The following is a 216,134-nucleotide window of genomic DNA, read 5'->3' as shown; positions in this document are numbered from 1 at the left end:
CCCCCCTCCCTCCCCGGAAGGGGAGGAAGGGTCCAAACAGCAGGACTCCGCTGTGGCTCCGGAGGCAGAGGCGAGGGCTGAGGAAGACCCTCAGTTGGACACTATCGTGCCTGGGGTCTCATCATCCTCCTCCCCGGATGAGGCGGTGGCGGGTACCTCCTCCAACAGTCCCCCCCCGCTGGATCTCAGGGCGCACCAGGACCTCCTCAGGCGATTGGCTCAAAACCTGAGTCTGCAGGCAGAGGAGGTCTCGGAGATAGAGGACCCAATTGTCACCATCCTCTCTTCTGATGCTCCCACCAGGGTCGCCCTGCCCTTCATACGGACCATCCAGGCCAACGCCAATACTATCTGGCAGTCCCCGGCCTCCATCCCTCCGACAGCGAAAGGAGTCGAGAGAAAGTACATGGCCCCTTCTAGGGGCTATGAATATCTACATGTTCACCCGACTCCCGGTTCACTGGTAGTGCAATCGGTGAACGATAGGGAGCGTCACGGCCAGGAGGCTCCGGCCCCCAAGTCCAGAGAGGCCAGGCGGATGGACCTCCTTGGCCGTAAGGTGTATTCGGCTGGGGCGCTGCAGCTCAGGGTCTCTAACCAGCAGGCCCTGCTGAGCAGATACGCCTTTAACTCCTGGGTGGCAGTGGACAAATTTAAGGAGCTGCTGCCACAGGATGCTCGCCAAGAGTTTACGGCCATCTTGGACGAAGGCAAGAAGGTCGCACGCACGGCCTTACAAGCCTCCTTGGACGCTGCGGACTCGGCTGCCCGTACCCTCGCGTCAGGAGTTACGATGCGTCGCATCTCCTGGCTGCAGGTTTCCGGCCTTCCGCCGGAGCTCCAGCACACTATACAGGACCTTCCTTTCGAAGGCCAGGGCCTGTTTTCCGATAAGACAGACCCCAGACTCAAGAGTCTAAAAGACAACAGGGTCATCATGCGGTCCCTCGGGATGCACACCCCCGTGACGCAGCGTAGACCCTTTAGGTCGCAACAACAGCAACAACGTAGGCCGTTTTCCCAGTTCCGCCAGCGGCAGGACCTTTACAGGCGCCGCGGCAGGAACGGCAGGCGCAGGCAGTCTGGGAACCAAGGGGGGCAGAACCAAGGCTCCTCAAAACCCCCGCCTGGTCCTAAGCCTTCATTTTGAAGGTGCGCCCGAGGGCGCGGTAACAGTTTCCCCTATGGATCCTTTCCCCCCGTTTTCAAACCGCCTTTCGTTTTTCCTCCCGGCGTGGTCCCAAATAACATCGGACCGCTGGGTCTTAAGCATGGTGCAGACGGGATACCGCCTGCAGTTTGTTTCGTTTCCTCCTTCCCGCCCTCCTTCCTCGTCCCTCTTCAGGGACCCCTCTCACGAGCAATTCCTTCGGCAGGAGGTGCAGACGCTCCTCAGCAAAGGAGCTATAGAGGCGGTTCCGGAAAACGAGAAAGGCAAAGGGTTTTATTCCCGCTACTTTCTGATCCCCAAGGCCAAGGGGGGCCTCAGGCCTATCCTCGACCTGCGAGAACTCAACAAATACCTCGTGAAGTTGAAGTTCCGCATGGTATCCCTGGGGACCATTATTCCATCCCTGGATCCGGGAGACTGGTACGCCGCCCTCGACATGCAGGACGCGTATTTCCACATTGCCATTTGGCCGTGCCACAGACGCTTTCTCCGCTTCGTTGTGGGGGCTCTTCATTATCAGTTTGCAGTCCTCCCATTCGGCCTGTCCACGGCCCCGAGGGTGTTTACAAAATGCATGGCAGTTGTCGTGGCGCATCTTCGGCGCAACCGTGTCCACGTGTTCCCTTATCTGGACGACTGGTTGATTCGGGGCACGTCGGAACAGCAGGTCAACAGCCATGTCCGCATGATCACCGCCATATTTGCAAGTCTGGGCCTCTTGATAAACACAGACAAGTCCACTCTGAGGCCCACGCAGAAGGTGGAATTTATCGGGGCCGTCTTGGATGCCACTGTGGGCAGGGCCTCGCTGCCTCTGCAACGGTTCCAGACCATGGCGGCGATCGTTCAACGTTTGCGGTCAGCCCCATTGACGTCAGTGAGGACATGTCTAACCCTGTTAGGCCACATGGCGGCGTGCACTTTTGTGACCGGCTACGCTCGGCTCCACATGAGGCCTCTCCAGCTGTGGCTTATCAGTCATTACAGGCCGGCAAGGCAACCTTTAGACATGTTAGTCACAATCCCCCAGAAGGTCTTAGATTCTCTCGGCTGGTGGTTAGACCAGTCCGTATTATGTGCGGGTCTTCCCTTTCACCCCTCTCAGCCATCGGTATCCCTGACAACGGATGCCTCAGATCTAGGCTGGGGGGTCCACCTAGGGACCCTGCGGACACAGGGCCTGTGGTCCCAGGAGGAGGTGGGGCTCCACATCAACATGCGGGAGTTGAGAGCGGTCCGCCTTGCTTGTCAAGCGTTTTGTCATCAGCTTCAGGGTCGTTGTGTCACCGTGTTCACGGACAACACGACGACCATGTACTATATCAACAAGCAGGGCGGCACCAGGTCCTCCTCCCTGTGCCACGAGGCGATACGTCTCTGGGACTTTTGCGTAGCCCACTCCATTCACCTCAGGGCTTCCTTCCTCCCTGGAGTACGGAACACTCTGGCAGATCGATTGAGCAGATCCTTCCTGTCACACGAGTGGTCCCTTCTCCCGGACGTCGCTCTCTCCATTTTCCGGAGGTGGGGTTATCCCCGGGTGGACCTCTTCGCGTCCAAGGGGAACAGGAAGTGCCAAGCGTTCTGCTCCTTTCAGGGCAGGGAGCCGGGGTCGATAGCGGATGCCTTCCTCATCCAGTGGTCGACCCACCTGTACTATGCATTTTCCCCGTTCCCTCTGGTCCACAAGGTCCTCCTGAAGGTGCGCAGGGACAGGGCTCTCGTGATCATGGTGGCCCCGGCGTGGCCCAGGCAGCACTGGTACACCATGCTGCTGGACTTGGCCATAGCCGACCCAGTTCCCCTGCCCCTTCATCCGGACCTGATTACCCAGGACCACGGGACCCTCTGTCACCCAGACCTGCAGTCGCTGCACCTAGCGGCGTGGCTCCTGCGTGGCTGACTGGTTCCGAGCTGCGCTGCTCTACGCCTGTGAGAGAGGTGCTCTTGAGCAGCAGGAAACCGTCCACAAGAGCCACATATTCAGCGAAATGGAAGCGCTTCTCCTGTTGGTGCGTAGAGAGAAATCTCCGCCCTATGGAAGTTTCGGTATCCGAAATCTTAGACTACGTTTTGTCCCTCAAAGGGCAAGGTCTGGCCTTATCGTCGTTGCGAGTCCACCTAGCAGCTATCTCCACCTTTCACCCGGGTGCGGACGGTCGCTCCGTTTTTTCTCACCCGACGGTGTCGAGATTCCTTAAAGGGCTGGAACGTTTATTCCCTAACGTCCGTCCCCCTGCTCCAACCTGGGATCTTAACCTGGTGTTGTCCCGGCTCATGGGACCCCCCTTTGAGCCGTTAGCTACTTGCTCCCTGCTCTACCTCTCTTGGAAAACTGCCTTTCTAGTGGCTATCACCTCAGCTCGACGGGTGTCGGAGCTCCGAGCTCTTGTGGTAGACCCCCCATATACGGTCTTCCACAAGGACAAGGTGCAGCTGAGGCCACACCCTGCTTTTCTGCCCAAGGTGGTCTCAGCCTTTCATGTCAACCAAGAGATTTTCCTTCCGGTTTTTTTCCCAAAACCTCACTCCTCAGGCAGGGAGCAGCAGCTCCACTCGCTGGATGTCCGTAGGGCTCTCGCGTTCTACATAGAGAGGACTAAGCCCTTCCGGAAATCCCCCCAACTTTTCGTGGCGGTAGCAGATCGTATGAAAGGTCTTCCTATCTCCTCCCAGAGGGTATCCTCTTGGGTTACGTCCTGTATCAGGACTTGTTATGACTTGGCCCATGTCCCTACGGGCCGTGTGACTGCGCATTCTACCAGGGCGCAGGCGTCGTCGCTGGCTTTCCTCGCCCGTGTGCCCATCCAGGAAATCTGTCGGGCAGCGACCTGGTCATCGGTCCACACCTTTGCTTCCCACTACGCCCTGGTCCAGCAGTCGAGGGAGGATGCGGCCTTCGGAACTGCAGTGCTCCGTGCCGCGACTTCTCACTCCGACCCCACCGCCTAGGTATGGCTTGGGAGTCACCTACCTGGAATGGATGTGAGCAATCACTCGAAGAAGAAAAGACGGTTACTCACCTTTGTAACTGTTGTTCTTCGAGATGTGTTGCTCACATCCATTCCACACCCGCCCTCCTTCCCCACTGTCGGAGTAGCCGGCAAGAAGGAACTGAGGAACGGGCGGGCCGGCAGGGGTATATATAGAGCGCCATGGCGGCGCCACTCTAGGGGGCGACCTGCCGGCCCACTGGAGTTGCTAGGGTAAAAAAGTTTCCGACGAACGTGCACGCGCGGCGCGCACACCTACCTGGAATGGATGTGAGCAACACATCTCGAAGAACAACAGTTACAAAGGTGAGTAACCGTCTTTTTTTGACTGAGACCACATTTTCTGACAAACCTTACCAATAACGCCTACATCCAGAGCAGCTAAAGCTCATAGTGCTGAAGCAGACATAATAGAAATGTCATTATTTAGTGCCCCAAACAGCGCCTTGTGTCATGCATCTCCCTTGCCCGCATACTCTTAATCACACACCAGTGTTTTGGTGGCATTCATTCATTGGAGCTCCAGAATGGCAGAAAGGATAGTTGTCTTCAAGAAGAATCAACTTTGACCATTGAACACACTTTACTGAAATTAAGTGTGCAGAATCCTATTTAATTTATTATTGTTATTATTTATCTGTATTAACATAGTGCCTAAGAAACCTAGTCATGGTCCAGGACCCCATTGTGGTAAGCGCTGTACGAAGAGCAAAAAGTCCATGTCCTCAGGGGCTTAATTGAATCCTTTTTCTTTTTTTCTTCTCCATCTCATTGTCACTTAAAATATTATACAGCCCCCCCAAAATGACTAAAAATGGCACTGAGTAACTCATGAATTTCCATATCAGATTTACTCAATATGCAAATTAAAATTTTTTCCTCCCACATGATTTGGTGAGTTCCATACCTGTGTTTGGGATCAGAGTTTTGCTTGAAGAGCTTCTATTGATGATGATGATGATATGCGAGATAGAAGGTGCTCAGTTTAGCCATCAGAGCCCGAGGTGAGTTTTCAAGAATGGTGGTGGGAAAAAGTAAACTGGTCAGATATTGTGTTCAGTGGGCGTCGTGGTTCTGGAAACCCACAGTGTGGTTTTTACAGCCACTTTTAAGAGTAAAAATGCAAGTTAAAAAACAAAGTAATTATGTCTGAATGGAAACCGTCATCTGAGTTGTGTAATGATACTGCAGTCCACTGTCTGAGACCTTGGTCCCTCTTAATGGCAATGGATTGTGATAGCACATGTGCTGGTTTGTGGAGTTACTGAAGAATTTGGGGTAGAGGGGAAAATGTTAATTTCAAACCATCGTCTGGGCTCTGCTGCTGGCTCCAGTCTATCTAGCCAGTCAACTTCATAAATTTAAAAAAAGATATAAACAGCAGCGGTATGGAGGAATAGGAGAATCCTGAAGGAACTGAGTACATTAGTATTTAGGGCTTGTCTCCACATGCAAGTTGTAGCACTTTATACCAATATAGTAAGGCTGAGAAAGATTAGATTTTTGTCAGTAAATGTTGGAAAATGTCCATTTCATCACACACACACGCACACCCCCCTCAATGAAAATTTTTTCCATTGATGTTGATTGAGATTTACAGATGGACGAAATAAGCAGAGTGCTGCTTGAGAACTTTATTAGAGTTTGATTTAAGAATATTTACTTTGTATAATTTGACACGTGATGTTGATGGTTTGTGTTTTAACGGTTCTAAAGCTTTAACTTTTTGAGTCACAATATTTACTGTCATTAAATAATTATCTGACTCCCTCCCTAATTTCCCACAACTGTGAAAATCGATTAAAAACTGGGAGGGAAGAAATAATTTTGTGCAACTGTGAAAATTTAAATAGATGAAAATTGAAAAAATGCTTTAAAATAAAATTGATAATATCTGTCAATTATATTTATAAAACTGAATTTTGTTCACCCTAAGTATACAGTCCCCCTCGTGTGGATGCAATTATACTAGAATAGCTTATTCCTGTACAAAGGCTACACTAGATTGTACCAGTATACCTCTTTTGGTAACCCCTAAATGAGGGATTCTCAACCTTTTTCTTTGAGAGCCCTACCTTCCCCACATGGTATAAACACTCCACAGTCCACCTGTGCCACAACAATTGTTTTTCTACATATCCAATCAATTAAAAACCAGGGCTGGCATTTGGGGGTAACAAGGAGGGTAATTGCCCGCAGCCCCACCCCACGGGGGCCCTGTAAAGCTGAGTTGCTTGGGCTTCGGCTTCAGCTCTATGCAGCGGGCTTGGGCTTGGGCTTTCTTCCTTCGGCCCCAATTACTTTAATGCCAGCCCTGATCTCTGGTTTATTTTGGTGGACTCCCTGAAACCTGCTCGTGGCCCCCCAGAGGGCCTCAGGTCCCTGGTTGAGAACCGCTTCTAACTGACATCGTTATACCTGTGCAAAAGTAGAGGGTAGCTCAGGTATCTGAGAAGAGAGAGCTGGCTGTGTATGTCTATAATTTAGATTCTCAGTCAGACAGCTCAGTTTGATTTATGAGCTGGGTTATCACTGGTAAGTAAAGTACAAACCTTAAATGCTCTCACTGCTGTCTGCATCTCTACCTGTGTGACCTTATTATGGATTCATGCTATGGATTTAGTTCAAATACATGCAGGGAGGGTGACATTAACCTCAACGCCTTCTCTAAATGCTTGTTTCATCAGTGAGTTTAGCAATGCAAGTCGTTTTCTGGACTCCTCCCCTGGCTTAGGTATGGCAACTGTTTCCTTGATCCAGATTCGAGTGTAGTAGGTATTACTTGTGGAACTCTTGAATTCCCTATGTCTATTGCTAATGTGTTATTGCTAGGCAGGGATTTCTCTCTTCAGCATTCACCTAGTGTCCTTCAGAAGAGATGATACTCCACAAGGAAATGGAGAAACTGAGTGCTTTTGTTGTTTTGAGGGAGATGGCGCTGCATCATGAAAACATTCTGTTCTGCCTGTAGGCATTTCAGTGGTACGGGGTTACAGTCCGCTGCTTTGTGAGTGATATCCTGGAGATGAAACTAGTATGAGTGGTCCCATCTCCCCTCTCCCCGCTCCACTTTTTAGGGAGTCTAGATCTGTTTTGGACATAAGATAATCCATTTCCATAGAAGTGAGAATTTTTCATTAAGCTATTAGAATCTGTTTTTCTTCCCTTCCTTTTTAAAGCTGGATGATCAGAACAAAGAAAGTTTCCAGTTTTGATGCTTGTTAATAAGAAAAGAGCAATGAACTCTGTATGAGGTCATTTGGGGTGTTCCTTTATAACAACCAGATTGTTTTATCACTTGGCTTTTTATCATCTGTAAAGCGCAGCAGCAGCCAATTACCACTTTTGTACTGTAAAAATAAAGGGAGAGCAGAAACTGAAGGCATCTTTACAGGAATGTAAATGACATTTTATTATATATCCCATCCTCAGGACATTGTCTGTGGGACACACACACTTTTTTATTTATTGTAATTTTTAAGCTAATAATGAGGGTAATTTATAATGGAGGTCTGTTGTAGTTAGAAATGTGAGAGAGAACCCAGTAATGAGTAGAGTTTACCAAAAAGTTCACACTGCTCTAAAATCCAGGGGATTGCTGGGTAAGACAGAAGACTTGTCATTGTGCAATTGTTTCCTTGTGCAAAAGGCAAGGTTCTTTTTTATTTTCAGCAAGCAAATATTAATTCTGTTGCCAAAATAATTCCTCAAGCCCAGCCCAGGGAGGAAGAAGGAAGAAAGCTCCTTAAAAATCTCTCATGTTGTCTGTTTGGAGGCTTCCAAATCAGAAGTAGGCTACAGGAAGCTGGATTGTCTAAGAAAGCTTGGACAACTGACTGCTGCTGCCCATGCTGTATTGCTGGTGAATATAAAGAAGAGCAAAGTCTTCATCACACCTTTGGGCATAAGGCCACCTTAACAACACTGGTACAATTAAAGTAGTGCAACCCCTCGTAGTATGGACATAATTACACTGATATAAATGTAATTATACTTGTATTGATGATTCCTGTAGGGGAAGAGGAATAAGCAATACCCGCATAAGGCACCATTATACCAGCATAACTATTTCAGTAGAATCAACCCCTAACAGACACAGCTATACCAGTACAAAATCTGTGGGGAGACCAAGATTCACTTACAAGAGAAAAAGGACCAAATAGTTTCTTGTCCTTCAGAAGCCAGTTATGATCCTATCAGGAGTATCGAACAGTTCTTTGGTGAACATAAAACCTGAACATGTGGTGCTGGGTAAACAACTTGTTTTTCTTAACACTTCCTATTTAACTGATCCCAGAACATAGCATGCTAGTGCACAATGCCTGCAGCAACTATAAATCATCTATGTAGCCTAAGGATTTAGAGATCTGTATTAGAGCTGGGCAAATGCTGAAAAACAATATAATAGTCACTTAAATTTTTAAACAAATCCGCTTTGATTACATTCTTGACTATCTTATGTACTTTCTACAAGGGCTCTAGCAAATGAGTCCAGGGATGTTTCCAAAAACAGCAAATATGGGAAAATATTAATGGAAAATGAATTTTGAATTCATAAGCATTGGAAACCTGATTCTAAGCACTACTCTCATCCAGTCGCTAAACAGAAACGTATCATAGGATTTATGTATCTAGTTACACTTAACCAACAAAGCTGAAATTTCATCTGTTGAATTCTCACAAGCTGCTTATATGGAAATTATAGACAAAGAATAATTAGCAAAAAATTTCACCACACTCTTTTGGTAGGAAAATAACCTTGATATTCCCGGTATGTGTACATGAGTGACTCCAAGATGTCCATGTCTTTCACCAACTGCACTATCTCTATGAATTTTGGCTCTTCTGGAGTGTTTTTAGTGCTTTTTAATCACCCTTGTAGCCTTGCTGCTTTTGTAGCCTCTTTAAAATGCTCAGAGGAAAGCAGAAGTCTTCAAAAGAAGAGTTGAAGCCCTATCAATGAGGACTGAAAGATGTGCTGTAGTTTGTCTTTTTGTGATACAGCCCTCAACCTTGGAACAGTATGTGGAGGAGCTGAAGGTAATGATGACCGATAGAAACATTGTTTGCACCGGAAAATTAATACAATGCAGGTGTCATTTCCTAAAACTGAACAGAGGATGGAACCCTCCATGTGATCCGAATAGAAGGTAGAGATCAGGTCAAAGTGGCAAATAATGAAACTTCCTTCTGAGCTTGAGGGTATTGTAAACACTGATAAAAGAAAATAAACTTACCCTTCAAATTTGGGTGACCAGAGCAAGGGAGTCAGTTCAGAACCTGTAGTTAGTCAGGTGGAGTTGAATCACGAAAATACTGCTTTGAGCAAGAATTTCTAGGGACAGAGCCTACTATAGAGATTTTATTATTCATTGTTTATTTAGAGACTCCCAGATAAAATAAAAATTAGCTAGGTCTCCAAGAAATTATACTCTTTTGAGGAATCCCTGGTGATTCACACTATGAAGCAGTTCCAGAACTGGGATTTACCTAACTCAACGCCAGCTCTGGTTAAAAGGAGCTTTGTCCAGACTGAGAAGCAATTGAGTTGCAATACCAACTGATTTGAAAAATTTGTTCTGCACATGCATGGTATGAATTCTCGATTAGAATTAATATTTTTTTTTACTACGGAGTCATAAATATGTACTATCGATATTGGTAACATAGGTGGTATGGATTTGCACTGCTGTTTCACTGTGGATTTCTGTAATGGCTTATGTTTTTCAGTATACATCTGTGGAAGTATACAGGGAAAATGGTCCAGTCTTTTCATGCATGTTTTAATGAAAACCTGAGGAACTAATTAAAACAGCGTCTTTTAAGATTTTTTATTTTAACATTCAAACATCAGGAGATGCCAAAAGTAAAAGCTACTGTAGTAGTCTTACCATACAGTGCACATATGGTTCTGATTTTTTCGCTCAGTTATACTGATGTAACTCCATCAATGCCAATGAAGTTAAATCAGTGTAAAACCAGTGTAACAGAATGAATAATCAGGCGCATGGAATATTCTGAATTATTGTAGTATTGTCATCCGTTCTTAAGCAGAACTCCTCATTGCCATAAATAAAAGGGATTCTAGTTAAAATCAGATGGCACTGATGTTAAATGTATTAAAAGGGGGATAATTCTTCTCTCAACGATGACTCTGATTGATGTCAGTTGGGTTTGCATGAATGCTTAGGAATAATAAAACTTACTTTTGAGATCTTTGTATGATATGTTCCTATAGTGCCTAGCACTATGGGCCTCCAATATGACTGAAGCCTCTATACAATACTGCAATATAAGAGAAAGGGTGGTGGCGGTCATGGACTTCCTCCAGAGGGTGATGGAGATATCCATCTGCTGATCCAACCTGACAATCTGGGGTATGTGCTGCCTGCCTGGAGCCCGCATCTGAGATGTTACAGAAAGGTTGCCGAGGCTCGTCTGGCCCACTGACCACTATCCCATGCTGTTCCTCCATGTGGGAATTAATGATACTGCCCGGTCTGACTGAGTAGATCAGTAGTGACTCCAGAGCTCTGGTAGCAAGGGTGAAGGGGTCACGAGTGCAATGATGTACTTGTCCATTCTCCTAGTTCAGAGTAAGGGCCCAGGCAGGGACAGATGCATCCTGGAGATGATAATGGCTATGCAGATGATGTCAATTGGAGGGCTTTGGTTTCCTCAACCAAGGAGGAAGGATGGCTGGGAAGAGATGGAGTCCATCTGCCCAAGAAGGGAAAGAGCATTTTCATGCATTGACTTGCTAACCAGGTGAGGAGGGCTTTAAACTAGGTTCAAAGAGGGCAGGTGACAAAAGCCCACAGACAAGTATAAAAAAAGTGACTTTGATAGACAGCTAGATGTTGGGGGGAAATAGAAAATTACAGTAGGATCATAAGAGCAAAAATGAGGGAAACCAGTAGGGGAATCTGTTCAACATCTTGGATGTCTATACACAAATGCAAGGAGTATGGGGAATAAACAGGAAGAACTGGAAGCCTTAGTGTACAAGCTAAATTATAATTTGATTTCACCAAGTGTCTGTGATGTCAATCTCATTACTGGAATATTGGTATATAGGGATACAATTTGTTCAGGCAGTGTCGAGCCTGGGCACTGACAGTGCAGCTCAATGGTTAGAACCAGGCTGAGGAGACTGGAAACCAGAGTCAAGGGTCAGAGCCAGAGTCAGGATACAGGAACCAGAGCCAAGGCTGCAGCAGGACCAGCACTGACGTGGAAACATGGACAAACTGCTAAGGATGAGTACAAAAGAACAGCACAAGCATGTAGGGATAAGATCAGAAAGGCTAAGACACAATATGTGTTACACCTAGGAAGGACCATAAAGAGCAATAATAAGGACTCTATTAGTACATTAGGAGCAAGAAAAAGACAAAAGAAAGTGTAGATCCACTATTTAGCAGGAAAGGAGCAATAATAATGGATGACACCATGAAGGCTGAGGTGCTTAATGCCTGTTTGGCTTCAGTCTTTACCAAAAAGGTTATTTGTGACCACAGGCTTAACATAATATTAACAACAAGGGGAAAGAAACACAAGCCAAAACAAGGAAAGAACACGTTAAAGAATATTTAGATGAGAGAGATCAGTGGTTCTCAACTAGAGGTACATGTACCCCTGGGCTATGCAGAGTCTTCTGGGGGTACATCCACTCATCTAGATATTTGCCTAATTTTACAAGAGGCTACATAAAAAGCACTAGTGAAGTCAGTACAAACTAAAATTTTGTATATCCAGTGACTTGTTTATACTGCTCTATATACGGTACACTGAACTGTAAGTACAATATTTATATCCCAATCAATTTATTTTATAATTATATGGTAAAATGAGAAAGTAAGCAATTTTTCAGTAATAGTGTGCTGTGACACTATTTTTATGAGGTGAAACTTGGGATCTGAAAGACAAATCAGACTCCTGAAAGGGGTACAGTAGTTGGGAAAGGTTGAGAACTACTGAGATAGATGTAGTCAAGTCAGGAGGGCCTGATGAAATTCACTTAAGGAACTAGCTGAAGCAATTTCAGAACCATTTATTTTATCTTAGAGAACTCTTGGAGGATGGGTGAGGTCTCAGAGGACAGGTACTATGTTTCTCCAATCTTTAAAAAAAGGAACAGAGAAGAATGGTCTAGATCAGTGGTCCCCAACCTTTTCGTCTGGCAGGTGCCAGACGAAGGACCGTGGTGGCAGTCGAGCATCCGCCGAAATGCCGGCAAAATTTGGCAGCATTTCGTCAGCAATGCCTCAGGATCAAGTGGCGTCATCCAGAGGTGTCGCTGCCGAAATGCCAAATTTCGACCGCATTTTGACAGTTGCTCGATTGCCAGCCAGGATGCTGGCGCATTTAGATGCCCGGTGCCTGCGGGCACCGGGTTGAGGACCCCTGGTGTAGATATATTTGGTCCTGTCTCAGTGCAGGAGGCTGAAGAGATGACTTATCAAGGTCCCCTCCAGCCCAACGTTTCTATGATTTTTTTGTTTATTATGAACAAACATGCTATTTAAATGCTATTATTTATTTTACAATATATATGGGAAAAATTGAATCCTATTTGTATAAATAATGTGAGTGATGTAGGATTACCAGGAGGGACTTGACTTCTTTTTCACTTCCTGATTTTTGGATTGTTTAACATAACTTTGATAAGTTTAGATATAATACTAGGATATACTCCTATGACACAGAACTATTTATATCAGGCCATTATTTACATACAGGTTTGCCGTCATTTGTTGCTGCTGTTAGGTGATATTGTTGATAATTCTATGCTTCATTGTCTGGCCATTTTATACTGTTACAAATATCACTTTCCCCCCTCCTACTTAAAAAGCAGTCTAACATATGCCTTTTTTTAGCAGTCACCGCATAGTGGAAAAGAGCTGAGTCAGCTCTCTTTTTAATATGCACCACTTCACAGCAGAAGGCAGAGAAATCAATACGCCTTATAGAAGTTATCAGAAGCACTAAAAATATTTATCATTAAATAACAGTGGTATAAACAAAAAGTAACACCTTCAGCCATTAGGATTAAAAGTGCATTTACTTTGCTTTCCCCAATTACTGTGACATAAGAAATCTGTGTACCAAAGTGAAGCATTATTTGATAGAGAAACAGTATGAAATAAATAAATAAAGCATTCAGAAGGCAAAGTAATTTAAAAATAAATGAAAGGACTATAACACACTGATTTTTTTGCTCTTAAAAGAACACTAACAACCACTTTTCATTTTACTTTTTAACAGTATGAATTCTCCAGCATTTTACAAGCTTAAAAAGAATCCTTCATTTCCATGTTCCCTTCTAGAAGCTCAAACAAAGCCTTCTTCATTTCCAGTTACAAAACTCATTGACCTTTTTCACCACTGTTTCAAAGAAGCTATAGGCAGGGTTGCTCCCTTTGCTGGCTGACTTGTCTGTGCTCTCGCATTGCCAATATCTGTAAATAGGAGTCTTTCAATTGACTTCAGTGGGATCTGGATCAGCCCCTTGATAACAGTAATCACGTCATCTGACAGATGTGCAGCCATCTCTGGGGTGGAAAACAGTGTTTATTAAACAATGAAAAGTAAAACTACAAGTGAGAAGTATAGGTAGATAGTGTAGGTACCCAAAATGAAATTGGGCTAGGACATTAGGACAAGCGCACCTTGTTTTTAAGATTATTCGGATTATTGCTAACTATACATCAGCAGCTCTTTCTCTTGTCTCATCCAAAAAGAGACCACTTCTAGTGCCACCTAATACCATAGGGGGAGGGAGGCCAGTCAGTTACATTGAGGGAGTAGCACCATCTGAAGCATTGCCAACATCATTTCTTCAGTATCTTGGCTTTTATTTGGTCTCTCATCCTAGTGCTAACATAACCTGATGCTACTGAATTCATAAGCTGTCGGGCGATGACAGCAAAACATGTAATATGGTTGTAGGAAGACTTTTTTTCCCCCCACTAGTCTATAATTATATTCAATTTAAACTTCTTCACAGTGTCTCTTTAACTTGTATATAAACAAAATACTCTGGTATGTATTACATAGGCTTTTTTTGCTCTGGAAAAAGTGTAAAGAAATATCTTAATGTGCGGTATAATATAAACATAAATCATCACTGAGTTGTTGTAATTTGGTTGATCAATCTGTCCTACAGATTTTTTCCCTCTCTCATCTATAATGGTCTGTGCATCTTTGATGCAAGATTAATGAGCACCAGTTCAGGAACATTAAGATGACACCATCTCAGAAGAAAATGAGCATCACTTGAATTAAGAACTGTAAGGGGATTGACATAACCTGGCTTCTATTGATGAAGTAACTGATTGCCCCTGCCTGTGTAAATTCTTCCTGCAAGATAGAATATGAGCCAACATTAAAAATGGCCTGGAGTGAAGTCTGGTCACTTGCTCTCCTAAGGGGAGAGAGTAATACAACCTCAGGGCATGGGGAGGGAGCAAAGGGGGTGTATGTTAGTACAACAGTAGAACCTAAGAGATACGAACACCTCGGGAATTGTGGTTGTTTGCATCTCTGAAACATTTATAACTCTGAACAAAATGTTGTGATTTTTCTTTCAAAAGAAAAATCTTTCAATGTTCAGACTGAACATTGATTTAATACAGCTTTGAAACTTTGGGCTGGTCTTCAATACCATTTAAATCAATGTAACTTACATCGCTCAGGGTGCGACACAAGTTACAGCTACCCAAGTGCCGTCCACACCAGTGCTATGTCAGCAGGAGATGCTCTCTCGCCAACATAGCTTCCACCTCTCACTGAGGTGGAGTAATTCTGCTAACGAGAGTGCACTTCCATCAGCATAACACGGCTTCACCAGACATGCTACAGTGACACAGTGTGCCAATGTAGTGCTATAGTCTAGACTTGCCCTTTACTGTGCAGAAGAAAAATGTGGCTTTTAACCATCTTAATTTAAATTAAACAAGCAAAAAAAGTTTACCTTGACAAAAATTAAAATTTTCCCTTTATTTTTTTAGTAGTTTGTGTTTAACATGGTACTGTATTTGCCTTTTATTTATTTTATTTTATTTATTTTTGGTCTCTGTTGCTGCCTTATTGCATACTGCCGGTTCCAAATGTGATCAGTCAGGTCATAATTGTGTTGTTTGCAACTCTGATGTTCAACTGTACTTGATGAAGAGATATAGATTATCAAGTAGCACATCACCCCGGGATCACAAATGAACAGATTTCAGATGCACAGGACTAAAAGAATACCTCCACACACACGCAACATAGCTGTGAAGAACTGAGATTTTAAAAAAATATCTAAAAGTCAAAGGGTTAGCTAGCACCTGAGTGAGACTTTAAAGTCACCATACTTTTTTCATGCATTTTGTAGAAATTCAATGCAAAATAAATAAATAAAATAAAACGCCACTCTATTCAGCCTAATCTTTTCTTCTAAACTTCCCTGTAGTTTCACAGCCCTACTTTGGAGGAACCTTTTGTACAAAGGTATCTGTGACATACGGATGTCCTCTATTTGTCCTGCTTTGAACTATGTGGCTGCAGCATTTTCTCCCAAGCTTAGTGCTAAAAATACTTTAAAGATAAACTCTAGTGCGGCATACTTTGCCGAATCATTCTCAGTCGGCGTTCTTCCCAGCCAATTTCCCTTACACGAGAGCCAGGTCTGCTGGCCTGATGGAAACTTTTTATTGATCTTGACACTTTGCAGTGGGAGGGGAAACACAATGCCTTTCATCTTCTCCTTTTATAGAGCCTTTCCTCTGTCAGTTTCGTGTTTGAGGAGGTGAGGGTTCTAATCCAAAAATATTGGAAATCTTTACATGATCAAAGAATTTCTCCGTGCATCAGGAGTTCAGAAAGGAATGGCAGCTGAAATAAAAAGGTACAAAAATAGGAAAGGAAAGGGGAAGTTATAGGGACAGAAGAGTCCAACATGCAGAGACTGTTGCTGATGGAAAATAGTCTCCGTATTTTTAATGATGTAATAATAAAATGAGATCAGTGGACATGTATCCTAGCCATTGTGTTTGCAAGGCACTCTACCCAAATAATATAAAAACAAAGCTTTTGGGGCTTTACAATCTTACCCCTCCCCACTTTTGTGTTTTCATTAACTCCCATCATTTTCGCCAGTGAACACCCAAGCTATAATATTGAGGCAATTTAGCAGGTTATGTGATCTGTGAAAAGCAGATTTGTGAAATTTGCGGATTGATTGTTGAGGTAAGTGCTAATGCTGCTGACTTAATTTGATCTGATGCTTCTGGAAAACCCTCCAAACTCTTTAAAGTGAAAGATTGGATAGGAATAGATTAATACTCATTTCAGGGGTTGGCAGTACCCAAAGTTTATCCAAAGAGCAAGAGCCTCCTGGATAAAATGCTGCAAAATCATATCTTCTTCCATCTGATGATGATGCAACTTGGCCTCTTATCTGTTTTTAAATGGCTTCAATTTTGGCCAAAGATTAGTATGCAGTCAGGACAGCCATGCATTAGGGGGAACAACAGAGTGTATCCATGCCTGACCTTTATTCAGAACCCAAAAGGAGCATTTTTATTTATATTTACTACAGGGCTAAAGGGAACGCACCATTTCAACCAAACACTCCTTACCTCACAAAAAGGGAATTTTTTTATTCCCCTTTTGTAGGCTGTGCATTTTCTAAATGTCAAATATTACTTTGGTTTGTTTTGTCCTTTGAGCCTACATGGAAAGGTTTAGATAAGCTTTACATAATAAGAATTCATACGTGCTGGGACTTCTCCAAGGCAAACCTTCTGAGATTTGGCCAGCACTAGCGATGATATGTTTTCACTCCAGGGCCTTTTTCCCCAACAAGCAGATGTGTGTGATTGTGTAACCTGAAGATGCTTTCTCAGCACTCACGACTTTGGTGGCAGTTACAGTTTTATGAAAGAGACGTTTTCCAGTATGGCCTATTGGGAAGAAAGAGCTCTTCCAGATGTTGGGATGGTCCAGTGGTAAGGCACTGGACTGTGATTCAGGAGAGTTGGATTCAATTTGTGTGTTACACCTTGGGCAAATCACTTCATCTCAATAATACTGTTTTCTCCCCCCTGCCTTTGTCTGTCTTATTGTCTCACTAGGTATATGTATAGTACCAAGCCCATTGGGGCCTCCATTATGGTGGAGGCCTCTAAGTGCTATTCTAATACAAATACATATAATCGAATATGAGCATAGACTATATCTAATGTTGCTAAAACACCAAACACAGTTAATGGTGCTATCGATTATTTTCTGATTGAAAATATGTTTAAGTAGACCAATGAACGAGTGAGAAGATTGGTGATGGGAGACAGCATTTCCAGTTCAAGTCTAAGTCAGTAGGGCACATAAGCCATTACCTGATAAGGCAGCATGTGTGAAATGAATTGACAACCTCAGCCTAATTTCTGGAATGCTGGGGGAAAAGGAAGATCTATGTCACAACAAAAAACAACTTGTCTCCCTTTGGTAGCACTCTCAGGAAAAAGGCCTTAGAGACCGATCTTCCTGCTCATCCTTAAAAGCAGTCCTTCACTGCCAGGGTTAAAACTCATGGGCTGCACAGCTGTGGGGAAGTCCACGTTTTTACTTACCATGCTGTTCCTGGTCTGGGGATGAACTGAGGATGTCAGCCTGCAGCAACGTCAACCTGGCATCTTTCATGTGCATTACCTTCAATAAGTGTTCAGTCACAGACTGGGAGGTCAGTCAGACTTGAGAGTTTACTTCGCTGCATGCGAAGCAAGGGTCTCGCACTCAAATCATGGGCAATGTCTAGAAGTTGGTTTGCTCCCCTTTGCCCATGAAACCTTGCTGCTTTGGGTGCAGAATTACTGCAGGTATGAGCTTGTGTTGTGTACGATCAGCTGCAAATCAGCTTCTTCTGAGGTTGCAGGAGGCCAGGAAGGGAGAAAAAGGATTTCTCCACATTGACAATAGCTCCCATGCAATTGCAGGAGTAGCTATGGAGAGGATCCCTGGCCTCTTGGCCATGGAGAGGTTTCATGCTTCTTTTGAGAACCTCTGCCTGAAGTCCATTTACTTGGGCTTTGTGACTAGATCAGGATTTTTTATTTTGTCTCTCTCTAATTTGATTGCAACCAACTGGAAGTTTAACTTGTGGCTTTGAACTCAAATTCTTCAGAGGGCTGGAGTGAGTGACTCCACTTCACTCTGGAAAGTTTCTTCAACTGTACATCCCTAGCTGAGGATGTCAGTGCCTCTTGAACTTCCCTGTGTTTCTGTTCTCTTCAGCCTGCAGTGTAATAGTAGCAGTTCTGAGATAAACTTTTATGGGCTCTGTCCTCATTCTATCCAGAGAAAGTCATTGATAGATTAATCAATAATTTATGCCAGTGTTTTCACTCACTCGACACCAAGACAGACTTTGATATGATTTGACAGGGTCAGGCACACCTCAGTTTAATTAAACCTGATGCTGGAAATTAAAAGAAAAACTATTGGCTACTGGAAATGGAATCAATCTGTAATCAGTAACAAGGGATTGATTAAAAGGCTGGGTGATGCTAGGAATGAAAGTACAGATTCAGCAGTCGCTTTCTGATGGCCAGATTAACAGGGCATATTGAATGTAAATATACTTACTGGCATTTTGTCATCATGTGGCCTTTCGCAGGCAAGCTGTTTCTATGCTGTGATAAATGGGTTTGCATCCGGAGGAGCTGCAGCTGGAATCCAGGGCTGTACAGAATCCTATCCAAAAGAAAGGGAGCATGCAGTAACTGGCATCTTGTTTGATCATGGATGTGCAAACAGATCAGGTTGGGTACCTATTTCAGGATCATCAGTGGCCTGCTATGATCCAAATTGGAAATAAAAGCAGTGCTAATAGTACATACTTCCTACAGGGTCTTGCAGCCAAGAATATCAGGGCCCTTTGCAAACACTAATTAAGTTGCATTGCAACAACCTTTGGGAAATAGATATGTTATACATAGAGAGATACAGCTCTAGGGTAGAACGTGGCAACTCTGTAACAGCACAGCTCTTGAGGGTGGAAAGGAGGAAGAATGCAAAGTGGTTATCAAGGAAGTCAGAGCATTCTCAAATGTGCCCAGGACACTGGGAGAAGCCCCTTGATTCTTAAAAAAAGGTGCCATGGGATCTTTAATGACTTCAGATGAACCAGGCCTCTGTTTGTCCATGTGAAAGGTAGCATCCCAGCATAGTTACCAATCATGCTTGGGGCTTTACTGCTTGTTCTCATGTCATGAACTGGCTCCCCAACAGTGTGCTGGGTAGCTGGAAGTTTTCCATCTAAGTACTGACCCAGGTCAGCCTTGCTCAGTTTGTGAGATCCAACAGGCATACAGCACCAGCTGGTTCTTCTACAGAGCATGAACAGTACGAACAATTAACAACAACATGTATAGTGTAAAGATCTATCCAAATATGTGTCAGGTCATGCAAGTGGACAAGATGAGCCACCAGACTTCTCTAGCCCAAATGATTCTGTGGGCCAGTTGAAAAATCCAAGATGTGGATGTGGAGAAAAAAGGATGTGATGCACATAGCCATGCACTGTACTGTACTCTCCAGGCAAGTATCCAAAAGATTTGGGAGCAGCTCCTCAAGGCAAAAAGCCTCAAATAACACTGCTATGAACTGGCTCTTTGGAGGCCACACACAAGATATCACCTCCCTGAGAGTGTTTAGAAGGGGACTATGTCACCTTCAGAGAACTCAAATTACAGATGAGCAGGATAGTTCTTCCATACCTTGGCCATTCATTTTCTCTTTGTCTAGGGAGTAATATGGCCCCATGGCAGACCCCTTCCCTTTTAATGGAACTTAGACTTTTTTTTTAAAAAACATTGCCACTGTGGCACTCCTCATGCTAAGGGGAAGGAAGAACACCTATTGTTCTGAATGAAGAGCTGTGATGTACTCCTGTGTAGGCACTCAAACTAATAACAAGAGACAACATATTGTTATACGTTGTTAGGTATTTTAGAGCTTTCTTGTGTTGTGCTTGGGGTCTTGGCACCAGAATTGAATTGCGCTTGTACTTGTGTAAAGCTGGAATAACCCCTTTGACGTTAGTGGGATTACTCTAGATTTTCACTAGTGTAATTGAGGCCAGAATCTGGCTTTGCAGTTGTTGGAATTATCCCCAAAAGGCATTTCCATGAGTTGAGATATTGTTTTTAGAGCTAATATATGTAAAACACTTACACAAACCTCTCTGTGTACAAAGGGAGGGACTTTCTGAAAGCCACTGTGAAAATAAGTGGTAACCTCCCCTAAACTCTGCTTCCTGGAAGCCAATTAGGGCAAGGGTAACTTCCCAATGATAGCACAGGTCTGCTACACTGTGGCAGGGAAAACTACCCCAATAAAAGCAGCAAAGAGTCCTGTGGCACCTTATAGACTAACAGACGTATTGGAGCATGAGCTTTCGTGGGTGAATACCCACTTCATTGGATGCATCTGATGAAGTGGGTATTCACCCACGAAAGCTCATGCTCCAATACGTCTGTTAGTCTATAAGGTGCCACAGGACTCTTTGCTGCTTTTACAGATCCAGACTAACACGGCTACCCCTCTGATACTTAACTGCCCCAATGTCATACCAGTTCTTCAAAGTCCAGCTGAGACTCAGTTATAAACAAATACAAGAAAGCTCTAAATTCGTTTGAATGGCAGATGGGGGCTTGTGAGGATGACATTGTTTTCTTTTTTCATCAGCCTCAATAACTCTTAGCTTTCTTGTCACCTTGAGAGTGGAATAGCTGTTGGGTGCTGGGTGCAGCAAGAGGTAATATATTTTAACATTTTAAAAGACTACAGTTGAAACACTGAACCACAATGTGGCAAAGGCACATTCGCTGAATAAAGCAGCCTTTCTAGTTAGCACTGTTTGTGTTTTTAGTTGAAACAAAAGTGGATTTGGATTTTTTTTTTTAAACTTGCTCCAAACAAGATGACTTTCCCATTTTTAAATAGCTTTTGACATCAATTATTAATATGCAGAATCTTGGAATAAGCTCAAAAAAGGTGTATATGGTTGGGGATTTTTTAAGGCTTTGTAAGTCTGCTTCCGGCAAAGACGTAGTGTTTGGAGGGGTGGGGGTTGGGGGAAAGGCTTGTAGGCATTGCGGCGGCTGCATGTTGGGAGGTTGAAAGCCATTTCCTCCACTGCCTGGCTTGTTTGGGCTTTGATTTCTAACTGACAGCCTGCTGAAGGATTGATCTGAGCAAGGATAAATAATTCATGAGCTTTTTGAGCAGCTGTGAATTTTGAAAAGCAAGTTCTGCACAGCAGACATGGTTGGGACTAGAAGAGCAGTTTGAGGAGAAAGCTGTATGTTTTTCTTGTTGTTGTCTTTTGCCGTTTGTAATTTCCAATATTCCCCTTTTTTTAAGGGCCTGTCTTGTTCAGCTGGCTCTCAGCAGGTGTCTTTGGCAGTGCCAGAAAGCTGCCATGAGTGAAATATTTCCACCGGCAGAGCCCTGCCAAAGCACAATATGACTTCTTAGACTTTGGTGAAATAATTCCCCCTTTCAAGGGGGAGCATTTTGTGATGACAGGCCACCTGTCCAAGCACTGTTCAGAGATATTAATGCACGTTGAGAGCATATCAGATTAATCTCCGGCTCCTGAGAAGGCTGAGAAATGACTTGGTGGAATACTGCACTAATCTGGGGTTGAAATCACAATCAATTGTATGCTAGGGTTTCAGTGTAGTCCCTATAAAGGCAATGTTACCTAGTGGTCAGAGCAATGACATGCAAATCAGGAGTTGTGGGTTCTAATCTCAATGCTGCTACTGACTTTCTGGGCAGGTCAAGTCACTCCCTCAATCCATGTATCAGCTTCCCCTGCTGTAAAAGGAGGATAGCACTTGCCACTGAGGAGGGTTGTAAGGCTTGACAGTTTTTTGTAAAATGCTTTGAGATACTTGGATGGAAAGTAACATAAGAATGCAAAATATTGCAGCCCTGGGAGTATGTGAATGAATGAAGCAAGAGCACGTTGTCTGAAAAAGCCAACAAACGTACATGCCACCAGCACTGTCACACAGCAGTGTCTGCTTCCCCCAAAACAATCACATCATTGAATGGCAGGTACGTTGCAGGTAAGGACTGACGTTCTCTGTCAGAGCAGAGAATAGAAGATTGCGAAGTATCAACCTGCCTATGTCCATTGCCGAAATAAGGTCCTGCTTCCATTAACATCAAAAATGATCCAGGAGATTGTAGGGGAGGATCCTTTAAAAACATAAGGGTTCTTTCTTATTTACGTTAAGGCCTTTTCATGCCACTCTGGCAGTGTGAACTATAATTTACTCCCGCTACAAGGCCTCTTTACACTGCTAGATAAAAGGGCCTTGGCATTGGTGAGAATCAGGCCTACAATGACCATCTGATAATGATTTAAGTAGGTTACATTTTCTGTTTTCTTCTAGCATTTAGTAGTCTTGCTGAGATCTGTGAGTGTGACTGTATCTTTACAAGACCCAAGCTTTTGTTTACAATTAGCTTTGCAAAGTTGAAAATGTCTTGACAAAAAGAGCTTCTAAGCCTAATCTGGTTGAAAAAACAACTCCTGTCTAATGACATGTGATAAAATCATACTGGACATCCACATATTAACTACAGAAGACCCCAGATAACCTGCAGCTGCACGAGGAAGGTGAAGTGTAGTTTGGAAAATTTCATGGTGGTAAACTAATTATAACAATTTTCAGATTTAAACCAGCCAGAAATTATAACATCAGAATTCTGAGTTGGTTTGTGCCTGGGTTAATTTTGGCAGCTATGGAAAGCAGGCATTTCAGCGAGGAAGCCTCTGGCTGCATGTAATCTGATGGGGGCCTACTAATGCTATTAAAAATCAGCTCAGAGAAATCTTCTCTCTGAAGAGTTTAAGTAAATGAAAACAAAAGCCAGCCTCTCTGCTGAAACTGTCGGAACTGAAACCCCTTGAGCTCAGTATGTATCAATATTGTCATAAACATGAGATGAGATGAGATTAAGCCTACCCCAGACATCACTTCTGACCAGAAAAGGGAAAGGAGAGGCATGAGCTCATCACAAATTCTTTTGCAGAGTCCCCCTGAGCTGTTCTGATATATTCTTGAAAAGCCCACAGGACTGGTGGGACACCTTGTTTAAAGCTAAGCAAGGGTAAGGTACGGTTGCTTTTGCAGCAACATGGAGAGGGAAGGAGCAGATTCCTATGAGCAGAGACTCAGCACAGGCATGTCCATTGTGACTCTTCAGACACAATACTCCTGTAGTTTTTCTTTGATCCTGGTTCTGCTCCCTTAAAATCAATAGGGATTGGCTTGAGTGGGAACAGGAATAGGTCCTTTGTTTTTCTCGTGAGATGGTTATGCTTAGTTGGCTCTTGAGTAGAACAGTCGGGATGTCTGAGTCTGACTGCAGATCTGTCATATGGCTGAGAGTACATTGCCCTTCCTCAAAAAGCAGACAGAATTTTACTGTTTAAGATACTGATTCCATGGCATGCTGTCCGGGTTGGGATTCTTTTATTTTTGTTTTTCCTTCTGTATCTGGGCACTGAAAGAACTGTAAAAAGACCTGTCCAAGCTATCAACTGCTCATTAGATGCAGTCACTCAAAAAAGGATTCATGATGCCAAACCAACAAATATCTTTCTGGTTCTTTTATAGTGGAAATATTTCTCTGGCAAAAGAGGAGCAAGGTGTTTTGGGTGGAGTTATTTTTACATCTCTATCTGGCTCTTTAGATTTCTTTTTCGATAAGTAAATTACTGTAGGGTAAGAGGTCGACTCAAGGGGTGAGATGATAGATAATCTGGATAATGCTTAGTCCTGCCATGACTGCAGGGGACTGACTAGATACCTCTCAATGTCCCTTTCAGTCCTATGATTCTGTCCACATTGACGAAGCTCCCATTGACTTCAGTGGGGCAAGGATTTCACCCTAGGTGTATAGAATCCCTCTGCCTTCTGGATTTCATACGGCAGAGGGGGTTGGCACATGGTCGTTATTTTGCCCGACCTGAGAGAGATTCCTCTCACTTTGTTCTATGAACTAAGTTAAGAGTAAATACCTATTAATCGTTTTACCGTCTATGTCACAGGAGAGAACTCGGAATGTTCAGAGTTGCTACTAGCAATACCTCAGTGGTTCTATCAGGAGCTCAGGAAAAAGGATTGCTCTATACCAGCAGTTTTCAGGCTATGCAGCGGGCTCCCAAGGGAGGCATGGGAATGCATCAAGGGAAGCATGAGCTGTGTATGTTTTTTTAAGAATTCCGGCTGTCAGCCCCAGGCAGTTGGGGCTCGTGCAGCAGGACCGTTCACACCTGGGAGGAGGGGGGATGGGATAAAGGGGTCAGGCAGAACCCCGCCGCCTCAGGGCTGACAGATGGAGCCCCACTCCTTGAGTTTTCCTTCCCCTAACCCTCCATCCTTTGCCAGGAAGCAGCCCAAGCTTGGTCTGTACCCCCACCACAATCCCTCACCGGGAGCTAGCAGCAGGGCTCCAGCTGTCAGCATCCGAGTGGCAGCAGCAGCGCAGAAATAAGGGTGGTAATGCGGCGCTAAATCTGCTGTGAAAAGTGATGACAAATATCACTTCACATTGCCAGCCTTGCTTCTGCTGGTGTAACATTCCTTCAAAGCTGGGCATCTGGCCAGCAGCTCCTGCTCTCCACTTTGCCTTCAAAGCTGGGCAGCGATATATATACCTGGGGGGGCAGGCAACGTAAGCAACTACAGACACAAAGAAGGGGGTGTGATCAAATACGTTTGAGAACCACTGCTTTACTCTATTCCTTTCTCTATTGTTGATTCCCTGTGTGACCCTGGGTAAGTCACGTGTCCTGTATGTGCCTCAGTTTCTCCATCTGTAAAATGGAGATACTTTCTCACCTGTAAAAATGAATTAATGTATATACAGTGTTTTGAGTTCCTCCAATGAGAGATGCTATAGGAGGGAAATGTACTTTTATTATTGTTATAGTAGCCAATAGCGCCTAGTGAACAATTATCGTTCATTCCTGGCCTGTTATATTTAAAATAGATGGAAAGGAAGATATTAAAATAATAATAATTTATTGTCCGCTGATTCAGCCATGCTCAATGCATAATCCGTTTTTTCCAGTAATGTTAAAGCACACTGTGTGTGAAATTATTATTAATGTAAAATCTGTGTTCTTTACGTTCCCAATGCTTGATCATCTTTTGCAAACTAAAGAAATATTTCCATGTTGGAAGCATAGACAGCTGGGCCTTTGCTTAAAAGACAGACTCCCTGGTCCAGAGGCCAATCAAATTGTGACAGTTGAGAACCATTTCTAGTCTCAACCCCTCTTCTCTTGGCCCATTGAGCAGGCTTTGTGTTGGCTTTCTTTTGGGCTGGGTGGTAGCCCTACAATAGTTAAAACTTTGTTTCGAGTGTTAGGGTTCCTCAGTCACACCAGCCTGCTGCAAAAGAGGCACAGCTGTGTGGAAAGAAGATAAACACTTGAAATAAGAAACGAAAGCGGCTTCAAACATCTTTGCTGCCTGTAAAATACATTTCTGCTTCTAGCTTCTTTTCTGAAAGCCACAAAGATCACAAAGAGATGCTCAGAACAGTTAGAGATCTATGGCTTTGTATTACTTATTCATAAAATAATCTCTAGCCTTTCCTAAGAAGCACCACGGTTGTTTTTGTTTTCTTTTTTCACTGCAGTTCAAATCAATCACACTTACCTATTTCAATTTCTCTGCTGCTTGAGAAGAATCCTTGTTAATATTGATGTTGAGTGGTGATCTTTTTATTGCTGAAGGCTGGCCACACTCAAGATGACTTAATTAAGAAAGGTAGGCTTCTGGAAGTTGGAGGAATAACAACAGAACCCAAGAGGATCATTCTTGAAAATATAAGGGAGAAATACTGTCCCTATAGATCAATACTTGTCTGAGGAGATGGGCATTAGGTATATACAGAGTACTTTGGAATAGGGAACCTGTGCTGATTTGCTATTTCTGTAAGCCATTGGGAATGGAGAGTGAATCTACCAAGGGCCTGCTGCAGTCAGCAGAGCAAAGACAAAAACCAACCTGTCGCCATTCCAGGGGCCACCAATTTTCCTCAACCTCTACCCCCTTTCCCAGGTGCAGCACCATTGCAGCAGTGACCCTTTAGCTGCCCAGTTTGAAGCACCTGATGTTTCTCCACCTATTGACGAATATGACATGCTCCAGGGATGGAATCTACTCAGGTGCCTGGCAGCCACATAAGGAAATGGAAAGACTCCCATTGACTTTAATGGCTATGGATCAGACCCTAGGAAGGGGCCCAGTCAGAGCCTCCATGGGTACTGTAATGGATCAAATGACCTAAAAACCCTGCTCAGATGGGCATTGGTTGCTATTCCATTCCATATGTACACAGGACTGGACACCATGGTGGAGTTGCACCTTCTTATGCCAGAGGTGAGTTTGCCCCCAGGTATCTACAGGATTCAGCCATTGTGTGTTTTGTCTGTTCTGACATCCATGAAATTATATCAAGAAACTGGGAAGGGCATAATCAAAGAAGTTTTGCCAGGCTCAGACACTGTAGAACCATTGAAAGCTGTGGCTTCTGTATTTCAGCTTCCAATTAGTCTAATTATTCCTCCTCTACAATCGTGGCTCAGACCCTAGTGGGAAGACATCTTGAGAAAGGAGGAAACTTATTTCATTATTAGATGGCAGAGTACATTTTCCTCACAAGAGTATTGCACCTCAATTACATCTGAGATTCGCAGGTACTTAACACACTGCTGCTAATTAATTTGCTGTGGTTAGTGTGCCTGGCAAAGGGCTATGATATGTCTCCCATCAAGGGATTCTTATGAACAGATTTTTCTTACACCAACTTGCCTTAAATTTAAAACAAACTGGAACTAGAAATCCTGGGCTCTTTTGAAAGAGAACGACAACGATCTCACGTTTATCTAGCTCCTTTCATCCTGAAGCACTTTACATTTAGCGAACTGACAGACAAATTGTAAACAGGGATAATTTCCCCCTTGCTCCCCGCATTGCAATGCGGCCACCTCTAAAGTGGAACTTAACAACCATTTAGCAGCAAACATTATATGGCAGCATAAGACAGGAAGTGAAGAATACCTGTTCCAGCTGAAACTGCAAGGATTTTTTAGGAAGGTAGAATTTTACAAAGTTACCCACTGTGTCCTGTTTAAATTCTAATACTTTGGTTTTATTAAGAATGATATGGAAGGTTAAGGACAACATGTTGTCAGGCCTTTGGTTTTGTGTCTCATTGAAAAGATGATATCTCCTATTGCACAGCATCCCCTTAACACCATCCTGGGATATTGGAAAGACCATCACTAACTCCATACGATGAGATGGAGCAAGGGGTATTTAGAGTAAGAAGAAGGGTTTCTACATGTATGTTAGCAACAAGAAGGTGGTCAGGGAAAGTGTGGGACCCTTACTGAATGGGGGAAGCAACCTAGTGACAGATGATGTGGAAAAAGCTGAAGTACTCAATGCTTTTTTTGCCTCGCTCTTCACAGACAAGGGCAGCTCCCAGACTGCTGCACTGGACAGCACAATATGGGGAGAAGGTGAGCAGCCCTCAGTGGTGGAAGAACAGGTTAAGGACTGTTTAGAAAAGCTGGACATGCACAAGTCCATGGATCTGGATCTAATGTATCCAAGGGTGCTGAGGGAGTTGGCTGATGTGATTGCAGAGCCATAGGCCATTATCTTTGAAAACTTGTGGCGATTGGGAGAGGTCCCAGATGATTTGGAAAAAGGCCAATGTAATGGCCATCTTTAAAAAAGGGAAGAAGGAAAATCTGGGGAACTACAGATCTGTCAGCCTCACCTCAGTCCCTGGAAAAATCATGGAGCAGGTCCTCAAGTAATCCATTTTGAAGCACTTGGAGGAAAGGAAGGTGATGAGGAACAGTCAACATGGATTCACCAAGGGCAAGTCATGCCTGACCACACTGACCATGCCTTCTATGATGAGATAACTGGCTCTGTGGATATGGGGAAAGCAGTGGATGTGACATACCTTGACTTTAGCAAAGCTTTTGGTATGGTCTCCCACAGTATTCTTGCCAGCAAGTTAAAGAAGTATGGATTGGATGAATGGACTATAAGTTGGATAGAAAGCTGGCTAGATCATTGGGCTCAACAGGTAGTGATCAACAGCTCGATGTCTAGTTGGTAGCCAGTATCATGCGGAGTGCCCCAGGGGTCGGTCCTGGGGCCGGTTTTGTTCAACATCTTCATTAATGATCTGGATGATGGGATTGATTGCACCATCAGCAAATTTGCATATGACAATAAACTGGGGGGAGAGGTAGATATGCTGGCAGGTAGGGATAGGGCTCAGAGTGACCTCGACAAATTGGAGGATTGGGCCAAAAGAAATCTGATGAGGTTCAACAAGGACAAGTGCAGAGTCCTGCACTAAGGACAGAAGAATCCCATGCACTGCTACAGGCTGGGGACCAACTGGCCAAGTGGCAGTCCTGCAGAAAATGACCTGGGGATTACGGTGGATGAGAAGCTGGATATGAGTCAGCAGTGTGCCCTTGTTGCCAAAAAGGATAATGGCATATTGGACTGCATTAGTAGGAGTGTTGCCAGCAGATCGATGAAAGTGATTATTCTGCTCTATTCGGCACTGGTGAGGCCACATCTGGAGTACTGCGTCCAGTTTTGGGGCCTCCACTACAGAAAGGATGTGGACAAATTGGAGTGAGTCCAGCAGAGGGCAATGAAAATTATTAGGAGGCTGGGGCACATGACTTACGAGGAGAGGCTCAGGGAACTGGGCTTATTTAGTCTGCAGAAGAGAAGAGTGAGGGGGATTTGATAACCGCCTGCAACTACCTGAAGGGGGGGGGTTCCAAAGAGGATGGAGCTAGGCTGTTCTCAGTGGTGGCAGATGACAGAACAAGAAGCAATGGTCTCAGTTTGCAGTGGGGGAAGTCAAGGTTGGACATTAGGAAACACTATTTCAGTAGGAGGGTGGTGAAGCACTGGAATGGGTTACCTAGGGAGGTAGTGGAATCTTCATCCTTAGAGGTTTTTAAGGCTCGGCTTGACAAAGCCCTGGCTGGGATGATTTAGTTGGGGTTGGTCCTGCTTTGAACAGGGAGTTGGACTAGATGACCTCTTGAGGTCTCTTCCAATTCTAATCTTCTGTGATTCTGTGGGGGTTCAGATATTTCCTGTACACAGCATTTCTCCAGTGCTGTTTTCATATTATTTTTATGTAAACCAGAAGACATGTAATTGGCCACCTTCTCAGGGACTTTCATGGTCTCAATGATTTTATATAATGTCCACAAAGATTCTCCATCTTGTCATGTGAATTCAGTGGTGCAATGCACCGTCTCAAAGCCTTTGACATCAAATAGAATGTGTAGCGAGGGGGCATGGCCTCCCTCTGAAACAGACGGGGGAGAGGGACCCCAAACCACACCCTGGTGGGCAGAGCCAGGCAAGCCATGCCAGCCACACCAGAAGCAGAGGGGTGGGACAGGAAGTTTAAAAGACAGGCCCTGCAGCTCAGTTGGGCCAGAGCTGGCGAAGGAGACAGAGGCCTCCCATCCGCTGCTGGAGTGGGAGCCTGAAGAGGACCTCTTCAGCACTGAGGACTTGCCAGGACTACCAGAACTACTAGCTGACATGGATACCAAGGAGTTACTGGGACTGCCGCTAGATAAGACAGAGGACACCTGCAAAGTGAAGGTACAAAGCAAGGGGATCATAGGAAGTAGCTGAGGGACACCAGACAATAGTCTGGTTCTGTAGCCAGAACACAGGTCAACGTGTTGTGGTGGAATCCCCGCTGACCTAGTGGTGGAACCCTCCGCCTCTGTTAAGTCCCTGGGCTGGGATCCTGTGGAGTAGGGTGGGCCTGGATCCCACTATGCCCTGCTGCCATCCACACCTGAGGCCAAGCGGCCTGCATTTGTCTGCTGTCTGCCAGAATTTGGACATCAGATTGTTTGGTGCCCCGACCTGCCTGAGGGCCTGAACCCCCTAGTCTGTTTGGTGCCCTGCCCTGCCTGAGGGCCTCAACCCCCTAATCTATTTGGTGCCCTGCCCTGCCTGAGGGCCTGACCACCCTAGACTAGTTGGTGCCCTGCCCTGCCTGAGGGCCTCAACCCCCTAATCTATTTGGTGCCCTGCCCTGCCTGAGGGCCTCAACCCCCTAATCTATTTGGTGCCCTGCCCTGCCTGAGGGCCTGACCACCCTAGACTAGTTGGTGCCCTGCCCTGCCTGAGGGCCTGACCGCCCTAGACTAGTTGGTGCTGTGAGGTCAGAGCCCTGTACTACGTGCTGCTTGGCCGTGCCTAGAGGCCAGGGGCCTTGGAGACTGCTAATTCCCCTGTACACCTTGTCTTGATAGAGGCGCGCTGGTGAGGGGCATGGCCTCCCTCCGAGACGGAGAGAGGGCCACAACCTCCTACAGTGTACTAGGGTCCTGTGGAAACAGTCTCTCTTTCTCTTTGTTGTTTCCTAAGAGCACTTGAAGGAGGCATATCTGCCTTATTAAGAAGCCCAAAGTGGTCTCTCTTTGAATGGTAATTTGGATAAAACTGGCTTTCAGGAATGGACAAAGTATAAACTCTAGGGAAACCCAATCTCCCACCAGAATCTCTCTGATACTGAACAGTGTGTGCAAAACTGAAGAGTTCTCCTTGGACACTCCTACTTTGTATTGTTACAATGATGTTTAATTTATAGTGCTGCACCCTGGATACTGGAGCACCGTAACCAAAATCAAGCATTAACAGAGTTTCCCTTCTGCCCTGAGACAGTCTTTAACTAAAGCTCAGATTGGGAGTCTGAGCTCTTGGGTTCTGTTCCCAGCTGTGCCACTTGCACACTGTGTCACCTTGGGCTAGTCACTTAACTTCACTCTATTTGTCAATGTCTCCATCTGCTAATAGGAAATAATGTTTACTGCCTGGGGGCAGAATAGCGTCCTTATGCATAACATGTAAATGTTGCATCATCCGTGTCTACTACTATTACTGGTTTGAATTTTTTTTTATGGAAAGTTTCAAATCTTCATTTTAAAAAAAAGTTTGTTTTTTGGCTGAAAACTTTTTCAATTTTTTGGTTTTCTGACCAAAAAATTTCAACTAGACACTTTTTGTGAGAATTTTTGTTTAGTCGAAAACCCAATTTCTGTGGGGGGGGCGGAAAAAGTTTTGGTGGAGAATTTTCAACTGTGCCTTTATGTTCTTGTACAGCCTGAACGTTCTTCACTGTATTGCACCCAGTGGGAGCCATTTCATGATACTTTCCCTGATGGCAGCACGTTCAACCTTTTCCGCACAGATTTTTCAAATGTTGGCTTTGGGCTTGTCTGTATGGCAAGTTTCCTCACGGCAAGCCAGGTAGAGAACTCCAGCTTGCTGTGTCGCATTATCCTGGATGGGCACTGCTCCAGCACAGAGAAATGCAGCTTGGCAGACTACACTTTCAAGCAGTGGTATGTTAAGCCACACTCCAGGACTTTCACTTTGCTGCAGCAATATCCTCACAGGACGTTACTGTATGGCAAGCTGGTCTGCTGTAGATTCACATCCTGGTGTGCAGCACAGCAACTTGCCAGGTAGAGAAGCTCTTCAGCTCCTCAACTGTATTGTGACTTTTGAAAAAGATGCTTTGGAGGAAGGAAACTAAACCTGAGCAAGGGGTTGATTCGGCCCTTTATGCTGGTAAAGCCAAAATCTGAATAGCAGTGTATTAAAAACACATGTGCACGTCCCAGGCTTATCGAGTGAGGGGGGAGCAATTTCCTTCTTTTATTAAGTGAGTCAAAGCACCCTCTGTTTGTTAGTCATTCAGGCACCTTTCTGTGGCATAAATCCTCAGCTAGAGGAGTTTACTAAGAAGCTGCTGTTTCAACAACAATGAAGGCTAGACTGAACCTGCCCTAGAATACCTGGGCTGAAAATATATTGCTACAAAATATCCTTTGACTGTTAGAGCTGGTGCAGCATAACAGCTGCAGTTGCGTCATTCCAGAGCAAGGCTGGAATCTGTTCTCGACTTGCAGGGCTGGGATTGTTCTTTGGGCAGGGAGATGATCTTAGAATGGGATAGCATGTTTCAAGGGGTTTTGTTTGGTTCACCACCATGCTAGATTAGTTTCTAGCCAAAAGCAAAACAAGATCCTGCCTTTACTATTTTCAGAAAGTGACGTAGAGGAGATTCAGTAAAATGTCTTGTAAATGTTGTAGTCTTGATGGTGGTAGTAATTAGTACTTTTTCCATCTTGAAAGCCCTTTATATGCATTTAGTGAAGCCTGATGACTACCCTGTGAGGTGAGGAAGTATTATCTCCATTTTACAGATGAGAAAACTGAGGCCCAAAGGGGAACTATAACTTTCGCAAGGCATTGAATGATGTGAGTGGCAGAACTGGGACACAGAACCCAAGGTCCTGCCTTCCGGTCTCTTGTTCTACCACCAGACCACACATCTCAGTTGTTAACATGAATTATAAAAGAACTTTTGACAACTTAAGACCTCTTTAAGCACCCCTCATTCTTACTGGAAACACATTTCTCTTCAGCCACTGCCCCAATTAGTGATACTGATACATACTTGGAAAAGTTGGACACCCTGCTCCATGTGCATTTAACATCTCCCAGACCCCCACCAAAGTCTGCCTGGTCTCTTGCTACTTCTATCCCATTGCAGCAGGAGGGTGTTCTGAAACCTCCAATCTCATAACTGGAGTTTTATTTCATGTAAAAGTCCTGAGCTCTTAAAGTGGCCTTGGAGAAGTGCCAGCTCTGCCACTGCTTGATGATGCAATTTCATTAGTTCCTAATGGTGCAACTTGTTTGAATGCATTTACACTGTTCTTTGCTTCCTTTGGGTTTTGGGAGTTGGGAAGTGTTTATAACGCTAGACAGCAGAAGCAGAAGCGAGACTGAGGGGAACTGGTGTGAATCAGCCCAGCAGGAAGTCGTGCATGTCTACGCTGGCTTGTGAGGTGCTGGCTAGGGCTGGGCCCAGAACAGGGGGATCTGATGGGGTGTGAATCTCGGATTTAGCAAAGGGCAGTGCAGAGAAATCTCTAGTTTTCCTGAAGGGACCTGAAGTGCCCTTGGTGCCTCCCAATCAGAAAAGGCTCTTGTATGTTCCCTTCATTTAATGAAAGCTTTGGGTGTCCCCTGAGACTCAAAGATATCAGAAAACTCAAGATATCAGAAAGCAAACCAGAATAAATCCAGGAGAGTTATTTCCAGTCTGAAACTCTCACAATGCCCTTCCACCCCTGTGTCCTGTCTATTACTGCTCTATGGCAAGTAGCATCATATCCTGAAAAAAACCAGGAAAATACCTGTGAGAAGAGTGAGCTGTGGATTCTGCTTCCCAATTAGAAAGTGCTGCTTCAGACTTGGCCATCTCCCACCAATGCCTTCAGAGCTGAGCTTTCACTGTTTTCCTGGGCCAGAGCTGCAATCGCCACTGACCCAGCCAACTTGAGGTTTTGCCGACATGCTAAAGTATGCTGTCCTTTAACCCTGCCTTTCCAGAGTCCATTTCTCCCCACATCCCCACCGCGGACAAAACTGTCTTTTTACTGGAGCTGCAAAATAAGCCAGACTTTGCTTCACAAAGTCAGCTTTGCCTCTTACCCGTTCTAGTAATAATGTGATGCAGTGATTAGGGTGCTGGTTTGGGATGTAGGAAACACAAGTTCAATTCCCTGCTTTTCCACAGACTTCCTGTGTGACCTTGGGCAAATCACTTATTCTCTGTGCCTCAGTTTCCCATTTGTAAAATGGAGATAATACTGTTTCTTTAGCTCACAGGGGAGTTGGTAGGATGACTACATAAAAGATTGTGAGATGCAAGATACTAAGCTGTTGGGAGCCATATAAGTGCCAAAGGGGAAGAGAGAATAATTATCTGGCATGTTACTTGCATTGTTGGCAATGCTGTAGCTTTAATATTCAGATTCTTACTTTTCTGCCTTTTCTGAAATTGGTTGGTACTTCCAAGTGCCCAACAGTCCCCTGTTGTGTAAGTAGATTTCAGACACAGCTTGGAACCACAGTTGTTTCATATGTCAGACTAATGTTCTTTATCTTGAGCCGACCAGCACAAAACAGAGAGCATGCATGGGGAATGCAAATAGGTAAGGAGGAGGATAGGGTTTTTTGTTTAAAAACTATTGCAAGAGTAAGTTAAACCAAACTGCTTTAGTTTTTAACTGGCAGAGGCCTAACACACTGCCTGGCAAGGCCTAACAATGAGCAGATGGAAATCCTATATGAGGCTACTGACTCACTACATTTAAAAAAAACTTGTTAGTCAATGTTCAAAAGGGCTGCAGATAGCACAAAACATTTCCAATCAGAGCTGTTACCATGTGTCATTATTGGACACATGGTTTCTTCGTCTTTTTTTATTGAGTAGCTGCAGGAGGTCAGTTAGCCAGAAGGTACCTAGCATCAAGTAGTGGGCAGGGAACAAGGTTTCTGCTGCCAGCAATACCAGCTTCCAGATTCAGTGCCTGCTGAGTTCTCCTTGGGCCCCTTCATTAGGCAATAGCCAGTCCTGCTTGTTCTCTGTTCAGCCACAGCCTCACCTGTTTCATTCACTGGCTGGTCCCCTGTCTGTCTGTAATGTACCTTTCACTGGTCTAACTAGCCATCCCCTGCTCCTCCAAAGTGGATAGTCTCTGTTCTTTACCCTAACCCCCAAAAGAAGCAGCTTCTTCATTGTGCCCTCTTCAGAAAGGCCCTAATTCTTTGCTCTTTTGCTCCCATTCTCCATTGCCCTGCATTTTGTGTCATTGCAAAGTGGGTGTGAAGTTCTGCAATTCTGATGTGGTAGCACCTTGCACCTATTTTCAAGGTACAAGGCACTGGAGAATCACGCTCCCCTGTGCACCCACTGGAAGGCAATGAATGCAGAGTCAGGCCACAGGTGAGATTCCTGGATGCAAGTCCCCATGGGGCTGGTTGGCATCCAAGCTCCTTTAAGTCTCAGGGGCTTAATGATGTGAATAGTATTGAACTGGGTTTTTCCAAGGAGCCTGCTCCCTGTCCCCCCTCTCCTTCCTCCCCTCCCATTTACTGATTTTCCGTCCTTCTCAGACGCACTGCACCTTTTAATCCATCCAGGTCACGGCAAGCTAGAGCTGGGCAAGCCATGGGTTCATTGCTAATGATATGCTAACGAGGACAGGGCAATCAATCCCCCCCTTAATCAGGCAATCAATCCACATTGCAGGTGTTTCTGATCTTGGGCTGCGAGGGAGCAGCACTGGGTTTTAATGTAGACTTCTTTGAACCCGATTGTCATCACAGAGCTGGGCATGGATGGCTGCCTGGGAATTCAAGTCATTACTTTAAACGGGGGAAAAAGCATCTTTTTAATCAAAGCGTCGATCTCAGGCCTGCTAATGAATCAAAGACCTTATTTGCAAGGATGGATTAAGGCGTAACATGGCCTGGGTTGATCAGATATAGGGGGACGTGGAGCCGCACACTTAGTAGGTCTAGTTGTATATATTTTAGGGCCTTGTTTGGAGTGTTGGATGTGCACAAACTAGGGTGACCAGATATCCCAATTTTATAGGGACAGTCTCGATATTTGAGGCTTTTTCTTATACAGATGTCTATTACCCCCCACCCCCGTCCCAATTTTTCATGCTTGCTGTCTGGTCTCCCTAGCACAAACACACCCCAGTACAGCTTTGGAGGCTGTTTATCTGTTTGTCATGGATCCACAAGATCTGTGCTATACCTCTGCTTTTAAACAGTCTTGGTGGAACCCCGTCAGGGTGCCATGTGTCCCCAACACATCTAAGACTAAGCCTCTGGACTCCAGCACTCCTATTTCACACCGTGAGCTCTGCCCAGTGAGATCAACTGTGACAGACTCCTAGTCAGAGACTTTGATACTCTTCAGGGACCAATGCACCTCAGCAAGTATTTGTAATGACACCCGGCAGCCTGTTGAAAACAGAGTAGGGTTTACAAGTCAACTGGAACACAGCATTGGAAAGTCCTTAGGTTAGCATAGAGAAGCAAAGGTTAGGATATAATCCACCCTAGCCAAACCAGCATTTCACCCAGCCAAGCTCCTGTGGAATCTGTTTTTCGGCACGCTCCCTCTTTGTCAGTCCCAGGTGAGAGCTACTGAGCCAACTTTCATCGCCTTCCTGCTGACCCCTGCTGAGTTCACATGTTCCACCTGACCCGGATGTCTAGGGCTAGTGACAATTGTTCAGTCATTGTGGCTCCCATGGTCTTTTCAGATCCTCCATTGATATGAGTTACCTTCGGTGAGTCCTGTGAAGACCTGCTCATACAATCCCAGATGGATGCGTAACACACACACCTCGTGTCTCCTGCTCTGCCCCAGGAGCAGCTTTGTATCCTTTTGCACCCAGGAGGCAGCAATCCATAGTCCAGTAAGTCACGGCCATACATATCATTCTTAAAAATATTACAGAAAATTCCTACTTCATCACACTGTTAAATCAGACATTGATCTTCATGCTCCCCTACAAGGCAATGCACAGGGCTTGCTCTGGCCCAAGACTACCTCCCAAAGTAAACAAACTTTGATAAGGGCAAGGAAAGGTAAAGGTGTCATAAAATGTTTGCTCTCTGCCTGCACCGAAATGCTGACTCTTGGATACTTTGCAATATGTCATCTGCTGTTCCATATCATAGTTATTCCACTGATTGTAATGGAATGACTCTGTGACAGCGTGTCACAATAGCTCATGATAAATCATAAATTTAACTCAGAAATGGCCTTTCCACTGTCAGAATGACATTCGCCACATTGACACTTGCCTCCAACCAAACCCCCAAGAAAAAAAGCAAACAAAAACCTAACCCTGAAACAAATCAGCCTTTAAAACAACAACAAACCAATTGAAGTATATGCATAAATCTGAAAAAACAAACCCTCCCCAAAGTGAGTTTTTACCTCAAAAGGGAGATTCTATGAAGTCCCCTGGGGATTTCATGCTTGCGATCAATTTTATGTGGAAGGTGCTCAGATACTGGTGTGATGGGTGGTGGTATAAAAGCCGAAGATAGATAGCTACTAAATTATCTACTGTCATATCCCTCTGGGCTGTGATCTCAAATTGCACACAATAAGCATGGTGGAGCCTCATTAGTGTTTGAATGGTAGACCCCCATTAAAGATCCTGTGGCTTCCCCCCGCCCTCAAGAATAGGACACTTAACCTCAGTGATCTGGCCAAACTCCAGATGGGTAATTAGTGCTGTCTCCCTGCTTCCCCCTCCTCCCAACCCCAATATACACACACAAGCTGCAGTTGAAATTGGGTATGGCATTCTTCATGTCTTTCCTGAATTCTTGTGTAATGTTGCTGTGGACCATTGAACAGCTGTCAAGTTCCACCCCACAGATGAATGAATCAATGGGTGCACAGTTTGTATGGCAATGTTCTGCATATAGTTTGCAAAGTGCTTTGGGATCCTTCAGGATGGAAAGTGCTGTTTAAAATGTCAGCTGCTATTACTGTTGTTATATCATGGTGCCCTGCAGCTCTCCATGGGGCAGGACTGGGCTAATAATCTTGGTCCTGCTGACAGCTGCAGTCACTTCAGCCTGTATCCAGCTATGACTGATGTGAAGCCTTTGGAAGGAGCACACCACTTAGATGAATAACTGGGAGAAGCAGTAAAACTGCTAAGAGTAAATTTACGGTGGACGAAGCATAAAGAGTACAACACTGTGCAGGGAGCGCTCCCTCCTTTGCCCTACCCCCGCAGCCTTTGGAATATTTCAACAAAGGGTGTCATTAAGAGGACATGCACAAAGCTGGTGAAGGAACATTTTGCCTGGGCGATGTACCATTGACAAAGCACAGTTCAGAGATGCAGTCTTGTGCGCAGCAAGGCTGTGCTCTTGCAGCTTCCATAGTTATTTGGAGAAGTAATGTTTGCATCCTCAGAAGTGGAGGAGTGGGCATCACCTTGTGTTTCAATGACATATTCTCGTGCTTAAGGTTTAGCTGAGGGTAAGAGCCAAACACCTTTCAGCAGGGCCCTCAGCCAGAGCCTCCTTTCAGATGGACTGCTTCCTTATGGGGTTTTTGGTTTTGTAGCTGTTGGGCAATGGCATTCAGCCCATACTAGCTCATCTGCTACTTTCAGAACAATTGGGAGACTTTCTTCTATGAATGGCTGTGCAATGGACAAGCAAAGGAGAGCAACAGATCTTCCTTTACTTTGTAATTTTCTCTTACTACTCGAGCAGCTTTTGAATGTTTATGTTCCTCTCTGATTTAGTTCAGGCAATTGCTTTTAAGGGTGATTATTTATGAGTCTATACTACGCAGTGCCAGGAGGAATAAATTTCCCCTGCATGACATGCTGCACCTCACAGTAACTATGCCCATCCACTCAACATAGCTCGCTCTGCAAAGTGACACACATGCTCTTGCTTACATAGGCACAGAACCTCCCAGTCATTCTTCCAGTTGGCCAGCAGGTGGAACTGCTTCTTCACACTAATCTAATGGCTCTCAAGGACAGGAGGATTCAGAGCTTCTCTGTGTCCACTGCACAGTGTTTTTTTCATGGAATTTGCCATAGTACAATCTGGGCCCCATTTTTGCATGAACACAGATTCTGAGTCAGCTGGGAGGGGGAAGAGCGACATGACTTTGATCCCGTGAGAGGTGTTCTGGCAGCCCCAGCCTGCTTGCTATGGGTCATTGAGAGGCAGTGTGGTCAAGTGGCATAGGGTACTGGACAGGGAATGAAGAGACCTGGATTCTATTCTCAGCTCTGCCACTGAGATTTTCTCAAGGGAAATCAGCTCCTGTCTAGATACCATTAACTTGTGCGACCTTGGACAAGTCATTTCCCCTCTCACCCTTTCTCTGTCATGTCTATTTAAATTGTAAGCATTTAATGGCAGCATGGGTCTCTTATTATGTCTTCATACAGTACCTGACCCAGTGGAGTCCTGATCACAATTGTGGCCTTTAGGTTCTGTTGTAATAGAAATAATACTACTAATAAATAACAATGACTGCATGGCACATGTCTGCAGACCTCTGGCATCAGGTCTACCTGAAGGAAACTCCTTCATTTTGTATTAATTTTAAGGTGTCTCCCTCACATAAAGAAGGATTTTGCTGCATGTCCCAGGGAGACACTTAAAATCTTCTTATACTTGGTAATAAAACTTTTCTTTTGGTTGTCCCAGCTTGGTAACTCCTGGTCTGCACCAGAACATGGCCCGCACTGGCTCTTGTCAGATGAAAGGAGCTGAACATGCTTGGAGAGGACATTGATACTGGTGATGGGGAGACAGGCTAGTCTTAAAGGGAAACACACAGGATCTCAGCATCTGCCTTCTTTGAAAACCATACATCACACGCATTAATAGGCACTAGATCACACAGCTGCCATCTAGCAGGCCGTAATTCTGCACTGTAAAGGTCAGCATGTTGCTGGGGAGGGATATCCAGCCTGACTCTATAGGTGTCTGGAAGGCATTTCCCAGAGAGGATTTAACTGTTGTCTGGGAAGTGAGTCCCAGGGGAAATCAAGTCCTGTCTTGATATCATTAACTTGATATTTATTGAGGGGCAAAGTGGTCTAGAGAACCTAGCTCCCCACTAGGGTGAGCAGACAACAAGTGTGAAAAATCGGGTCGGGGGTGGGAGGTAATAGGAGCCAATATAAGAAAAAGACCAAAAAATCGAGACTGTCCCTATAAAATCGGGACATCTGGTCCTACTCCTCACTGAGGCTACGAAGGTCCTCCATTCTAATCCCAGCACTAACAATGGCTGATGGTGTGTCCTAAGACAAATTACTTAGCCCCTTTTGTTCCTTCTGAGGATTGAAAATCATAGTACTTCAACTGACTAGGAGTGTTGAGAGTGTTAATGTTTGTACTTTGGTTTGAACGGGTAAAGCACTATGAAATGGGAACTACAAAGTGGAAACTTTCTGTTCTTAGACCCAAGGTAAAGGATTACAATTCTAAACAGTCACTCTGAAACAGGACAATGAAAAGTTTTGCATGTATCTTCCACTTCATCATGAAGTTGTATTCATCATCACAAGGTTCTATTCAATATCTTCTTAAATGATCTTTATAATGGTATAGAGAGTGCACTTATAGGGTCTGTGGACAACACCAAGTTGGGAGAGGTTTCAAGTGCTTTGAAGGACAGGATTAGAATTCAAAATGATTTTAGCAGTCTGGAGAAATCTGAAATAAATAGGATGAAATTCATTAAGGACAAATGCAAAGTATTATACTTAAAAGGAATAATCAATTGCACAAATACAAAATGGAAAATGACTGTTAAGGAGGGAGTACTGCAGAAAAGGATCTGAGGCTTATAGTAGATCGCCAACTAAATATGAGTCGACAATGTAATACTGTTGCAAAAAAAGCTAACATCATTCTGGGATGTATTAGCATGAGTGTTGTAAACTAGACACAAGAAATAATTCTTCCACTCTACTCAGCACAGATAAGGTCTCAACTGGAGTACTGTGTCCTGTTCTGGGCACCACACTTCAGGAAAGATGTGGACAAATTGGAGACAGTTCAGAGGAAAGCAACATAAATGATTAAAGGGCTAGAAAACATGACCTATGAGGAAAGAGTGAAACAATTGTATTTGCTTAGTCTGAAGAAGAGGCGACTGAGCGAGACATAATAATCTCCAACTACATAAAAAGTTATTATAAAGAGGAGGGTGATAAATTGCTCTCCTTATCCGCTGCAGACAGGACAAGAAGTAATGGGCTTAAATTGCAGCAAGGGAGATTTAGGTTGGACATTAGGAAAAACTTCCTAATGGTAGTTAAAGGTAGTTAAGCACTGGAACAAATTACCCAGGGAGGTTGTGGAATCTCCATCATGGGAGGTTTTTAAGAACAGGTGAGACAAACAGCTGTTAGGGATGATAGATAATACCGTGGGTATGTCTACATGTAAAACACTACAGTGGCAAAGCTGTGCTGCTGTAGCACTTGAGTGTAGATGCTACCTATACCGATGGAAGGAGTTCTCCCATCAGCATAGGTAATCCCCCTTCAAGAAGTGGCAGCTTCGTCAACAGAATAATTCCTCCATCAACCTCACGCTGTCTACATTGGAGGTTAGATTGGCTTAAGTATACCATTCATGGGTGTGGATTTTTCACACCCTGAGCGATGTAGTTAAGCCGACTTAATTTTCTAGTGTAGACCAGACTTCAGTCCTGCCTCAGTCCCGGGGATTGGACTAGATGATCTATCAAATTCCCTTCCAGTCCTAGATTTGTATTATTTCTACAATGGCGGGGATGGTAGTGACTGCTATAGACAAGTTTGCAGGATTCTTTCTAGTCTAACCTTCTGACAACTTCACCTTTCAGACTAAAATTGTCTAGGCTTGGTCCTCTGCATGGTGGTGGTTGATTTTTTTTTGTTTCTACTTAAAATGTTATTAGGAAAGCTTGAATGAATACTATTCAGCCATTTCTGACAATGGGGAAATTTTTCATTAATAGAAGGAAAATTCTTGCAACCTTACTTTGAACCAGCCTGCAGCTGAAATAGTTGGCAGTTGAGAGTTTAAATTTGGCCTAGTTATAGTCCTTACTGGAGGAAATACCTTTGCTTATTTCAGAGAAAATTGATTTTAATTTGACCAAATGATGAGCCTTTGGAAGCACATACTGAACATGAATAGTTGCTATGTATGAATACCAAAAAGTGAGCATCTAAAGAAGGATTTGGGCTCATTTGTGTGACTACCTTAGCTGTGTATTGAAAAATGCAGCAATTTACGTTGCTGTGAATTGGTAGAAACCTCTGGGTCTCGGGGAAGAGATTTTTGTGGATCTTGTAAGGTATAAATCTGGTGAGCAAGGTGTGATGGGTTGGATCACAGAAACCCCCTTGGGGTTGCCAACTGATGTGCCAAGACTACTGCCCCTGCCAGTTTGGGACTCCAGCCCCCTGTCTCGTTGAGCCAGACGTGCCAGTCTGCTCCAGCACAGACCCAGGGTCTGAACCACGTGCCCCAAAGCTGCAGACTTAACTGAAAGCAACGTTAGAAGTTTTCTCGTCTTTAACACTCAGATGCCCAACTCCCAGTGGGGTCCAAGCCCCAAATAAATCTGTTTTACCCTGTATAAAGCTTCTGCAGGGTAAACTCATAAATTGTTCACCCTCTATAACACTGATAGAGAGAGATGCACAGCTGTTTTCCCCCCTCCCCTGCCCCAGGTATTAATACATACTCTGGGTTAATAAGTAAAAAGTGATTTTATTAAATACAGAAAGTAGGATTTAAGTGGTTCCGAGTAGCAACAGAACAAAGTGAATTACCAAGCAAAATAAAATAAAACGTGCAAGTCTAAGCCTAATACAGTAATAAAACTGAATACAGATAAAATCTCACCCTCAGAAATAAGTTTTTTCACAGACTGAATGCTTTCCTAGTCTGGGCACAATCCTTTCCCGTGGTACAGCCCTTGTTCCAGCTCAGGTGGTAACTAGGGGATTTCTCATGACTGCAGCCTCCTTTATTCTGTTCCACCCACTTATATATCTTTTATGTAAGGTGGGAATCCTTTGTTCCTCTCTGGGTTCCCACTTCCACCCCCCAAATGGAAAAGCACCAGGTTTAAGATGGATTCCAGTTCAGGTGCCATGATCACATGTCACTGTAAGACTTCATTACCCACTTGCCAGCACACAAGTATATAGGAAGATTTACAAGTAAAACAGAGCCATTTACAGTCAATTGTCTTGACTGATGGGAGCCATCAAGATTCCAAACCACCATTAATGGCCCACGCTTTGCATAATTACAATAGACCCTCAGAGTTATGTTTCATATCTCTAGTTTCAGATACAAGTGATACATTTATACAAATAGGATGACCACACTCAGTAGATAAGCTTTGTAATGATACCTTAAAAGAGATGTTTTGCATGAAGCATATTTTAGTTACATTATGTTCACACTCATCAGCTTTCATAAAATCATAGAGTGCAACATCACACAAGGGTTCCTGGGCACTTAGTGAGGTGTTAAGCAACTGAAGGAAGGTTCCTATACATCTTGGAAGGTGCAGAAGGGAGGCCCAAGTTAAAGATAATGCCAAGATTACAGTCTGAGTGACAGGCAGGATGGTTGTGGTGGTGGACAGTGATCAAGAAAGGAGGTAGCAGGGAAGGCTTGGGGAGGGAGAGAATTAAGAGTTCTGTTTTACCCATGTTGAGCTGGAGCTGGCTGCTAGAATCCACAAGGAAATGTCAGAGGGAAGGCCAAGACTTCTAGTTTGGACAGAAGGAGACAGATTGGGAGTAGAGAAGTAAACTATAAATTGTCAGCATAGAGATGGTGGTTGAATTTGTGCTTGTGAATGAGATCATCCAGAGCTAAAATGTAGAGGGAGAAGAGAAGGGGACCAAAGACAGAGGAACCGCCACAGAAAGTTACGGGGCGGGGGGGAGAGTGGGATGAGGAGGATCATCTGAAGGACTGGCTGCAGGACCAATTAGAGAGGTACGAGAAGAACCAGGAGAGGACAGTCACAGAAGCGAAAGGAGAACAAAAGTGCAATATGAACAACGTGGTGGAGGATGTCAATAGCTGCTGACAGGTCAAGGAGGATGAGGATGGAGTACTGTTTCTGAGCTTCAACTAGGAACAGGTCACTAGACACTCTGAGGAAAGCTGTTGCAGTGGAGCACAAGGGGCAGAAGCCAGAGTGGAGAAGGTCTAGGATGAAGTGGAGGAGAGGAACTCTGGATACAGGTTGTTCAATAAGCTTTGAGATGAATGGCAGAAGAGCAATAGGGTGGGTAGCTGGAGAGGCACATGGGGTCAAGGGTGATGTTTTTTAAAATGAGTGAGACTAAGCATGTTTGTACTGGAGGGAAGGAGCCAGAAGTGAGTGAGAATTTAAAGAGATGAGCAAGGATGGGGATAAGCAGGGGCGTGAGGGAGATCAGAGAGGGGATAAGGAGCCCAACACCCCTGCTGCAGTCTGATCCAAGGCAGGGAGTGGAGGGGGGAGGAAGAGAAAGAAAGGTTTCCGTAAGAGAGGGCAGCTCCAGAGGGTCAGGAGCTGGAGGGGGCAAGAGGTGATGGATGGCAGAGATGTTTTTAGCGATTAAAGGGACATTCCAAAGTCAGCAGCTGAAGGGGAGGTGGGAAAGGAGAAAGAGGGTTTGGGGCATGAGGTTAGAAATGATGGCACGAGAGGGGCAGGGGCTGCGGGGTGGGTGGTCATAGAGATGACGAGAAGACCAGGGTAGAGCAGATGTCACCAGAGATGAGGAGGAGATGGCAGAGGCGGGTGTGGTATGTGGGATCTGAGGGGATTTCAGGATGGAGTGGGGAAGAGGCACAAGTAGAGCTGGTGGGAATTGTGGAGGGGTGAGGATAACAAGGATGGGGAAATGGAGAGAAGAGGGGCAGGAGGAGGAGATGGATGTTATGGCTGGCTTTCTCTTAAGAGCTGAATCCTGCAAGGTGCTGAGCCCCCTTTGCTCCTGCTGAGAATGGTGGGAACTGAGAATCATCAGCACCTCTCACCAGACTTTAGGATTGATCCCTAAGTCAGCAGAGACTGGGGTAAACATGCACGGGTCCTAGATGCCTGCAATCCTCGAGTTCATAGTGGAGCACAAGACCAACACACTGGGCCAGAATCACAGCAGCTCTGACTCCCTGACACCCATTTACAAGCTGTAACTTACACCATTTCCCCCTTTGGCCTGTTGAGCGTTGCCACTCAGAAGCCCCATACCTCTCCATGCCCTGGAGTGCAATGACGCGAAGCAAAGGTTAATGTTATATGTTTTTTTCAAAAGTCCCTTGTTTTCTTCTCTCTGTTTCCCCAGTCCTCTCTGGTTAATGGTTTAATCCCAAGTCATTGTGGTCAGCAAAAGGAGATGCACCTGATACTCCCCAGCGTTGGAATCCTCAGTCAGCTGTCAGAGTTCTCCATGTTACCTAGCTATTTTGGAAGGTAATGTAGATGATCATGACTATTGGGAATTGAGGAGACTTCCAAGGTCCCATCTAATCTTTCCCATCCAGTACAGAATTATGCCCTAACAGCTATTTTCTAGTGTTCTGCTGTTGGGGAGGAGAAAGTGGTTCAAATACTCATGTTTTTTGCTGGTGAACAAGAAATTTCTGTTAGTCTATTGAGAAAGAGAGGAGTAAAACTGGAATCTGATGGGGCTGTGCATTTATTTTTAAGGTATGTAAATATGAATGCAAAGTGGGTGTGGCCATGGGAGTCCTGCCAAATCAATGATGCATCTCTTGGGATCACAAAGTTTGGGCATCCCTGGGCTCAAGAGATTAAGCCAGGTAACAGGAGGACACGATGTGTGTCCAAATAGATACCTAACAATACAGTAATAATACTTCACACATATATAGCATCTTTCACTCAGCGGTGGCAGAACACTTTGCTGCTGGTTTCGTGTGCACTAGGGAACTCAGTGTCGTGCAATGGATAGGATCCAAGAATGGCAGTCAGGACTTCTAGATTCTGTTACTGATTTGCTGTTTGACCCTAGACAATTCATTTAAGGCACTGATTCAGCAAAGCACTTAAGCTTATGCACCAGGCTATCCCTATTCAAAACTCATAGTCCCTGATTCAGGGAAGCATCCCTATTCAGGACATCACTTAACCGTGTGCTTAATGTTTATTAAAGCCAATGTGATTTAAGCTTGTGCTTAAAGTTAAGCATGTGTATGTGCATTGCTGAATAGAGTTGGTTTGCTGAACTGAGGCCTTAGGGCCTGATTTTCATAGCATTTCCTGAGCACCCACAATTCCCACTGGACTTCTTAAGGGAGCTGCAGATGCTCAGAGGCTGTGCAAATAATTCCCCTTTGTGCCCTGTTTCCCCCGCATCTGCAAATGATACCCGCCTTTTGAGGTGCACAGATGAGCCGTGTTCTATCTGTGCCAAGTATTGGGGTTAGTTGAGATCATGGGCCAGTTTGTGATGCTACTTGTTGCTTTCTGGCAGTTCTAAACAAGAAAACCAACCCGACACCTAACCTCAGCTGCGATCAAAACTCTCCTTGGATCAACATGAACAAGTTAATCAGGGCTCATACCCAAAGCAGCATTATCACTCAATTGGGCCCGTTATTATATAGCTGGTCCACAGGGAATGAGAACGAGAATCAAAAGACCAAAACATTTTCCTAAAAAATGTCCAGCATCTTTAAAGTGACAGTACCTCAGAGTTGAAGCGAAGAAACTCATGGTTGGGAAAAGGCCTTTCCTATACTGAAAAGGGAGGCAAGGACGCCAGCCTTGTTCTGACAGGTTGACTACACTGCCAACAGGGTGGTTCACAAGATGATAGAGGAGATGTTCTCTTGAATAATTCAGCTGATGGCGAAGAGATGGAAATGGTGCTCATTCCCTATTAGGAAGTCATCAGTATCATCAGTGTTCAGGCATCTGTTCCTGCCAGTGCGCAACCTGCATCCTTGCAATTCAAGTTGCTCAGACTTGCTGATGGGCTTGTGAGTGTTGGGGGTGGGGGGCATGTTTAGAGAGAGAATTATTTTTTAGTTAGGGTTTTATACACACCCATGCAGGGGGGCAGGATTTCTGTCTCTCACGTCCTCTGACAAATCAGTTATTTCCACACTTCTTTGTACTCCCTGTCAGTACCAATGCTATTGATAATTGAAACAGCCAAATACAGGTAATGCGATGTGAGCAGTCTGCCCTCTTCTCATTAGCAGTTTTCATTGTAAAGGTCAGTAATTAGGCTGTGGATATGGGAGTTTCCAACTACTCTGCCAGGGCAAAGTTGTGGTGTTGATGCAAAACAGTCCCCTCCCCTTTTCTCCGAGCAGGGCATCTTTCAATAGTCAGCTATCCAGATTTCCTTTGATGTCCAGAGCTATTTTACTCTTACTAAGATACTCTCAGAACACTTGGAAATATGGAGCACTGACAGGCTTGGCTGTGCTGTACGATGGAAGGAGTGTGGATTCATGTTTAAAGTGCAGCCATGGCAGAGAGGATTGCCGAGGGAGGTCTGTTGTGGGTTCGTGTTTAGAGTGTAGGAATGGCTAGGCTCCCATTAGCTGAATTTGGCTTAATGCATTTCCTTCTCCAAATTAAGGATGGACCGCACTTCTGTACCTGGTCCAGTTGCCAATCTTCAGGAAGCTACAATTCAGAGCCCCGCCTTCGGGAAGTGCTAGTGGAGTCACATCTCATCATTAGACTCAGCCAAACAGCACTTGCTGACAGGAGCTGTCACTACTGAAAGTAACACTTTTCAGTGTGGCATCCGTGGGAATTATACAGTAAAATCTTATAATGCACAGGTGCTTCCATGAGCGTAAAATAGGTGGGGCATCGAAAACACCAAACTCAAGCAGAGTTCCTCCAACACCTTTGTATATGGAGATGCACATGGTTCAGAGTGGGTTCAAACTACTTCCCAAACTCCAGGTCCTATCACGTCCTTCTCACTCCAACAGCTCAGTGGGGCTTTTCGTTGAAGGATCAGATGGGAAGCAGCTTATTGGGTTTTGCTTGACATCTTCAGAGACAGAGCATTTAACTCCTTTCTAGGGGCCAGCTGGCTGCTGGTGAAGAACATCCTGCATTAGAGCCCATTATGATATAACTTACTTTGCTTTGTAAAATGCCTGCTAGAACTTAGGACTTTGTTAGATGGTAGGGATTTTGCTTCCAGGCACATCTGATTCAGGGTGTTCCCTGTATTACATGGGGATTGTTCAGTCACAGCGGTGGTTCTCCAGCTATTTCATCCTGCAAGTCACTTCGGGAGTAGAGAGGGGGAACTGTCATGGAGCAGCTCCCTCCTAGCACATAGATCAAAAAACAAAGGGTTGCTAGAACTGATCCTCATAAAAGGATTTCTGTGTAATCCATGGCTCTCCTTCTCCAAGTCCTTGCAGAGCACAGGGCATGCAAGATTGCGGCACTTCATTGCAAGGGGAGGCTAGGTAAGGATGCAAGTAGGTTAAATACTGAGCATGGTCCTCTGCATTAAGGACCAGGTGTGCCCACACCTTAAGCTGCATGTGTACAGGATAGGGAAAGGGCAGAGCATGGGCAAGAATAATCATGTCTGAGGACACATGGGTGTAGCCTTAATTCTCATCATGCTAAGGAGGCTCTTAGCTATGCACTCCATTAGGCCTAACTCTAGCTTGTAAGAAGGAGCAATTTGGTGGCCGTGCAGCAGGGCTCTGCCTTCCCTGTGCATGCTGTCTGGCTCATCGCCTCTTACTTTGCACTTCTACATGCAACACATCGCACATGTGCTGGATCAGGTTCCAGATGAGTTTGATGCTCCTGACTAGTGCACCACAGCCCAAGGGCTGGGTTCAAAATAAATTCTGTGGAGTTGCAGAAACAATATGGTCTTCTGATAGCGCTGAGGCACATGTTAAATAACAGCCCCAGTTGCTCAGGCCCTAGGAGGGCACTCCTACTGCAGTGAACAAGGCTCAGCCAAGGTGTGCTAGCTGGTGGGAGTGACCATCCAGATCCTTCTCAGGCTGCCCTGATCTTTTCAGAGCAGGAGTTGCTTGTTTTGTAGCTGCTCTGCAGAACAGAGAGTGACTGTGTGAACCTTGCAGCAGGTAATGAAACCCTGGCGGTACGGAGGCCAGAGCAGAGAAATTTGCTTTGTGAGCTAATCCTTGATCCTGGAGGACTGCCTGTCATGAGCACACAGCCTCATCAGAAAGTTTATGGGCAGGAATTAATCATGAGCCCTCAGGACAGATCTGTTGAGCAGCCAGGAAGGGGTGAGGGGTGGGGGGAGGGAGGAGAGAGAGAAAAAGGATGGTGAAGAAATCTTCACCTCAGCAATCAACATGTAAAGAAGCCCAGTGAATACCAATGGGGTGAACTCCGACCATATTTCAGCTGACGCAGCCAAAACAAGGAGGCAAGGGGAAGGGAGGGAGCAGAGTGACAAGAGCCTAAGAGCACTTGGACAAACCATTTTTAATAGCAGGCCGGCCAAACTGAGTAACAGAGAGGAAAAGACAGGATGACCTCTGCATACAAACACAGCCCAGGCGGGATGCACTCATCTGGAGTGAGGCAGGACTAATGGCACGCCTGGTACCAGCACCCTCGGGGGAGGGGGCTGGATGTGCCCAGTGCTTAGCAAAACACCCCAAACTGTTTGTCATCTCTCCATTTAATATTCTACATAATGGACTTGAGCACCATCCCTTCCTGCCTGGCCCCCCGGTCTGAGCACCATCCCTTCCTGCCTGTCCCCCTACCCCTGTCTGAGCGCTGTCCCTTCCAGCCTGCCCCCCGTCTGAGCACGATCCCCTCGTGCCTGCCCCCCTGTCTGAGCGCCGTCCCCTCCTGCCTGTCCCCCCCACCCCTGTCTGAATGCCGTCTCCTCCTGCCTGTCCCCCCACCCCTGTCTGAATGCCGTCTCCTCCTGCCTGTCCCCCCAACCCGTCTGAATGCCATCTCCTCCTGCTTGTCCCCCCACCCCACCTGAGCGCCGTCCCTCCTCCCATCCTCTTCCCTTGCCTGAACACCATCCCTGCCCTTCAACCCTTCCTGAATACTGTCCCTGCACCCCTTACCCTCCCCCGCCTGAGCATCATCCCCTCCTCCCTGTCTCCCCACCACCCCCAGCATCATCCTGCCAAGTGGGAGCCGGGCCGATGATAACTGTGTATGGCCCTAAACACAGTTTAGGCATTAGTCTTCAGTGCAGTGGATCAGGGACCCTAATACGTCAGGGCTCCATGACTCAGCCCCATGGGATTCAGAGCCATTAATGAAAACGGCTTTGGTCTAGTAGTATTATTTGTCTTGTCTTGGCGGGACCTGCCTATCTTTTAAAGAATCTCAAGGATCCCTCCTCTATTTCCACTCCACATGTGCCTATCCACTCATGTGGGTTCTTTGTCACAGGCACTCAGCACTCCCTGCACCTGCGGGTCCAAGAGATGAGAGGGCAGCTAGTGTGTTAGGAACATTTACACTTCGAGCGGCAAGTGTAATTCCCAGCTTGAGGAGATGTATCCCTGCCAGTTCTGATGGAGCTAGTGCACTAAAAACAGGGTATAGCCGCCTAGTACGATCCCATCTGAGATCCTAGGTACCTGCTCGGGTGACTGGCCCCTCCTGCTGCTCATACCATGGCAGCCACATTTCTGTTTTTAGCTCGCAGTGAACTAGGGTGCATATGGTCTACTCAAGCTGGAAAGTACACCCCCCATTCACAGTGTAGACATAGCCAGGCAGAGCAGGGTCAGGACTTCTGGGTTCTATTAGTAGCTGCCACTGGTTCATCGTGCGATCTTGGGCAAGCCACTTTTCTGTGCCTCAGTTTCTCCATCTGTAGAATAGGGATAATACTGACTTACCTCACATAGGTGCTGGAGAATTGCGAAGTATTATTGTTGTTTGTTAGATGAACCTGAGCTACCAAGCCCAAAACCAAAGCAAAATTTCCCCAGCCTTCAAGGATGTTCAGATCCAGATAGGTGATTTGGTTCCATCCATGTCTAGGCCCCAACTCCTCATGTTGCCATGTGCCTTTTACACTGAGCTCCTGCCTGTTCTCCTGGAAGCTCTCCAATCCAAACTATCCCATGTCCAGACCACCATATTCTCTTTTGGTGGTTACAAGCAGGAGGGTACGAAAGCTCAACCCCAAGGTTAAGAATCAGGACAGGGATAACGCTAAACTCTACTTTACCCTTAATCAGCAAGAAAACTCTTTCCTTAACATGTATAAAGCCTAATTTTAATCTTATTCATTATTACCAAGTTGTTAAACTGGGGAGGAATTATATGAGGTGAAATTAAAAGATGTAAAAGAGGACCAGAGGTTTTTTCCCAGAGACTAGAAAGTAATCGCCTGAGATTAAGCAGGTGATAGTGACAAAACCTGCAGGAAGAAAATGTAAGACTTAAAGAAGAGGTTTCTAATTAAGGAGCAGCACTGCAGAACCCTGAGGGGAATCCCATTCACTGCTTGGCTAGATAGGAGATGGCCAGAGCAGAGGGATGGGGACAGCTCCAGAGCAGAGGGAAAAGCTTTTGTTAATTTCTCTGATTAAAAGAAGCTGCAGGGGAATCAATGGTACATCAGATCTTTGTGAAGCTTCAAAAAATAGTCTCAAGTCCCAGCCAAAGTTACTGCAGCTGCTGCCAGACTCACAGTGCTATCTTGTCAAATTCTTACCCACATGAGCAGGCCTTACTCATGTGATGTCAATGGGGCTAATCTCTTGACTAAGGATTTGCAGGATGTGGCCCTTAACTTTCAATGGACAGCATAGGTGAGGAGGTGGAGTGAAGGGGAGTTTGTGCTGGTTTGTGTAAGAGCCACTGTGCTCATTGAATGATGTGTTTACAGAAACCAGCTGGCCCAGCCTCTCCCTCCTCCACCTTATGGGGCTGTGCTAGTTTTTTACTCTCTCCTAAACTTCAGCTAGCCTAAGTGTGGAGGGTGGAGATGGCGGCTGGCTGATGGCAGAGGGAGAACGGATCTGGACAGAACTGTGAGAAAAGAGTATCTAGAAAAAGGCTGGCGAGGGAAAGCCAAAAGAGCCTTCGTTGTGGGATAGGAGCAGCTTTTTATTCAGGGAGGCGCCCCAGCTAACTGAGAGTTTCTTGAATCTAGGCACTAACACTTGCTACTGAAGCATACTTACTAAGTATGTAGTAAAAATACACTGTCTGTAGAAACAGCCATGCAGTGCGGATATGCTCAGTAAAGTTATCTCCACTGGACTAATTTCCCCATGTCTGCCCCAGCAGGCCTCAAGCCCATTGGTACTGATTTTCAAAGGCACAACCGGTAGTTAAGTCTCTGACTCCCATTAGTGCTTGTGAAAGTCTTCTCCTTGCCAGTCTGGGGTGGTTTCTTTGGGAGCAGCCCCCACTCCTTGTTATGATTATGAAGGTGATCATGCCAGGACCTTATGAGGAGAAGGAATGGAAGCTTCTAGCCACAGGGTAATTCTTTTGTATACATCTCACTTTGCATCTTAGGAAAGTCCTGACTGGGGAGGGGAGCCTGAGAACTAAGATTCATTAGGGGCATCTTGGACCAGGCAGTGACCTCCCCAAGTCAGCCTGGCTGTGCTCTCAGCAGGCCTAGTGCAGGCTGCCACTTGTGTTGAGCTGTGTCATGGTGGAAAGAGAAATATCAGCAGATTTTTGGTCATGTTGGTTTTCCATGTAATGGCCGTGTGCGTCTGTGCATATATGTGTGTATCTATGTGAGTGTCTGCACCTAATTCTTTATACTTAGCTGTTTATTTCTGCTTTATGATGTGCCAGTCACAATCCTTTGAACTACTAAAACAGAATCCCTTGCTGTTCAGCTCACCTCTCCCAAAGAGATCTAGGTAAAGGGCTTTGCAGAATGTCCTGAAACTTGCAAAGTGGGTTGCTGGCCTAGTGGCTCTGGGAAGATGTAGATGTGATGTATCTTGATATTCGTAAGGTATTTGACACAGTCCCACGTGACATTCTCATAAGCAAACTAGAGAAATGTGGTCTGGATGAAACTACTACTAGGTTGGTACAAAACTGGTTGAAGACTATATTCCAAGACTAGTTATCAATCGCTTTCTGTCAAACTGAGGGGATGTAGCTAGTGGGGTCCTGCAGGGGTCAGTTGTGGGTCCGATGCTATTCTGTATTTTCAGTAATGACTGGGATAATGGAGTGGAGAGTGCGCTTATAAAATTTGCAGAGGACACCAAGCTCGGGGGGTTGCTAGCACTTTTGAGGACAGGATTAGAAATCAAAATGACTTGGACAAATTGGAGAATTGGTCTGAAATCAAAAAGATGATATTCAATAAAGACAAGTGCAAAATACTACAAATGGGAAGAAAAAGTCAAATGCACAGCTACAAAATGGAGAATAACTGGCTAGGCAGTTGTACTGCTGAAAAGGATCTGAATATGAGTCAACAACGCGATGCAGTTGTGGAAAAAAGCTAATATTCTGGGGTGCATTAACAGGAATGTTGTATGTTAGACACAGGAAGTAATTGTTTCTTTCTGCTGAGCGTTGGTGAGGCCTTAGCTTGACTATTGTGTGCAGTGTTGGGTGTCACACTTTAAGAAAGGTGTGGACAAGTTGGAGAGATTCCAGAGGAGAGCAATAAAAATGACTAAAGGTTTAGAGAACCTGACCGTTCCTCAAAGGTTAAGAAACTGGGAATGTTTTGTCTTGAGAAAAGGCTGAGCGGGGACCTGATAAGTCTTCCAATATGTTAAGGGTTGTTATAAAGAAGACAGTGATCATTTGTTCTCCATGTCCACTGAAGGTAGAACAAGAAATAATTGGCTTAATCTGCAACAAAAGAGATTTAGGTTAGACAGTAGGAAGAACTTTTCTAATTCTAGGGATAGTTGAGCACTGGACTAGGGTACAGAGGAATCCCCATCACTGAAGGTTTCAAGAACAAGTTAGACAAACCCCTGTCAGGGATGGTCTGGGTATACCTGGTCCTGCCTCAGTGCAGAAGGCTGGAGGTCCCTTCCAGTCTGACATTTCTATGATTCAGTAAAACTTGGCCTCTGTTAGAAGCCCCTCCATAGGAAATGTTCTGCCTCCAGCCCTCTCCTTTGTAAATCTGATCTCAACTGTCATGCTAAAGCATGGAAAAAGAAGTGGTTTTGTTGTGTGTTTATAAGTGAGAAGAGTTGTGCATTTCTGTCCCTCTCCAGTCTATATTTGCATCTGCCTATCTATGTATCCATTTTATAGCTTTGTGACCTTTGGAATACTTATCAGAGGGATAGCCGTGTTAATCTGGATCTGTAAAAGCAGCAAAGAGTCCTGTGGCACCTAATAGACTAACAGACGTATTGGAGCATGAGCTTTCATGAGTGAATACCCACTTCATTGGATATATATCCACCGGAGCCGCGGGACCTGCAGACCCTCCGCAGGCACGCCTGCGGGAGGTCCACCGAAGCCACTGGACCAGCGACCGGCAGAGTGCCCCCTGCAGCATGCCGCCATGCTTGGGGTGGCGAAATGTCTAGAGCCGCCCCTGCCTGTTAATCTGTAAGGTGCCACAGGACTCTTAGCTGCTTTTGGAATACTTAGATTCCCTGGAATCACAGGTTCAAATCATAACAGGGTTAATTGACCCCCTCCTTCATCTCAGGAAACTACCTTGAGTGCCAGGTACTGTACTGGGTGTGGGTCTTTACAACAAACCCCCAAAAGACAAACTCCTATCTGCTATGCATGGACATTACAGTGCCTGGGGCACTCGGTTCAGAAAAGCAGAGAGATTTATGCCAGAGTCCTTGGCCAAAATTTGCCCTTCCCTTACTATTGTGTTGTGCTTGGGTTGGCTATCATCTTCATCCCAGAGGGAGCTGCATTTCACTGGTGCTGTAGGTATAGAGTTTATGAAGCAGTTGGAGATAAATAAGTACTTTAGCATCTTTTATCCATCCACTCTCCACTCATCCATTCCTCTTCCCCCACAGATCTATCCGTCTAACTGTATTTTTAGAACACCATTGCTGTAATCTCTAGGCACTTATTTTCTGTGACGGCATGTATGTGTGCCTCTGATTATGTATCTGTGCACACAATAGAAACCACTGTCTGTGTGCATTTTTGTACATGCATGCCGCTGTGTGTGTGTGTATCTGTGCACATCTATATGCATGTGCATCTCACACCCCAAGGAGGTTGTTTTTCCCCCTATCTCATTGTTTAAAAAGTTCAAAGCCACCTTGTCTGAACTCCACAGCCCATCCTGGGGCAGTGCAGATCTGTTAGGCAAATCAGAGCTGATCTGCTGTCGTTTGAGCATGTCACATTGGCATATGCCTTTTTTATTATTGTTATTATTATTTTATTAATTATTTCCTCAGACTAAATTAAAGTAACACCGCTACAGACCAATGTCAAATCTGCCAAAGGATCCCAACTCTCTGGTGACTTCATTAGCTTTAGTGCCTCCAGTCAGCTAAAGTCTGGCTCTTTATTATCTCACAATGGGCTTTCTTCTTTCACCCTCTCTCATGCAGAAGCCTCATTAACTGGGAAAATGGAACACTTAACAGTTCTATTAATTTAGCATTCAAACTTGTTTTATCTTTTGCTTTCCTGATGCTGTAGCCTTTCAGATTTCAGTTGCACGTTCAATTGAAGCAAACAATCCCTTTCACTAATTGCAAGGCTTGCTCTAGAGACCCCCTCCCCCAGCCATGGTACTTCTGCCTGTCTATAGCACCATGTACTTGCAGATCTGAAAGCATTTTGCAAACATGAAGGTCTGATCTCTGCTACAAAGTTTTGCAGGCATAGCTACACCAACGAGGAGTGTGAAGAAAATCATCCGCCCAGCCAGCATAGCTATGCTGGCAAAAACACTAGTGTAGATGCAACTATGCCAACAGAAGAGTGCTTCTGTCGGCATAACTATTGTCTTTTAGGGAAGTGGTTTAGCTATGCCAACAGAATTCCATCTGTTGGCTTATGCTGCATCTCCTCTAGGGGGCTCTGATGGTCTAGGCAAGCTGGCAAAGCATTTGTAGTGTAGACAAGCCCTTGGGGAGGTAGCTTAACTAGGCTGGCAAAAGAATGCTATTAGTTGGTATGAGCTGTATCTCCACTCTGCTGGCATAACAGGTATACGAATGCCAGCAAAACATTTCTAGTGTAGACAAGCCCTAATTTAACTTCACAAATCAGTATTATATCCATTAATATTTGGGAGGCTAAATCACAGAGGCCATATCTACACTAGCATTTTCCTCAAATGCTCCCACTAGCACCAGTGTTTTCCACCATTGGGAACACTAGGTTAGATAGGACTTAGGTTTTTCATCACCAAGTCAGCTATCCCTGTTCAGATGAGGGCCAGGTTACGAAGTGGTTGAAATAGACTGTCTGGTCTTTGCTAGTGCTCCCATTGGTGGAGCTGCACTGGCACTGGCACTGGTGCAATGGGGCCAAGGTCAGATTGGCTCAGTTAAATGAGGTGCACTGCAAGTCAGCAGCAGACCTAGGAACAGAACGCAGGAATCCCTCCTCCTTGGCAGACTGACTCTAAATAGATACTACTGGTTCTTCTTCAAGTGCTGGTCTCTATGTGTATTCCACATGTGGGAGCACCAGAGACCACAGATTTGTAGCAAATATTGTTCATTGTTCTGCGCCTGCAGAGTTTCCCTTCTTGTCATATGAAATGAGGGAATAAAGGGCAGCACAGACTGATGCCTCTCCAGTTCCTTCTTATTGTCACATGGCCTGAGTTGGATTCCTCTGTGTCCATTACCATCTTCCTCTGCTTTCAGAATCTGGAAATGTATGTTGTAAATCATTTTGGTGATCTTCGACTTAGTGTTTTATAGCTAGCAGAGTTTGTCTAGTTCCTCCCCATCTTGGGGAGCTTCTCCCTGTGGAGAAGGACTACTGTAAGAGTCCCAGGGTTTAAGAACTGTATCTCTTATCCCCGTTCATTCTCAGTTAATGACGCACACCAGAACAGTCTCTGCTGCCTTGAGGAGGCTCACATTGCCACCAAATGTAACATCAGTCACTCCTTCCTTTCCTGAACCCAGTAGGGACAAGAGCTCCATCTGGGAAAACACCTCATGCAAAAGGTCCTGAGATCCCTCTCCCCTGTGCAGTGGCCTCAGAATGCAAGCAGTACCCCCCTGAACAGAGCTTCGGAGTAGAGGAGCAGCAGAGATTGAATTTGTTTGTTTGAGAGGCAAACGGGTCCCACGGTGATGTTCCTCAATGAGTGAAGATTTTGCTCAAGATTGAATTGTGTTTTGCATTGAGTAGGGAGGCAGGAGGGCCATCTGGAGAGGAGAGTGTAGCATGGGAAAGTTGCTCCAATTCAGGATCTCCCTGGACAAATCCACCCTCTGTATTGTGATGGCCATGGTATGAGACAAGGAAAAATACTGTCCGCCACCACCCGTGACTCTTGTCCCAGCCCCAGTGCTTTGAGCCAGTCCACTTCTAGTTCACAACCTGTGGTTTTTCCCTGCCCCATTATCGATTTCCCTCATTCCCTCTTAGTTCTTTTTGACAATGTGGCTTATTAGGTAGGTTTCTAGTCCAAGGGACCCTTCTTAAGCACCCAAGCAGGGTCTCTGATTGCGTGTTCCTGGGTCTCAGCTGAAGACAAACTCCACACTGGGTTCTAACATCCCCCACCCCCTCTGAAACCATCTCCCTCTTTGAGTCTCCTGAACTCATGACAGAGTGCAGGGCTGTTATTGCTGCACTGTTATTGCTGAAGATTGAGAACCCCTGACCTAGACAAAGTGGGCATGCTAATGGAGAGAGTCAGATTACCAGGGAAAATCAGAGTTCAGTACTTCTCCAGCTAGGGATGCTGCTGCTACTTTCAGCAAAGAAAAAGCTCTTGGATAAAGCCACCCCTTTGTACCCATCACCCCCTCTTCACTGCTGTCGCTGACTTCTCTTATTCTCCCCACATGCTACATTAGTTCACTTCTCTCCCCTTCCCCACAGACTCCCTTGCAGCATCTCATTTCACCTTGATCTCTCACAGAGGTTGTATATATGCAGTGAAACACCAGAGTGCTAATAACACACATTATCACCTTTGGTGATGCATGTCACACTCAAAGGCTAGATTCGATTTGGGCTGGAAGCCCAATTGCTAATATTCAATTGCAAAGATCAGCAAGTAACTACAAGGATTGCAGTGGGGAGTAGGGGGAGAAATGAGAAATAAAAAAGGAAGATGAACATAAGTCACACAAAACAAATAACTGGCGGGAACTCCATTAAATCATATTTTAAAGGGAATATTCAAATATTAACTATGTAATTAAGTATTCATTAATTAAAGAGGAAGCCAGCTGCGCTAAGAGAAGCAAAACCCTAATCTTGTGTGAAGTCTTGTTTAGTTCAGCTGGTGACTCCATAGAGCTGGTTTTTGGCTTCATAAGAATTAGGACTGAAGTTTTTAAAGCCACCTACAGGGTTGAGAGGTGAAGTTCCCACTCAACTTAATATGAGCTATGCATCTAAATCCCATCAAATTTCAACGGTGTTGCTCATTTGATTTTAAGAGATGTGCGCAGTTAGCCATTTGTTATCCTCCAGTTGTCTCCCCACTTCACTGTTGCTTCATAAATCTGACTCATGCTGGCTTTTCAGGGTATGTCCATTTAAATGGGCAGCATGCATGTCTGAGGGGCGTCCAGCAGTGAGTGGGGAGCGGGGTGTCATTGTTCTGTAATCGCTTGTGGGATTTGCTGTGAAGAACCAAGTTGTCATCTTGGTTGTTCCATCTTGTCTGGCCTCACTGCTGCTGATTTTTCTGGCTTTAATTTATGCCAACACAAGTCAGTTTCACATGGGATGGGGTGAGTTGGCCAGCATCATCTGGTTAATGGACAGGGCCAGGTGGCTATTGGGAGCAGCATGATGGCATCTTTTATGGCCTGAAAAACGTTTGGAAATCTTTGGCTTGTGGGTATGAAGGAAAATTTTCTCTCCAGTCCTATCTGAAGAATTTCTCAACTAATAACCTAGGGAGAGTTCTGAACAAACAATAACAGGACATTTCTCCACCTGCCACTGAAATGCAGCCACTACTGAAGCCGAAGGAGGCAGCTGTTTAACAAAGCTGTGCAAAGATGGAGGACAGGAAGTGTGTGCCATACCCAATAGAAACTGTATGGGGAGTTATGGAACAGAGTGGAATTTAGCCAGGATACTGGCACTGAGACCTCTTAGTCATATGAAAAGTGCTATGGGATTTTTAATGATTACAAGTGGACCTCCGCTTTTAATGTCATCTGAAAAACTGCACTCATGTGTTCATATGTATGTGCACAGGGCATACTGGCCTGTGATGGAGGTGGGATTCTGGTGCTAGTTCTGCTTCTAAGATCCGTCCTTCCAATGATGCCTGGAGAATGGCCTGTCTTCCCTGTGCCATGCTGCTTTGGATCGAACCTACAGTGAAAGCTGAAGCTGCTCTGGCATGGTGAGGATGCAGGCCATAGTTGGCTCAAAAGCCAGCTGGAAACAGAGTGCCCGGACCAGATGGCCTTAGCCCACTGCAGCCATCCTAGAGAAGCAATTGTAGAAAGAGCTTGTATAGGCCATATAACAATCCTGGAGACAGCCATGGAGGTCACATTGAGACATCCCAGCACTTTCAGGTGGAGCGTGAGCTGTCTGATGTCTCTGACAAACTCGTCTGTCATGGAGCGAGGACCATTGTACGCGAGATGCAGCAAAAGAGGGGGAATTAAAAGAGAGAGCGAGAGAGCAATCAATACATTATTTAACAGGAGGAATGCAAATGACGAAAAATTAATGAGGCCTCTTCTCTCCCCTCCCCTCCTTTGCAGTAAGATTGCTGACAAATTCTCTGAAAAATATCAAAACAGCCTCAGGGTGGAACCTGCCAGAATGATGCACCATTATCTATTATTGATGGAAACCTTGACAAGTTCCCTTTAAAAGGAGAGAGAGAGAGAGAGATAGAATGTTGGTGGGTGGGGGGGAATGCAGCTAATCTTTGTTTTAAAGATGTAGTTGCTTCTTTTCTCTTCCCTGAGGGCAGATTAACTACTGAAGTTGGTGCTTGCTTTTCTTCCACCCACCCCAGGACCAACATGTAGAACACTTAGACTCAGTCCAAGTGATTTTAAAGGTATTCAGGCTATATTGGTTGGATGCTTTTAAAATTAAACATGTGGGTGTGTCAGGGAGGGGAGGGAACATAAATATGGAGGCAGAATATTTGTTTCTCCCCCCTTCCCCAATAAAGGATCTTTCAAGCCTCATTTAAAGATGAAATGGAGCTGAGCAGCAAGGGGTTGGAAGGCACTTGGGGTCGTGTCTGGGGAAAGCTGGAGGAGAGTCTTGGGGGAAAACAGAAGGAAACAGATGATTAAAGCAGCTGAAGCAGTAAACCCTGGAGGAAAGATTGGGGATGGGGCAGAGGACAGCAAATTCCTGTTACAAAAAGTGACAAGGAAAAAAAAATAAAAATCCGACAAGCCCCCGAAGCATCACAAAACTGCTCCTGAATGGCACGGAGGCAAGAGACCATGGGAGCCAGCACAGAACAACTATCAAACCTGCTGATGAGTGACACGCTGTGAGGATTAATATTTTATAAATGTCATTGGCCTCCTGACAGGCTCCTGTATAATCTCATTCTTTAGTCCCGCACAGCAAACCAGCGAAACCCTCTTAACAAACCAGAAGCAGGTGGAGTGGGTGGTTCCTGCTGTTCCAGTTATTTCTGTCATCTGGAGCCAGAGCTAAATTTCCCTCCATCTCCTCCCGTACTGTAAAAACTTGGGAGGAGGGAAGCGCAGCTGCCAGCACACACACACACCCCCAAACACCGCTGCCTCACCTGTCAGATACTGTGCAGTTCGTAGATCCAGAGCATAATGTGTGTGTGATGGTTGATGTGTTTTGGATGTTGGGACAAAGATACTAGAGGGACAGGCTCTCCAGGCTGGACTGTGCATGGAGCAGCCCCCTGTCCTGATTTCAAAGGACTTTTTTCTTTTTCCAGATCTAATATTCCTGTACCTCTTATTGGCGAAGATGTGTGCCCTGAGGAAGGCAACTGGGTCCAGTAGATAGGAGACGAGTGCAGTCAGGAGACCTGGTATCTCATCTGAGCTCTTCCACTAATGTTTGTGATCTTGGGCAAGTCAGTTCATCTCTCTGTTTTAGTTTCCCCAGATGTAAATCGGAGACAATTATATTTAATTACGTTTGTAAAGAGCTATGAGATCTGTGGATGAAGGACACTATATAAATATCAAGTGTTGTTGTTGAATGTAGATTTTTATAGGCCCTGAAACATATTCTAAGGATGCAGCCCCATCCATCGAGGGGACAGACAGAGTTCACTCCAGGCAGACACTGAAATCAAGTTCATGTTTCTCTTATTATTATTCCCGATGAACTTTAACTGAGCCAGCCTTCTCCCTGTTGGACAGTAGAGCAGTCTTGGTGAGCTAACGTACAAACACAGGAATTACCATTTGATGTTTGTTCTACCTAGTCCCATGTCATATCTCCAACAGTGACCAGGATTAGAGGCTTCAAAAGAGGTGTAAAATCCCCATAATGGACAGTATGGAATAACATGCCGACAGGTGAAGTTTCTTCCTAACCCCAAGCAGTTAGTGTTTGGGTTATGCCCTTAAGCAGGAAGGTTTGTATCATGTTTAATGTAGCCACAGAGGATATTTGTATTATTAGTGTATAAGTCCATTTCTTTTACATATCCTACTAAGTTCCTGGCCTCGAAGATGGCCAGTGAGTTCCACAGGTTAAATACACATTCTGTAAAAAGAGCATTTCCTGTTACCAGTTTTACATGTATTGCCTTCTAATTTAATTGAATGTCTCTTGTTCTGGTATTATGAAAAAGGGTAAATCAACATGCCTGTCTCTGCATCACTCGTTATTTTAAATGCCTCTGTCATGTCCTCATTCTTCATCTCTATCCCATTCCCTTTTAGTCATCCCCTAACTAGTCCTAATATTTTTAATCTATCATCATGGATTAGAGATCATTTTTGCTGCGCTTCTGTAGACCACCTTCTCCATTTCTGCTGTGTCCTCAAGGACACAACAGACCTCCATTTCTTGGGGTGACCAGAAATGAATCAATTTCTAATGGCTGGGGTGTAGGTGGTTGGGCCAATAGCATCTGCTGCACCAGAGTTGAAGGCAGAAGTAGAGACTAGTTACCAAAATGAGTCAGGAGATGGGTACCAACGTCAGATAGGCCAGGAGCAAGACAGGGTGAAAAATGAGGTCTGTGACAGTAGCAAGCCAAAGTCTGCATTGTTGCTCAGACAGCTCCCTAGGGCAACTTCTTGGTTTAGGTGGTGTGGACCAATCAGGTGACTGCAGGGTTCTGTCACTCTGGTCTCTTCAGGTAGTACTTCCTAAGATGCCTAACCCTCGAATAATTGTTGGGAGCTGGTTTGCCTGTCTCCTGAGTGGTGAAGTGGAGGTGCGCTCATGCTGGAGCCTTCAGTCCATATACTGCTTTTAAAGGTGAAGTATATAATGGCATGAAAATATTTTAAGCATTATTTTCTATACCTTATATTATCCACCCTAATATTTTGGGGGATTTTTTTGTAACCACCACTGCATATTGCATTAACATTTTCATTGAGCTGTCCACAGTTATGCCTAGATTTGTTTTCCTGAATCATTACAGTTAATTTAGATCCCATCAATGTGTAGGAATAATTCAAATGGTTCTTTTCAGTGTGCATTGTGTGTCTACAGTGAATTTTATCTGCCAGCATGTTGCCTAGACACTTATCTTTTTTAGGTCCCCCAGAATTGCTCTGTCTTCTCTAGTCGTCATTCATTGAAATAATTTTGTGCCATCCACAGATATTGTCACCATGCTGTTTGCTCATCTTTCCCAGACCTTTGATAAACAGACTAAACAACAATGGTCCTCAGAACACCTTGCTATGAACTTCCTTCCATGATGAGAATCGAGCATTTACTTGGCCTACTTTGTTGTTCTACCCAGTTTCTAATCCTTGACAGAGATTTTCCTGTCACCCATCACTCTTAAGGTATACACTGCAATCTGAAGTTTACTTGCATCTTAGATAGTGTAGTGGGGCAGCTGCCCCACTCCCTGAGAGTGTGGGCTGCAGCAGGCCAGTGCACCTGCGCAGATGGGTCCCCAATTAGAAAAGGTCTTGTTGGGAGCCAGTGGAGCCAAGATTGGAGACAGCCAATCAGGGCTCGGCTTGGTCCTATATAAAGGCTGCCCAGGAAGGGAGCAGGCAGTCTGTCCCAGGTCTTTGACACGGGAAGGTCTATCTCCAGAGCTGGGAGCCAGCACCATGGACAGTGCAATGCTGGCCAGGCTCAGGGAGCAGAAGGGAGCTCTGTCTAGCCCGTAGCCTGCCAGGCTGCAGGCCCTGAAAGGAAGGGCCTAGCGGGTGCAAGGGGCCATAGGGGAAGCAGCCCAGGGAAGTGGACAGATGAGGGAGAGAAGGAGGACAGCGAGGCAGCTGCCAGAGGGTCCCTGGGCCGGGACCCAGAGTAGAGGGCGGGCCTGGGTCCCCCCTTCGCCCCTTGCAGTACACCCAGCCATTGGCCGTGGGGAGCAGCCATCATAGACTATGCCAGATCCCTGATAGGAGGGATTAGACTTTAGGATGTGTGGGTGGACATGGTGGCTGGGTTGTAGAAAGACTACTGATCAACACCCCGCCTCCGCCCGGGAAGGGTGTGTGTATGGACTCAGGGGCACTGCCAGAGGGCAGTGGTCCGGAAGAGGATGCCGTGAGCTGGGGAGCGACGAGGGCTCAGACCCCAACCAAGGGCGAGACAACAAGCGGGACACCACCAGGAGAGGGCGCTCCACTGGACTGAGCTAATTCCTAGAGACAACCAGTAGGAGGTGCTACGGTGGTGAGTCCCAACTTGTCACAGATAGGCATACATGTGCTAGCTTTAAGCTATGAAAATATAGTGGCATATGCATTAGCATGGGCCGTAGGTGACGGCCCGGGACCCTGGGTATGTATTCATAATGCTAACCCATACTGGAGTCTATGATGCCACAGCTTCACTGGTATTTTTAGTTGCACTAGCATAGGTATATCTATCGAAGCTGCAGTTACATTTCCAGTTCCAGTATACATACACCCTTACTTTCTTCAACTGTTTCTTGTTAGAGGCTTTGTCAAAGTTGTTCTTGTTTTGTTGTGTGTTGTTTTGTTTTTGGGGGTGGGAGGGCATGGCAGTAGGTAATTCCAAATAAACTAAGCCAGACCCTGAGTTGGAGTAAATAAATCTATAAAGGCCAGTGGATTGATGCCAGTTTACAGCAGCTGAGGATCAACTTTTCTGATTGTACAAAAATCCTTTTAACAAGTCTAAATAAACTTACACCAGCTCAGGATCTGGCTCAATGGGCATCGATCCATTGCCCATCATATTTCCTGGTTTTACTTTATCCACTATCTTGTTGACTCTCAGAGGTTTCCAATAGATTGGAGAGGTACAGTTTCCTTTACAGCACCAGAGCTTGTTAGTCCCCATCATATACTCCTCTGGATGCTTTATTATTCTGTCTTTACTTATCGTTAGCTAATTTTTCCTGACCCCAAAATAAGACTGACTGGTCTATAATTGCCAGAAACACCCTGGGTGCCTCCTTTCAAACTGTTTGACACTGGCTACCTCCAGATTTCTGGTAGAGTACCTGGGTAAATGAGAGATTTCTTTTCATCAGTCACAAGGAAACCTGGGACTGGATTTGAAATGATCATCAGAAACAAACTCTGTGTTGCTCCTGCTGTCAGCCAGGCATTGCTGGCAGGTTCAAATGGTTAACAGTATATTTGGAGTGAGACAGTACTTGGAGTTCAACCCATCCAAGGACTGTGCATGCTGTGTCAAGTTGGAAACTCTCGGTTACGGTGTAAGGGTTTAATTCACCTCCACTAGTGCCGGAGTGGGAGAGCAGGGGGTATTAACCCACCCTGCAGGGGAGGGCAGGTGCAGTTTGTATCACTGCCTTCCCACCAGGGGCGAACAGCTGGGGCACCATAGGAATTACCCTGGGGTAGGCTTCCCTATGGATGCGCAGAGTCAACACATCTGGATAATCTGGCTACACCCTCTCCCTAGACAGTGCTGCCTGACTATGGGGGATGTTGGCCAGCTGTGAATACCTGGGGAATGGGGATTGTGGGGGTCAATAGTGCTGCTTTGTCTTTGGACTTGCTACTGTTGGGGCCTTGTGCTAGGGTCTGCTCTGGTGGAAGCTAAATGAATGATGGAGAGGAGAATTCAGCCCAATGGGCTTTGTGCTTCCCTCCAACACCCTGGAGTTTCCTTGGCTCAGGCAAGACGGAGACTCTTGACCTAAATTACAACCCTTCTGCCTGCCCTTTAAATTCCCCCCCGAGCCCCTAATTGCACACTGTGGTTCAGACACAGACAAGGACTGTCCAACAGCCTCTGAAGCCATCCTCAAGTTACAGAGTGATAATGAGCCCTTTGAAAATAGAGCTTATTTCTGAAGGGAAATGAAACAATGAAGCCAGGGACAGGGCACTCTAGAGGCAATTTGTAAGGAGAGCCAAACAATCCCCAGGCTTCCAGCTGGACTCGGTGGGGATTCTTCAAATAGATCGAAATAAATTTGACAATGAGATTAACATTTTATGGGCTGAAGGCCACCCCTAGGGCCTCTGCAGGGCAGAGAGAGTAGCCTCTGCAGTCTCCACAGTGCTGGAATTCCCTTGTCCATCCAGAGCATTGTTTTTGCCTTTCCATTGTCTGCTTGCTAAGGAAGGAAATCTGTGTTGACAAATGGACTTTATTGAGAGTTTATCTCCCTGCTGCTAACTTTGAGTAAAAATCTAACAAATTCCCAGACAGAAACATGAGGTCAGGTTGAAAAAAGGAAAAACCACACAAAACAACCCATTACTGCTGGCTTGAAGACGAGAAGAAGTGCTCTGGGCTGGAAAATAATGGCTTTACGTTTGTATCATTATCAGGGCTATGTGCCCCACATTTATAATGTTGTCTGAAATGTATGCAAGCTGGAACTTGCACAATGGAATCAGAGTAGGAGACAGCCAGTCCCTGCTTAAGGAACCTGCATGCAGTTTGGAAGACCCACATCAGGACACATACATTTTAACTGCTCAATGTGCACTTCCTCAGATGATCAGAGTCACTAATTAACCCTTAGCCCCCTGCAAAGTAGGTCACTATTATAACCCCCCATTTTACAAAGGGGAAACTGAGGCACTGAGTGATTCATTTACCCAAGGGTAATTTTTTTATTGAATGTGATTATCATTCATGAAGAAGCACTGCTCTTCTCTCCCGTCATTGTTCATTCTCTGTGTTGGTGCCACTCACTATTCAGAGAGAGTGCTGCATTTCATAAGCTTCAGACCTTTTCTCTCTTGCTGTCTTCAGGGTTCAGTGCAGCTCAGTTGTCTCCTGCACTAGCCCCTGTTATTCAGTTCTGGCTTCCCCAAGCAGCTCTGCCAGTATAGCTCATTCCTGCCCTTCAACACCCTGTGTTATTCCAAACCAGAACACCCCACCGCTCTGCCTGTGTATCTCAGTGCTGTCCCCTCACTCCATGTCTGCGCCTCTGCTGTCAATCATACCAAACCATGTGGTGGTTCTGTATTGTGGACGGATGACATTTTTGGCTTTGGAACAAGCTCTTCCTGCCCAGGATTGGCAGAGAGAGAAGAAATCAGAGAGCAGTGCTGTCATGTCTGATAACGTTTCTCTCTGGGTGACCTCTGTTTCCATAACACAATTTTTATTATTTGACTTTGGAATATTGATTTTGATTTCCCATTTTGTTTTGGTTTCACTCCTTTCCTTTCTGCAGAGAGAGCCAAGGTCACCTTCATCTCCTGTCTGCCTTGTAGTATGTGGAGGGTGGTATCTCTTGACCATGGACAGTGACCTGGACTAAAAGCTGGGCTCTCCCTGTGTGCATGAATACCAGGGAAACTTGTAACAGAGGTAGAGCTTTGTTGTCAGAAAGTGCTTTGTGATGATCCAAGAAGTTCCTTCCAACTTCCAGGCAGAGGCAGCAAGATGGTTTCTCATGATCTTGGAATTTGCATTCAGCTCCACTTCTGGAGAGGAGTGAGAAGCTAGTGTGAGCCAAAAGGAAGGATAAAAACAAGAACAGAGAATGCGACATATGCCATGCACTGTTTGTGGCCGGGACTTGCGAGAACCATCCCGAGGCTTTTGCCCCCTGGTATGCATATATTCCTCCTGCTGGCTACACCACCTCCATTGGACTCGCTACAGCAGCAGAACAGGCTTTCTAGTGTAAAAGACATTTGGTAGGGCATGCACAGTTTGGGCCCTCTCTGATATAAGGCTCCTGCATTTGAGCTTCCAGCTCCTCTAGATCTGTTCATGGCACGGCTGGGCTGGCAGAGTGTTTGCAGAGAAATGAGGAGGATGAAACACCTTTTGCAGAAGTGCCACCAAGACATATGGTTTTATATTGGCAAGAGCCAAGCCTGAACATTTGTTTCCAGTTTAGTCTGAGCAGTCCAAATCTGCTATTTCTGTGCTGACTTGGATTAACAGAGAGCTCTTCATCCAGCCCCAGCTGTAGCTCTGTGGGGGGCGTATACCCAGCATCTGATGTGCTGTGCTGTGCTGTACTTGTCACTGTATCAACCTCTCACCCTCAGGAATAACCCAATAATACACAAAACAACTTGTCTGTCTTCATGGAATTTGCTTGTGGGACTATAAACTAGAGATGGGCCTGAGCTGCATAGTTCTGATCCAGTTCTGAACCCAAAATTCCTTGGCGTTCCAGGGTGTTTGCATCCAGTTTTTTCATTCAGGCCCATTTCTACTATAAAACAATTCCTGATCAGAACAAAGGATTTGCCATGCAGGTATTGCTCTATCACTGCCTCCAGTAGTGGCCAATACCTCATGCTTCAGAAGAAGGAAAAGTCCCTCACATAGTGCACCTGGCCAATTGTGCAATACTTCATATAGGGCAAATTCCTTACTGATCCCCTGCAGAGGTCAAGCATGAAATTTGATGGCTCTTAGATTGTCTATTTGCCTAACTCAGAGGTTGTTAGTGGAGGCTGGTGACATCTGAAAGTAGGTAGACAAAATCAGTTTGTTACTATTTCCTCTGGGTTGTGTCTCTTCCATTGCTTCTCTTTCTGTCCCACTGGGAGGTTTGCATTGACCACTGAAAAACAGGACAAGCACTGGTCACTTTGAAGCAGCCACCTTTGTCAATAGTCCTGTAAAATTATCCAGCCTGTTTTAAAAACCCAGCTAGTGACTGCATTGACAGCCTCCGTGATGCAGAACCCCACGGGTTGACCATTCGTCTTGGTGTGTGAGACAATGCTTCCCTTTGTTCTAAATATACTGCCTTTATGGTTTCTTTGAGTGACCTCGAGAAAGAGGTGTCCCAGCCTCAAGGGATGGACTCCGCAACCATCTGCATCCCAGGAAAAGTGCACTTAGAATTTGCAAGTCAAAAGGAGCGGCCAACACTATATGTTGCCTGAGATCTGAGAACCAAATGGGCTCAGTCTTTTCACCTTTTCTAATGTCAGCAATAGAGATCCCAGAGCCAGAACATAGCTGACTGTGCACCAGTCAGAACAGACTCCAGTAAGCTTAGTTGTAGCTGTATTGGCCTTTCAAGGCTAGCAGAAATAGACATTATTTTGGTCGGTAAAGTCAGCAGATATGACCTGAAGATGCAGTAAGGAGCTTTATTGAACAAACTGCCACTATATCAATAAGCCACAAGAGGGTGAGCTATTGGCACATGCCTTGGTTGCATTTTGAGGTATAAAGGACAAAGGCTGACTGCTTTTGACCACAAAGGAAGTGCACCAGCAGCTGACTAAAGCGTCTCTGGCATGCTGAATTGCAGTTAGAATATGGCTCTTTCATGTCCTACTTCACTTTTTAGAAACTTGTTTACACCATGTATCCTTCAACTGTGAAAAGTAGTTCTCAATAAAAGGATAAGGTAAGAGCTTCCCTGCTACTAACACCCCTTTCCTATTTGGACTTAGCTAAGTGCCAAATGTTTCTAATCTTCTGTAGTTCTCTCTTTTAGTAGTCCCTGGATTATTCGGTACTCTCTTATCTTCTCCCGTCCCCCTGGTTGCCATCTGCTCTTTCTTCAGCAATTTGCAGCCCAAGAGCTACTTTCTATTTACTTTCTTTAACCAAAATTAAGGTAGAATATTGGGCAGTTTCACTTTTGCCCTAGGAAATGGGTTAAAAGTGTTGGAAAGCACTACAGATCTGTCTTAGGTGTTTGTATGGATCCCCTTGCCATAGCTTCTGAGGGCCTCTCAATTTTTCATATATTACTCTTCCCAACACCCTTCGGAAGTTGGGACGTGCCATTATCCCCATTTCACATGTGAGGAACTTCAGGTGCAGAGAGACTAAGTGACTTGCCCTAAATCACACAGAAAGTTTGTGGCAGAATAGGGAGTTGGACCCAGTCTCCTGAGACCCAGGTGAATGTCCTAACCATTGGACCCCCGCTCCCCTCCTAACCCAAAAACTGCTACTCCTTATTCAGCGCTCTCATGCATACATGCCTGCCTCTTTTCACTCCTCTGTCCCCAGAGGCTGCCTTCATTACCTTTATCTTTCCTTTAGCTTCTCCTTGTCCATCCATTTATCATCATGAGTGCAGGGATTTCACCTCATTCCTAATGTTAATGAGTCTCAGTTATGCACCAGTGGGAGTCAGAAAAGGTCCAACCAGCCACTCAGATTGTGTCTATAAATTATCAGGTCTTAATTGTTGGGTCCAGTCAAGATGCATTCAGTGGAGGACCTGAGGAAAAGGGGGAGAGATGACTGTTTGCCATAGGGCCACTTCACTGTACTGCATAAGTCAGAGCAACCTCAGGGCTGCTCTAATTGATTCACATTTGTAAAGGCCCTCAAGAGGTTTTTGTGCGTCCCCTGGATTGCCAGAGCAGCATGAGCTTCAGCCATGTCACCTTCTCCCTATATTCTCCCCAACATACACCATGCATGTGAGTTAGCGGGTAATGTAGGGAATCTCCAGTTGCCTAGTTGGGGTAGCCTTCAGGCTGTTCATGCTGCCAGAGTGATGCAGCGCAGCCTTCTCAGTGTCAGGACTGGGCCCTGCATGTCCACACCCAGACTCTTTTCCCTTTGAACAAGAAGGGAGTTGCATTCTCTGTACTCATTGGAATCTTCCCAGTTTAAAGTACAACTCCCCTCTGAAAAGTAACTGTAAAAATGGGATTGGAGAGCTCCATGTTTACTTGGTTTTCTAACTTATTTCATTTCTTCCTGCTCTTCAGATTCAACCTTGAAGCTGAGAGGCAAGCTGGCTTCTTCCCTGTTCTCACACACCAGCACCAGTAATACAGATTAGGTGGAACAATTTTGCCCTCACCCCTGTGTGATTCTGTTCTCTAGTACTATAGTTGCATGGGTGTAACTGACCTATCCAGCATTTGCTGTATGCAGTGTAGTGGTAGCCGTGTCGGTCCCAAGATATTAGAGAGAAAAGGGCATGAGGTAATATCTTTTATTGGGCCATTTTGCGTGAGGCCGGAAGTTCCTTTTCCAGACCTGAAGAAGAGCTTTATGTGGCTCAAAAGATTCTCTCTCACCAAAAAAAGTTGGTCCAATAAAAGATATTACCTCACCCACCTTGTGTCTCTACTATTCTGCGTTTGGAATGTAGCTAACAATTGAGTTGAATGTGCACAAGCTGGAATAGATTCCAGTTTCTGCTCCCAGAGCTCTGTTGGATCTGCAAGGGCTTAGAGAGGGCGCGCGCACGCACACGCACACACACGTTGGATCTGCAGGGCTTAGAGAGGGCGCGCACACGCACACACACGTTGGATCTGCAGGGCTTAGAGAGGGCGCGCGCACGCACACGCACACACACGTTGGATCTGCAGGGCTTAGAGAGGCCGCACACACACGAGATCTGCCATTTTTCAGAGTAGAAATGTTAAATCAAAGTCAGTCATTAGACAGTGACATGCAAGTGGATACTTTGTGGTTCTTCTGCACACAGCAACGGGGTTAACTGAATGTGTCTCAGTTCTACTCGCATGCCCAAACAGCCCCACCGACCTCAATAGGTTGGCATGGGTGTAAGAGCAGAGTTTGGCCCTCTTTGTTCCTATGTGTTGTACTATGCTGCCCTCTAGAGGCGTCAACCATATTGATGTCAAAAAGACCCAATGTAAAGTCAGTCCTGTCAATTATTAACCCACATCCTGCTGTGCTTACTCAGGGGAAATTCCCCTTGGCTTCATGGTAGATTTGGTGGAGTAAGAACTACGGAGCTTGGGCCAGTGTAAGGAAAACAGCACAAAATTCTCCTTTTGCGAAGATATATCCGTGTGTTCACTAGAGGCAGTGTGGCCCACAGGAAGGGGGGATAAGGCTGGGGGTCAGGAGAGCTGAGTGCTTACCACAGTTCTGCCACTGACCTGCTTTGTGATCTTCTGTGAATCACTTAATTGCTCTGTGCCTTTGTCTCTCCTCCCACCCTTTGCATTGTCTACTGAGATTGCCAGCTGTTCAGAGCAGGGACTGTCTCACACTATGTATTCGTACAGCACCTAGCTCAGTGGGCCCCAGCTTGCAGTTGGGGTCTCTAGGCAAATATCGATAATTACATTAAAAGAACATTGTTAAGGTTACAAAGTCAAGCCTTTGGAAGTCAGGCGGGGCCAGAGTTAAGGTTGCCTGTGCATTCTTAATCCAATCCCCTTGTCCACATGCATTAAGATACAGTCTTTACTTACATGATTACATGCTACTTTTCCCACAGGGCTAGTGCTCCAGTGGCTACAGACCGTTCTGCTCCTGCCCATCCCCCTTTCCTGACCTTTGTTCCTGTTCCACCCTGTGCTTATCCTATACTCCTGCATCCGCTGCTGACCCCCCGCCCCGCTGCTGACCCCCCGCCCCCTTGCTTCTATTGGCCCAACCTCCATGGCCCTTGCCCCTCTCCCAACCTTTTTAGACTCCCTGTCTTTTCCATCTCTCTGCTCCTGCCTCTGTCTGGGCCCCTCCACCCAGCTCTGGCTCCTAATGCCCCTTTCCCCTCATGGCTTCTTCCCCCTTCTTCAGACCCCACCACAGTTCCTCACCTCCCTACAATAGAGTCATTTGGCTTCCTCCTCCTACACACTGCCTGGGTGCCAGCATATGGGGTGTGTGGGGGGGGGAGGGAGACAGTAGGATCCTTGGCCCCATTCCTCAAAGGTATTTAAGCCCCTAACTCAATTTGATTTCAGTGGCAGTTAGGGGTCTAAACAGGATCTGGGCCCTTCTGCCTCAGTTTGCACAGGGGTTTGCGGCTGGGAGCACAAGATTCCAATGGATTCCATCCCTCTGCCCCTGCACCAAGCTCAGCTACACAGTGGGTTTGGCTCTAAGAAGGAAACTTACTAGGATCAAAGAGGCAGAGAGAGTTCAGGGCAAAAAGATGTTTTGGGGGCTTCTTATTCACATACAAATATATTTTATCTTGTTTTATGCTGTTGCTAATTAAAACCTTGTATCACCAGCTCTGTAAAATGCTATACAGACAAACTCACTAAAGTGACACATGCATTTCAGGGTACTGAGACCATCTGAGACTCTCCAGTTGCTCAAGGCAAACTTTTCAGAGGATGCACTTTTGGAAGGACATAAAAATCTCTGTCTGGGCAGATGGAGAGATCTGTCTGGATAACTGATTGTTTCCAGCATTCAACAGAAAAATGCGACCACTTTCCATTGCTCTCACTCAGGATTAGAGAAATGATTTAGTTGTCTGCCTAACAAAGGGCATCTACAAAAACGTGAACATGTTACTTGTCATGGGGAACCTAGCATTCTCACATGGAAAATGGGCATTTATACACACACAGACCCATTTCTGTGCTCCCTTTGTCATGCTTACTCTGATGTTATCAGAGCTTCCTGATTTGTGTGTGTGTGTGTAATATCCTACACACAGAAGAATTTAGTTCTAGTGAACATGGCACACGGTGACCATTGAACTCTGGATCCCACATGTCTAGTAGAATCCACTCTCTCCTCACAAGGTGTAGATTTTGCTTCTCTGGGTGTCTGATTTGGAAGGTGGTTGTGTTGTGTTATGTATCATTCAGATAAAACAATCAAACAGGGGAGGCTGCTCAGGTCAATTCTTAACTTATAAAGTATCAAAGTAACCGATAAGCAGATGAACCCACTATAATTGTCTAACATTTTTAGCCAGATCCATGGCTGGTATCAATTGACATACCTTCAATGAAGTCAAAAGAGCTATACTGATTAACATTAGATGAGGATTTGGCCTCTTGTCTTCAGTCGTCTTTTCAGCTAATGAAAGTTTTCCCTTTCATACTGGTTGGGAAGCCTTGTATCTTGTAAACTGTATTGCTGGACATGGTACAATCATGCCAGCTAGTGGTTATTAGGCTCTTGGGTACTTATGCCCACCATATAAGGTTTTGTATGGATTGTATGGATCTGTTTGTTTCCTAATCAAGTTGGTATTACAGCTACTGGTAATTTGTTCTTTGCAGATTCTGCCAGTCCCTTCTCTGTGGCTGGCCTACTCCTGTAGGCCCTCTGGTGAGAGTCCTTACTTCTGCAGTAATCATGAGAGGCTGGGAACATTGCCGCTACCTAAGTCTGCCTAGGATTGTATTTGATTGTACAATTCCAGTTACTGTATTCTAGCGCTCCTGCTATGACCAATTTGGGCAGCTGTCTTCAGCCTCCTTTCCACAGCAGATTAGCAGGTGTTCTAGGGTGACCAGATGTCCCGATTTTATAGGGACAGTCCTGATTTTGGGGTCTTTTTCTTATATAGGCTCTTATTGCCCCCACCCCCATCCCGATTTTTCACATTTGCTGTCTAGTCACCCTAAGGTATTCTCAATACCTTTCAGCAGGCACTAGGAGAGGCAGTAGCATTATTCTAGAATGCAAGACAGAACAGCAGACACAGATGAGTGTGTGACAATTATCAATACTTTAAGCATTAGTACGCTATATGCTCACCAGAGGGCAGCAATGCTCTTTCTAATTTCTCATTGCTTTCATATTTCTTGTGCAATTTCCCTTGCTCAGTGGGTCAGATGTAAAGTTAAATGAGTCATTTCAGGAGATGACCTTGAGGGGGAAAGGTTTATTGTCTATTAACTTTCCTTAGTGGTTTTCATTACAGACAGACAAGCATGAAGCAGATTCAGTTGGGACGGCTCTGAAGGCCTATGACAGCTAGCAAAGTGTTCCTCAAGGGTTTGCTTCCTGTGTGCTTATCCCAATGAAGAAGAGATCTCCAGAGAGACCAGCCCCAGGTTGTTTTATGAACTGATGCTGTTAGTCTCTATTGCAAGTCTCTGATACATAGATGAATTGAGTCTCTACGCTATTCTGAATGGTAGCACAGCAGGGTACCGGTGTCAGCTCCATGAGCCCTCTAGGACACGCTCCTTATTCTCCTTCCTCTTCCTGAGGGATCCTCACTGCTTCAGAAGGCAGCACACTTAAAACCTTGGATTGACCAAATGGAGGGGGCTTTGGCATTGCCTCAACAAGTGCAAGTCTGAATGGGATCTGTCATCCCCGTTTCCTCTCCCCCACCTTTTGCACAGCCTACTCCTTTGAGTCACATTCTGCTGTGGTATGCACAACACAGACAGTAGCTTTCATTGAAGCAGTGGGATCAGCACATGTCTATCCAGGGCAGAACAGGTCCTTTTAAATCAGAGAGTTACAGATACTTACTGAAAAACACCCTATGCAGTAACTGCTCTGCTCCTGTATTACCCATTATTACTGTCTCTCACCTTACCCTTCTCTGAAAAGTGACCACATCAGAATAGCCTCTGTGTATTCACAGATCTGCTTACAGTACTGACTACAATATGTGTTCACTACTTCTTATTCCTATAGCCCTGCAGAGTCAACACAGCTCAGCGGGGCTAATGACAAGGTTCCCCCAGCTGGCAGCTGCCCAAGGATCTTTATGTGGGGGACAATCTTCATCACAGAGAAGGGGCTATAAAAATATAATACAGGATTTGTTACCCTTCCACCTTGCATTCTGTAGGGCTGGTGGGAAGGAGTCAGGACTGGAGAAGCACCCACTGTGATCCTGGGGAAAGCTAAACAACTTGGCTATGTCCCTTTAAAAAGTGACCAAGTCCTAGAAAAATATCTAGGCACCAAATACCTGAGCTGATATGTGAGTAGAAAGTACCATCTATGGGCTAAAAACATAAGAATTATTTACTGATAATACCTATCATCATCATCAAGTTGGAGGTGCTTATGTAATGCTTGTCTCTACATACGTCTCATAGGCAAGTTAATCTTCAAATAGGATCCTATTCATTTCAGTGCAAACTGGTGCCATCATCCCTTGAACACAGTGACATTATCCTGTTACTAGGAGTACTTGTGGCACCTTAGAGACTAACAAATTTATTTCAGCATGAGCTTTCATGAGCTCTGAAACCTATCATGTTACTGCCACTAGAGGACACCAGAGTTTCTCTCCTGCCATGTCAAGATTGTATCCTTAGGGCTTATTGATGTCACTATGATTCCGGAACAGAATTTAAAATGAGTGCATGCATGGCGATATTTGGTAAAGAAATGTCTAGATGCATGAACACAGCCGATTGTTATGGCAAATATGTTTTCTATTGATATTGCAGATCCAGTTCTAGCAAAGGAGTCTTATTGCTCATGAGGAAAAAGAGGCAGATTCTGATCTCATTTGAATCCCTGTAAATTCGAAGAAACTCCACTGACATCCAGGGAAGTTGTTCTGAATTAACAATGGTGTAGCTGAGAGTGCAACATGTGTTAAGGTTTAGGCCTGCGTGACCTGTTATTTGAATGCTCTGTGGTGTCTCCTGGCAGTGCAACTGCCCAATTAAAGCTTAAAATATGCAGGAAGTTGCATAAACTACAGACCTGCTTCCATTGTAGTTAACTGGAATTTTTCCATTGACTTCAATGACAGCAGAATTGAGCCTTAGGGGCCTAAGCCTGGAAGATGCAGAGTATCTTCAACTCCCACCGAATCTTTCAGGAACTGAGGGATTCAGCATTTTGCAGGAGCTGTTCAGTGCTTTGCAGGTTTGGGGCAGCTACTGCTTTATAGAGCTCCTTATTGTGTCCTTGAGACAATGTGAAGTTCCATTCTTGGGGGAGTAAAAAAAATCTGGAGTAACTTTCAAAGCCCCTGGAATTACTCTGCATTTACACTGCTGAAACAGAGAGTGGAATTAGGCCCATAAGCAATAACACTGGAAAGAATGAAGAATAAAATTTTTGAAATGGAATGTAAAGAGCACCCCATCTCCCCATTTATTATGTATAAGGCACCATGTATGGGGCCATGGCTGTTTCTTTTAAAATAAATTACATCTCACTTTTCAGAATATCCTAGATTTCACTGCCCAGCCCCTTAGTGGGTGTAAATCGACCTAGCCCTCATGATTGGAGAGAGAAGCTGGAAAACGTGAAGTGAGTGATCCTAAAGGCTCAGAAACCAGGAGGTAAAATCTCATGAATTTTGAGGGCCAGCCTTATGATTTTTGAATGATTGAGATTGGCAATACTGCATACAGCTGTGTTTGGGGATCTCTACTGGGTTTAATCCCTCTCTAACCCATTGTCAAGGGGTTAGTGCCTGGTTGTCAAGGGGTCTCTCCCCAGCACCCCCACCCTGGCCTGGTTCTCAAGGGGTCTCTCCCTGAGGTTAGTGCCCTCTGGTTGTCAGGGGGCCTCTTGCTGCAGTTAGTGCCCATTTCTCAAAAGGTCTATCCTGAGGTTGATGCCCACTGTGCCCAGATGTCTGGGGGGGGGGCCTCTCCCCAGGTTAGCGTCCCCCTGGTGTCAGGGGTGTTCTCTCTGCGAGTTAGGGGTGCTCTCTGTGGTGTCAAGGTTTAGTGCCCTCAGGGCTTTCTCCCCAGGTTAGTGTTGCTGGGGTATTGGGGGTCTCTCACAGGTGTCAGGGGCTCACTCTGGCTTAGTACCCACCCCCTGCTGTCAGGGGGTCTGTTCTTGGGTCTTAGGGGCTTTCAGAGAGTTAGTGCCCCTGGGTGTCATGGGGTCTGTCCCTGGGTCAGTGTTACCAGGGCATTAGGGCGTCTCTCCCCAGGTTAGGGCCCCCCCATCCCTGGTGTCAGGGGCTCTCCCCAGTCTCGTGCCCCTTTGCCCCCGGTTTGAGGGGCTCTCCCCAGGTTAGTGCCACCCCCTGGTATCAGGGGCTTTCCCTGGGTTAGTGTTACCAGGGTGTTAGGGTGTCTCTCCCCAGGTTAGTGCCACCCCTTGGTATCAGGGGCTCTCCCCAGGTTAGTGGCCCCCTGGTATCAGGGGCTCTCCCCAGGTGTCAGGGGCTCTCCCCAGGTTAGTGCCACCCCTTGGTATCAGGGGCTCTCCCCAGGTTAGTGCGACCCCCTGGTATCAGGGGCTTTCCTTGGGTTAGTGTTACCAGGGTATTAGGGTGTCTGTCCCCAGGTTCGTGGCCCCCTGGTGTCAGGGGCTCTCCCCAGGTTAGTGGCCCCCTGGTATCAGGGGCTCTCCCCAGGTGTCAGGGGCTCTCCCCAGGTTAGTGCCACCCCTTGGTATCAGGGGCTCTCCCCAGGTTAGTGCGACCCCCTGGTATCAGGGGCTTTCCCTGGGTTAGTGTTACCAGGGTATTAGGGTGTCTGTCCCCAGGTTAGTGGCCCCCTGGTATCAGGGGCTCTGCCCAGGTGTCAGGGGCTCTCCCCAGGTTAGTGCCACCCCTTGGTATCAGGGGCTCTGCCCAGGTGTCAGGGGCTCTCCCTAGGTTAGTGCCACCCCCTGCTGTCAGGGGCTCTGCCCAGCTTAGTGCCCCCTGCGCACGGGGCCTCTCCCTGCGCTGCCATGCCCCGGGCGGGCGGCAGGGCGCGCTGTGTGGACGGGCTGCCTGGCCGTCTCTTCCCTTCCCGGCCCGGCGGAGGGCGGCTGCGCCGCCGCCGCCGCCGCCGCGGAGCCTACAGGCCGCCGCAGTGTCTCTGCCGGATCCAGCCCGGCCGGCAGCAGCAGGAGGCGGCGGGTCGGAGCAGGACGCCCCGGCCGCTCGCTCCTGCTGGGCTGGGCCTGAGCCCTGGGGTCGGAGCGCGGAGCCCGGCCCTGGCCCCCGGCGCGGCCCCGACATGTCCGGCAAGATCGAGAAAGCAGGTGAGCGGGCGGGCGGGCTCGCAGGGGAGGCCGGGGCCGCGGCGGGGGAGGCCGGGCGCTGCTCCCCCTGCCCTGAGGCCAGCCGGGCTGCTTCCCCCGGGCCCGGACGCTGCTGCTCCCCCCCATCGCCGGCCCGGCCCGGCCCGGGGCCTTACGGGGAGGGATGGAGCCCGGGCCGGGTGTCCTAGGCTGGGGGACGCTCCCGTGAGGGGAGACGAGCCCGGGGGGGCAGCGGGGGATGTGGAGCCCGCGGGGAGCAGGAGCCGCTGAGGGGCCGGGGCTGGGGACCCCCAGTCCGAGGGTCGGGGGCTGCAGTGCGGGGCGGTCCGCCTGGGTTAGCGCTTGTATTCGCAGCGCGGGTCGGCGGCGGGACGTCTCCTGTCAGGAGCCAGATCTCCGTGCGCTGAGCCCTGCCCGCCCGCCCGCCGCCTTCCGCTCTCATGGGGATGGGGATGAGGTGTTGTCCTAGCGCCACTTCCCTCCCTCGGCGGTTCCTGGGTTCGCTGCCCTGGTCTGGTTCTTGCAGCTATTACCTTTGTGTGTGACGTGTGCCTTTGAAAGCACCCTCCTGGCAAGATACTTACCTCCTCCCTCTCTAGATCTCTTTTCTGTACTCTTGGTACAGGGCTGCCCAGAATACTATACTCCACACACACTCTCTTACTAGTCAGGGCTATTTCATAAATATCTTCTTGTCTATTTCTCTCTGTTGTTTTGCACACTCCAGCACTTTGATAGTCATTTGAATTTAACAGTCTGTAAACCTGTAGCCACTGATGTTTGTGGCCTGCACATGATGGTTAATTGTAAATTACTAAACTTTTCTGTTGTTGGTAATCAGATGAGAAAAGATGAGTCTGTAGGCATACTCAGAGAGCTTGCTCACTTTTTCCTATTCTCTTTGCAAAGCTCTGGAGTCAGGCTGGGGTGACTGCAGTACAATGAGCAGTTAGGAAGATGCTCTTCCTGTTCTAAAACCTGGGTACATAATTGAAAAATACTTACATATGAATCTTATTGTGTCTGTACTCGTGGAAATCATGTCAGGTTCTCAGTTATCGCTTGAGATGGCTGAATGCCCCCTGCTTTTTCATGTAGCTTAAGTGGTATATTTAAAGATTCAATTAGTGTATTGCAAATTAAACAGTGAATTTATTTAGTTTAATTATGCTGCATTTAATTAGCAAGAAAAATCAGAGTTGTGTTTTTCCTTTTAAGGAATAGCTAGACAGTTTCCTGTGGGGAAGATACAGTAGGGGAGTGTGAGGAGTATAGTATTCATGTTCAGTAGCCTTTGGTTAGGCAGTATCTTTTTAGCAAAGGCGTTGAAGTTGGTGGCAGTGATTTTGATTTTTTGATCATTCAGATTCATTTTATTCTGGCTTCTGAGCTGTCTTGCATCAGAATGAATTTTCCTGTGATATGGTTCTGGAGCGGCCCCAAGGAATAAGTGAATGTAATTGCCTGCTAGCTATCTTTTAAGTATTGTACATAGGGTTGGAGACATTCCTCAGCACTAAGTTATTGTCTAACTAGTGTGCATTGCATCATAGGACAAGTGTGATTCCAGAAATATCGTATGTTAATCCATGCATAATTTCCCTAGGATTTCTCCCATAGCATCACAGCAAAATGCTACACTCTGGGATCCTGCATATACTTTTAAAGTGTTTATTGATATATCGTCATTCATCCCAGATAAACTAGGTAAGATTTGAAAGTGTTAGCGTGCATAGATGTGGGGTCAACTCCAAAGGAATTGGCACCTGCTTATGCCAGTGGTGAATTTTGATTGTGATCTTCATAAATATAGATATACAACTGCAGTTACTGCCTATGATACTAAGCAAGTGATCCCATTTTGTTTACTTGTGTGCAGTAAATAACACGGTCAGAATAGTTAATATAACCCAACAGCAACAAAAGTAGCAAGAGAAGTACAAAGGAGGAAGATGAATCAGTCTGCAGAGAGGGGCGAGTGCAGTGCTGCTCTATAAACAATAAACAGAGGCCATCCATATTGTTTAAAACGCAGATGCCAGGCAAGCTATGAGCCTGACTTTGCAGTGTGCTGAGAATCCATTGAAGAGCTTGGAGCATCTTGCAGGATCCTGGCCCTGTGCAAATACTGTAAAATGTACAGTCATGAGGATGCAGTGGGTGAAGCCTTTGTGCAGAAACGTTCAGGAGATTGTCTGTAGCAGACACACATTGTTGTGGCAGTTTGCTCTGTAAGGGAAACTATATCTCTGTGAAACTGTCTTTCAATTGTTTGTAGTTCCATTTCTCAAAGAAAAGAATCTTTGATAGAAAATCCACTTCTAAGTCAAGCTAGGAGACTTAGGGGCCAGCCACTTCAATAATATATACTCATGGTACTGAAGGTGAGAAGGGTACGTATTATAATCAGCATAAATTTAATCATTAGTGTCACCTAATAAACATAGTCTGTGACATTGGAGAGAGATTTTATCCCTATCCTATTGCAAAGTGTACAGTAACAGATTAAAGAGGCACTGAAATTCAGAACCATAGAGAAGATACCATGGGGCTAAAGCCTGCACTTTGTATACATCTTTCACTGTAGACATTCTTATGAGAGTGCCAATATACAGTAGATCCATTTATGTTGCAAATTAAGTATGAAGTTGCCAGATAAGGAGCGATACTAAATATCTTCAAAGCTGGCTTAGGCTTTGAATAACTTTCTAACTATCCATACTGAGTGGGAGAGAGAGAACATATATGTCCAGTCTGGCTGAAAAAAAAAAGAGCATATCTTGCCTTTTGCAGTATGTGGGGGTCTTGCTTCTGTCTGATATAAGAGGGTGTTATCTATCCCAGAAACTGTTAAGCTATAGCATTTAATAAAAACTAGTAAGACACAATAATAGGTAATAGCTGCCATCCTGTTGGCCAAGGAAGAGTAGACAAGGCTCCCTTTGGGGTCTGTCAGTACCACTAATGAATGAAACAGGGTCACTATAGAGCAGTGCTTTGGAGACATGGGATTCCATTTGGCAATGTGGCGCATGATGAGACATTCAATTTATTGGCATTAGAATTCCCCCATCCCTTAGGCTCAAGTCAGGTGACTCTTCAATACTTCCTTAAAGCAAATCCTCAATGTTCTCCATTTCAGATAGGAAATACGTATTAGATTATCTTCTCTTCCTTTCTCCAGTTCTGTGTTTGCAGCTTTTAACCTTGACTTTCAGTGAATAGTTACAGTAATTCTCAGGGTTGCCTTAGTTTTTGTTTGTATGAAGTCTGTTGCCAGTGTCTCAGATATAACACCACCGTTCAAGACTCTGTGCCACTTCACCTCATTGATCTAGTCAATGTTGCAATCTTGAGCTAAAATCCAGAATGGGCTTGCTGTGAAAGAGCAGAGAAAGCTGCAGACTTTGCTTGATTTGTTTATTACCAGGGATGAATTCATGAACTTACTTATCTGGTGGATCACAGTCTCCAGGGAGCTAAATTATCCTGCATCCTTCAAATCTATGGGAAAAGAGAGAGCAATAAAATGCAATCAAACCTTGGCCTAGAAATCAAAAATTCCCTTGTGAACAGGGTCCATTTGATGGTCTGTCTATTAGAAAACATGGATTTCAATAGTTTGAATGAAACTTTAGGCCAGGTTACTGTTATCTTCCAGACATACATTCTTAACCTTAACATTGTTTAGGAAGCTCTTTAACACCCTCTGTACTTTTGTCTTTTCAGAAGCAGGTTGTTGGGGTTTAGGTACAAGTTGCTATGTGGCGATTGTGTTATCTGGTGGGCATGAAAATTTTAGCTCAGCTCAGTGGCCGACTGCAGGTATTTTTTTTCACATCAGACGAAGGCATCAAACATCACTGTCTTCAGCTCTTTCTTATATGTTTAAGTAGTTCAGTAAAGCTGTGAAATCTCCTGCTTTTTAAGCTGTCAGCATAAACTTATACAGGAAATCCCAAGATAACTTTTCTTATGGGAAATAGTTAAATAAAAAGACATAACACAATGCAACTGGCAAGAATTTACACGTCCTGATGGGAACTTTATTGTTCAGCCAGAGTCTTTCACGTTGACTTATGTCATGTTGAATTGTGCATATTTGAATGGTGGAGTATTGAGATGAAATTTCTCAGTTCATTAGTTTTTGCCTGTTAGATAATTTGAAAAGTAAATTCATAACTATCAAGGACTCTATCTTTAATCATCTCTTCATTGTTTGGTCAATCTGGAAATTATCCCATGTTGACTCCTTATTTTCATATCAATATAGTCTTCCACAGTCCCTTCCACACTGGACTGAATTGTATTTAGGTGGATTTACTGGACAGATGTCTCTCTGTTTCCACTACTGTACCAAGTTCTTAGATATGAAGGAAGACTTTCAAGTTAATTAGAAGTTCTGCATTTGTCCGACATAATGCCCCTTTTCCAGATTAGTGGCTTTCAAACAAAGTAGTAATCTTCTGGTGAAATGTCTTGATCTGGAAACTGGAGATTAAACTCTCTCCACTGCCTGCATCCTTGTATGGACTCAATTCATCATCAGGAAGGCTGATCAGTTGGTATCTTTCAGTACTCACACTTTCAGCATCTCCTGCAATCTTCATTGAATTCCATTCCCATGTTGTCATCTTACAGACATTTTACTGAAAATTAAGTTTGTGTCTAAAAAGTCTTGCCTAGTTGTGTGTAGGTAGAGTCAGGATGTCGAGATGCAAGGCAAAGATCATGACTTGACACTTCCCAGAGAGCTTAGTACAAAGAGTGTTTCACATTTTTAAAAGATGTTGGGTGTAAGCTTGATGGGTGTTGAAAACAGCCTGGCTTCAAAACCACACTGTTAAAAAATGTAGCCTGCGGGCTCACTGGAGCAAGATTGAGATGCTCATAATGGTTATAAGAAAGGAGAGGGCGGGGGAAAAAGACAGCTGAAGTCCAGTGGAATGCGAGGCAGCTGGATTGTGAGTCAAGTAAAAAATTGAAACTGGAAACAATGGCTAAATTTATTTTCTGGGTGTGGGGAATCATTTTGTGTTCTCTAACAAAGTGAGACTGAATTTCAGTGAATCCAAAAATATCTTTTGGTGTAATCCCACAGGTGCCTGCAGGAGCTCTCACTGGCTCTTGTTCACCCCCTCCTGGCAAGTAGAGAGAATATGGAAAGTTTACTTTCGATCAAGAACACAGCACAAATCTCTCTCATCTAGGCCCTCAGCTTCATTTGCAAAAACATGCCCCATTTATAATAGGCCTGTAATTTTTCAGCACCAGCTTGAGTTGTCACAATCTATTGCATGAGTGAAAGAAGACATTTGCTTCGGTGCTAGGGATTCAAGCTGTGGCTGTGCTATAGGTTTCATTGGGGCTTCAGTTTTGCATTTAAAAGCTTTGAGTTGCAGTTGATACTTCCACCAGTACACTAATGACTACTATGTCTATTGCATTAGTAGGTGCACCTCATGCTATTTCCAGTGTTATTGGATCATCTTTGTATATGGAAGTTAGGAAAGCCCCTGAAGACAGAGAGGGAGAGAGAATTTGCCCTTTGTATTATCTCTTTAATGTGTAACATTTGCTTCTGAGCTGAGAATCTGTATACAAAATGGCAAAATGAATTATTACAGTTGAGTTATAAACTGCTAAAAATGAGGGCTTAGAGAGAATCTCACAGCATCTTAACTGCAGCTGTGCTAATGGTGGTTTTGTAAAGCAGAGGTGAGTGTAAAATCTGATCCATTCTGAAATTTGTTTTAAAGGCACTCTTGACTCTCAGTCAGAGAAATGTGTTTGTGTTTTATTACCTGGTAGTAGGAATGGCATCCAGTGGCTAATCAGACTGAATCCAAAGCTCTCATTGCCTATTCATGTTCTAGCGGATTCATCGATGTTCCCCTCTACTGCTATTGAAAGGTGGCAGACGGAACTAATTAAAACATCCTTGTACAGCGATGAAGGTGAAATAATGGAACACATCACTGTTGTTCTGTGCCAAATAAAACACCAGAAAGCATGCAGTTTCCATGTACATGAGAAGCTAATAAATCACATGTGATAGCCACAGGCAAGGTGACTTAATAGCCTTCCTCCTCTTCCCCCACCGCCCCTTGACTATCTTACATAGTTAGGATAAATTCGGAGGGCCTAATTTGTTCCATTTTTCCCTAGCCAATTACCCATAGGTTTTGTTCAGAAGCTAATGCTCAGGGGTTTCAGCAGCAGTAGTAGAGGCAGTGCCAGTTTGCAAAGAAGTTAAATCCCACTGACCTCTTATGCACTGCTGCCTGGCCCTGAAAGAAATCTTTTCATTTAAATAGCCAGTGTACTTCTATGTTGACTTTGCATTAACTACAAGAAACCTCCACAGACATGCAAACAAAGGGATTTCTCAGCTTGTGAAACATCTGCAGCAATTGGTTTTCCTACTGAAAGTAGTTTAGTTCGTAATTTGATGCTTTTATATTATACTTTACCTTTGGAACAGTGACAGCTTTTGATTGGTTTATATCTGTCCTGTGAAATTCAGACTCTAAGGCCTTGTTTACACACACAAATTGCACCGCTTTCACAGTACTGATATAGTTGGACCAGTACAACCCCCCAAGTGTGGGCGTGGTTATACCAATGTAAAGGTAATTCTATTGGTATAACTTATTCCTAGGCAGGAAGGGGAATAAGCTATAGTGGAATAAAGCACCTTTATACCAGTATAATTGCATCCTTGTTGTTGTTGTATTACTGTAGCCCCAAGAGCTCTAGTCATGGACCAGAACCCCACTGTGCTGGCGCTGTATTGATATAACTGTTTCTGTACAAAATCGCACTACTGACAGAAATAGTTACACCAGGAGTAAAAACTGTGCATAGACCAGTCTTCAGCTTTTCAAGATAGGGACTGTTGTCTCCTACCTTGTGTTTTCACGGTGTCTAGCACAATAGGCTGCAATTCTGATTGGGACTTCTGGGCAACAATGTAATACCACAATAGTATAATACCACCTAGTGCTTTAGGACACCCTCCTCCCTTTTGTCTGTGATTTAGATTTTTCTGAGGACTCTTTCTTAGCTTCTGGTTGGTTAAATCAGGCCAGCTGTTCTAGTATCAGCAGTGAGTTTTCAGGCTCAAATCTGGTTGGTCTGTTCTGCTCAGGTTGCTTTATTTACATCAGTAAACATGTCATAAACAGATAGCTAAGGGTTAATGTCTCTTTCACCTGGAAAGAAGTACTCTAAACCACCTGACCAGAGGACCAATCAGGAAACAAGACTTTTTCAAATCTGGGTGGAGGGTTTGTAGTGTGTGAGTCCTTTGTCTTGAATCTCTCTCGGCTATGGGAGGACTTCTGTTTCCTGCTTTCTAATCTTCTGTTTCCAAGTTGTAAGTACAAAATATAGTAAGGCAGTAAGGTTTCTATTGGTTTTCTTTTGTATTTACATGAATATAGTTGCTGGAGTGCTTTGAATTGTATTCTTTTTGAATAAGGCTGTTTCTTCAATATTCTTTTAAGCAAATGACCCTGTATGTGTCACCTTAATACAGAGAGACCATTTTTATGTATTTTACTTTCTTTTTATATAAAGCTTTCTTTTTAAGACCTGTTGGAGTTTTTCTTTAGTGGGAAATTCCAGGGAATTGAGTCTGTACTCACCAGGGAATTGGTGGGAGGAAGAAGTCAGGGGAAACTCTGTGTGTGTTAGATTTACTAGCTTGATTTTGCATTCCCTCTGGGTGAAGAGGGAGGTAATTCTGTTCTCCAGGACTGGGAACGGGGAGGGTGGAGTCCCTCTGTTTAGATTCACAGAGCTTGTGTCTGTGTATCTCTCCAGGAGCACCTGGAGGGGGGAAGGGAAAAGATTTATTTCCCTTTGTTGTGAGACTCAAGGGTTTGGGTCTTGGGGTCCCCAGGGAAGGGTTTCGGGGGGACCAGAGTGCCCCAAAACACTCTAATTTTTTGGGTGGTGGCAGCAGTACCAGGTCCAAGCTGGTAACTAAGCTTGGAGGTTTTCATGCTAACCCCCATATTTTGGACGCTAAGGTCCAAATCTGGGACTAGGTTATATGACAAAACAATACCATGATTCAGCCACCACAACAGTTGTTGTGTGTGAGACATAGTAACGGTATTTGACTGTCATCCAAAAATGGTGGCATTGACACTCACCACCAGTGTCTGTGTAGCTGAGACTCTAAGTTGGGTAGCCAGCTATGTAGTATTACACAAAGTCTGGTCTTCCAGACCAGTTCCAGCAGAGCCTACTTCTAATAAAAAGTCCTGTGAAGGCACAAGACACACATCATTTATACAGCTTTCCATATTGGATATGATGGTCCTTCATTTTCCTCTCCATTCTGTTTCAAACATTGACTGTAACTATTGATGCTTCACTATTTTTTGAACTTCATCTCAGACAATGAAAATAATAGACTAATCAGCTTCTAGTCACTCTCTCTCACGTTTTAGTTTCTGTGTATTAGCAGGATCCTTCAACATTTGGGTTGGAAATATTGTAGGAGAATGTTACTTCCTTTAAAAAAATAAATGAACAGCTTCCATTGTAGACAAAATAAATGTAAAAAACCCGATGGAAATGTTTCTGTTCATGCTAGTTTGTGTAAAATCTTGATTTTACAGAACCTAATTTTGGGGCATAAATTGTCCTGACTGTTCCATTAATTTGAATTTTCTTTCAGTTTGGTGCCAAGATAGTGGATCTGGTCAGAACTGCTGGGATGAATCAAGTATACGTTCTCTCAGGAGTTCATGTATCTTTATTTACATCTAAATATAAGTTTTTCTGTGTCAGCTGTTATAGGTAAAATGGGATTTTCACAGGTTGGGGCATGCTGCCCCAGGAACATTCTCCAGTACTGCCATACAGACTGCTACTTTACTACTGCCTGGCAACTTTACTCCTGAAATACCAGTGTTGCAGACTGTACTCTTAAAGATATTTTTGAACACTATGTATAGTTTGTGCCTATAGAAAAATGCATCTACACAAGAAAATTTCATTTATTTGAGACAGCAAGACTGTCCTCACACAGCACATGAAGCCTCCTCATAGAGCAGATGAATTCCAATTCCTCTATATTGTATTGTAGTTCACTCATACACCCCTCACTGTTAACATTATCCCTTGATGTTAAATCCATTCATGGTTGTTGCCACTGTTACCACTGTTTGCTGGACCTAGGGAGGTAGTGTTTCCAAGTAGAAGTGGATGAGGACAGGGAAGTGGATGGGGACAGGGAAGTGTAACAGATGTTCAGGAAAGGTAGCATTAATAGTCTGTATTTGAACATTCATTGACTCTAATATCATGGGAACTCTGACATACGATGTGTGTGTAAGAATCAGTTTTACATTGTCACTTCATGTTATGTCAAATCTAGCAAAGTGACTTCAAGTATTATGCTATCTGACCTATAAGAAGCTAAACTGTCAGAATTGTCTCTGTCTTGGGCAGCTTCCTACTTGCATGCTTCTTTCACCTTTTTATTTTCCCTTAACTACCAAGGACATCAGTTCAATGTGGGTGAGCTGGCAGAGGAGAAGGCATGGTGCAGGGGTTTCGACTCATGATATTCTAGCAAGCCAACATTTTCCAGCATCTTGCTTTATTTTCCCAGGAATAGGATCTATGCTCTGAGATAGGGCTTTCCCAATGCTCTGAGACTGTCATACATTATGTGATTCAGATCATGGCTCCAGTAGTGCTGTAGGTGCCACTGATGAAACACTGGTGCATTATTATGTTGAGGGAGAAATCCTAAGGGCCTGTCTTCTCTACATAGTACTCCCATGGAAGGAGACCATGTTACAATATGATTGTACCCCAATATGGGAAAGCACATTCCATTTTGTATTGTAGATAGGACCTTTTTGAAAGACCACAGATGAGATACTCCTCGTGTCTCCAGATAGAAATGGAACTCATGTCCTGTGGTGAGTGGATTTAATACTCCTGGGGAATTCTGTGCCTAAAAATTCTGCAAACTTCTGCGTATTTTATTTGTCAAAATAACAGAATATAATTACTCCTATTTCAATTGTTTTGGTAATTTATTTCAAAATATCTGTCAGCAAGTATGTCAACAATACAGACAACAACAGCAGCAAAAGATTAAAGAGTAAAAGAAAATCCTGCAACAACCCAGTTCCAGTTGGGAGATGCTGGAGGGGGCTGCATGGAGCCCCCAGAACCTAGACTTCTGCACTCCCTTCCCCCCAGAGCCCAGTGTCATGGCACCTCCTGACCCAGACACCTGCACCCCCCAGAACCCAGCCACGAGGCACCCCCTTGACCCAGACATCTGCAGCCCCCTCCCCCTAGAGGACACCCCCAAACCCAGAAACCCGCACCCCTCTCCTCCCAGAGTCCAGCCATGGGCACCCCCAGAGCATGGGCACCCACACCCTCCCTTCCGCCGCCCCCAAGAGCCCAGCTGAGAGGCAGTCCCCAGCCTGGACACTTGCACCGCCAGAGTCAGCTGCTTCCTCCCAGCTTCTTTACTTTCCCTTTGGGGGATGTGGTGCTGTGCGGTCCTGCCCTTCCTCACCCTTTGCCAGAGCTGGATCTCTTGTGCCCTCTCCCATCCCCAGGAGAGTGAGGATCAAGCTGGGCAGCCAGAAAGTGAGGAGCCTCCACTCCGGTGGTTGGGCACTTCGCTCACTGTGAGCTGGGCTTTGCAGAGTCTAGTGGCCCCTAGTGGCAACCAGCAGCTTTGCGACCCCAATTCTGCAGGGGAAACATGGAATTTTGCACAAATTCTGCAATGCATAGTGGCGCAGAATTCCCCCAGGAGTAATTTAAAAATCAAAGGTTAGTTGTAAATATAGGGACTCTTGGGCCTAGTATCAAACAGCATATAAGGGATTCGAATTTCTCTGCAGTGGAGACATTTTAAACTTATTTTGTATGTGTATCCAGGGGGTTAAATTTGTATCTTAAGTTTTTGTCATGTGAATGTATTTCTGAAACATACATAACACACACAGCTTGTAAAGTTAGTGACTGGATGCTGCAGAAGTAGAGTGTATCATTATAGAATTTGACCAACACACTTAATGTGTGGTTTTACGGCTGTTAACCTCTAGTTTGCAGACAATATCATCTTCTTTACTCATCAGCCTGATTCCTAATACTGCCTTTACATTGTGTGGCGTGTGTGGTTTTATCTTCCAATCTTTTGGGACTTTTTTCTGAGGCATCTTCTAATCTACCAAACCACCCAGTCCCTGTTGTCTGAGTGGTGTTAAAATAGCCTGAGGAATGTACTCCTTATTTAGAAAGTTTCCTGAACATAAATGTCATGCAATAAAGGACTTAGGGCAAGATCAATTGTTTAGCTCTGGTTTTATAGTGTATTTCTACCAAGTCCAGATGATGATGTTCTGTGAATCTTTTCAGTGTTCTTAAATGTGGACTTTGGCTAGTAGCACACTACTGTTTGAAACACACAAGTCTGCTGAAGTGATGACTGTGCCTTTTTATTGGAGTTACACCTACATTAGCCAAAGTTTGTCATTTGGGGGACTTTGTGGACTTAACAGAGCTACTGTGCAGATAAATGTAATGGATTATGGAGTATGGTGGGGCATGATGCAGACAGCTTCCTCTACATCTTCATGTAGTTTGCACACTTTGGTTTTGATCTCTAGAAGGGCTGAGTTCTCACAGGTTCCATGGATTTCATTGTGCCAGACTGTTTACAGATAAAGTTTTCCCACCCCGCTCCCCATGTTTTATCAGTCTTAAGTTTTCAGCTTTCTGAAGAAATGCATTGATGATGCCTAGGGAAACTGAAAAACCCTTGTAATGTATTTGAAAGGAATTTAAGAAACATTTCAAGAAGTACTGTTTAAAATGGATTATCTATCAGAATTTTTTTTTAAATTAGTCAATTTCAAAATATTCATAAAGAACCACTGACTCCTTGTGGAAAACTTTCATATCCTGTGTGTTCAGAAAGAAGCCTGCTTATATGTAATATGTTTCAAATATTTTCCTCCTCTGTGTTTGTTTCTGAAGGCCTGGACTACACACACAGCTGCACAAGTTTAACTAAAGGTGTGATTTTTATACTAGTTTAGTTAAAGTGGTGCAGCTTTGTGTGAACACTCTTAAACCTGGTTTTTATTGGTTTATCTTGTGTTGGTAAATTCACAGGTGTGAAATAAACCCAGTCATAACCAGTTTTAAACAAATATGAGAGTGTCCACATGGGGTTGCACTGCTTTAACTTAAATTGTTTTTTAAACTGGTGCAATTTCTGTATATAGACAAGCCCTAGGAAGATTTGGGTGGATATAGGTTCTTTGTTACTTGGAAGCTCATCAGCTCCTCCTTATTCCCAAGATAAAGTCATTCCTGTGTGGGCACACTTACATCAGTTTAAAATTGGTTCTGTTGATTTAGTTTGTGCCTGTAAATTTACTGACACAAGGTGAACTGATGTAAACCAGGTTTAAATTGATTCAACAGGGTCCATGGACAAAATTGCACCAATTTAACTAAATGGATGTAAAAATCCCACCTTTAGACTATGGCTACACAACGGAGCCTATAGCAGTTCTATACAACTGCTAGTGCAGAAGTTTTAATCTAAGCCAATGGGAGAAGCTGTCCTGCTGGCATAGTGCTGTCCAAATTGGTGCTTAGATGGATGTAACTTACATTGCTTGGGAGGTGGCTTATTCACACCCCCGAATGACATAAATTATTGACCTAAGCTGTAATGTGTACATAACTATAGTTAGACTGGTGCAACGTTGTGTGTAGACCAGGTCTGAAATACCCTTTTATATATATATATGTATAAATATGCAGGGTCTTCAGTCTAAAAATGCCCAGAGCCTGTCAGATTCCTAGAGTTGTTGAAATTTTTCCCTGAGGGGACAGGTCATCAAATTCTCCTACAGCAGCAAAATTCCACACTTGACCCAACTGTCCAACAGATGGGCCTCTAGCAGAAACATTTTCCGAGTGATTGGATCACATTTGAGATTCTTTGGAAACTTTCCAGTAACTTTTGTTTAGAAATTTCATGGAATCCAAAATAAATAAAGCTAACAGAAACATAAGTTAAGAAGCAGTAGCTTACTGAAATCATGAGCTTAATAATACTTACAAGGAGTGAGGTGGAAAATATCAATAGTAACAAAGAGCAATTGAGGGCTTCTGTATGACTATTGGTATGAGACTGCCTTTGAGCTATTGGGCCAAATCTTGCAGTTCTTGCTCAGGCAAAACTCCCATTAAGATCAATGGGTGCTTTGCCCTTTAAGAACATAAGAATGGCCTTACCAGGTCAAACCAAAGGTCCATCTAGCCCAGTATCCTGTCTACCGACAGTGGCCAATGCCAGGTGCCCCAGAGGGAGTGAGCCTAACAGGCAATGATCAAGTGATCGCTCTCCTGCCGTCCATCTGACAAACAGAGGCTAGGGACACCTTTCCTTACCCATCCTGGCTAATAGCCATTTATGGACTTAACCACCATGAATTTATCCAGTTCCCTTTTAAAGGCTGTAATAGTCCCAGCCTTCACAACCTCCTCAGGTAAGGAGTTCCACAAGTTGACTGTGCGCTGTGTGAAGAAGAACTTCCTTTTATTTGTTTTAAACCTGCTGCCTATTAATTTCATTTGGAGACCCCTAGTTCTTGTGTTATGGGAATAAGTAAATAACTTTTCCTTATCCACTTTCTCCGCATCACTCATGATTTTATATACCTCTTTCATATTCCCCTTTAGTCTCCTCTTTTCCAAGCTGAAGAGTCCTAGCCTCTTTAATCTTTCCTCACATGGGACCCTCTCCTTTAAGGCTTGTAGGATTTGGCCAATTATGTTTTCTTCTGATTTAAATTGGTTGAATAAGACCTCTGTTTCTCTGGCTATTTAGTTGTACAGCTACAACACTTGTTTCTTATGTTGAAATGTTTTCAGATAGACTGGAAAGGAAGGCAGTCTGAAATGAGGAGTCAATATTGTTTCAATGAAACTGGGTTAAGTGGGGCTCAGATACCATATTGATTGGCCCAGTATTAGAACCTGAATAGAGTAAGTGGAGATAGGAAAGCTTTTGAGCTGTAACTTGAGGGTTTAGTCTTTATTAGTCACCTACTTGTGTCCTTGGTGTCCTGTGGGTTGTAGGTGTAGTTGTAGGTTTTAATGATTCCTTGGGGCTATGGTTTCTTACTAACGTAGTAATAATTAGTTTAGTGTGAACAAGTTGATTTAGCAAGCCACTTGCTATACACACGTCTGGCTAAACCGGAACTGGTCAGGACATTCCTCTATTTTTGCCTCTCACAGTTTGGCTTGCATTATGTTTCTTTTGGCACAAAGAGAAACATGGTGTTGCTTGAGTGTGGCGGCCACTGTAAGTGTTGTTACCTGACTCTCTAGGGGAGAAAAAAGAGGGGAGAAGACCAAAAAGAACCCCAAACAAAACTGTGTTATATGCAAATTGCTAGAGAGAGAGAGCTAAAGAAAACCCTATGGGCAGCAAAGCATTCACTTAATATCAGTGTGGTTAGCATTTACACAAACTGTCATCTCCCTTGTTCTGTTCAGACTAAGGAGAAACAAAATATCCCTCTCCATCAGCAAGGGATGACTCAACACCAGACTGAAAGGTGACTGTGCCACTGGCAAATAGTGCATGTGTGTCATCTGTCTCATCCATGTCCTCTAAGACAGTAGTTCTCAACCAGCAGTCTGAGGCCCCCTAGGGGACCTTGAGGAGGTTTCAGAGGAGCCTCCAAGCAGGGCCAGCATTAGACTCGCTGGGGCCCAGGGCAGAAAGATGAAGTCCCACTATGTGGGGCTGAAGCCCAGGTCCATGAGCATCACCAGCTGGGTCTGAAGTTGAAGACTGAGCAATGTAATGTGTGGGGCCCCAGGCAGTTGCCCTGCTTGCTACCCCCTAATGCCGGCCCTGGCTTTTATATGCAGAAAAACAGTTGACACAGATGGGGCATGGAGTTTCATGTTGGGAGGAAGGGGGGGGGCTAAGAAAGGAAAAGGTGGAGGACCTCTGCTCTAAGAAATTGGGGTATGTGCTGCACTTAAAATATAGAGCTGAAGTATCTTGGAAAAGCCTGCCAGGCCAATGCGCTCTTAACAGTTCTTTAAGAATGGAGCTTGTTTAAAATCTGCAGTAATGTGCCAGCGGAGGGGGCCCGAGCTGAAAACAAAACAAAACAAATATATACAAGGAAAAAAAATAAGCATTTAGGTGAATGGTTTTTTCTTCTAAACTTGGACTCAGGTAAAACCAATTATGCAAATTCTGTATGTGTATATTGGCAGCTCTTTCACTTAGATTTTGTCCTGATCTACATCCTTGTTCACCAGACTTCAACTCTTATGTGAATATTTCATAGTAATACTTACTTCCACCTTCGAGACAGCAGATGTGCAATAAGTGATATGTATGTACAAAATTCTCTTAAGTTTTCATTTGGCTGGAAGCCTGGGAAATGCCAAGATGTTAAGGATTAAAACTCATCATTCTGACCAAAGACTGGTCTGGTATAACTTGCATACTTGGCATAAGCTGTCTAGATCTTAGTGGCTCTTTACTAGATTAGCCACACAGGAAAAATATATTTACCTGACAGTTCTCCAGCGTTACCACCACTTTGCCCATGTTCACAGTAGTGAACTGAATATATATTTTATACTTCTTTCTGTTCTGTTTGAAGGTTCAAGAGAATTGTTTCTGACAGCTGAGCACATTGGCATATCTATGAACCTTGAGGTTCTCTGGGTACAGAGGTGCATGATAGTAATAAAAGCTATGTTGACTGCTGATATGGGTGTTTTAATACTGCTTGAGTTGTCTGAGTATTTATGGCCATTATAAATGACATGATCCAAGATTACTAATGTTTGGTCATCCAGACAGCCAAAATTCCACTATTGAGCTTCAAAAAATTTCCTGCATCAAATGAAACCATATTCTAGGAGAAACTAGCATCTATGCCCAAATCTGGTTAATACACCTCTACCCTGATATAACACAAATTCGGATATAATGCGGTAAAGCAGCGCTCCGAGGAGGTGGGGCTGCGCACTCCGGCGGATCAAAGCAAGTTCGATATAACGCAGTTTCACCTATAATGCGGTAAGATTTTTTTGGCTCCCGAGGACAGCGTTATGTCAAGGTAGAGGTGTATTGCTGCTGAAAAACAGTAATTGCATCAGAATTTCTACAAGGATGTTACAGAGTCTGGTGCCCATGGAGAATAACTGCAAAATGAGATTCACCCCGGGCTACCAGCATTCCAGTGCATAGAGCTAACAAACTTGACCTTTATTTACTTTTATTTGCTTTTTTTCATTGAATACTTCTCAAATTAGGTATATGATGTCTGAAAGCTTTTCACAGTCTAATCTGTGAAGTTTCAGCCACCAATATAATCCTGTGAAGCTGTGATGGGAATGCTAGTGCTCCCTGGTATAAATGTCATGGATTTGTTTTCTGCGTTAAACTGGAAGAGCTGTTTTGTGTTAGTGCTGAACAGGAAGATCTTTGTTTTGGGGTGAGGACAAAGTGTTAAACTCCTGTTTCACCTCTTTCCCCCCAACCCTCTTAGTGATGCCATCTGCTAAATTCCTGGGGATTGCGGTAGCTGCAGTTGCAGTTTGTTAGCCGGTGCTGCTGTAAAGAAGAGCCTTTCACTGCAGCAAGGTTTTCATTACTCATTTGTCAATACTGTCAGACTAAAACAAATTAAACCTGATAGAAAAGTTTCTGCTTTCTTTTTAAATGTACATAGTGCGGTTTCTTGTGCTCCCTCCCCCACAGTCTCACTATTTCATGCCCTCTGGCAGGGTGTTTATGACTGTGCTATTGACTGGGACAAGTTGTTAGAGAAGACAAGGTGCCACTTTGCTGGCTAGGGAAAGAGAAGACAAACCTGCCTGCCTTGTCTCTCTGTCTGTCAAGACTGTTGTAGGCCATGATGCTTAGACTCTATAAAAACCAGAAGGAACTTAAAAGACCTATGCTTCCCAACGGTTTTAACCCGTTAGAGTTTGAATTTCACTGTGATTGGATCTTGCCAGCTGAAGAATCTCCGGAAAATCAACGCATGTGATCAATGAAAGTGATCCAGAGCGTCCAACAGTTTGCTTGGCAGAGAAAATACAGTTGAGGTTTTTAATATTTTTGTCATTTTTACATAGTCCTCAACACTGAAAATAAGACAGATCAGTTTGGAATCTTCACATCTGTTTACTGAAGCAAGTCACAGGCTTGCATTAATTGTCTTAGCTCTTGGACCAAACGGGGGAGGCAGTTTGTCTGCCTGGATATTTTTGTTAAGTGATAATTACAAATGGAGTGCACATCTCATTGTGAAATCCCTTCAGATAGGGGATGTCTACTCTGCGAGATGGGAATGTTAATGATTTACATGTTTGTACACAGCGTGGGTGAGTGAATGAAACTAACACCTTTCATAGCAAATGAGAGGCTTATAGACAACAAAATGCTTTCCTAGATGAGGCAGTGCTGTGGCAGAAGAATGAGATGCAATAGGTAGGAGGGGAAAGACTTGCAATGGTTAGAAATTTAATTCACTTGACCACACATTTCACGCTTGTCCGTGACAGATACATTTGTAGCATTGTTGTCACAACTGTGACCAAGCATTTTTGTTTAAGTGAAATGCCAGCCACCTTCTAGATGTGTATTTTGTGGGAAATATTGGCATCTTAGCCCTTCTTTCTCTCATACTTTCTGGGCTTTGTCCATCTTGTTTGTATGATCATGGTGTGAAAAATTATCTGCATAGTAGTTTGTGAGGCATTCCCCCCACTTTGAATTAACGTCCAGTGGATATTAAGGAAATGTGCACTGCACAAACCCTAGCGTAGACATGCTGCGTTTAGCATAAAGCGGGACTTACATGAGTGATGCTTAATTTGGCAGCATAGCAGTGTCAGGGCTTGTCTACATTACCCACTTGATCAACAGGCAGCGATTGATCCAGCGGGGGTCGATTTATGGCGTCTAGTCTAGATGCCATATATCGACCGCCGAGTGCTCTCCTGTTGACTCTGGTACTCCACCAGGGCAAGAGGCGCAGGCAGAGTCGACAGGAGAGTGTCAGCCGTCAACTTACCGCAGTGAAGACACTGCGGTACGTCGACTTATAGTGGAAGTTGCGTAACTTACATCGATTCCCCCCCCTTCCCCCACCAGTGTAGACCAGGGCTAAGTGTCGCTGGTGTAAACCCTGCCTCATGTGAGTGCAGCTTCTCTATGTTGAGTGTTTGGTGTGCTCACTGTGTGGAAAAAGGCAAGAACACATGTTATGGGTTTTAACCAGGCTGCGTGTCTATTAGTCAAATTATATCCAAGGTGCTCCTTCAGGGAACAGCCAAGTGCAGTCACTCAAGTGATCCTTTGCAAATTCTTGGGGGCTTCCACCGCAGCAGGAACCAGTCATTACACTAGGACTGTCTCTGGGCCCCTCCACTTGTCTGCTAGCATCCCTCTTCTTTTTGAGGACCTTGACCCCCGCCTCAACCAGCCTCAACATCAAGTGTATGGGAGGGGCAGCAGCCCACCCCCCAAAGTAGTGCCACAGCCCCTGGTTTGCATTTATCCCCATGGGGTTACAAACGATGCCCCAGTCTCGCAAGGAGATGCCCTTGGGATGCCACTTTATCTTTTTGGTTTTGGAGCCTAAATCAGCAAGTTCTTGCACTGGGCACCTACCACAAGGTGGTGCCAGTATCAGTTTAGGTGCTTCCACTTTACTGCACATGGGCTACTTTGAAGTTCAGCCAACCCAATACCAAGATCATCCTTGTACAAATCAGCACCTATATCAGACAGGTGCCTCGTGCCAGTACAATTTGTCTACTTTAGGTGTTTGTAGGTACACTGGTGCCAATTCATTACCACAGACAGGGCTCTCCTGAAAGAGCTTCAGTCAAATGAACCTTAGGGCCTAATCCTACAAGGAGCTTCACTGAAAGCTGTGGGCGCTGAAAGTTTTGCAGAATTGAACTCTTACTTAGCTATAACTATGGGGCACCCGTTTTTGAGACTCAAACTGATTAGCAGATAATCTCAGAATGGGTAATTTCATTCTAAAAAGGTTAATTTTGTGTGGTTTTGAATTAAAGGGATAACGGCAGCTTAAAAATACGCTTCCCTGAGAAATGTTTAGTTACTCTTCTTGCATGTAACACTTGAGATTGCTAGAGTTGTTGGAGAATAGAGGGAAATACATTTATGCTTAATGTATTCCACAGCACTTTGTGTATAGACATTCTCATCTTCCCCTTGTTTAGTGACTCACTTTCCTGTGTTGTTTTGTGTGAGTCTTTCACACAGCACCATGAGAGAGAGAACATCCCCAAAATAGGAAATTTAGAGTGTGAAACCACAGCAATTGGCAGAGGGGCACAGGATTAGATGCAATGCCTAAAACTAACTTACTTTTTTTTTCTTTTTAAATGACTAATATGAAGTTGACTGTGCTCCCTTTAACTAGTCTTTCATCTGTACACAAATATCAACACACAAGTATTTGCTTAGATTTGGCTGTGTGGTCAGCAAAGGGTAAGACTGAAATATAGAAAGGAATTGTTAAGGGATGAATGACTAAACGCATGTCCATGAAGGCCATCATTTTGTGCAACAGAGCCGTTTACAAGATAACCCGTGTGACTGTGCCCTTAGAAATGCTTCTGTATTCTATCTGTTGACTCACCCATCATAACACTTCTAATAATACTTCAATACTGTATTATAATGCTTATTACTGAAAAGAGTCTGTTGTTAGAATGAGTGAATCAACAGATGAAAGTAAAACAATAATGTTGGTACTGATAGTCTGTCCTGCTGTGGCTGCGTTGTAAGCTGCACTGCTATACAAGAAGGCCTTTGTGTAGAGGGACTTGCTAGGATGCACAAATTGCAAAACATTTGTGTTCAGTGTAAAATCAGCATTGAGAGTTTCACAACTGTCCACAGCTGGTAGACAGTCTTTATTGCATACTACTAGCAGTTGCAACCAAAGCTTTAAAATTGGTCTGCAGCAATTGTACTTTGTATTTTTTATATATATATTAAAAATGCTAGAATTTTTTTCTCTTTATAAAACATCAGATGGATAAAGGGGGAGCTTAGAGTGGAGGAATTTTTCTCATGTGAATTTGTTGGGGGCAGTGAAGTAAATTTTCTTTTAGAGTCAGATATTAGTCTTATATTTGGAACAATATCAATCCCAGGCCAGCACCTGTAGGATGTTTTTTACCCTGGGAACTTGTATAAAATGTATTCCCTTTCAGCTATTTCTTTTTCAGCTGTATAGAGGGTGTAACCATTGTTTAAGGGAGTGCCACTGGCAAGTGGCCAGTTTATATCTTAAAACCTATCGCAAATTGTTTAAAGAGAGTTTGGTTTCCAAATTCTCTTCTGCACTGAAATATGTAGATTATTTTTAAGCCAGGAAGCTACTCACTGATTCCAACAGTTGCCAAGCAGCTGTTTGTTATGAGTAAGCCGTATGAAAAACCCCAGGAAAGCCTTAATATCAATAGGAAGTGATACCGCCTTAGCTGATCAGCAACAAAATATAATTAAACGGATTCATCTGTAACTGCTTTCACATTTTATTTGCTTGGAAGTTTTTATTGAAAGATACGATGTTATGCTAGTAAAATATAAAATAACAGTTGTAATTGTACACGGTGGGTACAGAATTCTGATATGCCTGTCTCTGCCTTTTAACTTAAACTAATGATAGCATTTTAGGTAGAACTTGGAAAAATATACTCGGCTGAGGTGAGTATAAAGTCATAGATTTCCCCCCAGAAATTTAGCTTTCATTTTTAAATAAAAGTTTCTATCCGCTCCGTGTCAGAGCACCAGATATCCTACAGAAATGATGAGCTGCATGCTATTCTAGGGGGTGCCCCTGCAACAACCCCACCCGTTGCTTCCCTCTCTCACACCCCTCTTGGGCTACTGTGGCAGTTATCCCCCCATTCGTGTGATGAAGTAATAAAGAATGCAGGAATAAGAAACACTGACTTTTTAGTGAGATAAAATGAGGGGGAGGCAGCCTTCAGCTGCCATGATATTCCAGGCAGGACATCTCCATTACTCAATAAAGGGTGAGGGGGGAGAGGAGCATAGCCTCCCACTGCTATGATAGTCCAGAATCTCCATTAGACATGAAAGTGGGGTGGGGAGAGGACCTCAGCCTCCAGCTGCTATGATGAGGATGGTTACCAGCCCTATTGCACCATCTGCCAGGACTGAATCTCCAGAACACAAAGCTTAAAGAAGGGAATGACCAGGAGTCATTCCCATTTTTGCCCAGGCGTCCCTGGCCTACCTCACCGAGGCCAGCCAGGAGCACTCACAGGATGATAAGGATGGCTATCAGTCATATTGTACCGTACCGTCTGCCGCCGGGGAGGGGGGAGGATGCTGCTGTTTAGCGCTGCAGTACCCCGTCTACCAGCAGCGTCCAGTAAACATACGGTGGACATTGAAAAGAGGCGAGAAACGATTTTTTCAGTTTTCTTTGAAGTGAGGGAGGGAGGGTAAATTGACGACATATTCCCTGAACCACTGGCGACAATGTTTTTGGCCCTTCAGGCATTAGGAGCTCAGCCAAGAATGCAAATGCTTTTTGGAGATTTCAGGAACTGTGGGATAGCTTGAGTCCTCTGTCCCCCCTCCTTCCCTCCATGAGCATCCATTTGATTCTTTGGCTTTCCATTACGGTTGTCACACAGCACTGTGTTGAGTCCTTGCTGTGGCCTTTGTCTGTCATAGCCTGGAGATTTTTTCAAATGCTCTGTCATTTCGTCTTCTGGAACGGAGCTCTGATAGAACAGATTTGTCTCCCCATACAGCAATCAGATCCAGTATCTCCCGTACGGTCCATGCTGGAGCTCTGTTTGGATTTGGGACTGCATGGCCACCCGTGCTGATCAGCGCCCCACGCTGGGCAAGCAGGAAATGAAATTCAAAAGTTTGAGGGGCTTTTCCTGTCTACCTGGCCACTGCGTCCCAGTTCAGATCGCTTTCCAGAGTGGTCACAATGGTGCACTGTGGGATACCGCCAGGAGGCCAATACCGTTGAATTGCAGCCACACTGACCCTAATCCAACATGGCAATACTGATTTCAGCGCTACTCCTCTCATCGGGGAGGAATACAGAAATCGGTTTTAAGAGCCCTTTATATCGATATAAAGGGCTTCGTTGTGTGGACGGGTGCAGGGTTAAATCAGTGTAACGCTGCTAAATTCGGTATAAACGCGTAGTGTGGACCAGGCAGAAACAGTTTCACTTGTACTTGGTGTATTCAGGTGCCCAATGTAATACTTTCCTAACTGTGTTTTTGAGTTATTTCCACCCTGCAGTTCTCTACCGTTGTGGGTTGTTTTTACCCTTGTATTGCTCCCTATCTTCTTCTGAATCATGGAGTGATTTTCCAATCTTTGTAAATCACACTTAGCACTTGCCTTTTCTCTTTATTAATTTAAGGCTTTCTCTGATACTGTCTATAAAGGCTGTTGAATAAGAACTTGTCTCATATGGCTATGAATGCAGATATGTTCTGTAGATATACACCTCTACCCCGATATCACACGAATTCGGATATAATGCGGTAAAGCAGCGCTCCAGGGGGGTGGGGCTGCGTACTCCGGCGGATCAAAGCAAGTTCGATATAACGCAGTTTCACCTATAACGCGGTAAGATTTTTGGCTCCAAGGATAGTGTTCTATTGAGGTAGAGGTGTATATGTTTTATAGTTTTAGTGAAATACTTATTTAAAGAAACAGATCCAGTTTCCTTTAATACAGTTCATTTCCTGAAGCAGGATGCAAATAAATAAATAAAATAATTAAAAATCTACTGCTTAGCACTTATGTAGAGCTAGATTTATGATGCAAAGATTTATTCTGCCCCATTCTGCATGGTGGAAAGAGCTGGCTCTTTAAAGTGAGAATTAAAATGGACTGCGGATTAAAGTTCTGCCCTCGTTTTGTTCACTTATATTGTTTTTATGGCATAACTTGTTACTTGGGTGGAATGTTGTCTGCTTGTCACACAAACTGTTCCATGCATTTCAGTTCATAAAATGGAGATATGTATCCCACAAGGGAGTTGTGAGGCTCTTAATTCATGTTTGTATAGCACTTGAGATCAACAGATGGGAACTGTATAAGTGCCAGTTCGACTAAGTGGTAGTAGTATCCATCTGTCCAGTATAAACCTGCCCTTGATATGAGACATTAAGGGTGTTGTTCTGGCCTGTCTCTTTTAAGGGTACAGCACCGGGCTTGCAGCCCACAAGGGATGGGTGGACTAAAATGGCTTTGACACCTTTGTGTCATACTGATTCTGGGCTGCTCCATCGGCCCAAAATGTAAACAGATCAGGTGCCTGTCTAAGTTATGGCAGCCTCCCCTAACTACACTATCGGCTGCAGTGCTGCCTAAAATCTCTGCAGAAGTGCATGCTGCAGCCCTACTCTGAGTATATCCCCTTGGCCAGAGCTTGGGAGGAGGTCACTGGAAGGTAGCTGTACAGCTGTCTTCTGCATTTCCTGTACCAGGTCATCCTTTTATAGGCACATCAGGGGCTTTCAGAGCCCCTTCACACCACTCTAGCCTTTTTACCTGGCATAAAGGGGTTGGAACAGTGGTGAGGATGTCAGTGTAAATGTTCACCTAAAATTAGGGTTCTGAGTCCTGCGTAAGACCTGATTTGGTCTGGTGACTTGATGTGGCAGCAGGCTCCAGCAGGCAACAGGGTTTGTTGGCATTTTGTGTTTAATTCTTTTTGGAGAAGTCTCCAGTGAATTTCTCTAAAGATCTTTCTCATTTCTCAATCTGTGATTTGCAACTAAACACTTTCTTTTGAGAAGACAGTTCGTAAATGAGCTGCCACACCGCCTTCTGTCTGGGGAACAGTTTCCTTTTCCCACCCGTCTCTACTGTACAGTTTTACATTCACACCCATTAGTACAATGCTGATATATATATTTTTCAGGCTCCAGAACTTGAGCTTTCTGAATAACCATCCAAAAGCTCTTTCTAAGTACATGGTAGTTGAGCTTGTATGGAAGGCTACCTCGTTTGTAGTAGCTTGGGTTGTTTTCTAATGCAGTGGTTTTCAAACTGCAGGTCACGACCCAGTACTATAAGTCACTGGGTCGCGGTGGCTCTGGTCAGCACCACCTACTGGGCCGTTAAAAGTGCCATCTATGGTGCTGCCCGGTTAAGGCAGACTAGTCCCTACCTGTTCTGACGCTGCGTTGTGCCCTGTAAGCGGCCAGCAGCAGGTCTGGCTCCTAGGCAAGGGGGCCACAGAGCTCCGCACGCTGCTCCGAGACCCGGCTCTGCACTCCCAGGAACTGGCCAATGGGGGATGTGGGGGTGGTGCCTGTGGGCGAGAGCCACGCGGAGCCGCTTGCGTGCCTCCGCCTAGGAGCCAGACCTGCTGCTGGCCACTTCTGGGGCACAGCATGGTCTGCAGTGCCAGGACAGGTAGGAAACCTGCCTCTGCACAGCTGACCAGGAGCCACCTGAGGTAAGCCCATGTCCCAATCCCCTGCCTCAGCCCTGAGCCCCCCCAAACCCAGAGCCCCTTCCTGCACTCCAAACTCCTCATCTTTGGCCCCACCCCCAGAGCCCGTGCCCCTAGCCCAGAGTCCTGACCCCTTCCCAAACCCCAGCCCAGTGCCCCTCATTCCTAGCTCCACCCTGCAGCCCACACCCTAACCCTCTGCCCTGAGCCCCTCCCAAACCCCTCATCCCCAGCTCCACTGAGTCGTGGGCATCAACAATTTTCTTCAACTGGGTTGCCAAAAAAAAGTTTTTGAAGATGAGATCGTAACCTATCAATTTCTCATTAGTTAGTTAGTGGGCAATGAACAGTTTTAATAATACTTTCCATTGCTTACAATTTGCACTCTGTTCCTGTGTTGCTTCAAATTACAGTAATCAGCATTTCTAGTAGAGAAAGCTGCTATTTTATGTCTCTTAAATAGTCGAGCTGTTTCTCTGTTAGTTTATTATTTACTCTTCTGTGTAACTTGTAAGCAAAGCCAGAAAAGACACCAGATATCACAGAATCCAGGATCTTTAATGTGCAACTCCAGAGCCTTTCTAGTTTTGGTTGGTTTATGGCTCTGAGGCCAGCATTTGTCCACAAAAGGATAAAAAACCTCATTAAAATCCCCAGCAATCATAGTAAGGATATGGGGTTCTTCATATAATTTAGTGAAAGTTATGAAAATTTCAGGATCATAATAAAGGTTAGGCCCATACATATTAGCAGTGATTAGATCAGATCCATTTATGATGGCTTTAAGGATTAAAAATCTGCCCTGATAATCTGAAATTGACTCAGAGACTGTGGCCTGGTCTACACTAGGGGCTGGGGTCGATGTAAGATACGTAACTTCAGCTACGTGAATAGCGTAGCTGAAGTCGAAGTATCTTATTTCGACTTATCTCCCATCCTCACGGCGCGGGATTGATGGCTGCAGCTCCCCCCTGTCGACTCCGCTACCGCTACTCGCTCTGGTGGAGTTGTGGAGTAGACGGGAGCGCATTTGGAGATCGATAAATTGTGTCTAGATGAGACACGATATATCAATCCTTGATAAACTGATCGCTACCCGCCGATCCAGCGGGTAGTGTAGACATAACCTGTTACTACCACAGCTTTATGGACAAGATGGCTAACACTCTGGGTAGGAAAAGCATTGTCTTGTTGCTTCTCAAACTTATCAAGTCAGGTTCCAGTTTAGCAGCTTCATCTGTGATCAAGTGTGTCTCCTGCAAAAGTGTTACATCTGCCTTTGTGATTTTTAATAATGAGTACACTGTTTCCTTTTAATTGGACTGTTGAGACCCTTTATAGTCCAGGGAATAAAATTAAGATTCAGGGCCATTTGGTTATATTGAGAATTGTTTTTGTTTGTGTAGCTTTACAACCAAAGGTCATATAGCATGTTTGTGTCATTTGCTGTATTACATCTTATCCTACGCCCCATGCAGAAACCCAAGAGAGGGGGAGTCTAGAGCTGAAATGTCTCAGACACCTACTCTGCAGATTTTGGGATTGCCTTGTCATGTGCTAGCCAGACTTCCAGGACTTGGGAGAAGAGGGCTCTGGAGAGGGAAGAGCACAAAAAGACAAGTTAAATCACAAACATAAAAACATGTATCGTGTGTGTATATATAATAACATAACTTATTACCAGGCATAGTAGATCTCAGTGACAAGGCAACAGTTATCAAACACTTAAAATTATAAACAAAACTAAACTGATGGTAAGTTCCGGAGTGGGTGGGCCAAGGAGCCCAGGCTGGGAGCTCGGCCAATACCCATAATTTAAATTATTATTATTATTGGGTTTTTAACAGGCATCCTATTTTTCCATACCACAAAGTAGAAACTACATTGTAAAGAGAGCAGGTGGGAGAGCATGTACAGTTTCTTAACTTGGTATGTCAGGGATATACCTGTGTATTGTCTCGTCATTTGTAATTTTTTCAGTTGACCAAACCAAACACTCGAGTATTGGTAATACAGCTTGGTGCACTGACTGAAAGTAAGTTGTGGGGATTACTTTCCCAGGGCCAGATAACCACTTCTTCCCCTTTTAGTTTACTATCAAAAATTCAGTTTCCCTTCCCCATATTAAACAAACACATAGCTAATCTAACTGCTCTCACAAAATGTAAATTATTTTATCAAAGAATGGAACAAACAATCCAATTGAACAAGTGACTTTTCTGTATTAACTTCATATTTCTTGTTCCCATATTTTGGGTTTGAGCTTATAGAAGGTGTTAGGATCGGGGAAGAGGCCGAAGAAGTTGAGGAGTGGTTCAGAGTGAGGGGGATGGGACAACAAGGGGAAAGAGATTGGGGAATAGGGGATGGAGGGAGGGCATGAGGGGGAAAGAAAGGCCACAAGTGGGGAAAGAGTCAAGCAGGGGTAGAGGGAGAGGAACTGGAAAGTGATAGGTGACAGAATCACTGTCCATGTAGTTCAACAACCCTCATTGGTCTTCCATGATGTCTTGCAGGGAGGAGCGCTGTCTTTTTTTTGCAACAGCACTTCCTCACCAACCCTGAAAGTGAGCTGGAAACTTCTTAAAATATTTAAGCTTTTGCTGCTATTTCCTTGCTTTTCTAAAGGCTGATTCACAACATCTTTTGAAAAATTATCATCTTATTTTGTGGCATCTGCCAAAACAATTCTGTTTCCACAAGCTAGCCGCACTATATTTTTTATAGTATATCTGAGAAGTTTGGAAATCAACGTATGAGGTTTGGCATTTGAGGCTGACTTAGGAGCCAGGCTCTCTGTATATCAGCTTGAATGTCCACCAGCAGGCTGTGCACTACTGAAAGTGCAGGGGGATGAATTCTAAGGGGTTACCTTTCTTTGCTCCTTCAGGTACTCCTGTAATTCTCAGATTGTTGCAGTGAAGCCTTCCCTTAAGGTCTGCCTCTTTAGATTGAAGATAAGTCTGAGGCTTCTCTGCCCATGGGCAGAGAGCCCTTGCATCTGATGTTCCACCAATGATATTCTTCCTTCTGTATCATTCACCCCTCCTGTCTGCACGTGCAGAAAGGAGTTAATTGAGGTAATAGCCAGCAGTATTGTGGCCTTTGATATCTACTGTATCTGCAGCAACTTCCTCCAACAGGGCAGTGATGGGCACAGTGCCTCTTGTTCGGGGGATGGGGGGCTAGGGAGACCTCTGTTCTCCTTGTTTTTCAGCTGTTTCTAGAATGCCCAGTAGATAAATCTTTTCCTGATGACATTCCAGGGATTTGGGGGTATCTGTTCCTTTATTTTGGGGATCATTCAATGGCCCTGGACTTTGGGTACAAATGGATGTTAGCAGATGGTGCTGGAGGCTCTAGGAAGCTGTGCTCCATGCTGGAGCACCCTCTGGAGCCCAAAGAGCAATTTTTTAAGTGCATATGGCTTTTCTGCTTTTTATTTTCACCAAAATCAACAGGATTCTGTCTGTGGATGTGTAGAACATTCCTTGAAAGTTTGGAATTGATCCAAGGCAAAGTTCAACACTTATTGTGCTACAGACGGACAAATGAGAAGTACCATCACATTGCTTGGTCAGTAAGGTGTAGCAGAAATCATCTCTTCTTCTCTTTCTTCAGACCTTGTTCTTAGGACAGAGGGAGTCTTGACAGCTCTGGCCTTTTTGTTTTTGCCTTTCCTTTTGTCTTGTGTAACTCATGTCTGACCCACCTTTGACCATAGCTCTCAAGTGTGATGGGCCAAAGGCAGACATGGAGTTAAGCTGCTGTTCATATTCTCACACAGGGATTTAGGGTGGAGTAATGACACGAAGCTGGGAACTGAGGGACCAATCAGGTATTCAGAAGGAATATAGGAAGCTCCATAAAAACTTTATAATAGGAAAGGGTCCAGGTCTTTGAGAAGGCAAATCACATCACGTGCAGGGCCAGTTCCTCAGCCAGTGGAAATTGATGTAGTCCATTTTGTAGCCATCATCTTAAACTCAATGTGGCTAAAACAGAGCTCTTAATCACCCCTTCAATCCCCCGCAAGACTTCCTTGCTACTTCCTTTCTCAATCACACACAGTACCACCATCCTCTCTGTCATGAAGGCCAGTAATCTGGGTGTCGTCTTTGAAGTCCTCATATCCAGTCTATATCTAAATCTTGCGAATTCTTTCTGTTATAACATTTTTAGAGTATGGCCTTTCCAGTCCATCTACACAGCTGTCATTCTCATCTGCTAAATTCTGCTGCAGAGATCATTTTTCTGGCCCCATCACTTTGATCATGTCATCCCTCTCTTTGAATCCCTGCACTAGCTCCCCCTTCTCTTTAGCACGGGGGTCGGCAACCTTTCAGAAGTGCTGTGCCGAGTCTTCATTTATTCACTCTAATTTAAGGCTTCGCATGCCGATCATACATTTCAACGTTTTTGCAAGGTCTCTTTCTATAAGTCTATAATATAGAAAGAAACTATTGTTGTATATAAAGTAAATAAGGTTTTTTAAATGTTTAAGAAGCTTCATTTAAAATTTAATTAAAATGCATCACCCCCTGGACCGGTGGCCAGGACCCGGGCAGTGTGAGTACCACTGAAAATCAGCTTGCGCGCCACCTTCGGCACCTGTGCCATAGGTTGCCTACCCCTGCTTTAGCATCAAACAGAAGCTGCTTGTTCACTTTCAAGGCATATCCTCCCCCTATCTGTCCTCTCCCATTCACTGTCAAGATGTTGACTCCTTCCTCCAATTGGTCCATGATGCCAGCTTCCACTGCCCCTTTGTTACATTTTCAAACAAGTGCCTAAATGTCCACAAAGCTACCTCATTAGCCTCCTCCAAAACTTTCCTTTTCCAGGATGGCTACAAAAAACCGTGACAGGTTGGTCGGGCTGCTTGTGCACTGAGACTACTGCCTATCGTGCTGATATTTCAACGTTTCCTTGTACTCCCCTCTCTGACTGTCTCCATCCATCTGTTGGCTCATACTTAGATTGTAAGCTATTTTGGGGCAGGAACTGTCTCTTCTGGGTTTGTTTGTTCAGTGCCTTGCACAATGGAGTCCTGGTCCAAGTTGCTACTGCAATACAAATAATTGTTGTTAATATCAGGAGATTTATTATTTGACTTTTCTGGCTGTATGCGTATAGTGGTTTGTAAAGTTATGTGACTCGTTAAACACACTTTTCTTTCAAACACGCGCTTCATTGCTATTTAGTCTAATTGAAAAAAATCAACGGCAAAAGCCCCAGATTTATGAACAACCCTACAGTAACAAACTAGTGTGCATGAAACAGCAGTAAAGATTTGGTTTGGAAATGGTTCCTTCCAAGGAGTTGACTCTACACAAGAACAAAGTGATTTGGAAAATCAGGAAGAGTATCCAGTGGCATTTTTAACAGTAAACTGTTTCCAGAATGTTGAGGGACCTTCTCCAGTCTCCTTCACACTTCTGACCCCGGAAAGACTTTGGTAATATGGCAATACCAATAATAAATAATTATTTTAATGGCATTACTCTTATTTACACCAGCTGAGGATCTGGCCATCAGTTGTCACAGAGCCACTTGGCACCTCCGGCTGGGTTTTTCTCTTTGTCTTTGGGTTATATGAAACGTTTTCTCTGTATTATAACCTATGCATATGAAATTGCAGAAATACTGTTGAAGATGAAGAGTTAATTACTAAGTTTGTTTTTTTCCATTATTGAGTGTGCTAATTGACCCCACCAGGATCCACCAAGATGTTGGGATGGCCTTCCTGTTTCCTTCTATTCTTGCTTCCTTAACTTTTTTCCAGTTATGGGAATACTTAAATAATGGAGTTGCAAATTAGTCATATGTAGAAGCCCACAGAATAAGGCCTATATGAAGAGTATCCTCTTGGTATCAGTTTAAAGGGTATGTCTCAGCATGCATTTCAACATTGTGGCCAATCTGTTGCATGTATTGTTCACCCATTGCGTTTGACAAGCATGTCCTGCATGGTTCTCTCCTTACCATGCTTCTTTTTCTGCTGATAACTTTCTGGCCTCTGAGCTATGGACAGCTGTTGTCCACTTGCTGCTAATTAGGAAAGCAGCATGAGAAACAGGTATATGGATTGAAGAGGTTGAACCTCTCTCCCTGGAGTGACCTGATTTGACCTTATTGAAAAGATCATGCAAGCAAGAGGTCAGCTATTTTTTTTCTAAAGCCTGCGTCTGTAGGAAGATGGCTGGCTATAAAAACTTTTGTCTAAGGCATTTTGCATGTTACATTTTCAGTAATAATCTCTGTCGTTTTCAATAATCTCTGTCCTATATCAATTCAGAATGTCAGACCATAGGTCTGCCATTTAAATAGGAGGCTGTAAAACCACTCTCACTGGTCTAATACCATTCAGCATGAAAAGTATCATGCAAATCTACACAGGTGTAAAATTCAAATGTCACATTTTGGTTAGATTTTTTAAAATAAGGTTTTTTCTAAAATGCTAAATTTTAGTTGAAAAATCCAAACAACTGCATATTAATTGATCCATTCAGATGAAATACACATCCAGATGACCTAAAATGAATTTCTTATTTTTTTGGCAGGTCTTTCAATCAGGCCCTAACTGATGTTCTGTTTGTGTAACGTGGCCACATACTTATGTCTGCGACGGTAGAATGATGAAACTTGACATTAAAGTGATACAGACAGTGACCTATTTGTGGGTGTGGCTACATTTGGAATTTCAAAGCGCTGCAGCGCTTTGAAGTGTGAGTGTAGTCAGAGCGGCAGCGCTGGGAGAGAGCTCTCCCAGCGCTGCATGTAAACCACAAACCATACAGGTGTAGCGTGCAGCGCTGGGAGCCGCGCTCCCAGCGCTGCTGCCCAGATTACACTGCCGCTTTACAGCGCTGTATCTTGCAGCGCTCAGGGGGTGTTTTTTCACACCCCAGTTGCAGTGCTGTAAAGTGTGAGTGTAGCCAAGGCCACAGAATAGTTATCTTCAAGTAATCGGTGATGGCTTACAGGGCTAAGCTTCAGTTAGAAACACCGGTACTCAATGGAGACATAGATTTAGTCTTCCTCCCACCCTCCTGACACTATACATCTTACTATGTTGTGTGTATTTTAGCTAAAAGCCTTAAAACTGAATCTGAAGTCTTGTCTTGTATGTGGACATTAAAAATCCCCTAGCATATTTTGTAAGAACTAGAGGTTTGCCCTCGTACCTTGACCATAATTTCCCCTCCATTATGATTTTCACTTGGTTGCTACCTTGCATCCCAGAGGTGCAGCCTGTATAAAGTAGAAGAGCATATTGGATTTTTCCAGATAAAACGCACCAATTAAGTGTAAGAGCAAAATGTAAATAAATCACTTGGAGATTCAGCTACTTACGAGTGTGAAATTCATGTAGCAAATTATGTCAACTACTGTGTAAACTAATGGTACAATATATCTAGAGAGAAGAATGTGTAACTTACACTATGTACACACCAATAAATATAGTTAATCTGTAGTTGATTAAAATTCTGCTTGATGATCACCCTCTGAATTAAGTCTTGAAGCATCTGAAGTTATTTTTAAAATAGTTATTTGTTCAAAATTCAGCAAAAGCTACTGTAGTTGCCAGGATTTTAGTGCATTCAGATGAACGCATTTAGTCCTGCAAATGGTAGGAACCACAGATATTAACATGTTTACAGCTAATGGAACTAGACAAGCTTTTCAGGATATGGGTGGTTCAATGTGTGAAAGTGCTATAATGTCCTTGGGCTGCTTGTCATTTTCATGTGAATAATGGACATGTTTTTATGATGCAAAAGGAAGAGAAATCCTTTTACAGGGTTTATCTAAACTATGATCCCTAGAAGGGATCTGTAGGCCCAGAAGGAACTCATGGGCGTCTTAATAAAACTGATGTTTTTGTTTTCTCCCTGTCCAAAAAAAATTTGTAACTAAATTGTTCATATAATCATTAAAATCTTCTTTTGGTTTGTAATGCTATGAAATGGTCCCTGTAGATTGAATGGTGGTAGAAAATTAATGGTTTACTTTTGTACCAAAGAGAACTTGTGGACAGTCCAGTCTGAGTCTTTCTTACTCTGGTTGTTACTTCATAATCTGAGAATGTGGTTTTATGATTTGAGATTCCGACAGCATCCAAATTGCTGCTCAAACAATGTGCTACAGATGATGAGGCTGATTGGCTGGTTCGTTAGTGTCAGCATAGTTGGCAGCTTGTAACATGGTTATTATTTTCTGACTGTTTCATTAAAATAGTTTACTATATGGTTGCTACTCGTTTGATTGGCAGCTGTGTGTGTCCAACATTCTGTAACAATGCTACATGGTTTTAAGGTGTTGTGATCAATATGTACATCTTGAATATTCCAGTTACCATGAAGTTCATGTGCCAAATACAAGAATTGAGACAGCACCATTCGTAGAAAGGTCCATCGTCAACTCTGAAATGTTTCCAAACCCATTTTTTTTGTCCATTTTCCATCATCGGGTTCACCATAAGTCAGTCCTTTGAATATATACTTCTCATCCATTCATATCCAAAAATTGCATCTGTGTAACGTGACAACCCAGTACGCTTACCAGTTGCTTTGGAAAAGGCAGTAGTTATTCAAGTCATCTTTATTTCTCTGATTACAGCCTCTTTACATGTTTAGTCTGAATAGCAAAACCAAACCTCTCTTCTCTCCTGGGTCTGGAAGTATTTTTGATAAAACTACACTTCATAGCTTTCCCTGAAATCAATCCAAAGCTTGGAAAACATTTCCTCCAACGTGTGGTGTTCCATCCCCCACTCCATCTCCCTGTGCTTCTGAGTCTCGGTGAGTGCTTGCAGAATAAGGGATGAAGTCCAGAGGAGAGCCTGACTTTAACCCTTAAGCAGGGGGAGTCAATAGGTAGACTGCGGACCAAATCTGGACCGCCGGATGCTTTTGAATGGATCCCAAAATCTTTTTATTTACTTATTATCATTGCATTGTTATTTTTTATATTATTTTCTCTGGAGTCTGGTCCTTGACTATACCTAGACCAAGAAATTTGGACCTTGACAAAAAGTAATTGACTACCCCATCTTAAAGGCTGTTGCATCCAAAGGTAAAACTATTTCCAAGCATTTTGTTAAAAGATAAGCTGACCTGAAAAGGATCCACATTGTTCCGACTAGTAGTGTATCCTCTGGGCTGAGATGCTGAAGAACTGGTATTCTATCTACGTGATTAAATCCTCCACTTCTCTGTGCAACTCTAATGCATCAAACTGCAGGCTCACATTTATAGAAGGGGAAAAAAAAATAAGACTCAGGGCTTGTCTACATCAGAAAGTTGCAGCGCTGGTGAGGGAGTTACAGCGCTGCAACTTTGAAGGTGTACACATCTGCAGGGCACCACCAGCGCTGCAACTCCCTGTTTGCAGCGCTGGCCGTACTCCCGTTTTGTCTCGGGTGTAGAGGATCCAGCGCTGGTGATCCAGCGCTGGTAATCCAATGTAGACAGTTACCAGCGCTTTTCTTGACCTCCGTGGAAGGAGGAAGCCTCTGGTAATCAAGCTGGTTTCCTTTCCCGGTTTGCTCTCTCGGTCCCGGAGCCACCCAGCAAAACGCAGGGAAGGAGACCCTGCTTGCTCGGGGTTCCGGGACCGAGAGAGCAAACCGGGAAAGGAGACAGCTTCGCCGCGGTTTGCTCTCTCGGTCCCGGAACCCCGAGCAAGCAGGTCTCCTTCCCTGCGGTTTGCTGGCTGGCTCCGGGACCGAGAGAGCAAACCGCGGCGTTCCCGGTTTGCTCTCTCGGTCCCGGAACCCCGAGCAAGCAGGTCTCCTTCCCTGCGGTTTGCTGGCTGGCTCCGGGACCGAGAGAGCAAACCGCGGCGTTCCCGGTTTGCTCTCTCGGTCCCGGAACCCCGAGCAAGCAGGTCTCCTTCCCTGCGGTTTGCTGGCTGGCTCCGGGACCGAGAGAGCAAACCGCGGCGTTCCCGGTTTGCTCTCTCGGTCCCGGAACCCCGAGCAAGCAGGTCTCCTTCCCTGCGGTTTGCTGGCTGGCTCCGGGACCGAGAGAGCAAACCGCGGCGAAGCTGGTCTCCTTTCCCGGTTTGCTCTCTCGTCCCGGAACCCCCCTTGAAGCCGCCCAACAGCGCTGCAGTGTGGCCACATCTAACACCACTTGCAGCGCTGGTTGCTGTAAGTGTGGCCACTCTGCAGCGCTGGCCCTATACAGCTGTACTAATACAGCTGTAACAACCAGCGCTGCAAAATTTTAGATGTAGACATGGCCTCAGTAACCAGACTTGCATCATCCCCTCAAGTGGCAGTACAATCTGAACACCAGCTTCTTTAATGGCATTCACTTACAGAGGGAAGGCAACAAAGCAAAGTATTGTGGGAGGGTTATGCAAACCACTCTGAAAGCTGGCTTTAAGTACTGCCAAACTGCTTGCCCACTGGACCAGCTATACATTTCTGTGTACACAGACACCAGCACAAGTGTAAAATGATACTGTAATAGAGTAGGTGTGATATTTCTGATATAATCAGTCTAGGAACTGTCTTTAACACCATTATTAACCTTCGCCTAAGCAAAGTAAAAAGCTGAAGGCAGTTTCCACAGTTCTGTGCCCTCCAACATCTGATGGTATCTGCAACCAACCCCACAGTTTTATTGCCTGCCTGTGAACACTAGGAAATCCTATTTCTGTATCAGCACAATTTGACGCATCAATGCCTCCAGCAATGGGAAGCAGAGATGTTAATAGAATAGATCAGACTAGAGTGGAGAGGCAATACTAGCCTGCATCTTTGTTAGCTGTAGGATTGGCAGTGCCTGCCCTAGGCCATCATGGCAGGAGTCATATATCAGGTTTACTCTAGAAACAATATTAACTTTGTGGCTATTTCAGCACATTTCATGGAGTCTAAGTTATGTATCTTTATGCCACTGCACAGAGAATTATGAGTTGAGATTTAACTAGCAGCATTAATCCATTATTTGTGACAAGTTTCTATTTTATCATATCTCCTGACCTCTGAACTGGAATTGCCATCGGTATTTCTGGCTATTGTTGAGTTGCAAGTGTGTGAGTAAATGAAAGAAAATGAAAGAAGGCCCAGATAATCACATGCAGTTTTCCCATTTCCTACCCAAATCAAGCGTTTTCTCAGAAAGATCTCTAGGAATATGATATAGAATTATGTATCCTGGAACTTTGCAGAAACAAAGGAACATACCATTATGGAGACAGACTGATCTCAGCAGAAATACATGGAAAATCTGGGTACATAAATATTGATCATACAAGAGTCAAGAGCCAAACCTGTGAAGACTTCAGAGTGGTTACTAGAGAAGGAGCCCCTAGAATTTCAGTTAAAGATTTAATAAATGGTTATGAGAAGCAACCACTTGCCACCTTTTAAAAATAAGCATTCTTGCTGTCAGATCCTTGATTCTTATTCAAGAGCCAGACTTTGGCAGTCTTCAGAGCATGGCAGAAGATGTGTTTATTTAGTCAGACATTTGCCTGAATCGGTGCTGCAGCCTGGTTGTCCTTTTGGTAGTGAGGGTGGCTGCAAAGTATGCCATCTGCCCATTGAGAAAGTGTGTTAAACGCTGTACCCAGACGCTGTGGCAAAGGGCCCTTAACACAGCTATAAATAAATTAAGAAATCCTTCTGTGCTGTACTGTTCTTTAAACTTGATTTTGCTAAAGCACCAAGCAGTATAGTAACTGTCACTGCATTGTCTATGCTATTTATGCCTAAAAAATGCAAAACACAATTGTGTTGCAATTCTGTGGTCCAGACCTTGGAGGGTGGATCAATACTAATTTTAGCTAGTGGTGCATTGGGTAGTGCTTCCTTTGGGAGCTAAGGAGTTCCATTTAGAAAACAACAAAGAGAATTTAATGGGAGGCCAAGGAGATAAGGTTTCAAGCATGTGGCTAGCAGGATACCACAGCACATGGAGGGTTAAAGGTCAGGGAAGGTCACGTTATCCTCCAGCACATCCAGAGAGCAATTCCATTTATGTCAGATTAAAACTAGTGATTGTTCACAGCTTAATATAATTAACATTTTGCTCTTCCAGCATACAAATGCTCAAAAACCATGAGTATGTTTGTTTAGAAACGTACCCACAACTTCACTCTTACACAGGTAAAATCCTGCATCTCTCAGTTAAAAAATAGAGAGTGATTTTAATATTCTCTGCATGTGATAATTCAGGTTAACCCCTCACAAGTGGCCACCTCATATTGGTAAATGGTAAATTTCATCCATGCTTGTGTGTAAGACGAGAGTCTTCACAGTGACTCTAGTCAGTGAGTCACAAATTTTCCCTTTCAATATTGTAACAAAAAATTGTGTGTTCAGTGTAAGTATAATTGAAAGTAATTAACATGCAGCTGAAATTTCACTACAGTCTGTGCAGCAAGGGGCAGAAGTGATTTTTGGAATATTGTGCAATGGCATAAATCAGGGAGGTCCTGATATAAGCGTTGTCAGAAGTGGGTGGTAGCCCAGTGAAGTTTAAAAGCCACAGCTTTAGGGTAACTGTCTAATCATGTATCAGCTGAAAAATACTCCATGTACAATATAGTCGCCGTGGCAGAATCCCTGCAAGATGGGAGGGGGCAGAATCGGTGGTTCTCAGACCGTCGTCTCATCTATGTTCCTATGTAAAGAGTCATTCATGGTGGAAGAAAATGCAGTTTTAGTAGAAACAGCAATCTGGTAAAGAGAGGGTTTGACTGGAACTGAACACTTCAGCCATTGATGGTGAAATCTCAGCAAATCAGCTACTTGCCACAGGCCAAACCCGACAGTCTCTACGCAAAAGAATAAATGGACACAAATCTGACATCAGGAACCATAACATTCAAAAACCAGTGGGAGAACACGTCAACCTCTCTAACCACTCAGTGACAGACTTGAAGGTGGCAATTTTGCAACAAAAAAACTTCAAAAACAGACTCCAAAGAGAGACTGCTGAACTCGAATTAATATGCAAATTAGATACAATTAACTCAGGCTTAAACGGAGACTGGGAATGATTGGGTCATTACACTAATTGAATCTATTTCCCTATGTTAAGTTCTCCTCACACCTTCTATGGGTCATCTTAATTATCACTTCAAAAGGTTTTTTTTTTAATCTCTTGCTGTTGATAGCTCATCTCAATTGATTAGACTCTTCCTGTTGGTATGCATACTTCCACCTTTTCATGTTCTCTGTATGTATAAATATCTCCTGTCTGTGTGTTCCATTCTGTGCATCCGAAGAAGTGAGCTGTAGCTCACGAAAGCTTATGCTGCAATAAATTTGTTAGTCTCTAAGATGCCACAAGTCCTCCTGTTCTTTTCACCACAGGAGAACATTTCCACTATGTTATGCTCAGTATCGCAAGGAGATTTCACATCAGAGCTCAGATGGTATTTTAAACATTATTTATTTTGGGGGTACTCCCCCTTCCTTTCTGCCTTCTCTACAGATTTATTAAACTAATTTCTTTATTTCACACTTTTTAACAAAGGAAACTGTGTTTTTCCCCTCCTGTTCCGCATGCAGGCTAACTCCAGTTTAAAGCACAGCAGACACTTTCAGGATACAGTCGTAGGCTACATCTTCACTCCCCGCCGTATCGGCAGGTAGCAATCGATTGCTCGGGGATCTATATATCGCGTCTCATCTAGACGCGATATATCGATCCCTGAACGCGCTTATATCGATTCCGGAACTCCACCAACCCGAACGGAGTTGCAGAGTCGACATGGGGAGCCGCGGACATCGATCCCGCGCCGTGAGGACGGTGAGTAATTCGATCTTAGATACTTTGACTTCAGCTACGTTATTGACGTAGCTGAAGTTGCGTATCTGAGATCGATTTTCCCCCGTAGTGTAGACCAGCCCTCAGCTGAGTCAAACCATTATCTACATTTCACACTTAAATATTGTTGGTGTCTGAGAGGGTTGGAAGGTGCTGCAGCCAATTTGATTCTTTTCAACTCCATTTTTGGATGCCCAATTGTCAGGAAGACCTCATTCACACTTAATACACATTCACACCTCACAAGCCTGACAATTAACCACGTGGCTGTTTCAGAACCTGCATCTGTCCTAGAAAGGCATCAGTTTAAAATACCCTACATCCAGTTGCACGAACTGCTTGCTGTGGGAAAACTCTGGTACAATAATAGGGACCTGGAGCCCTGCAGGAACTGGAGAGAGAATAGGTACTTGCAGACTAGGTGACTTTTCAAATAAGGGCTTGTCTACACCATGCAGCTTTCAGCAACAAGGCTGTATTGACACAGCCTTGTCGTTAAAAGTCAGCGTATGTAAATGCTCTTTGTTGGCACTTTTGTCGACAAAATACTTCCAGGCCGGCGAACAACATTAGCTTTGTCGGCAGAAGAGTGCTCCTGCCAACAAAGCCTTGTTCACACTACCACTTGTGTGGGCAAAACTTTTGTCTTTCGCAGGAGGAGTGCTTTTTAAAGTACCTGTGAAAGACAAAAGTTTTATCGACAACTTTGCAGTGTAGATATATCCTAAGAGAGCATTTCCTTAATCTCTTATCAGCCTCACTAGTTCTTGCTTGAAGCATCCACTAATGGTTCATAAGAGAAGATTTTGCATACAGAGTCCACAGTATTAAATGATCAAATTGAGCCCACTCAAGTGTAGAGACTTTCAAGGACCCCTTAATAGGAAGCATTTTCATTAAGAACCCAATTACCTATGAAAGGCAATAAAAAAAGAGACTTCCCTGGTTCCATGCCTCTTCGGAAGCATCCTTAGACTCACTTGCCTCGCTTGGCAGAGGCAGGACAAAGTGAGGAGCTGATCTGACATTTTGGCTATTATAGGCATCTACAGTTTTTTGAGAGGTCACTTGGAGCTAGAATAGGCTTTACGTTTATCACTCAGTCACCACTACCACTTTGAAAAGTACAGAGCCACACTGTCATGTAGGTCTTATATCAGAATTCACTTTTTTTCTTTTTTAGTAATGAAAGTAGCTGTAAGATTTAATCATGGATGAGACTTTCCTCAGGTTCCCCATCCTCTCACCCACTCATATTCCCTGGCGTTTCTTGGTGCATAGTTCTTTTCCTCAAGAACATAAGGGGTTTGGTTGTTTGACTTTTCTAAAGGATATACCTGGGAAAAAGAATAAAGCACAACACCAAAGATGAACTATACTAGTCTCCTACTGAACAGACGCATCATGTCCCATTATAAAAAAGATGCTTCTGTTTTGTTCACTTGTCCACAATCTATGGCTGCTTGATCCATGAACCATGACAACAGCAAAAGAGGAGTTAATTTTCCTGATATATCTTTGGTTACTTGTATGTATCAAGTGACAAGGTAATACCAGTTGGAGATTTAGCAGACCTAAATGGTCTGACCTTAAATGCCAGTCTAGACAAGGCCCTAAACGAGTGGTTCTCAACCAGGGGTATGTGTGCCCCTGTGGGTAGACTTAGGTCTTCCGGAGGGTACATCAGCTCATCTAGATATTTGCCTAGTTTACAACAGGCTATGCAAAAAGCAGTAGCGAAGTCAGTACAAACTAAAATTTCGTACAAACAAATGAGAAAGTAAGCAATTTATCAGTAACAGTGTGCTGTGATGCTTTTTTGTATTTTTATGTCTGATTTTGTAAGCAAGTAGTTTTTAAGTGAGGTAAAACTTTAGGGCTTACACAAGATAAATCTGATTGCTGAAAGGGGCACAGTAGTCTGGAAAGGTTGAGAACCACTGGCCTAAACCATCACCACTCTGTCTTGAAAATAGACATTTAATTTGCATATGGGCATTATTAGAAGGACTTTTCTTGTGTTATTTTTACTATTAAAAGATCATGTTGGTGCCACATACGTAACTAAAATATGCTTCATCTCTCCACTTTCTTATCGTCTAGTGAATGAGATCTGAAGTTACCCACCAGGCTGAGTTGAATGTATACAGTTGATGCTTCAGGGCATCTGTGAGCTGAAAGATTCACCTTTTGCTACCTTGCATCTGAGCTGCTGAACCTCTGGGCAGGTTGTTAGCAATTATGCTATTCCTAAAGCATCTGAATAATGCAGCTCTGCTTGCTGGTCTAGAGAAACACCAATGACATCATTCCATAACCTTGGAGACAGATAAACATCTCCAGCAACATCAGGTTATATAATCTCTCAGCTCTGAGCTTCCATCCGGACAGCCACCTGGCTGAAACCAAAATCTAACAAAGATGTAAAGGTTACAAATATGTATGAGAAGAAAGGAGGAAGAGAAATTTTAACTTGAACGCTGTGGTGTGGCCCTTTCTTTTTTCCTGGCATTAATCTGAATGAGATGTTTTAGCTGTGGCTCACACCTTCCCCTTTTGGACAAGTGCGACTGATAGTGTACGTGCAAATCTGAACCTGCCCAGCTGTATTTTTAAATGTTTGAATTGTCATGTCATTTTGAAAATATTCTCTTAAAGCTTCTAGAGTGCAAGGGGGAGTGTTAACGGGTCGATTTTAAGCTCTGTTTGCACACAGCAAAGCAATGGGCTCCTCAGCCATTGTAATGTTTGAAACCACCTTCTCAGTATACAATTGGCATTATCTCTGCATTAATGTTGGATTTTCTAAATGTAGAATTGGCTGTCGTGCTTAGTTAATAGGCAGCACTAGAAGTTTTTATCTTGACAAGGACGGCTTGAACAACAGCAATGGTGCTGGTATTGTGGGGCACTTGACTCATGTTTGTGTTGTATTTCAGTGTTGCTGGCACGGGGATGTTACAGACCACATTACCGATGTTGTGATCCCATTTGTGTACTCAGGCTTGGCGGGGTTGTGCAGATTCAGTAAGTGTCTGGGAAGTGGCCAGGGAATGATCAGGTATTGCAGAAAGATTTGCTACTGATTCAGCAGATGACATCTTTCCTTATGAGTCAGTATCAAACCAATCTGCTGGAGGTGCTGTTTTTCTGAAGAAGTGTAAAGCTAATGTCCTAACCACTTCTTATCAATAAAAAGCCCGTATACCTTTTCTGAAAGAGAAGTCTGGGGCTAGTCCTGGTGTGCTAGATAAGTTCAAACTTGAGTAGTTATGTTCTGCCTATCGGAATTACCTCTGCGTTTTCAGATGGATATAGCTTTCTTCAGCAAAGAATCCTGTGGCACCTTATAGACTACACAGGATTCTTTGCTGCTTTTACAGATCCAGACTAACATGGCTACCCCTCTGATACTTAATAGCTTCTTCGTCATTTCCTGACTTAACCTGTTGTGTAGTGTTGCTATGATGTCCCACCCCATGTGTCTGCATTTCAGAGGTGGGTAAGTGGTCTCTGTTGTGATCCTTCAGGCTAAAAGAGACTGTCAGTAAACATGAGATAGTCAATCAGACTCCTAACCTGCTATTTGGTTTGGATCATCTCTCCTACCGACCTGCTGAGTTGCTACTGAGTGAGGGAAGTAGAAATCTGAATGGAAGAAGGGTTGTGCTGTAAAATGAATGTGTTGATTATGATCCAGTGTCTTTCACAGCAGTCAAGATGTGGCTGAGCTGATGGGTTGCTCTGTCTGCCTTGCCAGTCCCCTTGCATGACCTGTGAGCTCTTTTCCCCAGGAGGTGCACGCAGCTGGAGATGTCTCATTCATGGTTGCTTAGAAAAAAAATCAAAATCAAAATGTGTTCCCTGACCAATAAAAATGTTTCACTTCCTCTGGAGGCCCTAGAGGGCGGCATAAAAAATAATGAAGCCTGTGAGTCACTGAACACTGCCTGGCCAGCTGAGGAACGGAGCCTCCCTTTTCCATAGAAGTTTGTGTGCTGTCATTGCACATCATTAATGCTCACTAGTTTATGGCCGCTCGCTGTAACATTGCCAAGAAAGAAAAAGGGCAATTGGTCTTTCTGCTTTGAAATGCTGGCTGCTTAGAAGGTGACGTGATGTTCAAGGAAAAGTTCCTTTAACACTCCATCAGTGGTGTTTGAATTCTAAATCAGCTTCTCCTCCACCTTTTCCTCTGAGCCTTGGCAGCTCTCCTAACACAGAATTTCCCTGGAGAGAGACTTATGGCAGCTTACAAACAGCTCCACCTAAGGTACAAAGGTTAGGGTGGGCAAACTTCCTGATTTATGTAGGACCCTCCCTGCTTTTTTCAAATCTGCTGGGCCTCCCTTTCATTTAAGAGTACTCTTTGCCTCAGTCCCTCGCCTGGCTGCAAACACCAGGGGAAGGAGAGACTAGCTTATAGCTGCTATGAGACCAGGCTGCTGTGATGAGTCAGTGAGAGAGTGGTGAAATGTTCTCAGGTTAAAAATGAACGTCCTAGTCCCAGTTCCACAGCAATCGACATCCCATCTGATGGCCTTTGAAAATGTAAGGCACCATACAGGCATGACGTGATAATAATTATTACATTCCTCAACATCCCTGGGAGACTGACAGGGATGGGGGACATGATCCATAACTGTAAAAACAGTCTCCCCCACAATATCAGAATGAAGTAGTGAATGGCCCTATTGAAAGAATGGAGAACAGATGTTAGTCCGGCCCATGTTTATGTTCATCATCTTCAACTGGTTTTTTTTTCTTCTTTTTCTTCCTTGCAAGTCATCCACATCCTGCAGATCTTCAGTTCTTCCTCTCTATCATCAAGCCTGTGAAAATATGTAGTCCTGTGGTCAAGGACCAAAGAGGCCTTATTTCAGAGCCCATCCCATTACACTATATACTTTACTAATATATATGGACACAGTTCCCCCTGGCAAAGAGTTTATAATCTAAAACAATAAGTGACTCATTAAGGGTTGTAGGCAATGATACAAGTTTTTCCATATTATGAATGGGTAAAGTTCCAAATATCTTTACCTGCCTCTGAGTCTAGCCATCATAAATTAGCTGATATCTTGTAGTGATGACAGCAGAGGTGGATCTAGAGAAGAGAGGGTCAAGTGGCTTTACTCTTCTAGGAAAGTCTAATCCAAAGAGGGCTCCCAGCCACCATTGTCTCTCCTATGACTCGGGAGTAGGTGTTGTTTTTCTTTTTTTTTAAAACCAACCATATTATCTGCTTGCATGACATGATTCAGATGCTAAATAAGCTGAACATTTTAATTGCAAGTCCCTACTAGTCCAACTTAGCTGTCTTGATGATTGATCTATGCCACAGTAACCAGTGCCTTTTAAAAATATCCCACACCTTCTTTTTGAGATATCTGTAACTGTTCTCTGAAATGCTCTCGCAAATCAGACTCCTAACAGCGCCTTACTCATACTGCGTGTGAGTGAAGGATAGAAGGGAGGCTGGAAGGTCTGTAGTGACTGATCTATAGAGTGCTAGAACTTTCATTTTGACTTTAGGGTAAGTCACACGCATCTGGGTTAAGTTGGTGGAATTCACCAGCACCTTAAATGTTTGGCTTTATTTCTACCTAGGACTGTTGATTAATCACAGTTAACTTGTGATTAACTCCAAAAAATTAATCGCGATTAAAAAAATTAATCGTGATTAATCACACTGTTAAACAATAGAATACCAACTGAAATTTACTAAATATTTTGGATATATTTCTACATTTTCAACTATCCATTTCAGTTGCAACACAGAATACAAAGTGTATAGTGCTCACTTTGTATTATTTTTTATTACAAATATTTGCACTGTAAAAATGATAAACAAAAGAAATAGTATTTTTCAGTTCACCTATTACAAGTACTGTAGTGCAGTCTCTTTATCATGAAAGTTGAACTTACAAATGTAGAATTATGTACAACCCCCCACCCCACATTCAAAACAAAACAATGTAAAACTTTAGAGCCTTCAAGTCCACTCAGTCCTCCTATTTGTTCAGCCAATCGCCAAGAGAAATAAGTTTGTTTACATTTACAGGAGACAATGCTGCCCACTTTTTAATTACAGTGTCATCTGAAAGTGAGAATAGGCATTTCCATGGCACCATTGCAGCTGGCGTTGCAACATATTTATGTGCTAAATGCGCTAAAGATTCATATGCCTCTTCATGCCTCGTCCATTGTTCTAGAGGACATGCTTCCATACTGATGACGCTTGTTTAAAAAAATAAGTGTTAATTAAATTTGTGACTGAACTCCTTGGGGTAGAATTGTATGTCTCCTACTGTTTTACCCACTACTGCTGTATATTTCATGTTATAGCAGTCTCTGATGATGACACAGCACGTTGTTCATTTTAAGAACACTTTCTCAGCAAATCTGAAAAAAGGTAAAGAACATACCAATGTGAAAATTCTAAAGATAGCTACAGCACTCAGCCCAAGATTTAAGAATCTGAAGTGCCTTCCAAATCTGAGAGGGATGAAGTATGGATCATGCTTTCAGAAGTCTTAAAAGAGCAACACCCTAATGTGGAAACTACAGAACCCAAACCACCAAAAAAGAAAATCTACACTGCTTTGGATGGTTATCAAGCAGAACCCATGATCAGCATGGACGCATGTCCCCTGGAATAGTGGTTGAAGCATGAAGAGACTTGTGAATCTTTAGTGCATCTGGCATGTAAATATTTTGCAACACTACCTACGACAGTGCCATGCAAACTCCTGTTCTCACTTTCAGGTGACATTGTAAGCAAGAAGCAGGCAGCATTATCTTCTGCAAATGTTTGTCTGAGCAATTGGCTGAACAAGAAGTAGGACTGATTGGACTTGTAGGCGCTAAAGTTTTACATTGTTTTGTTTTGAATGCAGGGGTTTTTTTTGTACATAATTCTACATTTGTAAGTTCCACTTTCATGATAAAGAGATTGCACTACAGTACTTGCATTAGGTGAATTGAAAAATACTATTCTTTTGTTTTTTTACGGTGTAAGTATTTGTAATCAAAAATCACTTGAGCATTGTACACTTGGTATTCTGTGTTGTAATTGAAATCAATATATTTGAAACTAGAAAATGTCCAAAATATTTAAATAAATGGTATTCTATTATTGTTTAACAGTGCGGTTATTTTTTAAAATAATTTGATAGCTCTAATTTCTGCCATTCATTTGAGCCCAAGTGGAATGTCATCAGCTTTCCATTCTAGTGATGTTACAGAACTAGGGCTTTGACTAATAATCTCCCCTTAAGCAGAGTCTAGTTTGGTCACAGCTACATTCAGCACAAAGACTGATTTATCTCTGTCCTTCCCTGCACCTCTTAATCCTCTGTAGTTTAAAATCAGCACTTTTTTCCTCATGAGATGTAACATTCTGTCAGCAGACTGGCAAGCATCACAAGTTTTTTCAAGCTGATGGTGTGGCTTTTCTCAGCCCATACAACAACACTGTCACCTAGACAGACCAGCCTTCCTACCTAGCAGCCCTGTGTTATGGCATCAGATGAACATTTAAAGGGTGGGGTTTTGTGAGATGTTCCATTTGCACCTGGTTCCAAAGACACTTAGAGCACACTCATATCGCATGAGCTTTCTAAGATTTTGTGTGTGGTCAGAACCCAGACACGTGCCGATGTGGGGGAGACTGGCTTTAAAGCTGCAGCAAGGCCATGACTCAACAGCTGGAGCGTGTTCAAACACAACAGAGCAAGGTTTCTCTTTAATAGGAGGATGGAATTAGCGATGAAAGGACTGATGTTTTAAAACTGCCAGTTAGAAGTCGAGACACATGAATCCACAGCAAAATAATTTTGAGGGTTTATTTTTCCTTTGGTTTAAGACCTGAGCAGCAGCAGACTCTCCAGACAGATGAAATAGGAGAGGATGGAAAGCCAATAGTTCCTCTGATTTGATTGTATTTTTCCCCTCCAGTTGTAATAGTTCCATTAAGCTTTCTTACCCTGACTTTTTCCCATTAGCTTTGAATCCGTTTGAATGCACCATATCAGGAAGTACAGGATACCCCACTCCTATGCATCAAAAGGGGAAGAGAGATATTCTCATTAAGTGCTGCCTACAGGTGCTTAATAGGGGTGAGTGTAATATCCTAGAGTCATTTTAAATGGATGAAGCATCTAGCAAATCCAATGGCACTTCAGCAAATAGTTCAAAGACATGGCACCAGAGCTCATGTACTCATGTATTAAGTAATTTAATATTGTAGCTAGGCGAACAAAATGCAGGAGGACAGTCTTTCATCCACTCACTGCCATGATCATTTCCTGTTCTCCCATGTGCATTTTCAAGCCACGTAATAGCTGCTCTTCTCTTTCAGCTATTTGGTAGAGAGCCATAGAACATTAGACATTTTAGTACTGAAATGAGTAAAAGTACAAGGATTTTTCAAAGCAGATCAGTTCCTCAATAGCAGATCTAGTAAATCCTACACATCTTTTTTCCTTTGGCATTTTTGCCTGTATTTGTAAAAGCCTTGTTAACTTATATCCTTCTGAGCCAATGCATTCCTACTTGTTGCTACTTAAGCATGATTTCTCTTTTGACACTCCACACATATGCAACTCATTGAGAAAATGTAGATTGTACAAATAATACTTGACCAATATGTCTATTTGAACAGTGACAGCACCTGAGAGACAGAAAACATTAATCGCTGTTCAGTGTATGAATAACCTCCATTGGATTTATGAGAGTGTGGTGAGAGGTATAATCCAAGTGTTTTAGCATAGAATTGGAAATCAAGACGTTTTGCATCCTAATTGCAGCTCCAGCACTGACTCCCCTCTATGGTTTGATTGGGCAAGTCACTTTACCATCTCATGCCCAAGTTTCCCATCTATGAAATGGGGAGAAAATAAGTATTGGAAGATAAATTAGATCTTTTTGTAAAGTGCTTTGAACATAAAAAGTGATATTGTAAGTGGTAAGTAAAATTTTGTTGTATGTAAGAGAATATTGGAGGTTGGTATGTGAGCCATTCACTTAAACATAAATGCAGCAAAATCTTGCAACCAGGTGAATTAGGAAACATGCTCATTGTAGACAAAAAGACCAAGTAGGAAATAAAAGTTGCATTGTTTACGATCTTCAAAGTAGGGCAGCTTAAGGGCCTGTAGATGTGGAATATCATCTGCTTTAAGCTAACAAAACCACTGATTTAGGTCATTTTAAATAGTGACAAAGAGTCCTGTGGCATCTTATAGACTAACAGACGTATTGGAGCAATATGTCTGTTAATCTGTAAGGTGCCACAGGACTCTTAGTCTGGATCTGTAAAAAGCGACAAACATGACTACTCCTCTGGTACTGGTTTAAATAGGATCCTTGCCTCTCAATGGTGGAGGAGTCAGAGATGCATTCTATTGCTACTACCCTTCTTTTCCCTCTAGATTAATTATTCTAATTGCAGTGTTTGCCTGAATATTTAGAGGACTTTGATCCATTCCTTCTCCGGCCACATGTGAATGTGTGTAAAACCCTGACATGCTGTGCAAATTAGATACTGCTGGCGTCTTTGCAAAAGCAAAGAACAGAAGCATTCTCAAAGTGGTTGGGAATGCTGACCACAGTGACCTTGAGGACTCGCGGGGTGGGAGGCTGGGAGTGTTTAAGAGTTGGGAGACCCCCATGGATGTAAAGCAATGACGTAAATTGTTGCTAAGTCAGGATGCCAGCTGCTCGGAGCGATATTTCAGGTCGATTGATGTATGTCTGAGTTTGCCTGCAACAGCCAGGGATCATTATATGTTCCTCGGTGAGAAATTAAACAGCAGCTGGTGGCACGAGATACACTTTGAAAAACACCTAATTGGAGAACAGTTCTGCCAACCTACCATACACTTAGGAATTTTTCTTTCTCTTCAAAACGTTCCCCTCTCCCCACATAGGACCACGTTCAGTTGTCATGTGTCTTTGTTTTCAAGAGGAGTTCCTCTTATTCCGATGCCAGCTGCCAGTCTGAAGTTCTGACTTGTAGGTAACATCCTAATTGTTTCCACAGCAACCAGTTGTGATGGCATAAAATACTGCAGCAAAAGCAAATAAATTATTTTTTAAAATATGCAGTTTTTATGCAACTAACAGTATTAACAAAATATTTTCCCACAAGCACCAAGTCTTTAAATACTTAAATGTTTATAGGTGTCTTTAAGATACCACGAGCCTTAACTTAGAAGTTATAACAAGAAAACGTCCAGCCCTTTCTGTTAATGACATGTATCTAACCCAGCCACATCTAGCCTGTTTGACATCACTGGGCTGAGTAATAAATAGATTGTTCCATGCACTGTCTCATGTGCAGAAATGTACTGGTGGATGGAACCACCAGAAACACTGAAAACCTGTTTTCCAACTTTTCTGGCCTCTGTAAAAAACCTTAAAAGGCATACTTTTATGTTACATGAGCCTTTGTCTACATTCGATCAAACTGATCTCTGACTTCACTGGTGTCACTCCTGGGGTACACGTGCTTGTTGCATTGAACCAGACTTGGGTTATGAGGTTCTCATATGGTGTCTTTTATTGACTGAGGGCTGGGGAAGTGGGATTTTCCTTTTCATTTGCTGATTTACTTAAGTGATTGGTATGGATGAAGGAATATAACAGGTGGTGACTCTCATGTTATGAATATGAATAGCTGAATATTCTGCCTGTATTGTAAAGCTGTATATTATAGTTATAGCTTGAATGGTTTTACTCCCCCACAAACCCCCCCCCCATGTTACTAGAAGGGAGAGAAATGTAATTTGACCTGTCAAAATCAGTTTTTCAAAATTTACGTTTAGTTTAAACACCCCTCTCCTATGGGAACAATAGATAGTTATTTTTAGTTTCTAAAAAAACTTAACTCTGACCTCCTAGCTTTCTGAAGTTATGAGTGACTGACTGACTAAACCTTTCCTGGAAAGTTGAATCTGCTGTCTAATCGATTGATTGGATTTCTTTAGCTCACACCACTTTATCTAGTAGGTTTCTTTCATTCCTTCCTTCCTTCCTTCCTCTGTTACATAAGAACGACCATACTTGATCAGACCAAAGGTCCATCTAGCCCAGTATCCTGTCTTCTGACAGTGGCCATTGCCAGGTGTCCCAGAGGTAATGAACAGAACAGGTTATCATCAAGTGATCCATTCCCTGTCTCTCATTCCCAACTTCTGGCAAACAGAGGCTAGGGACACCATCCCTGCCCATCCTGGCTAATAGTCATTGATGGACCTATCCTCCGTGAACCTTAGTTATTTTTTTAACCCTGTTATAGGCTTGGCCTTCACACATCCTCTGGCAAGGAGTTCCATAGGTTGACTGTGCGTTGTGTGAAGAAATACTTCTTATTTGTTTTAAACCTGCTGCCTATTAATTTCATTTGGTGACCCCTAGTTCTTGTGTTGTAAGGAGGAGTAAATAACACTTCCTTATTTACTTTCTCCACACCAGTCATGATTTTATAAACCTACAATCATACTCTCCCTCAGTCATCTCTTTTCCAAGCTAAAAAGTCCAATTTTATTATCTCTCCTCATACGGAAGCCATTCCATATCCTGATTATTTTTGTTGCCCTTTTCAGAACTTTTTCCAATTCCAGTATATCTTTCTGAGATGGGACGACCACATCTATATGCAGTATTCAAGATGTGGGCATACCCATGGATTTATATAGAGGGAATATGATATTTTCTGTCTTCTTATCTATCCCTTTCTTAATGATCCCCTTAATGTTCACTTCTGTCACTGCCACTGCGCATTGAGTGGATGTTTTCACAGAACTATCCACATTGACTCCAACATCTCTTTCTTTAGTGGTAACAGATAATTTAGACCCCATCATTTTTTATGTATAGTTGGGATTATGTTTTCCAACATGCATTTCTTTGCATTTATTGATTAAGTTAATTGGTATATGAAAATGAGGATGGAAAGTTGAAAGATGTTTTTATGGACCATTCAAAGGCACACTGGACACTTTAAAATCCTAATAACTTAGGTCTAAATTTTCAAATTTAATTAGTTAAGATTAGGCACCTAAATAAGTGACTTGATTGTCAGAGGTGCTGATCGCTCACTGAAATTAATGAGAGCTGAATGGACTCAGCAACTTTGATAATTAGTCCACTTTTATTTAAACTGCTAAATCTGGATTTGGATGCCTGTACTAAGTACCTAAACTTGAAAAATAAGAAAGCCTTAAGTTTAACAAATTCCTGCAGTGTTCCGGTGCTAAATTTTACTTTTCACCATATATGCTGCTTTATATTTTTCACACTTTATGAACTTGGACAAGGAGGTAGACTGGTCAGTTTCTCGCTTTTCTCCCCTACTTTGTCTAGTCAATTTCAGTTTCTCCTGCAGTAGCAAGCAGGCTGTAATGTTTAGGTTGCACACAGTACAGAGAGTGTGTGTCTGTATGTTGGGGGCGACCCAATTTCTACTGAGGTTTTTAAGATAAATTTGTTTGAAATATTTCTCATAGACTCATAGACTCTAGGACTGGAAGGGACCTCGAGAGGTCATCGAGTCCAGTCCCCTGCCCTCATGACAGGACCAAATACTGTCTAGACCATCCCAGAGAGACATTTATCTAACCTACTCTTAAATATCTCTAGAGATGGAGATTCCACAACTTCCCTAGGCAATCTATTCCAGTGTTTAACTACCCTGACAGTTAGGAACTTTTTCCTAACGTCCAACCTAAATCTCCCTTGCTGCAGTTTAAGCCCATTGCTTCTTGTTCTATCATTGGAGACTAAGCTGAACAAGTTTTCTCCCTCCTCCTGATGACACCCTTTTAGATACCTGAAAACTGCTATCATGTCCCCTCTCAGTCTTCTCTTTTCCAAACTAAACAAACCCAATTCCTTCAGCCTTCCTTCATAGGTCATGTTCTCAAGACCTTTAATCATTCTTGTTGCTCTTCTCTGGACCCTCTCCAATTTCTCCACATCTTTCTTGAAATGCGGTGCCCAGAACTGGACACAATACTCCAGCTGAGGCCTGACCAGCACAGAGTAAAGCAGAAGAATGACTTCTCGTGTCTTGTTTACAACACACCTGTTAATGCATCCCAGAATCACGTTTGCTTTTTTTGCAACAGTATCACACTGTTGACTCTTATTAAGCTTGTGGTCTACTATGACCACTAGATCTCTTTCTGCCATACTCCTTCCTAGACAGTCTCTTCCCATTCTGTATGTGTGAAACTGATTGTTCCTTCCTAAGTGGAGCACTTTGCATTTATCTTTATTGAACTTCATCTTGTTCACCTCAGACCATTTCTCTAATTTGTCCAGATCATTTTGAATTTTGACCCTGTTCTCCAAAGCAGTTGCAATTCCTCCTAGTTCAGTATCGTCCGCAAACTTAATGAGCGTACTTTCTATGCCAACATCTAAATCGTTGATGAAGATATTGAACAGAACCGGTCCCAGAACAGACCCCTGCAGAACCCCACTTGTTATACCTTTCCAGCAGGATTGGGAGCCATTAACAACTACTCTCTGAGTATGGTTATCCAGCCAGTTATGCACCCACCTTATAGTAGCCCCATCTAAATTGTACTTTCCTACTTTATCTATAAGAATATCATGCGAGACCGTATCAAATGCCTTACTAAAGTCTAGGTATATCACATCCACCGCTTCTCCCTTATCCACAAGGCTCGTTATCCTATCAAAGAACGCTATCAGATTAGTTTGACACGATTTGTTCTTTACAAATCCATGCTGACTATTCCCTATCACCTTACCACCTTCCAAGTGTTTGCAGATGATTTCTTTAATTACCTGTTCCATTATCTTCCCTGGCACAGAAGTTAAACTAACTGGTCTGTAGTTTCCCGGGTTGTTTTTATTTCCCTTTTTATAGATGGGCACTATATTTGCCCCCTTCCAGTCTTCTGGAATCTCCCCCGTCTCCCATGATTTCCCAAAGATAATAGCTAGAGGCTCAGATACCTCTTCTATTAACTCCTTGAGTATTCTAGGATGCATTTCATCAGTTCCTGGTGACTTGCAGGCATCTAACTTTTCTAAGTGATTTTTTACTTGCTCTTTTTTTATTTTATCTTCTAAACCTACCCTCTTCCGGTAAGCATTCACTATATTAGACATTTCTTCAGACTTCTCAGTGAAGACCGAAACAAAGAAGTCATTAAGCATCTCTGCCATTTCCAAGTCTCCCGTTAGTGTTTCCCCCTCCTCACTGAGCAGTGGGCCTACCCTGTCCTTGGTCTTCCTCTTGCTTCTAATGTATTGATAAAAAGTCTTCTTGTTTCCCTTTATTCCCATAGCTAGTTTGAGTTCATTTTGTGCCTTTGCCCTTCTAATCTTGCCTCTGCATTCCTGTGTTATTTGCCTATATTCATCCTTTGTAATCTGACCTAGTTTCCATTTTTTATATGACGCCTTTTTATTTTGTAGGATACGCAAGATCTCGTGGTTAAGCCAAGGTGGTCTTTTGCCACATTTTCTATCTTTCCTAACCATCAGAATAACTTGCTTTTGGGCCCTTAATAGTGTCCCTTTGAAAAACTGCCAACCCTCCTCAGTTGTTTTTCCCCTCAGTCTTAATTCCCATGGGACCTTACCTATCAGCTCTCTGAGCTTACCGAAATCCGCCTTCCTGAAATCCATTGTCTCTATTCTGCTGTACTCCCTTCTACCCTTCCTTAGAATTGCAAATTCTATGATTTCATAATCACTTTCACCCAAGCTTCCTTCTACTTTCAAATTCTCAACAAGTTCCTCCCTATTTGTTAAAATCAAGTCTAGAACAGCTTCCCCCCTAGTAGCTTTTTCAACTTTCTGAAATAAAAAGTTGTCTGCAATGCAGTCCAGGAACTTATTGGATAGTCTGTGCCCCGCGGTGTTATTTTCCCAACATATATCTGGATAGTTGAAGTCCCCCATCACCACCAAATCTTGGGCTTTGGATGATTTTGTTAGTTGTTTGAAAAAAGCCTCATCCACCTCTTCCACCTGATTAGATGGCCTGTAGTAGACTCCCAGCATGACATCACCCATGTTTTTTACCCCTTTTAGCCTAACCCAGAGACTCTCAACACTTCTGTCTCCTATGTCCATCTCCACCTCAGTCCAAGGGTGTACATTTTTAATATATAAGGCAACACCTCCTCCCTTTTTCCCCTGTCTATCCTTCCTGAGCAAACTATACCCATCCACACCAACATTCCAGTCGTGTGTATTATCCCACCAAGTTTCAGTAATGCCAACAATGTCATACTTGTATTTATTTATTAGCACTTCCAGTTCTTCCTGCTTATTACCCATATTTCTTGCATTTGTATATAGGCATCTAAGATACTGGTTTGATCTTGCCTCCCAGCTTTGCCTTGACCCTCCTTCCTCTCTGCCATTATAGCCCGTGCTTCCTCCTGTTTCCAACCCATTTCCCAGGTCTTGTTCCCCACTTACCTGTGGGTTTTGCTCACCTGTCCCCGTCGAACCTAGTTTAAAGCCTTCCTTACTAGGTTAGCCAGTCTGTGCGCAAATAAGGCCTTTCCCCTCTTCGAAAGGTGAACGCCATCTGTTCCTAGCAGTCCTTCCTCGAATAGCATCCCGTGGTCGAGGAAGCCAAAGCCCTCCTGGCGACACCATCTTTGCAGCCAGGCATTCACCTCCATGATGCATCTGTCTCTGCCCGGACCCCTACCTTCAACAGGAAGAATCGAAGAGAATACCACCTGCGCTCCAAACTCCTTAACCCGTACTCCCAGAGCCCTGTAGTCACTCTTGATCTGCTCAGTGTCACATCTCGCAGTATCATTTGTGCCCACATGGATGAGTAGCATGGGGTAGTAGTCAGAAGGCCGGATAATCCTCGACAATGCCTCTGTAACATCTCGGATACGGGCCCCTGGCAGGGAGCATACCTCCCGGGATGAACGGTCAGGGCGACAGATGGGTATCTCCGTCCCCCTCAGCAGAGAGTCTCCAACCACCACTACCCTACGTTTCTTATGAGTGGTGGCAGCAGACCTCCCAGCCTTAGGGGTACGAGGCTTCACCTCCTTAACTGTTGGGGGTGATTCCTTCTCTCCTGTATCAAGAAGAGCATAATCTTTTACCACAGCAGGAGGGTTCGCAGCAGCGGTGGAGCACTGCCTGCTGCTAGAAGTAACCAGCTGGCTGTGTCCACCCTGAGCCTCCTCCTCCACTGGTGTGTCAGACACACTCTTGATCTCAGGTTTTGTAAAAGCTTATTTCTACAGAGAGTGTATTTTTGGCCTGATAGTGTCCCTAGAATGTTGTGTGAGGTGGCATATTTGTGTTCAGACTTAAGTACTGACAGGAGGGCAGCTACTAGAGATCCGGTTACTCTACTAGAATAGATGGTAACTAGTGACCACTGAGCATCAGCTAACAGGGTGCCTGTAAAATTGTGACACATGACTTCATTAGTTGGAGTTTTTGCTCTGGTGAAGGTGGGAACAGAGGAGACTAAAATCTGCCTTCCTGATGATAGTTAGTAATGCTTAATTATCTTTAAAGGGCGGCAGTAAGCCCAGGTTCTTTCCCCTGAGTTGTGGTTAGTGCTTTCTGAATGCAGAAGCAGTGCTAATGCAGCTATGTGGTATTTAGCTGCTGAATGCTAGATTTGACTCAGCAGCCTACTCTATTTGTAGTCTCTACGCTAACGAGAAGGTGCAGCACTGCACACATGGGAGATGTCGCTGTTGTTCATTACGACCAAGGCAGTCAATTCTCAGATAAGCCAAAAGGGCAAGGGAACGTTCAAGGGAAAGTGTTTACCTTTGCAGATAATGTACGGGAAGGCAAGTTTACTGTTTGCTGTCAGAGTTTTCTGGCTCACTACAAGAGCAGTTCGTACCTTTCCTATTAAAATGCTGTTTGCCCAAAATACAATCCAAGTTGCTCACTGCCAGGAAGGCAGCTTATAAACTCTCTTCTATTTAGCAGCATAGCTAAACAGTTAAAAAAATCTCATCAGAAAATCCGTGTGACAGCGTCATAGATCTTTGAGCCTTCCATTTTTCAGACAGTCACAAACCTGAAAAAAAGTTGATTTCCACAATCAAAAATGTGTCCTCCAATGAAGAAACTGCTTTACTCAGTCCTCTAATTAAACTGCTTTAGGGTGTACATGTCTGGAGGCAATCTACTCTTTGTGTTCTAATGGTCCACCCTGACATGTAGGCCACTGTTTGAACTGAAACCCTTTGGAGATATGAAGATCCAAGTTTTTGGGCAAACTGTTCATACAAAACCTTTCAAAGGCCATGTGTCCTAGGGGATAGACGAATGGACTGGAACTCGAGACTTTGCTTCTGTTCCCAGCATTTCCACGGGCCTGTGGGTGACATTGGACAAGTCACTTCATGTGCCTCAGTTTCCCTATCTGTAAAATTGGGGTAATGATATTGCCATTCTTTGTAAAGCACTTTAAGATCTATTGGTAAAAATGCGATGTATAAGAAGTAGCTATCATTATTACTCTGATCCTGATGTAGTACAGGAAAAGCAACCTCATTGTCTTTTTCTCTGAATTTTAGAATAGCTGTATCTGGGGAGAATGGTGTTGGTTATTACATTTAGAAATATAGTTAAATTTATAGAGTGATGTGAATTCTATCAGTGCTGTTTTGTATTCACAATCTGCTCTTCTAGATAATTTTGTAGCACAACCTGCCTGTTCTCCAAAAAATCTACTCCAGCCTAATAATGTATCTGCCTGTGCTTCTTTCCAGATTCTCAGCGCTCTCATCTCTCCTCTTTCACCATGAAGTTGATGGACAAGTTTCATTCACCAAAAATAAAGCGAACGCCATCAAAGAAAGGAAAACAGGCTGACCTGACAGTGAAAACCCCAGAGAAACCAGTGAACAAAGTAAGCTGCTGAATGGTACTGTCTTGATTACAGTCTTGCCAATTCCCTGCCTGTTGAATAGTCTACTGTAACTATACTATTTCCTAGAACTGGAAGGAACCTTGAAAGGTCATTGAATCCAGCCCCCTGCCTTCACTAGCAGAACCAAGTACTGATTTTTGCCCCAGATCCCTAAGTGGCCTCCTCAAGGATTGAACTCACAACTCTGGGTTTAGCAGGCCAATGCTCAAACCACTGAGCTATCCCTCCCCCAGTACTATGCTGAAATCTGCTGCTCTGGCAGTGTTGCTCTCAGTGCATGGGGCTGGTTTTCCTCCAAAGAATTTTACAGTTTCCTGAGGTACTCTTCAGAGTTCCTTTCCAGAATAACCATATAGATGGTCCTTTGTATGTAGTGTAATTGACTAGAGACACACATAACTTTCCTTTTGAGATCTTGATGAATATTTCTTCCATGAGCATTGAAATGAGTCGTTGTGGAATGCAGTTTATGGCCTGACATTCCCTCCACACACACGCACACCGTATAGTTACACTTACAACTTCCAAATCACTGCCTGACTTCAGGGCGTGTTCCATTAAAATGCAAGCAGATCCTTGAAGCCTGTCCAAAGATGTCCTCAATCTCTGGTAACCCCAACAGAATGAGTCAAACATATGTATTCAAACAGCTGCTGACTTTCAGCCCACCCTTCCTCAAACCTAAGCTAGCTATTTCAAGCCTTTTAAGAACTGAGATTGCCTTTCTTTCAGGAGGCTATAGCCAGTTGGCTACCAAAGTATTGCCTCCACTCTTATTCTGACCTGGTTGAGCAGACAGAAGAATTTAGCTCTAGTGTTGCTGAGATTTCCATGTTTCAGGTGTAGAATTCAGTCCCAGGTTATTAAGAACAACTGGGATTACTTGTGGTAACTTGCAAGCCCAACAGTTGCTGTTGAGAGACCAATTCAGTGTCTCATACCACCTTTACTAACTTGTTTGGTTTATTCCTTGTGAGGTACAGTAGGATTTATACAGTGGGGTTGAGTGGTGTCTAAAAATGAGACAAGGTAATTGTATCCTAGTACTCTTCATCGCCATGTGGAAGACTTGGGTTTACATTCTCTGGGCTGGATTTTGCAGTGGAGGAAGGATGTCTGCATCTTGGAAAGATGTGCTAGATTAGAGGTGGACAAACTGTGTAGCCCATAGGACCGTCCTGCCTGGCCCTTGAGTTCCTGGCAGGGAGGCTAGCCACCTTCCCCTCCCCTGGTGTGCCCCCACCCCTACAGCCTCAGCTCGCCGTGCCGCCAGCACTCTGGGCGACAGGGCTGCGAGCTCCTGCCGGGCAGTGCAGCAGCGTAGCTGGCTTCGTCCGGGCTGTGCGGCTGCCAGTCCTGGTGCTCTGAGCAGCATGGTAAGGGGGCTGGGAGCAGGGGGGTTGGATTGGGGCAGGGGTTCCCAGGGGGCAGTCATGGGACAGGGAGCAGGGGGCAGTTGGATACGTGTGGGAGTCCCAGTGGGCCTGTCAGGGGGCGGGTTGTGAATAGGGGTTGGGGCGGTTGGGACAGGGAACAGGGGGGCATTGTATGGTGGGGTGGGTCCCACGTGGGCAGTTAGGTTGGATCGGTTGGCAGTTCTGAGGGGGGCAGTCGGGGCAGAAAGTGGGAGGGGGCAGATAGGGGGCGGGGGCCAGGCTGTTTGGGGATGCACAGCCTTCCCTACCCAGCCCTCCATACAGTTTCGGAACCCCTCAGGCCAAAAAGTTTGCCCACTGCTGTGCTAGAGCATTCACACCAGACTGTTAAGGAGAGAGGGTCACTGGCTTAAAAGGGAGTTACGTCCGCTGTTGAGGAGAGGAGTTGTAAAGCAGGGGAAATTATGAGGTCTTCAGGGTTCTCACTCATCCTCAGAGTGAGAGAAGGAAAGAATTGGCCTGTAGCAGCCCTCTTGCTGAGAAAAGAGTACAACCTATTACTTGAGAGAGAGATGGAGGCTGCTTGTTTACAATCATCCTTGAGAGCTGCCTTGCTAAGATGAAAATTTATTGATACTTATGTGGTGCCCTGCAGCCAAGAAAGTGCAAATTTTCACGCAGATCCCAAATTGTACAGAAACCAAAGAAATCTTTGTGACACCAGCACAAAAAAATCCAAACCAGTCCTAATAGTTGTCTTCAAAAAGCAACCATCTGCCAAGTTTCTGCTTTGAATGAATTTACATTTACACATCCATGGCAAAATAGAGGTTTATTATGGGGACTCATCTGGATCCCCACTGTGGTGTTGCTACCAGGTCCTACTCATATTGGAGCTCTGACATTGAATTCTATGATATAACTTTTTATGTTAGGTGTCCATTAGAGCAGTAACCATTTTGTAAATGGGGGATAAAAATTGTTTTCCAAAAATCTCTGCAATTTTTTTCTCAACGGAGCCTTTCCATTGGTGGACTGGACAGAGGGGGAATGGGAGATAAGAGAGAGAACACTGGTGAGCAGAATAAGTTGTACTGAAAGTAAATCTGATATCTAGAGAGCAGAATATGACTAGTGAGAGAATATGGTCTATTCTGCAATAGTCGTTTTTTTTAATTATCGAATCCTCTTTAGAGAGATTATTTATTCCAAGGAGATTATAAGAAAGTTAACACATAGTGACTAGTTCAAAGGGTTTTTATGTAGAGCATTTTTGAGCTGTGTGTGCAATCCAGTGGGCTATTTTCTGGGGAGAATTTGCGCTATTTTATTTGTATTGATTGATTCACTGACATGCATGTAAAACAATGTCATAGCCTTTCCTTTTAATTGATATCTGACCACAAACAGATTAAAACATATTCAAAATAGAAAAAATATATATATATTTTCTATGAATGAAAGGCAAGTTTCTTTTGCATTATTTCCCCCAAAGAGCTTAGAGAGCAATATTGGGGAATGATTGACCAGGAATCTGCTGAAAATGTAAAAATATTTGTTACAAATCTAGGTGCTGGAATTGCATTATGGGGAAAGTGAATCTCACTTGAGGTAATTGTTCAATAGAAAAGACAGCTGAGTTGCTGTTCATGTTGGGTAAATTGGCTATTGTTGGTCTGCATTTAAACTGTAAACCTTGTGTCTTGTGAAATGTTGATCTCTGGCTCAGTCCTAATCCATTTTAATGACTGTCTCCAGCTAATTGATTAGTTTGATGGTAGCCAACTGATTAGCTTTGTGGGGGGAGGAAAGGGTGCCCCGGGTCATTATTACAGAGTCTAGATGGAATATAAGGAGAAGTTGACAAATGGGAGATTTTCCTAAGATACATGATGTCAAAAGACAGACCTGACTGAGTAGATTTCATGTCTATGCATGTACTCTGTCTCTTTAAATCCTGTGGCTAAATCTCCTGCACACTTACAGTAGATAATCTAGCTAGACTAGAAGCAACAGTACCAAAAGATTAAGTGTAAATTCAAGAATATAGCAAAAACCTATCCAAGTATTAAAAGGATGGTTTATTCCAGATCTAATAGTCAAATGTATGCTGTCACTGTAGCCTATTCAGTTCTATATAGGTGCTTAAGCCACGCTCATCACCAAAGTATCTGAGTGCCTAACCCTTTCTAGGTCAGCTGTATCTCATACATAATGCATTTGTAATGATTATTTAAGGGAACCTTTCCAAAATCATGCAATGATATATCCGCATGTGTCAGTCAAGTGCGGGGGTGAAGGGACTTATTGGTTTGGCTGAGTAGTAAATCTATCCAATTTAATGTCCCAAATGGAGCGAGTGGAACTGCTGTTTTAGTAACTGCAGCCGTTGTAGATCTGCTCTCTTGCCAGTATAAGTTCGCTTATGGGGCAGGTCCACCACAAGTGGAATTTCAAGTCCCCTGCAGCAGTAAGGATGGGAACCCCTACTCACCCATCTTGGCTGTAGGGATATTTGGTGGATGAGCCTAAGCTATAGCTCATAATGCCTTGGAGCATTTAGACATTTTAGGAGCATTAATCAATATCCATCCCACCAGCTCTCTCTGTACACATCATTGACCATTATTCCTTGTCTCTAGATTTATAATTAACCTCAGGGGAGACAGAGTTTCCACCATTTGTTTTGGGCTTGTGCTGGTCTGTTCAGGCTTCTGAGTGTCATGTTGATGGATTTGGCTTCGTATTCTTCACATGAAGTTGCTCTCTTGTTCAAGCCTGCTGCATACCAATATGACACCTGGTGTTTGTTTCTGTAGTAAGTTTGTTTTATGTGATAGGGTTATCAGGCCCATGCACAACCTTCTGTCAATGGTTCCTTATTCATTATTCCACACTGCCCAAATGTGGACACTTCCCCCTCTGCCAACTGGGAGGGATGTGCTTGGTAGCTCTGGAAACTGGTGGACACCCTATGCACCTGGTGGTGCAAGAGGATCAAGAAGAAGAAAAGGAGGCAGAGTGGCTAAGGGGGATAGAGGACTGGACTGGGCCTAAGGGAACATAAGTTCTATTCCCAGTTTTGCCACTGGCCTACTGATAGACATTGGGCAAGTCATTTGACCTCTGTGCCTCAGGTTCCCCGTCTGTAAAATGGGGATAATGGTACTGACCTCCTTTGCAAAGCCCTTTAAGAGCAACTGATTAAAAGTTGCTATATAAGTGATATTAAATAATAAAAGTTTGTGTTAGAACTTGCCTAATGATGTTATAACATGTATGGAAATTTAAGCTTGCTTTCTGTAAGGTCAGGTCAGTTGGAACAGCAGCTGAAATTCAGCTAAGGGACCAAGTTCATGTTAGTAGCCAGTGTTCCTTACAAATGTCTCATCCGAAGTAGTTTGGTCTGCTGGCCCCGTTTTTCAGGAAAGCTGCAGTTTAACAGCTGAAGGGACATGGGGAGGACACAATGCCCATAGGTCATTAATTCTTGAAGCTGAATTTGCTGAAGGGATAATGGATGAAACCTGACTCTGTTAGGCTCTCTGCTCCTTTACTAGCAATGTTTAGTAGTTAATTTAGATCTCCCCCTCAGGAATTTACTGCCAGCATTAATTAGACCCTTAGGCACGCTCTGGCAAACTTTAAAAAATATCCTTTACCAGAACTCCATTAAACTGTCATATGCCACCTCTGAATTTCCTTTTCCAAAATTGCTGAGTGCCAGGATGTTGGAGGCATTCTCAAAGCTTTTTCCAGTTGATCCCTTCATTCCTGCCCAATTCATTCACCGATGCCAAAATCTCTCATTTTTGGTGTGACAGTTCATCCCCTTCATGATTTCCTTCATTCCAGCAGCATTGCTGAGTGAATAGGGCTTTTTATTTATGAATGGAAGGTCTGATACTGGAGCCCTTAATCACATGAGTAGCCCTATTGAAGTTGGTAGGATTACTTGGGATAAGACTGGACACATAATAATATAATATATGGAGATATACCTATCTCATAAAACTGGAAGGGATCCCGAAAGGTCATCGGGTCCAGCCACCTGCCTTCACTAGCAGGACCAAGTACTGCTTGCCCCAAGATCCCTAAGTGGCCTCCTCAGGGATTGAACTCACAGCCCTGGGTTTAGCAGGCCAATGCTCAAACCACCAAGCTATCCCGTATCATCGTAAACATCAGTGATGGAAGTGAAAATATAGGAGTTTGGTTTTGATATTTGTTTGGGGAGTTTGCCTGATTGTGGAATTAATTCTCTCACTTTTTTCGTTGGATGACCGCTTGCACTAAAATGACTCAAAGTAACATTTTTCAAAAGCACCTAAGTTCCATTGTCAAAAGCAACTAAATCATTCTGTCCCCTGACTTCCAATGGGGCTTAGGCTCCTAAATCACTTAGGTTTGAAAATTTTACCCTGAAATGTGTTTACACTGTATTGCATCTTTTTCTATTATTAAACTGCCACAAAAGGAAAGATCAGCAAGGTTCGAAGAGCAGAGTTGTTACCTAACCATTGGCCACTTGAAAATAATTTTTGTTTTATGATTTAAAAATGGGGCACACATTGTGTTTCCATTCCCTTACTTAATTCAAGTAAATAGAATTGTGATCAGATTGGAAAAATCCCTACTGTACTGAAACCAGCTGTTGCCATCCCCTTCCTTGAATCATTCTTGCCATCTGCTCTTAATACGTGTGCATGTCTCACCTGGAAAGCACAGGCTCTCTTTGTCTCTGCTGACTCCAGAGCAATGTGATAATTCATCAATAATGAGAGCTTTGCTTAAAAATGACTGAGCTGAATTTCAGTTTGTACGCAAAATCTTTCTCAGAACTTGCCCATTAAAATAAAATGTCAAAATCTTTGCTATGAATAAATGAGATACTGATTATTTTCCTAGGAGAGTTGGGATTAAACTTGGAAAAGTTTGTGGAGAGGTAAAGCCCATGTGTGCCTCTAATGCAGAAGTTACATCATTGTGCATTGTTGGGTTCAGTGCATACCAGGTGAATTAAAATAACGTTCATTTAAAAAAAAAAAAAAGACATTTTGTAATCTCTTCTTCCCCTCTATCCCCAACCTTTTTCCTTTAGAATTTAACTTGGCTTGAGGAGAAGGAAAAGGAGGTTGTAAGTGCATTGCGCTATTTTAAAACCATTGTGGACAAAATGGCAATTGACAAGAAAGTACTGGAGATGCTGCCAGGTTCAGCAAGTAAAGTGCTGGAGGCCATCTTACCGCTGGTCCAAGTAGACCCTCGGATTCAGCAAAGGTGAGTTTCCCTCTGGGGGAATTGTGATGGGGGAATGCCTGGCAATTTGTATTGTTTTGAAAAATCTTGGCACACAAGTGGCATGAAATGCTGCTGTTGCTAATTATTAGGAAAAAACAGTGGCTGATTTACAAGGCACCTTTCAAACATAAGTCTAAAGGCAAGTTCCCTGCTGCAAAGAGACTACAACATACAGTAGATAAGACAAACCAGATGTTGGATGGCAGATTAGGAAAGAGAGAGCAAAAAGAGTTGGTTTGTGAGAAGAAGGAATGATTGATTCCTAGAAGTGAGTTTGAAATGAGAGAGGACAGGGATGTGGGGCATAGTTCGAAACAGCAAAGACTTTTAGTGAAAGAAAGTTCATTGCTTGATAGCAGGCAGCTGACATTCACAGAGATTCTGCCTCAGATGCTGTGCCCTCACTGCAGCTAGTGTCATTAGCAAGCCAAAAGCAATGAAGGCAGACAGCTTTTGGCTGCAAGTGAGCACATCCACAAGGTATTTATGGGTGAAATTCTTCCACTTCTGCATTAGAAAAGTCTTCAACACGTATTGTAAATTGCCTATTTGGACTTTGTTGAGTCAAATTCAGACCTGGTGTAAGCAGATACAGCTCCATTGACTTCAGAACAATACATGATCTGGATTCGTTCCAGGATGCGCACTCCTCTGTAGTAGATTATCTGTGACTCAGTTCCGCATTAAATCTTACACAGTTGTACAGTGAGTTCGAGGCCAGAAGGAATCTAGTGAGTTGCCAAGGCCACTAGCTCAGCTTGGATTATAAGAACTGTGGACTCTTCAAGCCACAGGCCAGAGCTATAGCTGCTAGATCACACAATCTTCCAGACTTCTGGAGCAGCTGCTTAAAAAACAAACTGCAACAGAACCCACCATTAAATAATGTTGTATAAACAAAACAGCACAAAAATATATTGGAAAATGCAGATGTGAGTCCTGAAATCCTGAGAGATTTCATGCTGTTCTTGTATATTTTCCCACTGAATATCTCCAAATGCAGCTACGTTTTCAAATAGAATGCCTCTTTTTGGTTTTATTTTCAAGAGCATTTTTTAAAAGCTATCCAGTTGAACTGTTGCTGCTTACCACCTGTGAAGCCTCAGTTACTGATGAGTCTCAGAGGCTGGCAGGAAAAAGAACTAGTGTGATCTTCAGAGATGAAGAAATGACCGTATCCCTTACAGCACCACACTCTAAAGCTAGCCACGGTAGGGGTGGTGTTACCTACTCTGCTGAGAGCCTTCAGAGTCTAGGGTTTAACTGCATTTAGTGAGGGAACATCTGGGGAAGAATTAACTCAATTGGAGTTAGAGCAGAATTGAATTTGGCACTTGGTTATTAACTTCCACTAGTTTAGGAGAGGTATCACTCCTGTATGAAAGAATATGGGCTAACCCTATCCTTATTTGCATAAATCAGGCACAGTAAGGCCTTGTGAAAGGAAAAGGACAGCTGGTAAGAGTGGAGCCAGCCTGTAGACAAAGGTGTTCCTACTGTACCTGGCCATTATGACGGGTCGGGAGAAAATGGATAAAGATCAGAGTGGCAGCTGAGGTAAAGGAGTACCATTTTAGGTTTAGTTTGTAGAGCTACAGAGAGCAATAGCTGTTGAAATTAGAATATTATTCAGGTTTTTTGAGACCCAGTGTTCCTTTAGCTGCTATCAAGTTTCCCACAGCCATTAAATTCCTGACAAGCACCTGCTTTCACTTAATCAAATAAAAAGTCCCTTAACTTGTGTCAAGAGATCATGTAAAATGTCAGAGAGTATCTTTAGGATAGAAAATGTCATCTTTGTGTAGTCAATCATTTTCTGATTCATGTCTCCACAGGGCATGTGTTGAATTAGTTTACCTTACTGGGGAGACTGAAATACAGTATATGTCTTGGAACACAAATACTCTCTGAGCTGCCCTCTCAATCCCAGGCAGTTAGATGAGGAGAGCTGGCAGCTGGATGTCAGAATCTAGCCTTTCAGCAGGGAGCTTCCATGATCAGTATGGGCTACAGTCAGGTGGTCTTTTTCACTGAGTAATGACCTCCTCCAGTAGACAGTGTTAGGGCAGGAATCCTGTATGCATGTTCTAGCGAGTTTAGCCCCATGCAGTTAGTGAGGATTTGGCAGTCTCATTAAGCAGCGCCCTTTCATGCTGTACCTAGGTATCTTACGCCTTTCAAGTAGTGGCAAGGCACAAAGGGAGATTTTAATGTTGAATTCCCCTCAAGAAAAATGTGCGAGGATGGGTTGTTATGCAAGAAAGCCACCCAATTGTTGTTGAATTCCTTTTTGGCTTTCAAGGAAGCATTTGCATCAAGGAAAAAAAAAATTACATCTAGTACAAAGTGGGTTTTTCAATTACTGCCTTCTTAGAAGGAAGTGTATTGAAGATTAATGGTAAAGAAATCAAAGCTTTGGAAAGAGTCAGGGGAGAGACCTATTTAGAAAACATTTACTTCCTAGCTAACTTCTCTTGAAACGAGACAGAATACTGACAAGCACCATCGTTGTGAAAAATGTACTCTCCATTCTTTGCAGTCCTCCCTTTGAAGTTTTAGAATAGTTCATTACCCACCTACGGCTTGATTCTGCAAACTTCATTTACCCAAGGAATCTCATTGAAGTTTATGGGCTTGATTCTCCTCTCAATAACACCAGTCATTAAATCACTGGAGAGACACCAGCAGAATCATGCAATTGGGAATACTTATGTGAGTCAGGGTTGCAGGACCACATCCCTCTGTTGTCCTGATGTATCTTGAAAACATCTTTCCTGTTTGTGATGAAGCTTCAGATTAACATGTTTGTTAAAAATGACTATTAGGTCTTTATTGAAACATCATAAAGTGTCAGCACACCTTGTTTATTAGTGACATTTTCAGACCTGGTAGAGCAAAACCTTATAAGTAGTTTTGTTACAATTTTATTTAGTTCTTCCTTTTTTTCCCAATAATTGTTTTTCTTCTTCTTCTTCTTCTTCTTCTTCTTCTTCACAAAAATGGCTTTAGTGCTATTCTACCTTTAAAAAAACTGAAATTCATTCACTCAGAGCATTCAGAACCAAACTGTTGTGCACAGACAGTGTCGGAAGAAAACTTTTCATAAGGAACGCAAGTTTAGTTCTACATTTCCAAGGAGTAAGAACAGTGAGAAACTTATTCTCAAAACTGTGAAAACATACCTTAATTCCATTGTTTCAACAGCTACTTGAGAACTAGTAGTGTGACTGGAAAAGACATGAAATCCATGTGTCATCTTGGTCCTACGTAAACACAAATTCCTGAAGAGGGAGTTAACAGAAGAAAAATTAAAATAGGGCACAGTGGAATTTTTACCTTTTGCTAACACACAATATTTGTTTAAAAATAAATTGTGGGATCAGCAGTAATTTCTCTATTAAGATAATTGTGCCATATTTTCTTTTTATTATCTCTTGAACTCATTTTTTCCGCTCCAGTTCTGCCATCTCTTCCTGCTATAGCCGGGTGTACCAAAGTCTGGGAAACCTGATTCGTTGGTCTGATCAGGTGATGCTGGAGGGGGTGAACTCAGAAGACAAGGAGATGGTGACCACAGTGAAGGGTGTCATTAAAGCTGTTCTGGACGGAGTCAAGGTATGATATGCTAGATACTGCATGCTATAGATAGTATAAGGTATTCATCTTTTCTAAAAGTTTTTTTTAGAGGATAAAGACAACATGTAAAACATAAAAATACTGTTCTTAAGATGAATAAATTCTTATCTCAGAAATCTACTACAGCGTAAATGAGAGTGCCTTATCTGGTGCATTCCTTAAGGATCAGCACAAATGGTTAGCGCAACAATGCATGCTGATGTTGGTTGCTACTGGCAGTCCCTTTATTGTATTAAATTTTTAGTGAGCCTTCCCCATTCCGAATGCAGCTTACAGGTTGGAGTTCACATATTTTCTGTCTAGACAAAGGGTAATGGAAATGTTTCCCGTTAATGCTCAGAGAGAATCAAGGATGCCATCCTCCACCTTTAATATTAATGAAAAGGTATGAATCAGTAGTATGATGCTGCAATTCCTTGTCACTGGGGGCTGGTTACTGAAGCTAGGCTACGGTCGATTGTTTTGGAGGTTTGGTTTGCACAGGCAGTAGAAAGTTCTGTATCCTGTGTGTGACCTTCTTGGGACACCCCTTCTCCCATCTCTGTTTGAAAAAGCTACCAGCATGCCTCCCACCTCCCAGTAGATTTTTGTCATCCATGTTTCTCCTTACCATGTCCCAGGCCTTTCCCCACCTTTGCTGATGTTGTGCAGCCCAGTCACTCTAACAGCCTCTCTGCTGGGTCCTACCACCCTTGAATTAGATGTTTGAACACCCTGGAGCTTTATGTTCAGGGTCTCTTGTCAAAGGCCCCCGGGCACTAGCAAAGAGGTTGTCATATGTGTTGAAACTGTATTTTGAAAGGCAGGGACATCTTAAGTGCAGAAAGAGGGAATTAAGCCTCTTATGCCAAACTGAATCAGGCCTCTAAAGATCTGTTTAAAGGCTCAAGGACTGAGGTACAGTTGGGGTAGGCTCTTATTCCAGCTGATCCACTTAACTCATTCTTATTTCCTTAGAAAATCATATAGTAATAATTAATTAATATGTAGCTCTTATTAGCACTTCTCATCAGTAGATCTCAAAGCACTTTACAAAAGAGATCAGTATCATCATCCCCAGTTTACAGATGGGGCAACTGAGGAACAGAGAGTGGCAGTAACTTGCCCATGTCACCTAGCAGGCCAGTGGCAGAGCCAAGAATAGAACCCAGGTCTCTGAGTCCCCATCCAGTGCTCTATCTGTTGGGTCATGCTGCCATCTTTTTATTGTGTTCAAACTTGGTTTAGTTTCTATTGCGATTTACTTTCACACAGAGTTCCAAGCATCTAGTGGGCTTTGGTCATCGCCAGAAGTGTTGGTGAGCATCCATCTTTCATGTCATGCACTTTAGTTAGTAAAAATAATCCTATTAGTTCTGAAGGCTTTTAAAGTTATTTATTTGAAACAAAATGTTCCCATCATCCAGAGAAATCACATTTCCAGCATTGTTCTGCATGTTATGCCCCTTAAACTTAGGCACCAAATATCACCTAAAATGAGTGTTTAACTCTCTGAGTGAGATAGGAGGGGAAAAGCTTGGGTGCAGAACTGTAGGGACAGAGCCTCAGCTGGTGTAAATTATCAGAGCTCCCTGGACTTCAATGGCACTGGGGCAATTTTCACCTCCTGAGGATTTGCCCCATAGTATCCAAACAGCCCCACAAATAGGGGAGGCAGCGAAACACTGGCTTTGACCTTGTTCAGATCTAAATAGTCCTGTGCAGTGTGTGTGTGTGTAGACTCGTCCTGTGCAGACCTGTGTCACTACACAGGTATAGATAAAAGTTGTGTGTGCAGACCCACTGCATAGAAATACCAACTTGGTTTTAATTTAAACCAGTACCTTAAATATCTGGTATCTGTACTCTTGGCTAGAAAGAAGACAGACTTTCAGTGTAAGTGTGTGTAAGAGACATGAAAGCATCTCTTACTGTGTGGGAAGTGGGGAATTATTTTAGAAGAGCCAAATTGACCATGGTATCTGGAAGCAGGAAGTGAGAAATTGGACACTTCTCTACTGCCTGGAGCGATTTCTGTAACATTAGTAAAATCTCCATCAAATCCCAGTTCTACATTTTAGTGCTTACTTCCCTCTTCATTCTCAGTATTGTGCTTGGGACAGCCTGCCCCTTTGTATTATTTGCTGTGTTCATCTCAGGTTTGGTTATTTATAGCAAGCAAAATTCCCTTTTATGATTACACCATTTTAAAAAAAAATCCATCTCATTTTGGAATTTCCAGTTTGCTGAAGTAGCACGGAGTGCAGAGATAGCAGTAATTACACATGATTAAAACTGACAGGAGCCTTTTTACAGTTCTGATAAGGAGTAGCTTGATGTGCATCTGGCCCAGTTGCTTAACCCTCTGTGTGATGAACTAAAGACCTGTGACTGACTCTTGGGCCTCTGACTCCTGGGTTAACGGATGCGAGGGAGGGAGAAAGTAGAGGTATGGAAAACCTGGTGGTGGTTGGTAATGTTTTCAAAATTTAAAGCACCATTGACTGGTTTCAAAGGGACAGCTTTTAATGCTTGCCTGGAGTTTTGCGGTAAGGATATGGGAGCTAGTGGGATCCTCAGACTTAGAGCTGGGTGAATAACTGATTTTTTGCTTTGGTCACAATTCCAAAAAATTGGGGAAACGTATCAGTTTGGGTTGAACTGAATCTGAATTTTTTGATGACTTGAAAAAGTTTGCCCAAAGTGGGGATTTGATCAAAGGTCTACATCTCAGGTGCGTGCCCTTATAACTTAGCTAAAGTTTATGAGGCGTGACAGTAGTGTCAATGCCATCACCATGTCACTGTCCTCCTTCTCTTCTGACCATTTTGTGAATGTCTGAAAGTATTTGTGTCAAATGTGTGACTAGTTTTGGGTCAACCAAAACTGCGTTTTTCTTTGAATGATCCATCTGCAAAACTGCACACAGCTCTATTCAGATATGCGTTCATTTGAGACTTGGAGGGACTGGGAAATAACAGAGCAACGGAATTATGGGCTACTCCAGAATGTTGTCACTCCTATGCCATGTCCGTGCATGTGATGAGAGGTATTTAATTTCCACAGTAATGGTCTGAAATATTCTTAGCAGTACTTTAAAGCCTCAATTGAGATTGTTTTCCCCGATATGATCTCTAAATTCCCATATGCAAAAGAGGCTTGTCTCTTGTTATAAAGCAGTGAAAGGGAAAATTGGCTAAGCACATTAATCTCTGGAGGCTGAAAGTTGTCAGCATTGTGGCAGCGGTTGCCAGTGACACAAACCTCCTCATCGTTCAACTCGAGTTGGTTAGATTTATTAAACACAGTGGAGGAGGTGAAAAGAGGAAATTCATCAGCAGATTTACCTTCGCTGTTCCAAGAGCCTCTCAGGCATATTTCAGCTTTTGGTTTAACTACCATTCATTTCATTTAGTTTTCTTTTATGCATTATGTGGTCATTGATCTTGCTCATAAATGCCTGATAAAGGGTCTGATCCAAAGTATTTTGAATTCTGTTGGAGTCTTTCCAGTGACTTCATCAACAGTTGATGTGGTCCAGAATGCACAGAGGCAGCAATCAAGTGAGTCACTTCTCAATCTTGATCATAACTTGGTACTTGAAATGCCAGCTGCAGCACAACCCCTTTTACAGCTCTATGTTAGTAGGAGTAATGGATGTGATGATGTCACTGCACGGTTGCCAAAAAACCTAGCATTTGGGAACTGAAAATCCTTATGGGATCCCAGTTTCCAAAGTCCCACTGATGCTTTTCCTTGTGCTTCTGTACAAATGGTAAAGGGAACTGCAAAGCTAAAATGGAGTTCAGTCTATATTTCTCTAATAATCCCCAGTACCCTGGTTGTAGGCAGGCACTCAACACAGAAATACGTTTTAACTAATGTGTTTGTAATTCTTTTCCTCCTTTGTAAGATTCCCTCTTATACTTTAGATTTGTAGTACTTGTCTGGGATGTCCCAGAGTGACACTTTCTTAAGAGAATTGCCAGCAAGATTTCAGAGCCTGAGGGGAATCAGATTTTTAGAAAGTTAGTTAAAACTTGTGTTGTGTGCCCCTTTAGCAGAGGGAACATTCAGCAGAGAAATCTGAGATTAACTCAATGTTCGCAACCTTGCAGTTCCTCTTTAACTGAGGGTCTTTGGGTATTACAGTTTTTGTGCAATGTTTCCACTGTATATCAGCACAGTGTAATTTATAGATACAGTCATAAGCCCTGAAGCTCTGTTGCTACCCAGTTCAAATTATTAACACTTAGACAGACATGGCCTGCCCTGGGTGAGGGCAGGGCCTGTTAGAGAAGGGGTTAACTATGGTTTCCTTAATCCTGGACTTTCTTTCATCCTTGGCAGACATGAGCCTTGCACTTTCCACTGAACTCTGCTCACTGCATTGGTGGTTCTTCCATCTGTCCTAGATAGGAGCCGCTTTGTAGCACCAGCCATATCAAACACGCATGCTCTATCTGCTCCTGCATCCTGTTTTATTCAGCATATGTTGTCTCTCTAGGGCTGACATCTCTAAAGCTGAGTGTTTTGCTCTGCTCTTGATAGGTGTCCAGCCTTACGCAAGGCAGATTGATTTTGAGCACAAACCAGTTATGTAAACATAACTCCCAGTACCAAAACAGTCTGTAATGGGCTCATCGTCTTGTTGATGCATGTTCATAGCATGTATAGTACATTGCTGTTTGTTCCTCTCGTTGAGCACATGTTGTCCCTTAGAAGTTTAGATTTTGTAGAGTCACTTGAATTGACCCTTTTCCTCAGTAGGATGATGGCGATGACGTTGTAATCATGTTTGCTCATGTTTTATGAAGCACTGACAGTTGTTTTCTAACTCATCAGTTTGGGATGTGCAGATGTTAGCTGAATTTCAGGTTGCTGTAAAAAAATTAGTTCTTTGCATCTTCCTTTGAATAACGTGCAGGGGAGCCAATGTGATCTGACAGCACTCATAGTTATCCAGTCTGATTGGACCAGGGCATGTTTATAGCTTTGAGCAACAGATCTATTTGTCTGCCTCTAACCGCCATAAAATGTGCTCTCCACTATAATGGCATTGTTGGAGCATGAGTTATTGTTTTGACTGCTAGCAGACTTGTAGTTCAGGATTATCATGCCCTTATCTCTTTATCCACAGTCTTATCTGTTATAGCCAGATAGACAGTACAGAAGTTCTCTATATGATCATGAAACTTCCATAACTGCAGTATTAAAGGACACAGGGCTTTTAACAAATTTAACTGTACATTTAACTCAGAAAGCTGAAGGGAATCCTATGGAAAACTAAATCATACTTTCTGATATTTACATATCTATACTTTATTTATAAAACTTAAAACAATTTCATTCTTTTATTGGTTGGCCAAAGTGAGGTCCTACACTCAACTTTATTCATATTCTGTTGTTTGACAGCTTACTTGCATTTCAGGTAAAATTGATAACGTGGCTTAGTGAACACCTGTATTTGGAGGCTGGATTAGTCACCAGTGTAAGTGAGGTTGCCTTATAGTCTTATCTCAACAGAGTTATTGGCTCATCTCCTTTGAGGTGCTGTTAGCCAGTCTCTGAAGTGTGATTCAGAGAGCTTAGGAAGGAGGTTAGCTTATTTCTCACTAAATGGAGTTCTTTGAAGTTTCCTTCACTATATGTGAACAGATAGCTCCTTCTGGGTTAATCTTTTTTTTTTTTAGTAGATTAATAGATCCCAAGGCCAGAAGGAACCATTGTGATCATCTTGTCTGACCTTCTGTATAACACAGCCCAGAGAACTTCCCCAAAATAATTGCTAGCACATGTCATTTAGAAAAACATCCAGTCTTGATTTTAAAATCCTCTATGATGGAGGGGATTGTGCGTAGTGCACGGCTGCTGGTTGCCTCAGTGCCACTTTAAGCTTCACTAGCTAAAGGCTCTGACGCCCATACACAGGTGGGCATAGGAAGGCCCAATCTGGGTGTGTCTACAGGAGATGTTGCCCATGACCTCCAGTTACTAGTGAACCCATTTGACATGTCTGGTTTTTTTGGAGACAGTAGAGTGGCTTATTTTCCTCTGGCCTGGGACAAAATGGACATCTGGTCTTTTGGGCTCAACTTTCTTATTTTGAATGTGTTTTCATTTGCAACTGGAAATTTAAATCCATGCAGAAATACATGGTAAGAAGATGTGTGCCACTTTCTCGTTCCTCCATGTCTTGGTCTCCAGTGTTGATGGGGTGAATGATGTTGCTAGTAAAGCCCATTTCAAGTGAAAAGAGAAGTGGTAAAAATAGGAGGCAGGGAAGATGGCATATCCAAGCCAGGAATCCCACTAGCAGCTCTGGTTGTGAAGGGTCGCAGTGATTAGGAGAAAGCTCTCTGTTTAGAAACTAGTTCCAGAAGGTCCTTGCTAAGTGCTGCTGCTGACTGGTGAGATCCATTGTGAATTCCAACATTTTGCAAATTAGCAAGGTAAGTCAACAGAAAAGCAGGCTTTGCATTACAGAATATAATGTGTTCTTTTCTTTGGAGAACTGCCATTTCTTTTAGCTAATTATAATATTTCATAGTATGCTAGCGTTGCAATATGAAGAAGATTTGACACCTTGCTACATGATATGACACCTTGCTACAGGTTGCTTCCTGAGAGGAGCAGAAAGATTACTATTACTGTGCTTCATTTTAGCAAAGGTCCATGGTAGTTATCCCTGCTGTTTTTTGCCTTTATATAGGAGCTGGTCAGACTCACAATAGAGAAGCAGGAACATCCGTCTCCCACAAGCCCAGTTAAACCCAGTTTACCAGCATGTAAATCTGACAGGTGGGTCACCAACAAATGTTTTATTGGGGTGTTTATATATAAATAGACACTCACGTATCTTGATGTCTGCATGTGGGTTGATTTCTTGCCCCTGGTAGCTGAACACTTTTGGGCCAGGATCTGGCGAACTTCCTCACTCAGGGAAGTACCATACTCCTCAGGGAGTCGTATTGTTTGCAGTGGGGCTACTTGAGAAGTAAGGTGCTCCTCAGTGTGAGGAAGGATGCTGAAATCCGGCAACAAGAAATCATTTGCATTTTACATACGGAGTTTTGCTTGAAGATAGTTTTTTTTGTATTTCACTGTTGTTTCTTTTAAATATGTATTTTAAAGTATACGTATAAATCACATGCAGACAGCATTCTACAAATTGTGCTTTGTGCTTTGCAGCCCCTCAGAGCTTCCCCTGACAGACAGAGAGATGGAGATTCTCAACAAGACAACTAGTATGACTCAGTCTTCTGAGATACTGACTGACTCCATGGACGAAGAGGTTGCCCCTCCCAAACCCCCTCTACCTTGCATTCGCGTGGCAGAAAACAGGTAACCCTGACATGCAGTCTGCCTCTCTTGTATGCTGGTTGCTATAGTATACAACCATATTACATTAGCCTTTCCCAATGTAACTTACACAAATCCTTCTGTTGGTTATAGATGTCCCCTTGTTGTAAATACAACCCTTGCCATTGTAAACCCTTTCTCTGCTATGTTGCATTTCCTGCCCTCCAGGGTGAATTCTTTGAATAACATTGAGTCCCTGGAAAAATGTCTCTCCTTGCAGGACAGGAAGGATTTTAAAAATCCAGGACTATAGCAGTCCTTACTCAACACAGGAAGTGAAGTGATCCTGCTTCATTTCTTTGGGCTTGGGTTTTTTAAAGGTTTATTTGAGTATAAATTGACATTTAAAGAAACTTTGCAAGACCAATGCTGTATTGTGTTTGAGACAAGCCTTACTGCCCCTCTAGGCTGGCTTTAGCAGCTCCTGTGGGGGATCGGACTTCTCTAGCACAGTGCATAATGGGGCATGACTTGGATCTAGGGGAGGACTAAATGTCAGGAGTCCTATCACAGGAAACAAACCATAAATGAAGTAATGTATGCCCCTCTTCACTTGTTTGCCTGGGCCATTCAACACATTTTTAAAGTTAATGGAGTTTTAAAATCCACATGCAAATCACCTTCAAGTCTGAAGGGTATGTGTGGTGACAGGTCCTTGTACTAGGAAGCCATAGTTCTATCTTTATTATCATTATTAGTATTTATAGTGCCCCCATCTCCGTGGTACCTTGGTGTACTTCATATGGCTTGCATTTTCCGAAGGGAAATCTGGTGGCAGCTGTGGATAAAGAAAGCTTAATAGGTCTTCATCTAATAAGCGAGTCCAGAATTGCCTATTGGAAGAACCAGAGCCTGAGAGTCAGGATTCCTGAGATCTATTTCCAACTCTGCCACTGGCTTGATTCTTGTTTTGAGCAAGTCCCTTTGTTTGTCTGTGCCTTTCTTTTTCCATGTGTAATTTTAGGCCAACACTTCCTTTTGAAAAACACTTTGAGATCCTTTGATGAAAGTGTACACTATGTAAGTGCAAAGCATTCTTATTTAAAAGTACTTGAATGCCTTGGAGGATGACATTTTTCTGTGCTGTTTTAGTTATATCCATATGGAGCTTGGTCAATTCTCATTGAAACCAAAGGGAGTCTTTCTGTTCATTTCAGTGGGCATTTTAGCAGCCCATAATCTGTATAAATGTGTTATAGAAGTATTCTGAAAATATCATGAGTGTAACCATTACAAAAGTATTGGAGATGATTGGAACTCAGCACAAGCTAGTCTGAGATCTCATGAAAAGAAAGATTTGATTTGCAGGATATCTTTTAAGGGGTTTAGTAGGTAATGCATGTTTATGGGCACTGGAGGGAATGTAGGTGGCAGGAGATCACAAGGCAGACAAAGATGATCTTGGGTGGATGATGTGTAATCCTGGTTGGACCAAAAGGAATGAGGGGACTGTTCATCCAGAAATATTAGCAGAGGATCATACAGCATGGGCTACCTTCATTGCAAACCTACAGTAATGGAGATACCACATAAGAAGAAGAATCTACATGCAGTTAGTTGTGTGTTGTTTGGCACATTAAGAAACTGGTGAAAGGGATTCAAACTGTGAAAAAATCATTTTTAACTGTGGTATCCTTACCCTTTCTAAAAAGTAACCACAAGGAAGTTTCTGCACTCTATTCTGAGAAGCAGGAAAACCCACTCGGCTTCAGCATGTGCATATGCTGTGTACATGTTACAGACTTTACCCCTATAGCCCCAATGCTAGTTGGTGGTGTGAAAATGTACCTCATGTGGTTTTTTAGAAACATGCAGGGTCCTCTGCTATTGAGGTCTGCGGTTGGCAGTGACCATCACATTTCTGTGTAGTTTCTGAATTTGAATGTTCTGTATGAAAAGTCCTGGCATATTCCAGAAAGAGAATGTGTACATGCTCATTGGCACCAGAAAGCTTGAGCTTGTCTGTGGTATTAGAAGCAACATCTGAACATACAGAGAGATCTGTCCCATGTACTGTGATAAAACCACCTTAGTGTAATAAGAGGTAGGCATTTCCCAGCTATATCGTAGTGCCAAAGTATAGACCTTTCTAGTACAGACCATGAAAGAGTGTGGATGACCATCTCCTCTATTGAGAGAGGGTGCATAAATTGGTCAAGAATCCCTAACGTCGTGAGGCAGATAGAATCCTGGCTCCTAGACCCTCAAAGCAACATTTTGATGATCAAGTATTTGAAGTTGCTGAACTTTTTTTTTTTTTTTTTTTTTTTTGTCTTCCAGCCCTCCTCCAGCTTTGCCCCCTAAAAAAAGGCAGTCGGCGCCTTCTCCTACCAGAGTGGCAGTAGTCGCACCTATGAGTCGAGCCACCAGTGGATCTAGTTTACCTATTGGAATCAACAGACAGGTAATAGCATAACCCTTTAAAAACATTGGAATCATGTTCTGGAAAGAAATAAGCTGCTGTCTTCATTTCTGCAGCACCCAGCCCATCTCCTCTGTTGCCAAAGAACTCTTGTTTTAAAGAACTGTACTGGAATGGGCACATTTTCCTTGGAGAGGAGATTCAGCTGCCTAAAACTTCATACAATAATATGCATACACCTGTACCCCGATATAACGTGACCCGATATAACACGAATTCAGATATAACGTGGTAAAGCAGCGCTCCGCAAGGGGAGGGTCTGCGAGCTCCAGCGGAGCAAAACAATTTCGATATAATACGGTTTCGCCTATAACGCGGTAAGATTTTTTGGCTCCTGAGGACAGCGTTATATCGGGGTAGAGGTGTAGTTTTATTTCTTTAAGGCTTCTATTCCATTTAAATAGTAAATTGCTACAAACTCTGTTGCTCTGAGCTGTGATAGACTTCAGTGATCTGAAAAAACAAGCGTGCGTGTCTGTAATAGAACATAGTATGCAGAATGATTGGCTGAACTTACCAAGACCCAAGTTTCTGTGTGTGTCATGATTCATGTAGTGCATTGGGGAGCTCAAAACTTCATATGCAGGCACTTGCATCGTAAAATAGCTGTTAACCTAAAGAGACTGGTTTGAGCAGCTGTTTTCTGTCCACTAATGGGCTTGTAATGGGTAAAATGGCTGAGTAATAGAGGAATTAAGGAAATGATGGCGCTACGGGGGTTGTTTGCCTTCCCTCAGCCATTATTTGTCATTGGTACAGTGCTCTGAATATATGTGCTGATTTACAGAACTAAGGACTTGTCCTCATTGCAGAGTTAACTTGGTTTATAACTCGAGTCCCATCCACGCACCAGAACACTTAACTCAAGTGTGGTGGTGCTTTTGGCTGGTCCATCGGGGATACAGGCTGCAGCTCAGGTTAGCTCAACTTGTCAGCCGCTAACACAACCGCTCTGTGCTGCTAATCCAATCAGGCTATGCCGCTCTAGTGTTGTTTCTCAGTGGGGCTGCTCTCACTTGAGCTAGACTAGCTCAAGAGGGTTAACTCGATGGTGAAGCTATAACCATAGACTGTGAAGATATAACCATAGACACAGCTGATAGTCTAAAAAAAAAGCTATCATTTAACACTAGCTGTGCCCCTCCCACCCCCATGTACATGCCTTAGCTAAGTCTGGTTGCCTTCAAGATGCTCCGGTACCAAGTAGTGAATGGGTTTGTGTTTTAGTGAAGAGCTCAGCCTTCTCTTTGACAGCATGTGACATGCGTTCCTGGATCTCAGTACGTGCTGTCTGGAATGCCAGCTGCACGTTTGAGTCAGTTGCTTCCTTTGCGGGTAGGGATAGCACAGTGGTTAGCACATTGGCCTGCTAAACCCAGATTTGTGAGCTCAATCATTGAGGGAGCCACTTAGGGATCTGGGGCAAAAATCTGTCTGGGGATTGGTCTTGTTTTGGGCAGGGAGTTGGACTAGATGACCTTCTGAGGTCCCTTCCAACCCTGATATTCTATGATCTTTCTCTTCCACCCTTCTGTGAATAAACAAAGCTTGGGAGCCTGGGCAGACCCGTTCTCAGTGGAGTGTACTGTGTAGCACGGGCACTCCCCATTCCCCTCTCCGCATACTGCCAGTGGGTGCCTTTTTCTCTTAGGATTTCTCCTGTTCACTAGCAAGCTGATGAGAATTTTTCTTTGTTTCTGCCTCAGGATTTTGATGCTGACTGTTACGCACAGAGGAGGCTGTCAGGCGGGAGCCACTCCTATGGAGGGGAATCCCCTCGCCTCTCGCCATGCAGTAGCATGGGCAAGCTCAGCAAGTCTGATGAGCAGCTCTCCTCACTGGACCGGGACAGTGGGCAGTGCTCCCGCAACACAAGCTGTGAAACATTAGGTAAGGAGAAGATCTCTTCAGAATCATTGGGGGGTTCCAAGTCACTCTAGTGTTGCATCTTTTCTGAGCCATGAGGCAGAATTATAATGGGGCCCTGCCAGTATAACGGCTGCTGGTGGATCTGTGGTAAATTATATTCTGTAGGGGTGAGGAAAGGCATGAAATGAGTTGGTTCAGAAATCTTTCAGCTATAGAAGTCGGAATTCAGACTCAACGTGGGTCACAAGCTAAAATGCTTGTTGGGATCAACCCCTTTTCTGCCCATCAGTCAAAAAGGGCAGCTTTGCTAGGTTAAAGCTATTTTATTTACAATTTTTTGAAGGAGATGTAACAATGAAGAGGAACAATAGCTCTCTAATGATTCATAGGTTGAACTACTGTTACTAATCACTTATTATTACTAACCGTATGCTGGGCACTTTCCACAAGATGTAGAGGAACAGTCTCTGGTGCAAAGAGCTTGCTCTCTAAATTGAAGAGATGTTATCACAAAGGTGACTGACAGTGCTGGGTGGGATACAGAAGAACAAGAATCACATAGACAGTAATGCAGTAACTCAGTTTAGGCATGACTAACACATGGTGTTCTTATCCTCTTTGTTGCACACAGATCACTATGATCCAGACTATGAATTCCTGCAACAGGACCTCTCTAACGCTGACCAGATACCTCAGCAGGTGCCAAGTATCCTCAGCCCATTGCCAGAGTCTTTGGGCGAGTGTGGCTCCCCATTTCATGGACATGTTTTCCAGCTCCCCCAGGGCAGCTCCCCCCAGCCGCAATACTGCAGCCCGTTGACAGGAGCACAGTCTACAGAGACTCCTCCAGCTTTGCCAGAGAAGAAGAGGAGGAGTGCAGCCTCTCAGACTTCAGATAATGCAGGCTGCAGGGTCTCCTATGAGAGGCACCCCTCACAATATGATAACATCTCAGAGGATGATATGCAGAACCCAGGAGCTCTCTCGTCAGTACCCTTCACGTCATTTGCTGCTGTCTTGCCCTTCCAGCAGGGCAATTCTTCAGTGCCGGTTGAATTCATTACTGAGTTTGCTGCTCCTGACTCTAAGGGTGACCCAGAGAACCCCCCTCCTCTGCCAGAGAAGAAAAACAAACACAGTAAGCAAGGGCCTGCCTTGGTATTTCTCTTTCTTTCCCTTCCTCAAATTCTTCACCTCCCCAGTGTCCTACAGGTGCTAATGTCCCTATTCCCTTAGGCCCAGGTGTCACAGTGGTCAGTCTAAAACGTATGGGTGGGCAGCACCAATCCTTTGCAAGTAAGAGCCAGATTTTTAAAGGTACTTTGGAAGCCATTCTGCATCTTTAAGCAGCTGTGGGATTTTTCAAACGTGCCTACAAACCTAACTCCCACTGAAATCTAGGGCTATGACTATGTCTGACCTTAAAATACAACGGTAGCACAGTTGTGCCACTGCAGCATTTTAAGTGTTACACTCACTTCAGTGATGGGAGGGGTTCTTTCATCGCGGTAGTTAATCCACCTCCCCAAAAGGTGCTAGCTAGATCGACAGATGAATTCTCCTGTCAACTGACCACTATCCACACCAGGGTTTAGATCGTCTTAACGACATCTCTTAGGGATGTGGATTTTTCACACCGCTGAGAGAGACAGCTGTGCTGATGTAACTTTTCAGTGTAGACCAGCCTTAGGAGTGAAAGGCTCTAACTCTGTCCTAGGCTATCTACACTACAGTGCATATTCTTGCATAGCCCCCTAGTGTAGACCTTGCCTATACCAACAGGAGGAGTTGTTCTGCCACTCTGGGAACACTACCTCCTGAACAACGTTAGCTGTGTCGACTGCAGTGCTCTTCTGTCAGCATCAATGTGTCTCCACTCAGGGCTTTGTCAGCACAGCTGTGTCGGGAGGTGGGTTTTTTCACACCCCTGACCAGGAGAGCTATGCCAATGTAAGTTTTAGTTGCAGACTCATCACAGGGGAACCAGAGAGCAGCAGTTAGATTTGACAGCTTGGCACTGCCTTTAAGGATGGTTTCTTTCTCTCTCCATACCAGTCTCAAGCCAGAGTGGCCCTGGCTTTTGGATCACCTCAAAGTTGTTATGGCCGCTTTCTCACCACACAGGAGAGCTGGACTATCTCCAAGAGCCCAGAGAGAGAGGTTCATTCCTGGTCCTTCTCCCCACTTAAGGCTGAGCGCTGCCAGCCCAGCAGTTTAGCATCCAGATTGTGATCACCAGCATGGCAGCACAGGAGTAGCCTGTCGTGATGGTGTCCAGTGCTGCCATTTTGTCTGGGTTATCGTCTTCATTTTAAGCATAAGATGATACATTGCTAAAATGAGCACTGCGTGAATGCCAGGTCTTTCCATCGTTAAGCAAACTCAGCTCCTCAAGAAGTGGCTCTGAGAACTAGAGGTCATGACCATATTCTGATTACCTTAATTTTCACAAAACAGTAGATCCCTTGCTTAAAACATGGGGGTCCCGTTGAAAGGGAGCAGCTATACTGATTCATCAGGGAATGAACTGAGCACTGAAATATGTGATAAAATCCAGCAAGTGATCAGCCACGGGCTAGCTTTCCAGTTCTTCATTTAAATAGATTGTGTGCACGGTCTCATCATTCAGCATCAGCCGTATTTTATAGTGTGACTCACAGCCCAGCCAAGAGGAGATTTGAAAAATGCCAAGCTGGCTGTGACCTAGGTTTGTCGTTTGCAGTCTTCTCATGGTAAGAGGCTGGGTTTGAAACTTGCCTGGCTTGCTTAGCTGGTCACTATTATATCAAACCTCAACCAATTCCTTTCTTACATGACCACATTAAAAAAACAAAAGTTGATCATCAAAAAGCAGCGTCTCCACTGGTAAGGACAGTGCCCAAATTGTCCAGGCCACACTTGCAACCTGTACTGCTTGCACTCTGAGTGTAGAACCTGACCTGGGCGCAATCCTTAGAGACCAGTTTATTGCGGTAGTTCGGTACACTATCCACATATAATATGTGATATAGACAATAACATATACACCTCTACCCCGATAGAACGTTGTCCTTGGGAGCCAAAAAATCTTACCACTTTATAGGTGAAACCGCATTATATCAAACTAGCTTTGGCCTTCGATTGACAGACACCAATCCCCAGCTATCTGGTCCCCAGCTAGTTTTCAGAGCTCTTACAACCCCTACTGTAGGCTGAGGGGCCAGCATGGTGGCAGCTGTGACCATAGCGGGTCTAAGTTACACAGCAGCTACCCTCGGGCTGTTTGCTGCAATCTCGCTCTAAGCAGGAAACAGGGAAGTCCTGTTTTCCTGCGTCTGGCGATCCCCCCACGCAAGCACTCGGTCTCTGTCCTCTCTCCCCTCCAAGCTGGGTGAGGTGGCTCGTTGGTTCTGCCTCTCTCCTGAGGGCTGCGCCGGCTGGCCGTGGCCTTTGCTATGTGGGCAGCGGGGACCATGCAGCCTAACTCCTCGACGGGGAACTGGGCCCTGTGGGGTGGGGCGAGGCTCGGGCTGGGCGCTGCGCCGGCAGCTCCCACGTCTCTCCCACTGTGCCCTGCTGCCCCGGATCACCGGGAGATGCGGGAGCCGGGTGAGGCTGGCCCTGCGGGTGGCTGCTCCGGAAGCTTCTTCAATGTGGTGGCAAAATAACGAGCTCTGTGCAGGTAGAGACGGGTCCGCTTGTGTGTGACGGCGCCTTGCCACGGGGGGCTGATGGGCTGTTACCTAGAAGACTCCATTCCCGGCCATCTCGGGCTGGCTGATGGATCCTGTACCTGCCCGCGCCTCTGTTCGCTCACTGGGGGCGGATGGTTGTTGGCTTGCGCACTGGGAGTTGTTAGCTGAACTGTGCTGCCAAGCAGCGCCGTTGTCTTTCTCTTAGCCAACCGTGGTGCAGCCCTGCCCCCCAGAGTGCTGCTTTATTGTGTTATATCCGAATTCATGTTATATCGGGTCGCTTTATATCGGGGTAGAGATGTATCTGTCTCTTGTGAGCAAGGTAAGGCAAAATGTTTAAAGGTACCTACAGTGAGTAGCAGGGAGCTACAGTGCTGGCTTGTAGACATCACAAAGGGAATACAGGCTAGTACGTTACTTAGAGTCAGAGTCAATAACTGAAGCTATCCCAAATGATTTAGTGGTAACAGCCATATGGCTTGTGTGCAGCACTAACTGAACTGGTGCAAATCCTCATTGCTGGTCACAAGATCTGGCACACCGCTCATCTCTACATATTGACTCTTCTTTTTAGTAAGGGCTTCATCCAAGCCCAGATTCATTCCTTGTACGCTGGTGCATGGGGGCGAAGACTCAACTTTCTATGGGCACCTACGTGACTGTACTTGGGAGGTGCGTGACTGGAGATGTTTGGGCTAAAGGCAATTTGGTGACTCCATTCATAATGAAAAGAGTGGCTTGGGCTATTTGCCTGACTCTCTAAGCCTATCTTCATTCTTTTCTTTTATCCTATGAAGTCAAGGAGAGTTACTTAAAAACAATTTAAACAGCTATCTTTTCTTTACTGCTTGTGTGCACTGTTAACCCCAGTAACAAGGCCTGCAAGTGAGTCGTCTTTGTTTAACTGGGCTTTTAGAATTAGCTGCCTTCTGTAATTTGAAGCTATCAGAAGGCTCTGAAGCATTGATTAGATTGTATTGTTAGGAGGGGAGATGTTGTTATCCAGCATGTAGTCTGTTGTTAAGACATCCTTGGTGCAAAGCTGGCTGAAGTATTTGGGGTGTAACCTGACTTCATACATTGCAACAGACACCTTAATTGTATTCATTTGACACTGAGAGATTGCTATATATAGTCCATACCCTGCATGTAAGCATGCTACAGTTCTGTGGTTGTTAGCTTTTCCTTATTGTTGTTCATAACACATTTCTGTAAAGCATTGCCAGAAATAAGATTTTATGGTAGCACCACCACTCCCTCTTGGCCTACCTGCTCTATCTTACAATGAACTGATGCATGCAGATATCCTGGTATAATTACATACATTGAGAGTGCATGACACACTCCTGGGGTACTGACAATACCTGCATTTGGTAAAAAGATCTAGAGCTGTCACAGCTGCAACTTCATTGTGGTCTCACTGTTCTTCTGGGTCATCTTCAGGCAACTTATTTATTGGCAGGAAATGTTACAATAAAGACAAAGGTGGACTTTTAATTAATAATGTACAGCAAATCCTGTCTAAATTAACCATATGTATTGCTGTGAGCTGTGCCCAGAGAGACTTCAAACAGCAGCCTTCTGTCTAACACCGACAGGGTAAGAGATCTGCCTTTTCAGACTGACCTGAATTATTATTCATTTCGTGCTGTAAGAGTACATGTTACTGTGCTAGTGGTGAACTGTTCTAGACTATTATTAAGAGCTCGCAATGTTCTCATTCTGTACAAGGCACAAATATAGAACAATTTTAACCACAAAGAGCTCATAGTCTAAAACAGGATCCTGCCCCCAAACAGCTTAGAATCTGGAGATGAGTCATTTGTTCATTTTTCTTTTTATCTTCACCCCTTTTTCTCCCCGTCAGTGGGAAGTAAGTGCAGAATGGTGCCATCTGAGCAGCTGGTTTCTAATTGCTGTAGATATGCTGAGGACAGTTGCTGGTCATATCCAGGATGATATAAACTATTTGAAAAGCAGGTGTCATCCCCAGAGGTAGTGGCAAAGATTCTTTGAGCTTGTCTTTACTAGTGGGTCAATATGAGGTGTAGCTTGAGTGTTTCCATTAACTCAACCCCGTCCACACACACAAACCATCATTTGTGTCCAGTAGTGGCAGTAACCTGAGTTGGCTGACATGACTACAAATACAGGGCAGAGCCTTCAGCAAATTTATCTCATCAACTGCTAATACAACCCATCCAAAGTGTTAGGTGCAGGTTAGCGCCATGACACAACATCAGGGGCTGCTAGTCCTCCAGTTCCTTCACACATTCCATCAGGCACCTGCATCCTGGCTTTTTCTTGCCTTTTTCCTGTTCCTTGACTAGAAGTCAGCTGCCACTGCATCTAAGCCTGATTGGCCTCCTGTCTCCCCAGCCTCATGCTGTTTCCTGTGCCAGCAACTGCAAGCCTCCATCTCTAGTACACAATTGTGTTTTTGAGAATGGAGCCCAAGAAGAGATCATGTCAGCCTGGTAGCAGCAGGCCAGAGGCCAACACCAAAATACTGATGGCTCTCTGGTGCGAAAAGCTAGCAGGGTCTGTCAATTTGTCTAGGAGGCAGTTACCATGTGGAGTGCAACAACCTACTAGGTTGCCCAAAGAGATTTCATTCCTTTGACAGTGAGAGCATTCTACACTGTGTAGATGGGGGATTTCTACTCAGAGCAGAAAGTAAGAGGACCACTGCACATTCTTGGTCCCAATAAGATGATACCAGCCACAGTCTGACTTTTCAAGTGTTCTCTCTCTAGATTTTGGGTTGACATAAGCTGGGTGAAGGGAGATGCTTCAAATTATGTCTCTCACTCCTGCCTTTTCTCCAAATGTACTTCCTCAGACTTTGTCTTTACATGTCTGCGGTTCATTGAGGAGGCTGCAGCCCCTGTTCCACCTTTTGGTGTATGGAATAAACTGCAGGATGTGCAGCTTGCTTTGAGCCAGTGACCTAATTTCCCCATCTGCTTTTTGAATGTCTGCCTCATTAAAACCTGCAGCACAGAGGGGAGGGCAGGAGATGGGTGGGAGCCTATGCAAAGAGCAATCTCAGGAATGTTTCCATTTTCTCAACCTTCTGCTAAAGATCAGAGGCCTTTAAAGAGCCAATGTGCCCCTTTAATTTGTGTTCTGTCCCCCTGTCCCTCCCTGCAACGTTGAATTCAGGGATTGTATTTCACTATTTCATATGGTTTTTCCTTAACCTAAAATTGTAGATGAAGTCAGAGTAGAAGCAGAGACGCTCTCACCTTCCCTGCACTGGTTCTAACAAGGGGAGCAGTAGCTGCCATGACAATGGGGAACATTAGTGCCATAAACAGCCGAGATAAAAGAGCTCTTCATTATTCCCTTACAGATTAAGTTAAGGCTGCCAGCTGCATTCAGATGCTCTGCCTTGAGTTAATGCATGGACTGTAATTTAATTTTCCACAAGAAACTAATGTGTCACCTTTTTCACCAGCACTTCTCATTACTGCTGTAATGGAGCCTTTAAACCCGGTAGATCCTTTGGTATTGGCTGGTACTTCAGCTCTGTATGCTAAATGTAGCACGTTAAATGGTTTTGTAGCTGAATCCTTATTAAGGCTTAGTGTGAACATGCCAATGTTGGCTATGTAATGTTGAGATCACCAAGTCCAGGCTCTGACTCATTGGCTTCTCTCCCATCCCAGAATATGCCATTCGGTCTCAGCCTGTTGGCTTCTATTCCTCCACCCAGGAGTGGCATAGTGAGGGATAGGTGTTCTATACGGACGCATCATAAACTGTAATTTTTGTATGTCCTATGGCTTCATGGTGTACATTTCGCTGTATATACACAATGAAGGGAATAGCTGGGTCTGCTGAGACTTGCTGGTATTTGGAAACACACATGGCAGTGATGTAAAATAAGAGGACCTTGGTGGATCAGTGCCTTAATCCTCTTACTTTTCACCTTTAGAGAGTTATGTTCAAATACAAATGACATCGCCAGTGGAATAAATTTGGTGGTCTCAGCCCTAACCCTAATGGTCATTTATCCACACCAGTAAAAATACAAACATATCCCCCCAGAGAGAGACACACTTCAGTACACTGATCGCTCCTAGCCTTGGGAAGGACAAAGTCTGAAACAGCAGAGGTGGTGAGGCTCTTTGGTAGAGCTATGTTAGACGACCAGGAAAGGTACTGAGGGGCCCAGGCAGAGCTGCATGGGATCTGAAGGGATGCTGCAGGAGAGCAGTGTGATGAACATTGACAGAACTGCGTGGGGTCTTACGACTGGAATAGTATCAGGTGTTACTGCTCAAGATTGAGGTGTAGCAACAGAGTTGTGCTGCGTAGTGTTTTTCTACACTTTGGCTGCCATAGCTCCTTTTTATTTAGTTAGTTAGAGCTGTACCTTTTGGACAGCTGTTAGTCCCCTCTTCTAAGCAAAGTTTAAAAATATCAGAGGAAGTCTCAAAAAAAGGTGTAGGCGCCAAGTGCCGAGCGGTCTTTCCTGCTGACACTTATATGAGGCTGCATCCTCTTTGAAATTGGACAGCTTGTAGATTGCCATTGGCTGGAGCAGCACATAGTGCTGCACTTTTGGGTTGCAGACCTCATGTGGTGGGATCTGGCCTCTGCGTTTTGCATAAAGGGTTCATGTTGCATTCTGATGACTGCTCATAAAGCTTTTATTACTGACATTGGTTTGTTGCAGCTGGAACACCAGCAAAGGCTGAATGTTTACCACTTAATGATTAGACTTAAAAACTTACATGAGGGAAAAATAATATGTCACTAATAATAAGTAGAACACTTTTGTGAATAACAAGGTGGTTCTGAAAAAGATGCTGATCAGCCTTTTTAAAGTGCTTGAATGGTGCTGTGCTCTCTACTCTGCCCTCCGCTCCTCTCCTCAGATTTTGCAAAGTTATTTTCCATCCTTAATCATCCTAGTTTTTTGTAGCAGTTGGAAAAGTGGGTGTCTTGCCTGTACAGTAAAATACAACTAAGGCCCTAGTCCTGCAATCAGAAGTGCACAGATAGACCTTGTGCCTGTACTGAGTCCCACTGACTTCAGTGGGGCACTCCGCAGGTACAAAGGTCCACTCATGAGGATCCTGTTGTGGGATTGGGGCCTTATTATGTCTAGCACCTTCCCTACAAGCTGCAATCCAAAAATGCTTTACAGCATTTGGATTCTGTTGCAGAATTAGAGACACACTGAGATGTTTAGGAAAGGGGTGGGGGAGAGAGGTTTACAGCAGAAATTTGAGATGACTCAGTGAAGTGGAAAGACCCTGTTCCAGATGGCTGGAGTTCTAAATGAGAAGGCTTTCCCGCTAGCGCTGGCAGTAGCCTGGGAGAAGACATGCTGGATGAGTTTGAAGAGACAAGTCCATGAGGAAGGCCATCATGTCTATTCAAAATAGGGTGACCAGATGTCCTGATTTTATAGGCACAGTCCCAATTTTTGGGTCTTTTTCTTATATGGGATCCTATTATCCGCCACCTCCTGTCCTGATTTTTTACACTTGCTGTCTGGTCACCCTAATTCAAAGTGAAGCAATTTTAAATTCCATCCGGCAAAGGGAGGAGAGTCAGTTGAGAGGTTTGAGGATGGGTGCTGTGGACATGCTGCTTTGTCTGGTGGAAAGCACGGGAGCCATGTGCTGTGTGTGAGTGACTGTGGACAGCTATGATTTGTAGAGGCAATGGTAGTATTGAGGGTGGCAGGATGAAAGGGACAGTGATCAGGGACACTGAAAAATTAAAAAGATTTGTTTTAAACAAAATGTCACTTCCTGCTTCTAAAAGTACCTCGGATTATTCAACCTGAAGGAATTTTTTAAAATCGAATTTACTTTTCACTGTTTACCCAGGTTTTTTTTAACTGCCTGCACTTCACTCAACTGGGAAGGCAAAAACTGCCTTGTTAGCTGGTTTGATTTCTACTTGGTTTCGCTGTCTGTTTGTCATTCAGCAGCACAGTGCTGCAATGTTGGAATCATCTGAGCCCAAATAAAATATTTTTACTGAATTGAAAAACCAATTTGTGAAAATATTTCTTATTTGATGCTGCAAGTGGACGTTGTCCTTTGAAGATGTACTTCACTTTGGAGGAAATTCCAGGGAAGAAAGTGATAGTGGATAATCATCTCACTTGAAATCATACCCATAATAAATATCCAAAATACTTTACTTGATACCTGCCAGTGGCATTGAAAAGGCCCAAAATAAAAAAATGAATGTGAGTAAAACACCAGTCTCTCACCAGCTAGCTTTGCTTGGCAAGTTCATGTAGTAGTCCAGACCCTGTTATCTAAATCCTCTTTTCCAGTTATCAGGCTGTCTGGTTCCCCTTTCCTCTGTATAATTCTGAATCTCAAGGTAGCTTATTTTGTGGTGATAGCACCTGATAACCGTATAGACAAAGACCTAAGTCTCCATGTTCTAGAAATATTTATAGCCATTGGCCCAAGATTTGGTGCCAGTTGGCATAGGTTAGCGTTAGACTAGTGCAACTTTTTGGAGCATGGTTGCTTAGAAGCAAACTCAAAACTGGGCCTTGGGCAGCTTTAAGGGAGACAGCTGATAAGACAATTGGATTGGCTGGCCCTCCAGTGAATCCTAATGAAGTGCGAACTGATGCCCTCTCATGAGGTATGATGATGTTTGCAGCTGCTTTCAGCCAATGTGAACAGATCACTGTACTCGGCCTGGTCTGTGCTTAAAAATTCACATTCCCGAGCCCCAGAATGCTTCTGTCAACCTAGCTACCATTGCCTGAGGAGATGAAGTTACTACAGGGATAGAAAACCCCCTTCATTGCTTGTAATCCACATCTACACTACAGGCTTGCAACCTCAGAGCTAAGGCACTGTAGCCATGTTGCTATTGCCCCCATAGTGTGGATGTGGCCTAGTATGGGGAAACCTGACAAACTGGCTCTGTTCACCCTCCTGAAGCAAAGTCCAATAACGGGTTCAGTGTGTCCATTTGTATTTTGGTTTTGCTTTTTTTTATGGGGGAAGGATCCTGCCCACTTGTTACCTCTGTTACTGAAAAGGCTGTAGTGGACTGGTCAACAGCAATGAGTATGGTCCTGATTTGTATTACAGTGCTGGCATATTTGCAGTTTATGGAAGACTACTCAGAGCCGCAGCCATCCATGTTCTACCAGACACCTCAGAACGAACACATCTACCAGCAGAAAAACAAGCACCTCATGGAAGTCTATGGGTTCAACGACTCGTTCAGCAGCACAGACTCGTCGCAAGAGCTGGCACCACCCCCTGCCCTTCCGCCAAAACAGCGACAGCTGGTGAGTGACATCCTCCGTATTCTGCCAAACAAAGACAATTTGACTTCTAGGAACAGCTTTGGGGAAGTGACCTTCTTTTCATTCTCTGCTGCTTGTGTTCCTGGAAGACTGCAGGTCTGGATCAATGTCTTTATGTTTACATTACCTGGGTTACACTCCCTGAAACCTAAAGTTAACGTGTTTTTCAGACATCTTGCATGACCTAGTTTAACCACCTTTCTCCATTCCAACCCTCAAATTGAGAGCACTCCTTATGAGCCTTGAAAAACCAAAATTGAGAATCAAAGCCCTTGCCTACACTGTAGTTGAAACTGTGTTGGCTACTGTCCTCTTTAATCACATTTGCTACTAACACAGTGGCCAGTCCAGACAATAACTTTTCCTGACGTCTGTGATAGCTAAACCATGCTACAGACCACACATTCTTAGATAAAACTTCTCAGCCTGTGGTCAGAAAACTGGCTAGGAGCAACCATTTACACTTAGTTGCTCCTTGTATAGTCTGTCGTAACAAAGATTGTGCCAAAGAGCCCTGGTGTGGCCAATACCTCTAACAAACATGTGTGCTCCCCATAGTCTCCTGCTGTTCCATATTCACAAGGAGCTGGGGAGCCATTCCGGTGCCAGCTTTGCCATTTTGGCTTCTTTTAAACAGGACTTGTCCTTTTTCTGGTCGAATCTGACTTGAGGTTTTTGCTGCTTCAGAACAGGAATTCCACTTGCCCATCTAGAAAGAAAAACCCACCACATTCATCTTGCCCTTTCAGTCCCCAGCACATAGCCAGGGCACTTTGAGCATGTTGGTGTGGGTGCTGTAGGGGCTTGAATGCTAGTTTTGGGCACTGTGGATGAAATCATGGCCTCATTTAAGTCAGTGGGACTTTTGCCATTGACTTCAGTGGAGCCAGGATTTTACCCAGGGTTTTTTTGGTTGGTTGGTTGGTTGGTTTTTTTGGGAGGGGTTCCTCAAAATGTTTTTCATAGTGCCCTCTTTTTACTTCAGCCTCCTCACTTCAGGGATTTAAAAAAAAATAAAATTAACAAACGAGTATGGAGGTAAAAACAGCTCCTGGGCCCTAGCAGCTAATTCCTGTTGCTACAGCTTTAGTAGCAGGCCTGGAGGAATTGTAAAGAATGGGCCATAGTGCTATTGCTTAATTTGACAAATTTGACAACTTTTCTTCAGGCCTTCAAGAGGTGCTGCTTGCTTCCCATGTTGCATGAAAGAATCATTCATGTTAGTCCCTGTTGGCATATTTCCTCTTATCTGTGCTGACTTCTGACTATCCCAGTGCATTTTTCTCCATCAAAGGGAGAGCTGAGAGTTCCACTCTGCAGGTTCAAAGCATCTAGGTTCCCTGGAATCATACGCTTAAATCCTATCAGGGTGAATTTGTCCTTCCAAGATAGACAAATTGAATGCAATGCAGTTTTACTGTGTGTGGGGTTCCTTGACTGGGACCTTAAAACCAAAGTCCTGTCTGTTTTGGAAGGACACTAAGCTGAGGGATGCCCCTTTATACGTGGTCAGAATTTCTCCTCAGTCGCTGTCATGTCCCATTTACTCATCATCCCACCAGCTCCCTATTTCAGTGACGGATTATGAAGGTACACTCCGATTCTTTGGTATGGGAGGTGCTATGCAAAATATTGATCTCTAGCAAGGGTGTATAAGCTATTTAACACTCTAGTAGTTAGAGTAGGGAATTCTCCCCCTTTTCCTAATTTAAGTCAGTAGAAAGAAGGCATTTCCTTTAGGCTCTACCACACCTGTACTGCCCTTTAATAATAATCTGGCTGGCAAAGAGATCATGGTTCTGCCTTCTGGGCATTTTTTTTACTCCTTGCAAGATGATACCATCAAGGTGTTGCTTGAGGTTTGCCTGAAGCAGAGGTTTCCTGAAGCAGCCGCACATAAATCCATTTGGGAAATGGTGATGCTGAACTCTCCAAGCAGATGATGACTCATTCAACAAGGACTGCAGTGGATGTGCTCTGGCTGCCCAGAGAGATTCAGCCAAAGCGAATTGTGTGGCTGCAGGGTACTTTCTAGCCACAGGCAAGTTTTGCTGGATGAACTCTTCTGTATAAAATTGAAAAAATCTTTTCTTTGTGAGCTTCAAATCTGATCACTGATGCATTTGTACTTAAATCAGAGAGTCTGAGCTGAGGAGTGCAGAAGGGCCAGAAATAGCCATTGTGCTTAGCGTCCTCCAGATCTTTAATGACTGACTCTCCCTCATACAAGTACCCTAGAATAGTCAGTGTGGTATGTTTTGATACTTAAAATTACAGTATTTCCCTCTTGTGAAACTAGGATATAATTTTGGTTTTGAATGAAAATCTTAAAACAGTGAAAGTTATGCCTGACCCAGGATCCCCCACGGTGCTTGAGAAGACTCATCTGGCCACGTCCAGACTAGGAATTAAAATCGATTTTAGATACGCAACTTCAGCTACGAGAATAACGTAGCTGAAGTCGAATTTCTAAAATCGAGGTACTCACCAGTCTGGACGGGGCTCCATCGATGTCCGCGGCTCTCCGTGTCGATTCCGGAACTCCGTTCGGATTGATGGAGTTCCGGAATCGATGTAAGCGCGCTCGGGGATCGATACACCGCGTCCAGACTAGACGCGATATATCGATCCCCGAGCAATCGATTTTAACCCGCCGATGCCGCGGGTTAGTCTGGACGAGGGCTCAGTCAGGCTTCAGAGACCCAAGTTCCCAGGCTGCTGGCTGGCAAAGTAAACAATCCACAGAAACAGCCTGCCTAACATCTGGAAGTAAGGGCCAATTCCACTGCTAGGCCGTGGCTGCTACTGGATGTCCACTTCTTTGAGCTTCTCTGGCCTGTGCTGTGCAGGGAGAGGTAGTAGAGAAGAGCTCGCTTGTGCACTAAGCAGCAGATTAGCATGAGTGAGCTGAGAGGGGGATTGTTCTTAAGATACCTGTGAAATGAGGAGGATTTTAATTGTTTTTGTAGTGCCTCTCGGAGCTCAGAAGCACGCATCAGTGTGACTGGCTCAGAATGAGGGTTTGGAATCCTATGAACTGCCCAAGTAGTTATTTGTGTAGTAAGCAACTTTAAATGCATTGTTTTAAAAATGGCATTTCTCACCCTTTATTCATAGCCTGTTCTGTGCTTGCTTTCTTTGTTTCCTCTCTTGCTTTCTCTCTCCTGTTCAGCAGGCCTCCTATGCTGCCTCTTCCTTCTCTTCTGTCTCCTACTGTGTCCAGCAAACTAAAGTGCCCTTCGCCCCCGAGGACACCAGTGCCACTCAGGGCCTCAGTATGTCCGTCTCTAACTCCTTTCTCAACCGGCACAGCTCCTTTCCTGTGCATTCGGTGAGTCACTAACTGCACTTCTTTACCGTGTGTGTGTTTGTGCTGGTAAAATGCTCCTGCACACATTCTGTGCTTACTGACCCAGGACCAGGTAAATTGGGAGGCTCTCATTTGGGCTTTTGAATGCATTCAGTAATAGTCAGAAAAATCCCAGTTGAATCTAATTAAATGGCCTTGAGGGGAGGTTGTCCTTTTGAGTATCTTGTGTGTATTTATGGCTGGGGTGAGGGAAGAAGATCAGGCTTCTGTAATAATGGCACACTCCTTCAGCTGTGCATCCCCCATAGCAATGCACAGTGGCACTATGAAGTACTCTGACCTCTCTGGATAAATGCAGTGATGAGGACTAGTTAATTAAATACTGCTTTGTGCATCTGGCCTTTGGAGAGATAATGAGAGGCTGAACTTGATCCATTCAAGTGCATGGAACAGCATCTACAGCTCCTGGCTCTTTGCTCTTTTCCAGGAAGTAGCCTCTAGTCAGTCTCCCTTCCCATTTCTCCTTGTCTAATTCCCATCAAATATCCATAGTCACAGACAAGATCGATATTTATTTGCTTCAGTACATATACCCGGTACCCTGAAGAGTGAAGGGGGTGTGAATATACTTTACAGCACCTCACGAGCAATTTGGGTGGAGGACCTCAAAGCAAGCAGGGAATGATTTAAATCAAAATAAGGGCCATCTGTAGTGCACTGTTTAAATTTGTGATAAACTGCTTAAATTAGGTAGCAGCAATAATAAATATTAATTTTAATGAAGTTAATGTTTCCTTTCAGTCTGACTGTGCTGTTCCAACAAATGGTTCATCAGTCTGAGGTTCCATGTATACAAAATTGTGTGATTGTGATCTATTGTCTGCACAACTATGAGAATTATAACTAACAACTGAAAATAGGCTATTGTTAAAGGTGATCTAGATGTATTATAAGTTACAGACTACTCTTGGGGGTTCAAAATGCGTAGACAATATGTGGGCTAACTTAAAATTGTTAAAACAAATTTTTTGAAAATTGTATCTTCTTGGCTACTAGGACCCAACTTTAGTGCTCTGCACTTCTGCAAAAGTTGTTGATGACACTGTGCCCTATGCTTATGGGTATCAAAGCACTTCACAGTGTATTAAAACTCCCAATATCTACACTCATGAGATAGGGAAGTATTAGAATCCTCTTATAATAGAGAAAGAAATTCAATGAGAGACAACAGAGTCCTGTGGCACCTTTAAGACTAACAGATGTATTGGCTAACATGGCTACCCCCCTGATACTTAATGAGAGAGTGGTGAAGTGACTTGCCTCTATATAAATCCATGGTACTCCCACACCTTGAATACTGTGTGCAGATGTGGTTGCCCATCTAAAAAAAGATGTATTGGAATTGGAAAAGGTTCCAAAAAGGGCAACAAAAATGATTAGGGGTATGGAATGACTTCTGTGTAAGAAGAGATTAATAAGACTGGGACTTTTCAGCTTGGAAAAGAGGCAGCTAAGGGGAGATATGATTGAGGTCTATAAAATCATGACATGGAGTAGAGAAAGTAGATAAGGAAGTGTTGTTTACTACTTCTCATAACACAAAAACTAGGGGTCACCAAATGAAATTAATAGGCAGCAGATTTAAAACAAATAAAAGGAAGTATTTCTTCACGCAACTCACAGCCATCCTGTGGAACTCCTTGCTAGAGGATGTTGTGAAGGCCAAGACTATAACAGGGTTCAAAAAAGAACTAGATAAATTCATGGAGGATAGGTCCATCAATGGCTATTAGCCAGGATGGGCAGGGATGGTGTCCCTAGCCTCTGTTTGCCAGGAGCTGGGAATGAGCGATGGGATGGATCACTTGATGATTCCTTGTTCTGTTCATTCCCCCTGGTGCACCGGCCACTGTCGGAAGACCGGACACTGGGCTAAATGGCCCCTTGGTCTGACCCAATAGGGTCGTTCTTACGTTCTTAAGTCACACATGGAGCAAGTGGCAGAACCAGGAACAGAACCTACAAGTTCTGACTTGTAGTCCTGCGTTTTAACTCCTGAACTGCTTTCTGTTTGAATTCACTCTTGTAGGCAAAACACAGCACTGTAAGACCTGATCTTGGCAGGTAAAAATCCTTGAAGTTTACTTTTAAAATAAACTTCTTTTTAGAAATTTTAAGGCTATACATATGATCAGTTAATGATTGTAAAATATAAACAGTTTGTTTTATTTTTAAAACCATCTTAGTTGGCCTTAAATGGACACTGTTAACTTGATGTTAATTTTAAAGGTTTTTCTGCTCCCCTGTTGGTGATTTTAAGGGTTTTTTTTTCCAGTAAGGAAGAAACTAGCTATCTGGAGCAGGGGAAACAGTGAAACTGACTACACAAAGTGCTGTCAAAGGCAGAATGTAGCCTTTTTTCTCACTGGTGCCTGTGAATTGTAGTAATCTTAGTTGTTGCTTGTGGCTATAGCAGGTACAAAGTTTTCAGGGAGAAATGAGATTTTAATTTTGAGTGCCCCTTTGTCTCTGAGCTACAAATCAATGTCTTTACATGCTTCGCAGCAGACCCACGTCAATATTGTAAGGGTGGTTTTAACCAATGCACAGATTTTCACATTCATGGTTTTTCCTGCCCCTAATAAAAGAGAAGAGGTGAAACAGCATAGAGAATTGGATCATTACCAGGATAACACCCTTTGCTGGGGACACAGAAGTGCTAGAAACCTTCTGTTAATCTATTTATGGACATTAACTAAGGGGACTTCTACAGTCATTCCTTTCCATGCATTTTCCTGTGAGGAATGTAGCGAACTGTGGTAGTAATATTTTCAAGTGAGTTGCCATGTTCTGCTCACTCTGCCATCCTTTTGCCCTCCTCCTTCCTCTTTTTAGCCACAGCAAGTCCACTTAAATGAACACTTGGAAGAACAATAAACCTGTTAAAGGATTAAGCAGGGATTTAATGCTTGGGACAGCAAACCTTTCACACACAGGACAACTAAAGAATCAGCTTCCTATGTGCCAAATAGTCAATGCTGATTATCAAGTCTCTTAAAATGACCCATCCCCTACATTAATCTTTATCTGTTCTATACATGAAGCAGAGCCTTCTTAAATCAATACCAGGATGTCAAACCTAATAAAGAAATGAAACGGTTGCCCATTAGCAGTGCGTGAGCAATTCATCACAGTCTCCCTGCCCAGGCCATCCTCTAAGAGTTGCCTTGGTTAGCAGTTTTTCTCTTCATGTGTCTGTGTCTGGGAAAGGAAGGGAGGATGCAAATCCAAAGGGAATACACATCCCTCTACAAATCTGTGGGGTTTAGCTGCAAGGCCACACGAAAGCTGCAGATCTCATCATCTGCTGTCCCAGGAGTTAGCTACACCTTGAGTTCATGGGCCTCGGAGCGCCACATGAAGGAATTGCTTTGAATAGCTTGGTCTCTTGCTAAATAAAGGCTTGGCATCACTGTACCAACTCCTTTGAGCACAGCAATCCTGTCCATTAGTCCTTTTCCCAGTCTAAAAATACCTCTTTCAGCCATTTTCTTTATGAAAATCCTCTTTTATTAGTTAATAGCGGACTTTTCCTCTTAACGTAGTTCCCAATTTGAAATCCATGTCTGCTCTGTAACCACTCACGTGTGCATTCACCACTTCTCTTCAACCAGCCATTCTTTGTTCTAACCCTGCTACCCTGCTGTACAAACACCTCTAATGGTGCTTCTTTTCCATTCTGGATGGCAGAATCTCTTGCACTGCTTCGGTCTGGGCCTAATCCTCCCCACTTAATCTCATAAGAGGAGCATTTTTTACTGTGAGCTTTTCTACGAGTGTGCTTTTCAGAGAGTTTGGATAATACGTTTTGGATTTTTTATTCCATCGTGGAGAGACAAACTAATGCCCATCTGTGCAAGTGGAAGCCTGCTCTTAGGACTTGCAGCCCTGGTAGCATTGCAGTGTGGGTTCTGTTTGTGTTGTCCTTATGAACTACGGGCATACAAGGCTGTTTGCCTTCAACATGATTGTGCAAGTGCCCTGAAGAAGAGTGGACACTATGTCGAAAATGTCATTCCAGAATAGGAGGCTAGACAAGAATCGCAAGAGCCCATGAACTGACCTAACACCCAGATTGAATCTTTTCTTTAGGAAAGTGAGGACAGTGGTGATGTAAGCCAAGAGATAGGGTATGCCTGAGGGCCATTGCTGCCCCTGTTTCTCTTTCACTCAGTTCCTTTGGATGAGCAGCCTGATTTCCCCATGAGGGCTTGTCTACATCACAAAGTTGCAGCGCTGGTGAGGGGGTTACAGCGCTGCAACTTAGGAGGTGTACACATCTGCAGGGCATCACCAGCGCTGCAACTCCCTGTTTGCAGCGCTGGCCGTACTCCCGTTTTGTCTCGGGTGTAGAGGATCCAGCGCTGGTGATCCAGCGCTGGTAATCAAGTGTAGACACTTACCAGCGCTTTTCTTGACCTCTGTGGAATAAGCAGGTATCCTAGCATACCTGAGGAAGCCTCTGGTAATCAAGCTGGTCTCCTTCCCCGGTTTGCTCTCGCGTTCCCCAAACCCCGAGCAAGCAGGTCTTCTTCCCTGCGGTTTGCAGGGTGGTTCGGGGAACGCGAGAGCAAACCGCGGCAAAGCTGGTCTCCTTCCCCAGTTTGCTCTTGCGTTCCCCGAACCCCCCTTGAAGCCGCCCAACAGCGCTGCAATATGGCCACATCTAACACCACTTGCAGCGCTGGTTGCTGTAAGTGTGGCCACTCTGCAGCGCTGGCCCTATACAGCTGTACTAATACAGCTGTAACAACTAGCGCTGCAAAATTTTAGATGTAGACATACCCTGAGTTCAGAAGAACAGATGTCAGACACTTCAAGCCTTCAGGCAAGTGAAGGTTTGACTTCACACAATGTTCCTGTGCAATGCTTCAGTCTCTTCGCTGACAGTGCTGTCTCACTGCTAACCCTGTCTAAATTCATCCTCTGTTACTAAAGAAAAGTGGATCCCTGTAGAGTCTCCTTTAGGAATTTGTGGAATTTGCCTGCATAATTCTCCCTTGTGGGACCTCACTTCATCCTGAAACCTACAGAGACAATGTCTTGACAGAACAGAATCCTTATTCATGGCCAGTATAAAGGCATCAGCACCTATCCACTTCCTCCTGTGTCTGAAGCGCCTTAACCTGGAAGCAAGGAGTGCACTTGGACTCCCTAGCTCTAATCACCCTGCTCTTTGTTCATGGCTGTTTCTCATCTGATAAACAGAAAAGGAGACGAAAGCAACAGACACCCAAGCAGGTGTCTGAGCCACATATAAAGAGTGTATCTAGCCAGCTGTCTTCCCTGCTCCTGGACCTGGTTCTATATTAGCATTTGATTGCAGATGGAGCAGATGCTGAAATGCATTAGGGGAAAAGGACAAAGCTTCTGAAACACTTTCTCAACTGTACAGGAGGGGTCACATCTGAGCCACAGGCTTCCACTGATGTGTCTGTATCTGAGCTTCTATTCTGACCCTAGTCAGGATAAGCCCTAGCTGCTGACGGAGAGAGTGGTACTCTACCTGTCCGGCAGACCATGGAACCTTTTTCTTCTTCTTTCCTCTGTGAAAGCTGTCTTACCTGCTCCCCCCACCCTTTCCTGTTCTCATCCCACTTTCACCAGGGCTGCATGATTTGCGGTCCCACCATGGTAAGGAAAGTTGGCTTGCAAACACAGACCTTTCAGATAAGCACTTTAGGCAGGGTTGGGATGCCCTGCTGTTTCAGGGTCAGGTTGGTTGGTTGTAGTTGTGAGGAATGCTATGCTGTAGTCTCCCTTTTCCCTTCCTCACTGCAGAGCCATGGGGTTTCATTAGCCCTTCCCCTTAATAAGTTTCACAGCAGATTGCCTTCTGGATCTCTTCTCCTGCTTCATCTCAGCTGTATGATATGCCTGTTCATTGTACCAATGCTCGCTTGCCTGCAGCCTCCCAAAACAGTACCATTTAGAGCTGGGGCTATGTTCACAAGAAAGGGAAGCCATCTCTTCAATGCCTGGGGATTTTTTTCTGTCCCAACACCTTTGTGCCTGCCCCAACACTTTTGCAGGGGGCGTCCTGGAACACTGATGAGCACCTCTCCAGTAGAGCCCTGGGTGTTTGGTGGAGAGAGAGAACTTCCTTGAGGAGCATACTGTGACTGACTGACTGACGCTGGCATTTTTTATATTGCTTTTTCACCTAGAGGCTAAGGCCCAGCCTTTACTCTGGTCTATTTCTCAGTCTTCAGAGGAGGGCCAAGACCGTAAGTCAGTGAGAATGCTGACCTTTCTCTTGCAGGAAGTGGTGGTCTGTGTATTTGTAGAAAGAGCTGCCTTTTCTTTGGTGGTTTTATAGTGTTTTAAGGAACCTGCTGGACCTCTCCTAACTTCTATTAGAGTTTGGATTTTGTTTTTCATTGGAGGAATGCAGATCAGCCTGTGAGCCCTTTGGTAACCAGTATTCTGGCTGTCTGGGAACCATGGGGAGGCTACAGCTTGTAGGGGCTTTTTCTTTCACAGACAGACTAATGAAGGTTTTGTGGTGACCAGGGTGAGAGTTAGTTCCCTTTTACCTGAGCAGCACCGAAGCTGTATGTTTGAACTGGCCAAGGGTTCCCCATTTTGAAGCATTGCTGGGGAGAGAAGAATTCCCTTCAGTTCCAGCCCTCACGTTAGTTGGGGCTTCAGTGAATTTGAGGGTTTTTCTCCCTTTCTGTTACACTTCGTAATGTATTCCATAGGGAAACAATTTTCCAGAGGCCTGATTTTTCCATGATTGGGTTAAAATCTGCCTTTGTCGACCACTAACGTTGCTTTTGCCCCTCTTTGCAGGAACTTGTGGCAGAAGTAATGGCTCTTATTGGATAGAGGCAGATCTGGAGTGGCACAAGTCTGTTTTCCACCAATTCTGGTTCAGGTCTGACCTTCCACCCACAGAGGTGGTGTTTGTAATATGGGTTGAAATCGTAAGGATTCCTGTACTGTCTTACCCACACTGTGGAGAGTCACGTTTACAAGTCGCATTGTTGGGACTAGTCTCAACTAGATAGTGTGGTTAATGTCTTATTAAGGAATCCCGTCTCTTGTTTTTGGGCTGCCTTCTGTTGTGAGATGGTAGAAAAGGAGGTGTACAATAGGAAATTGGTAATTGCTGTAGTCTTCCTTCCTCCTGCAGTTCACCCTCCTTCACTCTTGTGGAGATGGGTATTGTCCTTTATTTCAGCATCTCTTTGGTTGATTCTGGAAGTGGGTGGGTTGGTGTCTTGAATAACAGACTTCAAGCCTCATTACTTCCTGGCAGCTGGAGAATGATGCATAGGAGCAGTAATGGTGAGCATATCTGAAATCCACAGAGACACAAGTTACACCACTGTGTCTCAATACGTTTTCCATTGAACAGTGCAGGAAGACTTAAAACAAATCCAATTACCACTTGGTAGTTTTTCCTTACTCAAATGTCTGTTTGCAATTGCAACAGGTTCAGCAGACTTGTACTTGTAGGTACATCTAATGGAAAACTGTCTTCATCCTTGACTATGGAGCAATGACATGCCTCTCTCTAATTGTTTTTAAAAGTGTGAAAAGTTGCAAGTATCTTTCTAGAAACTGAACTGGCTTCTCAACTCTTGCGGACGGTGCAAATAGTTTCCCTAGGGAAAGACTGCTGTTCAGTACTCAGCTGTGACTACTTCTAGAAGTTCTTTGGTAAATTGAGCAAGATCATGGAAAATTCTCAACAGCTGATTTTCTTTTTTTTTAATTTAGTGTTACTGTATGCTCAGCTATCAGTGTTTAGAGTCTGGCATATGCAGTGTACATTTCCCCCCTGCTCCTTCCATTGCTTCTGCTCCCTCTGACCTACAACACTCCCTGCTACTCAAGTCCTGAGCAGAGACTGCAAGTTGTGTAGAGTGATATGGTGGTTCAGTGATGCAAAAAATTATCTGTTGGGGACTAGAATTAGATCATGTTCAATTCACTTGTGACTTAAACGGGATTTGACTCATTACTTTGAAAAAAGCTTTGCATGCATATAATCAGCTGTCAATCTCTCAGCTTGTTTTGCTTTTCCTGTTTTGTTTTCCTTCTGCTTTTATTTCTATTTCCACTACCCACAGCAGGATTGCATGGTGGTATTAATAGTGCTGTGACATGCTGGCATCACTGTGTCTTGCCTGTGAAAACCACTTCCTCCAGTGTCTTAGTTTTGTGTATAAAATTGGAACCATACCTCTTGCTCAGCAGATCTAGCTAAGTGCAGCTCTCTTTTGCTAGATAAACTCCATTCCACTCTAGAAGTTTTATTTCTTCTTCTCCTGTGCAGAGGCCTCAAGCTCTGCCTTCTAAAGAGCTATGTGCTGTGTCTGGTGGTGGTATTTACAGTGCAGTCATTAATGCTGTGTCTGTGCATGAGATTGTGTTCTCATAGCTTCCAACGAAAGTGAAATCAGCAGCATAGCACTGCTGATGGAGTTTGCAAAGAGAAACCAACACCATAGCACTGCTGCTGTGGCTTACAAAGAGAAGCCAGGATTGTAGCACTGTCAGTGGGGCCTATAAACATTTTTATTTATCCAGTATTTTCCTTGCAGAGATATTAGAGACCCAGCTAGATAGGTAGAGCTTTGCTTGTGTGTGTTCTCTCTCAACTTAGCCTGGAAGCCACCCACACAGGGGAACAGAAAACTTGAGCCATTCATCTGCTACAGTCCCCAGCATTTAAAAAGAGTGAGGTGAGTCGTATGGCCAGGACAGAGGCTGTTCAAGCAGAAGGGGCCTCTGCCTTTCTTGTGGCAGAGTCTGGAGCCATTCACTGTCGGACATTTCCTTCCTCATTAGCAAGAGTAACTAGAGGTCCGGTATTGCAGCATGAGCTAAGAAGTTCTCTCCAGTATTTCTCAGCGTTTACTATCTAGGGTACAGCAGCCTTGTATAACGCCCAGTATTCTTTAAACATGGGACGCTGCTGTTGGAAGCTGGGTGTCCAGTTCTAGCTAGTAGTCCGTGCAGTCTGGAATTAGCAGTAGCAGAGAGGATCAGCAGATCAGTAACAGCTTCTCATTTTAAATATACCGTGCTCTGGCTGAGCTGGTGGGTGTAGAGTGGAGTCGGAATAAACTCGACAAGGGAACTCAACCTGGTTATTAACAAGGCTGTTGCTGGGCACGCGAACAGTGTGTGTGACTACTGATGCTATAAATACTCTGTCAGCCGCTTAATTGAGTCCAGCTTTGTATTTATGATGTAGACGACTACGTCTCAGAATCAATTAACATCGACCTGTAAACGCCGTGTCCTGGCTGCTGTATGTAGTCACACTTCCCCAATACGAGTGGCACAACATGACATCTGCACTAAGTGCACAGCGGGTTCATCTGCTGCCAGCTAATCCAAGGTAATGTTTATAGCAACACTGACCGCTGGGACATCCTGAGACACTGAGGAGATTAGTTGTGTAAAGCTATGGTCCTTGATGCAAACAGTTGGAAATATTCAGTGATGCAGTTCCTGAAGTCCTGTCACAGAGAACAAGACACTGAGTGGACATGATTTGAGTGTCAGGTAAACTTTCAGGTGTGGGCAAGCTTGCTCACTACTGCCCTTGGGAGATAAGACCACTCCTGCCTCAAGCCCAGTGCTCTTTGTAGTGCCTTCCGAATGGCAAATGACAAGTGGGGGAGAAGGGATTCCTTATACCTGTGTTATGCACAGCACACATCATAGTCTCCTCTGGTCTAATTTAATTGAGGACCACAGAAATATTTAACTGCCTCCCCAAAACAATTTCTGAATATACATGTGAATGTATGTAGAACTTCACTTACGTTGGCTTTCTAGAGCCACCCTTCCATGCCTAGTGAGGAGAGAAGCAGATAAATCTGCGGCCAGAACTTCATTTCAGGGAATAACAGCAGTGGCACACTGGTGCTAACTTTCCTAGTGCTGGTAGTTGGCAGCACCTCTTGGAAAGCTGTGCTGGAGCCGTACTAATCTCAGGCAGCCTGGCATTTGCATGGCATGAGTTTGTGGAGAGTTAAGTGCTCTTCCCCAAAGGCTCAGGTTGCACACTGCATGCTTTCTGGCTTCCCTGAAGTTAATTTGGAAGTATTCAGCTTACAAACAAACAAAGCTGTGGAGTTTGAGTATGTCCCAGTGCAGCCAGGGCCAAAGTCTTGCTAACCCTGCAGAAACCTCTCTGAAATGGGAAGAAGAACAACAAGCCCTAACCAGTTTCCAAGATAAACTCTCAGCTGTGATTTTTGTTGTTGTTGCAATTCCATTGAGTGAATGACTCTCCTCTCCCCCCACTCCGAGTCAGTATGGTTTTAAATGAGCAGCAGTGTTTCTCGGAGAAATCTCCTCTGCTCAGACCCTGTTGAAGTCATTGTAGCAGCCCATGCTGCAGCTGTGTGCTAGGCTGGAGATTAGCAGAAATGGGAACCATATGGGACAGTATTTCAAACACTGGGTGTTTTCCCCCTTTAAAAGTATGCTTCATGCTTGGCTCTTGTCCCAGCATGACTGCATAGTTTGAATTCCAGAGCTGCTCACAGGCAGGCTGAAATGTAGCAGAAAGGAGGGGCTTTGCTGGCTTGTTTTGTAAAAGACCCAATATCCCAAAATTGTTAGGCAAGAGTAGCAGGGTTAATTAATTGCAGCCTAGAGAGCATCCCCTTCACTGCTTCCTCCATAATAGCAAGCTGAGTTCTTGTTTGTATCCTGTAAACATCATGTAATAGATTTTGTGTGTTTCTTTGATACCATGTTTTACAGTAACCTCTTCTACAAACCCCATTTTGAGATTACATTTTGAGGGACTATTGAGAACAGAGAAGAGAGACCCGTTAAGTACAGAACTTTGGATTAATTAACACACATCCCTCCCAACTTTTTGAATTTAATGTTTTGGTATGTTTGGGCACTAAAGTGCTTTTGAATTGAGACTAATATCTGTCTTAAACTGGTTGAGACGGACACTGGTGCAAGCTTCCTTGACAAGCCCTTGAGGTATGCCTCAGTCTCAACCTGAAACATCTACCAGTTCATCCTGCCTCAGGGCAAGGCATTGTATCATCACTTACTGATCCTCTAGAGCAGTGGTTCTCAACGACCAGTCTGTGGACCGGCGCTGGTCCCTGAGAGCTCCCTGACACTGTTTAAGAAGGCAGCAAGCCGATAACTCATATCAAAAAGGTTGAGAAACACTGTGGCAGACTTAGGCCATGTCTACATCTAAAATTTTGCAGCGCTGGTTGTTACAGCTGTATTAGTACAGCTGTATAGGGCCAGCGCTGCAGAGTGGCCACACTTACAGCAACCAGCGCTGCAAGTGGTGTTAGATGTGGCCACACTGCAGCGCTGTTGGGCGGCTTCAAGGGGGGTTCCGGGAACGAGAGAGCAAACCGGGAAAGGAGACCAGCTTCGCCGCGGTTTGCTCTCGCGTTCCCGGAGCCGCCCAGCAAACCGCAGGGAAGGAGACCTGCTTGCTCGGGGTTCCGGGAACGCGAGAGCAAACCGGGAAAGGAGACCCGCTTCGCCGCGGTTTGCTCTCGCGTTCCCGGAGCCACCCAGCAAACCGCAGGGAAGGAGACCTGCTTGCTCGGGGTTCCGGGAACGAGAGAGCAAACCGGGAAAGGAGACCCGCTTCGCCGCGGTTTGCTCTCGCGTTCCCGGAGCCACCCAGCAAACCGCAGGGAAGGAGACCTGCTTGCTCGGGGTTCCGGGAACGAGACAGCAAACCGGGAAAGGAGACCCGCTTCGCCGCGGTTTGCTCTCGCGTTCCCGGAGCCACCCAGCAAACCGCAGGGAAGGAGACCTGCTTGCTCGGGGTTCCGGGAACGAGACAGCAAACCGGGAAAGGAGACCAGCTTGATTACCAGAGGCTTCCTCCTTCCACGGAGGTCAAGAAAAGTGCTGGTAAGTGTCTACATTGGATTACCAGCGCTGGATCACCAGCGCTGGATCCTCTACACCCGAGACAAAACGGGAGTACGGCCAGTGCTGCAAACAGGGAGTTGCAGCGCTGGTGATGCCCTGCAGATGTGTACACCTTCAAAGTTGCAGCGCTGTAACTCCCTCACCAGCGCTGCAACTTTCTGATGTAGACAAGCCCTTAGATCAGGTCTGAGCTAAACCTACCAGTTTTGTCAAGTACAGTAAAAGCTGTTTTATCGGCACTTCACCAACCGGAAAGCTCTATAGACCAGCATTTCTGATCTTTGTTGAAATTCTGGTTTATAGTCCGGTTAAGGCCGGCAGGGGTTTGGGGCACAGGAGGGGGTGTGAAGCGTGGGCTCTGGGAGAGAGTTTGGGTGCAGGGGAAGGGACTTGGGGTGCTGGATCTGGAGGCTGCTCGCCTCGGGCAGCTCCGCACAAGTGGCAATCTGTCCCGGCTGTTCCTAGGCAGAGGTGCCGCAGGCGGCTCTGCATGCTTCCCCCGCCCCACCCTGAGTGCTAGCTCCGCAGCTCCTATTGGCTGGGGGAAACAGCCAGTGGGAGCTGTGGGGGCGGCACCTGCGGGTGGAGGCAGCACACAGGGCCACCTGACGCACCTCCACCTAGGAGCAGCCGGGAGAGGTCACCGCTTGCAGGAAGTCGCCCGAGGTGAGCAGCCCCCAGATCCAGCACCCCACACTCCCTCCTGTGCCCCAACCTGGTGCTCCAAGCCCCCTCTCACACCCAAATTCCCTCCCTCTTAGTTAACCGGCATTTTTCACTTACCAGCACACCCCATACCCCCAAAGCTGGATAAAACAGCTTTTACTGTACTATGAAAGTTTTGCTCTGGCCAAAATGGATTAGATTTATGCTACCAATTTCCTTACACTTGCGACCTAAATCAACTCTGAAGCTCATCTCCAAAGATGAAATGCTAGTTCATAAACCCCCTCTGCTGTAGAAACAAATGAGTCTGATTTTGAGTTCAGCGTTGTCTAGTAATTAGAGCAGAGCGATCGAAGGTCAGGAGGCCTGGCTTCTATTCCCAGCCCTACCGCTAACTTTCTCTGTGAGCCTGGTCAAGCCATTTAGGTCCTCTTTGTGCTCAGTCTCCCAGTCTGTTTAATGAGAGAGAACAGCTGCCTTTTGCAAAACTCTTTGAAATCCTCAGATGAAATGTACTATGTAAGTGCAAAGTTATATATATTGTATAGTGTATAAATCTCTTGTCCCCTGTAGCAGCAGGAAGTCCATCCTGCAGAACGCTCCCTAGGAGGATAAAGATAGGTTAGTAGGGACACAGGTCATGTTTGAGATGAAGATTTGGTTTAATTGGAGCAGATAAATTCCATTGTTGTGACCACAATGTTAAAAGTGCAGCTGAGCTGCCTTTTATTGTAGGTATTTGGTAGCTAGTCCACGTTCCCCATTCACATTGCTGAGGACTAGCCTGGACCATGTGGCATTATCCGAATACTAACACTAGTGAGATCATGAAATATCAGGGAGACAGGGCAGGCAGAATCAGTCTGCTGAGCCAGAATGATGTCATGAGCCTGGAGTCATCCTAGGGATTTAGCGTTTTGTGCCAGGTAAGTGAAAACGAATAGAAGTGGAGCCTTTATGCAAACAGTTGAAAGTAAATATAGAGATTAGACCTGTCAGCATTACTAAGGCCACACCAAAAGTTGACAGTCTCCCCAGAGCCAGCCCTGCTCATCTGTAAAGAAATGGACAGGAAGGGAGAATAGCAGGCCCTGGATCTGGACTACTCTTAGCTACACGCATGTGGGAAAGATTTGCTTTTTTATTTTTTTTGGTCTAGTCTTTTTAGCTCTGTTTCCAAAGCACCCCCCTGTATTCCTGTCTGTGGTGTCCTGTCTTGCGATTCAGTCTAGGCTCTGGAAACAGAGAGAGAGAGACTAGCTCAGGCTCCACACACAACACAAGAAGGGGAAACTACTCCAGGAGTAAGGTAAAATCTAGCTACTGACCTTTTCATTTTGTTTCATTATCACTTTGTAGTGGTAACGCTTTAATACTCAGACCCTGGCCTGAGCCATGTCTTGATTTCTCCTTGATTTAGATTTTACTGCCATTGTACTTTTAAATATTTCCAAGATGAAAAATAAAGCTAAGGACTGAAACATACGCATCCAAATGCTGTCACTCTGCTTCAGGTGACGGACTTCGTTTTTATGATCTGTTCATGCCTCATCTATTATTTTGAGAGATCGCTCCCCCCCGCCCCTTTCTCGTAATGTAGCAGCATTTCTATCCAGCATGGTTTCAGCAAGTCATAGCAAAGTACTCTGCTTATGCAGTGCATTCAAGTCCATCATCAGCAAGATGTACAACAGCTTCTCCCAAGCTTATTGGATGACTTGATTCTTCCTTCAGGCTTCTTGGCTACATTCCTGTGCATATTTTAAAATACACCAGTAACCATCAGATTTAGCCTCATTTGCCTCATTTAAATTCCTGCTTTTGAGTCATCCTGACTGCACTCCTCCCCAGTAACAAAGGTAGTGATATGTGAGGGTTTTCTTGTAGCTCTCTTGGCATGGTGTACTCCCTCCACCTTACTCCCATTCAGTACTGTCTGGGTAGGAGTCTGAAAGCAATAGGGTGACCAGATAGCAAGTGTGAAAAATCAGGACGGGGGGTGGGGCATGTAATAGGAGCCTATATAGGAAAAAGCCTCAAATATCGGGACTGCTCCTATAAAATTGGGACATCTGGTCACCCTAGAAACAAGGACGTGTGGAACAACAGTGTTTCATATAGACTGTGTATTTCCTTTCATCTCATCTGCAGTAGACTCTGAGAGCCAATGAATGAGAGTTGGTTTTAATGTAGAGTTCATTGCTCCTCAGGGCAATTAGCACTTCTCAAGTGGAAAGGAATAATGGCATCTGTGATTGTAATTTAACCTATCTTTCAGCATAACTTTGAAGACAATGTTTAGACATTCTCCTCTGTGTTCTGCGTGGTTCTAGATCTACGGAGCAGAATTTTCACAATAGCTGTTAAATTATATAGTTGAGGCAAACAGCCTCTTAAGTATATGTCCAATGGAAACCCATTGAAAAAGTAATATACACACAGAATACTTCTCTCTGTCTAGGTACTTATAACTCTCTCATCATCATGGTATCTGTATGTCTGTGTGTGTCTTCACCGGCTCACGTGATTAGCAGGGCGCAGCTTTTGTCATTATTTGTACAAAAATAGCCAGAATCTCCCTTTCCACCAATGACCAAAGGCCTCCATTTGTCTCCTGTCCCTGTCTTCAGTAAGATGAGCAGCCTGCTAATCTAAAAGGAACATGCCTTACCTAGAGAAAATCTGGCAGATGTCTCAGTTAGTGATTCCAGCTCTTGTATGTAGATGATAAAATAATGCTGTTTCCGTTTAGTTTTGCCTCTCAACGAAGAGGTGCCTTTGTTAGAAATACCTTGTGCTGTCACTGCTAAACTACTGTTAATCTAATTACTTTTTCTTTTGTCTGTCTCTTTATTTTCCCCATCCTCCTTGTTTTTGCGTTGTTCATTTTGCATCCTGTAGTACAAATCTGTGTTTAGGTCCTACTCACAGGACTTTGTGCCTCACAACCAAGCTTGCATTCCTCCTTTTCTTTCTTCTACCTCCTCTTCTTCCTCCACCCTGCCTTTTCCACCTGTCCATCAATCTCAGAGCTCTCACCTAGCGGTGCCAACCACAGCCAGCCAGTCACCAAGCACTGTGGATGTGCCAAACTCCTCTTCTCAGGAGAGCAGCTTTAACGAGAGTGCTCCTGTCTGCCTTCCTTCTGAAACCTCTGTCACTGATTCTCTGCAGACATCTTCGGTGAGAATATCCAAAGAGATAATGCACCTTAGCCCACGGACGTGTTTTTAAAGAACTATCACTTGTTTTAATACACATATTCACTTACCCCAGGTGTGTGATAAAGCAATTTCTGTGTGTGAGTAGACAGAGAGATCGTTTAATATAAAAGTGAAGCTCACAAGTAGTGAGAGAAACAGGCAGGTTGGAAACTCTCCCTAAATATTAAACTGATGGTGACAGAGAGGGGTAAAGAAATAGTTGTAGCTGCCTAGGAGTGTTGTGGTGTGACTTTGAAGAAAGGAGGGAGAGACAGATCATTTTAAAAAAAATCTATTTAAGACAGTAGTTCTTGACCTCTGGTTCATACGCACTCTGGTTACTAGAACTTCGGGCTTTTGTGACTGCTACTCTAGGCTTCCCACCCCTGCCTTAATGATGAGCCTCTGGACTGGGCCTCAGTGCGTTATAACTGCTTACTGTCCTCTCTGATCTGCAACAGATTTGGGGGCCTCTCTAAACCCCTTTCTGACTGCAGACGCCTGAGCTCCATTGCTGATTAGCGTGCACACTGTTGAATGGGCAGCATCAGGCAGTGGTTGGCTCAGCCAGAGGTATTGGTCTGATCTGTTTGGACAATGGTTTCAGTTTGGGCAACACTAGTTTAAGGTTCCAGTTCTGTTAAGAAAACAGATGTGGAGGCTTGTGCGCAGCAGCTACATTTTTAAACTAAGCAGTTCTTTCACTTGCCCGTAAACACTAGAATTCAAGAGTTTCTGTTCCCCACAAGAAAGCTGAGATCAGGCACTTTAGTGGTTTGACAAAACAATGAGGACTTGTGGCATCTTAGAGACTAACAAATTTATTTGGGCATAAACATTCGTGAGCTTAGTCTTTAAGGTGCCACAAGTACTCCTTGTTGTTTTTGATGATACAGACTAACACGGCTACCACTCTGAAACCTGTTTGGTGGTTCTGACTGTAGGGGGAGCACCTTCCTAAATGCAGGGTTTGTCAAGTAAGCAAAGGAGAAATTGCTTTTCGGATTCTTCAGTCCTAACTACACTGTTGCATTTTCCTTGTGGGACCTTCCTACAACACAGTCCATCCTCCCCGCCCCACCCCCAATGTGGTTTTGTCTTGCATTCGTAGGTATGGTCTGAGCTGTGTTTCCAATGCCATTTCCAAGCTATGCTAAAATCCTATGCTATATGGAATGCTTTGGGAACGCAGTCTTGTCTTATCTATGCTGCAAGATCAAACCATGATTACTGTGGCAGGTCCCATTGTGGTGTTTTTGTTTTAAACTATAACTTTGAAGTCTGCATTTGCATTTGGCTGCACACTATGATCTCCAGCAGTTGGCTTCCGTGGTAGCTCTCACATACCATTCCATGCTGCTCTCCTGCTGCTGATTGCCATACCTCTTGGCCTTCTGGATAGTCCTTGTGAAGTGGGAAATAGCGATTATCTCAGTGAAAAACAGAGCCAGAAGACAGTTGTGGCAGTCTTCCATTGGTGCCAAAGGAAAGGTTCCCAGCCCAAGTGCCAGTGGGTGGGGAGAGATCGTTTCTTGCCAGAGCATGGGCCAGGCATATTCACTTGCACATGTTGTTAGGGTTAAGTGCTGGGCGCGGGGGCACCATGACACATTTCCTTTCATCCTGTCTCCCATAGAGTGAAAATGGCAGTGAGGAGGCTGGTGAGGGTGAATACGTCAATCTGTATTCCTCTAGCCAAAGCAACGGGGAACTCCCTCACTCTGAAGGAGTAAGTAAACTGGAAGGGGCTGCTTGGTGCATTCTGAGTTCATGCAGCGCATAACATGCTTTTTATAAGTCTCTCCTGCATATTGTGGTGCTTCTGTGTTTTGCTGAACGCAGTGCTTTGGTGGTGGGCCATTCTGCTTGTCTGGTTTGTTTTTCTCTCTAGAGGGGAATCTCAGTTTGGATGGAGAGCAGATGATGCTTGCTTGGCTTCAGAGATTTTGGGTGAACGTTTTTAAGAACATAGTGGTTGCTTTTCCTTTAAAGCTGCTTCATTGTGCTCTGCAGTTTGTTTAGGGCTGTGTGCATGAGGGCTGGGTTTTTTGGTTTTGTTTTGTTTTTTCCTGAAAGGTACAAGTCTTGACTTGTGCAGCATCTTTGGCACTGCCAGTTCTTTGCTAATACTCTTAACTGCTTTGGCTTTTTAAAATCAATTTTGTGTTTATAAAATGCCATCCTTTTTCATCACCGTTGGGACACAAAGTAAGTGATTAATATAGTCTATTAACCCTTTCCTCCTCCTCTGCCCAGGGCTCATCTTAGTTGTTTCCTACAAGAGACAGGGTAAATCATATCACAGAGGGTATCATCTTCATAGGCGTGGGAACTAGGGGTGTGTGGGATGCTGCAGAATCCTCAGGTTTTACGCGGGGATCCATTTCTGGCCCTGTGCCTGGGGTCCCAGTTGCTGGCCCCATGTCCAGGGTCCTGGCTGCCAGCCTCAGCCCCCTTACCCTTGTCCATGTCCCCCCATTCCCGGAGTCAGCTCTAGGAGGCATAGATGGGTAAGGGGGGGATGCAGCACCCCCACTATAAAAAATATTCCAGTGCCACTGATCATCTTCCTGTTACATTGTAGAAAATAGCGAAGGAAAAGATCTGTGAAGTTCTGTCTTGTCCACTCCTTTGCCCAAGTGGGATTGTTCCCTGGAATATACGATCTAGCACTTATTCCTATCTACTTTTAAACATCTCAAGTAACGAGGCTCCTAACACTTCCCTTCTGTCTGCACCTCTGACAATCAGGCAATTCCCCCTCCTCATTCATCTCATCCAGCTAGTTCTTAGCAGTGAAATAAGACTTTAGAACACTTCTCTCTATACGTAACTTAGCACAACTTTGCAGATACATAAAAATCCCAGGCTTGACATTAACATTTCTAGGGTGATTCTGATTTTTAGAAAGGTGGTTTGAATCCTCTCAGGTTGATATGTTGAACCTCCAAGGATCACTCAGCATAGTGCTAAATAGCTCTCAACTACACCACTGTAAACTTAATAATCCCGTTTACCTTTCATAGCTATTTTCCTCCTTAATAAATGGCTAATTTAAGGTGTATCCTTATTTGCTTTGAACTGTATACCTGCTATTATATGCCTTATGTTCAGATTGCTTTTTTTTAAATTAAAAAAAAAACACATTAGCATCATTTCCACAGCAGTTGATCATCATTGCATAACCTCATCTGATGGGAGAGATGAGGAAGGAAGGGTAGTTTACATCCACACATTATGACAGGTGGGATTTGGGGGGACTGTAACTAGGAAGGAATTAGAAGGGGAAGAGGAGTTGCAGTGAAAAGTTTAGAGCTATCTTGCAGAGTGCATTTAATTCAGCAGAAGTGAAGTACATGTCAACTGCAAGCGTTGATTAAGATCCAGGTCAACAGCTGACTTGTGTTTTGTAACTATCAGCATAATTTCACAACCTTAAAAGCAAACAAAAATAATTACTTTAAAGTCTCCAGAGATGCTCCCAAATTTCCTGGCTAATTAACATCTGTTTTTTCCTGGCATTTGGCATTAATTTGCATCAATATTTAATCCCTCCATAGGAATTTACAGTAAAGGGCCTTTAGAGGCAGCAAGGTTGTGAATGTGGGATGACCAGTGATTGCAGGATCCCATGTAATGATCAAAAGCTTCTTTCTCTTCTAGGAATCTCCTGCCATCAAAGACGGCCACCCCAAAGACTCCACTTCGCACAGCAGCACCACTGGGAAGGAAAGCAGAGATGGTGGTGAGAGGTGGGCCTGACCTGAATTTGCAGCTCTCCCTGCCCCACAAAACAGCAATGCCTGAGCAGTGCTATTCTAGTCCTACCCACTGCCAAACAAGCCACATGTTCGTGGTCTGCCTTCAGCAAACTTGGTAGTGTCAAGATTTTTAGCCCATTACATTAGACAGTCTCATGAGAAACAAAATCCCACCTAACAAGGAAAATCCAGGCTGCGCAGGGTGATTTAACAAACCCACAGTGCTTGATGCAGCCTCTGCGTAGGAGCAGCTGTGTTGGATCAGACAATCAGCCCAATCCTGTCTCCTGTCTGACGGTGTCCAGTCCCAGCTACTTCTGAGGAAAGGTGCAAGAAATCCTGTATTAGGCAGTAACAGAATTACCTACCCAAAGGAAGTTTCTTCCTGACCTTGTTAGTTAGAGATTAGCCCATGCCCAGAAGAAGGTTTATATCCCTTCCAGGCTCTGTATTATTTTGAAATCCTCATTCTAAATAAACAAAGAGGCAACACATACACACACAGTAACTTTTGTCTCTGTCTCAAGGAAGTTGACAGTTGCTTTTAAGGGTTTTAATCATTGCAATGAAGGAAGCAACACAACAACTCTCATACTAAGCTTAGTGTCTGATGAAAATACAGACTACGGCATGGTGGTCAGACACTGGAGTAGAGGTGTCCCTGAAGGATTCGCACGTAGTATTATAGGAAGCCAAGCAGGGGGAATCTGTACAAGAGATAACAAGAGTACCTCCCCTTGGAGCTAGGGGAGTAGCTGTATAACTCAGGAAGAGAAACAGTTAGAACGTCTGTCGTGTCTTCCAACAGAGAGAGATCTTGTTGTCTCAACCCTCTGCCAGCAGAACAGATTATGAACTAACTTAAAGAGAGACTCCAGCCATGGATAGTCTATTTTCCGACATCAATAAGTTTGCAGAATCATTTGGCTCCCTGGTTCTCATGTTGTAATAACATGAGGGATGATGTTGCAGACAATGCATGGAGACGCTGAAGTGTGCAGTCATGCATGCTGTAGTTCTATTTAATTCTATTTAATAGCCAGAAATCTGGCTGGACAAGCGCTCTGTTCCTGAAGATTTCATTTATCAGCCTCAGTCTTTCTTCTTTCCCAGGGATGCAAGAAGCCGTAGTATTAGTACCAGACACGCAGATTTGTTTGCAAGGAGTTTCTCTGCCTTTGAGAGTTTCAGACTTCCTGTATTATCTGGGCCATTTAATGAAGGCCTGGACACTGTGCGCTCACTGTGACCTGGGTCTCTGCTTCTCCATCTGTATGATTAATGATCGTGGTGGTCTTTTGCTCTCTCCCAGGCAGCAGAAGTCACCAGATGCTTTGGAATCATCACTAGAGGAGGAGGTAGATGAGCTGACCCTGATTGATCACAATGAAATTATGGCTCGGCTGACACTGAAGCAAGAGGTAGGTGCCTGCAAAAGTCACTTTCATGCTTCTTGGTTTGTGCTTTAATGAAATCTGGTTGACCACGAGTGCAGAGAAAGAGAATCAAACAGCCCCGTCTGTGCAAGCTAAAAGGAAAAACTGGTTTGCAGAAGCAACAAGGTGCAGCTTTTTGTGTGTAAATTGTGCGGAAAGCAGATGAGACACCAGTCTGGAAAGGAAGCATCGGCATCAGACCGTGAGTTCATTAACAAAGCACAAGCCATCTCGTTGAACCCCAGCACGTTCTTGCATCTTCCACCTCTTCAGCCTGTACCAGCATCTGAAATGCAACAGCAGAGATTCCAAGGGCTTGTCTGTGCTGGACCCCAGTGCAGACTATAAGGTATGAATTGCAGAGCGCACCAAAATGTTGCATTCTAACTGCCCCATGTGGATGCTGCTGGCATGAATGAAAAGGTACCTAGTTCGCATTAACATAGTTCTGTTTGACAGAAGACTACGTTTACATGAACCTAGGTACCATATTAATGCAAACTAAGTACGTTTTCATTCATGCCATCAGCATCCACCTGGGGCAGTTAGAATGCACCATTTTTGTGCTCTCTGCAGTTCGTAACTGGATAGCCTGCAGTGCAGGTCAGTGTAGACGCAGCCTGTGATAAATTTAGTGATTGAACATGGGTGTGTAGTCAGGTTGATTAGTTGCTATATTTCTAAGGGCTGGTCTACACCGGAGGGGGGATCGATCTAAGATACGCAACTTCAGCAAGTCGAAGTATCTTAGTGCGACTTACCTGGCCCTCCTCACAGCGGCAAGTCGACTGCCGCGGCTCCCCCATTGACTCTGCTTACTCCTGCCACGGTGGAGTACGGGCATTGATTCGGGGATCGATTACTACCCCCCGATCCAGTGGGTAGTGTAGACATGGCCTCTGTGTGAATGGAGGTTTAGCATATGGATGAGTCTCCAGCAGGAAGTTGCACTAAGTGTATTTAGTTTCTGAATTGCTAAATGGCTTCAGAAGTGCAAACCAACTACTCAGCAAAATAGCTGTTCCTGCACTTGAGAAACAGCTTGGTTCTGGGTGCATTGACAGACATCTACACTTGGTTGCTGATATTCCAAACAAAGCTGTTTCTGATGTAGGGCTCGAGGGAACATACAAGGCCTTTGAAGCTTTCAGACTGTCAAGGGAAAACAGAAACAATATATCATTTACTGGCACTTACAGGAGTGTTCTTTGGACAGCCAAGATCTGCAGGAGAGCCGGAAGCTATTATTCATTCTTTAAGTGGTATTTCATAAGCCTTGCCAGAAGTTCACCTGAAAAATCACATCTTAGGCACAGTTGCTCCATGTCTGTAAATCAGGAGTATTTCCAGGACTTTTTATACTGGAGTAGCAAAGATATAGCGCAGGGGAGCCAGGTAGTATTCCAGTCTCCTCCCTGCAGAAATATTCCATGTAAAGCCCTTAAGAATGATGAAGTTTTATATAATGTTAGTAGTGTGCTACTCCTGGACGTACAACAGAGGGAGAGGCTGTTTGGTATGGTGGTGAGGCGCGGGGCTGGAAGCTGGGACATCGGAGTTCTGTTCCCAGCACATGGACTTTGCTGCTATCCTCAACCATCAGGTGACACCTAGCCAAGCAGTTCCAGATTACAGGATTCGCATGCTCTATTTGCAGTTTTTCAAACTAGATGAGCTTTGACATTCTAGAGACTGAAGCACCTTCTTTTAAGTTTGGAGATGTGTTTTCCCTCTCTTTTTCTCTCTCCTTTATCATCCCATTCCTCACCACACACACCTGGGAAATTAAACACACCCAATTATTAACTGTGCAAACAGATGCTGTATTAAATATTCAAAAGAGAGGACATGTCAAAGTTAAGACTGAATATGCAGCTTTCACTCTATGCCTTTTCATCATAAAGCATACAGACTGGCTCTGATGTATGATCACATGCTATTGCTTCTCCTTAATAGCCGTTGGAATGATCACCAGTGAGCAGCACAAAATATTTCTCTTCCGTATGCTCACAGGCAAAGCGTTTAGCTTTCGCTGCACTTCCCAGCCTGGCCAAAGGAGTGAGTGACCCAGACTGCAAGTCAAAACTGAGTCTCTCGATATGGCAGGCGGAACATTTCCACTAGATCACAGGATTGGCCTGGCACTCGACACCTTGTCCCAGCTCATGCTTTGCTGTGTGAGTTGCAAGAAATGTACGAGTTAGCGCTGCATTTTAGGCTCTAAGGAATTAGGCCATGCTGAAAGGGGGCTTGGTCTCCTGTGCATAACATGTTTCGCTTCTCATTGCAGGGCGATGATGGGCCAGATGTTCGTGGTGGATCCGGGGATATCTTGCTAGTCCATGCGACTGAGACTGACAGGAAAGGTACAGTGAATGGAATGGAGCAAGCTGGGGGTCTGCAGCTTCGTGTGGCTTTTTTCTGGTTATGCCTCGAACCTCTGTAGTGTTGCCTATCAACTGTTACCGTATGCAGACATGGACAAAATGGGGAGGACTGCATTAATGTTGCAGAGGGGATTGTGTTGATCTTTGGTGAAACAGAGCTAAGCTGGATAAGCTCTTGTACTGTTCAATTCAGCAGCAATGATTTTTTTAACTCTCCCGTGTCCAGAGTCTAGCTCTGCAGAGCAAGGCATACCAATGCAAATGAATGCCACCATTGCCTTGGCATCACTCTACCTGCAAACAAATGTCCTTGGGTTAGGGAAGAATAATTGTGAATGGCACCTTGTGCCATTGATTCAATTTTCAAAGTGACACTTGTGCTCTGTAACCTATTGACTTCAGTTTAATGTTGGGGTGGGAATGGCTTGAGTGAACTTAGCATTGAAGTGAGTAATATCACTGGATTGAGCCAAACACATGGGGTGAGCCGTCCCAGTAGTGTTCTGCCAGTGCATCTCAAATTCAACTGGAGCATCCTTCCTGGTCCAGCCCTGATCCTCTTATGCATGGGTAACCAATCATGCCAACTCGAGTGGTGATTTGTCATCATGTCTAAAAGTGAGAGGTGGATGGAGAGGTTCTTTCATTTATTTGGATTTGTCAGCACAGAATCTCATAATGTTAACACAGCATATTTTTAAGCACTGAGTGCTCAAATTTTAACCATTCTATTCGCTACTCTAATTATAACGATAATATTAATTGAACTATCCAGTTAAACCCCCAAATCCAGCTCCCCAAACATCAACCCTCCCTCCCCAAGCCCTGTGAATAAAGATGGGCTTTGCAGCATTTCCAAAGAGTGAACGTGAGACATTTACGCTGGTGTAAACCGCGGAAGTTCTCCTGGATTGCCAGCCAGATACGCTCACCCACTGAGCCACTCAGCCCTCATATTTGATCATTTTAAAGAGGAATATATTTCATTTTCAAATTCACTCTGTTTCGTTCTGCAGCATTAGGCTTTTGAGACTGCTAGCCAGCCCCCTGCAGCCAGCCAGGACATACTTACCGCTACAGAAATATTCCTGACCTTTCCTGAAGCGTAGGAGAAAACGGTGAAGGTGGAATGGGTTGTTTATCAGCTGCAGTTTAGCACTGCTCTTTCTTGGTGCAGCAGCCTCTTAGAAGTAGCCTCTTCCACCGTGTTTCTGTTTTTGGAGAGCTAATTTCTAGAGGGATGTATGTTGAACAACTTGTGTGAAAATGATGATTACTGTATGCATCGAGGAAAGGCCATGAAGAGCCTGGTACACTTCTCAGGGATGCAGATCACTGTGTGTTTTAGACATGCAGTAGCCTCTCCTGTTAACAGTTATCCCTGCATCAATAGGGAGAAGTGGGAGGGGGAGAGAGATGTGTAGTATGTTTCTTACAATAGTTGGCAAACTCACCCCTGCATGCTGTGCCAAGTTGTTGATGCAAGTTAAAACAGAGGAATTTATGCTATGCTAACCCAGTGTTTAGGAGACTGAGAGGGTTAATGAATTAAATTTACAATAAGAAGAATTCAGGGCTTGTAAATCTATCAGCTGAACTGCAGAAAGAGGTATGGTTAAGTGGCTTTCCTTTAAAGATGAATTTCCTGGCAGGTCTGGGTGCCAGAGCACACCAGCCATATTACCTCACAATGCCTTTTGAATGGATGGGAAACCCGAATAAATCTAACTCCACTCCCTGTTGCTGCTCCTTGTCCATTTAGGTTTGAGTAGCAAAGCTAAGTGGAAGAAGGGATAAAAGAAGACTTGTGGTCTTTAGGAATAAAACCTGGGCCAGCTAAGTGTCCATGGCTGTGCACGCCCGCTGCAAATGCAGGATTACAGCTGAACAAGGCACACAGCTCACCTCTGACATGACCACCCATCCACCCTGCTTTAGAGATTATATCAGATCATCTTTAACTAAAAGACAGCAGCTCTCCGCTGATGTAGGAGCAGCAGTAAGGAGCTTTCTGTGTCAGGTTACTGCCAAATGAAATGCTGCAGACCGATCGGAGTGATTGTCATGCTTCCACTCCCCCCAACCCTTGTACAAAGCAATGGATTGACATTAGTGTTGAGGAACTTTGGGGGTGATGTTCCTGGTTTGAGGGAAACTTGGCATGTGCAGGTGCTGTGGAAGTTTTCTCGTACATCTCTGCTAATACACCTCCACCCTGGCCTAAACCCCCTAATGAACCTCCACTTGTAATGACCAGTCCTTCTCCCCAAGATCTGCCAATGTATTTCAGTCCTAACGTGCAACCTCTTTTTCCTGTCACAGCTTCTCTGAATCAGAAGTGATCAGTCAGGCCAGAATGCAAGGGTTTGGCCTGAGACTGCCAAACTCATTTCACCTGTGTTCATAGAAGGACTAGCCTCCACTGTTACCACTTTCTCCCAGATGAAGTGATGCCATCATTCCATGCTTAACTTTATAGATGCGCATCTCACTCTCATGTTCAAATTCCATCTCCTGCTCCCATGACTGTAGACAAAGCCAGTGGTATCCTGTTGTGGAGATGGCTTGGCATAGCACAGGGGTCAGCAACCTTTCAGAATTGGTGTGCTGAGTTCTCATTTATTCACTCTGATTAAAGGTTTTGTGTGCCAGTAATACATTTTAACATTTTTAGAAGGTCTCTTTCTCTAAGTCTATAATATATAACTAAACTATTGTTGTATGTAAAGTAAATAAGGTTTTTAAAATGTTTAAGATTAAATTAAAATGCAGAGCCCCTCAGACCAGTGGCCAGGACCCATGCAGTATTAGTGCCACTGAAAATCAGCTTGCGTGCCGCCTTCGGCACCCATGCCATAGGTTGCCTACCCTTGGCATAGCGGCATATTATATGCTCTCTAGCACCCCTTACTGGCCAATATTTGCAGTGGTATTAACTCTTTCCCTTGTTGGAAATAGTCTTACTTTTTGCACACTCTGCAAAATCAGCAGTAATGCTGTGAAAGTGGCCCTAAGGACCCATTGGTCTTATTGTACTTTTGTTTGACCTACTATTAAAGACTCTCTTCTCCGAGATAGATGATTTTTGCTGATCCTCTAGGTGATTGCTCTAAGCAAATCTCAGTGTGTTACAGACAAGAGTCAGACCAACAGGGTAGAGCGGGAGTGGACAAACTATGGCCTGCAGGCCTGATCCAGCCTGTCAGGGCTTTGGATCTGGCCTGCGGGATTGCCACCCCCATGGTGCTGCGGGGCTAAGGCAGGCTCCCTGCCTGCTCTGTCTCTGCACCACTCCCAGAAGCGGCTGGCACCACATCCCTGCAGCCCCTGGGGAAGAGGGGGACAGAGGGCTCCCCTGTCCTTGCTGGCAGACACCACGCCCCGCAACTCCCACTGTCCAGGAACAGGGAACTGTGGCCAGTGGGAGCTTCGGGGAAGATACCCACAGCCCTCCCCCAGTGGCTGCAGGAACGTGGTGCTGGCCACTTCCCGGAGCAGCGGGGGGCTAGGACAGGGAGGGAGCTTCCCTTAGCCCCTCTGTGCGCCGCTACCACCCTGGAGCCACTCAAGATAAGCGGCGCTGGGCCAGACCCAAGACCCCAAACACTTCCTGCACCCTAACCCCAACCCCCTGCCCTGAGCCCCCTCGTACGCCTCGCACCCCTCCTGTGCCCCAACCCCTTGCCCTGAGCACCTTCCTGAACACCGCACCCCCTCCCACACTCCCTCCTGCACCCCAACCCGCTGCCCCAGTCCTACATTCATGACCCTGCATGCAATTCTCCCAACCAGATGTGGCCCTCGGGCCAAAAAGTTTGCCCACCCCTGGGGTAGAGGGAACTTTGCTATTGCTCTTGTGCATTAGTTCCACCTGCTGGCAAGAAATAATACTGCAGCGTTTCTGCAAAGCTGGATATTAATTTCTTCTTACAGAAGTTTGCCTCCATATTACCTTTTTTTTCCTTTTGTAAAGACACAATAAAGGTAGTATTCAGTATAGAGCATGCTTCCTTCTGAAGACACAATTGACAGAGGTTTTATTGCCTTCCTCTTTAGATCTGGTGCTGTACTGTGAAGCCTTTTTGACAACGTACAGAACATTCATTACCCCTGAAGAGCTCATCAAGAAGCTGCAGTACAGATATCCTTCCAAAAGTGTGACACTCTTGACCCCGCCAAGGCTCAGAGCACTGTACTCAACACTCCATAGACAGGATGGGAAATGGCCTAATCTAAAGCATGCTGGCAAAGCAGTCCACAATATAGTCAAGCCCACATGGGTGGCACACGCCCTATTAGCTTCGAGGCGGGAATTCATAGTTTACAGCACAATTTCTTCACTTCAGTGCAAATCAAATAGCATACTCCATGGGACAGATCAAGGCAAACATGGTTTATTGGTCTTGAGCGCAAGAGAGAGGGCCAGGAATGCCCGGGTTCTAATCCCAGCTCTGAATCACTGCTTGGCTTTGCGCAAGTCCATCACCTGTCTGTGCTACAGCTTCGCCATCTATACAATGGGGATAAATTTACCAACCTCTTAACGTATGTCTGGACAATGCTGAGAGGTGCAGTTCCCAGCATGGGTAAACATACACAAGCTAGTGTGTTAAATGTAGCAGTGTGGCTGTGGTCACAGAGGCAGGGGTTTGGGCTAGCCACCTGACTGCAATCTCGCCTGACTCCCTGGGTACTTAGTTACTGCTGCAGCCATACAGCTGTGTTTAGCATGCTAGCTTGAGCAGAGGTAGCATATTTATGTTGACCTGAGCTGGGAATCACCCCTCAGAGCTGCTCCTCAGCTGTACCCAGAGAGGTGATGTGTGGATTGATGATCGTGCAGTTACTGGTGAGAGTTAAACTGTGTCAGGATTTAGACCTCCCTTCTGCCACACAAGAATGCAGCGCATCAGAGAAGGTCGTCTTCACACTATGGTTCTGAGCTGTGCTGTTGGTACCAGTCTCATGGGTATAACCCTTTACCTGCTGACAGAAGCATCGGTGATGATGTACAGAGGTTGTTCCTTGAATATTACATCTAGAATTCCCTTCCCTTGGATTCCGTCCCATAACTCCCTCTGTTGCTACTGGGACTGAGGTTCTGCACTTTAAAGAGACACAATGTAAATGTCTCACGGGTTTTAGTCTTGCGGCTGCACATCAGGGCCTGGTGTCGTGCTGTCCAGCGTTGCAGCTCATCACTGCCATCTTCAGCAGAGATGATGGTCCCAATGCTACTGCTTTGGCTAATGGACACTGGACACAGAACCTCTTGTGTAGAGATCAGCAGTGAAATGCTCACTTTTAGGAGGTGCTGGAAATTCAGAGCCATAATCTGGAGATCTGCGCTCCAGACCTTTTTATTGTTGTTGTTTTAAGTTCATCTTAGTTGGTGGTTGTCTTCTCCTCTCACCCCTCCCTTCCCAGCCCAACTGTTTGGTTGAAGTAGTCTTTTCAATCCATGTTGGTCCTCCATACATTCCTCCCCCCCCCCCCCCCAGTAACCACTGCAGCCATCACCCTGCTGGCTTTGAACTGGGCAGGACTCTTTAGGTCAATCAACTCTCCTCAATAACCAGTGTTGTCTGCAAGTGACCAGAAACACCTCTGACATCTACCTGCTGACAGAATGAGAGACTGGGTTGAGCCTTCAGCTCTGTGCTGTTACAAGAGAGACCTGATGCCACAGTGAGACCAAGGGGAATGACAGTAACTTGTTGGACTGGCAGTTGACTCAGTTGTCACCTTAGAGATGATGGTTTCAGGGTGCACCACCTCTCCCCTTTGTTAATGCACCCACCGAGTGGTCTGAACCCCTCCCTGCTACATGCAGCCTATACTGCTCAGTCCACCACCTTTAGTATTTCATGTCCCTCCTAGAAATTGAGTGCTGGTCTCAGTCATGGCAAAAACTGGGGGAGAGGCAGATAGCACAGTGGTTTGAGCATTGGCCTGCTAAACCCAGGGTTGTGAGTTCAATCCTTGAGGGGGCCATTTGGGGAACTGGGGTAAAAATCTGGGGATTGGTCCTGCTTTGAGCAGGGGGTTGGACTAGATGATCTCCTGAGGTCCCTTCCAACCCTGATATTCTATGATTCTATGAAAAAGTGATTCTGGTGGGAAACCTATTGGGGCACTCCTCAGACAAGCAAACATTGGCCTGGCTGAATTGAGTTAATTCTTTAACTGTGGCCAACATATGAGAAGTTCTGTCACTTCCCAGACACGTTTAAGAAGCGAGTCAGCAAGAACACATTCTTCGTGCTGGTGAGAGTGGTGGACGAGCTGTGGTGAGCTTGCCTCCTGCTTTGTTTGGGGGCCTGGGTGGGAGGTAATAAAAATGTAAATCATATGTGTGGGGGAGACCTGAAACTTCCTTCCCCAGATCAGAGAGACTGCTGCAGGGCTGGATACTTGGGGTCTTGGCTGGGAAATGCAAGTTTTCAGGGTGCCTTCTCTGGGTCTTCCTTATGACTTAAAAAATAAACAATCTGAAGGGGAATCTTTGAAAGAAAGGAAAAATTTGGCCAGAGGGTGAACTGGAATGACCTGGATTCAGTTATGCTTGTGGGGAAAGGAATTGGCTTGTGTGCTAAGCTGACTGTCCTAGATCCAAGTCTGAGGCAGAACACTCAATGCATTGATTTCTAGGGACATCCCTAATGACAAGTCACTGCAGTTATCTCGGCTGTGTTAGTGTCTGAGCTGGGGCCTTGTTGTGCTTCCAGGCAAGAGTCCCTGATTTGAGAGTAACTCGGGACTTTGGTCCCTTAGGGAGATGAGGGAGGCAGGAAAGATTACTGAGGTGACCCACAGTGTACTCCAGGGAGGAGTACAGCATGAGGTGCTATTGAGCAGTCCCCAGTAGCCAGCTATAGGTGCTTCAGTCTCCTCAGAGAAGCTGGTTGTCATAGCAGCAGCTGCAACAGAGTGAGTGTGTAGATGAGAAGGCTAGCCCATTGTGTCAAGAGCTGTTGAGATAGCACATCAGGAATAGCTACCCAGAACTGCCAGATTGGGGAAGTTTAGGATGCTGTGTTGAGAGACCAGGCCATTCTAATTGAGGGATGATGTCCTTTTGTGGACACGGGAGTGAAGATAACCTTACTCAGGTGCCTGGAAGTCAGAGCTGCAAAATAAAGTTTTTCAGTGCTCAGTTCCATGGGGGAAGCTCACCCTAATTTTGATTTCTGAATTTTGTCCTAATTTCTCATGATAAAAGAGGAGAAGTCCTTAATACAGGCTCTAGGTAAATAGGGAATGTCATCTTTAATGTCTCGTCTCTGACATGTGCTCTGGGTTTTCCGTCTATGTCTCAGCTTAGTGGAGTTGACGGAAGAGATTCTAAAGCTGTTGATGGACTTGGTGTTCCGGTTAGTCTGCAATGGAGAGCTCAGCCTCGCTAGAGTGCTACGCAAAAATATTCTGGATAAAGTGGATCAGAAGAAAATGCTGAGATACGCCAACTCAATCAAACCTCTAGCAGCCCGAGGGGTGGCAGCCAGGTGAGGCAGCCTGCACCTAATCAAACTTTGGTCCTGTTTGTGGGACATGCATCTGCCTGTTAATGCACGCTGAGCAGGGCAGTGTCAGAGAGTTTGCTTTGTGCTCTGGTTTTGCAGTGAAATGCTTTTCCTGACCTTTCTTTATTTATCTGTCCCTACCCATCTCTGTCAAGTCTTGCTTTCTAAGGCACGTGTTTCAGACAGCTCCACGAGTTACCCTTGAATGCTGGTGAGGCATATACACAGTGTTTATGCCCCATGGGCAAAGCAGTAACCTCTGCAGAGCTCCTCATCTCCAGGAGAGCCCTGTGAATGCTGACATACACTGAGACTTCAGCCAACGACATCCATCCCTTAGTTATGCAAAGGACGAGACACAAGGGGAAGTCACTGGCAAACTCGTGGAATGAAGCATGAGAAACAGATTTTAAAAATCCTTGTAGCAAAGGCTTTGAGGCAAAACATAGAATTTGTCTGTCTCAGGCATAGGACACTCCAAGCACCCATCCTGAGCCTGATGATGCTCTTTTAAGCTTCTCAGGGCAGAGATCTGTCATTCTGACTTTGATCCCCTGTTGTCTTGTATAAATGATGAGCAGCACTCATCACCTCTAGATCTGGAGAGGAGAAGTGGCATGTTGTTTAGACTTAGAGAGTTGGTGTGCAGAGCTCCCCCAATTGATATTTTTATCAAGATCATTACATATGCATGATAAAGAAAAATCGAGAGGAAAAGGTCAAGCAGTTGACATGGGAGCCTGATATCGAAATGGTGCTAATGCCACAAGTGATTTGGGCATAGAGTGTTTTCTTTTCCTCTGCCGGCAAAGTCTAATTTTAAAAAATTCTGGTGCTGATTCTCCTCTCTATTACACCCATTTGATGGTAGTGTGACTCCAGTGGCCTTAGTGGAGTTATGGTGCAGCACAGCTGATGTAGAGAGGTGAAGAATTGGGCCTCTAGTTCTCTCTTCCATTGATGTTCATGAGATAAAATTAGATTACCTATTTTAATCCCTCATTCCTCTTTCCAGAGTCAGTGTTCTAAAGGAAAGAAAGTCAGTCATGGTTTCATTAGCTTTTTCCTTTCCTTCCTTGTCTCTCACAGGCCGGGGACCTTGCATGATTTCCATAGTCATGAAATAGCTGAGCAGCTGACCCTCTTAGATGCCGAGCTCTTCTACAAGATAGAGGTACAGACACAAGATTAGGGGCTGGGGCGGGTGGGAGAGGTTTTAACAAATGCTCTGATGCTGTTCTCTAACAGCTCTTAGGCATACACCTGTTGTCGTTGTAGAAGAAAGCCAGGTTTTTGTCAGGGGAGGGCTGTAAATCATGGGGATGACAGGGAGTCCAAAGACAGATGTTTTATTTTAACTCATGATTTATTCTTCTCTTTCCCGCCAGATCCCAGAAGTTTTGCTTTGGGCAAAAGAGCAAAATGAGGAGAAGAGTCCCAACCTGACACAGTTCACTGAGCACTTTAATAACATGTCCTACTGGTAAGGAGATTAGAGCAACAGCCACTGTACAGAACTTAACCTCTAATGCAGTGGCCACTCCCCCACTGAACACAAGTGGCACCTTTTTAATTTTACTCACCTGGGAGCAGGAAAAAAAAAGGCGCCACCTGCTGCGGCACTTTTATTGAGGGGCGGCACTTTGGCAGTGGGACCTTGACTTGCTTTGGGTGTCTTCGGTGGCACTGAAGCTTCATGGCCAAAATGCTGCTGAAGACCTGCGGAGCGAGTGAAGGTCCCGCCGCCGAGGTGCTGCCGAAGACCTGGAGCACTGCCCAGTCAGTAAAAGCGCCGCAGCAGGCGGTGCCTTTTTTTTTCCAATTCCCTTCTTCCCTCCACCTGGTTACGCCACTGCTCTTATGTCCCTGGAGCCCAGGAAAGCTCTCTTTGAGCTGTGCTACCAGGCTGGGGCTGCTTGTTTCCATGGTTTTGTCTTGTGGTATATTCCTGGGCAGTTTCACTTCCTCCTGGGACTAGACCCAGGACATTCTGCAAAGAATCCTGCGTGACAGAAAAATGAAACCTTATGGTCTTCTGGAGGCAGCTGCATCTCCAGAGTTTATCGCAAATAACACCAAGACCCTTCAGACACACACCTTGATACATCTGTGCACATGTGCATCTTCCCTGCCTCAAGCCAAAGTCAGTACAAAAATGAGGAGGCCCTTTCAAATAAACAGTCTGGTAAGGGATGAAAACTGCAGCTGAAAACTGGCCTCTTGAGTAAATTGATCCCTTAGTTGTTCACATGTCCTGTGTAACAAATCAAAAGAGAATGGCGCCTCCTTTAAGTGCAGTTAGATCCATTAGGATGTTAAGCAGATCCATTTTGCATGCATGAATAATAGAATTCTTCCACACCGGTCCATTTCAACAGCAACAGGAGGGGAAATAACTCAGTGGTTTAAGCATTGGCCTGCTATTCCCAGGGTTGTGAGTTCAATCCTTGAGGGGGCCATTTAGGGATCTGGGGCAAAAATCTGTCTGGGGATTGGTCCTCCTTTGAGCAGGGAGTTGGACTAAATGACCTCCTAAGGTCCCTTCCAACCCTGACATTCTATGATTTCTATAATAAGATGCTAGCCCAATAACATTCACTATGGGAAATAACTTCTCTCTCTCTGCATGAGAGCTTCCTTCTAATTTGGGTAACTTCAAACTCTGGCATTTTTGTGAATTTAAATATTTGCTTGTGTTCTGTAGAGAAGAAACAGGACAGGAAAGCGTGAACTTTTCAGCCTCATTGATAGGTCCCTGATAGATAGTAGCCACTCAAGTGAAGCAGCAGGTATTGCCAGATCAGAATCCAACTCGAGGGCTAAGTCATTCTTCCTGGTTTTTTTGTCCATTCTCACAGGGTCCGTTCGATAATTATGCTACAAGAGAAACCACAAGACAGGGAGAGGCTGCTCCTTAAATTTATAAAGATTATGAAGGTAACAGCTCCTTGCTTACAATTCTCACACATGATGTTCAGTGAGCTTGTGTGCTGGAATGTGGGACATTCCATTAGGGTTAGCACTGTTGGTTTCCAGAGTGTCTTCCACGTCTCTAGAGTCACTGGTTTTCTCCCTCTTTACAGCACTTACGAAAGCTGAATAATTTTAACTCCTATCTGGCCATTCTTTCTGCACTGGATTCAGCACCCATCCGAAGGCTGGAGTGGCAGAAACAGACATCGGAGGTGAGGAAAGCAGGAGATTGAGCCCTTGCTCTGCTCTGTTATGGTCTTTGGGAATGTGATTTCTTTAAGTCCATGCACCCTTGTTTGCACCAGGAATTCGATGTGTGTGTGTTATGTCCCACTAGGGCCTGGCAGAGTACTGCACACTCATCGACAGCTCCTCGTCCTTCCGTGCCTACCGAGCAGCTCTGGCAGAGGTGGAGCCTCCCTGCATACCTTACTTGTGAGTAGCTGTCCTCCTGGGGGTCACTGGTTTGTCTCCTCTCGCTTGGAGTGTCTCTTCACTCAGATCCCCGGCAGCCTACACTCAGCTGTGCATTCACTTTTCACTTCAGAATATGGGACAACCCGACATGAAGGGTGCAGGATACAACTCTTGTTGCAAGCCTTCCATGTTCTAAAACTTGAGGAGGAAAATGCTTCCCATTCCTAGGCATCCAATAACTTGGGTTCGAGCCAGAGTGATTATGTACCAGTTCCCTGTGACGTTCCCTGCTTTGCAGTCCCACAGCTTTCTCAAATGTGCGCCACTTTGTACCTGGGCACTTCAGGCTCTGGATTTCTGTTGGGACTGCAGTACCAGTACTGGAGCAGTTCATCACTTGGTTGGAAATGGCAATGATGCCTGGTCCTAATACTGTTTTCCCGCCGGCCCTGTGCCTGTGCACTCCCAATGTAACATGGCTTTGGATTTCCTGAGCCACTGTTATCTGAAGATCCCAAAGTACTTTACAAACGTTAATTAACAAAATCTCTCGGCTCCCTGTGCCTTCGGCAAATGAGGAAAGTGAGGCACAAATGCAAATCAGTGAAGGTGAGTGGACATCAAGGAGTTTGAACTCTCAGAACAGACCGCTAGACTAGACTTCCTTTCAAGGTTGTGTGTAGAAAAAGAGGAGTTTCTCCATGAGATGTTAGAAGTTCGTGCATTTCCCATCTCATGAGGCTAAGCTGATTCAGAGCTGCCCATGTGCCAGGCCTGTCACTGCATACTGGAAGTGTTGGTAAATTAGAAATCCTCTTTGCAAACAAGCATCCTGCTTTGTCTTTTTTCAAAGGTGGGATTAAAGTTCTCACCTTTCACTGCAGGGATCCTGCAGTCTGGATGCCAGATTTATCAAGGGTTTATATAGGCTTTACCAGCATAAGCTCAGCCTGCCCTAGGTCCCCAGTGGTGGAAAGCTTGTTGGCGAAGAGAGTGCGGAGGCACAAAGTAGCCAATCTGTTCAGAATCATTGGAGAATGAGACAGCCCCAAAAGGTGGATGGAAAACGTGATTCCCCTGGGTGACTCTAGCCCACAGGGAACCCAGCAAAATGGAAAGCTCTCGTCCTTTGCAGAAAACTTGAGGGAGTCTGAAACCGCTACTCTCTGTCACCTCTTCCAGGGATGATGCCAGTCAGCACTTCTTGTGCCAACTTTATTTAGTCTGCTCCCAGCTTTCAGATGCATTGAAGTAATTAATTTTTCTCGGGTGCAGAAACTGGTCCCCAGTATCACTGGTTTAAGCATTAACGCTTCATCTGTAGGATCCCACCTCTGCACCCATGATGCCAGGAGCTTTGAACCAATGCACCTTTGAAAGGACTGACTTCCTCTGATTTCAAACGCAGGAGCTAACCGTGGCAGCAGCACTGAGCATTTGGGTTGATTTTTACGTGCCTTTTAGCTGGCTCTGAAGTGCTTGTGACTAACCTGGAGCTCTGTGCTTGTCTTCCCTCCTCCCTGCATGCTCCACCCTTCTCTCTTCCAGAGGGCTGATTCTGCAGGACTTGACTTTTGTTCACCTGGGAAACCCAGATTACATTGATAGCAAAGTGAACTTTTCCAAACGCTGGCAACAGTTTAACATCCTGGACAGCATGAGGTGCTTCCAACAAATGTAAGTATAGTCATCTGCCTGGCCTACGGCAGTGAGCAGGGACTCCGAGCTGCCTTTGAGGTGTTCTAACACCGCGTTGGGACTTGGCATGGGGAATGCAAATGGTGCAGTGCTGCTGCAGCAAAGAGGAAACCTGGCTAGGAGAATGTAGGTATTATAAAGGCAGGGGTTTATAGGACAGACTTTGAGAATCCTAGAGATGACAGAAGAACTGTTGGGTTGCTTTTAGTCTCTCATTCTTTTGAATTCAACTATGATCCCTACAGTACGTTTGCCTAGTACATTATCTAGCCTTGTTTTAAACGTCCCATGCAGGGAGCCTTCCATCTCTTCTTTTGTCTGCTGTGATTTATTCTTTATTGGGTGGATGGTAATTGCCAGGATTGTTGTTCTTTCCATTTGTAAAGATCAGTACCACATTTGCCTCTTTTTTCCACCAATATACTGGTATCTTCAAGTAGATGGTTCAGTTGTATAAATTTCAAGAATTGGAATGTTGAATGTATTTCAGACCATATAGTCTGGGATTGCCCTAATTAAGGGGTGGTTCTCAGGGTAAACTAGCTGCAGTGTTAATTGTAGTGTTCTCTCTGGTTTTATAGACATTACGACATCAAAAGAAATGATGATATAGTCTCATTCTTCAATGACTTCAGCGACCATTTGGCTGAGGAGGCCTTGTGGGAACTGTCTCTCAAAATCAAACCTCGAAACATAACGAGGCGAAAAACAGACAGGGAAGAGAAAACCTAGGAGGAGTGGGGTGTGAGCGAGGCAAATCGCTCTGCGGATGCACTGAGGGCAGCTATGAGACTGGAGTAGATACTTGTACCTGTTACTGGATGACACACTCTTCCTGCCCAGTTGGCAGCAGTCACTTGCTTCCTGGGTCTGTGAATATTGGATTCTCTCAGCAGAAGAACTGTGAATGTGTGTTTGTCATAAGACAGCAACAGCCAAGGAAAGAGATCAGCCAATGCTCATTCCACTCTTCTTCCTCCACCTCCTGTCTCTCCATGCCATGAACCAGCTTTAAACCTGGGAAGAGAGTGCAGTGGAAGGAGGATCTCCTGTAGGCGTGTAACTGGTTTGCCAATTGATGTTTTACATGTATTCTGAAATACTCTTGCTTTTGTCTTCAAGCCACAGGGGGCAGCAGCAATAGCTTAGCAGCCTTGAGCTGCATGTCTGTGGATTGCAGGGCACCTCTGCAGCAGACAAGAACCATGGAAGCCCTGGATTGTTCCCTCTTACCTTCTTGCCTCCCATGCAATGTGGTCATGAATCACTTTTTCCCCAGGGAAGATGGAGTGGCAGGCACTCTCTCTGCCTGAGAAGCTTTATTTTGGAAGCGTTTGTGTGTGTTTACAGGGTTATTGAATCTAATTGCCCCAGATCTCTCTGACCTTAATCCACAGATATGGAAGAGGCACTGAAAACATAGGCAAGGACTGTGATCTCCAGTCATCACATCCCCCTTCCACCACCAAATCTCATTATTTAAAAAGATGGTCAGTCTCCCAGCTCTGGGAAGGTTGACTGGCCAAGGTACTGTGGCTGAAGTGTCCTGTGAGCCCATATCCCTTAGTGATGGTACTAGCTACTGCACAGTAAATACTGTAGTATATGAGACTGTTTGTAAATACTAGTATTTAGATTCCACAGAGGGCGGGGACTGGTGCATGTCAAAATGCCAGTGGCTTTAAAGGAAAACAAGTGCAAAAGGACGTGTATAAATCCACAACTAGTGAAAATGTCTTTCCGAGTGCTGGAATAAAGGAGACTTGGGGCAGCGGTGTCTGGAGAGGAGTACAGAGGGGACATTTGGAGCCAGGAGGAATATTTCCAGGATTTTAAATGCTAAGGTGCAAAGAAAAGGGCATGTGTTCAGTGCTAAGACTGGTCATCCTCTCCTCCTCACCCACCTCACTTGGGGTTGTTGCCTGAACTGGTTATGGAACCCCCTCTGCATAATCTTTGGTGCTGCATTTTGTGATCTTAGCGTTGAAAGAGCCAGAAGGCAGCTTTGGAGCTGGCAAAGCTCTGTCCCCAGTATAGGCAAGTCAAGATTCAGGGGACACAGGCAGCTCAGCACATCATGGGGAGTTAGCACGTCACGTACCATGTTAACCCTGATCTGGTCCATGTGCCTTATTCAGTTTCTCTACTCTTTTTCCCCCATGGTCGTGTCCTCAGATGAGCAGTCCTTTCCACCAGCGCAGCTAGGACTGGCCAATTCACACCTGCGACCTATCTGTCCTTCATCAGCTGTTTACAGTGCTGGCCATGTTTTCAGGAATGTGTTGTAGATTTTAATCAGCCTTGCAAGGCCTATTTTGGAACTACTTTGTGTAGTTTGCTTGACAGTGAATCACTGTGTTTTATTGCGAACTCTAACAAAACGCTTGCAGCTTTTAGAGGTGTAAGTCTTAGGGAGTGTACATAGGAGCTTCTCCCAGCAGCACCCTTAACTTCCTTATTAAGAGCCGTTCAGTGTTTGGTAAGCCTACCTTGTTCTGAGTGAATCAGAGTTAGAAAACCCTTCCTCCTTCACACTCATTGCAGAGTCTTTCCTCCTCCCTGTTGTTAAACAGCAGCTTTGACTGACAATCTGTGTGACACCAGCTGGAGTGACAACCCATATTGTTTGGTTTATAGTATTATTTAAAGCTATACATCTTTTTTAAAGGAAGCTCTAAGCAGAAGATAATGGGCTTGTCTCCACACAAGCCTTGCAGCTGTTTAACTGAAGGTTTGTTTTAAACCAGTTTGGGTAGACACTTCTATTTCAGTTTGAGTGGCTCATGTCAATTTAGCTTAAGTAAATTCTTTCCTGACTTAAGCTGACCTGAAATAAGGGGCTCTACACAAACTATTGCTCCAGTTTAACTAAATCCATTTTTAAAGTGGTGTAACTTTCTCAGGTGGACAAGCCCACAATCTCCCAGACGCAGGATTAATGTTCTGTGCATATGCAGCATTCTTGCTTGCTCCTGACATACCTCTGCTTGTCTTTGCCATGTTACAGACCAAACCATTCCGAACACGAATGGCTAGCTAGGGAAAATGCATGAAATGATTATTCTGTCAGGGCAGCTGTATTTCATATAAAGGGAATATAGGGGGGACCCGGAGGCCAACAGACTGTTCCTGGCTGGATCCATGCAGTCCCTAGAAAGGGTTGTCTGAACAGTCCAAGAGTAGAAGCCTCTCAATACTAAAGACCCTGAATCTGAAAGAGAGAGAAAATTGACAAGTTCATAAAGCCAGATTTGTTGTCTGTGTAGCTAATGTGTGTGTGTTATCGAGCTGGCAACCTTGCACAGTAAAGTCTTTGCGATCCGTGAAGCAGCAAATGCAATCCACCTCTTGTGCAGGATCCTCTGCTGTTTGGTTCTGAACGTGTCACTTTATTATTTAAGGTGTGTGTTGCAGCCCAGGTGATTTATAGCAGTATTGTGTGTGGTCGTGTTGCTAAAATTGTCCTTTCATTTCAGTGTGTTCCAGCTTGGTTCCTCGTGTGTGTGTGTGTTGTGCCCCTTGTGGGTTAAAGTCTGAGACTGGCACTGGCCACCTGTTGGAAAGGGGCAGGGGGAGTGAGAGACCTCAGCAGGCAGATGCACCTCAGTGGTAATGCACCTTGTCCTAAAAGATGCCCCACAGATGCTCACATCTTTTCTGGCCTTTCCGTATAACCGTTTTGAGTCCCTGCCTCGCAACTAAACTGGAGACAAGACCCCTCTGAAAGGAGCACAGACGGAGATAAGGCTGCCCGTCCACACACAGCCAGCTGCTCGTGAAAAGCAAGCCACTGGCGTGTGTGCTGCTTGCCACATAGCTGCTGTGAGATTATTGCTGAGTGCTGGCTGTGCAAATAACCACCTGGAAGAAGGCAGTTGATTGACAGCTGCTGCTGTGGCCCAAATCCCATCAACACAGTGCCCCGAGCGAAGACGACTCTGGAGAAGAAAAAACTGGGACCTGGCAATGGGATGGATCCCTTGATAATTGCACTGTTCTGTTCATTCCCTCTGAAACACCTGGCACTGGCCACTGTCGGAAAACAGGATACTGATCTAGAGGGGCCATTGGTCTAACCCAGTTGGGCCATTCTGATGGTTCTTTGGGGACATCCCTGGGTGATACGCAGAGTGCTGGCTTTCCTCTCAATTATAGGTTTGTGCATGTAGTTTTGATGAGTAGTGGGGCTGCTTTGGCAGAACTGGGGTGACTCACTTTATGGACAGGCACTGGAGCAGCAGAATGAGCAGTGCTGTTGGGGAGGGGCCCCAGAACGTTCTCACCACAAGTACAAATGAGCTTCAGTAGCATTTTACCATGTATTGGTTCCCTGTCAGTGGCAGGCCTAGCAGCTCCGTGGGTGTGAAGGGTTCACTCCTCTGCACTAATGCTTCCCTGTGATCAGAAGCCAGACACTTCAGCTATCTGCAGGACTGCAAATGTAATAGTCAGTCATGCCTCTTGCAGATAGAGTCCATAAACCATTTCCCCTCTGGGAGGAGTGGGGGATTTTAAAGCATTGACTGAATATTCAGACGGAGGCCAAGTAAGAGATGACGCCAGTTTGTACGTTACCGCTGTGATGACAGCAGCTCTGTCTGGAGTTGTGGAGGGAAGTAGAAGTGGAAGGAAGCCCTGTGTTACCTGAACTCTGCTGAGCCACCTGCCAGCCGTGCTGACCCCAAGTCTCTCCTGCCACCCCGGAATGTTACATTGTATTATCTATTTACCACTAAGCCAATCCTGATAGTGACATCTTTCTGCAAACATTTCAAACCTGTAACTTTTATATTAAAGCAAAATAAATACCGATAAAGAATCCAGCCTAATGATTGTGTTTACAGTGCATGCAGCAGTCTGCGGATTAAAGTGACAATCGAATCCACTTCAACTGCTGGTGTGGCCTTGTATTTTCTGTGTTTTTCCTCTGTCTGGGTCTCATTTTTCAGTTGGCCTTTTGTTTTCTCCTGGTAAAACACACACACATCTCAGAGCCAGAACATGTTTCTTCCCCCTCCCTCCCCAGCACAAACTTATTCATTGGCACAGAATTAGGGGTGCTTTCCAAGGAGCCCTCCATGAGGAGCCACTTACCCCTTGAACATCCATATTCACATAGCCAATAGGAGGAGGGGATCCAGGATATAACGTGTGAAGAAGGATGTGTGTATGTTGCAATGTAGCTATGAAAGTGGCATTGTGACACTCCACACAAGCCTATAAATAATTGCCCCTGAGGCATGGATTGCTGATAATGTGGTGTTCCTGGTCTATTTCAGTCCTGGATAAGTTTCAAAATTCCACTGGAAATAATCTGCATCTGCCAGATTGGAGTGTAGGATGCTCAGACACTGACCGAGTTGCATACCAAAAGCAATGCTAAAGACAGATGGTCTTACAGGGCGTGACACATGGTATGCCACATCAGAGCTAGCTGGAAAAAACCACTCCCTCTGGCAGTCAAGAGTTGCAGCTTTGGGTGAAGAGAGAGAGAGACCCTGCACAGACAAACTGTGTCTCTGTTTGCACCATAGTCAGTATAGTGTGTGTGTTCATTTTACCCCCACTGTACGGCAAAGAAAGGATGGCCTAATGTTTTGGAGTACAGGCCTGGGAGTCAGCTCTCCTGAGTTCTGTTTCCAGTTGTCACTATTTCATTCTGACCTTCTGCAAGTCATTTCACGTGGCTGTGTCTTATTGCCCCCATCTAAAATGTCTACTCTAGAGGGAGGGTGTTAGGCTTAATTCATGAATCATTTGGAGACCCTCTGATGGAAAGTGCTATAGGAGGGCCAAGCATTATCTGTCCTAATCTGAGTCACAGCACGTTTCTATACATGCCTCGTTTTTCTGTTTAGAAGTTACGTGTTTTTCAAGCATGTAATAATTTTTGCTTCTCAGAGTTCGCTTAGCCCATGTATTTCATGCCCAAATGACTGTGTAACATGAGCTCAGCATTTTTAAGCAGTTGTCATGTTCCACTGCAGAAGTGGCCACATTTCAGTGGTGGGCAAAGGAGATCTCTGTCTTATCCCTTAACTGCATCACAGAAATATTGATACTCACACCTTCTTGTCAACTGTTGGGATTGGACCACATCCACCCTAATTGAATTGGCCACGGTAGTACTGACTCTCCACTTGGTAAGGCAACTCCCATCTTTTCATGTGTTGTATATTTATACCTGCCTACTTTTTTTCACTCCATGCATCTGATGAAGTGGGTTCTAGCCCATGAAAGCTTGTGCCCAAATAAATGTGTTAGTCTCTAAGGTGCCACAAGGACTCCTCATTGTTTTTGCTGATACGGATTAACATGGCTACCCCTGTTGAGAGATCATTGACCTTTTAAGGGCACAATCCTGCAAGGGGCCAAGTATTCTCACCCCTCACTGACACTTCATGGGAGCTGGGGGTAACACCTGGCAGCATTGAGAGGTGATGCAAAATCTTGTGATGAACCATGCTGTACAAGTGCAAAGCAGTAGTGCTTACCTAGGGGCTGAAACGTGCTCTTATTTCTCTTTCAGGTGTTTCCCTCTTTGCTTTCAGTTGTTATCAGTTAGGTTCACTCTGACATAAAGCTGCTGCCTGGACCAGGATCCCATTCTGCTAGGTGCTGTACAAACAGAGCAAAGCCAGTCCCCCCACCTCCCAAAGCACTTAACGTGTAAGTATAAGACAAGAGACAACAGGTCAATATAGACAGATGCGGCGTACAAGGAAACAATGAGATGATATTGGTTGGTCTAACAACGAGTGGTGTCAGCACAGCGGCAAACCCCGTGGGTGGTGATGGCTGAGCGATTACCCAGTGCAGCCATGTCATTGTTGCCAGTTTCTCTGAGTCCTCTTACACCTTAACTCCCAAAGTGGAATTGAAGGGGGATACAGGAGATATTAACAAACGCCAAGGGCGGGACTGGCAAGGAATTTACTGGTCTCTATTTCTAGGCCTAGGGCCACATAACGACTGCATCACCTTTTGAACTTTTTTTAGTCTCTGCTAAGGATCTCAAGGTGCTCTCCGGACAATTAAGCCTTAGAGCACCTCTTCCACAGATGGGGAAACTGGACCCCTGAGAGTTGTAGTGAATTGCCCAGTGTCGCAGCAAGCATGGGACAGAGCTGAAAAGATAACCAGGAGTCCTGCCGGCCAATGCAGGTGTGGGGCAGGATGATTATGGCAGTGTGGGAGCTTTAAAGGATGTATTGTGACATTAGAGTTGTGTGTGTATTTTTTATTTTATTGTAATAATCTGGAGGCTCCCAGAGTTTGGTCGAGACACTTGTAATAAATGTAGTTTAAAATAAGTGCTGCGAAAAGCAGATGGGGGCAGCCTGAGCCCTCTATCAGATATTGGAGTCATTTCTGTTTCCCACCTGCGTTAAACTCAAGGAAATAACCTCCTTCCAAGCACATCTCTGAAAACTGCTGCTTTAAACTCGCTGGGAGAGGAACACACGCACCTAAGGGGACTGCTGTTTCCATGGTGATTTATAGCCGTTGTCTCCCACCTTCCTACACACAGGTGGTTTAAATAAGGAGCTTAGCCAGAGAGGAAAGGTGCTTTATTCCTGCTGGCAGAGAGAAGCTACTGGAGATGGTTCAGGGGGTAGCTCTGCTGCATACAGGCTGGCCCTGGTGGTTTGCAGATTCTGAGTAATGAAGAGGAGAAGTTCCTGTTCTGTTTCTATGTAAAGCCTGGACCGCAGGAGTGTAGGGTGGTGACTTGGGTGGCTGCCTAATATGCAGCTGTGCGCGGCCTGGGATGCAAAGACTCCTAGCAATGGCCTGGAGAGTTTTGCCTTCTGGATGGTACAGGTCAGCGGAGTTAGAATTACCTTGATTTACAGGGAAATGTTTGTTGCGAGTGATGCGGACAGTCCTGCTTTACCTGCGTTAAGCTCTCTGGAGAAATTGCCGAAAAGATGTTTGTGACCTGCCACTGAACACCGTCTTCCCCTTTTTTCCTGGAAGTACTTTGTAACAGGCTAGCTCTGAAAAACAAAACTGGCCTAGTCTTGGGAAATCCTGCCCTCTGCTGGCCAGAAAACTGCATTTCAATTGCAAACCACTTGGTTTTGCAAGTGGACCCACCCTGGCCAGCTTGGCTAGGTCACTGTTACAGTAACCAGCAATGTCATTTATTTGTCTAGTTTCAAGGCTTCTCTGTATTTAAAGGAAGGTGTCTTGCTATGATCACTGACTTCCAGGTATAGTGACCCCATTGCATTCTCACTGAAAGTCAAGTGTGCTTCTTACTGGCATGCTCCCTGTTCCAATAAGCTAGCTGGGGAGGTATTCGGGGGACACCTCTCTTGTGTGGAGGCCTGTATCCTAACTTGTCCAAGGTAATAAAAGTCCAACTCAGCCAGTTACATAGAATTGCTTGCAATTTTACGAAAATTAGTCCAAACACTGAGGTCTGCTGAGACCATCCCAGGACTGTGTTAAGACATGACTGGTAAACCAAGGACAATGGGCTCGGAAATTAATGAACCAACATATTGATGTTGGGAATTTGGCTTAGCTGGTGAACAAAATAATGAGGGGATGGGTGATGCTGCCCGTCACTCTCTTTTTGGGACTCTTAGTTTCAGAGGGTCATGTCAAAACATCAGGTGTAGATTGAAAGGAATGAGCTCTTCCCCTAGGATCTACCATTACACTGTTGGGCCTTCACTGTCCTGATCAGACCAGGCCAGAGAGGGGGTCCCAGATGACATTCCCACTCCACTGGCTTTAGCTAAATCCTGAACAGCATCTGGCATGAGACTTGAGTTCTTGCTGCCACCCCTCCCTCGTGTCCTTTTCCTTCTCCACTTTTATTTCTTCTCTTTCCTGTCTCTCTTTGCCTCTATCTAGCAAGTGTCGGGCTTAGCTGGCCAAGACAGCTCTGCTCTTTGCAAAACTGCCATGAGCCCACGATCAGAAACAACAGCTAAAAGAAATGCCTCAAACAATCTGAAAAAATTGGCCCGTTTTTGAGTGAGGCTAAGAAGACTAGCAGCCTACTCACAAGTGGAAATCCGCATCAGAGACGGAAGCTGCTTGTTCTATCTCTGTTGTTCTTTTCTGTCCCCTTTTATGTGTTTGTCGTGTTTTGTGTCAAAGCAAGGAGTTGACTGGACTTTAACAACCAGTGCTCCAGCCCATCTCAACTATTTGTCTTTTCCCCAAAAAAGACAGTTATCGTCTTTAATACCTTCTAATAGACCATCAGACAGGGGTGTCCCTATGAAAACTCTTCACCAGCTAAAAGGAAAGGATTTAAAGCATACTGACAGCCTTACTGAATACTTCACATTTCAAATGCTTTAAATGTTTTTTTTTTCCTTCTTGTTCTGTCTCTTTAATGAAAGTTTACAGATATTTTTAGTTGTGGTTGTTGCCATCGGGTTAAGCAGGCCAAGGTCTCTGTACTCAAACCCCCAAACCATGTTTAACTGTTTAATGCCGTACGGTGTCAGGGTCATGTTAACACCATTGACTCTCGGACTCACTTATTCCATCAGAATTCACACCCCTGTCACGCTGTACAAGTGCAAATGTAGCAGCAGAAATC

General features: G+C 44.4%; 1 protein-coding gene across 8 annotated transcripts; it reads left to right on the top strand.

Annotated features, from left to right (window-relative positions):
* The first annotated feature begins 77,911 nt into the window (after positions 1-77,911).
* On the top strand, positions 77,912-211,457 carry RAPGEF1 (Rap guanine nucleotide exchange factor 1). Of its 8 annotated transcripts, none has more exons than XM_030535235.1 (26): positions 77,912-78,003; positions 134,143-134,282; positions 140,781-140,959; positions 144,439-144,595; positions 151,308-151,396; positions 151,787-151,939; positions 154,238-154,361; positions 156,086-156,269; positions 156,880-157,386; positions 167,011-167,213; positions 170,407-170,562; positions 186,070-186,351; positions 188,008-188,100; positions 190,035-190,123; positions 191,445-191,553; positions 193,859-193,934; positions 198,012-198,096; positions 200,153-200,245; positions 201,275-201,460; positions 202,568-202,652; positions 202,867-202,961; positions 204,337-204,415; positions 204,562-204,663; positions 204,789-204,886; positions 206,417-206,545; positions 207,148-211,457. In XM_030535235.1, exons 1-26 carry the CDS (start codon positions 77,979-77,981, stop codon positions 207,296-207,298), a joined length of 3,669 nt encoding a protein of 1,222 aa, XP_030391095.1. In that variant the 5' UTR covers positions 77,912-77,978; the 3' UTR covers positions 207,299-211,457. The 8 variants fall into 8 exon arrangements, with proteins under 8 accessions (XP_030391095.1, XP_030391094.1, XP_030391096.1 ...); XM_030535234.1 differs by having other exon boundaries at positions 170,404-170,562; XM_030535236.1 differs by lacking the exon at positions 170,407-170,562.
* The last annotated feature ends 4,677 nt before the right edge of the window (positions 211,458-216,134 follow it).

The sequence above is a fragment of the Gopherus evgoodei genome, chromosome 16 (genome assembly GCF_007399415.2).
Source record: "Gopherus evgoodei ecotype Sinaloan lineage chromosome 16, rGopEvg1_v1.p, whole genome shotgun sequence".
In the NCBI taxonomy this organism is placed as follows: Eukaryota; Metazoa; Chordata; order Testudines; family Testudinidae; genus Gopherus; species Gopherus evgoodei.
Note: the sequence above shows the minus strand (reverse complement) of the source record. Positions and strands in the feature narration are given on the sequence as shown.

Coding starts and splice junctions, on each gene's coding strand:
- RAPGEF1 (XM_030535234.1), top strand. CDS start 77,979: ATGTCCGGCAAGATCGAGAAAGCAG. Junction 167,214..170,403: donor CGCCAAAACAGCGACAGCTG/GTGAGTGACATC, acceptor TCTCCTGTTCAG/CAGGCCTCCTATGCTGCCTC. Junction 200,246..201,274: donor AGAGTGGTGGACGAGCTGTG/GTGAGCTTGCCT, acceptor TCTATGTCTCAG/CTTAGTGGAGTTGACGGAAG.